At 44.3% G+C, this 288,358-nt stretch overlaps 2 protein-coding genes across 3 annotated transcripts; one reads left to right on the top strand and one right to left on the bottom strand.

Annotated features, from left to right (window-relative positions):
* The first annotated feature begins 3,583 nt into the window (after positions 1-3,583).
* On the top strand, positions 3,584-145,915 carry LOC137320687 (lactosylceramide alpha-2,3-sialyltransferase-like). Its single transcript, XM_067982373.1, has 7 exons — positions 3,584-3,924; positions 66,651-66,778; positions 85,891-86,011; positions 123,191-123,534; positions 124,429-124,615; positions 132,968-133,126; positions 142,037-145,915. The coding sequence occupies exons 2-7, from the start codon at positions 66,741-66,743 to the stop codon at positions 142,301-142,303; spliced, it is 1,116 nt and encodes a 371-aa protein (XP_067838474.1). The 5' UTR covers positions 3,584-3,924; positions 66,651-66,740; the 3' UTR covers positions 142,304-145,915.
* A 71,203-nt stretch (positions 145,916-217,118) lies between these two features.
* Positions 217,119-227,773, bottom strand: atoh8 (atonal bHLH transcription factor 8). 2 transcript variants are annotated; one of them, XR_010962627.1, is made up of 4 exons: positions 226,762-227,773; positions 225,137-225,328; positions 221,626-221,691; positions 217,119-218,184 (listed from the first exon to the last, which is right to left on the bottom strand). XR_010962627.1 is itself a non-coding variant. In XM_067982386.1 (3 exons), exons 1-3 carry the CDS (start codon positions 227,419-227,421, stop codon positions 218,179-218,181), a joined length of 858 nt encoding a protein of 285 aa, XP_067838487.1. In that variant the 5' UTR covers positions 227,422-227,769; the 3' UTR covers positions 217,119-218,178. The 2 variants fall into 2 exon arrangements, 1 of the variants encoding a protein (XP_067838487.1); XM_067982386.1 differs by lacking the exon at positions 221,626-221,691 and having other exon boundaries at positions 226,762-227,769.
* Between the last annotated feature and the right edge of the window lie 60,585 nt (positions 227,774-288,358).

Raw genomic sequence — 288,358 nt, forward strand, 5'->3', positions numbered from 1 at the left:
CATAGTATCATAAGGTTTAGAATAGCTATGGAAAAGGACACGGACCACTCTAAAGTAAAAATACTCAGTTGGAGGAAGGCCAATTTCAATGGGATGAGAACGGATCTGGCCCTGGTAAATTGGAATCAAAGATTGGCAGGCAAAACTGTAATTGAACAGTGGGTGGCCTTTAAGGAGGAGATGGCTCGGGTACAGTCTAGGCACATCCCCACGAGGCAGAAAGGTAGGGCAACTAAAGCCAGAGTTCCCTGGTCAACAAAAGAGATGGTGTGCAAGATGAAACGGTAAAAAGGGACGTATGACTGATGTCAGGTTGATAACACAAGTGAGAACCATGCAGAATATAGAACATTCAGAGGGGAAGTGAAAAAGGAAATAAGAGGGACAAAGAGAGAGTATGAGAATAGACTGGCGGCCAACATAAAAGGGAATCCAAAAGTCTTCTACGGGCACATAAAAAGTAAAAGGGTAGTAAGAGGAGGGGTGGGGCCGATTAGGGACCATAAAGGAGATCTGCTCATGGAGGCATAGGGATGGCCGAGTTACTAAATGAGTACTTTGCATCTATCTTTACCAAGGAAGAAGATGCTGCCAGAGTCTCAGTAAAGGAAGATACAGTTGAGATACTGGATGGGCTAAATATTGATAAAGAAGAGGTAATTGAAAGGCTAGCTGTACTTAAAGTAGATAAGTCACCCAGTCCGGATGGGATGCATCCTAGGTTGCTGAGGGAAGTAAGGGTGGAAATTGCGGAGGTACTGGCCATAATCTTTCAAACATCCGTAGATACGGGGTGGTGCCAGTGGACTGGAGAATTGCAAATGTTACACCCATGTTCAAGAAAGGGTATAAGGATAAATCCAATAACTACAGGCCAGTCAGTTTAACCTCAGTGGTGGGGAAACCTTTAGAAATGATAATCCAGGACAGAATTAATAGTCACTTGGACAAGTGTGGATTGATTAGGGAAAGCCAGCACAGCTTTGTTAAAGGCAAATTGTGTTTAACTAACTTGATAAGAGTTTTGTGATGAGGTAACAGAGAGGGTAGTTGAGGGTAATGTGGTTGACGTGGTGTATATGGACTTTCAAAAGGCATTTGATAAAGTGCCGCAAGGTAGGCTTATCATCAAGATGCGGCCCATGGAATAAAGGGGGCAGTAGCAACATGGATACAGAATTGGCTAAGTGACAGGAAACAGAGAGTAGCAGTGAACAGTTGTTTTTCGGACAGGAGGGAGGTGTACAGTGGTGTACCCCGGAGTTAGTGCTGGGACCACTGCTTTTCTTGATATATATTAATGGCTACAGGGCACAATTTCAAAATTTGCAGATGACATAAAACTTGGAAGGGTAGTAAACAGCGAGGAGGATAGTGATAGACTTCCAGAGGATATGGACAGGCTGGTAGCATGGGTGGACACGTGGCAGATGAAATTTAAGGCAGAAAAATACAAAGTGATACTTTTTGGTAGGAAGAACGAGGAGAGGCAATATAAACTAGAGGGCACAATTCTAAAAGGGATACAGGAACAGCGAGATCTTGGGGTTTATGTGCACAAATCGTTGAAGATGGCAGGGCAGGTTGAGAAAGCAGTTAAAAAAGCATACAGGATCCTGGGCTTTATAAATAGAGGTATAGAGTACAAAAGTATGAAAGTCATAAAGAACCTTTATAAAACACTGGTTTGACCACAATTGGAGTATTGTGTCCAGTTCTGGGCACTGCACCTTAGGAAAGATGTGAAGGCCTTAGAGAGGGTGCAGAAGAGATTTACTAGAATGATTCCAGGGCTGAGGGACTTTAGTTACGTGGATAGGCTGGAGAAGCCTTGTGTTGTTCTCCTTGGAACAGAGATGGTTTCGAGGACATTTGATAGAGGTATTCAAAAGCATGAAGGGTCTAGACATAGTAGACGGAGAGAAACTATTCCCATTGGCGGAAGGGTCAAGAACCAGAGGACATAGATTTAAGGTAATTGGCAAAAGAACCAAAGGTGACATGAGGAAAAACTTTTTTACACAGCAAGTGGTTAGGATTTGGAATGCACTGCCTGAGGGGGTGGTGGAGGCAGATTCAATCATGACTTTCAAAAGGTAACTGGATAAGTACTTGAAAGGAAAAAAATTGCAGAGCTACAGGGATAGGGCGGAGGGGTGAGACTAGCTGGATTGCTCGTGCATAGAGCCGGAATGGACTCGATGGGCCACATGGACTCCTTCCGTGCTGTAATCTTTCTAACGAGCCACATAAGGAGATATTAGGACAGGTGACCAAATGCTTGGTCAAAGAGGTAGGTTTTAAGGAGCATCTTAAAGGAGAGTGAGGCAGAGAACCCCCTCAGAACACTGCATTCTTCCAACTCCAGCCTCTTGTGCACCCTGCCTCACCATTGGTGGTTGTGCCTTCATCCATCTAGGCCCCACACTTTGGAATTGTCTCCCTAAACCTCTCTGACACTCCACCTTTATGACACTGCTTAAAACCAGCCTCTTTCATCCCATCTAATAGTTCCTTCTTGGGCTTGGTGTCCATTTTCGTCTGATTATGTCACTGTGAAGTGTTTTTTTCTATGTTAAAGGCGCTATATAAATGTTGTAAGAATCATGCAGCTAGAAGTTGAAAGAGACAGAAGTAAATATTATGGAAGCAAACTGGGACATTCATGCAGAAAAACTTATACATTGGGTAGTTTTAGGATTACATTAAATCAAAAGCAAAATACTGCTGATGCTGGAAATCTTGAAATAAAAACAGAAAATGCCCGAGAAGCTCAGCAAGTCAGGCAGCATCTGTGGGGAGTTAACGTTTCAGGTCGAAGAAACATTAACTGTATTTCTTTCTCCACAGATGCTGCCTGACTAGCATTTTTATTTAGGATTGCATTAGCTTGTCGGGATAGAAAAATGGGTAGCTAAATAATTTGCATCATTAATGCACCAAACCCATCAAATGTGATAAATGTAACCCGACAAACCAGCTCCCGAGGCTATATTTATTTAATCGTCATTTCGATCTTGCAATACCGTTAGTTACAAAACAGTCACGACGCTGAGTGTCAGATAATCGTAAAATAATTCGTTTGACGGGAAACGAAAACAGAATGCATTTTCTGCGCTGCAACCTGAATAGTTTTTTAAAAAAATAAATAAATTCCGATTATCCGCAAAGAAAATATCTCAGTTTCTGAAAGGAGCTGACGTTTGCAGCTCTGCAGAAGGACCGTGAGTTCTCCCAGAGCTCAGTGGCACTCGCACTTCCCTATGCTGAAGGTTGCTCCTCTTATTCGAAGCCTCGACGCTCCATCAGTCGCGCCGACCACCCTACAACAAGCAGACTGCAGACTGCCACCTGCAATCCTCCTCCTCCTCCTCCTCCTCCGCCGCCACCCATGCAATTTAAAACCCGCCCCTTCTACCCGGATTACTACGACCATCTCAAAGAAGCCCTTCAGCCCCGGTCCCACCCCCTCCATATGGCAGAATGGACCGCACAGCGCGCGCTCCCATTGGACATTATACATGCCAATCAACGCCAGCGTCACAATCTTCCCAAGTCCTCCCCCCGCCGCGTGTCTCTCGCCCCGCCCAATCCCACCGACGGTTTTTCTTTTTAATTCCTCGCGCAGTTTGCTCGGGGTAGGAGCGTCGGATGGGTGAGAATTTATTGTTTATGTTTTAAATTAATTGTGTTATTAGAGGGAGGGTCGCGTTTTAGTTGGACACGATGTAGAGATTTTTTTTAAAAAAAAACAAGACCACTAAGAGAGAGAAAAAAAACCCCACAACTCTCTGATTAGAACCACCATCAAAAAAAAATTATAAAAATAGAGAGAAAGAAACGCTGCTGGGAGATGAGTGGCCAAGACCGAGGTTATTATGAGGAGATTATGAGGAGAAAACAGGATTACTCGAGAATCAGAAGGTAGGTGGGAGAGATGTGTGGCGGCGGCGGTTTGGGTGCGATGAAACGGGTTCATAATTATTTTTAAATTCTCTCCCTTTCTGAAAAAAGCGACGATGCTGTTAAATGTAATTTCTTATTTAGTTTTCACGCGATCGCTTTCAAACCAAAACACTTATTCCCATAAGATTTTAATCTTTTTGAAGAGTATTTAAAAACAAATATAATGCGCTTTGTCCTTTTTTTAAAACAAAAAAAAAACCCCTTCAAATTATAAATGATGCATATGATGCAGTTTTCAATTAAAAGACGAGCCTTTTTTGTTGGTGGAAATAACCGATTCGATTCCTAAAATAAAAACAGAAAATGCTGGAGAAGCTCAGCATCTGTGGAGAAAGAAACAAGAGTTAACGTTTCAGGTCGAAGACCTTCCGTGAGAACTATTCCTATTCGTTTTGGTCCAAGGGTTGTTGCTCTTTTAAAAAAAAACAAGCATCCGAAGGCACGAAGACCGATTTGCGAGCACCAGCTGGACAGAAGCTCACTGAGCTTTTTATTCTTCCAGTTCTGTGCTCTTATTTCTGCGTAAAATTAACGGTGGGAGGAGAGGGGAGAGATCATTTCATTTCCTCTACCCGCGTTCGACATGCGCAACAGAATCTGGCCATGCTTTGCAGGAATGTTATTTTTGTTCAGAATCTACTCCCGCTTTTCTAGATGGTCCATTGATTTTCATTCAACACGAGTACGCGGTAGAAATGCGTGTGTGTGTTAAGCAGGCGAAGGGGTGTATTTATGCGTAATCTCGTCTGCAAAATAGCAGAAATATCAATGGAATATAGAATCATAGAAGTTACAACATGGAAACAGGCCCTTCGGCCCAACATGTCCATGTCGCCCAGTTTATACCACTAAGCTAGTCCCAATTGCCTGCACTTGGCCCATATCCCTCGATACCCATCTTCCCCATGTAACTGTCCAAATGCTTTTTAAAAGACAAAATTGTACCCGCCTCTACTACTGCCTCTGGCAGCTCGTTCCAGACACTCACCACCCTTTGAGTGAAAAAATTGCCCCTCTGGATCCTTTTGTATCTCTCCCCTCTCACCTTAAATCTGTGCCCCCTCGTTATAGACTCCCCTACCTTTGGGAAAAGATTTTGACTATCGACCTTATCTATGCCCCTCATTATTTTATAGACTTCTATAAGATCACCCCTTAACCTCCTACTCTCCAGGGAAAAAAGTCCCAGTCTGTCTAACCTCTCCCTGTAAGTCAAACCATCAAGTCCCGGTAGCATCCTAGTAAATCTTTTCTGCACTCTTTCTAGTTTAATAATATCCTTTCTATAATAGGGTGACCAGAACTGTACACAGTACTCCAAGTGTGGCCTCACCAATGCCCTGTACAACTTCAACAAGACATCCCAACTCCTGCATTCAATGTTCTGACCAATGAAACCAAGCATGCTGAATGCCTTCTTCACCACCCTATCCACCTGTGACTCCACTTTCAAGGAGCTATGAATCTGTACTCCTAGATCTCTTTGTTCTATAACTCTCCCCAACGCCCTACCATTAACGGAGTAGGTCCTGGCCCGATTCGATCTACCAAAATGCATCACCTCACATTTATCTAAATTAAACTCCATCTGCCATTCATCGGCCCACTGGCCCAATTGATCAAGATCCCGTTGCAATCCTAGATAACCTTCTTCACTGTCCACAATGCCACCAATCTTGGTGTCATCTGCAAACTTACTAACCATGCCTCCTAAATTCTCATCCAAATCATTAATATAAATAACAAATAACAGCGGACCCAGCACCGATCCCTGAGGCACACCGCTGGACACAGGCATCCAGTTTGAAAAACAACCCTCGACAACCACCCTCTGTCTTCTGTCGTCAAGCCAATTTTGTATCCAATTGGCTACCTCACCTTGGATCCCATGAGATTTAACCTTATGTAACAACCTACCATGCGGTACCTTGTCAAATGCTTTGCTGAAGTCCATGTAGACCACGTCTACTGCACAGCCCTCATCTATCTTCTTGGTTACCCCTTCAAAAAACTCAATCAAATTCGTGAGACATGATTTTCCTCTCACAAAACCATGCTGACTGTTCCTAATTAGTCCCTGCCTCTCCAAATGCCTGTAGATCCTGTCCCTCAGAATACCCTCTAACAACTTACCCACTACAGATGTCAGGCTCACTGGTCTGTAGTTCCCAGGCTTTTCCCTGCCGCCCTTCTTAAACAAAGGCACAACATTTGCTACCCTCCAATCTTCAGGCACCTCACCTGTAGCGGTGGATGATTCAAATATCTCTGCTAGGGGACCCGCAATTTCCTCCCTAACCTCCCTTAACGTCCTGGGATACATTTCATCAGGTCCCGGAGATTTATCTACCTTGATGCGCGTTAAGACTTCCAGCACCTCCCTCTCTGTAATATGTACACTCCTCAAGACATCACTATTTATTTCCCCAAGTTCCCTAACATCCATGCCTTTCTCAACCGTAAATACCGATGTGAAATATTCGTTCAGGATCTCACCCATCTCTTGTGGTTCCGCACATAGATGACCTTGTTGATCCTTAAGAGGCCCTACTCTCTCCCTAGTTACCCTTTTGCCCTTTATGTATTTGTAGAAGCTCTTTGGATTCACCTTTGCCTGATCTGCCAAAGCAATCTCATATCCCCTTTTTGCCCTCCTGATTTCTCTCTTAACTCTACTCCGGCAATCTCTATACTCTTCAAGGGATCCACTTGATCCCAGCTGCCTATGCATGTCATATGCCTCCTTCTTCTTTTTGACGAGTGCCTCAATCTCCCGAGTCATCCAAGGTTCCCTACTTCTACCAGCCTTGCCCTTCACTTTATAAGGAATGTGCTTACCCTGAACCCTGGTTAACACACTTTTGAAAGCCTCCCACTTACCAGACGTCCCTTTGCCTGCCAACAGACTCTCCCAATCAACTTCTGAAAGTTCTTGTCTAATACCATCAAAATTGGCCTTTCCCCAATTTAGAATTTTAACTTTTGGGCCAGACCTATCCTTCTCCATAGCTATCTTAAAACTAATGGAATTATGATCACTGGTCCCAAAGTGATCCCTCACTAACACTTCTGTCACCTGCCCTTCCTTATTTCCCAAGAGGAGGTCAAGTTTTGCCCCCTCTCTAGTCGGGCCATCCACATACTGAATGAGAAATTCCTCCTGAATACACTCAACAAATTTCTCTCCATCCAAGCCCCTAATGCTATGGCTGTCCCAGTCAATGTTGGGAAAGTTAAAGTCCCCTACTATTACCACCCTATTTTTCTTGCAGCTGTCTGTAATCTCCTTACATATTTGCTCCTCAATTTCCCGTTGACTATTTGGGGGTCTGTAGTACAATCCTATCAAAGTGATCTCTCCCTTCTTATTTTTCAGTTCTACCCATATAGACTCAGTGGGCGAACCCTCGGATATATCCCCTCTCACTACTGCCGTGATGTTCTCCCTAATCAAGAACGCAACTCCCCCTCCTCTCTTACCTCCTGCTCTATCTTTCCTATAGCATCTGTACCCTGGAACATTGAGCTGCCAGTCCTGCCCCTCCCTTAGCCATGTTTCAGTAATAGCTATAACATCCCAGTCCCATGTACCCATCCATGCCCTGAGTTCATCTGCCTTGCCCATCAGACTTCTTGCATTGAAATAAATGCAGTTTAATCTAGACTTCCCTTGGTCTTTGCCCTGCTTTCTCAGACCATCTGTCCGGTCATGTTCTGTACACTCTCCCTTACTGCCTTTTGTTTCTGTCACCACTTTATTTCCCACTGACTTCCTGCATCGGTTCCCATCCCCCTGCCACATTAGTTTAAACCCTCCCCAACAGCACTGGCAAACACTCCCCCTAGGACATTGGTTCCAGTCCTGCCCAGATGCAGACCGTCCAATTTGTACTGGTCCCACCTCCCCCAGAACCGGTTCCAATGGCCCAGGAATTTGAATCCCTCCAGCTTGCACCATCTCTCAAGCCACGTATTCATCTTAGCTATCCTGTCATTCCTACTCTGACTAACCCGTGGCACTGGTAGCAATCCTGAGATTACTACCTTTGAGGTCCTACTCTTTAGTTTAACTCCTAACTCCCTAAATTCAGCTTGTAGGACCTCATCCTGTTTTTTACCTATATCGTTGGTGCCTATATGCACCACGACAACTGGCTGTTCACCCTCCCCCTCCAGAATGTCCTGCAGCCGCTCCGAGACATCCTTGACCCTTGCACCAGGGAGGCAACATACCATCCTGGAGTCTCGGTTGCGTCCGCAGAAACGCCTGTCTATTCCCCTTACAATCGAGTCCCCTATCACGATAGCTCTGCCACTCTTTTTCCTGCCCTCCTGTGCAGCAGAGCCAGCCACGGTGCCATGAACCTGGCCACTGCCACCTTCCCCTGGTGAGCCATCTCCCCCAACAGTATCCAAAACGGTATACCTGTTTTGGAGGGAGATGACCGCAGGGGACCCCTGCACTGCCTTCCTACTCTTCCTCTGTCTGTTGGTCACCCATTCACTATCTCCCTCAGTAATTTTTATCTGCGGTGTGACCAACTCACTGAACGTGCTATCCACGACTTTCTCAGCATCGCGGATGCTCCAAAGTGAATCCATCCGCAGCTCCAGAGCCGTCAAGCGGTCAAACAATAGCTGCAGCTGGACACACTTCCCGCAGGTGAAGGAATCAGGGATACAGGAAGGAGCCCTGAATTCCCACATCCCACAAGAGGAACATGACACGGCGCTGGGATCTCCTGCCATGACTTAACCCTTAAATTAGCTTAAGAACAACTACAATGTCAAGAGAAAAAAAAAGGAAAGAAAAACTACTTACCACTCCCTTTAAGGAGTTTACTCCTTTAAATTGTTCTCAATTTAGAGAATGTTAACTACACTAGGGACCTTGATTCACTAAAAAATAAACGCTACTTCCTATAAGACCTGCAGACCTTCCCTTTCCTTTTACTTTAGTTACTGTCGATAAGTAGAAATACTCACGTGAACCTACTCCCCAATCAGGTGCCTCCCCTGTGTCGCGTCCCGATCTGATTCCTGACGTCACTTCGAACTCGGTCGCAGCTCCGCTCGGCTCCTCTCAGCGCTCTGAAATCCCGCCTTTTATCGGACGCTCCCTCCGCTCGGCTCGGCTCCTCTCAGCTGTTCTCAGCGCTCTGAAATCCCGCCTTTTATCGGACGCTCCCTCCGCTCGGCTCGGCTCCTCTCAGCTGTTCTCAGCGCTCTGAAATCCCGCCTTTTATCGGACGCTCCCTCCGCTCGGCTCGGCTCCTCTCAGCGCTCTGAAATCCCGCCTTTTATCGGACGCTCCCTCCGCTCGGCTCGGCTCCTCTCAGCTGTTCTCAGCGCTCTGAAATCCCGCCTTTTATCGGACGCTCCCTCCGCTCGGCTCGGCTCCTCTATACTGGAAATGCGCACAGCAAGTAGGTCAGAGAATAAAAGACAGGCTAACCTTTCGGATTGACTCTCTTTTATTAGATTTGACTTGTTCTTAAAGAAGGGCTCTACCCGAAACACTAACCTGCCTTTTTGTATTTCTTTCCGGATCCCTACTGACCTTTTTAAATAGATGTTTTTACTGCAAATTTGCCAGCATTGTGGCTTTTCTCGTTTCCAAGTAGTAGTCTAGGCAAGGCAGCATTGTTGATGTGTTTTCTATATACTTCGTCAAAAATGCTGCATGTTTTAATTTGACAATTTGTCATTGGTAGAATTACAATATAAGCATTTCTGCCATCAACAATGACAAATGAATGTGTGCTGCTTCCTCAAGCACATTGTGATTCCGAATGCATTCTTATTGACTGATGTACATGGAGTTGGGGACCTGCACTTTCTCGTTAAAAGCGGGCATTGTGTGTGGGACTGACGAAATTTCACTCTGAAGTTTTGCTTGGGGCATGGTATTTAATGGAGGGACTACGAACAGTGAAGATATTGGTTGTCAGTCTCAGACCTGTAGTGTCTATTATTTGCAGATTGGAACTTCTTTTTGAAGTCTAGGCATAGGTCAAGGACAGGGGACATAGTGCAGAACTTATATTGCACTATATTGCTGAATACTGCAAAACTGCTTAGTGCCCAGCCCCCCTCCTGCCCGTGGCGAAGGAGCCAAAACAACCTCTTGTCGTTCTCGTATTGACAATGCACTTCAGTTACATTACATGGCTGCCATCAAAATTAGAGCTGTCTCCATTGGTAGTGATGTAATGTAAAGGAGTATAAATGCTTTGTTCACAATACTATAGCTAAAACTGATTGTGAGAGCACATTTTACCCAGTGTAGTGCTCTGCTTTTTTTTTCATATTTGTTTCTTCCTTGAGGAATAGCAACTTTACAGAAAATGCAGCTAGCTTTCATTTTGACTTAAATTGGCCCTAGATAAATATCACAGCATATTGAGTTTGTCGAAAAAGCACTCAATTTAAGGTGATTGTGTGCTGGAATGGGTATTTCTCAACTCACTACCATCAGTGTGATGCAGTTTTTGGCTTTTTATTAGCAGCTCTTGTAACTTGTCAGCTGCACGTCTTGTAAGCAGACTTTGCATACCCAAAGAACCACGAAGTGCGGCCCTGTAGTTTTATGCCCCTAAATTCAGGTGGAATAGGGAAGGAAAAAAGAAAGGAGGGGGCTGGCAGTATTGATCAAGGATAATATTACAGTTCTACAGAGGGATGATATTCTAGAGGATTAAAAGACTGAATCTATTTAATTAGAGTTAAGGAACAGAAAAGGAGCTGTTACATTGTTGGGTGTTCACTGTAGACCCCTAAATAGTGAGAAGGAGATAGAGGAGCAAATCTGTAGGCAAATTTCAGAGAAATGTAAAAATAATACAGCAGTAATAGTGGGGGACTTCAATTATCTGAATATAGACTGGGAAAACTGTAAAGGGCAAGGAAGGTGAAGAATTCCTAAATTGTGTACAGGAGAACTTTCTTAATCAGTGTGTTTCTAGCCCATCGAGGAAGGAAGCAATGTTGGATCTAGTTCTGGGGAATGAAGTATTGCAAGTGGAGTGTGTATCAATGGGAGAACATCTGGGGAATAGTGATCATAATATAATTAGGTTTAAAGTAGTTATGGAAAGAGACAAAGAAAAATCAACGGTGAAAATACCCAACTGGAAGAGAGCCAATTTCAATGATCTGAGAAGGGATCTAACACTGGTGGACTGGAAACAAAGATTGGCCAAGAAACCAGTAAATAAGCAATGGCAGGCCTTCAAGTGGAGATAGTTCAGGTACAAACCAAGCATATACCCATAAGGAAGAAAGCTAGGGCATCCAAAGCTAGAGCTCCCTGGATGACAAAGGAAATAGAGGTTAAAATAAAACAGAAAAAGGAGGTTTATGACAAATGTCCGGTACAGAATACAGTAGAAAACTAGAGAATGCAAGGGGAAATTGAAAAAGGATGCAAGTAAGGCAAAGAGAGAATGTGAGAAAAGATTAGTGGGTAACATAAAAGGGAACCCAAAAATCTTTTATAAACATATAAAAAGTTAAAGGAATGGTGGGGCTGATTAGGGACAAAGAAGGAAATCTTCTTGTGGAGGCAGAGGGGATGACTGAGGTACTGATTTGAGTACTTTGCATCTCTCTCCACAAAATAAGAGGATTAAGTTAATGTCGCAGTAGAGGAAGAGGGATTGGAGATATTGGATAGGATAAAAGGAGGTGCTAAATAGGAATCGCATTACTCAAAGTTAACAAGTCACCTGGTCCAGGTGGGATGCTTCCTAGGTTGCTGAGGGAAGCTAGGGTGGAGATAGCAGAAGCTCTGACCACAATCTTTCAATCTTCCTTGGATATGGGAGTGGTTCCAGAGGACTGGAGAATTGAAAATGTTCCACCCCTACTCAAAAGGGGAGAGGGATAAACCTGGTAACTACAGGCCTGTCAGTCTAACGTCAGTGGTGGGAAAACTTCTAGACACCATTGTCCAGGACAAAATTAATTCTCACTTGGAGAAGCATTGGTGCCAGCACGGATTTGTTAAAGGCAAATCATTGATGCAGTTCTTGGATGAAGTATCCGAGAGGGTTGATGAAAGTAGTGCAGTAATATATATATATTTCAAAAAGCATTTGATAAATTACCACATAACAGACTTATTTGAAAAATAGAAGCACATGGGATTAAAGGGATGGTGGTAACTTGGGTACGTAATTGGCTAAGGGATGGGAGGCAGAGATAATGGTGAACAGATGTTTTTCTGACTGGAGAGAATGATGCTTTGGGGTCCCCCAGGGATTGGTATTAGGACCGTTGTTTTTTTTATATAAAAGTGACGTGGACTTGGGTATAGGGGGTACAATTTCGAAGTTTGCGGATGATTACAAAACTTGGCAACGTATTAAGTAGTGAGGTGGATAGTAGCAGATTTCAGGAGGACTTAGACAGACTGGTGAAATGGGCAGATACATGGCAGATGCAATTTAATGTGGATAAATGTGAAATGATGCATTTTGGGAGGAACAACATGGAGAGGCAGTATAATCTAAATGGTACTATTTTGAGGGGGGTGCAAGAGCAGAGAGACCTGGAGATGCATATTCACAAATCTTTGAAGGTGTCAGGGCAAGTTGATGAGTTGGTTAAGAAAGCATATGGGATACCTGGCTTTGTAAATAGGGGCATTTAATACAAAAACAATGAATTTCTGTGCTGTAAGATTCTATGATTCTATAAAAGAAAGCTCTTAACTCTTTAGGACACTCAGTCCTACAACACAGGTGCACCTGTACTTTATTTCCTTCCAAGCCACTCTGAAATATATTATCAACACAGCACACTCAATAACAGCAGTAAAAGGCCTGTCCCGCATCACCTAGTTCAACATATATTGATAGTTACCCAAGCCATTTCAATCACAGCAGGATAAAAGTACAAGACCCAAGCAAAGCATAGTAACTCCTACTTGCAAGAGTATTTAGAGATGCATTAACTGATACTATTTTTAACAATATCTATGATAACATAGGTAATATGGTTAAGCACTGAGGATTCTGTAAAATATTTGGGTACGTACTATTGGGCACAACAGTAGTTTAAGTGTATCACAATATATTAACATTAGCTGTGTTTTGTGCTTAGTAAAAGTGAAACAGTTATGTTCAAAGTCCAGGATTGCAATACAGCTTAGCAAGGTTGTTTATAGTTGGTATGCAGGTAAGTTGACAATGATAAGACTGTTACTGTAATGCGAGCAAAATATATAGAACCTTATCTTTTGTAGCTGTTAGCTGTTTGGGCGTATTCATTTCTCTCTTCCTCTGAGGTGCTGAGGACACTAGTGGCAAGTCATTATCCATGGTAATTCTTTATTAAACCTTAACCTTTCCTCACTTTCCAACTTCTACTCTTAATAACTTCTTGGCTTTGGACCTGCACTCAAAGCTCTTCTCAACTTCCTTTAATCTTCTACCATTCCTGAAAACCTCAAAACTTTGATTTTGGGTGGGCATGGCATGAGTTTAAATACTTTAAAATAATACCAATGGCAATTTCACTTAGCAGTCATAAACATTAGTGACCAATTAATATCAATTTAGTTATGTGGAACCTTTTTCAAGATCTATCAGAAATGCACAAAGTATATCTTCGAATTAGGACTAATACATGTAGAAAATCACATATTACTTTCACCTCAGTCTGTCTTTGGATAACTAAAGTCACATTTTGTTATTTCTTTATTTTTCTCTAATTTGTCTATATGTACTCTATTTCCTTTCCAGTATAATACACCTGCAATCGTATAACATTCTCTTCTTCCTTAACTTCAACTGAATAGATTCAACATTTTGCACTATCCATACTATCATTCTTAAAATTTGGTGCTGTAATGTAATCTTTGATACTGTCATTGCTTTTTCCCCTGCTCTATCCCTCCAGAATACTTTGTGAATTGGATGAGCTGCCATTTTTTAAACTGATATTAAATCCAATAAGTTCCCCATTTCATTTACTTTTGGTTTCCCTTGTGCCAGTGATACTTTATCCTCCTCTGTGAATTCGGATACAAAGTACTCATTTAACAAGTTAACCGTTTCCTTATTGTCGATTTACAGTATCACCTGTGTCTGTTTGTACTAGGGCCCACCCTTCCTTTTGGCACTCTCTTTTAATATATTTATAAAAGCTTTTAGTGATAGCTTTGATATCTCTTGCATTTTTTTCATATTCCCTTTTTGCACCTCTTAATACTTCCTTTGTATCCCCTTGTTTATAAAAGCCTTTCGCATTTCCTTTTGTGCTGACTGCCAGTCGTCTTATGTTCTTAACGTCCCTCATTTTATATCTCAATTTTCTTCTGTATCCTTCCTATTTATCCAGGGAAACCCAACGATTGATACATATCTTTTACTCCTAGTCAGAGTGTACTTAGCCTGTACCATATTCATTTAAGTATCCCCATTTCATCCCACTGAAGTTATTTTGGGCACAAACTAACTTTGTGGGGAGGAAACACAAGACAAAGAAGCAAAGAGAAAAGTAATTGGGATGGGGTGCAGTAAGGATAAGAGAAAAAGAAAACTGGAAAGTAATAAAGAACATGTTTGATAACGCTCCTGTGAAGCGCCTTTAATGTAGTAAAACATCCCAAGGCGCTTCACAGGAGCGTTATCAAACAAAAATTTGACACCGAGCCACATAAGGAGATATTAGGACAGGTAACCAAAAGCTTGGTCAAAGAGGTAGGTTTGAAGGAGTGTCTTAAGGGGGGAGAGAGAGGCGGAGAGGTTTAGGGGGGGAAATCCAGAGCTTATGGCCTAGGCAGCTGAAGGCACTGCTGCCAATGGTGGAGCAATTAAAATCGGGGAAGCGCAAGAGTCCAGAATTAGAGGAGTGTAGAGATCTTGGAGGATTGTAGGGCTGGAGGAGATTACAGAGATAGGGAGTGGCGAGGCCATGGATAGATTTGAAAACAAGGATGAGAATTTTAAAATCGACCGGACCAACAGCCAATGTAGGTCAGCGAGCACAAGGGTGATGGGTGAACAGGACTTGGTGCAAGTTAGGATAGGGGCAGCAGAGTTTTGGATGAGCTGCCATTTTTTAAACTGATATTAAATCCAATAAGTTCCCCATTTCATTTACTTTTGGTTTCCCTTGTGCCAGTGATACTTTATCCTCCTCTGTGAATTCGGATACAAAGTACTCATTTAACAAGTTAACCGTTTCCTTATTGTCGATTTACAGTATCACCTGTGTCTGTTTGTACTAGGGCCCACCCTTCCTTTTGGCACTCTCTTTTAATATATTTATAAAAGCTTTTAGTGATAGCTTTGATATCTCTTGCATTTTTTTCATATTCCCTTTTTGCACCTCTTAATACTTCCTTTGTATCCCCTTGTTGCTTTTTAGCTCTCCCAGTCCACTGGATTTCGACTTTTCCATGCATTTGTGAAAGCCCTTTTATCTTGATACTGTATCATCACATTTGTTGACCATGGTTTCTTAACTGCACAAGTGGAGCTTTTGCCTTTTAAGGGTATGTACTAGTCTTGTATTGCACCATATACTTCTTTAAATACCTCCCAGTTTGTCTGAATGTTTACCTGTTAACAGTTCAGCCCTGTTTACTTTTGTCAATTTATGTCTCATCTCTTCAAAATTTGTCTTTCTTATGTTTTAAAACCTTGGTTTGTGACTCTCCCATCTCCCTTTCAAACGTAACATCAAATTCGATCACATTGTGGTCACTATTTGCAAGGTGTTCCTTTACTGTCAGATTATTAATTAACTCTGGCTCATCATCATTAAATCTGGTATGGCCTGTTCTCTTGTCAGTTCCAGAAAACTTCCGAATATATTCTAGAAATTTGCTGTCTTTATTACTTGTGCTGTTTTGCTTCTCCCAGTCTATTTGAAAATTAAAATCACCCATTATAACCATATTGTTTTTGCTACATACTTCTCTGATCTTCGTATTTATACATCCTGCTAATACATCATTACTGTCAGGAGGTCTGTCACTACCTACACAACCTTATTGAAATCCCTTCTTTCTACTGGTCTAATTGTGTATTTTACCAATATTGCGATGATGACTCCTTTCCCAATTTCCCTGTCCTTTCTAAAGATCTTATAGCCTGGAATATTTAGCTCCCAATCATGCCCAGCTTGTAGCCATGTCTCTGTAATGGTTACTACATCATACCCTTTAAGTGGAATTTGTGCTTCTAACTTGCTTGTTTTATTCCTTATGTTGCATGCATTTGTGTACAGAACTCTTATTTGGATTACAGTCCCTACTCTGCCTATGTGCCTTGATGGTGGTTTTCTCTTACTTTTTGACTTATACTTTTTGTTGCTGATGCTCTGTTCATTGTTATGATCGTTCATGCTTCAATATCGAAGAAGACAGCTGGAATATCACCTTATTTTTGAAGTGAGTTCTTTGGTGACTGATGAGACCTATTTTTGCTCGGGATGAGTGTACCAGATACACCAGGTTGGGAATCTTGATTTTTCAAGCAAGACTTCCTCGGCTGGTGTTTACATTCAGCATCACCAAGGCGACGGGCCTCATAGTAGGATGGTTTTTTGCCACGCTTTCTTATCTTGAGCAAGTTGTTCCCACTTATGGATGTCTGTTTTGCAATGTTTCAGAGTAGCTTTTAAGCAGTCTTTATATCTCTTGCTGACCACCATGAAATCACTTCCCATTTGTCAATGTGCTATGAAAGATCATCCTCTGGATTCGTTCATCAGATATTTGCACCACATGACCTGACCATTGTAGCTGTCCCTTCATGATCAGAGCATCAATGCTTGGCATGTCAACTTTTTTAAGGACGTCAGTGTCAGGGATCTTGTCTTGCTATCTGATCTTCAGTCGTTGTGGTGTAGGCTCGATGGGCTGAATGGCCTCCCTTTGTGCTGTACCATTCTATGATTCTAGGCAGCTTAGGTGAAAATGATTCAGCTTCTTAATGTGGTGTGAATATGTTGTTCAAGTTTGACAGGCATAAAGCAGGGTTGTCAGAACAGCAGCTCTGTATATTTTGAGCTTGGTGTGAAGGCTGGTGCTTCTCTTGTTCCAGAGGCGCTCACGGGGCTTGCCAAAAGCTAAGCTGGCTTTGGCGCTTCTGCAGGGTACTTCTGTGTCAATATGGACGTCTCTAGACAGGTGCTACCCAGGTAAGTGAATCTGTTCACAGCTTGAGGCGTGTGATCACCGATAGGTGATGATTGGTGGAGTGTAATCCTTTCCTGGGCTGGTTGGAATAGTACCACTGTGTTTTGATAGTCATGCCCAATTGCAGGCAAACTGTTGCAAGGTGGTTCATGATTTTTTTGCACATCATCCTAGGAGTGGGCCACAAGAGCACAATCATCAGCAAATAGGAGTTCACATCAATTTAATATGTTCCTATTTTTCATTACACCTGCTTTATTTTTCAGGTATTTTATTACTTCCAAGAAATTTTCATGATCTAGTTCATTACTCATAACCAGTGCCTCTGCTGTTATAAATCTACTAACATACTGTTTGAGAAAGGAGTCCTGTACACATTTTAGGAATTCCATTTCCATTTCTGCATTTAATCTTTCTCCTAATCATTAAATGGAGAATTAAAATTTCCCAGAACAATAATTTTGTTAATCCTACTCGTCTCTCTAATCTGACTGCGGATTTTCCCTTCCATTTGCTTCCCACAGTTTGGAGGCCTGAATACAGCCCTACCAATGTAACAAGGCAGTTTGTGTTTGAGCTTCAACCTTATTGACTCTGCACTGCTTCCTTGTCTACATCAACCCTCTCTTACAGCAGTTATTTCTTCTTTTACCAATATTGCCACTCTGCTTCCTTTTCTATCTTTTCCATCTATTGTATCCCTCATAAAATATATATATTTTCCATTCTTGTCCCGTTTTCAGCCGGTATATAAATATCATTACAGTACCAGTCACCCACTCCAGTTGCATACATGCGTACATTCACTCACTCCACAAAAATTAGAAATAGAATAGCTGAGTATCAGAAACACAAGGAAGTTATAACACAATTGGTCTTGTATAATCATTAGAAATATATATGTAATATAGAATTAAAAATATAATTGTATAATGATATGTAAATATTCTATAGTTGTACAGTTACGTACATTTGTATTATCTATAAATGGTTCTTGGCCTGCCTACTATAATGTATTAGCTGACTTTTCCTCTGGTACCTACAATCTTGCCATTAGCACATCGTGCCTCTGCATGTTTGTACAGTACATTGTTTGCTGAGATCCTCTGTGTATTTTATTCTTCGGTGTTGCTGCTTCCAGTATAATGTATATGTCTGCAGATAAGAAAATTGTCCTACTTTTCAGTTTTAAAAAAACTATGATCTGTAGAATCATAACATTTTACACCACAGCAGGAAGCCATTTGTACCTGCACCATGTCTCGAAGAGTTGCAACTTTAGTCCCTTTCCCCATAACCCTTCAAATTTTTTTTTCAAACATTTACATAGAAAATAGGAGCAAGAGTAGGCCATTCGGCCCTTCGGGCCTGCTCCGCCATTCAAAATGATCATGGCTGATTGTCTAACGCAGTACCCTGTTCCTGCTTTTTCCCCATATCCCTTGATCCCTTTAGCATTAAGAAATATATCTATATCCTTCTTGAATACATCTAATGACTTGACTTCCACTGCCTTCTGTGGTAGAGAATTCCACAGGTTCACCACCCTCTGAGTGAAGACATTTCTCCTCATCTCGGTTCTAAATGGCATACCCCGTATCCTGAGACTGTGACCCCTGGTTCTGGACTCCCCAGCCATCGGGAACATCCTCCCTGCATCTAGCCTGTGTAGACCTGTTAGAATTTTATGTTTCGATGAGATCACCTCTCATTCTTCTAAATTCTAGTGAATATAGGCCCAGTCGACCCAATCTCTCCTCATATGTCAGTCCTGCCATCCCAGGAATCAGTCTGATAAACCTTTGTTGCACTCCCTCCATGGCAAGGACATCCTTCCTCAGATAAGGAGACCAAAACTGCACACAATACTCCAGATGTGGTCTCACCAAGGCCCTGTATAACTGCAGTAAGACATCCCTGCTCTTGTACTCAAATTCTTTTGCAATGAAGGCCAACATACCATTCGCCTTCCTAACTGCTTGCTGTATCTGAATGCTCGCTTTCAGTGACTGGTGTACAAGGACACCCAGGTCTTGTTGCACCTCCCCTTTTCCCAATCTATCACCATTCAGATAATCTGCCTTTCTGTTTTTACAACCAAAGTGGATAACTTCACATTTATCCACATTATACTGCATCTGCCATGTTCTTGCCCACTCACCCAACTTGTCTAAATCACATTGGAGCCTCTTTGCATCCTCCTCACAGCTCACATTCCACCCCAGCTTTGTGTCATCTGCAAACTTGGAAATGTTACATTTAGTTCCCTCATCCAAATCATTGATATATATTGTGAATAGCTGGGGCCCAAGCACTGATCCCTACGGTACCCCATTAGTCACTGCCTGCCACCCGGAAAAAGACCTGTTTATTCCTCTATTTCCTGTCTGTCAACCAATTCTCAATCCATGCCAGTATATTCCCCCCAATCCCATGTGCTTTAATTTTGCACACTAACCTCTTGTGTGGGACCTTATCAAAAGCCTTCTGAAAATCCAAGTACACCACATCCACTGGTTCTCCCCTATCTATTCTACTAGTTACATCCTCAAAAAACTCCAGTAGATTTGTTAAGCATGATTTCCCTTCCATAAACCCATGCTGACCTTGTTAATGCCTTCCAAGTGTTCTGTTATCACATCTTTTATAGTAGACTCTTGCATCTTCCCCATTACTGATATTAGGCTAACTGGTCTGTAATTCCCTGTTTTTTTTTCTCTCCCTCCTTTATTAAATAGTAGGGTTACATTTGCCACCCTCCAATCTGTAGGAACTGTTCCAGAGTCTATAGAATTTTGGAAGATGATCACCAATGCATCCACTATTTCCAGGGCCACTTCCTTTAGTACTCTGGGATGTAGATTATCAGGCCCTGGGGATTTGTCAGCCTTTAGTCCCATTAATTTCCCTAGCACTTTTTTTTACTAATAATAGTTTCCTTCAGTTCCTCCCTCTCACTAGACCCTTGGTTCCCTAACATTTCTGGCAGGTTATTTGTGTCCTCTGTGAAGACAGAACCAAAGTATGTGTTTAATTCTTCTGTCATTTCTTTGTTCCCCGTTATAATTTCCCCCATTTCTGACTGTAAGGGACCTACATTTGTCTTCACTAATCTTTTTTCTCTTGACATTTTTATAGAAGCTTTTACAGTCAGTTTTTATGTTCCCTGCTAGTTTACTCTCGTACTCTCTGTTTCCCCTCTTAATCAATCTCTTTGTCCTCCTTTGCTGAATTCTAAACTGCTCCCAATCCTCAGGCTTGCCGCTTTTTCTGGCAATTTTATATGTCTCCTCTTTGGATCTAATACTATCCCTAATTTCTTTTGTAAGCCACGGTTGAGCCACCTTTCCTGTTTTATTTTTGCGCCAGACAGGAATGAATAATTGTAATTCCTGCACACGTTCTTTAAATATTAGCCATTGCCTATCCACCATCATCCCTTTTAGTAAAGTTCCCAATCTATCCTAGCCATCTCGCACCTCATACTTTCATAATTTCCTTTATTTAGATTCAGGACCCTAGTTTCGGATTCAACTACTTCACTCTCCATCTTAATGAGAAATTCTATCATGTTATGGTCGCTCTTCTCTAAGGGATCTCGCACAAGATTGTTAATTAATCCTTTCTCATTGCACAATACTCAGTCTAGGATTGCCTATTCTCTAGTTGGTTCCTCAACGTATTGGTCTAGAAAACCTTCATGTACACACTCCAGGAATTCCTCCCCCACAGTATTATTGCTAATTTGGTTTGACCAATCTATATGTATATTAAAGTCACCCATGATTATCGTTGTACCCTTCTTGCTTGCATCTCTAATTTCCTGTTTAATGCCCTCCCCTACATCTCCACTACTGTTTGGGGGCCTATAGACAACCCCCACTAACGTTTTCTGCCCCATGGTGTTTCTTAGCTCCACCAATACAGATTCCACATCGTGATTTTCTGAGCTAATATCCTTCCTCACTATTGCATTGATTTCCTCCTTTACTAACAATGCTACCCCACCTCCTTTCCCTTTTTGCCTGTCCTTCCTAAATTTTGAATTCCCCTGGATGTTCAGTTCCCATCCCTGGTCACCCTGCAGCCATGTCTCTGTAATTGCAACTATATCGTAACCGTTAATATCTAGCTGCGCTGTTAATTCATTTACCTTATTGCGAATGCTCCGCGTATTAAGACACAATGGGCTCGATTTTAGGGTCGGGTTACCTGCGGGTTTCCAGCGGGGGGGCCCCGAAAATCCCGATCTCCGATCACGTGACCGGATTCGGACGAAATCCCGGCCACTTCCGGGTACCGCGCTGACGTGCGGGGCTGCGCGCGCAAGCCCCGCTGGTGGGAATCCCGCAGGCAATTAAAGCCAGCGGGGTTCCACTTGAGAGCACTTAACTTGCTCGTTGTGGTCAGTTAATGAGCTGAAGCAGCTGTCAAAAGAGGAAGTGTGGGATTTTACGGTCAAAGCAGTCAGTTTCCCACACTGGGGGAAACAGGACCCTTCAAACCAGGCGTGTTGCAGCCAGCAGCCTGTGCCAGGTGCCAAGGTGCGCTCCACGGGGGAGCGCCCTCACCCACGCAGGAGGCCACCGCGTCACATAGGGCAACCCCTGCCCTCCACCAACCCCCGCCAAGCCAGAGGACAGACCGACACGAAACCGCAGCCCCAGTCCGAGGACCCACCCACCTACCCTGCACAACCCCTCACACCAACACCTGCCAGATGGGTGGTGCGTTGACATCGTCGGAGGACGAACAGGATGACCAGCCCCAGCAGCCTCGCAGTCCACGCCGTCCGCCTCGGAGACGTGGGGCCCCCCAACACGGTGCTGCGGCACACCCACCTGCACAGCAGGTGGGAGGGCAACCGCAGAGAGAGATGCGTCGCAGGAGGCACTACCCTCCGCACAGGGTGTACAGAGCGAGGCTCAGCTTCATGGACCTCTCCGAGGAGCAGTGCATACGGAGGCTCAGAGTCAATCGCCAGGTAGTCGCCGACATCTGCAGCCTCCTTAACGACGAGCTGCTCCCTGATGGACCAAGCAGCATCTTCTTACCTGTCGCCGTCAAAGTCACCACTGCCCTCAACTTCTTCGCATCCGGTTCCTTCCAGGGTGCCACCGGGGACATCACCGGGGTCTGTCAGTCCTCTGCACACAAGTGCATAAGGCAGGTCACCGATGGGTTGTTCCGCAGGGCCTCCCACTACATCAACTTCGCCATGGACGAGCGCAGCCAGATGGAGAGGGCGGTTGGATTCCATGCCATGGCCGGCTTCCCACGGGTGCAGGGTGTAATCGACTGCACCCACATCGCAATACGGGCACCTCCGCATGAGCCAGGGCTGTTCATCAACAGGAAGGGGTATCACTCCATGAACGCCCAGCTCATCTGTGACCTCCGCCAGAGATTCCTACAAGTGTGCGCCAGATACCCCGGCAGCTGCCACGATGCCTTTGTCCTCAGGGAGTCCGCCGTCCCGCCCATCCTGCAGGCACCCAACGCCGGCAACGGCTGGCTCCTCGGCGACAAGGGGTATCCCCTCCACACGTGGCTCATGACACCTCTGAGGAACCCCATCACCGAGCCGGAGCGTCGGTACAATGACAGCCACACTGCTACCAGGTCTACAATTGAGCAGACCATAGGGCTTCTCAAGATGCGCTTCAGGTGCCTTGATCGTTCTGGGGGAGCGCTCCAATACACACCATTCAGAGTGGGACGAATCATAGTTGTCTGCTGTGCCCTGCACAACATGGCCCAACAGAGAGGGGTGCCGCTGGAGGAGGCCCCATCCACACCCGCCACCCACATTGAGGAAGGCGAGGGCGAGGAGGAGGAGGAGGAGGAGGAGGCGGAGGCGGAGGAGGCGGAGGAGGAGGACGCGCCCGAGGATGTTGGACGACCCATGCGCCGAGCCGCGACTCACCGGGATGGTCGCCGGGCCAGGGACGCACTCATACGTCAACGGTTCTCCTAGAGTCAGACACTGCGAGGTGCTCGCATCTCCTCACCTGCACATGCGAGCGGCCATACCAGCCCCCTCCACTGAAGAGTGCTGCCAGTAATCCTGCACCCACAGCAGTGTGCCCAATGGGTGGCAGCAGGTGTTCGCCGTCATGATGGCCTCCACGGAACGCAACTACTGCACAAGCCGCGGAAGAATGGACGAGAGGTGGCAGGAGTGGTGAGAATAGACTATTTAATATGTGGAATGTGACATCATTTAAGAAACAAAGTACAAAATAATAAACACCCTGGTGTATTCCCTTTGTGATTATAAGGCCTTTGGAATTCTTCTCCGGGAACCCCTACCTGGTGCTACCCCTGTGGCTCCAGCAGAGGTAGTGGCAGGTTGCTCGTCTTCTTGCCTTGACCGGGTAGATGCTTTTGGCGGACGGCCCCTGGGTTTCGGTGCCCGTGAGGGCACCTCCACAGACTGCTCCTCCTGCACCGGGGCAGGGGCAGACTCGGCCACCTGGAGAGGAGGCACCATTGCGGGTGCTGGTTGAGAGGTGGGCGACGGGTGGGACGTGGGGACGCCTTGAGAGGCGTCCCCGCTTCCATGTCCCCGGTCACCATCATCCCTCTCTTGGCCTCGGCCCACATCACCCCTTCCACCCTGCTGGACGGCAGTTTGGATGGCATGTGTGAGGCCTTGCAAGGCCACCCCGAGTGTATCCCTCAGCCTGTTGGTGGCGTCGGAATGTTGCTCACCCTGAATCCGTACAGACGTTGTGAGGGCCTGCAAGGACTCGAAGTGGAGCTGTGCGTGACGCTCGAGGGAGGCCAACCTGTCCTCCACCGCAGACAGTCCCGCACCTACCCGCGACACTGTGTCGCCGGTACCCTCCTGTGCCTGCGCCACCAATGCCCACATGCAGGAGGTGGACTCCTCCATCGTCTGCGCTATTGTGGACAATGCGCGCGGCACCTCTGCCAGCACCTCAGCAATTAGCTGGTGGCCCTCGACGACTCTCCTTTTCTCTGGTGGCCCCCTGGGTTCAGCATCTGGGTCCGGCTGAGCAGAGCCTGGAGATGAGTGCTCCCTTCGTCGCGGACCCTCCGCGGCTGCCCCTGCCACCAGGGTCTGCTCATGCTCACTCGTGCGCAGTGACTCACCAAGTGCTACCCCAACTAGTTGGCGAGGGGGACCCACCGAGGTGCGTGTCTCTGCGCTGGTGGATGGTTGGCTCTGATGTGACGATGCACCCTCAGAGACCGCCATGTCCTCTGAGGAATCGCCCTCCATGCTCGCTTGATCCAAAGACGCACCTGCAAGAGAACAGAGGGCACTTTGAGGCATGTGGACCAACTTGACAGTGCGCCTGATGGCAGGTGATGATACGGTCACTCGCGATCATGGGTGTTGAGTGTCAGCTTTCCCTTACCGGCCGTTTCGGCAGCGACACACTCGCCATCGGCCACCGACAGGCAATGTCGCGTGCGGGCGAGGTCGAGCGCCTCCACCTCTGCGTCGGTGAGCTCCACCACTTGCGGCGGCCCACCTCCGGTGCGTGCCCTTTCGCGGTTGTTCTTGCTCCTCTTCTCCTGTGAAGGCAAAACACAGATGTGTGAGTGGGTGCGTCTTGCATCGTGAGACGCATCGAGCATCGGTGTGGTTGGGTTGAGCGTGGCGCGGAACGGATGGGAGGAAGTGTGGGCCACGTGCCCATCCCATTGCATGGGGATTGGGGTGTGTGGTAGTGTTCGGGTGGGGTCAGGGACGGTGGGTACTTGCGTGCACGGCGAGGATGGTGAATGAGTGGCTGTGAGGATTGCTGATGGAGCGCAGTGGTGGCTGTGCAGGAGGGGGTTGTGATCTGCTTGGCGTGATGGTGGGGACGGGATGTGGGAGGGTGCGTTGGTGTACTCACCTTGCCAGACCTAGTCAGGTCATTGAAGCGCTTGCGGCACTGCTCCCAAGTCCTTGGGGTGTTGCCCCTGCTGCTCACCTCCGCCGCCACCTCTGCCCATGCCTTCCTGGTTGCGGCGGCAGGGAACTTGCGCCCATCCTCAGGGAAGAGTGTTTCCCTCCTCCTCCTCACGCCCTCCAGCGTCAGCTGCAGTGCCAGATCTGAAAAACGGGGCGCAGCCTTTCCCCTTGGTTGAGCCATTCTCCCAGACCTCTTGCTTGCAGCAGGAGGGGCTTTGGGAGACTGCCCCTTTAACTGGAGCTCCTACATCGCGTCGACGGTACTGCGCATGCGCAGCCGGCCGGCACGCAGCTGGGGAGCGCAGAACCCGGAAGCAGGCCTTAATGGGTCCAATTATCCCGCGATCGCGTGGGGGACGCACACAATTACCCGTCCGCGTTTTCGACGCTCCCGGAGGACCACCCGCTGGGAACCCGCAGGCCTGCTAAATTCGAGCCCAATGTCTTTAGACTTGTCTTTTTAAGATTGCTAGTCATCTTAGGGCAATAGTTCAAAACAAAATTATTTGTTTTTTGCCCTTGTTTTCTTTACCTTCCACTATTGCTTCTTCCCTTTCTGTCTTTTGTTTCTATCCTTGTTTCCCCCTCCTCTGTCTCCCTGCTCAGGTTCTCACTTTCTTTTAAAAGCTATTATGGATTTTGCTTCTATCACTGTTTCTGATAGGGCATTCCATTTTCTAATTATTCTTTTGAGTTGTAAAAAAAATTCTGCTAATCTCTCCCTTTGTTAATTTGGCAGTGATATTAAATTTATGTCCTCCAGTTACCGCACTCACTGACCGGTGGAAAAAGTTTTGATTTGCCTTATCAAATCTCCTCATAATTTCAGACACCTCTGTCAGATCTCCTCTTAACCTTCTTGCTTGAATGAAAAGGGCCTCAGTTTCTCGAGTCTGTCATCATAATTAAAGCCTCTCATTTGTGGTATCATCCTAATAAATGTTTTTGCACCCTCTCCATGGTTTTGACATCCATCCTGACATACGGTGCCCAAACCTGCGAATACTATTCTAACTCTGCTCTCTCTTGCTATTTTTCTGAGGGCCAATACATCATTGACTGGCCAAATGTGTACACAGGTTTTTTTTGAACAGCTTTTCAATGTAGTACCAGATCGGGCAGAACCTATCCTGATCCAGCCCTGGTGTTGGACAGAAATGCTGTTAGAGCAGATGCTCTAAGCCAAATCATCCTGGCAATGACTTGTTAGTTGAAAGTTGCAGCTGTTCTATCAAAATAAGCTCGTTATGTGTATGTTTATTGAATATAGGAAGATAGTTGTTTCGGTGGTTGAGGAAATCTTCCTATGATGGATAACCAGATGTATATTCTAGATGTGCCTGGGAAGATCTTATAAATTTTCTTGATGTCTGTTATTCTATCCCTCAATGCTCATTGGGGGAAGGGGTGATGAACTACTGAATAGCAAATTACTGTGGTTTGTGGACTCTTAGGGCTCGATTTTAGGGTCGGGTTACCTGCGGGTTTCCAGCGGGGGGGCCCCGAAAATCCCGATCTCCGATCACGTGACCGGAATCGGACGAAATCCCGGCCACTTCCGGGTACCGCGCTGACGTGCGGGGCTGCGCGCGCAAGCCCCGCTGGTGGGAATCCCGCAGGCAATTAAAGCCAGCGGGGTTCCACTTGAGAGCACTTAACTTGCTCGTTGTGGTCAGTTAATGAGCTGAAGCAGCTGTCAAAAGAGGAAGTGTGGGATTTTACGGTCAAAGCAGTCAGTTTCCCACACTGGGGGAAACAGGACCCTTCAAACCAGGCGTGTTGCAGCCAGCAGCCTGTGCCAGGTGCCAAGGTGCGCTCCACGGGGGAGCGCCCTCATCCACGCAGGAGGCCACCGCGTCACATAGGGCAACCCCTGCCCTCCACCAACCCCCGCCAAGCCAGAGGACAGACCGACACGAAACCGCAGCCCCAGTCCGAGGACCCACCCACCTACCCTGCACAACCCCTCACACCAACACCTGCCAGATGGGTGGTGCGTTGACATCGTCGGAGGACGAACAGGATGACCAGCCCCAGCAGCCTCACAGTCCACGCCGTCCGCCTCGGAGAGGTGGGGCCCCCCAACACGGTGCTGCGGCACACCCACCTGCACAGCAGGAGGGAGGGCAACCGCAGAGAGAGATGCGTCGCAGGAGGCACTACCCTCCGCACAGGGTGTACAGAGCGAGGCTCAGCTTCATGGACCTCTCCGAGGAGCAGTGCATACGGAGGCTCAGAGTCAATCGCCAGGTAGTCGCCGACATCTGCAGCCTCCTTAACGACGAGCTGCTCCCTGATGGACCAAGCAGCATCTTCTTACCTGTCGCCGTCAAAGTCACCACTGCCCTCAACTTCTTCGCATCCGGTTCCTTCCAGGGTGCCACCGGGGACATCACCGGGGTCTGTCAGTCCTCTGCACACAAGTGCATAAGGCAGGTCACCGATGGGTTGTTCCGCAGGGCCTCCCACTACATCAACTTCGCCATGGACGAGCGCAGCCAGATGGAGAGGGCGGTTGGATTCCATGCCATGGCCGGCTTCCCACGGGTGCAGGGTGTAATCGACTGCACCCACATCGCAATACGGGCACCTCCGCATGAGCCAGGGCTGTTCATCAACAGGAAGGGGTATCACTCCATGAACGCCCAGCTCATCTGTGACCACCGCCAGAGATTCCTACACGTGTGCGCCAGATACCCCGGCAGCTGCCACGATGCCTTCGTCCTCAGGGAGTCCGCCGTCCCGCCCATCCTGCAGGCACCCAACGCCGGCAACGGCTGGCTCCTCGGCGACAAGGGGTATCCCCTCCACACGTGGCTCATGACACCTCTGAGGAACCCCATCACCGAGCCGGAGCGTCGGTACAATGACAGCCACACTGCTACCAGGTCTACAATTGAGCAGACCATAGGGCTTCTCAAGATGCGCTTCAGGTGCCTTGATCGTTCTGGGGGAGCGCTCCAATACACACCATTCAGAGTGGGACGAATCATAGTTGTCTGCTGTGCCCTGCACAACATGGCCCAACAGAGAGGGGTGCCGCTGGAGGAGGCCCCATCCACACCCGCCACCCACATTGAGGAAGGCGAGGGCGAGGGGGAGGAGGAGGAGGAGGCGGAGGCGGAGGCGGAGGAGGAGGAGGAGGAGGACGCGCCCGAGGATGTTGGACGACCCATGCGCCGAGCCGCGACTCACCGGGATGGTCGCCGGGCCAGGGACGCACTCATACGTCAACGGTTCTCCTAGAGTCAGACACTGCGAGGCGCTCGCATCTCCTCACCTGCACATGCGAGCGGCCATACCAGCCCCCTCCACTGAAGAGTGCTGCCAGTAATCCTGCACCCACAGCAGTGTGCCCAATGGGTGGCAGCAGGTGTTCGCCGTCATGATGGCCTCCACGGAACGCAACTACTGCACAAGCCGCGGAAGAATGGACGAGAGGTGGCAGGAGTGGTGAGAATAGACTATTTAATATGTGGAATGTGACATCATTTAAGAAACAAAGTACAAAATAATAAACACCCTGGTGTATTCCCTTTGTGATTATAAGGCCTTTGGAATTCTTCTCCGGGAACCCCTACGTGGTGCTACCCCTGTGGCTCCAGCAGAGGTAGTGGCAGGTTGCTCGTCTTCTTGCCTTGACCGGGTAGATGCTTTTGGCGGACGGCCCCTGGGTTTCGGTGCCCGTGAGGGCACCTCCACAGACTGCTCCTCCTGCACCGGGGCAGGGGCAGACTCGGCCACCTGGAGAGGAGGCACCATTGCGGGTGCTGGTTGAGAGGTGGGCGACGGGTGGGACGTGGGGACGCCTTGAGAGGCGTCCCCGCTTCCATGTCCCCGGTCACCATCATCCCTCTCTTGGCCTCGGCCCACATCACCCCTTCCACCCTGCTGGACGGCAGTTTGGATGGCATGTGTGAGGCCTTGCAAGGCCACCCCGAGTGTATCCCTCAGCCTGTTGGTGGCGTCGGAATGTTGCTCACCCTGAATCCGTACAGACGTTGTGAGGGCCTGCAAGGACTCGAAGTGGAGCTGTGCGTGACGCTCGAGGGAGGCCAGCCTGTCCTCCACCGCAGACAGTCCCGCACCTACCTGCGACACTGTGTCGTCGGTACCCTCCTGTGCCTGCGCCACCAATGCCCACATGCAGGAGGTGGACTCCTCCATCGCCTGCGCTATTGTGGACAATGCGCGCGGCACCTCTGCCAGCACCTCAGCAATTAGCTGGTGGCCCTCGACGACTCTCCTTTTCTCTGGTGGCCCCCTGGGTTCAGCATCTGGGTCCGGCTGAGCAGAGCCTGGAGATGAGTGCTCCCTCCGTCGCGGACCCTCCGCGGCTGCCCCTGCCACCAGGGTCTGCTCATGCTCACTCGTGCGCAGTGACTCACCAAGTGCTACCCCAACTAGTTGGCGAGGGGGACCCACCGAGGTGCGTGTCTCTGCGCTGGTGGATGGTTGGCTCTGATGTGACGATGCACCCTCAGAGACCGCCATGTCCTCTGAGGAATCGCCCTCCATGCTCGCTTGATCCAAAGACGCACCTGCAAGAGAACAGAGGGCACTTTGAGGCATGTGGACCAACTTGACAGTGCGCCTGATGGCAGGTGATGATACGGTCACTCGCGATCATGGGTGTTGAGTGTCAGCTTTCCCTTACCGCCCATTTCGGCAGCGACACACTCGCCATCGGCCACCGACAGGCAATGTCGCGTGCGGGCGAGGTCGAGCGCCTCCACCTCTGCGTCGGTGAGCTCCACCACTTGCGGCGGCCCACCTCCGGTGCGTGCCCTTTCGCGGTTGTTCTTGCTCCTCTTCTCCTGTGAAGGCAAAACACAGATGTGTGAGTGGGTGCGTCTTGCATCGTGAGACGCATCGAGCATCGGTGTGGTTGGGTTGAGCGTGGCGCGGAACGGATGGGAGGAAGTGTGGGCCACGTGCCCATCCCATTGCATGGGGATTGGGGTGTGTGGTAGTGTTCGGGTGGGGTCAGGGACGGTGGGTACTTGCGTGCACGGCGAGGATGGTGAATGAGTGGCTGTGAGGATTGCTGATGGAGCGCAGTGGTGGCTGTGCAGGAGGGGGTTGTGATCTGCTTGGCGTGATGGTGGGGACGGGATGTGGGAGGGTGCGTTGGTGTACTCACCTTGCCAGACCTAGTCAGGTCATTGAAGCGCTTGCGGCACTGCTCCCAAGTCCTTGGGGTGTTGCCCCTGCTGCTCACCTCCGCCGCCACCTCTGCCCATGCCTTCCTGGTTGCGGCGGCAGGGGACTTGCGCCCATCCTCAGGGAAGAGTGTTTCCCTCCTCCTCCTCACGCCCTCCAGCATCAGCTGCAGTGCCAGATCTGAAAAACGGGGCGCAGCCTTTCCCCTTGGTTGAGCCATTCTCCCAGACCTCTTGCTTGCAGCAGGAGGGGCTTTGGGAGACTGCCCCTTTAACTGGAGCTCCTACATCGCGTCGACGGTACTGCGCATGCGCAGCCGGCCGGCACGCAGCTGGGGAGCGCAGAACCCGGAAGCAGGCCTTAATGGGTCCAATTATCCCGCGATCGCGTGGGGGACGCGAACAATTACCCGTCCGCGTTTTCGACGCTCCCGGAGGACCACCCGCTGGGAACCCGCAGGCCTGCTAAATTCGAGCCCTTAGTGTAAGCTACATAAATTGAGGACAAGGAAAGGCCATTCGGCTCATTGGGCTTATTCCTCTAGTATTTCAACTCATGGGCCAACATTAACTACATCGTGAGCTCTCTTAATATCCTAAGAGCAAGTACTTTTTCTGAACCCCATCTGCTAATACTGATGTATTGATTTATCAGTAATCCTTTTGAGCCAGCTACATGTGCACTCAATGCAAGATACAATTCCAGCCTCTGATTATGTCCAGTTTCTCTCAGCTTGAACATTGGTAACCCTCATCATAAATTCTTCTTTGGCAGCAATAAATTTTGTTGATTTTGTAAGGGACAAATAGGAGCTTTTCTAATGTACTAATGCTATAATGGATGTCTTCTGTTAGGGCTATTAGCAAGAGTAGTGAAGAGACGATGCATGATTGCTTTGGCTGTGCATTGAGAAGCAGAAGCTTGCAAAATAAATAGAAGAGAAAATAGCAGGTTTGGAAAGCAAACATAAACATTTGGGTTAAAAGAAAAGCTCCAAGAGACTGTTTGCACTTGTGGAAAGTTCAATGTTTTGAAACATGGTGATGAAATCATTGACATTCCAATTTCAATAGCAACAGGGTGTACTGTTGGTGGTTGTTTGAACTAGCAAAGGTTCAACATAAATATTAATTAGATGTTTGCTGATTTTTGTAGAGATATTTAAAGTTGTCTTGCTGGCTTTGCCTGTTGTCTGTGGCCTCCACTGAGCAGCTGGCTCTTCTAGGGTTCTCTCTGACCAGGACAGAAGCTGCTTGGATTCTATCATTTTTATAGCAAGTAGAACAGGCTGTTGACATTTGAATGGTTCAGTTTGAGTTTTATAGGAAGGGTCTGGATTTTGTTTAATACTTGCTACATTTACATGATTTGTGTTTTTGTTTTGTATAATGGTGAACACTTTTCTTAATGATGTAACTTAGGTTCTCCTCAAGGCAGGATAACACAACATGAGGAGAAAATCTGAAATTATAGATCTTACTAATAGATTATACGGCATGCAACTCAAAAGTCCTTCAGAAATTGATTTTTGTGGTCCCCTCCTTGGAAGGGAATGAAATGTTGTTAAAAGTATAGGCAGTGTGTTCCTAATCAAGATTTTAACTGATCCCACACCCAAAAGTTGCATGTTACCCACAGTTACTGCTGTAAATAACATGGCAAACAAGTAGTGCTATTTGAAAATGGACCTCTATGACCAAGCAATATTAAACAGTATTACTTGTGAGGAAACATGTGTAAGACCTATGGCAGCTGGCATGATAGCGGACTTCTATTGCCACACAATCTTTGTTCTCGATGTGTGGCAGCAGGTTTTGGTCTTGCTTGAGAAGGGCAACTTCAAGTAATTGCCCGCTGTTGACCAACTTGCATTGCACCAGAACTTCAGGATATCTCTTACGGTTAAAGTCTGCGGTATACTTTGAGCCATGGCAGATGTTGCAGACTTTGGAGAGAATGTGAGAAGATCGAACTGCTTGGTCAAGTCCAGAACGAGAAAGCAGTACCCTTGTTTGATACTTGGCAGGCTCTGATGGCTCTCCACTCTCTGTGCATGGACTTTATTAGCTGCTGAAAAGAGAGAGAGAGAGAAAGGGAAAACTCATTAAGAACATTGAATATAAAGAACATGTCATCGAGCACCAAAATATATAAACCAAAAGATGAACAAATGAAAAGTGAGACTTCATTTTTAAAACTGCTTATTCATTTGCCATAGTTTTTGATTATTGTTCAGTTTTCATAAAAACATTCTGCCTACCAGCAACGGGTGCAGCTTCATGCTTCTTGGCGATTAAACCCTCTTTCTGTTTTGATGAATTGGTGAAATACTGATAGCATTTTTGATGGCATCCAGCATTTTCAGGCATAGGAATGTTCCGTAGATTGTGATCTTGCACAAAACACTTCGCTATTTCAGCCTGATTTCCAACCAAATCTGGCCACATTTCTACACTACGTAAAAATGTGATCCACGTTGATTCCGTGATATCTATAACAACATTAGAAATGTGGTCATAACACCTTTTTAATTAAAGAATTTATTGCTACCAAATCGGCCATAATATTAAGGAACGCTTTTTTGAAATCTGAAGGATCGTTTACAAATTCTGAAAGCTTATTCATAAACAGCAGATCTGGTTATAGGTTCTGCTGTTTTGTACCACGTGATTCATTTTATTTTCTTTTTGTCATGTGTCATAACTCTCTAAAACAGCACTTCTCATTGGTTGATATGATTCTGATTTACCGAATGTGATTTGATTGGACGAACGGGCTGGCTCAATTATTCATTTTAGTAACCTAAAGTTGTAGACTGCAGGAAGATATCAACGGACTGGTCAGGTGGGCAGAAAAGTGGCAAATGGAATTCCATCAGCAGACGTGTGAGGGAATGCATTTGGGGAGGGACCTTGGAGTGCATGTCCTCAGATCCCTGAAGGTAGCAGGACAGGTAGATAACGTGGTTAAAAAGGCATAAGGGATACTTTCCTTTATTTGCCGAGGCATAGAATATAAGAGCAGGGAGGTTATGCTAGAACTGTGTAAAACACTAGTTAGGCCACAGCTTGAGTACTGTGTACAGTTCTGGTCACCCCATTACAGGAAAGATGTGATTGGACTAGAGAAGGTACAGGGGAGATTTATGAGGATGTTGCCAGAACTGGAGAATTTTAGCTATGAGGAAAGATTGGATAGGCTGGGGTTGTTTTCTTTGGAACAGAGGAGGTTGAGGGGAGATTTAATTGAGCTTATAAAATCATGAGGGGCCTAGATAGAATGGATAGGAAGGACCTATTTCCCTTAGTGGAGATGTCAATAACCAAGGGGCATAGATTGAAAGTAATTGGTAGAAGGATTAGAGAGGAGTTGAGGAGAAATTTTCTCAGAGGGTGGTGGGGGCCTGGAACTCACTGCCTGAAAGGGTGGTAGAGGCAGAAACCCTCAACTCATTTAAAAAGTACTTGGACATGCACTTGAAGAGCCGTAACCTACAAGGCAACAGACCAAGAGCTGGAAAGTGGGATTAGGCTTTATAGCTTTTCTTCGGACGGCATATGCATGATGGGCTGAATGGCCGCCTTCTGAGCTGTAAATTTCTATGATCCTAAAACAATTTCTTCCACTGAAAATTTTGCGAAAATGTGCGAACCAGATAGGCGGGATCAGTCGGAAGGGTAAATCTTACAATATTATCGTGATTTTCAAGTTCTGCCATGGTGGGGACCACAAGACTAACAGCTACGATCAGACACCTGACCATCGATAACCCATTTTCATTTTCAATCACATTCTTTTTGTTTGACTTATGAAAGTTGGGAATTGTCATCCCAGCTGGTTTGTTTCTATAAGTTTGAGCATTAGTAACTCTCAGCAGTGACCAGAGAAGTGATACCGAATAATTTTTTTTGGGACCTGTGAACTTTGTTGTAAGGGACAAATTGAAACCTTTCAGTTAGTATAAGAACATAAGAAATAGGAGCAGGAGTAGGCCAATCGGCCCCTCGAGCCTGCTCCGCCATTCAATAAGATCATGGCTGATCTGATCCTAACCTCAAATCTAAATTCATGTCCAATTTCCTGCCCGCTCCCCGTAACTCCTAATTCCCTTTACTTCTAGGAAACTGTCTATTTCTGTTTTAAATTTATTCAATGATGTAGCTTCCACAGCTTCCTGGGGCAGCAAATTCCACAGACCTACTACCCTCTGAGTGAAGAAGTTTCTCCTCATCTCAGTTTTGAAAGAGCGGCCCCTTATTCTAAGATTATGCCCCCTAGTTCTAGTTTCACCCATCCTTGGGAACATCCTTACCGCATCCACCCGATCAAGCCCCTTCACAATCTTGTATGTTTCAATAAGATCGCCTCTCATTCTTCTGAACTCCAATGAGTAGAGTCCCAATCTACTCAACCTCTCCTCATATGTCCACCCCCTCATCCCCGGGATTAACCGAGTGAACCTTCTTTGTACTGCCTCGAGAGCAAGTATGTCTTTTAAGTATGGAGACCAAAACTGTATGCAATATTCCAGGTGCGGTCTCACCAATACCTTATGTAACTGCAGCAATACCTCCCTGTTTTTATATTCTATCCCCCGAGCAATAAAAGCCAACATTCTGTTTGCCTTCTTGATCACCTGCTGCACCTGCGTACTAACTTTATGATTTTCTTGCACTAGGACCCCCAGATCCCTTTGTATTGCAGTACTTTCCAGTTTCTCGCCATTAAGATAATAACTTGCTCTCTGATTTTTCCTGCCAAAGTGCATCACCTCACATTTTCCAATATTGTATTGCATCTGCCAAATCTCTGCCCACTCACCCAGCCTGTCTATATCCCCTTGTAGGTTTTTTTATGTCCTCCTCACTCTCTACTTTCCCTCCCATCTTTGTATCATCTGCAAACTTTGATACGTTACACTTGGTCCCCTCCTCCAATTCGTTAATATAGATTGTAAAGAGTTGGGGACCCAGCACCGACCCCTGCGGAACACCACTGGCTACTGGTTGCCAGTCCGAGAATGAACCATTTATCCCAACTCTCCGCTTCCTGTTAGATAACCAATCCTCCACCCATGCCAGAATATTACCCCCAATCCAGTGATTCTTTATCTTGAGCAATAATCTTTTATGTGGCACCTTGTCGAATGCCTTCTGGAAGTCTAAATACACTATGTCCACTGGTTCCCCTTTATCCACCCTGCACGTTATGTCCTCAAAGAACTCAAGCAAATTTGTCAGACATGACTTCCCCTTCGTAAAGCCATGCTGACTTTGTCCTATTAAATTATGTTTATCCAAATGTTCCGCTACTGTCTCCTTAATAATAGACTCCAAAATTTTACCCACCACAGATGTTAGGCTAACTGGTCTATAATTTCCAGCCTTCTGCCTACTACCCTTTTTAAATAAGGGTGTTACATTAGCAATTTTCCAATCTGCCGGGACCTTTGCCGAGTCCAGAGAATTTTGGAAAATTATTACCAAAGCATCCACAATCCCTACTGCCACTTCCCTCAAGACCCTGGGATGTAAGCCATCAGGTCCAGGGGATTTATCCGCCTTGAGTCCTATTAATTTACTGAGTACCAATTCCTTCGTGATTTTAATCGTATTTAGCTCCTCCCCTCCCCCTTAGAGCCCCCTGTTTGTCCAGTGTTGGGATATTCTTAGTGTCCTCTACCGTAAAGACTGAAACAAAATATTTGTTCAGCATTTTTGCCATCTCCATGTTTCCCACCATTAATTTCCCGGTCTCATCCTCTAAGGGACCTACGTTTGCCTTAGCCACCCTTTTTTCTTTTTATATAACTGTAGAAACTCTTGCTATCTGTTTTTATATTTTTTGCAAATTTATTTTCATAATCTATCTTCCCTTTCTTAATCAATCCTTTGGTTACTTTTTGCTGTCTTTTGAAGACTTCCCAATCTTCTATCCTCCCACTAAGTTTGGCTACCTTATATGTCCTTGTTTTTAGTCGGATACTGTCCTTAATTTCTTTACTTAGCCACGGATGGCTGTCATTTCTTTTACACCCTTTTGTCCTCAGTGGAATATATTCTTTTTGAAAGTTGTAAAATAACTCCTTAAATGAACACCACTGCTCATATACCGTCTTACCCTTTAAATCTATTTTCCCAGTTCACTTTAATCAATTCGGCTCTCATACCATCATAGTCTCCTTTATTCAAGCTCAGTACGCTTGTTTGAGAACCAACCTTCTCACCCTCTAATTGAATATGGAATGTAACCATGTTATGGTCACTCATTCCAAGGGGATCCTTAACTAGGACATTATTAATTAATCCTGGCTCATTACACAGGACCAGGTCCAAGGTTGCTTGCCCCCTTGTAGGATCAGTTACATACTGCTCAAGAAATCCATCCCTAATACACTCAATAAACTCTTCCTCAAGGCTGCCCTGCCCAATTTGATTTGTCCAGTTAATATGATAGTTAAAATCCCCCATAATTATAGCTGCTCCCTTATTACATGCCCCGACTATTTCCTGATTAATACTTCTTCCAGCAGAGTTGCAACTATTAGGAGGCCTATATACTACGCCCACTATTGTTTTTTTCCCCATATTATTCCTTATCTCTACCCAAACTGTTTCATTATCCTGATCCTTTGTCCCAATATAATTTCTCTGTATTACAGTGATTCCTTCCTTTATTAACATAGCCACCCCACCTCCCCTTCCTTCCTGCCTGTCCTTCCTGATTGTTAAATACCCTGGTATATTTAATTCCCAGTCGTTGTCACCCTGCAGCCATGTTTCTGTAATGGCCACAAGATCATACCCATACGTAATTATTTGTGCCGTTAAGTCGTCCATTTTGTTACGAATGCTATGTGCATTCAGATAAAGAACTTTCAAATATGTTTTGTGACACTTAGTTCCTGCTTTTTCCTTTTTTAACACTTTACCTTTTACTCCATACCTTCTGTCCCTTCCTGACGTGCTTTCCTCTGTCTCCCTGCTCAGGTTCCCAACCCCCTGCCACAGCTTTGATGCTGGGTTAATTACCTTACGCCTTCTAGTTTTTATTTCATCTGTCGTGCCTAAAGTAGACTTTCTTTCCGCTGCTCTACGCTTTTCCCTTTCACTTGTTATTGAACAACTGTTTGTACTATTTGTATTGTAAATTTCCCCTGGGTCTTCCCCTCTCTTGCTGCTCTCAACTGTATTCCCTTCTGACACCCCGCTCAGGTTCCCATCCCTCTGCTACTCTAGTTTAAACCTTCCCCAACAGCACTAGCAAACACCCCCGCGAGGACATTGGTCCCGGTCCTGCTCGGGTGTAACCCGTCCCGCTTGTACAGGTCCCACCTTCCCCAGAACCGGTCCCAATGTCCCAGGAATCTAAATCCCTCCCTCCTACACCATCCCTGCAGCCACGCATTCATCCTGTCTATTCTCCTGTTCCTATACTCACTAGCACGTGGCACCGGTAGTAATCCTGAGATCACTACCTTTTTGAAGTCCTGCTTTTTAATTTATCTCCTAACTCCGTAAATTCACCTTGCAGGACCTCATCCCTTTTTTTTAAACCTATGTCGTTGGTACCAATATGGACCACGACTACTGGCTGTTCACCCTCCCCCTCCAGAATGCCCTGCAGCCGCTCCGTGACATCCTTGACCCTAGCACCAGGGAGGCAACATACCATCCTGGAGTCACGTTTGCGGCTGCAGAAACGCCTATCTGTTCCCCTTACAATTGAATCCCCCATCACTATAGCCCTGCCACTCTTCTTCCCCCCCCCCCCCCCCCACCACCTCCTGTGCAGCAGAGCCACCCGTGGTGCCCTGAACCTGGCTCTTGCTGCTTTCCCCTGATAAGCCATCTCCCCCAACAGTATCTAAAACAGAATATCTGTTTGAGAGGGAGATGGCCCCAGGGGACTCCTGCTCTACCTGCCTCCTTTTACTCTGCCTGGCGGTCACCCATTTCCTTTCTGCCTGCGTAATCTTTACCTGCGGTGTGACCACCTCACTGAACGTGCTATCCACGATAGTCTCAGCGTCGCGGATGCGCCACAGTGAATCCACCCACAGCTCCCGCTCCGAAATACGGTTATCCAGTAGCTGCAGCTGGACACACTTCCTGCACACATGTTCGCCAGGGTCACTGGTAGTGTCCATGACTTCCCACATAGTGCAGGAGGAGCATATCACGGGTGCGAGCTGTGCCGCCATGACTTTCCTTAGACTCTCAGACTCTCCTCCCGCTCTAGGGGTCTCCTTTTATACTGTGCTCACCTCTCGGACTCTCCTGCCTCACCTGTGACGTCGCACAGTAGTTGTCTCTTGTTGCAGGTCTGCTGCTGCTTTTATTCCCAATCTCAGTCTTCTACTCTCAGGTCCACTGCCGCTCTGGGAAAAAAGTTAGGAAAAGCAAGGCAAAGCAGCACCTCCTTCCCCCACTTCACTGAACTCCCACGCTTACCAAACTCTCCGTTCACACTGTGTTGTCTGCACACCATGCTGTTCGCACTGACAGGCCCCTGTATTTCTACAGTTTGTGACTCAGATGAGTCAGGCCTGCCCCACCTTCAGGTACCAGTTTAATCTAGCTAACCAATTAACTTGCTACAGCAGCTCTCTCTGCTGAAGCCTGACAGAAACTTAAAAATTTAAACTTTAAAATTGAACTTAAATAGTTGATAGCAATTGAACAGTTGAAAGCAATGTGCACTAGATTTTAAAGAGATTAACCCGTAAACTCACACTGTGTTGTCCGCACACAGCTAGTATAATGCTATTCTGATGTGCCCGTACTATGGCCATGAGTGTACTAAGCAGTGAATGGATGTTATGTGCTTGCCAGGCATAAGGACCAAAATCTTGCCAATTAAAGTTACGGAGACAGTCAAAGATCTGAAAATACTTGGTTGAAAAGAAGAACTCCAAGAGCTTGTTTGCACCTGTGAAGATTGAGTTCTCTGGGATTTTGATAATGGTATAGGGCAGTATTTTCCAATAAGTTAGCCACTAACCACATGTGAATTTGGAATCCTGATTACAACAATAACAACTTACATTTATATAGCGCTATTAATGTAGTAAAACGTCCCAAGGTGCTTCACAGGTGCGTTATCAAACAAAATTTCACACTGAGCCACATAAGGAGGTATTGGGACAGGTGACCAAAGAGTTAGATTTTAAGGAACTTCTTAAAGGAGGAGAGAGAGGTTAAGAGGCGGAGAGGTTTAGGGAGTATATTCGAGTTTAGGGCCTAGGCAGCTGAAGGCACGGCCGCCGATGGTGGAGCGATTAAAATCGAGGATGTGCAAGAAGCAAGAATTGGAGGAGCGCAGAGATCTCGGAGAGTTGTAGGGCTGGAGGAGGTTACGGAGATAGGGAGGGGCAAGGCATTGGAGGGATTTGAAAACAAGGATGAGAATTTTAAAGTCGAGGCGTTCCTGGACCCAGGAGCCAATGTAGGTCAGTGAACACGGGTGATGGGAGAACAGGACTTGGTGCGAGTTAGGATACGGGCAGCAGAGTTTTGAATGAGCTTAAGTTTATGGAGGGTGCAAGGTGGAAGGCCAGGCAGGAGAGCATTGGAATAGTCCAGTCTGGAGGTAACAAAGGCATGGATGAAGATTTCAGCAGCAGATGAGCTGAGGCAGGAGCGGAGACGGGCAATGTTACGGAGATGGAAGGAGGCGGTCTTGGTGATGGAGCAGATCTGTGGTTGGAAGCTCATCTCAGGATCAAATAGTACGCCAGAGTTGCAAATGGTCTGGTTCAGCCTCAGACAGTGGCCAGGGAGAGGGATGTAGTTGGTGGCTAGGGAACAGAGTTTGCAGCGGGGACCAGAGACACTGGTTTCGGTCTTCCCAATATTTAATTGGAGGAAATTTTTGTTCATCCAGTACTGGATGCCAGACAATCAGTGTGACAAATGAAAGACAGTGGAGGGAAGGTGTCGTCGACATTGCTATCAAGCGGCACTTACTCACTAATAACCTGCTCACCCATGCTCAGTTTGGGTTCCGGCAGGACCACTCGGCTCCACATCTCATTACAGCCTTGGTCCAAACATGGACAAAAGAGCTGAATTCCAGAGGTGAGGTGAGAGCGACTGCCCTTGACATCAAGGCAGCATTTGACCGAGTGTGGCACCAATGATCCCTAGTAAAATTGAAGTCAGTGGGAATTTTTAAAAAATTCGTTCATGGGATGTGGGTGTCGCTGGCAAAGCCAGCATATATTGCCCATCCCTAATTGCCCTTGAGAAGGTGGTGGTGAGCCGCCTCCTTGAACCACTGCAGTCCGTGTGTGGTGAAGGTTCTCCCACAGTGCTGTTAGGTAGGGAGTTCCAGGATTTTGACCCAGTGAAAGAAGCTTCCCTGGAGCGTGTCTTAACAACATGGTCGAATATACTTGCTGAAACCTCTCATGGCGATGCATGACTTTTCAACTGGCAAGGCAATAGAAGAGATTGGACAAAAAGAGCTTTATAAGAGTTGGTCTGATGAGCTGCACGAGAGAGTCACATTTTTCACATTCCCGTTGATGCACATGGTTACAGAGCTCAATTCATCTGTATATATGTGAGTGACCAGAACTGAAAGATAAATGAGATTACCCCATGTAAATGCCCATCAGAAGCTTCTAGCATAATGACGGTGTTGTACTAAGAATCAGCCGTTAATGTTGAATGGTTTGATTGTTCTTGGCCACTGGATAGAAGAATGACTATTGCGGTCATATCTCTGGGTACCTATATATTTTTTCAAAGATAGCTCCTTTGAGTTTAAGAAAATTTCATTTTTAAAAAATTTGTTCTCTGGCTGTGGGCAACACCGGCAAAGTCACATTTATAGCCCATACCTAGTTGCTCTGAGAAAATGATGGGGCTCTTCTTGAGTGAACAAGTCATGTGTAGCCAGACCAGGTAACGATCCCACAAATGATAAGTTATTAAATTAATTTTCACAATTTGCCATAGGATTTAAATTTTCAACCTCTGGATTATAAAGCCAGTATACTAATGTAGTAATGAAAGCTGTCCTGTTGTTTCCCAAATGACACAAATCTTCATTCTATAAAGCACGAGTCCATTCAAGACTTGCATACTCTTCTAGCACCTCTCATACTTTGGACAGGATAGAAGTAAAAGTTTCTATTTGATAGGTGGATCCCTCTTTTAGACCTAGCCTTCAACCTCTCTTGCAACCATTCTTGTCTATTTAATAATATAGTCACTGTTTCTCTGCTCTTGACTGTCCAGCTCCTTCTAAGCTCTATGCCTTCCTAAATATACTTCCTAGATATACTTCCTACTCTGCCATTCCCTACTATATTGAAATCAAAACTCAAAAGCTGTAAAATCCTCTAATTTTCTATATATTCTTCAGACTTTTAAATCCTAAGCCTGGAGTCACTTAATGATTTACTTCATGATTTATCCTGTCTTTTCTCTTTCCAGATATAGGGGATGATTTTCAACTTTTGGATAAAAGCCTGCAATCCTGCAAAGCGCGGAGCCTTGTCTTCTTGCTTCACGGCCTCCATAGGGAAGGAGATGAAGTTGTTGGCTCTGGCAAACAACGGATCCATCAACAGTTTGATGCCGACTTACATTGCAGATTGACTAATGTTGCTAATGCCACCTGCTGCTGACTAGAATGACGCCAAGGCAAAAGAATTCAGGGCTACAGGCAAGGATGCGTGACCTGTCACTGTATTGCAGTTGCTGCTGCAGCAGATGAAATAGCTCTGTGATGGCCTCCCTGGTAAAGCGGAGCCTCCTTACTGAACTGCAGATATTAGGTTCTTGGCCTGTATGCTTGAGTGGGGTATGGCCTCCTGCAAGCTTCTCCTTCTGCCTCTTCTCCCTGTAGCTGCAGGACTATGGATTCTCTCATCCCTAATTCCAACAAAAGGTTTCGCCAGAAGGCCCTTGTCAAAATTCCACTCAGCAAAATAACTTTCTTCAAAGTTTAATGTCAACTACAACAGACAACACAGCCAAAATTGCAAAAGCAACAAATCAGTGACTTATCTGAGAGCAACTGAGGACTCCTTTGAGATGGCACCCTCCTGACTGTTCCTGACCTTGATCTGTTGTAGAACTGGGTTTGCTGGATGCCTAAAAAGGTGCCCGACTGAAAATGGCACCAGGTGCATTTCCAGCGCTGAACAGGCTGTGACCTAATTTTCAAGGTCCTAACGTCCATATTTTCAACAGCGCATTCGGCAGTTGAAAATCACCCCCATAGAATGCAAGAATGATAAGTCTCTTATGACACTGCAAAATTCTGGCAGTTATAGGAAACACAGTTTTCAACATAATGTACCAGTTTTGAGGGGGAGGAAATTGTATTTGTCCAATCAGTGTAATTCCCTTGGGGCTGCGATTTATTTAAATTCTAAAATCCAGGTGGTTTTTTAATATCAAATTTTAAACCTTTATATTTTCCCCTCATCGTGGCAAAATAGGCAGAGAAATGGGACTTTTTCTGGCTGTGTCCCATTATTGCGTTTTAAAGATAAGTACTGACTTCATCACCAGCATGATTTAATCCAAATGTAGTTTAAGCTGTAAGTAACATTTATTTATATATTTAACTTCCAAAAGCAGCGCATAAAGTACTTCTCTCTCTACCAAATTGTGTGAAAATCTCTTATTGGCTAGAAGGCACTTAATTGTATGTTTGCGCCGTGGTGGTACACCGGTTCTGATTTGCTGTCGGCCAGAATGCAGCTCACCTTACGTGGCTCCAATAGTAACCCTGACCTAGAGGCCAACTGGGAAGTGCTTGAGCTGGAAAAGTCGGGGTTGCATGAATAAACACCAGTTATGTCTAATGGAATATGGAATTGCTTATAGTGAGTCTGCAGAGTATGGGACAGCAATGAAATCATAAAAGAAGGGTGTCTCCTCCAAGTAAAGAACTTGCAATTATCTAGTAGCTTTCACATTCTCTGGATGCCTCACAGTTTTTGTGAATTACTTGTGAAGTATAGTCAATCTTGTGCTCAACAAAGTCCCACAAACAGCAAATTCAATGAATTGCCAGCTAATCTCTTTTGGTGATGTTGGTGGAGGGATACATGTTGGTCAGCACACTGAGAACTCCCTGCTCTTTGACTAGTGCCATGGATTCTTTTGCATCCACTTCAACAGGGTGAAGGGGCCTTGGTTTAATATCTTGTCTGAAAGATGACACCTTTGACAATGCAGCACTCCCTTACTACTGCATTGAAATATCAATCTAGATAATATGGTCAAGTCTAGGAGCGGGGCTTGAACCTATGATCTTTTGCCTTACTGCCACTGGGGCAACTTTTTTTTTGGGAATTTTTTTTTAACATTACTTAGTACGTAAATGGAGTGGATTATACTTTATGTTGATAATATACCCTTTTTATCCTTTTCATTTTATTCCTGTTCACTTTCTAGACTTTTATGGCCTTGTTACAGTTATCAGGCCAGTGTGAAATAGGTGCATTTTAAAATAGTCAACTCACTTGCACTGAACAGCCTATAGTGGCTGTACAGTTGCCCTCTGATATTTTCCTGAAACAGCGCCATTTCACAGTGTGTCATTTGCAGTGGTACACCCAAATTTTGGAAGAAACTAGAATGCCCAGTATTTAATCTGTTTCATATTTAACACATTTAATTTATTTACTGTGCAAGTCTAGTTGCGGGTCATGATATGCATTGTTCTCAGGAGGCTGTTATGTGGAGGTAGCTGACATGACTTGCTTATTTGGGTGCTTCTCAGTGGCAGCAGACCAGATGAATCTAAATGTTATTTGGCTGCTCTAGACTATATCCTTTATGCCAAATTTGTGTAACTCCTCATACATAGAATTACATAGAATGTACAGCACAGAAACAGGCCATTCGACCCAACACGTCCATGCCGGTGTTTATGCTCCACACGAGCCTCCTCCCTCCCTACTTCATCTAACTCTATCAGCATATCTTTCTATTCCTTTCTTCCCCCATGTGTTTATCTAGTGTCTATGTATCTATGCTAGTTGCCTCAACTACTCCTTGTGGTAGCGAGATACACATTCTAACCACTCTCGGTAAAGAAATTTCTCTTGAATTCCCTATTGGATTTATTAGTGACTATCTTATATTTATGCCCCCCCCCCCCCCCCCCCCAAAAGTGGATACATCTTCTCTACGTCTACCCTATCAAACCCTTTCATAATCTTAGAGACCTCTATCAGATCACCCATCAATCTTCTCTTTTCGAGAGAAAAGAGCCCCAACCTGCTCAATCTTTCCTGATTGGTATAACCTCTCAGTTCTGGTAGCATCCTAGTAATTCTTTTTTGCACCTTCTCCAGTGCTTCTCATATACTTTTTATAATATGGAGACCAGAACTGTTCACAATACTCCCTAGTGTGGTCTGACCAAGGTTCTATACAAGGTTAACATAACTTCTCCCCTCTTCAATTTTGTTCGGTTCAACTGAAAACTAAAAGATGAGCAAGCCTCTTAGCAAGGGAAAAAGAAGGGGGAAAAAGCAATATATTTGGATTTTCAAAAGGCATTCGATAAGGTGCCACATAAAAGGTTGTTACCCCCAATCCAATGAGCCCTTATCTTGTGTAATATATTAGCATTGATAGAGGATTGGTTAACAGAGAGTAAGGATAAACGGGTCATTTTCAAGTTGGCAGGCTGTAACTAGTGGAATGCCACAATGATCAGTGCTGGTCCTCAGGTATTTACAATCTATATTATGACTTAGATGAAGGGACCGAGTGTAATGTATCCAAGTTTGCTAACGATACAAAGCTAGGTGGGAAAGTAAGCTGTGAGGAGGACACAAAGGGGGTGATGTTAGGAGGCAAATGCTCCAACCCACCGGCTTCCGAGTTTCCCAGGGACCCACCTGTGACCCGAAACCGGAAGTCCCGCCGGCAATTAAAGCTGGCGAGATGACAGTTAGAGAGCCACAGGCACTTTACCTGTTACAGATGAAGTGATCAGAAAGATTTTTAACTTACCTGGGTGGCTTGCTTCTAATTCACATCTGGTGAAACCAGGCGTGAAGGGCTGGATCAGGGAGAAAGAAACTAAATAAATTGCATGTTTTTTTAATTTAATGAAGTGAAAACACTAAATGCACCTGCCTTTTAAAATTGCTCTGATGGTCTCCCCGCTTCACCCTCCCGGTCTTCCAGTCCAGCGCCAGATGACGTCTGGCTCTCTCTCTTTCCTGCTCCACCTCGCATCGTTTCTCCTGATGGCAGCCAGCCTGTCATTCAGGCTAGGCTAGCTGCCGGGCACGAAACCCGGAGAGGACGTTAACCACTATCAATCAACGTGCGATCACGTCGGAAACAGTAAGTTTGGTTCATGCGGGTTTGCCACGCTCCCATCGCCCCCACCTCCCCGCTAATATCGGGGCCAAAGAGTCTGCAAAGGGATATAGACAGGTTAGGTTTGTGGGCAAAAAGGTGGCAGATAGAGTATAATGTGGGGAAATGTGAGGTTATTCGCTTTGGTGGGAAGAATAGAAAATCAATATTTTTTAAATGGTGAGAAACTGTTAAATGTTGTTCAGAGAGATTTGGGTGTCTTCATACAAGAAACACAAAGTTAACATGCAGGTACAGAAAGCAGTTAGGAAGGCCTTTATTTCAAGGGGGTTGGAGTACAAGAGTAAGGAAGTCTTACTGCATTTGTACAGGGCTTTGGTGAGACGTCACCTGTGGTACTGTGTACAGTTTTGGTCTCCATATGTGAGGAAGGATATACTTGCCTTAGAGGCGGTGCAGCGAAGATTCACTAGATTGATTCCTGGGATGAGAGGGTTCTCCTATGAGGAGAGGTTGAGTAGAATGGACCTATACTCCCTGGAGTTTAAAAGAATGAGAGGTGATCTCATTGAAACATACAAGATTCTGAGGGGGCTTGACAGGGTAGATGCTGAGAGGTTGTTTCCCCTGGCTGGAGAGTTTAGAACTATATGGCGTAGTCTCAGGATAAGGGGTCGGCCATTTAAGGCTGAGATGAGGAGGAATTTCTTCACTAAGAGGGTTGTGAATCTTTGGAATTCTTTACCCCAGAGGGCTATGGATGCTGAGTCTTTGAATATGTTCAAGGTTGAGAGAGAGATTTTTGGACTCTAGGGGAATCAAGAGATGTGGGGATCCGGCAGGAAAGTGAAGTTGAGGTCGAAGATCAGCCATGATCTTATTAAATGGTGGAGCAGGCTCGAGGGGCCATATGGCTCCAATTTCTTATGTTTCAATTCTGTCTCTAGAAGTGAGCTCCAATGCTTGGTTCGCTACCACAAAGAGTAGTTATAGAATCATAGAAGTTACAACATGGAAACAGGCCCTTCGGCCCAACATGTCCATGTCGCCCAGTTTATACCACTAAGCTAGTCCCAATTGCCTGCACTTGGCCCATATCCCTCTATACCCATCTTACCCATGTAACTGTCCAAATGCTTTTTAAAAGACAAAATTGTACCCACCTCTACTACTGCCTCTGGCAGCTCGTTCCAGACACTCACCACCCTTTGAGTGAAAAAAATTGCCCCTCTGGACCCTTTTGTATCTCTCCCCTCTCACCTTAAATCTATGCCCCCTCGTTATAGACTCCCCTACCTTTGGGAAAAGATTTTGACTATCGACCTTATCTATGCCCCTCATTATTTTATAGACTTCTATAAGATCACCCCTTAACCTCCTACTCTCCAGGGAAAAAAGTCCCAGTCTGTCTAACCTCTCCCTGTAAGTCAAACCATCAAGTCCCGGTAGCATCCTAGTAAATCTTTTCTGCACTCTTTCTAGTTTAATAATATCCTTTCTATAATAGGGTGACCAGAACTGTACACAGTACTCCAAGTGTGGCCTAACTAATGTCTTGTACAACTTCAACAAGACATCCCAACTCCTGCATTCAATGTTCTGACCAATGAAACCAAGCATGCTGAATGCCTTCTTCACCACCCTATCCACCTGTGACTCCACTTTCAAGGAGCTATGAATCTGTACTCCTAGATCTCTTTGTTCTATAACTCTCCCCAACGCCCTACCATTAACGGAGTAGGTCCTGGCCCGATTCGATCTACCAAAATGCATCACCTCACATTTATCTAAATTAAACTCCATCTGCCATTCATCGGCCCACTGGCCCAATTGATCAAGATCCCGTTGCAATCCTAGATAACCTTCTTCACTGTCCACAATGCCACCAATCTTGGTGTCATCTGCAAACTTACTAACCATGCCTCCTAAATTCTCATCCAAATCATTAATATAAATAACAAATAACAGCGGACCCAGCACCGATCCCTGAGGCACACCGCTGGACACAGGCATCCAGTTTGAAAAACAACCCTCTACAACCACCCTCTGTCTTCTGTCGTCAAGCCAATTTTGTATCCAATTGGCTACCTCACCTTGGATCCCATGAGATTTAACCTTATGTAACAACCTACCATGCGGTACCTTGTCAAATGCTTTGCTGAAGTCCATGTAGACCACGTCTACTGCACAGCCCTCATCTATCTTCTTGGTTACCCCTTCAAAAAACTCAATCAAATTCGTGACACATGATTTTCCTCTCACAAAACCATGCTGACTGTTCCTAATTAGTCCCTGCCTCTCCAAATGCCTGTAGATCCTGTCCCTCAGAATACCCTCTAACAACTTACCCACTACAGATGTCAGGCTCACTGGTCTGTCGTTCCCAGGCTTTTCCCTGCCGCCCTTCTTAAACAAAGGCACAACATTTGCTACCCTCCAATCTTCAGGCACCTCACCTGTAGCGGTGGATGATTCAAATATCTCTGCTAGGGGACCCGCAATTTCCTCCCTAACCTCCCATAACGTCCTGGGATACATTTCATCAGGTCCCGGAGATTTATCTACCTTGATGCGCGTTAAGACTTCCAGCACCTCCCTCTCTGTAATATGTACACTCCTCAAGACATCACTATTTATTTCCCCAAGTTCCCTAACATCCATGCCTTTCTCAACCGTAAATACCGATGTGAAATATTCATTCAGGATCTCACCCATTTCTTGTGGTTCCGCACATAGATGACCTTGTTGATCCTTAAGAGGCCCTACTCTCTCCCTAGTTACCCTTTTGCCCTTTATGTATTTGTAGAAGCTCTTTGGATTCACCTTTGCCTGATCTGCCAAAGCAATCTCATATCCCCTTTTTGCCCTCCTGATTTCTCTCTTAACTCTACTCCGGCAATCTCTATACTCTTCAAGGGATCCACTTGATCCCAGCTGCCTATGCATGTCATATGCCTCCTTCTTCTTTTTGACGAGTGCCTCAATCTCCCGAGTCATCCAAGGTTCCCTACTTCTACCAGCCTTGCCCTTCACTTTATAAGGAATGTGCTTACCCTGAACCCTGGTTAACACACTTTTGAAAGCCTCCCACTTACCAGACGTCCCTTTGCCTGCCAGCAGACTCTCCCAATCAACTTCTGAAAGTTCCTGTCTAATACCATCAAAATTGGCCTTTCCCCAATTTAGAATTTTAACTTTTGGGCCAGACCTATCCTTCTCCATAGCTATCTTAAAACTAATGGAATTATGATCACTTGTCCCAAAGTGATCCCTCACTAACACTTCTGTCACCTGCCCTTCCTTATTTCCCAAGAGGAGATCAAGTTTTGCCCCCTCTCTAGTCGGGCCATCCACATACTGAATGAGAAATTCCTCCTGAATACACTCAACAAATTTCTCTCCATCCAAGCCCCTAATGCTATGGCTGTCCCAGTCAATGTTGGGAAAGTTAAAGTCCCCTACTATTACCACCCTATTTTTCTTGCAGCTGTCTGTAGTCTCCTTACATATTTGCTCCTCAATTTCCCGTTGACTATTTGGGGGTCTGTAGTACAATCCTATCAAAGTGATCTCTCCCTTCTTATTTTTCAGTTCTACCCATATAGACTCAGTGGGCGAACCCTCGGATATATCCCCTCTCACTACTGCCGTGATGTTCTCCCTAATCAAGAACGCAACTCCCCCTCCTCTCTTACCTCCTGCTCTATCTTTCCTATAGCATCTGTACCCTGGAACATTGAGCTGCCAGTCCTGCCCCTCCCTTAGCCATGTTTCAGTAATAGCTATAACATCCCAGTCCCATGTACCCATCCATGCCCTGAGTTCATCTGCCTTGCCCATCAGACTTCTTGCATTGAAATAAATGCAGTTTAATCTAGACTTCCCTTGGTCTTTGCCCTGCTTTCTCAGACCATCTGTCCGGTCATGTTCTGTACACTCTCCCTTACTGCCTTTTGTTTCTGTCACCATTTTATTTCCCACTGACTTCCTGCATCGGTTCCCATCCCCCTGCCACATTAGTTTAAACCCTCCCCAACAGCACTGGCAAACACTCCCCCTAGGACATTGGTTCCAGTCCTGCCCAGATGCAGACCGTCCAATTTGTACTGGTCCCACCTCCCCCAGAACCGGTTCCAATGTCCCAGGAATTTGAATCCCTCCCTCTTGCACCATCTCTCAAGCCACGTATTCATCTTAGCTATCCTGTCATTCCTACTCTGACTTGCCCATGGCACTGGTAGCAATCCTGAGATTACTACCTTTGAGGTCCTACTCTTTAGTTTAACTCCTAACTCCCTAAATTCAGCTTGTAGGACCTCATCCTGTTTTTTTACCTATATCGTTGGTGCCTATATGCACCACGACAACTGGCTGTTCACCCTCCCCCTCCAGAATGTCCTGCAGCCGCTCCGAGACATCCTTGACCCTTGCACCAGGGAGGCAACATACCATCCTGGAGTCTCGGTTGCGTCCGCAGAAACGCCTGTCTGTTCCCCTTACAATCGAGTCCCCTATCACTATAGCTCTGCCACTCTTTTTCCTGCCCTCCTGTGCAGCAGAGCCAGCCACGGTGCCATGAACCTGGCCACTGCCACCTTCCCCTGGTGAGCCATCTCCCCCAACAGTATCCAAAACGGTGTACCTGTTTTGGAGGGAGATGACCGCAGGGGACCCCTGCACTGCCTTCCTACTCTTCCTCTGTCTGTTGGTCACCCATTCACTATCTCCCTCAGTAATTTTTATCTGTGGTGTGACCAACTCACTGAACGTGCTATCCACGACTTTCTCAGCATCGCGGATGCTCCAAAGTGAGTCCATCCGCAGCTCCAGAGCCGTCAAGCGGTCAAACAATAGCTGCAGCTGGACACACTTCCCGCAGGTGAAGGAATCAGGGATACAGGAAGGAGCCCTGAATTCCCACATCTCACAAGAGGAACATGACACGGCTCTGGGATCTCCTGCCATTACTTAACCCTTAAGTTAGCTTAACAACAACTGCAATGTCAAGAGAAAAAAAAGGAAAGAAAAACTACTTACCACTCCCTTTAAGGAGTTTACTCCTTTAAATTGTTCTCAATTTAGAGAATGTTAACTACACTAGGGACCTTGATTCACTAAAAAATAAACGCTACTTCCTATAAGACCTGCAGACCTTCCCTTTCCTTTTACTTCAGTTACTGTCGATAAGTAGAAATACTCACCTGAACCTACTCCCCAATCAGGTGCCTCCCCTGTGTCGCGTCCCGATCTGATTCCTGACGTCACTTCGAACTCGGTCGCAGCTCCGCTCGGCTCGGCTCCTCTCAGCGCTCTGAAATCCCGCCTTTTATTGGACGTTCCCTCCGCTCGGCTCGGCTCCTCTCAGCGCTCTGAAATCCCGCCTTTTATCGGACGCTCCCTCCGCTCCGCTCGGCTCTTCTCAGCTGTTCTCAGCGCTCTGAAATCCCGCCTTTTATCGGATGCTCCCTCCGCTCCGCTCGGCTCCTCTCAGCTGTTCTCAGCGCTCTGAAATCCCGCCTTTTATCGGACGCTCCCTCCGCTCTGCTCGGCTCCTCTCAGCTAGCATAGATGCTTTTTAAGCGGAAGCTCGATAAACACATGGAGAAAGGAATAGACGGTAATGTTGATTGGGTTAGATGAAGAAGGATGGAAGGAGGTTCGTGTGGAGCATAAACACCGGCATGGACCTGTTGGGTGAATGGCCTGTTTCTGTGCTGTACATTCTGTGTAATTCTATGTAATATTGTGATCATTGTTTCCCAAACGCTCCGCTACTGAAACATGCTCGACTTGCCCCACTTCATTTCCCAGTATTAGATCTAGCACTGTTTACTTCCTCATTGGGCTGGAAACATATTGATGAAGAAAGTTCTCTTGTACACATTTCAGGAATTCCTCCCCCTTTTTGCCCTTTACACTGTTATTTTCCCAGTCTATATCAAGGTAATTGAAATCCCCCATTATTACTGCTCTATAGTTCTTGCATCTTTCTACAATTTGCTCCTCTATCTTCTTCCCACTATTTGGTGACCTATAGTACACATCCAGCAGCGCAATAGCTCCTCTATTGTTCTTAATTCTAACCAAATAGATTTTGTCTTTGAACCCTCAAGTACATCATCCCTTTCTAATACTGCTTTCCTGAATACATTGTAGTCAGGAATATTGAGTGCCCATTTCTCCCCTTGTTTGAGCCAAGTCTCTGTTATTGCCACTACTTTATAATCCCATGTGGCTACGTGTGCCTGCAGCTCACCAACCTTATTTACCATGCTTCGTGCATTTACGTACCTACACTCCTAACCCATATTAGTCTGCCTCACGTTTTCCCCCCTGTCTGATCCCTATTTCTGAACTACTCTTTATTCTAATGCAGTTTGTCTTTCCCAGTCCTCTCTGCACCTTATATCTCCCTTCTAATGCTTCATCCTGGCGTCCCCCCAGCCAAATTAGTTTAAACCCTCCCCCCTGGCGTCCCCCCAGCCAAATTAGTTTAAACCCTCCCCCTTGCGAGGACATTGGTTCCAGCCCTGTTGAGGTGCAACCCATCCATCTTGTACAAGTCCCTTCTGCCCCAGAACTGATCCCAAAGCCCCAGGAATCTGATGCTCTTCCTCCTGCACCATTTCTCCAGCCACATGTTAACCTGCCTTATGAGGATGAGAATTCTAAATTTGGCATTAGGGAAGTGAATAAAACATCAATTATGTATAGATTTAATGAAATCTTGATTTAATTATCAGTGAAGTCTGAATATGGCCAGTGAGATTTTTAGTTTGTGCTGTATTTTCTTTAACTAGGCAAATCAGTGTCATTTGTGAGTCAACTGCTAATGTGTTAAAGAAACTGGTCAGCATATCCAACTAGACAGTTGTAATCAATTTCATTGCTTTGGGCAGGTGGGTACCAGTTAATGTCGCGACCTTGAACCACATTTGCTGACAAAATTCTTTTTTAGGACAGCTGCTTTAAATAATACATTACATTCTACATTAATAATTGAAGTAAATTTACCATGTCTGTGTTTGTGCCAAGTCATCTTAGAATGATTTTCTGGGAAGTTACATGATTCAATGGGCTGTGTTGGTTTACGGATATAATTTAAATTAAGAACCTGGTTACTCACTCTTTGAGTAAAATGCCTTTCAATGACCATTAGCTTGTTCATATGTTAGCAGTGTGCAGGTTGTGTTGATCTAATAAAGACCATATCTACGGTCAGCTTGGTAGCACTCTTATCTGATTAAAAAGGTTTGAGTTTCAAGCTCCACTCCAGGATTTAAGGACGTAGCACTGAAATGGAGAATTAGATTGTGGGACTACTAAATTGTCAGAGATGCTGCTGTTTAAATAAGACCTTTAAAGCAAGGACATGTCTGCCTGTTCCAGTGGTTCAAGTGGATGTGAAAGATCCCAAGGCGTTGCTCATGAAAAGCTGATGATTATCCTGAGTCACACTTCTCAAAAGTCAAAAACAGATCCACTGGTCATTCATTTCATTGCTCTTTGTGGGATCTTACTGTCCCCAAATTGACTGATGCATTTGCCTTGCTGTCCTTCAAAAATAATTCATTGCGTGAAGTGCTTTTTAGATATGAGTTGAGGTACTATATAAATGGAACTCTTTTTTATCAGTCATCTTTTGAAATGCGTGAGGTAGAGAGTAGAATTAGGGATTAAAGATCAGTGTATGACTCATTTATTTTGACTGGATGTCCAACTCCTCCCTTCACAGTGTGAGGCTATCAAACCTCAAATTGTATGACTTTAATTGAAACAATTTTTTTTCAAGCTACTGTCTTGTGGACAGTTGTTGAATTCAGTTAAAACACGGAAAGAGGAGGGATTAAGAAGAATACAGATATATAATAGAGTGGTCATCTGAATTGTCCCTGCATATGACTTGATTTTTCTTTACCTTTCCCTTTACAACCATGTTGCTTCCATTAATTTCTTTGTTGCCTGCTGTTGGCATTATCTCTTTATTCTTGCCTCTGTTCTGTTTTGTACAGAAAGCATTCATCCTTGTAGGCTTCTCTAGAGTAGACAAATCTGCCGTATTGAAAATAAGAGAGTTGGATCCAGATCATGGTTTCTGCAATGACTGCATCAGTTAATTCCAAGGCATGAAGTTGTGTCTGTTTAGCTTGTTGATCGCTTCTTTCCTTCCCAGTGGAGCCCTGATGGCTCATCATCTGATCAGGATGGGCTGAGTAGCTTCGGTAGATAGAGTACCAGCTTGACATCAGCAGTAATTATATCAGACACCTGAATATTTGGGCATCAGTGCTTTGGGATATTCCTGTGTATTTGGCTTTTGGTGATACCAGTAAAAGAGAGCCCGGATTTGGAGGGAGTATATCTTGAGGACATTGGGTTGGGGAGTTTGGTGTGAAATTTGGTCCCAATTAATCTGATATTTTAATTACCAGATTCAATGTCTGTGCTAGCTGGCTCCCCCTATAGTTCAGTTGGTCAAGGCAGTGAGTAGCTAAACCACACAGACAAGAAAAGTCCCAGGTTTGATCCCTGGTACATGATGAGTTAGCTGATCTCAGCCACCACAGTGTTTGGGACATTGCAATTAACCTTGGTACCTTTGAGTTAGGGTTGGGAAATTTGACTAGAGTTCTAGCAGTGGTTGCTATTCAGTATGTGTACATTAGGTTTGTCAGTGATGCCTAATGTAGTAAAATAGCCGACTTAAACTCATTGTTTACGCTTGCACTTAAGAGTGGCCACTTTGGCTATTGTTATTTTGGAGGATGCCCAGCGAAGTCAGCCTTCGGAAGATGGGGGGGAAGAAATGGCGAGGGGACAGTCCTAATTTCATATTGGGTTGGGCATCATTGCAGCAGTCGGATATAACCTTAAGGAAATTCTAACTAGGCTTGTTGAATTTTACTGTATTTAATATGGAAGCTCTGAAGAAACAGAAAATTCAGATGGATGGATGTTGCTGAAAAACTTTGTGCATTAAATTTAATAAGTTGGTATCTTTACTTGAGTTTTAAGCCAATTTATATACTCCACTTTCTTGATGTGGTATCAGAAATGTTGAATTGCATCGTGAGCTATGAGCTTCGATTTTTAACCCCCCCCCAATGGGCGGGAGAGGGTCGAGGGGTGTATGATAAAATATCGGAATCGCACAACATGACTCCTACCTGCCACATTCCCGGCCGCACTAATATTTACACCGGTGATTCACACTCTGGACAAGGCTCCCGCTAAAAGCAGGCAGGGGTCTACTTAAGGTTCAGAAGTCGCGGCCGGATGATGTAATCGCTGCTGCAACGTATTTTTAACCTCACCACAGGGAATCTCGCGTTGTCTTGCCCAGGAGCAGAAACGTGGGGGGAGGAGCCGACCGGCCAGAAGAGACTCAGGTAAGTTTTACAACTTTGCCTATTTTTAAGCTCCTTGTGGGCCAGAAGGAGTAGAAATGCTCCCCTAGGCCTCACAAGGAAGCCTTTGGCCTCGCCAGCCCTGGCCTTCATCCGATCGTGCTCGGAGTTTTCCTCTCCCTCCCTGTGATTGTGCCCGCAGCCTTCCTCCTACCCTTCTGACTGCCGGGGACCGTTTCCCTGGCTTCGGCGTCCTGCCGCTAGATTTCAATTTCTGCCTGCCAGCCAGGCTGTCGTTCTGGCGGGTGTCGAGCGGGATTCTGCCCATATTTATTTAAATAAGGCCCTGCTGTTAAGATTGGCAGGACTTCTTCATCCCCGGCCATGCCGGGTTCTTTGCCCACTACCTGGCTCCCCTGCACCCTTCCAGCCTTCCAGTTAATATCAGGGCAAATTTCTATTTGCTTCTAGCTGACATGGAATTACAAATTGTGTGGGAGGGAGGGGGGCATAGCCTTCATTCATTAAGATGCTTATGACCCATCTACATCTTTAATTGGCATGATATTGTTTTAAGATATCATTCATGATTCAACATATTATAAATGACAAGAAACCAGCTCTTGGTGACACCTGTGTCCCATACGTATGGTACACTGAACCCTGGCCTGTGTATGAAGGCTCGGGCATGTTACTGAGGCTGTTTAGCCAGAAGAATCCTAACTTCAAAAATGGATGATGTTGGAAAAACTGTCGTCTGTGGGGACAGTTGTAAGGAATGACTTTGGCCTATTCATTTGAAGTAGCAAGCATTTTGAGCTTGACAAATATTAACACTTGTGATGTATTTGTTATATTTAATGTAAGTTGTTTGACTTTGGGGAGGGAGGAAGCTTTCGTTTGTGAGAGCATTTGGATGCTGAAAAGAGTATTGTACAACAGGCGGCAGAGAAACGAGATATTCTGGTTTGCAGTACGGTAGGACCTGAAAGAAAAGGCTCAGAGATTGAATCTTGAAAGTGAGGCCCTTACCTAATGAGAAACTGTAAACCTTTGTTGTCCAATGCGTTAGCCAGGGAATCCATATGAGGCTAATTGCAATTTCGATTAGTAAATATAATGTGAGAAATAGACACTGTTATAGAAACTCAATGACTCGAATCAAGATCTAGCACAGAAAGATTAAATGTGTAATACAAAAAGTCTGGTCCTAGAAAAGCTACAAATGGCATAGTTGTTTCTATACTTAAAGCCCTATCTGAAAATCCACTTTCTTGGCTTACTTATTTCAACTATCTGTCAACTTGTCCTGATAGGTCAGACCAGAATGCAACTTGTGTCTATAGCAACAGAGGTCAAAGTCAGACCTTTAACTAGACTAGTTTCCATATTACTAGTTGGCTAAAACACTGGGAGGCTGTAGTGAATAAGAAGTTGTTACAACATCTTAATCACCACAAAGTATTGTTTGGTTGTAATTTTAGTTTCAACGTAATGGATCATAAGAACATAAATAGGAGCAGGAGTAGGCCACATGGCCCCTTGAGCCTGCTCCGCCATTCAGTCAGATCATGGCTGATCTTCGACTTCAACTCCACTTTCCTGCCCGATCCCCATATCCTTTGATTCCCCTAGACTCCAGAAATCTGTCTATTTCAGCCTTGAATATATTCAATGACTCATCCACAGCCCTCTGGGGTATAGAATTCCAAAGATTCGCAGCCCTCTGAGTGAAAAAATTCCTCCTCATCTCAGTCTTAAATGGTTGACCCCTTATCCTGAGATGATGCCTCCTAGTTCCAGACACTCCAGCCATGGGAAACAACCTCTCAGCATTTACCCTGTCAAGCCCCCTCATAATCTTATATGTTTCAATTAGACCACCACTCATTCTTCTAAACTCCAGAGAGTATAGGCCTATCCTACTCAACCTCGCCTCATAGGACAACCCTCTCAGACCAGAAATTAATCTAGTGAACCTTTGCTGCACCGCCGCTTAGTGAGTATATCCTTCCTTAGGTAAGGAGACCAAAACTGTACACAGTACTCCAGGTGAGGTCTCACCAAAGCCCTGTACCATTGTAGTAAGACGTCCTTATAATTACTTGCAATAAAGGCCAACATGCCATTTGCTTTCCTAATTGCTCGCTGTATCTGCATGTTAACTTTCTGTGATTCATGTACAAGGACACCCAAATCCCTTTGACTATCAACATTTCTTAGTCTCTCACCTCACACATAGACGAAGTCTCTCTGAACACCAACATTTAATAGTTTCTCAACATTTAAAAAATATTCTGTTATTCTATTCTTCCAACCAAAGTGAATAACCTCATTTCCCCACATTATTCTCCATCTGCCACCTTCTTGCCCACTTACTTAACCTGTCTATATCTCTTTGCAGACTCTTTGGGCTCAATTTTGAAATGGTGGCGGGTTGGCAGTAGGATGGGGGGGGTGGTGGTGGTGATGGTGCGCGTGGCAAACCCGAATTTTAAAAAAAGCTTAACTTTTCTGACTCGATCGCTATGTATTTGATGGTGATTAAAGTTCTTTCTGGGTTTCGCGCCCGGCAGCCAGCCTGATTGACAGGCTGGCTGCCGACAGGACCTGCAATGCCAAGGGGTGGGGGGTGGGGGGGGGAGAAAGAGAGGAAAAGAGAGAGAGTGAGACGTCTTCTGGCGCTGGAACAGAAGATCGGGGTGGGGGGGGGGAAAAGAGTGGGAGATTGGGGTGGGGGGGGGAAGGAGAGAGTGGGAGAAGGAGAGTGTGGGAGATTGGGGTGGGGGGCGAAGGAAGGAGAGAGTGGGAGATCGGGGTGGGGGGGGAAGGAAGGAGAGAGTGGGAGATCGGGGTGGGGGAAGGAAGGAAGGAGAGAGTGGGAGATTGGACATCGGAGCAGGGTGGAAAGGTAGGTTGATTTTGTGTTTTAACTTTGTGCAATGGTTTTTTATTTAATTTATTTAGTATTTTTTTGCCTGATCCGGCCCTTCACACCTGGTTTCACCAAATGTGAATCGGAAGCCGTGGGAAAGCCGCCCAGGTAAGTTAAAAATCGTTCTAACTACTTAATGGGCTCGATTTTACCGCCGGGTTTCCTGTGGGATTCCAGCGGGGGGGCCCCGAAAATCCCGATATCCAGTCACGTGACCGGATCGCGCCACGATCCCGACCACTTCCGGGTTCCTCGATGACATGCGGGGCTGCGTGCACGGCCCCCGCTGGTGGGAACCCCGCAGGCAATTAAAGCCAGCGGGGTTCCACTTGAGTGTACTTACCTTGCTTGTTGAGGTCATTAAATGAGCTGAATCAGCTGTCAAAACAGGAAGTGTGGGATTTTACCTTCAACGCAGAGTGTTTCACACACTGGGGGAAACAGTCTCCCTCCAACCAGGCATGTTGCAGCCAGCAGCCTGTGGCAGCTGCCAAGGTGCACTCCACGGGGGTGGGGGGGAGAGCCCTCACCCACGCAGGAAGCCACCGCGTCACATAGGGCAACCCCTGCCCCTCACCACCCCCCGCCAAGCCAGAGGACAGACCGACGCGAAACCGCAGCCCCAGTCCGAGGAACCACCCACCTACCCTGCACAACCCCTCAGACCAACACCTGCCAGATGGGTGGTGCGTGGACACCCTCGGAGGACGAACAGCATGACCAGCCTCGCAGTCCACGCCGTCCGCCGCAGAGACGTGAAGCCCCCCAACACGGTGCTGTTGCACGCCCACCTGCACAGCAGGAGGGAGGGCAACCGCAGAGAGAGATGCGTCGCAGAGGGCACTACCCTCGCCACAGGGTCCACAGACCGAGGCGCAGCTCCCTGGACCTCTCCGAGCAGCAGTGCACACGGAGGCGCAGATTCACTCGACATGTAGTCGTGGACATCTGCAGCCTCTTTCATGCCGAGCTGCTCCTGGCTGGCACCAGCACCGTCTGCTTACCTGTCGCTGCCAAAGTCACCACTGCCCTCCACAAATTCTCCTCCGCATCCTTCCAGGGTGCAGCCGGGTACACCGCCGATGTCTCTCAGTCGTCTGCGCGGAAGAGCCCTGAAAATACACCTGCACCTACTCTGTAGTAACACAATGGGTGGCATCAGTGGTGGGTCCTCATAGTGATACCCAGGAGCGGGCATTATTGGACACAACAGACAGGATTCGTGGAGACATGGCAGTGGTGGTGCCAATATAATGTGTGATGTTTGTTGCTCAGAAATTCAATATAGGTAACACCCATGGCAAACCCTCAGACACCCTTGTGCATCCCCTTCATGCTCACGACACGTTTGCCTTACGCTGCCTACTGCACATATGTGATGCATGCCCTGTGGCTGCAGCACAGGTGGTGGCAGGTTGAGTGAGGCTGGCCGTGAGGGAGCTGCACGAGAGGGTGAGTATGGGATAGAGCCATGAGATTGTATGAGGATTGGGTTGCGTGTTAGTGGCGGGTTGAGTACTGGCGAGGTGAGTAGGTGCAGGTAAGATGAGGATGGGGTTTGAGTGGGTATGAGGGGTGATGTGACAGAGTAGTGTTGGCGGTGCCGAAGGAGATGTGGGGTGGGGGCAGTGTTGTGGCAGACGGAGTGCAGGGGAAAGACTACGTGTTCTCACTGTGGCTGACCTACTGCGGTCATTGGAGCGCCTCCTGCACTGTATGCAGGTGGGCGATATGTTGGTGGCGCAGGTGACCCCCTCTGCCACCTCGAGCCAGGCCTTGGTGGCAGAGGCAGGCCGCTTCCTCCCGCCCGCCAGGTGGAAGATCTCTGTCCTCCCCCTCCTCCTCGCCCCATCTGATGATACCTGGGGTGAGGCATCATTAAACAACTGGGAGCAGCCTTCCCCCTGGGCTGCTCCATGCTGTAATTTGTTCCATTGGTTGCAGCATCTGTCAGTGGAGGACTGCCCCTTTAACTAGAGAGCCTCCAGCTGACAGATCGTACTGCGCATGCGCAGCCCGCCCGATGCGCAGACCAGCAGCGCGGACCCCGGAGGAGCAGGTAAGTGGATCCAATTAGTGGGTTGCCTGCTACGATCGCGCGGGCAACCCACTAATTTCACCGGGCGCGGAGGCCACGCACCCGAAACCCAACCCGCCGGAAACCCGCAGGCCTGCTAAAATCAGGCCCAATATGTCAGAAGTAAAATGCCTTAAGTACCTCAATGAGGTATATTTGGTTCTTTAACTGTCATCCTGAATTCCAGATTCAGTAAGCGTGCGCACAGGTGCGTCTGTGGGAAACTCTGAAGTCGGCGGTTTGGAGCTGGCTTCCGAACCCGCTCTGCATTTTTGCAATTTTCGCAGCCCTTCCCACCCCCAACGTACCTGCAATTTAAGTTTAAAATTGAGCCCTTTGTGTCCTTCTCACAGCTTACTTTCCCACCTAGCTTTGTATCATCAGCAAACTTGGATACATTACACTTGGTCCCTTCATCTAAGTCGTTAATGTAGATTGTAAATAGCTGAGGCCCAAGCACCGACCCTTGCGGCACCCCTCGAGTTACAGCCTGCCAGCCTGAAAATGACCCGTTTATCCCTACTCTCTGTTGGAATCATAGAAAATTTACGGCACAGAAGGAGGCCATTCGGCCCATCCGCGCCAGCTGAGAAACGAGCCATCCAGCCTAATCCCACTTTACTGCATTTGATCTGTAGCCCTGCAGGTCACGGCTCTTCAGGTGCACATCCAGGTATTTTTTATGAATTGAGGGTTTCTGCCTCTACCACCATCTCAGGCAGTGAATTCCAGACCCCCACCACCCTCTGGGTGAAAAAAATGTTCCTCATTTCTGCTCTAATCCTTCTACCGATCACTTTAAATCAATGCCTCCTGGTTATTGACCCCTCTGCTAAGGGAAATAGGTCCTTCCTATCCACTCTATCTAGGCCCCTCTTAATTTTGTACATCTCAATCAAATCACCCCTCAGCCTCCTCCGATCCAAGGAAAACAACCCCAGCCTCTCCAATCTATCATCATAGCTAAAATTCTCCAGTCCTGGCAACATCCTTGTAAATCTCCTCTGCACCCTCTCTAGTGCAATCACATCGTTCCTGTAATGTGGTGACCAGAACTGTGCGCAGTACTCAAGCTGTGGCCTAGCTAGTGTTTTATACAGTTCCAGCACAACTGTAATTGTTTCCTTAACCTTTGAAAGAAAATTGCTTCCCCCCCCCGCCTTTATACCCCTCTCTATCACGTCTGAAAACCCTGTAACCAGGGACGTTGAGCTGCCGGTTCTGCCTCTCTTTAAGCCATGTTTCTGTAATAGTTAAGATATCATACTGCCACGTGTCTATCCGTGCCCTCAGCTCATCCGCCTTATTTCCCATACTCCTTGTATTGAGGTAAATACATTTAAGGACTGCCAAACTCCTCTGTTGTTTATTTTCTAACCTTCGTTCCCTCTGCCTTCCAGACTCATTCACTAATTTTCTGCCTTCCATTTCCAGTTCTGACTTTATCCCATCTGAATCCACACTCAGGTTCCCATCCCCCTGCCAAGCTAGTTTAAACCCTCGCCGACAGCACGAGCGAACCTCCCCGCAAGGATATTGGTCCCGGCCTTGTTGAGGTGCAACCTGTCTGGCTTGTACAGGTCCCACTTCCCCCAGAACCGGTCTCAATGCCCCAGGAACCTAAAGTCCTCCCCCTTGCACCATCTTTGCAGCCACGCATTCATCTGCTCTATCCTCCTATTTCTATTCTTACTAGCGCATGGCACTGGGAGTAATCCAGAGATTACCACCTTTTTGAGGTCCTGCTTTTTAATCTCTTTCCTAACTCTTTAAACTCTGCCTGCAGGACTTCATCCCTCTTTCTACCTATGTCGGTTAACCAATCCTCTATCCATGCTAATATGTTACCCCCAACCCCAGGAGCCCTTATCTTGTGTAACAACCTTTTATGTGGCACCTTATTGAATGCCTTTTGAAAATCCAAATATACGATATCCACTGGTTCCTCTTTATCTACCCTGCTAGTTACATCCTCAAAAAACTCTAATACATTTGTCAAACACTATTTCCCTTTCATAAAACCACGTTGACTCTGTCTAATCATATTATGATTTTCTAAGTGCCCTGTTACCAGTTCCTTAATAATGGATTCCAATATTTTCCCGATGACTGATATCCGGCTAACTGGCCTGTAGTTCCCGTTTTCTCTCTCGCTCCTTTCTTGAATAGCGGGGTCACATTTGCTACCTTCTACCATGGTCCAGAAATTAAATGATTTGTTTAAGGATTGGTTACACTACTCAGAGGAAATAGGGTTATGATAAATAACTCGCCAAGGCTTCTTCGGCAGCACCTCCCAAACCCGCGACCTCTACCACCTAGAAGGACAAGAGCAGCAGGTACATGGGAACAACACCACCTGCACGTTCCCCTCCAAGTCACACACCATCCCGACTTGGAAATATATCGCCGTTCCTTCATCGTGCTGGGTCAAAATCCTGGAACTCCCTTCCTAACAGCACTGTGGGAGAACCTTCACCACACGGACTGCAACGGTTCAAGAAGGCGGCTCAACACCACCTTCTCAAGGGCAATTAGGGATGGGCAATAAATGCCGGCCTTGCTAGCGACGCCCACATCCCATGAACGAATTTTTAAAAAGATGCTTGTTGTCTTCCATTGTAACTAATTCACAGTCCCTTGGGGAAGTATGCTTGGCACTGTTGTGTATTTTTTGTCCTGTAATGTTCTGATTTTCTGTACAGAATGAAAACTCCTTACCAAAAAGATGCGTAGTGAATCAGTACTGGCAGAATAATGTGGAAGACTGCCATTCACTAGCATTGGTACTTAAAATTTTAAAGCATGTAAAATTGACCTGGCTGCTAAATAGAGGACACCCCTGAGCAGTTTCAAGCTTACTGCAAAATGGGAGGGGAATGTTGAGAGAGCCAATTCAGAAGGGTGTGAACATCTTTTTATGCCTAGAAATTACAAGTTCCCTTGACTCGCCTCAATTTAGAGGCCATTGTTTTTTCTATTTTGACACGTTAATTGTGCTGACAGTAAGTGTGTACTTAGTACAGCAAGAAGGTGATGGGTGTGTTTACTTTGAAAGTTCCTATTAGACAACGTTGCAGGGTCTTTTATTTTACTTTATGAAATCATTAAACACATGGGCCTAAATTTTCCGCTCAAGTTATACCAGCTCCTGATGCAATCCAGGTGCACAAAAGTGGAAACCTCTTTGAAAGCTGTTCTAACATATACCTGCACCTCCTGCCGCTTCCAATATTGTGGGGGTAGGGGAGAAGTACAATTATTTCCAACAATATCTCGGTGACCATATGATGTTAATGACTAATGCACTTTCCGATGTATTTTCTGGCACATGCACTATAGAAACACTGGGTGCAAGGAACATCTCTTTTTCCCTGGCATCAACATTACTATGGGTGGTGGACGAACCATTTATATTTTAAAGGGCCAAAATGCAGTCGATTGCAGGTGAATCCATACGCTTGGACACAACTTTTTTTTGAAATTGCAATTTTATTGTAATCACAGGCAGAACAGATGCCTGCCACGGCCAATCGCCACTCCACTTCCAGGTGGGCTTCCCTGGTGCAGGCCTAAAAAGTGTAATTTACTGTGACCACAGAGAATTGCCTGGGCCTGGAAGATCCCAGCTATGATGTCAGTATCTGAGGTATTAATGAGAAGTTTGGAATTTGATGAAAGGTGCACTATCTAATTTGTTCAATCTCTTCAGATCTGATTACTCAAATCATTTTTAAGTCCAGATTTATAGTTGAAGTGGCAGGTGAAGTTTGTACCATTATTGTGCAGACAAATCAATAGGGAATTAGAACACATGATCTGACCCCTGTTGGCTGACTACTTTTCTTTCATTTGAGTCTTTATGGTATTTCATTTATAACTTTAAAAATACAGCGTGGGAAATCTACTGATCCAGCATTACTTTTGAGCTTGGAAGTTACTATCGGCAATGTTATCGTATGACAGCTTAACACAGGTTGTTTATTTTTTTGCATTAAACATTTGTACAGTAATATTTCCAATGATAATTTGTAGCCAATAGCTTCATCACAAAAGATGGAACACGCAGTTTACTAGAGATAAAAAGGTGCTTGCACCTTCAAGATTTTAATTGCTGTTAGTATCCTGTTGAGAAGATAGCTGGAGGTTACTTTGGTATTTTGAGTAGCACAAAGAAAGCTGCCTAACACACACTTTTACTGCTCTCATTATATGAGCTAAATTGTTGGCTCGGACATCCACACAGCAGGTTAGCCAATGAAGCAGAGCAGCGATAATCTTCATAACCAGCTGCGGGTTGCAGCATAAACAGTTGAAGTGGTGCATCGAAGGCTAGCGTAGCTTTTAACTGTAGAATCATAGAATATTACAGCACAGAAGGAGGCCATTCAGTCCATTGTGTCTGTGCCAGCTTTTTAAAAGAGCTATCCAATTAGTCCCACTACCCACCCCCCCCCCCCCCACTTCTTTCTCCTAGCCCTGCAAAATTTTCCTTTTCAACTATATATCCAATTCCCTTTTGAAAGTTAATATTGAATCTGCTTCCATCACTCTTTCAGGCAGTGCATTCCAGATCAAAACAACACGCTGCATGAAAAAATTCTCCTCATCTTCCCTCTGGTTCTTTTGCCAATTGTCTTGTTACTGATTACCGACCCACCCGCCAGTGGAAACAAATAAATTTCTCCTCATAATTTTGAACACCTATTAAATCTCTCTTAACCTTCTCTGCTCTAAGGAGAACAATCCCAACTTCTCTAGCCTCTGCACATAACTGAAGTCCTTCATCCCTGGTTTCATTCTGGTAAATCTCCTTTGCACCCTCTCCAACACATTAAAATTCTTCAAGTGTGGTGCCCAGAATTGGACACAGTACTCCAGCTGAAGCCTAACCAGTGTTTTATAAAGGTTTAGCATAACTTCCTTGCTTAATGTCCCATTCTTCTGCAGTTCTTCTCTGTGATGAAAGGTGGTGTCAGTCCTTAAGTGAAAAATCAAGGACAGGATGGAACACTTTATAGGGCCTGATGACCTTCCCTCAGAAACATGTGATGCAGGGAGAATGTGGTAAAAGCAGGCGGGGAAAAGGTGGTTGCGGGACTAATGGGATAGCTCTTTCAGATGTGGCTGACTCTATGCAGGCCCTTGCAATTCATAGTCCAAGGAGATCTAAGGCCACCAGAATCCCAGCACATGGACTTTGGAATCCTGCAGCCAGCCAACACACTTACTCCTTCCACAGCGGAATCACTTAAGAGTAGTAGGTCAGACATTGCATATCTGAAACTAAGCACAAAAGGCAGCATTGTGCCAAATCAAGCTGATTGCATTCTTGTACTATACAATGAATGCACTGTACTTGATTTAAATGAGATTTATTTCTCAGCGTTTTTTTTAAAAAAGAGCAAGAGCCCAGCTTATGATGCCAATAGATGACATTTGAAGAATTCCGCATGAAAGAGCAGGAGGAAGTTCTGTCCCGTCCCGTTACCCTCCCCCGCCCCCCAGTGGTTGAGACATCAATTAATTCTGATGATAGCAAGAACTTTTAATGTTCCTCCGCTCTGGTTGCTGAGAGGGTGTCAAGCCGTGGCTGTGGAAAGTAACTTTGGTTCTCAGGAACCATGCTTCCACTCTTCTTGCCCCTTCAAATAAGGTTGGCATACATAAGTGAGAATTCCGGGAAGCAAGTGTTCCTCTGCATGATCCGGTGCTGTTGGTTGAATGTCAGTTTTGTCAGTTGGACACCGAGAGAATAAAATCCCTGTTGCCTCATCATATAATACACAGCCTGAATAACAGCACAGGTGTAATTAGTGACCCCCTGGACTAGGAAAACCAGCAGATCTGTAAATTGTGTTGCCCTCTCGTGTTACAGCTGGTCAACGGTGAAAGTGATGGCTGTTGGCCCTGGCATCCGTGACCTCCTTGATATACATGTGGGTAGCAAACTGGCCAATGCTGCAGATGTCCCTCGAGCTAGACTGGAAGGATCCTGACAGAATATGGTGTGCTTTACTCTTAAGCTTTTAGGGCGGTGGTAACAAGGTTAATGACTGTCGTGATCTCAGCACCGTAGCACTCAGAATTTTCAGCCCACAGCAATTCTGCATCATTTGGGAAATGAGTGAGACCTAGACAGCAGAAATTCTTCATTATCAAAGGCATTTTTCATATGTCAATTGCAATTTTCATGATGAATCGACTACATTGTACTCTGTTTTGCTGTACTTTAATATTTTGGTGCCTGGTCATTTAGATTAGCCTAGTGCAATTTTTTTGAACTGGGGCTTCCACCAGGGTGGGAAAATGCTATTGCAAAGCCACAGCAGTAACTGTAGAAGATCATGTTATCACACAACATCAGGCATAAAGCTTATTAGAAATATACTATTTTGTTGCAAATGAATATGCATTGACTTATATTCAGTAAGAAAGTTTCATGTTCACTGGAATTGTAATATTTCACTATAGTTCAATTAAAATGAATTTAATTGATTTATATTCAGATTAGCTCCGATATGTTTAGATGCAATAATACTTTTTATTCTGACAGGAACTATGACAGACCTCTAAATTATTATATAGATTGACTACTGTGACTGCAAACATTTAAGTTAATTGATACTATCAGGAATTTTGCCAAGCTGAATTCCAGATGTTGAAATTTATTTCAGATCTTAATTTATTATAATGAGCAAGTTGTATAAAACAACAAAACACTGTTCTTCTGTCTCATAAGTAATTATTTTGTTTTCTTTTTTGCAGCTGTGCTTGTTTGAAATCTTCCCGAACCACTGAAAAATTGCTGTCCCTATAATTTCCTGTAATAACGGAGCTGGCAGTGACTGGGGAAAAATGAGGAAAACTAGATTTATCTTCAAAGGAGCTCTAATGTAAGATGTGTGTGTTTTGCAATAAAATTTAACAACTCCTCTTAAAATTAGAATTCTAAGCAGGAATTTTTGATCAATGCTGATTTTAAAAAAAAGCTACTAACTTTAACTAATTGAAGTTGGCTTGTAAAGAATAGTAAGATACCTCTGTGTAATTAACAATTGGTAATCTTGAGTTCATCTATCCTTATAAGAACCAGGGCTTATTTCTCACAATGCATAAATCTGAACCCCAATATGAAATAACAGCGTGTAGGATAGATTACTGTCTCCAGAGTGTGTTGCAAAGCTGTAACAAATCAGAGGTTGAGGTAAAGTCACAAACTGAGAGCATGATTTTCTACGTGTAGTTCTTCATCAGGTCTACAATATGCAGAAACTTCACCTTGTATGTGTGTGATTTATTGGCCAAGGGATCCAAAAAAAAGTGTGCTATCTCAAGAGCTCCTGTTCAGTTTCTCTATAATAAAACACCAACAATGTATTTTTTCTTTATGATCTCATTACATTCTAGCCAGTTATCATGCTTCCTCGGATCAATTGGTGAACGTGCAGAATAATTTTCCTTTCCTTGTGGTAGAATGTTTTTGTAACAATTTACTATAGTTACAAAATTATTCATTCTCATCCTCTACAGATTATTATAATAAGTCCAGATTATTAAGAGAAAGACATGTTAGCGCTGATGGGCGATTAATCCCATGACTGTCCCTCTAGATAAAAGTCCGTGGTGTGTGGAGGGAACGGAGAGACTATGAGGAATTGAATGAGAAAATGTCATGAAGGACCACCTTCATTTTTGGCAGAAAAAATAGCAAGTTTGTTCTTGAGGTCCGAAAGGAGAAACATCTATCCAATAGATCCTGATCCTTCAGAGTTGAGGAAATGTCTCACTTGTTGTTCACCAGCTGCTAGTTATGTCACAAATGTATATTTTTGGAATATTTATGTGACCAAGTGTCGGCATTACACGTAGAAGCTTTGCAATCTGATTTCAGAGCTTTAATGGCAGAACTGACAACCCAACAAGAGGGGATGCAATTCTAGATTTAATCCTGGGAAATGAAGATGGGCAGGTGGGTGAAGTGACAGTGGGTGACCATATTGGGGATAGTGACCACAATTCAGTTAGTTTTAGCATTATTATGGAAAAGGACAAAGTTAAATCAGGAGTAAACGTTTTAAATTGGGGGAAGGCAAATTTTACAGAACTAAGAGGTGATTTCGCAGAAGTGGACTGGACACAACTACTTGAGGAGAAATCAGTGTCAAGCCAGTGGGAGGCACTAAAAAGTGAAATTCTACAGGTACAATGCAGGCACATCCCCTCAAAGAAAAATGGTGGCACTGCCAAATTTAGAGCCCCCTGGTTGTCTAGAAGTATACAGGGCAAGATAAAGCAGAAAAAGAAAGCTTATGACTGTCACAGAAAACTAAATACTGCAGAAAGCCTAGAGGAGTATAGAAAGTACAGGGATGACGTAAAAAAGGAAATAACGAAACGGCATGAAAAAATATTAGCTAGTAAGATTAAAGAAAACCCAAAGATGTTTTCAGTACATTAAGAATAAGAGGATAGCTAAGGAAAAGGTGGGACCTACCAGAGATGATAAGGGTAACTTGTGTGTAGAAGCAGAGGATGTGGGTAGGGTTTTAAATGAATATTTTTTCTCCGTATTCACAAAGGAAAGGGATGATCCGGATATAGTAGTTAAAGAGGAGAGGTGTGAAATATTGGATAAGGTAAACATAATGAGAGGGGAAGTACTAGAGGGACTGGAATCCTTGAAAGTTGATAAATCACCAGGGCCGGATAGATTGTTTCCTAGGCTATTGAAGGAAGCCAGGGAGCAAATAACGGATGCTTTGAGGATCATTTTCCAATCCTCACTAGATACAGGGGAGTACTGGAGGACTGGAAGACTGCAAACGTAGTACCATTGTTTAAAAAGGGTACGAGGGAAAGGCTGAACAATTATAGGTTGGTCAGCCTTAACTTGGTGGTGGGCAAACTATTAGAATCAATACTGAGAGATAGGATAAACTGTCACTTGGAAAAGCATGGTTTAATCAGGGATAGTCAGCATGGATTTGTTCAGGGAAGGTCATGCCTGACAAATCTGATTAAATTCTTTGAGGAAGTGACAAGGAGGATTGATGAGGGTAGTGCAGTGGATGTTGTCTACATGGATTTTAGTAAGGCATTTGACAAGGTCCCACATGGCAGACTGGTTAAAAAGGTAAAAGCCCATGGGATACAGGGAAATGTGGCAAATTGGATCCAAAATTGGCTCAGTAACAGGAAACAAAGGGTAAAAGTCGATGGATGTCTTTGCGAATGGAAATCCGTTTCCAGTGGTGTACCACAGGGCTCAGTGTTGGGTCCCGTGCTGTTTGTGGTATATATTAATGATTTGGACTTGAATGTAGGGGGCATGGTTGGCAAATTTGCAGACGACACAAAAATTGGGGGTGTGTGGAATTCGCTGCCGTGTAGTTGATAGAGAAGAGGAGAGCTGTAGACTCCAAGAAGATATCAATGGGTTGGTGGAGTGGGTGGAAAAGTGGCAAATGGAATTCAACCCGGAGAAGTGTGAGGTAATGCACTTGGGGAGGGCAAACAGTAAATAGGAATATGCAGTAAACGGGAATATATTGAGAGGGGTATAGGAAGTGAGACTGGAGTGCATATGCACAGGTCCCTGAAGGTGGCAGTACAGGTAGCTAAGGTTGTAAAGAAGGCATACAGAATGCTGTCCGTTGTTAGCTGAGGTATAGAATACAAAGGCAGGGATGTAATGATGGAACTGTATAAAACGCTGGTAAGGCCACAGCTGGAGTATTGTGCGCAGTTCTAGGAATATAGGAACAGGAGTAGGCCATTCAGCCCCTCGTGCCTGCTCCGCCATTTGATAAGATCATGGCTGATCTGTGATCTAACTCCATATGCCTGCCTTTGGCCGATATCCCTTAATACCTTTGGTTGCCAAAAAGCTATCTATCTCAGATTTAAATTTAGCAATTGAGCTAGTATCAATTGCCGTTTGCAGAAGAGAGTTCCAAACTTCGACAACCCTTTGTGTGTAGAAATGTTTTCTAATCTCGCTCCTGAAAGGTCTGGCTCTAATTTTTAGACTGTGCCCCCTACTCCTAGAATCCCCAACCAGCGGAAATAGTTTCTCTCTCCACCCTATCCGTTCCCCTTAATATCTTGTAAACTTCGATCAGATCACCCCTTAACCTTCGAAACTCCAGAGAATACAACCCCAATTTGTGTAATCTCTCCTCGTAACATAACCCTTGAAGTCCGGCTATCATTCTAGTAAACCTACGCTGCACTCCCTCCAAGGCCAGTATGTCCTTCCGAAGGTGCGATGCCCAGAACTGCTCACAGTACTCCAGTTGCTGTCTAACCAGGGTTTTGTATAGCTGCAGCATAACCTCTGCCCCCTTGTACTCTAGTCCTCTAGATATAAAGGCCAACATTCAATTTGTCACCTTGATTATTTTCTGCACCTGTTCATGACACTTCAATGATCTATGTACCTGAACCCTTAAATCCCTTTGGACATCCACTGTTTTTAACTTTTTACCATTTAGTAAGTACCCTGTTCTATCCTTTTTTGATCCAAAGTGGATGACCTCACATTTGTCTACATTGAATTCCATTTGCCACAGTTTTGCCCATTCACCTAATCTATCAATATCGCTTTGTAATTTTATGTTTTCATCTACACTGCTTACAACGCCGCCAATCTTTGTGTCATCGGCAAACTTAGATATGAGACTTTTTATGCCTTCATCTAAGTCGTTAATAAATATTGTGAATAATTGAGGCCCCAAGACAGATCCCTGCGGGACTCCACTAGTCACATCCTGCCAATGTGAGTACCTTCCCATTATCCCTACTCTCTGTCGCCTTTCGCTCAGCCAACTTCCTAACCAAGTCTGTACTTTTCCCTTGATTCCGTGGGCTTCTATCTTAGCGAACAGTCTCTTATGTGGGACCTTATCAATTGCCTTCTGGAAGTCCATATAAATAACATCCATTGACATTCCCCTGTCCACTACTTTAGTCACCTCTTCAAAAAATTCAATCAGGTTTGTCAGGCATGACCTACCTTTCACAAATCCATGCTGGCTCTCTCTGATTTGCTGAAAATTCTCAGTGTTCAGTCACCCTATCCTTAATTATAGATTCCAGCATTTTCCCCACAACAGATGTTAGGCTAACTGGTCTATAATTCCCCGGTTTCCCTCTCTCTCCTTTCTTAAAAAGCAGTGTGACATGTGCAATTTTCCAATCTAGAGGGACAGTTCCTGAATCTAGAGAACTTTGAAAGATTATAGTTAGGGCATCCGCAATCTGCTCACCTACTTCCTTTAAAACCCTGGAATGGAAACCATCTGGTCCTGGGGATTTGTCACTCTTTAGTGCTATTATTTTCTTCATTAATGTTGCTTTACTTATGTTAATTTTATCGAGTCCTGTCCCCGATTCAATATAAGTTTTCTTGGGATTTCTGGCATGCTATCCTCTTTTTCGACTGTAAATACTGACGCAAAGTAATTGTTCAACATGTCTGCCATTTCCCCATTGTCAATGAAAATATCCCCACTTTCAGTTTTTAAGGGGCCAACACTGCTCCTGACCACCCTCTTTTTCCTAATATAACTATAAAAGTTCTTCGTATTGGTTTTGATATCCCTTGCGAGTTTCTTTTCATACTCTCTTTTTGTAGCCCTTACTGTCTGTTTTGTGACCCTTTGTTGATCTTTCTATCTTTCCCATTTGCCAGGATCTGTGCCATTTTTTGCCTTTTTGTATGCCCTTTCCTTATGTCTTATGCTGTCCCTTACCTCTTTAGTTGTCCATGGCTGTTTTTTTTGGCAAGTAGATTTCTTGCCCCTCAGGGGTATAAACCGATTCTGTATCACGTTAAATGTTTCTTTAAACATTTCCCGCTGATCATCAGTCGTTTTACCCATTAACAGATTTGCCCAGTTCACTGTGGACAGTCTCTGTCGCATCCCATTGAAGTCGGCCTTGCCCAAAACTAGAATCTTAGCAGCTGATTCACTTTTTTCCCTTTCAAACACTACATTGAACTCGATCATGTTATGTTCATGATGTGGAGATGCCGGTGATGGACTGGGGTTGACGAATGTAAGGAATCTTACAACACCAGGTTATAGTCCAACTGTTTTATTTGAAAATCACAAGCTTTCGGAGGCTTTCTCCTTCGTCAGGTGAGCGATGTTATGATCACTATTGGATAGATGTTCACACACAGTTAACTAAATCTGGTTCATTACTCATTACTAAATCTAGTATGGCTTGTCCACTTGTTGCCTCTCGGACATACTGCTGTGCAAAACTATCCCGGACACACTCAAGAAATTCACTACCTTTCTGACAATTGCTAGTCTGCTTTTCCCAATCTATGTGAAGGTTAAAGTCCCCCATTAAGGCCACTATGCCTTTCTTACACGCTTGTCTAATCTCTGCATTTATACAATCTAGCACTTCAGAGCTGCTGCCAGGGCTCCTATATACAACTCCCACTATAGTCTTAGATCCTTTCCTATTTCTCAATTCAACCCATAAGGTCTCTGTTGGCTGCTTACCTCTTGTTATACCCCCCTTTATCATTGAAGTGATTTCATCTCTAATCATTAAGGCTACTCCTCCCCCTCTTCCATTTTCCCTATCTCTCCTGTAGACCTTATAACCTGGTATAATTAGTTCCCAATCCTGACCATCCTGCAGCCAAGTCTCAGTAATAGCTATCATGTCATACCCTCTAATTTGAATTTGTACCTGTAGTTCATTTAATTTATTCCTTATACTCCGTGCATTTGTATATAGAACTCTTAGTTGGGCCACACACCCTAGCCTGACCTTCAGCTTTGATGCTGGGTTAATCGCCTTACGCCTTCTAGTTTTTATTTTATCTGTCGTGCCTAAAGTACACTTTCTTTCCGCTGCTCTACGCTTTTCCCTTTCCCTTGTTCTTGAACAACTGTTTGTACTATTTTGTATTGTAAATTTCCCCTGGGTCTTCCCCTCTCTTGCTGCTCTCAACTGTATTCCCTTCTGACTCCCCGCTCAGGTTCCCATCCCCCTGCCACTCTAGTTTAAATCTTCCCCAACAGCACAAGCAAACACCCCCGCGAGGACATTGGTCCCGGTCCTGCTCGGGTGTAACCCGTCCCGCTTGTACAGGTCCCACCTTCCCCAGAACCGGTCCCAATGTCCTAGGAATCTACATCCCTCCCTCCTACACCATCCCTGCAGCCACTATTCTCCTGTTCCTATACTCACTAGCACGTGGCACTGGTAGTAATCCTGAGATCACTACCTTTGAAGTCCTGCTTTTTAATTTATCTCCTAACTCCTTAAATTCACCTTGCAGGACCTCATCCCTTTTTTTTTAAACCTATGTCGTTGGTACCAATATGGATCACGACTACTGGCTGTTCACCCTCCCCCTCCAGAATGCCCTGCAGCTGTTCTGTGACATCCTTGACCCTCGCACCAGGGAGGCAACATACCATCCTGGAGTCACGTTTGCGGCTGCAGAAACGCCTATCTGTTCCCCTTACAATTGAATCCCCATCACTATAGCCCTGCCACTCTTCTTCCTCCCCTCCTGTGCAGCAGAGCCACCCGTGGTGCCCCAAACTTGGCTCTTGCTGCTTTCCCTGATAAGCCATCTCCCCCAACAGTATCCAAAACAGAATATCTGTTTGAGAGGGAGATGGCCCCAGGGGACTCCTGCTCTACCTGCCTAGTCCTTTTACTCTGCCTGGCGGTCACCCATTTCCTTTCTGCCTGCGTAATCTTTACATGCAGTGTGACCACCTCACTGAACGTGCTATCCACGATAGTCTCAGCATCGCGGATGCTCCACAGTGAATCCACCCACAGCTCCAGCTCCGAAATATGGTTATCCAGTAGCTGCAGCTGGACACACTTCCTGCACACATGATCGCCAGGGACACTGGTAGTGTCCATGATTTCCCATATAGTGCAGGAGGAGCATATCACGGGTGCGAGCTGTGCTGCCATGACTTTCCTTAGACTCTCAGACTCTCCTCCCGCTCTAGGGGTCTCCTTTTATACTGTGCTCACCTCTTGGACTCTCCTGCCTCACCTGTGACGTCGCACAGTAGTTGTCTCTTGTTGCAGGTCTGCTGCTGCTTTTATTCCCAATCTCAGTCTTCTACTCTCAGGTCCACTGCCGCTCTGGGGAAAATGTTAGGAAAAGCAAGGCAAAGCAGCACCTCCTTCCTCCACTTCACCGAATTCCCACACTTACCAAACTCTCAGCAGATCGCTCTGTCCTGCCGCACTCCGTGCTGTCGCACTGACATGCCCCTGTATTTCTACAGTTTGTGACTCAGATGAGTCAGGCCTGCCCCACCTTCAGATACCAGTTTAATCTAGCTAACCAATTAACTTACTACAGCAGCTCTCTCTGCTAAAGCCTGACAGAAACTTAAAAATTTAAACGTTAAAATTGAACTTAAACAGTTGAAAGCAATATACACTAGATTTTAAAGAGATTAACCCTTAAACTCCTTTCGCCAATCACCTTAAATCTATGTCCTCTGGTTCTTTATAAGCACTGGTTCTGGTCACCACGTTACAGGAAGGACGTAATTGCTCTGGAGAGAGTGCAGAGAAGATTTACAAGAATGTTGCCAGTGCTTGAAAATTGCAGCTACGAGGAGAGATTGGATAGGCTGGGGTTGTTTTCCTTGGAGCAGAGGAGGCTGAGGGGTGACTTGATTGAGGTGTACAAAATTATGATGGGCCCAGACAGAGTAGACAGGAAGTACCTGTTTCCCTCAGCAGATAGTTCAAGAACTAGAGGACACAGATTTAAGCTGATTGGTGGAAGGATTAGAGGGGACATGAGGAAAAATTTTACCCAGAGTGTGGAGGGTGTATGGAATTCGCTGCCCGAAATGGTGGTAAAGGCAGGGACCCTCAACTCTTTTTAAAAAGTACCTGGACCTGCAACTAAAGTGCTGTAAGCTGTGGGGCTACGGACCGGGTGCTGGAAGGTGGGATTAGAATGGGCACCTGGTTGTTCTTTGAACCGGCGCGGACACGATGGGCCGAATGGCCCCCTTCTGTGCTGTATCTTTTTTATGGTAATTGAGGCCAGATCCCGCAGTTATGCAGAAAATGTTGTGGCCTTGGTGCACTAACTATTGGCAACATTTGATGCAATAAGCAGCCTAAGAGAAAAATTGGTTTATTGTGCTGGACTTCAGACTAATGGAAGCCATTTTTAAGGTGTGCCCATCTCCAATTATATAGTTGGACATCTGTGGCACAGGTAAGTAAAAGTATTCCAGATAAAGTTATAGTAGTTACAGTAGGATATATTATAGAATCATAGAAAGGTTACAGCACGGAAGAACGCTATTCGGCCCATCAAGTCCGTGCCAACACTATGCAAGAGCAATCCAGCTAGTCCCACTCGCCTGCCCCAGCTCCATAGCCCTGCAAATGTTTTCCTTTCAAGTACTTATCCAGTTCCCTTTGAAGGCATTGATTGAATCAGCCTCCACCACCTCCTCGGGCAGGGCATTCCAGATCTTAACCACTTGCTGTGTAAAAAAGTTTTTCCTCATGTCGCCTTTGGTTCTTTTGCCAATCACCTTAAATCTATGTCCTCTGGTTCTTTACCCTTCCGCCAATGGGAACAGTATCTACTGTCTAGACCCTTCATAGTTTTGAAGACCTCTATCAAATATCCCCATAACCTTCTCTGCTCTAAGGAGAACAACCCCAGCTACTCCATTCGTTCCAGGTAACTAAAGTCCCTCATCCCTGGAATCACTAGTAAATCTCTTCTGCACCCTCTCTAAGGCCTTCACATCTTTCCTAAAGTGCGGTGCCCAGAATTGGACACAATACTCCAGTTGTGGCCAAACCAGTGTTTTATAAAGGTTCATCGTGACTTCCTTGCTTTTGTTCTCTATGCCTCTATTTATAAAGCACAGGATCCCGTATGCTTTTTTAACCGCATCCTCAACCTGACCTGCTACCTTCAACGATTTGTGTACATATACCCCCAGATCTCTGTTCCTGCACCCCTTTTAGAATTGTGTCCTTTAGTTTATATTGCCTCTCATTCTTCCTACCGAAATGTATCACCTCGCATTTTTCTGCGTTAAATTTCATCTGCCACGTGTCTGTCCATGCCACCAGCCTGTCTATATTTTCTTGAAGTCTATCACTAGCCTTCTCATTGTTCGCTACACTTCCAAGTTTTGTGTCGTCTGCAAATTTTGAAATTGTGGCCTGTACATCCAAGTCCAAGACATTAATATATATCAAGAAAAGCATTGGTCCTAGTACCGACCCCGGGGGAACAACACTGTACACCTCCCTCCAGTCCGAAAAACAACAGTTCACCACTACTCTGTTTCCTGTTTAGCCAATTCTGTATCCATGCTGCTACTGCCCCTTTTTATCCTACGAGCTTCAATCTTGATGACAAGCTTATTATGCGGCACTTTATCAAATGCCTTTTGGAAGTCCATATAAATGACATCAACTGCATTGCCCTCATCTACCCTCTCTGTTACCTCATCAAAAAAACTCTATCAAGTTAGTTCAACATGATTTGCCTTTAACAAATCGTGCTGGCTTTCCTTAATCAATCCACGCTTGTCCAAGTTACTGCTAATTTTGTCCCAGATTATCATTTCTAAAAGTTTCCCCACCACCGAGGTTAAACTGACTGGCCTTTAGTTGCTGGGTTTATTCTTAGACCCTTTTTCGAACAAGGGTGTAACATTTGCAATTCTCCAGTCCTCTGGCACCACCCCCGTATCTAAGGATGTTTGAAAGATTATGGCCAGTACTTCGCAATTTCCACTGTTCTTCCCTCATCCGTGGGATGCATCCCATCCGGACTGGGTGACTTATCTACTTTAAGTACAGCTAGCCTTTCTAGTACCTCCTTTTTATAATTTTTTAAAAAATGTTATGCTCCACTGATACTGTGGCACCACTTCTGATAGAAATAGAGTTGTTGCTGTTCTATTTATGCTGTGAACAGATTGGTGCACCAGTGGCAATACTTGAACATGTTTGAAGACACAAAAATTGCACACGTGTAGCACTTCAAAAGTCAGAAATGAATAACTGCTTGCTGACCTTATGCATGTGTAGTTGCTGAAAAGTTGTTCATGATACTTGTTATGCTTCTGGTAATGAAGCCTTGACAGTATTGGGGGAAGATCCTACAGGCTAGCAACGTAAAGATTGCATTGTTGAACCATATAGATGTGCTGGAAGCTCAGCCAGAGCAAAATATGGACTTTGGCAGCAAGTGCTGTCTTGCACATTTTGCAGCAGGGATGTAACAGGGTATTAGTCATAAATTAAATTTAAAGTAAAAGTAGAAAGGACAAGAATGAAAAGGATAATAAAGGGGGACAAAATTGGATAGGGGCTGTTTTTGGGCGTAGGTAGCGTGATGTGCTATTACCCCACGTCCAAATGCCCCTGCATAAGTTTCAGCACACCAGAGGACTTACCTGCAATCAGCATTCCATTCCAGGCCTTGTGTGTGGAATCAGTGCAATTCGTACTTTTCACCACCAGAGGGAGCTCAGTCTCAAAGGGAGGATGTTTCTTTGAAATATCTTAAAGGTAGCTGATACCTGTTATTTGCTGAATAACAGGTACCAGCTGTTGTTCAGCTAAAATAAAAGTCTACTGTCTGCACAGAGTGAGTGCAGAGATCAGAGATCACGTAAAACACAGATGCAGGTCCCATCCCTATGTTTACACACTGATGAGTTATGTTAAAACATTGAATAAAGGTTGCGCACTACTAAATCCCACATCCTCCATTCTGCATGCCAGACCTCACCAATGTGCTGATCTGAGTTGGTACCAAGCCTGCGAGAGTGCATGCACCAAGGTACTCTGCTGATGCACTAGAGACCTTGGTGCAAGAGGTGGACAGAAGGAGGGACATCCTATATCCGCAGGGGTGGGGTGGGGGCAAGAGGCCCTCCGGACATATATCCAAAAGGCAGTGGGAGGCGGCAGGGAACATGGATGCAGTGCAGGAAGGAGTTCAATGCTTTGACACGAGTGGTCAAGGTGAGTGAGGTCAATTGTCAAGTGGCGTCTCCTACCAACTGCACCGCGCACCACACCCCCCCCAATACCAACAAACTCTTTCCATCAGTACTCAACTCTTCCAACCAGATGCATCTTCCCATCCTTGTACGTTGCCACTGTTTCAAGCCGCCCACCCATAACTCAGATCACACACACTGGCAGCTATTCAACCATGACAGGCACGTAGTGCTTTCTTGCAGGAGAAGGTGGCACATATCAGCGGCAGTGGCATTTAGCCCCTTGAGCCTGTTCCGCCATTCAATGAGATCATGGTGGACCTGTGACCTAACTCCATATACCCGCCTTAGCCTCATATCCCTTAATACCCTTGGTTTGCAGAAATCTATCAATCTCGGATTTAACTTTCACAAGTGAGCTAGCATCAACTGCTGTCGACAGAAGAGCGTTCCAAACGTCTCCCACCCTTTGCGTGTAGAAGCATTTTCTAACTTCACTCTGCATGTCCTGGCTCTAATTGTTAGACTATGTCCCCGTGTTCTAGTATTCAGGTGTAGGAGACCTCCAAAAAACAGTTTCAAATGTCTTGGCAGCCAGAAGCAATAATCCAGCCACTAACCTGTAAATCCTGCATGGTCCCTTTAAATAGTGCCGGTGGGAGGACTTCCAGGCACTCTAAGACATGTTCAGATGGTCAGGGTTAAGACTGTGCATTGAGTTGAGTGTTAGACACCATTTTGGGACTTATCACTTTAAATCAGCGTTGCACACTGAAGCCATTTTCTCCCTATTTTACATGATTCCAGTGTGTGTTATCTGCGCCTGCGCTAACTCCTATACCAAGATAGCATCTGGCGCACGTCACGCTGGAAATGTGCGTGCGCATCCAAGACGCCATCTTAGATGTCGGAGAGGCCGTGTGCCGCCGAAGCAACAGGTGCTACACACCCCAATTTAGCACCCAAAGTGTTCAAAATGTTTTAAAATTTGTTTTAGTTTTGTAGTCTTAATATTCATAAACCTACTCCTGACATTTAGGTGTCTTGGCTATTGTAATACAGCGAAACCTTAACCTTAAATTACAGACACCTTAGGGACTAGCATCCGATCTCTTTTTTTGCAGGTAACCTTATTTTCAAAATGGTCTTTGATGTACTGTAAAATTTTCCCAACAATCTTGAAGAACCAACTGAGATTATGATCAGGACCTAAAAATGGCAGTGAAATTAAATAAATACTTTGGGCTTGAGTTTCGCACCCGCGATCGGGTGCGTTCGTGGCGGGGGGGGGCTGCGAAAATTGGGGATTCCCGGGGCAGGTCTGGAGCCCGGCTCCAACCCGCCCACTTCTGGATTTCCCCACTGACGTGCTGACATGCGCGCGCAGCCCCTGCATGTGGGATTAAAGCCGGCGGGGTGCCCCTTAAAGTACTTGAACAGGTACTTCAGGTTGTTTACAGAACTGATATTTTAGCAGGGATCAGATTTTGCAACCGACTGACGGTTTCCCGTACTGGGGGAAACACTCCCAGTTCAAATGGACGTGTTGCAGCCATCAGCCTGTGGCAGCTGCAAAGGTCCATTTGACAGTTGGGGGAGGGGGGAGACCCTCACTCATTGCAGGAGGCCACTCTCTCACTTTTACAAAGTTTGGCCTCCACCACCCTCCTCCTAACAACAAAATTCACCAACTTGCACACTTACCGCAGTGTCCAGACACATTTACTTACCTTGCAGACCCCCTCAGATGTACATCTTCCGGATGGGGGCCGCCGTAGCTGCAGTCATGACCTCCTCGGAGGGCGAATAGCATCACCAGCCTCGCCGGCTACACCGTCCACCTGTGACACGTGGAGCTCCACAACACAGTGCTGTGACACATCCACCTGCACAGCAGGAGGGAGGGCAACCGCAGAGAGAGATGCGTCGCAGAGGGCACTACCCTCGCCACAGGGTCCACAGACCGAGGCTCAGCTTCCTGGACCTCTCTGAGCAGCAGTGCACACGGAGGCTCAGAGTCACTCGACATGTCGTCGTGGACATCTGCAGCCTCCTTCATGCCGAGCTGCTCCCGGCTGGCCTGAGCACCATCTTCTTACCTGTCACTGTCAAAGTCACCACTGCCCTCAACAACTTCTCCCCATCGTTTCAGGGTGCAACCGGGGACATCGCCGACGTCTCTCAGTCGTCTGCACAAAAGAGCCCTGCAAATACACCTACACCCACTCTGCAGTGACACAATGGGTGGCATCAGTTGTGGGTCTTCATTGTGATCCTGAGGAGAGGGCATTATTGCACAAACCAGACAAGATTCGCAAAGACGTGGCAGTAGTGGTGCCAATATAGTATGTAATGTGAGTTGATCAGAAATTAAATATAAGTAAAAACCATGACAAACCCTCAAACACCCTTGTGCATCCCCTTCATGCTCACGACATGTTTGCCTTACACTTCCTACTGCACATATGTGATGCATGCCCTGTGGCTGCAGCACAGGTAGTGGCAGGTTGACTGTGAAAGAGATGCATGAGAGGGTAAGTATGGGTTAGAGCCATGAGATTGTATGAGGATTGGGTTGAGTGGTAGTGGCGGGATGAGTACTGGCGAGGTGGTTAAGTGCAGGTAAGATGAGGAGGTTTGAGTGGGTGTGAGGAGTGATGTGACAGAGTAGTGTTGGCTGTACAGAAGGAGATGTGGGGTGGGGGCGGTGATGAGGCAGACGGAGTGTAGGAGAATGAGTAAGTGTACTCACTTTGGCTGACCTATTTAGGTCATTGCAGCGCCTCCTGCACTGTATGCAGGTGGGCGATATGTTGGTGGTGCAGGCCTTGGTGGCAGAGGCAGGCCGCTTCCTCCCGCCCGCCCGCCGGGAGGAAGATCTCTGTCCTCCCCCTCCTCCTCACCCCATCTAATAAGAGCTGGAGTGAGGCATCATTAAACCTGGGAGCAGCCTTCCCCCTGGGCTGCTCCATGCTGTAATTTTTCCTATTTCCTGCAGCATCAGTCAGTGGAGGACTGCCCCTTTTAAATAGGGCTCCTCCAGCTGACAGACCTTACTGCGCATGGGCAGACCGCCCGCCGCGCAGCTTAGCAGCGGGGAACCCGGAAGAACAGGTAAGTGGATCCAATTAGCCTGCAATTGCATGCGGAGCAGACTGATTTCACCGGGTGCGTTACCCACGCGCCCAATCGACCCCCCCGCCACGAACCCGCCACCCTGGTAATATCGAGCCCTTTGTGTCTGTCTTCACAGAAGAAGACACAAAAAACCTCCCAGAAATACTAGAGAACCAAAGGTCTGGCGAGAATGAGGAATGGAAAGAAATTAGTATTCGTTAAAAAAAAAATAGTACTAGGGAAATTAATGGGACTTAAAGTCGATAAATCCCAAAGACCTGATGATCTACAACCCAGGGTTTTGAAAGAGGTGGCTGTAGAGATAGTGGATGCATTGGTTGTCATCTTCCAAAATCCTATAGATTCTGGAATGGTTCCTGCAGATTGGAGGGTAGCAAATGTAACCCCACTATTTAAGAAAGGAGCAAGAGTGAACTACAGACCTATTAGCCTGACATCAGTAGTAGGGAAAATGCTAGAATCTATTATAAAGGATGTGAAAACAGGACACTTAGGCAATAATAATAGGATTTGGCAGAGTCAACATGGATTTATGAAAGGGAAATCATGTTTGCCAAACCTGTTGGAGTTCTTTGAGGATGTAACTAATAGAATAGATAAGGGGGAACCAGTGGCTGTGGTGTATTTGGATTTTCAGAAGGCTTTCGATAAGGTCCCACACAGGAGGTTGCTGAATAAAGTTAGAGCACATGGAATTGGGGGTAATATAGTGGCATGGATTGAGAATTGCTTAACAGACAGAAAACGAGAGAGTAGGAATAAACAGGTCTTTTTCAGGTTGGCGGACTGTGACTAGTGGGGTACCGCAGGGATCGGTGCTTGGGGCCCCAGCTATTCACAATCTATATCAATGATTTGGACGAGGGGACCAAATGTAATATTTCCACGTTTGCTGCTGACACTATACTAGGTGGGAATGTGAGTTGTGAGGAGGATGCAAAGGGGCTTCTAGGGGATATAGACAGGCTAAGTGAGTGGGCGAGAACGTGGCAGATGGAATATAATGTGGAAAAATGTGAAGTTATCTACTTTGGTAGGAAAAACAGAAATGCAGAGTATTTTTTAAATGGTGAGAGATTAGGAAATTTTGATGTACAAGAATATCCAGGTCCCTTTGAACATGAGTCACTGAAAGCTAACATGCAGGTGCAGCAAGCAATTAGGAATGCAAATGGTGCGTTGGCCTTTTACAAGAGGATTTGAGTGCAGGAGTAAAGATGTCTTACTGCAATTATATAGGGCCTTGGTGAGACTGCACCTGGAGTATTGTGTACAATTTTGGTCTCCTTACCTAAGAAAAGATATAATTGCCATAGAGGGAGTGCAATGAAGGTTCACCAGATTGTTTCCTGGGATGGCGGGATTGTCGTATGAGGAGAGATTGAGTAGACTAGGCCTGTATTCTATAGAGTTTAGAAGAATGAGAGGTGATCTCATTGAAACATACAAAATTCTTAAAGGGCTCGACAGGGTAGATGCAAGGAGGAGGTTTCCCCTGGCTGGGGAGTCTAGAACCAGGGGTCACAGTCTCAGAATAAAGGGTAGGCCGTTTAAGACTGAGATGATGAGAAATTTCTTCAGAGGGTGGTGACTCTTTGGAATTCTCTACCCCAGAGGGCTGTGGATGCTTAGTCATTGAGTATATTCAAAACAGAGATTGATAGATTTCTAGATATTAAAGGCATCAAGGGATATGGGGATAGTGCAGGAAAATGGCGTTGAGGTAGAAGATCAGCCATATCCTTGTTGAATGGAGGAGCAGGCTCAAGGGGCCGGATGGCCTATTCCTGCTCCTATTTCTTATGTTCTTATCAGCTGCAACAATATTAAGAATCCCCCTCCCACACAACAGCATTCAGCTCTGTTCATTTAACAGTTTTGCAGTCTAAATTCCCATTTCGTTTCAAACTGCTGTCACTTGGAGCAGTGTAACTTTAGGAATGAACTGAGTCTCTCACTTTTACTTACCAGCATTAGGGTAATCACAGGACTAGAAAAGGGGGAAATGTGATGACAGGTTGTGCCGGTATAATGAAGCTTCCAAAGGCAAGTCTTAGAACGGATTGAGAACACTTGGGAGGGAAAACACAACAGGTCATATTATGTGCAAGAGTGAAACTGTAGTTTTCTGGTTGAGCAGTGAGTCTGCAGGAAGACTGACTGATAGCTGGGACTCTCAGGCATGTCTATCACTTTATAGAGCAACAGAAAGACCCGGGACAGCCATCCATCTTCACTCCCCAAAGCCAAAGGTCCTCAAAAAAGTGGATCCATGATCAGAAGCTGAGGGAAAGAAGTCAGTGGCAGGGTTAGAGACTAGAATTTCCTGGACCTCCCAACCCTTTGAGGGTTTTGTGTTGAGTGCTCCCTGATCATGTGTGGACAGTGGAATATTGGGGCAGCACTTCCTTTTGCAGTGGAATCCCAGGTCGCTTTGGATGCCATTTGTAATATTAGTCAGAGCGGATGTCATTTGTGACTTTAGTTAGGGCCGTTTCAGTGCTGTTACAGGGACAAAAACCTGATTGGAGAAATTCACACATGGAGTTGCAAGAAAGATGGGCTTGGATTTGGGAAGCGATGACGCGTTCAAGAACTTTTGAGGAAAACGAGGTTGGAGATGGGACGGTAACTTACAAGGACAGAGGGGCCGAGAGTGGGTTTTCTGAGGTGGGGGGGGGGGGGGGTGGGGGTGGGGGAAGGAATGACGATGGCAGTTTTGAAAGTGAAAGGGACAGTACCCGTGGAGAGAGAACCCTTTAACAACATCAGCCAGCATGGGAGCCAGGAACGGAAGTTAGATAGTCAGTAGTTTAGTAGGAATGAATTCATGGGAGTAGGAGGTGGGTCTCATGGCCAAGATGAGCTAGGACAGGGCATCAGGGGATAGGAGCGAAACTGCTTCGCATCCAAGGCAAGCCCTATCCTGTTCTCACCTTGGGAAGATTTCCCCTGTGCACTACATGCAACAAAAGCATAAACCCATTTATGAAGAACAGGTGTATGATTTTGCAGGGGTTGCTAGACGTTAATAAGGATTAGATATTCTGGATGACTTTTTCCTCAACTAGGATGCTGAGCAACCCATGCTGCTTGCTGCCCTGGCAGGTCAGCAACTCAGTGTATTGAAACTGGGATCTCCTTGCTCTCTATTACTCAGTTTCTCATCAAATTTGTTGAGCCATTGGATGAGCTGTCCCTCTCATTTTAGGATTGTATGGTATTTTGGTAGAACTTTCCTTTTTGTTTTATTTTATGTCTTGATTGCCTGTGATCTCTTGCTCATCAGTAAGGTGAAATGTTCTCAGCAGTCAGATGTCTTTTCATTTTGGCAATATTTCCCAAGCACAAGAAAAATACACCTCTTGAAAATCAATTTCTATGTACATATTTGCTAGTACTGCCAAAACTATTTTTATCCACATCCTTTTTGCTTATAATTTTTCACTTCTCTGTCAGAAGAAACATTCCTTTCGAAAGATCAAAAGATTCACTTTAAGGGTTGTTCAGCTAATGAACTAGCTTGGCTGCAATTGCCACTGAATAGGATAGCTAAATTTATCACTTAACCAAAAGTAGAAAGTGCTGTTAGCAGTTTCTACTGTGCTAGAAAGAAGAAAGAACTTGCTTTAATATTACACCTTCCACATTCTCAGGACGTCCAAAGCACTTCTCAGCTAATGAATTACTTTTGACATGGCAGTCAGTTTGTACACAGGAAGATCCCACAAAGCATTAATGCCACAGCTGGAGTACTGTGTGCAGTTCTGGTCGCCACACTACAGGAAGGATGTGATCGCTTTGGAGAGGGTGCAGAGGAGATTCACCAGGATGTTACCAGGGCTGGAGCGCTTCAGCTATGAAGAGAGACTGGGAAGATTGGGTTTGTTTTCCTTGGAGCAGAGGAGGCTGAGGGGGGACATGATTGAGGTGTACAAAATTATGAGGGGCACAGATAGGATGGATACTAAGGAGCTTTTTCCCTTCGTTGAGGGTTCTATAACAAGGGGACATAGATTCAAGGTAAAAGGCGGGAGGTTTAGAGGGGATTTGAGAAAGAACTTTTTCACCCAGAGGGTGGTTGGAGTCTGGAACTCACTGCCTGAAAGGGTTGTGGCGGCAGGAACCCTCACAACATTCAAGAAGCATTTGGATGAGCACTTGAAATGCCATAGCATGCAAGGCTACGGACCAAATGCTGGAATATGGGATTAGAGTAGACAGGGCTGATGGCCGGCGCGGACACGATGGGCCGAAGGGCCTCGATCCGTGCTGTATAACTCTATGACTCTGAGATAAATGACCAGTTAATCTGTTTTAATGATGTTGATTGAGGAATAAATGTTGGCCAAGACAATGGAAGAGCTCCCCCGCTCTTCAAATAGTGTCATGGGATCTTTTATGCCCACCTGAAAGGGCAGGCGGGATCTGAGTTTAACATCTCATTTGAAAAAGAACATCTCCAAGAATGCAGCACTCCCATGGTACTGCACTGAGGTATAATCCTAGATTATATACTTGAGTTTTTGGGTCTTAACTGACAACCTCCTGACTCAAATTACCACTGAGCTAAGGCTGATACTTTTCCACTTTGACAAGCCAGATCTCTTTGTATGAGGAAGAATATACACATTTTTTCCCCCTTAATTATGAGCATCAGACTGGTTCTCTTATTATATTGGCTGTAAGAGCCATGCAATTTCATGATACTCGATGAAGTATGACTTGTATATTGAGATACTTGGAACTAAATATATCATTGTAGCTTGAGCCCTATTAGTGGCATTTTGAGAAATGTTCATACAGCCTTTGTTGATATGGATATACATCTAATTGGTTGTGGTTTATTTTCATAGGTTCACTACCTTGATTGTGTTATGTTTGTTTGGCCTTGGAACTCTCAACCCATTTCTGCACCAGGACTCTGTGAAAGATGACATATGGAGCTTGTACACGGTGAATCTGGAAAAAATTGAGGTGTGAGCTTTTGTCCACATTTAGGAATGTATCCACAACCATGTTTAAAACTTCTGTAACCATTGTGTGGGTTTTTGCAAGTATTTAGTTTTGAAATTGTTCAGAAAAAAATTCTACGGTACGTTTATATCCATATACCACGTTAAATAAACTTTGCCTGGGGATTGATGTACTTGTGTCAAACTTTTTGTTGGGATGGGGATCAAGAAGGCAAGGGCCTAAACCCTACGATTATTCTAACTTGTAGAAACTTGTTTAAGACCATGATAACCATTAGTTCTCCCATAACTGCTATCTTTCTTCAGTTAAACTCTTATTACTATAACTTATTGTTGCAGATTGGGAGATGGTTACATGTGAGGTATCCCAGGATCGATGTGGGTATTCCACCTCGATTGCACTACCCATTCTAGTTTGGTGTCATTTGCAAATTATACTAATTTCCATAGATTTTTTGAATCCAAGTCATTGATGTTAATTAGAAACAGTAGTGGCCCCAGCACTGAGCTCTGGGCATGCCACTCAGTACTTCCTCCCACCCCAACATAATTCCTCTAATGTCTGTTGTTTTCTACCTTTCAGTCAATGTCTTAACCAGTCCCAAGATTTTACCTGAATCGCCACAGCTTTGAGTTTAACTACTAGACTTTTGTGTGGAACTTTGTCAAATGCCTTTTTGAAATCTAGCTTTCTACAACCCACATGGGTTGTTTCCTTAAAGTCAAGGAGGTTGGACAGACAGGATCTTTTCCCCTTTGAAGACATGCAGACATCTGTTTAGTAAATTATGCAGTGGCCCCAGTTGGCTTCAACCACAAATTCAAACATTCTTCTTTTAAATTATTTATTAAAGAAAATTAGAAACCAGAATGGCTTGAACACTGACCTCTATGGGACTCTGCTGGCAACCAGTTTCTATTCTGACACTTCCCCATTCACCGCTACCATTTGATGTCTACCTTTCAGCCATACATTAATCCTACCTAATACTTCAACAAGGTGGATGCCCATGGAATAGATGGCAGTCAACTTGCTGTGTGGAATAGGGTCAGCTGCCTTCCAGCAATCCAGATGGATAACATCCATTGCCTCAGAAAAAAATCAACTAAATTAGTCAGACATGACCTGTCCCTTCGGTACTTATCCTGGCTCTCTCTAATAGGACCCTGTCCTCTCAGGTGATCCCTTGTGCTAGCCTCCATCAAATTCTCAAATACTTAAAATTGAGATAAGGTTCACAGTTCTGTAACTTGACAATTCAGTTTTTAAAGATGGCGGTCTTATTTGCTACTTTCCAATCCATTGGAATGTTTCCTGATACCAATGATCTTTGAAAGACATCTGTGGGGATTTGCATTCTCCTCAGCTAAATCCACAAGCAGCCTTGGATGGAAATGGTCAGTGCCTGGAGCCTTGTTTACCTTCAGCTTCCTAAACCTTTCTACGACATGTCCCTTGTGATAGTAGGGGTTTCCACTCTGCTCTCCTTTCAGTGTTTTTTAAAAGTCACTTAATGATTTAGTAATTCTGTCACTTCCATGTCCTCAGACACCACTTTCCCAGTGCTATTGGTAAAGGGTCCAATATCTCTCTTAACCTCTCTCTCTTACTCCTATAGTAATTAAACCTACAAAGCCTTCAACCCAATGCTTGACAGCAGTAAAAAAAAACAAATAAATTGCTAGTTGTATGAACTGAGACAAATGTATTATTGGTATACAAGATATTGGTCAGAATCCATTTGGAGTACTTGGTACAGTTCTGCTCACCAAATCATAGGAACAGCATTATTCTCCTTGATTAAGTATGGAGGCTAGCAAACAAGACGATTCTGGTTATTAAGACTTTAATTTATAAGGAAAGGTTAAGGAAGTTGGGTTTGTTTTCTTTGAAAAAGATTAAGGTTACAAATTTTTAAGATTGTGAAGAATTAATGAAAAGTTGGTGGAAGCAAGTAGTTTAATATGAGAAAGGTTCAAGTATGGATTACAGTATCGGGGAACGCAAATTAGAAATTAGAAGGGAAGTCACGTAACCCTCTTTCTCCCAAAAAGTGATAGACTTGTGCATCAAGTTACAGGGAATGGTTATAGAGGTAAATAGAAAAATTGGATTTAAGAGGCAATTAGACTCATTGGTGGAGAAAGGATTGAGGATATGTTGAGAAGTCAAGTTTCTGTTGCCATTCCTAAAATTTCTAATGTTAGGAACATAGGAACAGGAGCAGGCCATTCAGCCCTTCGTGTCTGCTCCGCTATTTGATAAGATCATGGCTGATCTGTGATCTAACTCCATATGCCTGCCTTTGGCCCACATCCCTTAATACCTTTGGTTGCCAAAAAGCTATCTATCTCAGATTTAAATTTAGCAATTGAGCTAGTATCAATTACCGTTTGCGGAAGAGTGTGTCAAACTTCTACAACCTTTTGTGCGTAGAAATGTTTTCTAATCTCGCTCTTGAAAGGTTTTTAGACTGTGCCCCCTACTCCTAGAATCCCCAACCAGCGGAAATAGTTTCTCTCTATCCACCCTATCCGTTCTCCTTAATATCTTATAAACTTCGATCAGATCACCCCTTAACCTTCTAAACTCTAGAGAATACAAACCCATTTTGTGTAATCTCTCCTTGTAACTTAACCCTTGAAGTCCGGGTATCATTCTAGTAAACCTATGCTGCACTCCCTCCAAGGCCAATATGTCCTTCCGAAGGTGCGGTGCCCAGAACTGCTCACAGTACTCCAGGTGCGGTCTAACCAGGGTTTTGTATAGCTGCAGCATAACTTCTGCCCCCTTGTACTCTAGTCCTCTAGATATAAAGGCCAGCATTCTATTAGCCTTATTGATTATTTTCTGCACCTGTTCATGACACTTCAATGATCTATGTACCTGAACCCCTAAGTCCCTTTGGACATCCATTGTTTTTAACTTTTTACCATTTAGAAAGTACCCTGTTCTATCCTTTTTTTGATCCAAAGTGGATGACCTCACATTTGTCTACATTGAATTCCATTTGCCATAGTTTTGCCCATTCACCTAATCTATCAATATCGCTTTGTAATTTTATGTTTTCATCTACACTGCTTACAATGCCACCAATCTTTGTGTCATCGGCAAACTTAGATATGAGACTTTCTATGCCTTCATCTAAGTTGTTAATAAATATTGTGAATAATTGAGGCCCCAAGACAGATCCCTGCGGGACTCCACTAGTCACACCCTGCCAATGTGAGTACCTACCCATTATTCCTACTCTCTGTCGCCTTTCGCTCAGCCAATTTCCTAACCAAGTCTGTACTTTTCCCTCGATTCCGTGGGCTTCTATCTTAGCTAACAGTCTCTTATGTGGGACCTTATCAAATGCCTTCTGGAAGTCCATATAAATAACATCCATTGACATTCCCCTGACCACTACTTTAGTCACCTCTTCAAAAAATTCAATCAGGTTTGTCAGGCACGACTTACCTTTCACAAATCCATGCTGGCTCTCTCTGATTAACTGAAAATTCTCGAGGTGTTCAGTCACCCTATCCTTAATTATGGACTCCAGCATTTTCCCCACAACAGATGTTAGGCTAACTGGTCTATAATTCCCTGGTTTCCCTCTCTCCTTTCTTAAAAAGCGGAGTGACATGTGCAATTTTCCATTCTGGAGGGACAGTTCCTGAATCTAGAGAACTTCAAAAGATTATAGTTAGGGCATCTGCAATGTGCTCACCTACTTTCTTTTTAAAACCCTGGGATGGAAACCATCTGGTCCTGGGATTTGCCGCTCTTTAGTGCTATTATTTTCTTCATTACTGTTGCTTTACTTGTATTAATTTTATCGAGTCCTGTCCCCGATTCAATATTAGTTTTCTTGGGATTTCCGGCATGCTATCCTCTTTTTCGACTGTAAATACTGACGCAAAGTGATTGTTCAACATGTCTGCCATTTCCCCATTGTCAATGACAATATCCCCAATTTCAGTTTTTAAGGGGCCAACGCTGCTCCTGACCCCACCCTCTTTTTCCTAATGTAACTGTAAAAGTTCTTCGTATTGGTTTTGATATCCCTTGCAAGTTTCTTTTCATACTCTTTTTGTAGCTCTTACTATCTGTTTTGTGACCCTTTGTTGATCTTTGTATCTTTCCTATTCGCTAGGATCTGTGCCATTTTTGCCTTTTTGTATGCCCTTTCCTTATGTCTTATGCTGTCCCTTACCTCTTTAGTTGTCCATGGCTGTTTGTTTTGGCAAGTAGAGTTCTTGCCCCTCGGGATATGAACCGAATCTGTATCACGTTAAATGTTTCTTTAAACATATCCCACTGATCATCAGTCGTTTTACCCATTAACAGATTTGCCCAGTTTACTGTGGACATTCTGTGTCTCATCCCATTGAAGTCAGCCATACCCATGTTCTTACTGATGTTCGTATGTTGATTTGTTAGGCATGTATTAAGGTTGGGGAAAAAAGTTTTCTGCAGTCACCTGTCTCTAAGGTTTCAAGGTGATAGAGATTTCAGGTTACTAATATATTTTTCAATTACCCAGTTTGGAGCCAGAAAATTTAATCCATGGCACAATCAATGAAGCCGTTGACTGGTTAGTGTGCTCAATGTCGAGGAGGAAACCAGTTGGTTTGGCCAATGACTCTGAGCTTGGTTTCAACATCAAGAGGATCATTGTGCTTGGTCTCACTGTTGTACTTACCTAATCTGGGCAAATTGTCTGGTCTGTATAATGGGAGGTATCATTGACCTTGAGATTTCAGTAGTCCTTAACAACATATCTCCTGTTTCTATTATTTAAGTTAAGAGTCAAATAAACTGAGTTGGTAGCATTCCTGTCTTTGAGTCAGAAGAACATCGGTTCAAATCCCATTACAGACATAAGCACATAATCTAGGCTGACATCAATGCAGAACTGAGGGAGTACTACATTTTTGGGGATGGCGTCTTTTGGATGAAATATTAAATTGAGGCCACTTATGCCTGCTGAGGTGAAAATAAAAGATCCTATGACACTGTTTGAAGAGCAAGGCATTGTGTCCTGGCTAACATTGTCTCAATCAACACCACCAAAAGTAGATTAAGTGGTTGTTCATTCATTTAGACCAGATAGACTGGGACTTTTTTCCCTGGAGAGTAGGAGGTTAAGGGGTGATCTTATAGAAGTCTATAAAATAATGAGGGGCATAGATAAGGTAGATAATCAAAATCTTTTCCCAAAGGTAGGGGAGTCTATAACGAGGGGACATAGATTTAAGGTGAGAGGGGAAAGATACAAAAGGGTCCAGAGGGGCAATTTTTTCACTCAAAGGGTGGTGAGTGTCTGGAACGAGCTGCCAGAGGCAGTAGTAGAGGTGGGTACAATTTTGTCTTTTAAAAAGCATTTGGACAGTTACATGGGTAAGATGGGTATAGAGGGATCTGGGCCAAGTGCAGGCAATTGGGACTAGCTTAGTGGTATAAACTGGGCGACATGGACATGTTGGGCCGAAGGGCCTGTTTCCATGTTGTAAACTTCTATGATTCTATGATTCTATTTGCTGTTTGTGGGACTGAGATGTCCATAAATTGCCCTTGTTTGTCAATATATCAACGACTGCACGGCAGAAGTATTCCATTAGTCGTAAAGCGCTTTGGGAAGTCCTGAGAACATGTTCAAGCTCTATATAAAGTTTTTTTTTCTATTACTGAGGGAAGTTGGGTGATCACAAAATATTCTTTCTGAACTATTAATGAGGGAAAAGATGGGTTTCAAAATACAAAGCCTACTTTAAACCAAATATGTCCCTGGTCTCTCATCATTCACCTAGTTACAGTGCTCCCCATCTCTTATGTAGCTGGAGTGGAATGTTTATGGATGCTCACGTATAATCACTCTTGCATTCTTGGTTACCAGGTCATGTGCAAAAATAAGGTCCTGGTCCTCATCAGCCTACCTGTTGCAGGCATGTCTGTCCATGATAGAATTAGTAGGAGTGACCACTACACAATCCTTAATGAAGAAAAATCTCCTCCACATTTGGGAGCGTCCTCCATTGTGTATCTGCTAAGTGGAACAGACCAAGAACAGATCTAGCAATCTAAAACTGGGAATTCATGAGGTGCAACTGCAGAATTTTATACCAACACAATCGATAACCTCATGCCTGGCACACCTCTTTTGCCATCACCATCAAGCTGGGAGACCAACCCTGGTTCAATGTGGAGTGTAGAAGGGCATGCCAGGTGCAGCAACAGGTGTACTTTAGAATGAGGTAGCCACCTGGTGAAGCTACTAGACAGAGCTTTTTTGTATGCTAAACACCAAAAAGCAACAGGCTATAGACAGAGCTACAGATCAGAGGAAGCTCTGTAAGCCCTAACGCATCTACTCAAGAATGTTTGCAGACAGCCAGGCAACTAATAGGAGGAGGTAAGAATTGTTTGCCAGTCAGCTAGGGGGAAGAAAGGGTAGGGGGAAATGGCATAGCTGAAGAACACTTCATTCTCCGTGAACTCCCAACAGTTGAAATCCATTAAAACTCTGAAAGAAGGTAATGTTTTTGATTCATGAACACCATATCACCCTAAGATGTGGGAGATAGTGTATTGTAAATGAATAACCCCCTAATCCTCACTTTATCCACACAGGGTGCTGCGAATAAGGCAGAATTGAACTTTGCTCTCAACCTAATACAACAATTGAAATGTTATAACAGTACTGTGTGAGAGCACAACACCTGTTCCGCGATTCGAGCATTTTCCACCCCGTTGGATGAAACCATAACCTTCAGAGATGTAAAACGGCTAATGTACTGTTTGATGAATGTTTGTTTAATTTTTTAAGATGTAGCTTAAATATCTCTGAAAAGCAGGTTCAGTCTCAAAAATAATGCAATCACAAAAATGCATGAATTAGAATCTTGTACAATTTTTTAAAAAGTTCTTAATGCTGAATTAATGTTAAAAGGAGTGTTCCTTTATAGTGGAGTTGTTAGTGGTATTGAGTGTTACTGTAGTAATATCCCTGCTGACAACAAATTTAATTGGATAGCTATTTCAAAGAGCTGGCACAGGCACGATGGGCTGAATAGCCTCCTCCTGTGCTGTACCTACTATGATTATGATAGGAGGCTCCATGAACATCCACACTCGCAACCGTGCTGGAGCCCAGCACATGAGTCTTCAGCCAAAAGCACCGAGTGAACAATCCTACTTTGCTTCTTCCCAATGTCCTCACTATGATGGATGCTAGGTCCAGCTGATTCGGTTCACTCCGTATGACATTGAGAAGTGGCTGAGTGTACTCGATACAGCAAAGGTGTACTCTTGATAACATCCTGGCTGTAGTGCTGCAGACATGTGTACGAGTTACAACCTTGACCAAGTGATTCCAGTACAAGTATGATTGACATCTATCCAACATTGTGGAAGATTGCCTAGGTATGTCCTATCCACAAAAAAAAGGATGAATCTAACCTGGCCAATTACTGCCCAATCAGCCTTCTCCCAATCATCAGTAAAATAACGGAAGGAGCTATCAACAGCAGGCGACACCTCACCAATAACCAGCTCGCTGACTCTCAGTTCAGGTTACGCCAGAAACACTCTGCTCCAGACCTCGCCACAGCCAGAGTAACTGGGGCGGGGTGGGGGTGGGGAAGGGGGTCAAATGGAAAACCCTCTAGTTTGCCCCTCAGCAACATCATCCGAAGACATGACATCAGGTTCCACGTATATACTGACGACACCAAGCTCTGCCTCACCACCCCTTCTCTTGACCCAATCTCTCCTCATATGTCAGTCCTGCCATCCCAGGAATCAGTCTGGTAAGCCTTCGTTGCACTCCCTCCATGGCGGATAAGGAGACCAAAACTACACACAATACTCCAGATGTGGTCTCACCAAGGCCCTGTATAACTGCAGTAAGACATCCCTGTTCCTGTACTCAAATCCTCTTGCAATGAAGGCCAACATACCATTCAGCTTCCTAACTGCTTGCTGCACCTGAATGTTCGCTTTCAGCGACTGGTGTACAAGGACACCCAGGTCTTGTTGCACCTCCCCTTTTCCCAATCTATCACCATTCAGATAATAATCTGCCTTTCTGTTTTTACAACCAGAGTGGATAACCTCACATTTATCCATGTTATACTGTATCTGCCATGTTCTTGCCCACTCACCCAACTTGTCTAAATCACATTGGAGCCTCTTTGCATCCTCCTCACAGCTCACATTCCACCCTAGCTTTGTGTTGTCTGCAAACTTGGAAATGTTACATTTGGTTCCCTCATCCAAATCATTGATTTATTGTGAATAGCTGGGGCCCAAGCACTGATCCCTGCGGTACCCCACTAGTCACTGCCTGCCACCCGGAAAAAGACCTGTTTATTCCTACTCTCTATTTCATAAACTCCTTTGCCTCGCCACCAATTCCATTCCCTTCGCTGGCCACCGACTCTTATTGAACCAAACTGCTCACAACTGTGGTGTCCTATTTGACCCTGATCTGAGCTTCCAACTCTGTATCCTCTCCATTACAAAGACTGGCTACTTTCACCTGCATAACATTGTCCATCTATGCCCCGTTCCCTCAGTTTATCTGCTGCTGAAACCCTCATCCATGTTTAAGTTACCTCCAATGCTCTCCCAGCTTTCATGCTGCATAAACTTGAGCTCATCCAAAACTCTGCTGCCCATATCCTAGCCTGCACAAAGTCCTTACTCATGACTCCTATACTTCATAGAATCATAGAAGTTACAACATGGAAACAGGCCCTTCGGCCCAACATGTCCATGTCGCCCAGTTTATACCACTAAGCTAGTCCCAATTTCCTGCACTTGGCCCATATCCCTCTATACCCATGACTCCTATACTTGCTGACCTACATTGGCTTCCAATCCACCAGTACCTTGATTTTTCAAATTCTCATCCCACCATGGCCTTGCCTCTTTTTTAAGACTGATCCATATGAAAAAGGACTCCTCATTGGGAAGTACAAAGTAGAGATTGGTACCAGGATCCTCCTCCTATCAGTGATGTTCCAGCCGGGGTGGTTCTTTACGCCACCCCTCTGAAACTGCTGTAACTGAGCCAGTTTCACCTTGAATACAAGACAGCTTCCCAGCAGGACTGCTGCCACCAAAAGGGAGCCCGCCGCTGCAGAAGAGGAAATTGCTGTTGCTGAAGTTGGGAGATGTGTTAAATGAGCAGAGGTGCCATGAAGATTGGAATAGATATCCCACTGAATTCCTCAGATAAGACTGGGGACCTCAGCAGGTAAGTGCTGGAGGTGGAATGGAGGGATAGGAGGCCTCTCTAAGGCTCTTTCCATGGGAATACCTCAGGACTGTTGATGTTGCTTCATTGGACCTACTACCACTTTTCCCCCAGTGACCTTGGGAAATGGCAGTAAATATGGACTGGAGATCCAGCCCCTACCCCATTCATACAGTGGGCAAGGAAGGAGTGAGCAGTGGTAAGGGAAATGTGGGTCGGGCAGTGAGGCAGCTGTGAAACCTTCTCTTTTAAATGTGGCTTCGCTTTGGGAGTGTGGCATCACCCCTAAAGTGTAAATTATCTTTCAAAAATGCTAGTAATTACATTTCCCCCCCCCCCCCCACCCACCCTTTTTTCTCCTGACGGCAATGTTTCCTGGGGTGTGGTTTCATGGTACCTTGCTCAATTGGTGGTTCTTCATACGTAGGCGTAGGTATTTTGCTTTTACCTGCCACTCTTGAATGCACCTTTTCCAGTAAGGGTCACTGTTCTTTGGGGATCCACGTCTAGGGGATTATTAGATGCCTACATTTGGCTCACTTGAGCTGACTTGCATTAAGAAATAAATAACAAGAGCTTGTAATAAAGGTAATGCAATAATCGTGGGGGCGTTAATCTTCATATAGACTGGGCAAATCAAATTGGCAAAAGTAGTTTGGAGGACGAGTTCATGGAATGCATTCGAGACAGTTTCCTAGAACAGTACGTCATGGAACCAACCAGGGAACAGGCTATTTTAGACCTTGTCTTGTGTAATGAGACAGGGTTAATTAGTAATCTCATAATAAGAGATCCTCTGGGGAATAGTGATCATAATATGATAGAATTTCACATTGAGTTCGAGAGTGATGTACTGAAGTCCAAAACTAGAGTCTTAAACTTAAACAAAGCCAATTACATAGGTCTGAAGGGCGAGTTGAATAAGGTTGATTGGGAAATTAGATTAAAAGATATGACGGTAGATAAGCAATGGTGAACATGTAAAAAATATTTCCTTAATTCTCAACGAATATACATTCCATTGAGAAATAAAAGCTCCACGGGAAAGGTGATCTATCCATGGCTGACTAAAGAAGTCTAAGGATAGTATTAGATTAAAAGAAGAGGCTTGTAATGTTGCCGAGAAGAGTAGTTAGCCTGAGGATTGGGAAAGTTTTTAAAAACTAGCATAGGTTGACAAAAAAAATTGATAAAGAGGGAGAAAATAGATTGAGAGTAAACTAGCCGGAAATATAAAAAACAGGTAGTAAGAGCTTCTAAGTGTATGTAAAAAGGAAGAGAGTAGCGAAAGTAAACGTGGGTCCCTTACAGGCTGAGACAAGAGAAATTATAATGGGGAGTAGGGAAATGGCAGAGATGTTAAACAAATATTTTGTATCTATCTTCACAGTAGAACACACAAAAAGCATACCTGAAATAGTGGGGAACCAAGGGTCTAATGAGACCATAAGAGATAGGAGCAGGAGTAGGCCATTTGGCCCCTCGAGCCTGCTCTGCCATTTAATGAGATCATGGCTGATCTGATTTTTGCCTCAACTCCACTTTCCTGCCCTTTCCCTATATCCTTTGACTGCCTTGCTGATCAAAAATTTGTCTAACTCAGCCTTGAATGTAATCAATAACTCAGCCTCCACAGCTTTTTGGGGTAAAGAATTCCAAAGATTCACGACCCTCTGGGAGAAGAAATTCCTCCTCATTTCCGTCTTAAACGGGCGACCCCTTATTCTGAGTCTATGTCCCCTAGTTTTAGATTCCCCCGTGAGGGGTAACATCCTCTGTATCTACCCTATCGAGTCCCCTCAGAATCTTGTATGTTTCAATAAGATCTCCTCTCATTCTTCTAAACTCCAATGAGTATAGACCCAACCTGTTCAATCTTTCCTCATAAGACGACCCTTCCATACCCGGAATCAACATAGTGAAGCTTCTCTGAACTGCCTCCAATGCAAGTATGTCCTTCCTTAAATAAGGGCACCAGAACTGTACGCAGTACTCCAGGTGTGGTCTCACCAGCACCCTGTACAGTTGCAGCATGACTTCCCTGCTTTTATACTCCATCCCCCTAGAAATAAAGGCCAATATTCCGTTTGCCTTCTGGATTACCTGCTGCATCTGTATGTTGACTTTGTGTTTCATGTACGAGGACACCCAGATCCCTCTGTACCGCAGTATTTTGTAGTATTTCTCCAGTCAAATAATATTTTGCTTTTTTATTTTGCCTCCCAAAGTGGATGACTTCACATTTTTCCACATTATATTCCATCTGCCAAATTTTTGCCCATTCCCTTAACCTGTCAATATCCCTTTGCAGACACTTTGTATCCTCATCGCAACTTGCTTTTCCACCTATCTTTGTATCATCAGCAAATTTGGCCACAAGACACTCTGTTCCTTCATCCAAGTCATTGATATATATTGTAAATAGTTGAGGCCCCAGCACTGATCCCTGCGGCACCCCACTAGTTACAGATTGCCATTTTGAAAATGATCCTTTTATCCCGACTCTTTGTTTTCTGTTAGTTAGCCCATCCTCTATCCATGCCAGTATATTACTCCCAACACCATGAGCTCTTATCTTGTACAGTAATCTTTTATGTGGCACCTTATCGAATGCCTTTTGGAATTCCAAATATACTGCATCCATTGGTTCCCCTTTATCCACCCTGCCCGTTACATCCTCAAAGAACTCGAATAAATTTGTCGGACGTGACTTCCCCTTCATAAAACCATGTTGACTTTCCTTGATTGTATTACGAATCTCCAAATGTCCTGCTACTACTTTCTTAATAATGGATTCTAGCATTTTCCCAATGACAGATGTTAGGCTAACTGGTCTATAGTTACCTGCTTTCTGTCTCACTCTAATTCTTGAATAGGGGTGTTATGTTTGCGGTTTTCCAATCCACTGGGACCTTTCCAGAATCTAGTCAATTCTGGAAGATTACGACCAATGCATCCATGATCTCTGTAGCCACTTCCTTTAAGACCCTCGGATGCAAGCCATCAGGTCCAGGGGACTTGTCAGCCTTTAGACCCATTAGTTTACCTAGTACTTTTTCTCTAGTGATAGTTTTTAGTTCCTCCGTCCCCTTTGCCCCTTGATTTTCTACTATTATTGGTATATTATTAATGTCTTCTACTGTGAAGACAAATACAAAATATCTGTTCAATTCCCCTGCCATTTCCTTGTTTTCCATTATTATTTTACCAGTCCCATCCTCTAAGGGACCAATGTTTACTTTAGCTACTCTCTTCCTTTTTATATACTTGTAGAAGCTTTTACTGTCAGTTTCTTTATTTCTTGCTAGTTTTCGCTCATAATTAATTTTCTCCCTCTTTATTATTCTTTTAGTCATCCTTTGCTGGTTTTTAAAGTTTTTCCAATCTTTAGGCTTACCAGTAATCTTTGCCATGTTGTATGCTTTTTCTTTTAACCTGATACCATCCTTTACTTCCTTAGTTAGTCATGCTTGGTTCACCCTTTTTGTTTTATTTTATTCGTTCATTGGATGTGGGCGTCGCTGGTGAGGCCAGCATTTATTGACCATCCCTAATTGCCCTTGAGAAGGTAATGGTGAGCCGCCTTCTTGAACCACTGCAGTCCGTGTGGTGAAGGGTCTCCCACAGTGCTGTTAGGAAGGGAGTTCCAGGATTTTGACCCAGCGACGATGAAGGAACGGCGATATATTTCGAAGTCGGGATGGTGTGTGACTTGGAGGGGAACATGCAGGTGGTGTTGTTCCCATGCCTGCTACTCTTGTCCTTCTAGGTGGTAGAGGTCACGGGTTTGGGTGGTTCTGTCGAAGAGTCTTTCCTCCTCACAGGGATATATTTTTCTTGCGAGTCATAAAATATCTGTTTAAATGTTTGCCACTACTTATCCACCATCATACTATCTAATATGTTTACCCAGTCCACTTTAGCCAATCCTGCCCTCATTCCTTTAGAATCGCCCTTATTTAAGTTTAATCCAGTAGTTTCAGACCCAAGATCCTCGCTCTCAAACTAGATGTGAAATTGTATCATGTTATGATCACTGCTTCCTGTGGGATCCTTTACTTTGAGATCATTAATTAATCCTGTTTTGTTACCCACTAGCAGATCCAAAATGGCCTGTTCCCTGGATGGTTCCCTGACGTATTGGTCTAAGGAACAGTCCTTAATACACTATGAACTCCTCCTCAGGACTATTTTTGCCAATTTGATTTGTCCAATCTATATGAAAGTTAAAATCGCCCATGATTATTGCATTACCTTTTTTACAAGCCCTCCTTATTTCCTGATTAATATTTTGCCCTACAGTGTAGCTACTGTTAGGGAGCCTATATACTACCCCCACCAGTGATTTCTTTCCCTTGCTATTTCTTACCTCCACCCAAATTGATTCGACATCTTGATCATCTGAGCCAAGATCATTTCTCATTATTATACCAATTTCATCCTTTATTAACAGAGCTACCCCACCACCTTTACCTTTTTTCCTGTCCTTCCGAAATGTTAAATAACCCTGACTATTTAGCTCCCAACCTTGGTCACCTTGCAACCACGTCTCTGTAATAGCCACAAGATCATACTAATTTGTTTCAATTTGTGCCGTCAATTCATCTATCTTATTACAAATGCTGCTTGCATTCAGATAAAGAACCTTTAATTTTGTCTTTTTACCATTCTTTGCTACCCTGGCCCCATTTGCTAGTGCACTCTTACGTTTGTACGCTCTGTCCCTTCCTGACACACTCTGTTTATCATTATCCCCGTCACTTTCCTGTACTACTTCCTTGTCTTTTCTCTTTATTAATCTAAACTTCACCCCACCTGAGCCCTCTCCATTTAGTTTAAAGCCTTCTCTACCGCCCTAGTTATTCGGTTTGCCAGAACACTGGTCCCAGCATGGTTCAGGTGAAGTCCGTCCCAACGGAACAGCTCCCTCTTTCCCCAGTACTGGTGCCAGTGCCTCATGAATCGAAACCCACTTCTCCCACACCAATCTTTGAGCCACGCATTCATCTCTCTGATCTGATTTACCCTGTGCCAATTTGCTCGTGACTCAGGTAATAATCTGGAGAGTATTACCTTTGTGGTTCTGCTTTTTAATTTAGCCCCAGCTGCTCAAACTCCCTCAGCAGAACCGCTTTCTTAGTCCTACCTATGTCGTTGGTACCTACATGGACCATGACATCTGGATCCTCCCCCTCCACTTTTCTCTCCAGCCTCGAAGAGATGTCCTTAACCCTGGCACCAGGTAGGCAACACAGCCTTCGGGACTCTCGCTCTTGGCTGCAGAGAACGGTGTCTATCCCTCTAACTATACTGTTGCTTACTACAACCACATTCCTTTTCACTCCCCCCACTTGAATGGCCCCCTGAACCATGGTGCCGTGGCCAGTTTGTTCATCCTCCCTGCAGACCCTGCACTCATCCACAAGGGCTGCAAGAACCTTGGACAAGTGCAGAGGCTGAGGCTCCTGCAATACTCCCTCCTGGATCCCCGTATCTGCCTCATTCGCAGTCACACCCTCCTGTCCCTGATCATGTGCCAATTCTACAGTATTTAGTCTAAGGGGCATGACTGCCTCCTGGATCAAAGTGTCCAGGTAACTTTCTCCCTCCCTGAAATATCGCAATGTCTGCAGCTCAGACTCCAGCTCCTCAACTCAGAGCCGAAGTTCCTCGAGCTGCAGACACTTACAGATGTAGTCACCCTGGACAAAACTGTCCAGTAGCTCCCACATATTGCAGCTGCAACACATCTCCTGCCCTGTCATAACTATTTTATTTAATTGATTACTACAATGCCAATCAAATTATTTTTAGGTTGAACCAAGTACTGGCCTTGTTTAATTTATTAAACTAAGTTTAGTTTTTTTTTAAAAAGTTTAGTTTTATGCTATAAATTGCTTAGCCCACAGTCCTAAGAAAACGGAAGAGATACTCACCAGCAACCACCTACCTGCCTTACCCGAGACGTCACACTGCAGTTTTGTTTTGTTGTTGCTGTGACCCGCTCACGGTACGCTCCTCTCTGCTGACTAATCAAATGCACTTCACCCCTTACTGCACCAAATTCCCAATTATAGACTGTCAATAGCTGCTACTCCATGCTCTCTCACTCTGTGCATTAGCAAAACCCTTCTGAATTTATGCTAGCTAGAATGCTGATCACCTGAGTCAGCCCCAGCTGACAGTAGATTACCAGTTCTAAGCAGTCCCCTAATTAACTAAGCGACCAACTGCCACTTCAGGCTGCTTGTTTGCCACTAACTGAAAACTGCAAGTCAAGATTAAATTTAAGTTAAATGCTTGATGCCAAACTTAGTCAAATTTTAGATAAAGGTCAACCCCTAAAAATCTCCTCACTCACCAAATTCCCAATTATAGACTGTCGAAACCAGACTCCGTCGATAGCTGCTACTCCATGCTCCCTCACTCTGTGCGTTAGCAAAACCCTTCTGAATTCATGCGAGCTAGAATGCCAATCACCTGAGAGTGAGGAACTTAACATAATTAATATTAGTAAAGAAAAAGTACTGGAAAAATTAATGGGACTAAAAGCTGACAAATCCCCTGGACCTGATGGCCTACATCCTAAGGTTCTAAAAGAGGTGGCTGCAGATATAGTGGATGCATTGGTTGTGATCTTCCAAAATTCCCTAGATTCTAGAACGGTCCCAGTGGATTGGAAGGTGGCAAATATAACCCCGCTATTCAAGAAAGAAGGGATAGAAAAAACAGGGAACTACAGGCCAGTTAGCCTGACATCAGTCATCGGGAAAATGCTGAAATCCATTATTAAGGAAGTGGTAACAGAGCATTTAGAAAATCATCATATGATTAGGCACAGTCAACATGTTTTTATGAAAGGCAAATCGTGTTTGACAAATTTATTAAAGTTTTTTGACGATGTAACTAGCAGGGGAACCAGTGGATGTAGTATATTTGGATTTTCAAAAGGCATTCAGTAAGGTGCCATACAAAAGGTTGTTAAACAAGACAAGGGCTCATGGGGTGGGGGTAATATATTAGCTTGGTTAACGGACAGAAAACAGAGTTGGAATAAACGGGTCATTTTCAGCTTGGCAGGCTGTAACTAGTGGGGAGCTGCAAGGATCAGTGCTGGTGTCTCAGCTATTTACAATCTATATTAATGACTTAGATGAAGGGCTGAGTGGTAATGTATTCAAGTTTGCTGATGATACAAAGCTAGGAAAGTGAGGAGGACACAAAGAGTCTGCAAAGGGATATACACTGGTTAAGTGATTGGCAGGAAGGTGGCAGATGGAATATAATGTGGGGAAATGTGAGGTTATTCACTTTGGTAGGAAGAGTAGAAAAACAGAATTTTTTTAAATGGTGAGAAACTATTAAATGTTGGTGTTCAGAGAGATCTGGGTGTCCTTGTACATGAAACACATGAAGTTAACATGCAGGTACAGCAAGCAATAGGGTAGGCCTTTTATTGCAAGGGGATTGGAGTACAAGAATAAGGAAGTTTTGCTGCAATTGTACAGGTCTTTGATGAGACCACACCTGGAGTACTGTGTACAGCTTTGGTCTCTTACCTAAGGAAGGATATACTTGCCTTAGAAGCGATGCAATGAAGTTACAGTAGATTGATTCCTGGGATGAGAGGGTTGTCCTCCGAGGAGAAATTGCGTAGAATTGGCCTATACTGTCTGGAGTTTAGAAGAATGAGACGTGATCTCATTGAAACATAGAAAATAGGAGCAGGAGTAGGTCATTCAGCGCTTTGAGCCTACTCCGTCATTCAATATGATCGTGGCTGATCCTCTATCTCAATAGCATATTCCCGCTCTCTCCCCATACCCCTTGATGCCTTTTGTATCTAGAAATCCATCTAGCTCCTTCATAAATATATTCAGTGACTTGGCCTCCGTAGCCTTCTGTGGTAGAGACTTCCACAGGTTCACCACCCTCTGAGTGAAGAAATTTCTCCTCATCTCAGTCCTAAATGTCCTACCTCGTATCCTGAGACTGTGAACCCTCGTTCTGGACCCCCCCAGCCAGGGGAAACATCCTCCCTGCATCCAGTCTATCTAGCCCTGTCAGAATTTTTTGTTTCAATGAGATCCCCTCTCATTCTTCTAAACTCGAGTGAATACAGGCCGAGTCGACCCAATCTCTCGTCATTTGACAGTCCTGCCATCCCGGGATCAGTCCGGTGGATCTTCGCTGCATTCCCTCTGTGGCAAGTATATCCTTTCTTAGGTAAGAAGACCAAAACTGCATACAATACTCCAGGTGTGGTCTCACTAAGGCCCTGTATAACTGCAGTGAGACATCCTTGCTCCTATACTCAAATCCTCTTGCAATGAAGGCCAACATACCATTTGCCTTACTAACTGCTTGCTGCACCTGCATATTTGTTTTCAGTGACTGGTGTACAAGGACACCCAGGTCCCTTTGGACATCAACATTCCACAATCTATCACTATTTAAATAATACTCTGCCTTTCTGTTTTTCCTTCCGAAGTGGATAACTTCACATTTATCCACATTATACTGCATCTGCCATATATTTGCCCACTCACTCAATTTGTCTAAATCGCTTTGAAGCCTCTTTGCATCCTCCTCACAGCTCACATTCCACCCCAGCTTTGTGTCGTCCGCAAACTTGGAAATATTACATTTGGTTCCCTCATCCAAATCATTGATATATATTGTGAATAGCTGGGGCCAAGCACTGATCCCTGCGGTACCCCACTAGTCACTGCCTGCCACCCCTAAAAAGGACCCATTTATTCCTACTCTCTGTTTCCTGTCTGTTAACCAATTTTCAATCGATGTCAGTATATTCCCCCCAATCCCATGTGCTTTAATTTTGCACACTAACCTCTTATGTGGGACTTTATCAAAAGCCTTCTGAAAATCTAAATAAACCACATCCACTGGTTCTCCCTCATCTCTTCTACCAGCTACATCCTCAAAAAACTCCAGTAGGTTTGTCAAACATGATTTCCCTTTCATAAATCCATGTTGAATTTGTCTAATCCCATTGATATTTTCTAAGTGTCCTGTTATCACATCCTTTATAACAGACTCTAGCATTTTCCCTACTACTGATGTCTGTAGTTCCCTGTTTTCTCTCTCCCTCCATTTTTAAGTAGTGGGGTTACATTTGCCACCCTCCAATCTGTAGGAACTGTTCCATAATCTATAGAATTTTGGAAGATGACAACTAATACATCCACTATTTCCATGGCTACCTCTTTTAGTACTCTGGGATGTAGATTATCAGGTCCTGGGGATTTATCGGCTTTCAGTCCCATTAATTTCTCCAGCACTTTTTTTACTAATACTAATTTCCTTTAATTCCTCCTTCTCACTAGTCCCTTGGTTCCCTAGCATTTCTGAGAAGTTATTTGTGTCCTCTTCCATGAAGCCAGAACCAAAGTATTTGTTTAATTGCTCTGCCATTTCCCTGTACCCCATTATAAATTCTCCTGTTTCTGACTGTAAGGTACTTACATTTGTCTTCACTAATCTTTTTCTTTTTACGTACTTGTAGAAGCTTTTACAGTCCACTTTTATGTTCCTTGCAAGTTTACTCTCATACTCTATTTTTCTCCTCTTAATCAATCTCTAGGTCCTTTTTTGCTGAATTCTAAACTGCTCCCAATCCTCAGGCTTGCTACTTTTTCTAGCAACACTATATGACTCCTCTTTGGATCTCATACTATCCTTAATTTCTTTTGTTAGCCATGGTTGGGCTGCTTTTCCTTTTGTGTTTTTGCGCCAGAAAGGAATGTATAATTGTCGCAATTCATGCATTCGTTCCTTAAATGTTAGCCATTGCCTATCCACCGTCAAGCCTTTTAATGAAGCTTCCCAATCTATCATAGCCAACTCAGTCCTCATACCTTTGTAGTTTCCTTTGTTTAGATTTAGGACCCTAGTTTCGGATTGGACTACTTCACTTTCCATCTTAATGAAGAATTCTATCATGTTATGGTCATTCTTCCCTAAAGGACCCCGCACAATAAGATTATTAATTAACCCCTTCTCATTGCACAATACCCAATCTAGGATAGCCTGTTCCCTGGCTGGCCTAAAAAACCATGTCGTACACACTCCAGGAATTCATCCTCTACAGTATTATTGCTAATTTGGTTTGGCCAGTCTATATGCAGATTAAAGTCACCCATGATTACTGTAATACCCTTGTTACATGCATCTCTAATTTCCTGTTTGATGCTGTCCCCTACATTACCACTACTGTTTGGAGGCCTATAGCCAACTCCCACCAGTGTTTTCTGCCCCTTGGTGCTTCTTAGCTCCACCAAGACTGATTCTACATCTTGATTTTCTGAGCCAATATCCTTTTTCACTATTGCTCTGATTTCATCCTTTACTAACAACACCACCCCACCTCCTTTTCCTTTTTGCTTGTCCTTCCTAAATATCGAATACCCTTGGATATTCAGCTCCCAGCCTTGGTCACCCTGCAGCCATGTCTCTGTAATTGCTATTATATCATATCCGTTTACATCTATTTGTGCTGTTAATTCATCTACCTTATTACGAATGCTTCGTGCATTCGGATACAGTGCCTTTAGATTGGTCTTTTTAACATTTTTATACATCTTAACATTTTTTTGTACTATGGCCCTATTTGTCTTATTACCATTTTTTCTTACTCGGACCTTATTTGTTGTCTTTTGTTTGTACGCTCTGTCCCTTCCTGACACAATCTGGTTATCCTTACTCCAATCACTTTTCTGCACTGCTTCTTTGTCTTTTCTCTTTAGCATTCTAAATTTCTCTCCACCGGGACCCTCCCCCCCCCCCCCCCCAACTTATTTAGTTTAAAGCCCTGTCTACCTCCCTAGTAATTCGACTCGCTAGAACTCTAGTCCCAGCATGCTTCAGGTGTAGTCTGTCCCAACGGAACAGCTCTCTCTTTCCCCAGTACTGGTGCTAGTGCCCCATGAATCGAAACCCACTTCTCCCACACCAATCTTTGAGCCACGCATTCATCTCCCTGATCCTATTGAACCTATGCCAATTTGCTCGTGGCTCAGGTAATAATCCAGAGATTATTACCTTTGTGGTTCTGCTTTTTAATTTGGTCTCTAGCTGCTCAAACTCTCTCAGCAGAACCTTTTTTTTTAGTCCTACCTATGTCGTTGGTACCTACGTGGACCACAACAACTGAATCCTCCCTCTCCCACTCCAAGTTCTTCTCCATCCCGGAGGAGATGTCCTTAACCCTAGCACCGGGTAGGCAACATAGCCTTCGGGACTCTCGTTCTTGGCTGCAGAGAACGGTGTCTATCCCCCTAACTATACTGTCGTTTACTACTACCACCTTTTTACTCCCCCCACTTGAAACATATAAGATACTGAGAGGGCTTGACAGGATAGATGCTGAGAGGCTGTTTCCCTTGGCTGGAGAGTCTAGAACTAGGGGACATAGTCTCAGGATGAGGGATCGGCAATTTCGGGCTGAGACTAGGAGAAATTTCTTCACTCAGAGGGTGGTGAATCTTTGAAATTCTCAACCCCAGAGGGCTGTGGATGCTCATTCGTTGAGTATATTCAAGGCTGAGATCAATAGATTTTTGGACACTAGAGGAATCAAGGGATTTGGGGATTGGGCGGGAAAGTTGTGTTGATGTAGAAGATCAGCCATGGTCTGATTGAATGGTGGAGCAGGCTCGAGGGACCGTATGGCCTACTCCTGCTCCTATTTCTTATGTCCTTATTAATTGGCTCAAATCATACACAACTTTACATTCACCCTTTTCCTACATTGCAACAGTGACTACACGTCAAAAGTACTTCATTGGCTGTAAAGCGATTTGGGACATCCTGTGGTTATGGTAGGTGCTATATCAATACAAGTCTCTTTTTCTTTCTTTCTTCCTCCCTCCCAGTGGAATATTGAGTTAGCTTCTTCTTGCCGAGGTCATTAAAGGGGAAGTTAGGCAATGAAATTGTTAATACTTTTAACACAATTAACATAATTTTAATACTAAACATTAAAAGTGTGCAAGAAACTTAAGCAGGTAAACTTCTCCTGTTCCTATACTCACGTGCTAGTGAGTATAGGAACAGGAGAATAGACAGGATGAATGCGTGGCTGCAGGGATGGTGTAGGAGGGAGGGATTTAGATTATTGGGACCGGTTTTGGGGAAGGTGGGACCTGTACAAGCGTGACGGGTTACACCCAAGCAGGACCGGGACCAATGTCCTCGCGGGGGTGTTTGCTAGTGCTGTTGGGGAAGGTTTAAACTAGAGTGGCAGGGGGATGGGAACCTGAGCGGGGAATCAGAAGGAAATAAAGTTGAGAGCAGCAAGAGAGAACAAGTGAAAGGGAAAAGCATAGAGCAGCGGAAATAAAGTGTACTTTAGGCACAACAGAAAAAATAAAAACTAGAAGGCGTAAGGCGATTAACCCAGCATCAAAGCTGTGGCAGGGGGTTGGGAACCTGAGCAGGGAGACAGAGGAAAGCGTGTCAGGAAGGGACAGAAGGTATGGAGTAAAAGGTAAAGTGTTAAAAAAGGAAAAAGCAGGAACGAAGTGTCACAAAACATATTTGAAAGTTCTTTATCTGAATGCACGTAGCATTCGTAACAAAATGGACGAGTTAACGGCACAAATAACTACGTATGGGTATGATCTTGTGGCCATTACAGAAACATGGCTGCAGGGTGACAATGACTGGGAATTAAATATGCCAGGGTATTTAACAATCAGGAAGGACAGGCAGGAAGGAAGAGGAGGTGGGGTGGCTATGTTAATAAAGGAAGGAATCACTGTAATACAGAGAAATGATATTGGGACAAAGGATCAGGATAATGAAACAGTTTGGGTAGGGATAAGGAATAATAAGGGGAAAAAAACACTAGTGGGCGTAGTATATAGGCCTCCTAATAGTTGCAACTCTGCTGGAAGAAGTATTAATCAGGAAATAGTCGGGGCATGTAATAAGGGAACAGCTATAATTATGGGGGATTTTAACTATCATATTAACTGGACAAATCAAATTGGGCAGGGCAGCCTTGAGGAAGAGTTTATTGAGTGTATTAGGGATGGATTTCTTGAGCAGTATGTAACTGATCCTACAAGGGGGCAAGCAACCTTGGACCTGGTCCTGTGTAATGAGCCAGGATTAATTAATAATGGCCTAGTTAAGGATCCCCTTGGCATGAGTGACCATAACATGGTTACATTCCATATTCAATTAGAGGGTGAGAAGGTTGGTTCTCAAACAAGCGTACTGAGCTTGAATAAAGGAGACTATGATGGTATGAGAGCCGAATTGATCAAAGTGGACTGGGAAAATAGATTAAAGGGTAAAACGGTACATGAGCAGTGGTGTTCATTCAAGGAGTTATTTTACAACTTTCAAAAAAAAAAATTCCACTGAGGACAAAAGGGTGTAAAAGAAATGACAGCCATCCGTGGCTAAGTAAAGAAATTAAGGACAGTATCCGACTAAAAACAAGGACATATAAGGTAGCCAAACTTAGTGGGAGGATAGAAGATTGGGAAGTCTTCAAAAGACAGCAAAAAGTAACTAAAGGATTGATTAAGAAAGGGAAGATAGATTATGAAAATAAATTAGCAAAAAATATAAAAACAGATAGCAAGAGTTTCTATCGTTATATAAAAAGAAAAAGGGTGGCTAAGGCAAACGTAGGTCCCTTAGAGGATGAGACCGGGAAATTAATGGTGGGAAACATAGAAATGGCAAAAATGCTGAACAAATATTTTGTTTCAGTCTTTACGGTAGAGGACACTAAGAATATCCCAACACTGGACAAACAGGGGGCTCTAAGGGGGAGGGGAGGAGCTAATTACGATTAAAATCACTAAGGAATTGGTACTCAGTAAAATAATGGGACTCAAGGCGGATAAATCCTCTGGACCTGATGGCTTACATCCCAGGGTCTTGAGGGAAGTGGCAGTAGGGATTGTGGATGCTTTGGTAATAATTTTCCAAAATTCTCTGGACTCGGCAAAGGTCCCGGCAGATTGGAAAACTGCTAATGTAACACCCTTATTTAAAAAGGGTAGTAGGCAGAAGGCTGGAAATTATAGACCAGTTAGCCTAACATCTGTGGTGGGTAAAATTTTGGAATCTATTATCAAGGAGACAGTAGCGGAACATTTGGATAAACATAATTTAATAGGACAAAGTCAGCATGGCTTTACGAAGGGGAAGTCATGTCTGACAAATTTGCTTGAATTCCTTGAGGACATAACGTGCAGGGTGGATAAAGGGGAACCAGTGGACGTAGTGTATTTAGACTTCTAGAAGGCATTCGACATGGTGCCACATAAAAGATTATTGCTCAAGATAAAGAATCACTGGATTGGGGGTAATATTCTGGCATGGGTGGAGGATTGGTTATCTAACAGGAAGCAGAGAGTTGGGATAAATGGTTCATTCTCGGACTGGCAACCAGTAGCCAGTGGTGTTCCGCAGGGGTCGGTGCTGGGTCCCCAACTCTTTACAATCTATATTAACGATTTGGAGGAGGGGACCAAGTGTAACATATCAAAGTTTGCAGATGATACAAAGATGGGAGGGAAAGTGGAGAGTGAGGAGGACATAAAAAACCTACAGGGGGATATTGACAGGCTGGGTGAGTGGGCGGAGATTTGGCAGATGCAATACAATATTGGAAAATGTGAGGTGATGCACTTTGGCAGGAAAAATCAGAGAGCAAGTTATTATCTTAAAGGCGAGCAACTGGAAAGTACTGCAGTACAAAGGGATCTGGGGGTCCTAGTGCAAGAAGATCAAAAAGTTAGTATGAAGGTGCAGCAGGTGATCAAGAAGGCCAACGGAATGTTGGCTTTTATTGCTCGGGGGATAGAATATAAAAACAGGGAGGTATTGCTGCAGTTATATAAGGTATTGGTGAGACCGCACCTGGAATACTGCATACAGTTTTGGTGTCCATACTTGAGAAAAGACATTCTTGCTCTCGAGGCAGTACAAAGAAGGTTCACTCGGTTAATCCCGGGGATGAGGGGGTGGACATATGAGGAGAGGTTGAGTAGATTGGGACTCTACTCATTGGAGTTCAGAAGAATGAGAGGCGATCTTATTGAAACATACAAGATTGTGAAGGGGCTTGATCGGGTGGATGCGGTAAGGATGTTCCCAAGGATGGGTGAAACTAGAACTAGGGGGCATAATCTTAGAATAAGGGGCCGCTCTTTCAAAACTGAGATGAGGAGAAACTTCTTCACTCAGAGGGTAGTAGGTCTGTGGAATTTGCTGCCCCAGGAAGCTGTGGAAGCTACATCATTGATGGATGAGTGGAACTTGGTGCAGGTTAGGATATGGCAGCAGAGTTTTTGATGAGTTGAAGTTTATAGAGAGTGGAGGATGCGAGGCTGGCCAGTAGAGCATTGGAACAGTCGAGTCTGGATGTCACAAAAGCATTGATGAGCGTTTTGGCACCATATGAGGTGTGGTAGGGGTAGAGGTGAGCAAATTTATGGAGGTGATAGTAGACAGTCTTTGTGGTGGAGAGGGTAAGAGGTTGGAAGCTCAGCTCAGAGTCAAAAAGGATGTCGAGGCTGCCAACAGTCAGCTGCAATCTGAGCCTGTGGCCAAAGAGGAAGATGGAATTGGTGGCACGAGTACGGAGTTTGGGGAGGTGCTGACAATGATGCCTTCAGTTTTCCCCAGTAGAGGCAATTGCGGCTCATCCAGGAGAGGATGTTGGATAAGCGATCTAATAATACAAAGGCAGTGGGGAGTGGTCCAAAGACGTGCTGGAGAAGTCGAGCTTGATTTCGTCATGTTGAACCAAGACCACATGGGGGTCATTTTAACCCCACAGAACAGGTAGGTTGGGGGCGGGTGGGAGGTAAAAATAACAGATTTTTGAAATGGGACCGCAACCTGGCTCCAACGTGCCCACTTCCAGTTTTAAACCTGGCGCTTTTAGGTGTGCACACATCCGTAACCTGGAAGTCCCGTCACTACTTAATGCTGGTGGGCGGATTGTTAAAGGGGCAATGTACATCATGGCGATAGTTGAGGCACTTAATTTTTTGTGGATTATAAAGGTAAAACCTTACCTGCAGGGGTCGCCATTGCTTCTGATTTTCGTCAGGTGAGAGGAGGCGAGAAGAGCCGGATCCACGAGGTGAGTGCTTTATTGCAGTCCTTGTCGGCCTGGAGGAGCAGGAGTGCTTCATGCAGGCCCAACAAGCTCACCTGTGTCTCTGACCCCCCCCCCCACGGTGTCTCCGACCCCACACCCCCCCCCCCCCCCCCCCCCCGTGGTGTCTCCGACCACCCCACCCCCGCGGCATCTCCGACCACCACCCCCCCTGCGCGGCGTCTCCGACCACACCCCCCACCACGGCGTCTCTGACCAACCCACCCAACCCCTGCGGCGTCTCCGACCACCCCCCCCCCCACCACCGCGGTGTCTCCGACCCCCCCCCGGCAGTGTCTCCGACCACCCCCCACTCATCCTGTGACACCAACCCCCCCCCAGTTTTACCGGCCAGCCTTTTTCGATGTCTCCAGCCTTCTCCAACTTCTGACTGTTCTTGCGACCTGATCACGCACCCCACGATTCTCCAAGGCCCCCCCCTCCCCCACCCCCCAAATCTTCTCCACGGCCCACAATCTCTCCTTCCCCTCCAATTCGCAGCTCCTTTCCCCCCCGACAGGCAGTCAGCCTGTCAAACTGGCTGGCTGGCACGCAGGGAACCCGGAAGCATAAATAACTACCGCGAATTGAGCCTCGATCGCAGATTGCGATGCGCTCACTTGTCTTCTGGGTTCCCCATGTGAACATCAACCCATCACTGGGTTCCCAGCTCCGAGTGAAAATCATGCCCCATATCTTTGAAGATGTTGCTAACGGACAGCATGTAGATGAGAAAGAGAACGGGGGGCCAAGGTAGATCCTTAGGGGACTCCAGAGGTAGCTGTGAATGGGCCAAGCATGGACAGTCCCACCGAGCTGGACAACAGAGGAGAGGCGTTAGAGGAGGATGGTGCGGTCAACTGTGACAAAGGCTGTAGAGATATGGAGACGGACAAGGAGAGAGAGTGCAGTCACAATAGGAGTTGTGGGAAAGGTGGGTGTAGATTTGGGAGGTGACCTCACGTTCAAGAACTTTGGAGAGGAAAGGGCAGTTGGAGATGGGACTGTAGTTTGCAAGGTCAGAGGGGTAGAGAGTGGGTTTTTTGAGGAGGAGGGTTCAGAGGTTCACAGAACCATAGAAAATTTACAGCATAGAAGGAGGCCATTCGGCCCATCGTGTCCACGCCAGCCGAAAATCAGCCACCCAGCCTAATCCCACCTTCCAGCATTTGGTCCATAGCATTGTAGGTCACGGCATTTCAGGTGCACATCCATGTACTTTTTTTAATGATTTGAGGGTTTCTGCCTCTACCACCCTTTCAGGCAGTAAGTTGCAGACCCTGCCACCCTCTGGATGAGAAAATCTTTCCTCAGCTCACTTCTAATCCTTCTACCAATCACTTTAAATCTATGCCACCTGGTTATTGACCTCTGCCAAGGGAAATAGGTCCTTCCTGTCCACTCTATCTACGTACCTTATTATTTTGTACATCTCAATTAAATCACCCCTCAGCCTCCTCTGTTCCAAAGAGAACCACCCCAGCCTATCCAATCTTTCCTCATAGCTAAAATTCTCCAGTCCTGGCAACATCCTTGTAAATCTCCTCTGTATCCTCTCTAGTGCAATTACATCCTTCCTGTAATGTGACCAGAACTGTACGCAGTACTCAAGCTGTGGCCTAACTAGTGTTTTAGCAAAACCTCCCTGCTCTTATATTCTATGCCTTAGCTAATAAAGGAAAGTATTCCATATGCCGCATTAACCATCTTATCTACCTGTCCTGTTACCTTCAGGGATCTGTGGACATGCACTCCAAGGTCCCTCACTTGCTCTACACCTTTCAGTTTCCTCCCATTTATTGTGTACTCCCTTGCCTTGTTTGCCCTCCCCAAATGCATTACCTCACACTTCTCCGGATTGAATTCCATTTGCCACTTTTCTGGCCACCTGACCAGTCCATTTATATCTTCCTGCAGTCCACAGCTTTCCTCCTCACTGTCAACCACACAGCCAATTTTTGTATCATCTGCAAACTTCTTAATCATACCCCCTACATTTAAGAACAAATCATTAATATATATCACAAAAAGCGAGGGACCTAGTACTGAGCCCTGCGGAACCCCACTGGAAATAGCTTTCCAATCACAAAAACACACATCGACCATCACCCTTTGCTTCCTGCCACTGCGCCAATTTTGGATCCAACTTGCCACTCTCCCATGGGCTTGTACTTTTTTGACCTGTCTGCCATGTGGGACCTTGTCAAAAAAGCCTTGCTAAAAATCCATGGAGACTACATCAAATGCACTATCCTCATCGACCCTCCTCGTTACCTCCTCAAAAAATTCAATCAGGTTACTCAGACACGACCTTCCCTTAACAAATCCATGCTGCCTGTCCTTGATTACTCCTATCTAACTGACAGTTTATCCTGTCCCTCAGAATTAATTCTAATAATTTGCCCACCACTGAGGTTAGACTGACTGGCCTGTAATTACTCGGTCTATCCCTCGCTCCCTTATTAAACAATGGTACAATGTTAGCAGTCCTCCGATCCTCCAGCACCATGCCTGTATCCAGTGAAGATTGTAAAATGATGGTCAGAGCCTCTGCTATTTCCTCCCATGCTTCTCTTAACAGCCTGGGATACATTTCATCTGGGCCTGGTGGTTTATCTACTTTCAAAGATGCTAATCCCCTTAATACTTCCTCTCTCACTAAGTTTATCCCATCCAATATTTCACACTCCTCCTTCTTAACTACAATGTCTGCATCGTCCCTCTCTTTTGTGAAGACAGACGCAAAGTATTCATTAAGAACCGTACCAACATCTTCCACCTCCAAACATAGGTTACCTTTTTGGTCTCTAATAGATCCTACTCTTTCCTTAATTATCCTCTTGCTCTTAATCATCTTTGGGATTTCTTTGATTTTACTTGCCAATATTTTTTTCATGCCCTCTCTTTGCTTTCCTAATTTCCTTTTTTATTTCACCCCTGCTCTTTTTATACTCCTCTAGGCTTTCTGTCGTATTGAGTTCTTGGTGTCTGATATAAGCTATCCTTTTCTGCCTTATCTTACCCTGTATGCTCCTTGACATCCAGGGGGCTCTAGAATTGGCAGCCCCACCCTTTTTCTTTGTGGGAATATGTTTACTCTGCAGAAGTTCCTCATGGCAGTGTACCAAAAAATTGAAGTCAATGGGAATCAGGGGGAAAACTCTCCAGTGGCTGGAGTCAGACCTAGCACAAAGTGGTTGTTGGAGAAATGGAGATGTTCGCTGATGATTGCTCAGTGTTCAGTTCCATTCGCAACCCCTCAAATAATGAAGCTGTCCAAGCCCGCATGCAGCAAGACCTGGACAACATCCAGGCTTGGGCTCATCAGTGGCAAGTAACATTCGTGCCAGGCAATGACCACCTCCCCTTGACATTCAACGGCATTACCATCGCCGAATCCCCCACCATCAACATCCTGGGGGGGTCACCATTGACCAGAAACTTAACTGGATCAGCCATATAAATACTGTGGCTACAAGAGCAGGTCAGAGGCTGGGTATTCTGCGGCGAGTGACTCACCTCCTGACTCCCCAAAGCCTTTCCACCATCTACAAGGCACAAGTCAGGAGTGAGATGGTATACTCTCCACTTGCCTGGATGAGTGCAGCTCCAACAACACTCAAGAAGCTCGACACCATCCAGGACAAAGCAGCCCACTTGATTGGCACCCCATCCACCACCCTAAACATTCACTCCCTTCACCGGCGCACCGTGGCTGCAGTATGTACCATCTACAGGATGCACTGTAGCAACTCGCCAACGCTTCTTCGACAGCACCTCCCAAACCTGTGACCTCTACCACCTGGAAGGACAAGAGCAGCAGGCACATGGGAACAACACCACCTGCACATGCCCCTCCAAGTCACACATCATCCCAACTTGGAAATATATCGCCATTCCTTCATCGTTGCTGGGTCAAAATCCTGGAACTCCCTTCCTAACAGCACTGTGAGAGAACCTTCACTACATGGACTGCAGCGGTTCAAGAAAGTGGTTCACCACCACCATCTCAAGGACAATTAGGGATGGGCAATATATGGTGGCTTTGCCAGCGACACCCACATGCCATGAATGAATAAAAAAAAACTCTGCACCCTTTGAATCTTCCCCTTGAATGCCTCCCACTGCTCTGACATTGATTTACCTTCAAGTAGCTGTTTCCTGTCCACTTTTGCTAAATCACTTCTTAGCTTAGTAAAATTGGCCTTTCCCCAATTGAGAACTTTTACTCTGGTCTATTTTTGTCCTTTTCCATAACTATGCTGAAACTAACTGAATTATGATCACCTCCACCAAAATGCTCTTCCACTGTTACTCCTTCCACCTGCCCAGTCTCATTTCCTAAAACTAAATCCAGAACTGCCCACTCTCTTGTTGGGCTTGCTACATACTGGCTAAAAAAGTTCTCCTGAATGCAATTTAAGAATTTTGCACCCTCTATACTCTTCATATTGTTTGTGTCCCAGTTATTATTAGGCTAGTTGAAATCCCCAACTATTATTGCCCTACTGTTTTTGCACTTCTCGGAAATTTGCCTACATATTTGCTCTTCTGTCTCCCTCTTGGGGGATTATAGTACACTCCTAGTAGTGTGACTGCCTTTTTTTTGTTCCTTAGCTCAACACATATGGCCTCATTTGATGATCTGTCTAACATATAAACCCTCCTCATAGCTGTAATTGTTTCTTTAACTAAAATTGGCACCCCCCCTCCTTTTTTATCCCCTCTCTCTCGTCTTAAAACCCTGTAACCAGGAACGTTGAGCTGCCATTCCTGCCCCTCTTTAAGCCATGTTTCTGTAATAGCTAAGATATCGCACTGCCACGTGTCTGTCAGCTCATCTGCCTTATTCACTATACTCCCTGCATTGAGGTGTATACCTTTAAACACTGCCAACTCCCTTACTACTTATTTTCGAACCTTTGTTTCCTCTGCCTTCCTAAGTCACTTACTAATTTTCTGCTTTCTATCTCCAGTTCTGATTCTGTCCCTTCTGAATTTACACTCAGGTTCCCGTCCCCCTGCCATCCCCCTGTTATGACGGTGGTTTTGAAGAGGAGAGGGACAGTCAGTACCTGAGGGAACTATTTACGACGTCAGCTGGGAAGGGAAGTTGAGTGGTTAGCAGTTTAGTGAGGATAGGGTCGAGAGCAGGAAGTGGGTGGCATGGACAAGATGAGCTCAGAAAGGACATGAGGGGAGATAGGAGAGAAACTAGAGAAAGACGTGGGTCCAGGGTTTGGTCAGTGGGGACCCTTGGGGGAGGTTTGACTTGGTTGGCAAGGAGAAGGGGCAACTGAGTGGATGGTCTCAATTTTAGTGACAAAGAAGTCCACAAACTCCTTAGAGTTGAGGGTGGAGAGGGCAGGGGAGGGCTTTAAGGAGATGGATGCTAACGGAAAAAAGAAGCTTGGGGTAATCTTTGGTTTTCATGATGATCCTGGAGTAATGAGCGATTTTGATAGAGGAGAATGAGGCCCGATAATGCTTCATTTGGTACAGCCAAATCTGGTGACGGGTGGCTCAATCAGTTATGCACCAGAAACGTTCAAGTCTATGCCTCTTGGACGTATGGCCCCCATCTTTGCTTCTGCATCGGGGTAACAACCAGGGTGGAAGAGAGTAAGGGTTTTACTGGGATGGGCATTAGATGTTGAGGTGAGGGAGTGATTGAGCAAGTGTGGTGCTGATGAAGTATGGTGAATGGAGGGCCAATGCTTGGTATTTGAAAGTTTGTAAATGCAGTTGTACGTGACTTGGAGAAGAATTTCTAACGGGTGGGTGCAGAGGGAAGTGGGGTTGGAAGGGGGTAGGAGGATTTGGGTGGTGACGGATACAAGGAAGTGGTCGAAGATGGTCCTGTCTGTGATTGAGACGGTGGGAATAGAGAGGCCTTGTGAGATGGCATGGTGGAGGAATGGCCGTTGAATAAGTACAGGAGAGTTTATATGGAGGGAGAGGTTAAGGGAGAACAGGAGGTCAGTGAGATCAGGAGACAGGCCAAAGTGAGTTTTAATTGAAAGCATCGCGATGAGGAGTATCTCATTACAGGGGCTGAGCGTGGAAAGACATGAGGATATGTTAGTGAGAAACTCGAAGTTGGGTTTTGGCGGTGGGGTCCGGTGGGTAAAGAACGAGATTTTAAAGGAAAGGCAAGAGGGGTGGATCAAGGAGGAGAAAGCCGAGAACGTCAGAGGAATAGGGGGAGTGACTAAGGTGTGTTTTGGTGATTAGGGCCACCACAATAGTTTGGGTGGGGCAAATGGTGGAACGTATAGCCAAGCAGGAAAGCTTTAGTAAGGGGTAGGTGTCGTTACCTCTGAACCAACTTTCCATCAAAGCTGTGATAATGCAGTCATCCACAATATCGTCGTTGGAGGCCAATTATCTCAGCCCCAGTTCCTCAGGGCAGTGTCCTCGGCCCAACCATCTTCAGCTGCTTCATCAATGACCTTCCCTCCATCATAAGGTCAGAAATGGGGATGTTTGCTGATGATTGCACAGTGTTCAATTCCATTTGCAACCCCTCAGATAATGAAGTAGTCCGTGCCCGCATGCAGAAATGGGCTGATAAGTGGCAAGTAACATTCGCGCCAAACAAATGCCAGGCAATGACCATCTCCAATGAGAGAGAGTCTAACCACCTCCTCTTGATGTTCAACGGCATTACCATAGCCGAATCCCCCACCATCAACATCCTGGGGGTCACCATTGACCAGAAACTTAACTGGACCAGCCATATAAATACTGTGCCTACAAGAGCAGATCAGAGGCTGGGTATTCTGTGGCGAGTGACTCACCTCCTGACTCCCAAAGCCTTTCCACCATCTACAAGGCACAGGTCAGGAGTGTGATGGAATACTCTCCACTTGCCAGGATGAGTGCAGCTCCAACAACAGTCAAGAAGCTCAACATCATCCAGCACAAACCAGCCGGCGCACAGTGGCTGCAGTGTGTCCTATCCACATGATGCACTGCAGCAACTCACCAACGCTTCTTCGACAGCACCTCCCAAACCCATGACCTCTACCATCTAGAAGGACAAGGGCAGCAGGCACATGGGAACAACACCACCTGCACATTCCCCCCCAAGTCACACATCATCCTGACTTTGAAATATATCGCTGTTCCTTCATCGTCGCTGGGTCAAAATCCTGGAACTCCCTACCTAACAGCACTGTGGGAGAACCTTTGCTACACGGACTGCAGCGGTTCAAGAAGGCGGCTCACCACCACCTTCTCAAGGGCAATTAGTGATGGGCAATAAATGCTGGCATTGCCAGCGACGCCCACATCCCATGAACGAATTTAAAAAAGGACCTAGCTCGCGAGTAAATGGATGTTCTGGCGGGTAATGCGGAGAAGGGTGTGATTGTTGATCTGGCACAGTCAAAAGGGGCATTGTGGGTGGACAAGTGGAAAAGGAACGTGATTGGCGAGATTAGTTCCCAACAGGCACGCTGAGCAGGAAGGGGATCTTAAGCAGTGGAGCCGAGGAGATTACGAGAAAATGGCAAAGGATGGCAATGGACAGAGGAGCTCTGTAGGGAGCTGCCAGCCCAGGAACCATCTGAGTCAATGTCCAAAATTAGTATAAAGTTGACTCTGTTAGTTTACAATTAAACATTTTCTATAGCTAACAAATTAACTGGATTTGAATAACATATATGATGGATATGTTAAAACTCTTGTTCAGCTTATTGCTGATGAGCTTGCAGCTTTAGTAATTATTCTTGGATCTTAAAGAAATGCATCCTCCCTAGTCAACGCAGTAGAATTGGTTGTTTCACCTTCTGGGATGCTCGTGTTGCTGTCCTGGGACATCAGTGTGGTGAACCTCCATCTGTTGATATGATATCCGTTGCCTCTTATGTCATGTCTTTTCTCCGGGTAATTCCATCTTGCGCGTTGGTAACTATATTTGGACCAGAGCTAATTAAAATGTAACTTCCCCTAGTCTCAGGGAAACTTAAATACAAGTGATGCATTTAAACAATTGCCTATATCTGAATAAACATCTGAACTTTTTTTGATCAGTTCATGCTTCTCTGACCAGCAACCTGTCTTTGTCAGAAGTTCTGTTCACCTGTAACAGCCGACTCTTGAGACTTCCCTTTTTTGGGTGTTACAGTCACCATCTTTTATACATTTAGTTCTCAAAGTAAAACCTCCTTTTCTAATAGCTGGCCAGTATGGGTGATCCATGTGCTGCAAGGATTCTTCTTTTAGGTGTCAATCACCATAAACAAGATTCCTGTCAAGGACTTATAATGACCCAATTTTAACGAGAAAACAAAAACCAGACTCCCCATAATTCCTTGATCAGTTTTCTTGTTATTGAAGGCTAATGTCAGATAATGTTTCTGAGTCATTCCTAGCATGCTTGGCCTCTACTTTTGTGGCCTCAGCAACCTGGGGTGTGAAGGTTCATTGTTGTCTTGAAGTACTCATGATTCTTAACTCTTTCTATTGAAAACTCAATTTTTAGGGCACTTTTACCACAAGGAAATTGTGACTCATCCAAGACTTTATCAGATAAGCAGTCTGACAGCACAGAGGCAGTCGAGGGGTTAAGAGAAGTAAAGGAGAGGTACAGCTGGGTATCATCAACATGTGAAAGCTGTCCATACGCCTGCTGTGATATTGATCAGGGCAGCGCACAAATAAGGAAGAGCAGAGGGACAGGGATAGATTCTTGGACTTGGAGGTAATGATGCAAGGGAAGGAATAGAAGCCGTTGATGTAAATGTATGAAAAGGTAAGAATGGACAGTTGCGTGGAGCTGAATGTGTTTACAGGGTTTCCTCCAAGTTACGGCGGTAGAGCAGGAGAAGTCCTGAGGAAATGACCTGTGACTGTTTTCCTACAGGTATTGATATTGAATCATAGAAACATAGAAAATAGGAGCAAAAGGAGGCCATTCGGCCCTTCGGGCCTGCTCCGCCATTCAAAATGATCGTGGCTGATCGTCTAACTCAGTACCCTGTTCCCGCTTTTTCGCCATATCCCTTGATCCCTTTAGCATTAAGAAATATATCTTATCTCCTTTTTGAAAACATCTAATGACTTGGCCTCCACTGCCTTCTGTGGTAGAGAATTCCACAGGTTCACCACCCTCTGAGTGAAGAAATTTCTCCTCATCTCGGTTCTAAATGGCATACTCCGTATCCTGAGACTGTGACCCCTGGTTCTGGACTCCCCAGCCAATGGGAACATCCTCCCTGCATCTAGTCTGTCTAGTCCTGTTAGAATTTTATATGTTTCGATGAGATCACCTCTCATTCTTCTAAACTCGAGTGAATATAGGCCTAGTCGACCCAATCTCTCCTCGTACATCAGTCCTGCCATCCCAGGAATCAGTCTGGTAAACTTTCGTTGCACTCCCTCCAGGGCAAGGACATTCTTCCTCAGATAAGGAGACCAAAACTGCACACAATACTCCAGATGTGGTCTCATCAAGGCCCCGTACAACTGCAGTAAGACATCCCTGCTCCTGTACTCAAATCCTCTTGCAATGAAGGCCAACATACCATTCTCCTTCCTAACTGCTTGCTGCACCTGAATGCTCGCTTTCAGCGACTGGTGTACAAGGACACCCAGGTCTCGTTGCACCTCCCCTTTTCCCAATCTGTCGCCATTCAGATAATAACCTGCCTTTCTGTTTTTACAACCAAAGTGGATAACCTCACATTTATCTATGTTATACTGCATCTGCCATGTTCTTGGAGCCTCTTTACATCCTCCTCACAGCTCACATTCCACCCCAGCTTTGTGTCATCTGCAAACTTGGAAATGATACATTTAGTTTCCTCATCCAAATCATCGATATATATTGTGAATAGCTGGGGCCCAAGCACTGATCCCTGCGGTACCCCACTAGTCACTGTCTGCCACCCGGAAAAAGACCCGTTTATTCCTACTCTCTGTTTCCTGTCTGTCAACCAATTCTCAATCCATGCCAGTATATTCCCCCCAACCCCACTTTAATTTTGCACACTAACCTCTTGTGTGGGACCTTATCAAAAGCCTTCTGAAAATCCAAATACACCACATCCACTGGCTCTCCCCTATCTATTCTACTAGTTACATCCTCAAAAAACTCCAGTAGATTTGTTAAGCATGATTTGCCTTCCATAAACCCATGCCAACTTTGTCCAATCCCGTTAATGCCTTCCAAGTGTTCTGTTATCACATCTTTTATAATAGACTCTAGCATTTTCCCCACTACTGATGTTAGACTAACTGGTCTGTAATTCCCTGTTTTTTCTCTCCCTCCTTTTTTAAATAGTGGGGTTACATTTGCCACCCTCCAATCTGTAGGAACTGTTCCAGAGTCTATAGAATTTTGGAAAATGATCACCAATGCATCCACTATTTCCAGGGCCAGTTCCTTTAGTACTCTGGGATGTAGATTATCAGGCCCTGGGGATTTCTCAGCCTTGAGCCCCATTAATTTCCCTGGCACTATTTTTTTACTAATATTGGTTTCCTTCAGTTCCTCCCTCTCACCTGACCCTTGGTTCCCTAACATTTCTGGGAGGTCATTTGTATCCTCCTTTGTGAAGACAGAACCAAAGTATGTGTTTAATTGTTCTGCCATTTCTTTGTTCCCCATTATAATTTCCTCCATTTCTGACTGTAAGGGTCCTACATTTGTCTTCACTAATCTTTTTCTCTTGACTTATTTATAGAAGCTTTTACAGTCAGTTTTTATGTTCCCTGCTGGTTTACTCTCATACTCTATTTTTCCCCTCTTAATCAATCTCTTTGTCCTCCTTTGCTGAATTCTAAACCGCTCCCAATCCTCAGGCTTGCCGCTTTTTCTGGCAATTTTATATGTCGCCTCTTGGGATCTAATACTATCCCAAATTTCTTTTGTAAGCCATGGTTGAGCCACCTTTCCTGTTTTATTTTTGCGCCAGACAGGAATGAATAATTGTTGTAATTCCTGCACACGTTCTTTAAATATTAGCCATTGCCTATCCACCGTCATCCCTTTTAGTAAAGTTCCTCAATCTATCACAGCCAACCCGCACCTCATACTTTCATAATTTCCTTTATCTAGATTCGGGACCCTTGTTTCGGATTCAACTACTTCACTCTCCATCTTAATGAGGAATTCTATCATGTTATGGTCGCTCTTCCCTAAAGGACCCCGTACAACAAGATTGTTAATTAATCCTTTCTCATTGCACATGAGACATTCTCGGATCGCCTATTCTCTAGTTGATTCCTCAACATATTGGTCTAGAAAACCATCACGTACACACTCCAGGAATTCCTCCTCAACAGTATTATTGCTAATTTGGTTTGACCAATCTATATGTAGATTAAAGTCACCATGATTATAGTTGTACCCTTCTTGCATGCGTCTCTAATTTCCTGTTTAATGCCCTACCCTACATCTCCACTATTGTTTGGGGGCCTATAGACAACCCCCACCAATGTTTTCTGCCCCTTGGTGTTTCTTAGCTCCACCCATACAGATTCCACATCGTGATTTTCCAAGCCAATATCCTTCCTCACTATTGCATTGATTTTCTCCTTTACTAACAACGTATTACTTGTATTAGGAGCACAAGATGCAGTTACACAGAGGCTTTAAGACCAATCTATCACAAATTCAAATCTCTTGTTATAGTAAATTAAGCCTGTCTTTATTTGTCTGGAGATAATAATGGAAATGTCGTAAGAAACATTCTTGAAAATTATTTTTTTGTTTAGAAGCTACTGTAGACACTTTTACAGATATATTAATTATGTGTTTTTTTTTCTTTTACAGAATGCTCAGAGATATGCTGAAAAAGTGTTAGGGCAAAAATGTCGGCAGTCCTTTGTTCAGCAACAGATGGCTATTTTGTTTCCTCACAAATATGACCTCAACATGCGTCCTTTTCTGGAGAGAAATTCCATTTTACGTGACACTGTATTCAAGTATAACACCCCATTTGGTTTCAACACACACAAGAATAGTTTTTACCGACTCATTGATCTCATGCCCACGGTATCACTGCCAGAAGAACTGGAAAGTAAGCCCTGCAAGCGCTGTGTTGTCTTAGGAAGTGGTGGAATACTACGGGGGTTAGGTCTTGGACCCTATTTGGATACATTTGATGTCGTCATCAGGTACAGAATATTACATATTTGCATATACCAGTCACATTTCTACAAGAGAGCACTGCTCAAATGACTTGTGATGCTTTAAAAACATTTTTGCTTTGATTTTAATGTGTCTGTCTGTCTAAATGTAACATAACTAGCTTTTTTTAGTCATGATATCTGGCCATCATGGGGTGGGGCAGACTTGATGAACCATCTGGTCTTTTCCTGCCCGTCAATTTCTTATGTTCTCAATGTAATGAAGATTAAAAAGTGTAATTCAAAGGTATTTAATAGAGATAACTAAATGCTGCACAGATCTGTCCCTGTGAGATCATGTGATCCTAAAATAGAAGCACAGTCATCCCAAGAAGCTAATGGTACTAGGGAGTTTTCCTGCAGGTGAAGTTAGGCATCTATTGAGTTTACCATGCATTTATCACTTGCTAGGTATGCTACATGATGTTGCTTTTCAACTTCAAATACCAGCTAGAGATGTGTTTCTCTCCCATCATCGAGGAAGGTATTTAGAATTTCAGCTTCAGAATGGTTGGGATGTTTTTGACTTAAATGCATACGATACTGGTAAGAAGGTCTCTTGACAAATTACATATCAGGATGCTTTGACAAATGAAAATTAGCATATCTTGATTGTGATCTTTAGATCTATGTTCCGTGACTTGTCCTTAAGCCTTGCACAAAGCTGTTAAATATTCACCATTTTGAAAATTTTTGTCTTCCATGCAGTTGATGATTTCACAATATATCTGATTGTATGAAGCTATAGTTATGGCAAGCCACCCCAATTAAGTATTCAGTGATAGAAATTCACTGATGCATATAAACTTAAAGAAAAGTGTAATTCAAATTGTTCTTGTAATTTTATTTACCTATCAAGAAATTTATGTTCTTCCCACTTAGGCTGAACAATGCACCAATCCAAGGATTCACTCGAGATGTTGGTAACAAAACCACTATAAGAATGAGCTATCCAGAGGGAGCACCAAAATCTCTACTTGACTATGATCCTTACATGCTGTTTGTTGCTGTCATGTACAAGGGGGTAGATTTCAGCTGGCTGAAGGCTATGATCAAAAAGGAACAAGTGGTGAGTAGGTTCACTAAAATGTCAACACTTCCTACTGATGCACTTTGTTATTTGCAACAGCGGTTAATATACTTGAACACATTGCATCCTTATTGCTTCAGGTAGCTCAAGATTTTAAACTATCACTACAGTATTGGCAGAAGTGAACAGTACAGAGGAGTTTTAAGCCTAGACTATGGGTGCAGTTGCCTTTGCTGGGTATCTAATGCAGCAGGAGAGGGTGGCCTGAGAATGCAGAGGATATAGGAGATGTGTAACTTAATAAACTACCCTTGCAATAGATCTGCTGCAAAAGAGTCAACCATCTGGGCATGATGAGGCACGTGGTCAGTAGAGAGGCTGTGACTGAGGTTTGTCAGTGGTTCATGAAGATCTGCATGGACAGTCATTAACAATGGCAGTGAAGTTCACTACTGCCACCCAATCTTTATGCTACAGGGTCCATCCATCGAGAACAGCACACAAATCAGTTGTGGTGCTGTCCACTGCTCCGTTGAGGAGGTAACTGAAATCCTGTTTTGCCATGCACCCAGCAGTGACGATCATTAGCAGCATAAACAACTGATATTTTCCAAATTTGAGGTTTTACCAAGGTACAGGACATTGTTGTTGTATGCACTTAGCCATTTGTGCACCAACCAACAATCCTAAGTCATACTTAAACAGGAAGGGTGATTATTCCACCAACAAGAAATGGTATGTGACACCCATCAGAAGATAGAATCATAGAAAGGTTATAGCACGGAAGGAGGCCATTCGGCCCATTGAGTCCGCGCCGGCTTTATGCAAGAGCAATCCAGGTAGTCCTATTCCCCCGCCCTGTCCATGTAGCTGTGCAATTTTTTTCCTTTCAAGTACTTATCCAGTTCCCTTTTGAAGGCCATGATTGAATCTGCCTCCAACACCTCCTCGGGCAGTGCATTCCAGATCCTAACCACTCGCTGTGTAAAAAAGTTTTTCCTCATGTCACCTTTGGTTCTTTTGCCAATCAATCATCTTAAATGTATGTCCTCTGGTTCTTGACCCTTCTGCCAGTGGGAACAGTTTCTCTCTATCTATTCTGTCTAGACCCTTCATGATTTTGAATACCTCAATCAAATCTCCTCGCAACCGTCTCTGTTCCAAGGAGAACAACCCCAGCTTCTCTAGTCTATCCACGTAACTGAAATCCCTCATCCCTGGAATCATTCTGGTAAATCTTTTCTGCACCCTCTCTAAGGCCTTCACATCTTTCCTAAAGTGCGTTGCCCAGAACTGAACACAATACTCCAGTTGTGGCTGAACCTGTGTTCTATAAAGGTTCATCATGACTTTCATACTTTTGTACTCTATGCCTCTATTTATAAAGCCCAGGATCCTGTATGCTTTTTTACCGCTTTCTCAACTTGCCCTGCCACCTTCAACGATTTACGAACATAAGAAATAGGAGCAGGAGTAGGCCAATCGGCCCCTCGAGCCTGCTCCGCCATTCAATAAGATCATGGCTGATCTGATCCTAACCTCAAATTTAAATTCATGTCCAATTTCCTGCCTGCTCCCCATAACCCCTAATTCCCTTTACTTCTAGGTGCACATATACCCCCAGATCTCTATGTTCCTGTACCCCTTTTAGAGTTGTGATTCTAGTTTATATTGCCTCTCCTCGTTCTTCCTACCGAAATGTATCACTTCACATTTTCTGCCTTAAATTTCATCTGCTACGTGTCTGCCCATGCCACCAGCCTGTCTATATCCTCTTGAAGTCTATCACTATCCTCCTCAGTGTTTACTTCGAAGTTTTGTGTCATCTGCAAATTTTGAAATTGTGCCCTGTACACCCAAGTCCAAGTCATTAATATATATCAAGAAAAGCAGTGGTCCAAGCACTGACCCCTGGGGAACACTATTGTACACCTCCCTCCAGTCTGAAAAACAACCGTTCACCACTACTCTCTGTTTCCTGTCACTTAGCCAATTCTGTATCCATGTTGCTACTGCCTCCTTTATTCCATGGGCCGCAATCTTAATGATAAGCCTACCGTACAGCACTTTATCAAATGCCTTTTGAAAGTCCATATACACCACATCAACTGCCTTGCCCTCATCTACCCTCTCTGTTACCTCATCAAAAAACTCTATCAGGTTAGTTAAACACGATTTGCCTTTAACAAATCCGTGCTGGCTTTCCCTAATCAGTCTACAATGACAATAATGCATGTCTTGCACTCTTCCTAGGGCAAACTTTGCATTCTGAGACTGTCAAATCTTTGAAGAAACAGGAAGGATAGGGAGTTAACTTCTACATGGTGCAACCATGGCTAATGAAACCTTTGTCCCAGCAGAAAATAGATGCAACAAGATCAAGGGACATACCAGATGGAGCGGTGCAGAGGAGATTTACCAGAATATTACCAGTGATGAGGGACTTCAGTTATGTGGCAAGACTAGAGAAGCTGGGATTGTTCTCCTTAGAGCAGAGAATGATAAGGGGAGATTTAATTGAGGTGTTCAAGCTGGCACAGACATGATGGGCCGAATGGCCTCCCCTTGTGCTGTAAGATTATATGATTCTATGACTTTGTTGTCCGACTTCTTTGATAATCCGCTGGTGCGGATCCTGATGGGAGGCTGGTAGTGTAAACGATAACACATTCTGAACTGGTTGATGTGAGACAGTTTGAGCTAAATTTAGGTATCGTTAACTCCTTTTCAACATTTGAAAAGAAAAATTTTAAGGGATATAAGGAATGGAACTGTGGCTAAATGGATTTTTGCCTGTCTTGAATTTTTAAACTTGTATTCTTGTTATGCTACAGTAAGGGATTAACTCCCAATGCTACACATGGGAATACCTTCAGTTTGAACTCACCCATTTGTCTACTAGATTTTCCTCAAGGTGCAAGTTTGTTTTGGCCGAATAATGAAGCGACATTTGCAATTTTCCAATCCATAGGGACAATTCCTGAATTTAGAGAGCTTGAGGAAATTATCTTTCCTTAACTATTTATTTTAATACCCTGGGTGTAAACTATCATTCTGTGCCTATATACATTAGTTTGCACTTTGTTAACAGCAGTAGTTAATCATACAATTTCAGTAGTTTCAACAAGTAATCAATAGTCAATACCCAACAGGACCTTGCTGAGCTCAAATTGGCGGCTGTGTTTCCTTACATTACAACAGTAAATCAGTGCGTATGCAGCCATTGGTTGTAATACTGAGTGGTTTAAAGATTTCTACCAGCCTAACAAGCGCAATCAGGCTAGTCTAAGGTAATAGTAAGTAAACATATGGTTAGTGACGATATTTAGAGGAAAAAGTGAGTTGGATCTTTATTGTTTTACATATTGAGAATTGTAGGGAAAATATATCTTGCTGTGAAAACTATTCTCATCTGCCTTCTGTAAATAAACACCACTTATTGGTTCAACCCTGTGTCTTGAATTGGTAATACTGTTTATCCAATCCGCTGTCCATAAAGAGAGGAGAATTCACATGCCAGCACATGATTCAATCTAGTAGCTGATGTATGTGAATTGCAGTAGATGTCGTATATTTGGACTTTCAAAAGGCATTTGATAAAGTGCCACGTAACAGATTTATTCGGAAAATAGAAGCACAAAGGGACGGTGGTAACTTGGGTACATAAATGGCCAAGGGATAGGAGGCAGGAGAGTAGTGGTGAACAGATGTTTTTCGGACTGGAGAGAAGTATGCAGTGGGGTTCCGCAGGGATCGGTATTAGGATCATTGCTTTTCTTATATATAAATGACCTGGACTTGGGTATAGGGAGTACAATTTTGAAGATGGTGGATTATCCAACACTTGGCAATGTAGTAAATAGTGAAGACGATAGTAGCAGACTTCAGGAGGATATAGACAGACTGGTGAAATGGGCAGACACATGGCAGATGCAATGTAATGTGGATAAGTGTGAAGTGATGCACTTTGGGAGGAACAACATGAAGAGACAGTGGGGGAAAAATTCGATAAGGGTCCTTTTTGGGTGGTTACCACCCCGTGCCCGACAGACCCTGCACAGGCAGGACGCAAGTTTGGACCCACGGGAGCACTTACCTGCAATCAGTGTTCCTTTCCAGGCATTGTACGTGGAATCAATGTAATTCACACTTTCCACCTCCAAAGGGAGCTCAATCTCTTAAAGGGAGGATGTTTCTTAGAAATATCTTAAAGGTAGCTGGTACCTGTTATTTGCTGAAAATAACAGTCTACTGTCTGCACGGAGTCTGAACAGGGATCAGACATCGCATACATAAAACACAGATGCAGGTTCCATCCCTATGTTTACACACTGATGAGTTATGTTAAAACATTGAATAAAGGTTGCGCACTACTAAATCCCACATCCTCCAATCTGCACACCAGACCTCACCAATCTGCCGATCTGAGTTGGTACCAGGCCTGCGAGAGCGCATGCACCAAGTTTCTCTGCTGATGCACAAGAGACCTTGGGTGCAAGAGGTGGACAGAAGAAGGGACATCCTATATCCACAGGGGGGAGCAAGAGGCCCTCCAGACATATACTCAAAAGACAGTGGGAGGGAATGAAGTCAATGCCAGTCGCACAGCATCATGAACATGGATGCAGTGCAGGAAGAAGTTCAATGCTTTGACATGAGTGGTCAAGGTGAGTGAGGTCAACTGTCAAGTGGCGTCTCCTACCAACTGCACCACGCACTATAGCCCCCATCCCCCACATACCAATAAACTCTTTCCATCAGTACTCAAGTCATCCAATCAGATGCTTCCTCTCACCCTTACACATTACCACTGTTTCAAGCCGTCCACCCACAAGGCACAGGCCACACACACTGGCAGCTATTCAACCATGACAGGCACATCACCCAGACACACGTCCTGCTTTCTTGCAGGAGAAGGTGGAGCATATCAAGAGGCAGCAAGTGGCAGTGGCATTTAGCCCCTCGAGCCTGTTCCACCATTCAATGAGATCATGGTGGCCCTGTGACCTAACTCCATATACCCGTCTTAGCCCCATATCCCTTAATACCCTTGGTTCACAGAAATCTGTCAATCTCAGATTTAACATTCACATGCAGAAGAGCGTTCCAAACGTTCCCCACCCTTTGCATGTAGAAGTATTTCCTAACTTCACTCCTGCACGTCTTGGCTCTAAATGTTAGGCTATGTCCCCGTGTCCTAGTGTTCAAGTCTAGGAGACCTCCAAAAACAGTTACAAATGTCTAGGCAGCCAGAAGCAATAATCCAGTCACTAACTTGTAAATCCTGCATGGTCCCTTTAAATAGTGCCGGTAGGGGGTCCTCCAGGCACTGTAAGACACGTTCAGATGGTCGGGGTTAAGACTGCGTTGAGTTGAGTGTTAACTCCCAAAATGGTGTCTATCACTTTAAATCAGCGTTGCACACTGATTGAAGCCATTTTCTCCCTACATTACATGATTCCAACATTCGTTATCTGCGCCTGCGCTAACTCCTATACCAAGATGGCGTCCGGCGCTCGTCATGCGGGAAACGTGTGTGCGCATTCAAGACGCCATCTTGAATGTCGGAGAGGCCGTGTAGCGCCGAAACAACGGGCACTACATGGCCCAATTTAATGCCCTGTATAATCTAAATTGTAATCTTTTGAGGGGGGTGCAAGAGCAGAGGGATGCATATTCACAAATCTTTGAAGGTGGCAGGGCAAATTGATAAGGCAGTTAAGAAAGCACATGGGATACTTAGGTTTGTAAATAGAGGCATTGAATACAAAAACAAAGAAGTCATGCCAAACCTTTACAAATCAGTGGTTAGGCCTCAGCTGGAATATTGTGTACAATTCTGGGCACCACGCATTAGGAAGGATTTCAAGGCCTTGGAGAGGGTGCAGAGGAGGTTAACCAGGATGATACCAGGGATGAGGGACTTCAGTTATGGGAAGAGATAGGGAATTCAGGAGAAACTTCTTCACCCAAAGAACGGTAAGAATGTGGAATTCACTACCACAAGGAGTAGTTGAGGCAACTAGCATAGATACATTTAAAGGGAAATTGGATAAACATGAGGGCGAAGGGAATAGAAGGATATTTTAATAGGGTTAGATGAAGAAGGGTAGGAGGAGGTTCACATGGAGCATAAGCACCAACGTGGACCTATTGGGCCGAATGTCCTGTTTGTGTGCTGTACATTCTTTGTAATTCATTGTAAGATTGGAGAAGCTGGGTTTGTTCTCTGAGCAGAGAAGGTTAAGGGGAGACCTAATAGAGGTATTCAAAATTATGAGGGGTTTTGATAAATAGGGCAAATAGGGAGAAACTGTTTCTACTGGCAAGTGGGTCGGTAACCAGAGGTCATAGATTTAAAATAATTGGCAAAGAGCTAGAGGGGAAATGAGGAGAAATTGTTTCACACAGAGGGTTGTTAAGATCTGGAACGCCCTACCTGAAAGAGTGGTGGAAACAGATTCCGTAGGAACTTTCAAAAGGCAATTAGACATATACTTGAAGAGGATTAATTTGCAGGGTTATGGGGAAAAGGCTGGGGAGTGGGATTAATTTGGACAGCTCTGTCAAAGAGCCAGCACAGGCATGACGGGCCAACAGGCCTCCTTCTGTACTGTATGATTCTATGTAGTAAGGATTCTCTGTTATGTCTGCATCATGCGGTCCTTCATCTATATAGTGGGCAGCAAAACGTGCATTCTGGATCATAGAGTTCACAGCAGTGGCCGGTGACATAGAACCCAAGCATAAAAACCAAAAAAATGTGATGGGTACTCAGTGAATAGCTCTTTCAGATGTGATGGCCTGACTAGCTTCCTTCAATGCTGTAAAATTCTATAGGTACAATTATTTGTTGATACACAGCCAAATGAGAGCATGTCAAAATGGCAACATCTCTGACAACTGATTAAGACTTGTAAGTGATTACAGCATTCCATTGTGAGTGCTGAGGCAGTATTTACTTGCAGGTAAGGAACCTTAATAGTAAAAATACTGTTTGATAAGAGTAACAGCTACAAAGCTGGGTCAATTAATGAATGCAGTGTTTTGCTTTGCTTTCCTATATGCAGTATAAATATTTAGCTAAAAGTGACATGCTAAGATGTTAAGATCATTCATTACTTCTCCACAGTAGCAAAACCTCTGGTTCATCAATAGTTGCTGTTATGGTAGACAAACCATAATTATGTCCTATTCCATGTTTCATTCTTTTCTTCTGTCACTTTGGCAAATGATGCCTTACCGGTGGGGTATTCATTCATTTCAGACCATATTGAATCATCAGGAGGAAATCACTTAATGGGTTTTTAAGTCTTTACATAGTGGTGATGATGGAAGTGGCCCTAGAGGTATTTTCATGTGCTCTTTCTTTGTCAGAGGATGAACTCCTTATTTCTCAGGTTGTTTTCTTTCTGAGAAACACACAAACTTTAGCTGTGAATACAAATGGCCACTTGCTTACGGGCAGGCAAACGACTTTGCCACTCTAAACTGGTCACCAGGAGATGTGCAAGAACAGCCTGACGATCTCTCGCTGATCTTCCCTCCCTTGTGGGAAGTACTGACCTTCCCTGAGCACTTCCCCACTTTAGTAGTGCCTTCGGCTTCCTCCCAACCCTAACTGTGTCAGTGTAAAGAAGGTTACCTCTGAGACATGGTCTGGAACTGATTATTCTTTGTGTTAGGCATAATGTAACTGTAGCCAGTACTTTACCCAATCTTTACTTATCAGTTTTATAAACCAGTACAACCTCCTGTGCTGCAATTTGTTTTCTTCTAATTGAAAAGAACTGAATGTCCAGTCATCTCTTTTCAATCATAAAGAATGACAGTATAGGAGGTGACATACATCACAGTCAGAGGATGGGTTAGAGCATTCATGCTGAGTTTTAGGGAGCTCTCCTTAATCCATCACATTGTGATGGGAGAGGATGATGTAACTCCATACTTGCACCAGCTACAAGCTGGTATTAATCCTGCAAGTTCAGTATGATGAACATAGTGGAAAAAAGCATCACGATGAATATCCTAAAGAGGGGTTTACATTGAAAAACAGATACTTCATTTTCCAGAGCCACAACAGTATGAATAGCACGCTGCCAAATAAAAGAACAAAATGTCATTATTGAAGTATTTGTGCATCCCGGCTAAATATTCAAATAGAAAATATGTTTAGTATATTTTGAGATAGACACAAAAGTCCTGGCATCTTGCATTCAAATGGAAAATTGTATCCCAGTATTGGTTTTAGTGAAGTTAGACCTAAGTGATGTGTAGAAGTTGGTGAATTAACTTAATAGGCATAAGAATTGTGAAACAAAAACATCACTGTACATAAGGCATTTGTTAATTTCCAGTATTAACATTTTTTTTTGTCATTACCTACTCTAGTCATTTTGGGAAAAAATCTGGTTCTGGCAGGCAGTTGCAAAGGAAGTACCAATTGAACCAGCACAGTTTCGAATTCTGAACCCTGAGATTATAAGAGAGACGGCTATAGATCTTCTGCAGTTACCTGAACCTCGATCAAAACTGTGGGGATGGGACCAGGTATGGTCTGAATTTGGGCTATTTGGTTAACAAATGTGTTCTGGGAAAATTACAGTTTGGAGAAACATGGTTTGAAGGCCATGTGACATGATTATGGATGTTTGGTGAAGGGTTGCCGTAGTCTGTGATTGTGTAAGCTATATCCTTTTAATGTTTGTTGGAACTAAAAATGCAGTTCTGACTGCAGAATGTTATAATTTTTTTGGAAACTCTTTTTGTGTGTCCAATGTGGAGCCATGGCCCACTTTTGTATGGATTATGGTGAATGTTGTATAAGCAGGGCACTTGATGCAGAGGAATCTTGTTTTAGACAGGCACCCCCATGAAAATTCAAAAATGGATAGAACTGAATATTGATTAAGAAAAGGGATATGTTTTATGCCCTTTTTGTGCCTGGTTCTCACTGCATCTTTTCCAAGGTGGCTACCAACAATCATGACCAATATTTTCCAAATAAATTAAGTAACAACTTTTCCATCCCCTTTCAGTGTTATTCTATTAGTATCTTGTTTATACCCTTTAGGATCTTGAATCCCTCAGTCTTTTCAGTGTAACCATCCTCTGCTTCTGCAGCCTCTCCTCATAAATTAGGTGCGTAATTCCACCTATCAATCTAGCTGCCTTTCACTGTCCAATTCCAATGCCTGGTTATCTTTCTCGTAGTATGACCAGAATTGTGCCCAGTACTCCAAGTAGGTTTAGTTCTGTATTTCTCCAGGTGGTTTGTCATTTGTTTCTTCAGGATGCCCTCCAGTACTTTCCCTATAATGTCAGACTAACCAGCCTGTAGTTCTCTGTTAATTCTGCTTTTTTAATAGATTTATGTTCTTTTTTTCTCCAATCATCAGACTCAGTCCCCATCCAATTTCATTAGCTGCGTCTTTTAAGCATCCTTAGGTGCAATCTGTCTGTACCTGGGGCCTTGGTTTCCTTCAGTGTCTTCAGCCTGCTCATCCCTTCTTTATCAGTTACATCCGTTTTTCCTTAGAATCTCATCTCATTTAAACTACTTACATTAAGAGTGTGTAAAGTTCCCAAATAAGGAGCTGTGGCTTTCTTAGTATTATGGTAATACTGTGGTGCTGTACTGGTCATTGCACACACATTGCTTTTGAAAATTAAATGCTAATACAGTCTTGTGCATTAAACTGGTGGCTGCAGCCAGTTAATGCATCAGAATAAGAAATACTTAATTGATACTCAAGCTGAAATTTCCATCTAAAACTTTACTATTACTTAAAGTTCAAATTGTACTAATCTGGAAAATATATGGGATGGCTGCACGTTTGGCTCTTGTATTCAGCATTGTACACTCTCAATCAATAGCAAAATACTGCGAATGCTGGAAATCTGAAATAAAAACAGAAAATGCTGGAAATACTCAGCAAGTGAGGCAGCATCTGTGGAGAAATAAACAGAGTTAACGTTTCAGGTCAATGACCTTTCATCAGAACTGGAAGAAATTGAAGATTAAACAGTTTTTTAGCAAGTACAGAGCCAGGGAAAGCGGGGGGGGGGGGGTGGGGGGGAGAGCAAAGAACAAAAGGGAAGGTCTGTGATAGGATGGCAGGCAGAAGTGATGAAATGACAAAAGGGATGATGGTGCAAGGCAAGGAGGGTGGTAATGGGACAAGTAAGGAAACAAAAGATAGTGAGTCCATCTTTTGTTTCTTTACTTGTTCCATTACCACTCTTCATCATCCCTTTTGTCATTTCATCACTCCTGCCTGCCAAGTTATTACAGACCTTCCCTTTTGTTCTTTCCTCCCCTCCCCTTCCTCTCCCCTTCCCGCCCCCCGCTTTCCCTTGCTTAAAAACTTTTTAATCTTCAACTTCTACCAATTCTGACTAAAGGTCATTGACCTGAAACGTTAACTCTGTTTCTTTCTCCACAGATGCTGCCTGACTTGCTGAATATTTCCAGCATTTTCTGTTTTTATTGTACACTCTCAAGTCAGGCATAGAATAAAACTTGCTCTACTCAATCCCACTAATGTGCCTTAGAATCATAGAAGTTTACAACATGGAAACAGGCCCTTCGGCCCAACATGTCCATGTCGCCCAGTTTATACCACTAAGCTAGTCCCAATTGCCTGCACTTGGCCCATATATCCATATTACCCATGTAACTGTCCAAATGCTTTTTAAAAGACAACATTGTACCTGCCTCTACTACTGCCTCTGGCAGCTCATTCCAGACACTCACCACCCTTTGAGTGAAAAAATTGCCCCTCTGGACCCTTTTGTATCTCTCCCCTCTCACCTTAAATCTATGCCCCCTCGTTATAGACTCCCCTACCTTTGGGAAAAGATTTTGACTATCTACCTTATCTATGCCCCTCATTATTTTATAGACTTCTATAAGATCACCCTTTAACCTCCTACTCTCCAGGGAAAAAAGTCTCAGTCTATCCAACCTCTCCCTGTAAGTCAAACCATCAAGTCCCGGTAGCATCCTAGTAAATCTTTTCTGCACTCTTTCTAGTTTAATAATATCCTTTCTATAATAGGGTGACCAGAACTGTACACAGTATTCCAAGTGTGGCCGTACTAATGTATTGTACAACTTCAACAAGACATCCCAACTCCTGTATTCAATGTTCTGACCAATGAAACCAAGCATGCTGAATGCCTTCTTCACCACCCTATCCACCTGTGACTCCACTTTCAAGGAGCTATGAACCTGTACTCCTAGATCTCTTTATTCTATAACTCTCCCCAACGCCCTACCATTAACGGAGTAGGTCCTGGCCCGATTCGATCTACCAAAATGCATCACCTTACATTTATCTAAATTAAACTCCATCTGCCATTCATCGGCCCACTGGCCCAATTTATCAAGATCCCGTTGCAATCCGAGATAACCTTCTTCACTGTCCACAATGCCACCAATCTTGGTGTCATCTGCAACTTACTAACCATGCCTCCTAAATTCTCATCCAAATCATTAATATAAATAACAAATAACAGCAGACCCAGCACCGATCCCTGAGGCACACCGCTGGTCACAGGTCTCCAGTTTGAAAAACAACCCTCTACAACCACCCTCTGTCTTCTGTCGTCAATCCAATTTTGTATCCAATTGGCTACCTCACCTTGGATCCCGTGAGATTTAACTTTATGTAACAACCTACCATGCGGTACCTTGTCAAAGGCTTTGCTAAAGTCCATGTAGACCACGTCTACTGCACAGCCCTCATCTATCTTCTTGGTTACCCCTTCAAAAAACTCAATCAAATTCGTGACACATGATTTTCCACTCACAAAACCATGCTGACTGTTCCTAATCAGTCCCCGCCTCTCCAAATGCCTGTAGATCCTGTCTCTCAGAATACCCTCTAACAACTTACCCACTACAGATGTCAGGCTCACCGGTCTGTAGTTCCCAGGCTTTTCCCTGCTGCCCTTCTTAAACAAAGGCACAACATTTGCTACCCTCCAATCTTCAGGCACCTCACCTGTAGCTGTCGATGATTCAAATATCTCTGCTAGGGGACCCGCAATTTCCTCCCTAACCTCCCATAACGTCCTGGGATACATTTCATCAGGTCCCGGAGATTTATCTACCTTGATGCGCGTTAAGACTTCCAGCACCTCCCTCTCTGTAATATGTACACTCCTCAAGACATCACTATTTATTTCCCCAAGTTCCCTAACATCCATGCCTTTCTCAACCGTAAATACCGATGTGAAATATTCATTTAGGATCTCACCCATCTCTTGTGGTTCCGCACATAGATGACCTTGTTGATCTTTAAGAGGCCCTACTCTCTCCTTAGTTACTCTTTTGCCCTTTATGTATTTGTAGAAGCTCTTTGGATTCTCCTTTGCCTTATCTGCCAAAGCAATCTCATGTCCCCTTTTTGCCCTCCTTATTTCTCTCTTAACTCTACTCCGGCAATCTCTATACTCTTCAAGGGATCCACTTGATCCCAGCTGCCTATGCATGTCATATGCCTCCTCCTTCTTTTTGACTAGGGCCTCAATCTCCCATGTCATCCAAGGTTCCCTACTTCTACCAGCCTTGCCCTTCACTTTATAAGGAATGTGCTTACCCTGAACCCTGGTTAACACACTTTTGAAAGCCTCCCACTTACCAGACGTCCCTTTGCCTGCCAACAGACTCTCCCAATCAACTTCTGAAAGTTCCTGTCTAATACCATCAAAATGGTCGAGCAGAAATTGATAGCCAAGTTCCGCACCCATGAGGACGGCCTCAACCGGGATCTTGGGTTCATGTCACGCTACACGTTACCCCACCAGCGAACAAAAGCTATCTGTTTTTAATATAATGGGTCATTTGCTGGCTTTCTCTGCCTTCCGGATGTTTCTGCCTCTCTCTCTCTCTCTCTGTTTTTTTTCCTGTTTGTTTTTTTGTTGAATGTGTATTCGGGGGTTCTGTAGGTGACACCTCTCTGTCTGAACACGGTGATTTCCTTGGCAACGGGCAGTTGCAGGGGCAGTCTGTAAACACCATGTATTGTTCTGTGATGTATAAATGCGTAGGCTTCAAGGAGCTCCTGACATTTACCTGAGGAAGGAGGAAGCCTCCGAAAGCTTGTAGATTTCAAATAAAAATCGTTGGACTATAACTTGGTGTTGTAAAATTGTTTACAACCATCAAAATTGGCCTTTCCCCAATTTAGAATTTTAACTTTTGGGCCAGACCTATCATTCTCCATAGCTATCTTAAAACTAATGGAATTATGATCACTGGTCCCAAAGTGATCCCTCACTAACACTTCTGTCACCTGCCCTTTCTTATTTCCCAAGAGGAGGTCAAGTTTTGACACCTCTCTAGTCGGGCCATCCACATACTGAATGAGAAATTCCTCCTGAATACACTCAACAAATTTCTCTCCATCCAAGCCCCTAATGCTATGGCTGTCCCAGTCAATGTTGGGAAAGTTAAAGTCCCCTACTATTACCACCCTATTTTTCTTGCAGCTGTCTGTAATCTCCTTACGTATTTGCTCCTCAATTTCCCGTTGACTATTTGGGGGTCTGTAGTACAATCCTATCAAAGTGATCTCTCCCTTCTTATTCTTCAGTTCTACCCATATAGACTCAGTGGGCGAACCCTCGGATATATCCCCTCTCACTACTGCCGTGATGTTCTCCCTAATCAAGAACGCAACTCCCCCTCCTCTCTTACCTCCTGCTCTATCTTTCCTATAGCATCTGTACCCTGGAACATTGAGCTGCCAGTCCTGCCCCTCCCTTAGCCATGTTTCAGTAATAGCTATAACATCCCAGTCCCATGTACCCATCCATGCCCTGAGTTCATCTGCCTTGCCCATCAGACTTCTTGCATTGAAATAAATGCAGTTTAATCTAGACTTCCCTTGGTCTTTGCCCTGCTTTCTCAGACCATCTGTCCGTTCATGTTTTGTACACTCTCCCTTACTGCCTTTTGTTTCTGTCACCACTTTACTTCCCACTGACTTTCTGCATCGTTTCCCATCCCCCTGCCACATTAGTTTAAACCCTCCCCAACAGCACTAGCAAACACTCCCCCTAGGACATTGGTTCCAGTCCTGCCCAGATGCAGACCGTCCAATTTGTACTGGTCCCACCTCCCCCAGAACCGGTTCCAATGTCCCAGGAATTTGAATCCCTCCCTCTTGCACCATCTCTCAAGCCACGTATTCATCCTAGCTATCCTGTCATTCCTACTCTGACTAGCCCGTGGCACTGGTAGCAATCCTGAGATTACTACCTTTGAGGTCCTACTTTTTAGTTTAACTCCTAACTCCCTAAATTCAGCTTGTACCCCATTCTCAGAAGAGCACCTCCTCTCTTCCCACCGGACCAGTGTGAGTTTCCATTTCCCACATCAGTCACCCTTACAATCTCTGAGATCGTAAACACTTACACAATATTCTCGCAACAATAAGGCCTATTGGACTATTTCATTAAAGCAGTTATAACTCATTATCATTTTGAAGTGCATTTTCCAAACCACATTAATAAGCCTGCTATCCCTTTTTGTTTGCCTTAATTATCGACTTTTGCAAAAATAAATTCATCAACCACTGCCGTTGTAAAATTGCATTGTGTATGTATAAGAACTTTAATTGGATGTTTGGCACCACACAGTGGGCATTTGTTGAATTGCAGTTTTATTATAGTGTCACTAATGGTCTGGAATTTCTTGAAAACTTGCACATGCACCATTATTTTAGTACAGAAGTTACAGGAAATTATGAATAAGAGAGTTATATTAGTTTTTATACCACATCAGAATTTCGTGAGTCTTTGCGCTGCGTCACTGAGAGCCTTGCTAAAACAGATAAAAGTTAACTATAATAGCTTCGCCCCATTCAAAACAGCGGCGATGGCGAATTTCTTTGATTTGTGCTAGTTTTCTGGCCGCTGGAAGACACCTTGATAAAGAAAGGCGCACACACACCGCGGTAATTGAGCCTTTGGCTGCGATGCTTCTGTTTCATCACTATCCTCGTTGTGGCATACTCAAATAAGTTTTTCAGTACAATTTGGTGTCAATTCGCCACTGGAGAATTGAGACTCGCAGCGGTCTAACTTATGATGTTTGTTGTCAGAACTGCCGTTGCAGGAAATTTCGAGCCAATGCATTTTTTTTAAAGCTGATAATAGTCACAATTTTAATAATCAGCATTCTGCCTCTGCCCCTGCCCCTGCCATTTTTTTGTTTCTCTAGGTTTCCATGTATTGCACAACATTTCCTGACTGAGAGGACCAGCAGAGATGGCCTGTTTCCAGTTCTGTGTTTAGTAACTTGTCAATAAAAGCCCATTTTAGAGCTTGAGCACACAAACTAGGTTGATGCTTCACAGCAGCATTATGCTGTATCGACAAGATGAGGCCCCATCTGTCTGTTCAGGTGATACTACTTGAAGAACAGTGTGTTTTCCTGGTGTCCTCACCAACATTCTTCCCTCAAACAATACCACTAAAACATATTAGTCATTTATTTCTTTGTGGGATCTTGCTGTGCGTAAAATGGCTGTTGAATTTGCCAATATAACAATCTTCACTGCACTTTAAATTAATTAGCTATATTGGAAACATTCTGAGATATGATAAGCTGCCATCCAGAGCACACTATGACACAATAGTTGTTCATGAGACTTGCGAACATGGCTATTCTGAAAAGATCCGTTCAAAGATATGTAGAATATCTTGACTGTTTTGTCAGTCAAGGGGGTCAGTTGGCATCTTATTGAGGGTAACTTGACTTTTTCTTCCCAAGGGAGGTAGGGGAAGGAAACTTGATGCTTCATACATGTGGTATAGGAGCATGTCTATGCATATAATGGACTAGATGGAGTGAGCTTGATAAGCTGAATGTCCTTTTCTCACTCTGGATTTTCTTATGTCCTAAAAAAGTTGAAAACTTGCTTTTAACTCATGAGAAACTACCCCATAAATAATTGTAGAGTTGCAAAATCAATATCCAAGCTGTATGACAATGTAAATTGGAACTCGGTAAAGAAAGAAAGATCTTCCATTTATATAGCATCTAATTACGTCCTTGCGATGTCTCAAGGTGCTTAACAACGAATTAATTGCTTTTGAATTGCAGTCACTGTTGTGTGGGCAAACGCAACAACCAATTGCGCACAGTAAGATCCACAAACAGCAAAATGAGATGAATGATAAGTCAGTTTTATTTGGCAGTGCTGGAAAATAACTGCTGCAAGATGAGAGCTTTGAAATTCTTCAGACCTCCTGCTGCAAGGTCATCTGACACTGTACAGTTGATCAATTCACTGCTCTGCTGGCAGGCTTACTGGTCTTCTACATACCTGCTCTCAATTCCAGCAAGAAGACCGGAGGGAACTGGCTAAAAAATGATCACTTGAGCCAGCTACAGACTTCTCAGCTTACAGAAGTGATCCACTGAAAGCATTAAGTGCTACCTCTAAGCAATCCCATGAACAGTCTCTACAGTGCTGATCTTTGTAAAGTTATTGGCTTTAAAATCAACATGAATCCTGCCTGTTTAAATGTGTTCCTGTGCTGGCCGTCTCTGGTCTCTGACAGGTTGGGTGCTGGAGTTGAGGGTGGATGAGAGGTGAACTGTGTGCAGCATCAGCTGATCTTGTTGGTAAACTAAAACAAGTGAGTATTGCTGGAAAGGACTGAAGTAGGCAAATAGAGAGAAGCAATTTACTGTACTTTGGATAGTCTTGATTAGCTACTACTTTCTATTATAGCAGACAATTGAGTCAATGCATAAATGTAGTTTATTACTGTTTTTTTTCTCTTGTGAAATAGTTTTTCTTATAGTCCATGCTTTTTCCCAGCTCCTCAGTAGCCTTATTCATTTAGTGAAAACATTCTTAATGCTAAGTTATCACCACTTTTTTATTTGCATATTTTATGTTGGTATATATTTTTTCAAAAGTACAAAACCTTGGAAGTTTTATTGAACTGGATCAATTTGGTGTTCCTGAATGATCATAAATGCTACATGTGAAATTTGAATTGCAGAAAAAGTAAATTAGCAGTGTGAACCTAAACAAGCAGAAAGTGAAAGCATTATGTTTGTGCTGTGTTTCTCCATTGTTTTTCCAATATGGCAAGCAGCAGCTGTTGAAATATATTCTTATTTGGTTACTGGCCTTTTCTTGTTCTGGTTTTTTGCCTCTCCAAGGAGATTTACATGGCTGCTGGCAGGTGGGGAGCATTTGGGGTCATGGTGCTTATTTGCGACATGACTATGGGACAGGCTTAATGGACCAGCAGATCTTTTCCTGTCCATCAGTTTTGTTTGTTTGTTACACTTTCTCATGTTCTAGTTGAAGCAACTAACTATGATTTCAGATTTTTATTAATGTCCTAATGCGGCACTAGACTTGTACTTCGTTTAAAAAAAATAAGCCTTGCATTAATAACATGAATATTGTCTGATTTATATTTTAGAACATTCCTACATTGGGAGTCAGCGCTGTTGTTCTGGCTACACATTTATGTGATGAAGTCAGCTTAGCAGGATTTGGATACAACCTTAGCCAACCACAAACACCATTGCACTATTATGAAAATGTCCCAATGGATGCTATGAAGGCCCAAACTATGCACAATGTGGAAACTGAGAGGAGTTTCCTGGAAGATTTAGTCAAAGCAGGTGTTGTGACAGACCTCAGTGGAGGGATTCACTGCAAATTTTGCAATGAGAGGAAAGTATGACCTTCTGAAAGTTTACATATCTTAAGAATAAAAAAGTGCTCTTCCAGGAGAAGACCTCCTTTGAGGCCTATTAGCTAAGGCCTTTTCATTGCTGCCATTAAGGAAATATCTTTTGCAGAGTCTTGCATGTTCCTACTGAAGACTTTCACAGGAATTCCTTTTCTCAATCATTCATCAAACACATGAATTGTAATTGTGAAAGAAAATGTGACTAGCTGATTTTTTTAGTTTGGGCATTGAGCTAAATTAGAATCAGTTATGTTAGTGCAGCTTTCACTGAAATGTCTTAAAACTGGAGATGGATAATATTGTCACCACGGAGCATTTATGAAGCACTGGATTGAGATTGCAATGTCCACTGCATTTCATTCACTCTTCTGTATGAATTTTAAAAACTACTTTCTGTCCCTTAATGTCGCTAGTGGACTTCAAGTCCAATTTAATATTAATTAAGGCAATATTCATTTGGATAGATGCCTTATTTACATGGCACTAATGAAGTTTGGCATCTTTGCAAAGCATGGTATTTTAAAGGTAACCTTAACAATGGATCTAGAGAAAGGCATCTCGGCATTTTGGAGAGTACCGGACAATTTAAATTCTGTGTTATTACACTGCAGATATGTTACATTTTTGTGATGTTTTGGAACAGCACACGTCCATCTGATTCTGATGGTGTAGTCTGGCAGCTATATTACCAGCTCTTAATTAGTAAAAAAAAAGTTTACAAAAATCAGTTCTAGAAGTAAACTATCGCATCCTTGTCATATCCAAAATGCCCAAATAGAATGATCTTTCGATTTACCTGTGCTTTCTGGTAGCCACTGCCTGTTGCTTTTCAGATGGCAACTCTAGTGGTCTAGAGGTATCAAAATTAAATTTACTGCTTGCTAATAGAACCATACAAGCTGATGCACAGAAATATAAAATGTTTGTCCCCGAGAACGATGCTGATTGTGTTATGTGCTTACTATGGGGGTGAAAGTGGTCTGTGGCAGTAGTGCAAAAACGGGCGATAGCAAACCAGCAGCCTGTTTTACACTTCGTTTGATTTTCTTTTAAAGAAAATCAGGTGTAAAAATGGTTGCAGATTCGCTATCGCCCGTTTTTGCACTACCGCCAAAGTCAACTTCACCTCGGGACCCTAAAAATGTTATATTGTAAGACGGTTTAAAAATTTACCAAAGTCATCTAGTGGAAGTTAGTGGGTACTCCATTTGTAGAAGATAAGGTGGCTTTAAACTTTTGGTAAATTCTGCTTCCTGCAGAAGTCTTGGGCAATTGAATCTTAATTGTGTGGAGTCAGTCACAGAAATATTTTCTATCTTTGTGCTTGTGCATATTTATTATTGTAAAATCAAATACTTCTTGTCTGTGTGATTGTGTAATTTATATGTACACACATATGGCCAGTTGAGTGTGCTTCTTAACTAATGTCAAATGCATGGAGTCTTACCAATTTTAACTTTTTTTAACGCTTTTATCCCGCAGATGATAATTGGTGGTAGTACTTTAGGTGGAATGTGCTAAAGTGATTAAATCTTAAATATTCTAGTTTACAGAGAAAAGTAATCTTTCAGGCTATTTGTTTTATTGATTCGGGTACTGTCAAAAAAACCTTCTTCCAATTTTCAGTTTTGCTTTTTGTAAATGACTTATCAGCATTAGGACAATGAAATTCTGGTCAGGTTGAGAGACTTTGCCTAATATTTGGGTACTGTATGACCCCTAAAAGGATACTGCTTCAGTCAATGGAGTCCTTTTCCCTGAAGTTAGCGAAAAAGACAACATTATTAAATTCACCTGACTTTTTTGCAAATGAAGGAAATGTACTGCAATGTGTTTATAAGAGTGCTCTGTCAATGACATTTACAAATTTCTACTTTAGTGGAGATGCTATTACTGGAACTGTAATCAATACACGTGGAAAAGCTACTAACGGTCATGAATTTTGTACCAAAATATTTTGTAAAGCAGCAAATAATTGGGCTTTGGTGATTATAATTTGGGCAGAAACAAACTGGGCCCATCCACTGGAAGAACAAGTGTATTTAAAGAAAAAAATCAATACAGGCAAAACCTGAAAAGATTATATCTTTACAACTAGTTGTCATTATGATCAAAAGCTGTGTGACCTTGCTAGTTTTGCCCCAGTGTTGCATTGTGCTTCCTATTTAAAATAAATATTGTATATTGCACAATTCATTTTACTTATTTTTAATGGGTTGTAAAGCATTATCTCACAGTTGTCCATCTTTATTCCTCCCTAGACCATGCATCATTCAGTCTAGTGAAAACTGCTCCCAGTTGTCTACCAATACTATATAACTGGAAATGCCTGCTCCTGCTTACCATATCTCTCTGATAGTAAGGCTGAGATGGAGAAATCAACTTGCACCCCAGTTCTTGTTGATTGTAATACAGCAAAAAAGCTGGTTATTGATGTATACATTCTAAATTGCCTTGTTGCTTGTAAGTTGTCTGGTCAACTTCATATTTATAAATTCACTGTTGATCGTGTCATATACTATACTTACATCACAAAACAAGTTATTACCCCAAATTCTTCAAAAGGTTTCTACATTTCCACAATTTTGGAAAATATATGCTACCAACTAACACTTTCCAAAAATGCGACTCTTTGCCTTGTCCCCACAATACCATATATCTCCTTAACTTTCAGACTGCCACTGTTCTAAATATGCTATGCACAAACTTGTGTCTCTGCTTTAGTCCGAGAAGGCTGCCATATGTTAAGCGTGGGACCTTCCCTCACTTGCTGAATATGAACCGGAGGTTGAAACCTTCTAGCATTAGGTACATTTTACAAATATCTCCCCTTGCAACCAAGTTGCAAGGCTACAAATTTAAACAAGCTTTGTGACAAATTATTAAAAGCTCTTAATTTTGATCTCATTTGGATATTCAAGATGTTGGCTAGCTGCCTCTGAACAAAGTGGATTGCTAATTTATATATGATAATGGAGAATTTTAAAAGCCCCGCCACCTTCATAATACTTCCTGCTAGAATTAATGCAGTTTCTTTTTACTCTAAAAGGTGGTTTTAATCAGAGTATGGCCAACTTTTAAATAATTTGTATTTCACGTCTGGCATCACCTGCTGCGGAAGATTAACAAGGCATTTATAACCTGTCACAAGCAGTACTTCTCTGTAAGGATTACATCAACAAGCAAACCATCTGAGCTACCTGAAGAGTCAAATAAGGTTAGATTGCTGTTCAGGGAGACTTAAGAAACCAACTTCTTCATGACTTTTATATCTTTTATTTCTATGTGGGGTAGATTTTACAAATTAATGCTCCTGGCACAGAGTTTCCTGAAATGGGAGCTCCTATTATGCGAAGCTCTGATGCTAATTTGTAAAATCTACCCCTATATGTTTTGGGGTGGGGGGTGGGTGGAAATAGTACTTCACATTTGTGACCCAATGTGTGATCTTATCAGATTTTGACTGTATAGCAATAAATCGGTACAGAAACTGTAAATTTGTTTTGCCTCTCAACTTGTTTTTCATTGTGAAATTAAATGTGTTTTGTGTGAAAACTAAATGTGAATTTGTTTTAGATAATAAAGTGAACTTAGAATAATGAATATTTGTACATTCATGATGTTTAAAAATAAATATGTACCCATTGGTGGTGTGTATTATTTTTAATGTGACAGTTGCATGTGTACTCTTCCAATTTTGGACTGGTCTATCCATTTTTCGAATGGGGTATCCAGAAATCTCTAAAATGTAACTAACACCAAAAGCCTTTTTAAAAAAAAATAGTCCATTTTCCATTTCTTTTTGTGTCTTATAATGAGGAAGCATTAGTTACTCAAGTTTCAATAGATTCTCAGTAGTAACAGGACTCAGGCTGTGATCCCAACTGTGCACTGGCCCCAGTCTGGTGTTCAGTTTGGTAAAAAGTGGCAAACCTAGATCAGAACTTAGTGTAAAATTACTAATCTATTTGTTAATTTTGAGGCTTGAGTTACATTTTTTTCTTCAGATTTTGTAACAATAATATTTGTAAAACTGGCGATTTCTGAAGTTCTGATATGCTCCTTTTTGACAGGCAAAATCCCAAAAGAGCACTGATTTTTTTATTTTAGAAATTTGCAGTAGCTGGATGAAAATAACTATTTCCTGCTAAGTTTCAAATTGTCTAAACTTTCATAATTCTGTTGTAATCGTAGTCAAACTGTCAAAAGTATTTTTGTTTTCCAAATATTCCTTCCTGGAATGAATGCATTCAATAGAGAAAAAAACCCCAAAAGCAAACAAATCAAGTCGAGCACAAATATTAACTGTTCAAATTCACAGGTGAATAATGCAAGGTACTAATTGACTTCATAACTTGTAGAATGACTCATGGTACCCAGCCAGGAGCAAATCAAGTACCTTAATTTTAGCAAGTTATATATTGTAGCATGCAATCAAGATTAAGGCATGTAATTGATCTTTTTCTAGGAGGCATTTGGCAATTTTATGTTCTGATTGCTGATGCAATAAATACTGCAAATCTCTTTGGCTGTACTCTTAGATTCAAGAGCTAAACAAGAAAATTCCAAAAGTGTTTGTGATGCAATTTAGTAAGTTATTGTTGGCACCTTCTACATTTATTTATGTATATTGTATTTTTGTTTGTATCTTCTGACTTGGAGGCAAGAATGCTACCACTGAGCCACGGCTGACACTCATGCTGTTCACATACTGTGCTTGGCAAATAAGATATTAAGTGAAAAATGTCTTTAAAAATAGAATTTACAACTAACAAATACTAAAAATAGTATTTCAAAATAACTTGTGCAAAAATGTTAACTTTTAAAATTAGGATTTGTGAATTTGTGCATTAATGAAGTCTACCCTGACTAGCTATCCTGAGCGTGTAAAACATATTGGGGGTTAAATTGGTTAACCCCCAAAAATGGCCACGGGCATTGCATGGTGTGCAGACACATTTACCTACCTTGCAGACCCCCTCAAACGTACATCTTGTGGATGGGGGCCGCCATAGCTGCAGTCATGACCTCATCGGAGGACGAACAGCATCACCGGCCATGTCGTCCACCTCTGACACGTGGAGCTCCACAACACAGTGTGTGACACATCCACCTGCGCAGCAGGAGGAAGGGCAACCGCAGAGAGAGATGCGTTGCAGAAGGCACTACCCTCGCCACGGTGTACAGACCGAGGCTCAGCTTCCTGGACCTCTGAGGAGCAGTGCACACGGAGGCTCAGAGTCACTCGACATGTAGTCGTGGACATCTGCAGCCTTCTTGATGCCGAGCTGCTCCCAGCTGGCCCGAGCATCATCATCTTACCTGTCGCTGTCAAAGTCACCACTGCCCTCAACAACTTCTCCTCCGGATCCTTCCAGGGTGCTACCGGGGACATTGCTGGCGTCTCTCAGTTGTCTGCACAAAAGAGCCCTGCAAATACACCTACACCCACTCTGCAGTGACACAATGGGTGGCATCAGGTGTGGGTCTTCATGGTGATCCTCAGGAAAGGGAATTATTCAACAAACCAGACAAGATTTGCAAAGATGTGGCAGTAGTGGTGATAGCAAAATTTCATATGGTTGGCAAAACAAATAAAACTAAATGAAAAACATGACATTCTGTCATACACCCTTGTGCATCCCCTTTGTGCTCACAAAACCTTAGCCTCACGTTTACGGGAACCCCTACATGGTGCATCCCCTGTGACTTCAGCAGAGGTAGTGGCAGGTTGCTCTTGTCCATGCCCTGACCAATGAGATGCTTTGCGTGGACGCCCTTTGGGTTTCGGTGCCCGTGAGGGCCCCTCCAAAGACTGCTCCACCTGCACTTGTGCAGGGGAAGACTCGGCTACCTGGAGAGGAGGCAGCATTGTGGGTACTGGTTGAGAGGGGGACAACGGGTGAGATGTGGGAGTGCTTTGAGTGGCGTCCCCACTTCCGTGTCCCTTTTCGCTATCATCCCTCTCCTGGGCCAAGTCCACATCACTCCTTCCACCCTGCTGGACGACAGTTTGGAGGACTTGTGTGAAGCCTTGGAAGGACAGTTGTAATGTATCGGTCAGCCTGTTTAAGGCGGCAGAATGTTGCTCACCCTGAATCCGAACAGCCATTGTCAGGGCCTGAATGGACTCATTGTTGAGCCGTGCTTGAAGCTCGATGGAGGCTAGCCTTCCCTCCATCGCAGACATTCCCGCACCCACCCACGACACTATCTCAGAGATGCCTTCACGTCCCTGTGACAGTATTCCACAAATGAAGGAGTTGGACTCCTCCATCCTCTGCACGATTGTGGAGAGTGCGCGTGGCAACTGTTCCAGTACCTCGGCAATGTGCTGCTGGCCCCCAGGGTTCAGCATCTGGGTCCAGCTGAGCAGAGCCTGGAGATGAGTGCTCCCACAGACGCGGACTCTCCATGGCTGCCCCTGCCACCAGGGTCTGCTCGTGCTCATGTGCATGGTGACTCACCATGTGCAAGCCCAACTAACAGGACAGGGACCCACCGAGGTGTGTGTATCTGCGCTGGTGGATGGCTGGCTCAGATGTGACGATGCCCCCTCAGAAGCCGGCAGGTCCTCTGAGGAATCGCCCTCCACAGTCACGGCGGCCGCAGATGGCCCTGCAAGAGAACAGAAAGCAATATTAAGCATGTTGACAGATGTTGAGGTGCTGCAGATGTCAAGTGATGTTAAGATCATTCGCTATCATGAGTGCTGACTGTTACATTTCTGTCACCAGCCGCTTGTGCACTCCCAGTCTCGGCGTCTGCCACGGACAGGCACTCCAGCGTGCGGCTTATTTCTGTTGCCTACTGCTCCGCGTCCGTTAGGACCACCTGGTGGGGCGGGCCCCCTCCGGTCCTTGCCCTCTCCCAGGCATTCTGGCATCTCTTCTCCTATCAAGGCAAAACACAGGTGTGATTGAGTAATGGTTGCATGGTGACCCGCTGCATAAATTGGTGTGGGTGGGGTGACCGTGAGGGAGATGCATGGGAGGGTGCGTGTGAGACATAGCCATGAGATTGTATGAGGATTGGGTTGCGTGGTAGTGTTCGAATGGGAACTGGGGCAGTGAGTAAGTGCAGGCAAGGTGAGGATGATGGTTGAGTGGATGTGAGGAGTGATGCGAGAGCGTTGTGGTGGCAGTGCAGAAGGAGTTGTGTAGTGGTGGAGGTGATGTGGAAGACAGAGTGTGGGAGAATGCGTAAGTATACTCACTTTGGCTGACCTGGTTAGGTCATTAAAGTGCTTCCTGCACTGGACCCAGGTTCGGCCGACATTGCTGCTGCTCCTGACCTCCTCAGCCACCTCGAGCCAGGCCTTCTTGGTGGCAGAGGGAGGCCACTTCCTCCCATCTGATGGGAAAAATGTTTCCCTCCTCCTCCTCCTCCCCCCATCGAGCAGCACCTGGAGTGAGGAGTCAGAAAACCTTGGAGCAGCCTTGCCTCTGGCCTGCTCCATTCTGTTATTTTGGTTCTTTGCTGCAGGAGGAGCATTGGAGGACTGCCCCTTTAAATAGGGCTCCTCCTGCTGACAGCTTGTGATGCAAGTGCGCAGTGCGCCCGCTGCGCAGGTCTGCAACGGGAAACCCGGAAGCACCCACGTGCCCAGTCGACCCCCCACTGCCAACTCGCCTCCCTCCTAATATCGGGCCCTAGGTGAGAACATTAAAAGACGCAAATCAGCTTAAAAATAAAGGAGAGCATATCTATTCACAAGGTAAATAACGAAAAACATACCCTTCCAAACAAAAGGTCAAAATTTAGTACTTTAAATGTAGATGAAATGGAAGTCCTGGATGAACTTATATGACTTCGAATAAATAATTCCTCATGATTAGATGGTTTTTATCGTAGTGTACTCAGACTATGGAGCTGATTTGTGAGGCTTTGACAATTATTGAGGCAGTCAATAAACACTGGGAAAGTATAAATAGATTGGATACAGTCTAATGCCTTGGCCATATTCAAAAAGGATGGCAGAACAGGTAACTACAGAACCAGTAATCTTTTTAATTTGTTCTTGGGATGTGAGTGACACCATGGAGGCCTTATTGCCCACCGCTCATAGTCCTGAGAAGGTGATGGTAGATTGGTTTCTTGAACCAATGCTGTTATTGTTGTGATGGTGCTCCCACAATTGTGTTAGGTAGATCAGTTGTTGAATGCTGTGCAATAAGCCTCTTAACCCCTCAACACTGTAAATACCTCTTAACACCGCAAAGCCTATCCACCATCTACGAAGCTCAAGTCAGGAGTGTGACAAAATAATAACCACTCACGTAGATGGGTAGGAGCAAACCTTTTGCATAGTGTTAGCGTTCCCACCTCTGAGTCAGAAGGAGCAGAAACTCCGTTCCAGCGAATGAAGACCAGAGCTCCGGCTCTATAGTCTGGGTTGCATCCATTGGGATACTTGCATCCACTGGGAAGGTGTGTGCTCCCCACGCCCACCCCCCACCAAATCACTGTATCGATTGTTAAAGCCCATAAAACCCTCCCACCCTAGTGGCCAGATGGTTATAGCCATGGAAGGAGCGTTCACGTCATGGCATGTCAGACTGTTAATCACTGAATTCCTCCACTATTTCAAACGATTCCCCAAGGGAAGAGTAAATATATGAAAACACCAACCTAGATTGGTGCAATACTGAAGAAATTAAGCATCCAGGATAGAGCAGTCCACTTGATCAATGTTCCTGTCACTAGACTCAATATCCACCCCGTCTACCAGCGGCACACTGTGGCTACAGCATGTTACGATGTTCGGGTGCACTGCAGCAACACACCAACGTTATTTCAGGAGTATCTCCCTACCCTTCCCACTGAGAAGGACTAGAGCAGCAATGTTACACAATTTCCCTGCAAGTCACACACCATTCTGACTTGGACATATGTTGCCATTCCTTCATCGTTGCAAGATTAATATCCTAGAATTTCCTACCTAACACAAATGGATGGTATTGAAATAGCTAAGGATGAAATTGAAAGAGGACTAGGAATCTTAGTAGACACCATGTTCAACATATCCAAGCAATGCAGAGCAGCATTCAAACTATGTAACCAGAGCAATGGTTTCAAGTCTCTAAGTTCCATTACTTATTAATTAATGTTACTAGCTATCTATTCAGAACACTAAGGTTAAATAGAATAAAAGAGAAAATATGGTACATCAAGAAACCTGAAGGGAAAGAAAGACAGATGTAATAAGTTTCACAGTTTTGAGGTCCTGGAAAAAAAATGAGTTAAGAATAATATTGTGCCATTAATCTTGTCTTCAATACTGTGAGAATGGAGGGAGGAAAAGGAATTTTACATAGAATTGCATAGAAATTACAACACTAAAATGGGCCGTTTGCCCAACCAGTCCGTGTTGGTGTTTATCTACCACATGAGCAGTAGCCATAATCCCATATGCCTGCTCTGTTCCCATATCCCTTTCATTCAACCATTTATCTAACCTATTTTTAAATGCTGACATGGTCTCTGCTTCAATCACCAACTCTGATAGAACCTTGCAACACTCTGTCCTAAATCTTATACATTTTATCATATATCTATGTCCTTTGTTCAGACCCATCAATCACTGCAAATGATCTATTTCTATTTACTCTGCCCATCCCTTCACAATTTGAAACACCTCTATCAAATCGCCTCTGTTTTAATGAGAACAGCCCCAATTTTTCAAGTGTTAGTATTTGTATTTACTCATACCAGGCAGCATCCTGTTGAATCTGCACTGCACTCCCAATATCCTTCTTATAGTGTGGAGCCCAAAGCTACACACACTACTCCAACTGTGGTCTTACTAAGGTTTTATATAAATTCACCATTACACCTCAACATTTATATTCTCTACCTTTTGCCATAAAACCCAGTATCCATTAGCTTTTTTATGGCCTTTTCTACTTGAGGTGCTACTTTTAATGTCTTGTGAACCTGAACCCCCAAATCCCTCTGCTTTTCCATATTATCCAGCAATCTCCCTATCAAAGTATTTTTTTAACCAAAAAATATACAACCTCACATTTACTGAGATTGAATTCCATTTGCCACTTATCGATATCCCCTTGCAACTTCCTTTGATCATCAGAATTATTTATTATGTCTCCTAGAGTATCATCTGCAAATTTGGAGACCAGTCCTTCTAGTCCAATATCCAAACCTTTGATGTACATAGTGAATAGAAGTAGTCCCAGAACAGAACCCTGTGAGACACCACTACCAACTTTGAACCACTCTTAGAAACTGCCCTTAACTCCTACTCTCTTTTACCTTCTAACCAGTTTTTAAATCTAATTTGCTAGCCTCTCCCTAATTCGATACCCCTCAATTTTCTCCAATAGTCTCCTGTGTGGTATCTTGGAAAAGGCTTCATGAAAGTCCATGTGCACCACATCCACTGCATTTTGCAAGAAGCCTGTGTTGGAACCAGTTGAATCCTTAATTTCCTCCTTTAACTGCTTACTAAGGAACCGCCTGTGGTTTTACCTCCCAGTGTTGGTCTTTTTTATGCCACGTCAGCCATTGCTCACTTGGTAGCACTCTCGCCTCTGACTCCAGAAGGTTGTGGGTTCAAATCCCACTCCATTAGATCTGAGGACATAATCTAGGCTGACATTCCGGTGCAGTACTGAGGGAGCGCTGCACTGTTGGAGGTGCTGTCTTTCGGATGATACATTAAAACATAGACCCCTCTCAGGTGGATGTAAAAGTTCCCATGGTGCTATTTCGAATAAGAGCAGGGGAGTTCTCCCCAGTGCCCTGGCCAATATTTGTCCCTCAATCAACACCACCAAAATAAAATGGTCTGGTCATTATCACATCGTTGTTTGTGGGAGTTTGCTGTGTGCAAATTGGCCACAGTGACTGTACTTCATTGACCGTAAAGCACTTTGGGAGTTCGTGAAAGGTGCTATATAAATGCAAGGTTTTTTTTTCTTTTAAGGATGAATGATGCCTGACTCAGCTCATCTTACAATAATCAGTTTTCGGATTGAAATTCATTTAATTTACTAACCCTCAAATAGATTCCCCTCAAGCTATTGAGTGAATGAATCTTTCTGGCCAAATCATCAACGAGGAGGCCAGACTACAAGTCATGCACTAAATTTATTGGTTACAAATCACAACTTAAAAGTTAAAGTTGGGTACACTAACGCTTAACAGACATACATAAGCATTATCTAGCAGTTGGGATGTAATAAATGCAAGTTGTTTTTGTCGTTGAGTGGCAAATCATTAATGGACAAGGTTAAACAAAATGAGTAGCACAGGTTAAACAGGCAATTCAATCTATTGCTGTAAATCAGCACTAACCAGAGTCTGAGGTTATAAATTTGTTAGATTGCTTTAAGAATAATTCTTGAGATAGCTAACATGTTAACAGCTTTGTGTAGCCAGCCTATCAAATAGCTCAAGTTTATGTCTGTGATTAACAAAGTTCAGAGCTTCAATGACCACATCCTCTTGAGTCATGTGATTGGGTTAGTTTTCCTTCCCTGGGAAGCATGTGTTAGCTTCTGGAGTGTTGATTTGATTAACCACTTTGCGACGGAGTAATCTGTTTCACTTGGATCTTCAGTTCCGACTGAACCCATCTTACAGACAAGTGACGATACCTGAGATGGCTTCCCTTTCACCTTTCTCGATCTCAGACTACTCGCAATTAAGTGATACTCTTAGCTCTGCCTGTAACAGGCTAGTGTAGCCACAGTTAGCTTTTTTTTCCCATTCATTCATGGGATGTGGGCGTCGCTGGCAAGGCCGGCATTTATTGCCCATCCCTAATTGCCCTTGAGAAGGTGGTGGTGAGCCGCCTTCTTGAACCGCTGCAGTCCGTGTGGTGAAGGTTCTCCCACAGTGCTGTTAGGAAGGGAGTTCCAGGATTTTGACCCAGCAACGATGAAAGAACAGCGATATATTTCCAAGTCGGGATAGTGTGTGAATTGGAGGGGAACGTGCAGGTGGAGTTGTTCCCATGTGCCTGCTGCCGTTGTCCTTCTAGGTGGTAGAGGTCGCGGGTTTTTGAGGTGCTTGGTCGAAGAAGCCTTGGTGTGTTGCTGCAGTGCATCCTGTAGATGATATACACACTGCAGCCACAGTGCGCCGGTGGTGAAGGGAGTGAATGTTTAGGGTGGTGGATGGGGTGCCAATCAATCGGGCTGCTTTGTCCTGGATAATGTCGAGCTTCTTGGATGAGTGCAGCTCCAACAACACTCAAGCAAGTGGAGAGTATTCCATCACACTCCTGACTTGTGCCTTGTAGATGGTGGAAAGGCTTTAGGGAGTCAGGAGGTGAGTCACTCGCCGCTGAATACCCAGCCTCTGACCTGCTCTAGTAGCCACAGTATTTATGTGGCTGGTCCAGTTAAGTTTCTGGTCAATGTTGACCCCCAGGATGTTGATGGTGGGGGATTCGGCAATGGTAATGCTGTTGAATGTCAAGGGGAGGTGGTTAGACTCCCTCTTGTTGGAGATGGTCATTGCCTGGCACTTGTCTGGTGCGAATGTTACTTGCCACTTATCAGCCCAAGCCTGGATGCTGTCCAGGTCTTGCTGCATGCAGGCAGGAACTGCTTCATTATCTGAGGGGTTGCGAATGGAACTGAACACTGTGCAATCATCAGCAAACATCCCCATTTCTGACCTTATGGTGGAGGGAAGGTCATTGATGAAGCAGCTGAAGATGGTTGGGCCTAGGACACTGCCCTGAGGAACTCCTGCACCAATGTCCTGGGGCTGAGATGATTGGCCTTCAACAACCACTACCATCCTCCTAGGTATGACTCCAGCCACTGGAGAGTTTGCCCCCTGATTCCCATTGACTTCAATTTTACTAGGTTCTCTTTGGTGCTACACTCGGTCAAATGCTGCCTTGATGTCGAGGGCAGTCACTCTCACGTCACCTCTGGAATTCAGCTCTTTTGTCCATGTTTGGACCAAGGCTGTAATGAGGTCTGGAGCCGAGTGGTCCTGGCGGAAGCCAAACTGAGCATCGGTGAGCAGGTTATTGGTGAGTAAGTGCCGCTTGATAGCACTGTCGACGACACTTTCCATCACTTTGCTGGTGATTGAGAGTAGGCTGATGGGGCGGTAATTGGCCGGATTGGATTTGTCCTGCTTTTTGTGGACAGGACATACCTGGGCAATTTTCCACATTGTCAGGTAGATGCCAGTGTTGTAGCTGCACTGGAACAGTTTGGCTAGTTCTGGAGCACAAGTCTTCAGCACTACAGCTGGGATGTTGTCAGGGCCCATAGCTTTTGCTGTATCCAGTGCACTCAGCCGTTTCTTGATATCACGTGGAGTGAATCAAATTGGCTGAAGACTGACTTCTGTGATGGTGGGGATATCGGGAGGAGGCCAAGGTGGATCATCCACTCGGCACTTCTGGCTGAAGATGGTTGCAAACGCTACAGCCTTGTCTTTTGCACTCACGTGCTGCACTCCGACATCATTGAGGACGGGGATGTTCACGGAGCCTCCTCCTCCTGTTAGTTGTTTAATTGTGCACCACCATTCACGACTGGATGTGGCAGGACTGCAGAGCTTTGATCTGATCCGTTGGTTGTGGAATCGCTTAGCTCTGTCTATAGCATGTTGCTTCCGCTGTTTAGCATGCATGTAGTCCTGAGTTGTAGCTTCACCAGGTTGGCACCTCATTTTTAGGTATGCCTGGTGCTGCTCCTGGCATGCTCTTCTACACTACTCATTGAACCAGGGTTGATCCCCAGGTTTGTTGGTAATGCTAGAGTGAGGAATATGCCGGGCCATGAGGTTACAGATTGTGGTGGAATCTGTTCTGCTGCTGCTGATGGCCCACAGCGCCTTATGGATGCCCAGTTTTGAGCTGCTAGATCTGTTCTGAATCTATCCCATTTAGCACAGTGGTAGTGCCACACAACACATTGTATGGTGTCCTCAGTGCGAAGACAGGAATTTGTCTCCACGAGGACTGTGCGGTGGTCACTCCTACCAATACTGTCATGGACAGATGCATCTGCGACAGGTAGATTGGTGAGGATGAGGTCAAGTAGGTTTTTCCCTCGTGTTGGTTCGCTCACCACCTGCCGCAGGCCCAGTCTGGCAGCTATGTCCTTCAGGACTTAGCCAGTTCGGTTAGTGGTGGTGCTACCGAGCCACTCTTGGTGATAGACATTGAGCTTCTAACCTCTGACACTCTGTCTTTAAAGGTACCTTGTAAGGATACCTCTTACACTTGCTAGGTAAAAGTTCTTACAGAGAACAAGAATAGAGAGACCTAAAAGTCTTCTGCCTAACACAGACAGGCGAAGAATGACTTCTACTTTTACCAAAGGTAAAGGAAAATTCTGCTTCTGAGTGACCCACATGTCAGAAGAGCTCACTCTTTTTTTGTGTCAATCACCCCAACTAGTCAGTACTGAAGCATGGCTCTCCAGACAGGTCGGCTCCACTTTACAACCTCCCTTTACCTTACAGCCTTACTTTTAACAAAGGGACCAACAGAAATATGAGGGGTCATGACCTATTTATTACCCACAAAGTAGTCTTCCCTGGATCTGAGCCTGGGATAATGAATTTATGATTCAGTTGCTTAAAAGTTGAGGTTGCAAACAGTCTGGCTTAGCCTGGGACAGTGGCCAGGGAGGGGGAGGGAATAAGTGAACACACTTTTGCCGAAGTTATGGTGGGAATGCACAGGAAGGACAAAGGAAGAGGAGGGGGGGCATTGTAGACCGATGGGCCCAGTCATAGAATCATAGAAAGTTGTGGCACAAAAGGAGGCCATTTGGCCCATTGTTTTTATGCCGGCCAAAAAGGAGCGATCCAGCTTAATCTCATTTTCCAGCACTTGGTCCGTAGCCTTGTAGGTTACGGTACTTCAAGTGCACATCCAAGTACTTTTTTAATGAGTTGAGGGTTTCTGCCTCTACCACCCTTTCCAGACCCCCACCACCCTCTGGGTGAAAAAAAATTCTCCTCAGCTCCCGTCTAATCCTATCAATTACTTTAAATCTATGCCCCTGGTCACTGACCCCTCTGCTAAGTCCTCCGATAATGCAATCGAACTTGCCTGGTATCACTTGATTCTGCTTCCTCCAAATATCATAAATAAAGAGGGATTCCCATTGGAAACACTTGTTGGGCCGGAACTTGCTCCAACCGGCACGGCGAGGCTCTCCGCACATCCTGCGGACAAAAAGTACGAAGATACTTACTGCGTGGCCCATGACGTCCACTTGCCCCATTTTGAATTCTTCTCAAGTAGTGGGGTCCGAGATCGAAGTAGTGGGGTCCGAGATCGAAGTAGTGGGGTCCGAGATCGAAGTAGTGGGGTCCGAGATCGAAGTAGGCCCTCATGCACATGCATGGACTGTGGGAATGGAAGCCCCGCCCATGATTATGGCATTACCTTTTTTACAAGCACTCCTTATTTCCTGATTAATATTTTGCCCTACAGTGTAGCTACTTTTAGGGGGCCTATATACTACCCCCACCAGTGATTTCTTTCCCTTTCTATTTTTTACTTCCACCCAAATTGATTTGACATCTTGATCTTCTGAGCCAAGATCATTTCTCACTATTATACTAATTTCATCCTTTATTAACAGAGCTACCCCACCACCTTTACCTTTCTTCCTGTCCTTCCGAAATGTTAACTAACCCTGAATATTTAGCTCCCAACCTTGGTCACCTTGCAACCACGTCTCTGTAATGGCCATGAGATCATACCCATTTGTTTCTATTTGTGCCATCAATTCATCTATCTTATTACAAATGCTGCACGCATTCAGAGAAAGAACCTTTAATTTTGTCGTTTTACCATTCATTCCTACCCTGGCCCCATTTGCTAGTGCACTCTTATGTTTGTACTCTCTGTCCCTTCCTGACACACTCTGTTTATCATTACCCCCATCACTTTCCTGTATTACTTCCTTGTCTTTTCTCTATCAATCTAAACTTCGCCCCACCTGAGCCCTCCCCCCCTCTCTATTTAGTTTAAAGCCTTCTCTACCGCCCTAGTTATTCAGTTTGCCAGAAAACTGGTCCCAGCATGGTTCAGGTGAAGCCCATCTCAACGGAACAGCTCCCTCTTTCCCCAGTACTGGTGCCAGTGCCCCATGAATCGAAACCCACTTCTCCCACACCAATCTTTGAGCCACGCATTCATCTCCCTGATCTGATTTACCCTGTGCCAATTTGCTCGTGGCTCAGGTAATAATCAGGAGATTATCACCTTTGTGGTTCTGCTTTTTAATTTAGTCCCTAGCTGCTCAAACTCCCTCAGCAGAACCTCTTTCTTAGTCCTACCTATGTCGTTTGTACCAACATGGACCATGACAACTGGATCCTCCCCCTCCCCCTCCACTTTTCTCTCCAGCCTTGAAGAGATGTCCTTAACCTTGGCACCAGGTAGGCAACAGTCGTCAGGACTCTCGCTCTTGGCTGCAGAGAACAGTGTCTATCCCTCTAACTATACTGTCGCCTACTACAACCACATTCCTTTTTACTCCTCCCACTTGAATGGCCCCCTGAACCACGGTGCTGTGGCCAGTTTGTTCATCCTCCCTGCAGTCCCTGCACTCGTTCACAAGGGCTGCAAGAACCTCGTATCTATTGGACAAGTGCAGAGGCTGAGGCTCCTGCAGTGCTACCTCCTGGATCCCCGTACCTGCCTCACTTGCAGTCACACCCTCCTGTCCCTGACCATGTGCCAATTCTACAGTATTTAGTCTAAGGGGCATGACTGCCTCCTGGATCAAAGTGTCCAGGTAACTTTCTCCCTCCCTGAAATATCGCAATGTCTGCAGCTCGGATTCCAGCTCCTCAACTCGGAGCCGAAGTTCCTCAAGCTGCAGACACTTACCGCAGATGTAGTCGCCCTGGACAAAACTGTCCAGTAGCTCCCACATATTGCAGCCACAACACATCTCCTGCCCTGTCATAACTTTTATTTATTTAATTGATTACTACAATGCCAATCAAATTATTTTTAGGTTGAACCAAGTACTGGTCTTGTTTAATTTATTAAACTAAGTTTAGTTTTTTTTTTAAAAATGTAGTTTTATGCCATAAGTTTCTTAGCCCACAGTCCTAAGAAAGAAGAAATACTCACCACCAACCACCTACCTGTAACATCACACTGCAGTTTTGTTTTGTTGTTGCTATGACCCGCTCTCGGTAAACTCCTCTCCGCTGACTAATCAAATGCACCTCACCCCTTACTGCACCAAATCCCCAATTATAGACTGTCGATAGCTGCTACTCCATGCTCTCTCACTCTGTGCATTAGCAAAACCCTTCTGAATTTATGCTAGCTAGAATGCTGATCACCTGAGTCAGCCCCAGCTGACAGTAGATTACCAGTTCAAAGCAGTCCCCTAGGTGACCAACTGCCACTTCAGGCTGCTTGTTTACCACTAACTGAAAACTGCAAGTTAAGATTAAATTTAAATTAAATGCTTGATGCCAAACTTAGTCAAATTTTAGATAAAGATCAACCCTTAAAAATCTCCTCACTCACCAAATTCCCAATTATAGACTCTGTCGAAACCAGACTCCGTCGATAGCTGCTACTCCGTGCTCCCTCACTCCATTTGTGTAAACTATTGGTGTAAAGCCCAGGAAATAGTATTAGCATCTAAATGACGTCACCATATTGAAGTGAAGTGCTGTTTATTTACCTGCCAAAAATTCACTGAACAGAAATCCAGTGTAGATGAACTCTAACCATACTTACATTGAGTTACTTGGAGTCTACAGCACAGAAACAGGCCATTTGGCTCAACTGGTCTATGGCAGCATTTATGCTCCACACTAGCCTTCTCCTCCCTACTTCATCTAACCCGATCAACATACCTTTCCTGACAAGTATATCCTCTCAGTTCTGGTATCATCCTTGTGAATCTTGATTATTGCATTACCCACGATTATTGCATTACCTTTGTTACAAGCTTTGATTATTTCTTGATTAATACATTGTCCAATGGTATAGCTACTGTTAGGGGGCCTATAATCTACTCCCACCAGTGTTTTGTGCCCCTTGTTATTTCTTATTTCCACCCATAGTGATTAGGGTCGAGGGGCCATATGGTCTACTCCTGCTCCTTTTTTTATGTTCTTATCCTGGGCTTTATAAATAGAGGCATGGAGTACAAAAGCAAGGAAGTTATGTTGAACCTTTATAAAACACTGGTTCGACCACAACGGGAGTGCAATAATCGTGGGGGACTTTAATCTTCATATAGACAGGTCAAATCAAATTGGCAAAGGTAGTCTGGAGGACGAGTTCATGGAATGCATTTGAGACAGTTTCCTAGAACGATACGTCATGGAACCAACCAGGTGACAGGTTATTTTAGATCTTGTATCTACTTCCTGGTCTTCCGAGCCAAGATCCTTTCTCACTACTGTCCTTATGTCATCCTTTATTATCAGGGCTACCTCCCATCTCCTTTTCCATTCTGCCTGCCTTTGTGAAACGTCAAGTACCCTGGAATATTTAGATCCCAACCTTGGTTACTTTGCAACCAAATCTCTGTAATGGCTATTAGATCAAACCCATTTATCTCTATTTGTGCCACTAATTCGTCTATCTTCTTACAAATGCTTCGTGCATTCAGATAAAGAGCCTTTAATTTTAACTTTTTAACCATTATTCCCTGCTTTGACCTTATTCGTTGATGCTCTATTTCCATTAAACTCTCTTTCCCTTCCTGTCACACTCTGTTTACCTTTAGGATCCCGTATGCTTTTTTAACCGCTTTCTCAACCTGTCCTGCCACCTTCAAAGATTTGTGCACATATATGCCCAGATCTCTCCGTCCCTGCACCCCCTTTAGAATTGTACCATTTAGTTTATATTGCCTCTCCTTATTCTTCCTGCCAAAATGTATCACTTCATACTTCTCTGTGTTAAACTTCATCTGCAACGTATCTGCCCATTCCACCAGTCTGTCTATGTCCTCTTGAAATCTATCACTATCCTCCTCACTATTTACTACACTTCCAAGTTTTATGTCATCTGCAAATTTTGAAATTGTGCCCTGTACACCCAAGTCCAAATCATTAATATATATATAAAAAAAGCAGTGGTCCTAGTACCGACCCCTGGGGAACACCACTGTATACCCTCCTCCAGTCCGAAAACAACCATTCACCACTAGTCTCTGTTTCCTGTCACATAGCCAATTTCGTATCCATGCTGCCATTGCCCCTTTTATTCCATGGGCTTCAATTTTGCTGACAAGCCTATTATGTGGCACTTTATCAAACATCTTTTGAACATCAACCACATTGCCCTCATCAACCCTCTCTGTAACCTCATCAAAAAACTCAATCAAGTTAGTTAAACACGATTTGCCTTTAACAAATCCGTGCTCACTTTCCTTTATTAATCCACACTTGTCCAAGTGCCTATTAATTTTGTCCCGGATTATCATTTCTAAAACTTCCCCACCACCGAGGTTAAACTGACTGGCCTGATGTTGTTGGGTTTATCCTTACACCTTTTTTTGAACAAGGGTGTAACATTTGCATTTCTCCAGTCCTCTGGCACCAGCCCCATATCTATGGATGATTGGAAGATTATGACCAGCACCTCTGCAATTTCCACCCTTACTTCCCTCAGCAACCTAGGATGCACCCCAGCCAGACCGTGTAACTTATCTACTTTAAGTACAGCCAACCTTTCTAGTATCTCCTCTTTCTCAATTTTTAGCCCTTCCAGTATCTCAACTACTTCCTCTTTTACTGTGACATTGGCAGCATCTTCTTCCTTGGTAAAGACAGATGAAACATACTTATTTAGTACTTCAGCCATGCCCTCTGCCTCCATGAGTAGATCTCCTTTTTGGTTTGTAATCGGCTCCACCCCTCCTCTTACTACCCATTTACTATTTATATGCCCATAGAAGACTTTTGGATTCCCTATTTTGTTGGCTCCCAGTCTATTCTCATTCTCTCTCTTTGCCCCTCATTTCCTTTTTCACTTCTCCTCGGTACTTCCTATATTCAGCCTGGTTCTTACTTGTATTATCAACCTGATATCTGTCATACACCCCCTTTTTCTGCTTCATCTTACTCTCTATCTCTTTCATCATCTAGGGAGTTCTGGCTTTTGTTGCCCTCCCTTTCCCCCTCATGGGAATGTACCTAGACTGTACCTGAACCATCTCCTCTTTAAAGCTGCCCATTCTTCGATTACCGTTTTGCCTGCCAATCTTTGATTCCAATTTACCCGAGCCAAATCCATTCTCAACCCACTGAAATTGGCCCTCCTCGAATTAAGTATTTTACTCTCGATTGTTCCTTGTCCTTTTCCATACCTAATCTAAACTTTATGATACTATGATCGCTGTTCCCTAAATGTTCCCCCACTGACACTTGCTCCACTTGGCCCACCTCATTCCCGAGAACCAAATCAGCAATGCCTCCTTCCTCGTTGGGCTGGAAACATACTGATCAAGAAAGTTCTCCTGAACACACTTTAGAAATTCTTCCCCCTCTTTGCCCTTTACACTATTACTATCCCAGTCCAAATTAGGATAGTTGGAATCCCCCATTATCACTACTCCATAGTTCTTGCATCTCTCTGTAATTTCCCTGCAAATTTGTTCCTCTATATCTTTCCCACTAGTTGGTGGCCTATAGAATACACCCAGTAGTGTCATGGCACCTCTATTGTTTCTTAACTCTAACCAAATAGATTCTATCCTTGACCCCTCAAGGATATCCTCTCTCTCCAGCACGGCAATATTCTCCTTAATCAATACTGCCACCACCCCCACACTTCCTTTTTTTCCTTCTCTATCTTTTCTGAACACCTTGGGCTCTATTTTAGCACCTGCGATCGGGTGCGTTCCTGGCGAGGGGGGCGACTAAAATCGGGGATTCCCGGGGCGGGACGAGAGCCCGGCTCCAACCCGCCCCATTTCCGGGTTTCCCACAGACAGGCTGACATGTGCGTGCAGCCCCTGCATGTGGGACTCCCGCCGGCAATTAAAGCCGGCGGGGTGCCACTTAAGGTATTTATTTTGGTATTTCAGGTCGTTTAGAGACCTGATTAACATGATATTTTAGGAGGGGTGGGATTTTGCAAACAACTGGGACTGTTTCCCGTACTGGGGGAAACACTCCCAGTTCAAATGAACATGTTGCAGCCATCAGCCTGTGGCAGCTGCAAAGGTCCATTTGACAGGTGGGGTGGGGGAGACCCTCACTCATTGCAGGAGGCCACTCTGTCACTTTGGACAAAGTTTGGCCTCCACCACCCTCCTCCTAACAATAAAATTCACAAACTTGAACACTTACCCCGGTGTCCAGACACATGTACCTACCTTGCGGGCGCCCTCAGATGTACATCTTCCGGATGGGGGCCGCCGTAGCTGCAGTCATGACCTCCTCGGAGGGCGAACAGCATCACCAGCCTCGCCGGCCACGCTGTCCACCTCTGACACGTGGAGCTCCACAACGCAGTGCTGTGACACATCCACCTGCACAGCAGGAGGGAGGGCAATGGCAGAGAGATGCGTCGCAGAGGGCACTACCCTCGCCACAGGGTCCACAGATCGAGGCTCAGCTTCCTGGACCTCTCTGAGAAGCAGTGCACACGGAGGCTCAGAGTCACTCGACATGTAGTCGTAGACATCTGCAGCCTCCTTCATGCCAAGCTGCTCCTGGCTGGCCCGAGCACAAACTTCTTACCTGTCGCTGTCAAAGTCACCACTGCCCTCAACAACTTCTCCTCCGCATCCTTCCAGGGTGCCACCGGGGACATCGCCGACGTCTCTCAGTCGTCTGCACAAAAGAGCCCTGCAAATACACCTACACCCACTCTGCAGTGACACAATGGGTGGCATCAGTTGTGGGTCTTCATTGTGATCCTCTGGAGAGGGCATTATTGCACAAACCAGACAAGATTCGCAAAGACGTGGCAGTAGTGGTGCCAATATAATATGTAATGTGAGTTGGTCAGAAATTAAATATAAGTAAAAACCATGACAAACCCTCAAACATCCTTGTGCATCCCCTTCATGCTCACGACACGTTTGCCTTACGCTGCCTACTGCACATATGTGATGCATGCCCTGTGGCTGCAGCACAGGTAGTAGCAGGTTGAGTGAAGCTGACTGTGAAAGAGATGTATGAGAGGGTGAGTATGAGATAGAGCCATGAGATTGTATGAGGATTGGGTTGAGTGGTAGTGGCAGGATGAGTACTGGCGAGGTGAGTAAGTGCAGGTAAGATGAGGATGAGGTTTGAGTGGGTGTGAGGGGTGATGTGACAGAGTAGTGTTGGCAGTGCAGAAGGAGATGTGGGGTGGGGGCGGTGATGTGGCAGACGGAGTGTAGGGGAATGAGTAAGTGTACTCACTTTGGCTGACCTACTTAGGTCATTGCAGCGCCTCCTGCACTGTATGCAGGTGGGCGATATGTTGGTGGTGCTGGTGACCTCCTCTGCCACTTCGAGCCAGGCCTTCTTGGTGGCAGAGGCAGGCCGCTTCCTCCCGCCCGCCCGGAGGAAGATCTCTGTCCTCCCCCTCCTCCTCATCCCATGTATTGATACCTGGAGTGAGGCATCATTAAACCTGGGAGCAGCCTTCCCCCTGGGCTGCTCCATGCTGTAATTTTTCCTATTTCTTGCAGCATCAGTCAGTGGAGGACTGCCCCTTTAAATAGAGCTCCTCCAGCTGACAGACCTTACTGCACATGTGCAGTCCGCCCGCCGCGCAGATCAGCAGCGGGGAACCCGGAACAAGAGGTAAGTGGATCCAATCAGCCTGCGATTGCGCGCGGGGCAGACTGATTTCACCGGGCGCGTTACCCACGCGCCCAATCGCCCCCCCCGCCACGAACCCGCTGCCCTGGTAATATTGGGCTCCTTGTATCCAGGAATATTTAGTACCCAATCCTGCCTTTTTTTGAGCCAGGCCTCTGTTATTACCAGTGCATCATATTCCCATGTGGCTATTTGCACCTGCAGTTCACCAACCTTAATTACCACACTTCGTGCGTTTACACACATGTACTCCAAATCTTTCTTAGACCTTCTCGTATTCTCTCTTAACCTGATCCCACCTAATACTGTGCTATTTCTTACTGTAGTGCTATCTGTCCCAATCCTTTGTGCACCTTGTTGCTCCTTTCTAATGCTACATCCTGGTGCCCATCCCCCTGCCAAATTAGTTTAAACCCTCCCCCACAGCACTAGTAAACCTGCCCAAATCCTTGTCCTTGTCTTCAAATCCCCCCACAACCATGCCCCATACTACCTCTGCAAGCTCCTCCAGTTCTATAACTTGTCATGAACACTCTGCTCTTCTGACTCAGGCCTTCCATTCATCTCCCTTTTCTTTTGCTGCACCATAGGTGGCAGAGCCTTCAGTTGCATTGCTCCTATTCTTTGGAACTCTCTCCCTAGACTTTTTTTGGAACCCTCCCCCTAGACTTTCTTTGGAACTGTCTCCCTAGACTTTCTTGGAACTGTCCCCCAGACTTTCTTTGGAACCCTCCCCCAGACTTTCTTTGGAACCCTCCCCCAGACTTTCTTTGGAACCCTCCCCCAGACTTTCTTTGGAACCCTCCCCCAGACTTTCTTTGGAACCCTCCCCCAGACTTTCTTTGGAACCCTCCCCCAGACTTTCTTTGGAACCCTCCCCTTAGACTTTCTTTGGAACCCTCCCCTTAGACTTTCTTTGGAACCCTCCCCCGGACTTTCTTTGGAACCCTCCCCCTAGACTTTCTTTGGAACCCTCCCCTTAGACTTTCTTTGGAACCCTCCCCCGGACTTTCTTTGGAACCCTCCCCTTAGACTTTCTTTGGAACCCTCCCCCGGACTTTCTTTGGAACCCTCCCCCTAGACTTTCTTTGGAACCCTCCCCCGGACTTTCTTTGGAACCCTCCCCCTAGACTTTCTTTGGAACCCTCCCCCAGACTTTCTTTGGAACCCTCCCCCTAGACTTTCTTTGGAACCCTCCCCCGGACTTTCTTTGGAACCCTCCCCCAGACTTTCTTTGGAACCCTCCCCCAGACTTTCTTTGGAACCCTCCCCCCCAAAACTTTCTTTGGAACTCTCTCTCTAGCCTTTTTTTGGAACCCTCTCCCTAAACTTTTTTTGGAACTCTCTCTCTAGACTTTTTTTGGAACTCTCTTCCTAGACTTCTTCACCTCTCTTTCCACCTTTTACAAATATTCACAAAACCCATCTCTCAAGGTTTCTGCTCCATTTCCTGAACTCTCCCATCCTGGCTTGGCATTCATTCTCAATTCTCAACTATAAAGCACCTCGGGACATTTTTTTCTGTGTTAAAGGTGCTATATAAATGTAAATTGTTGTTATGCTGCCTTTGAAGGGCAGGTTGTACAGTTGGGATTGGTCAGCATGTGTGGAGATGCCAATGGAATGGCACTGAGCATGTTGAGAGACCTGGAAAAGATCGCAATGATGCTGCGCATAACTCCAAGGGTATTGAGCTATTGGGTTGTGTGTGCATGGATTTTTAAAAAGCAGGAAGACATTGCGACTAGCAATCAAGTACTAGTGGGGGTAAATAATGCAGCTCTCAGGTTACCCACACATAGAGGCATGGAAAATCCAATGCCCGACTCAAGGATCCATCTTCAACAATGGAGCTTGAGAAAGGCAAGGCTTGAGTGGGCGAAAGTTGTCAAAGGTCTTAGAAGACGTGATAGGTGAATTTGTGGGTATGTTTTGTGATTTATTTTCCAGACCTGTTGATTTTTTAAGATATTTATATTGTAAATTGTTGTTTTGCTGTCTTTGAAGGGCAGGTTGCACAGTTGGGATTAGTCAGCGTGTGTGGAGATGCCAATAGAATGGTACAAAGCATGTTGAGAGGCCTGGAAAAGATCGCCAGGAAAAAGAGGGTAATCAAGAGCAACGTGGGTCCCCTTAAAAACAGATAATGGTGATATTGTAAATGAAAATAAGGAAATGGCAGACATGTTAAATAATTACTTTGCTTAAGTATTTACAGTAGAGGAGGAGGATAGCATGCCAGACACCCCAAATAAACTAATTCTGAATCAGGGTCAGGGGCTCACCATAATTACCATAAGCAAATTAACAGTAATGAAGAAAATAATGACACTAAGGAGTGACAAATCCCCAGGACCAGATGGTTTTCATCCCAGGGTTTTAAAGGAAATAGGTGAGAACATTGCAGATGCCCTAAATATAATCTTCCAAAGTTCTCTCGATTCAGGAACCATTCTTTTAGATTGGAAAATTGCACATGTCACTCCGTTATTTAAGAAAGGTAAGGGAAGGAAACCAAGGAATTATAGGCCAGTTAGCCTAACATCTGTTGTTGGGAAATTACTAGAGTCTATAATTAAATGACTGAACACTTTGAAAATTTTCAGCTGATCAGAGAGAGCCAGTATGGATTTGTAAAGGGTAGGTCATGCCTGATGAACCTGACTGAATTTTTTGAAGAGGTGACTAAAGTAGTGGATGGGGGAATGTCAATGGATGTTGTTTATATGGACTTCCAGAAGCAATCGATAGAGACTTTCATAAGAGACTGTTACCTAAAGTTGAAGCTAATGGAATTAAGGACAAATTATTGACCTGGTTAGGAAATTGGCTGAGTTTCAGAAGACAGAGTAGGGATAATGGGCAGGTACTCAAATTGGCAGGATGTGACTGGTGATGTCCCACAGGGATCTGTGTTGGGGCCTCAATAATTCAATGTATTTATTAACGACTTAGATGATGGGATAGAGAGCCACATATCCAAATTTGCTGATGACACAAAGATAGGCAGCATTGTAAGCAGTGCAGATGGAAGCACAAAATTACAGAAAGATATTAATAGATTAAGTGAATGGGCAAAACTGTGGCAAATGGATTTCAATGTAGGCAAGTGTGAGGTTACCTACTTTAGACCTGAAAAGGATAGATCAGAGTACTTTCTAAATGGTGAAAAGCTCGAAAAAATGGAGATCCATAGAGTCTTAGGGGTCCATGTACATAGAAGGTTAAAATGTCATGGACAGGTACAGAAAATATCAAAAAGGCTAATGGAATGCTGGCCTTTATATCTAGAGGACTAGACTACAAGAGGGTAGTAGTTATGCTACAGGTATACAAAGCCCTGGTTAGACCACACCTGGAGTACTGTGTTCAGTTCTGGGCACCACACATTAGGAAGGATATATTGGCCTTGGAGGGAATGCAGAGTAGATTTATTAGAATGATACCTGGACTCCAAAGGTTAAATTACAAGGAGAGATTACACAAACTAGGTTTGTATTCACTGGAATTTAGTTGATTAAGGGGTAATTTCATTAAAGTTTTCAAGATATTAAGGGGAACTGATAGGGTAGTTAGAGAGCAACTATTTCTGTTGGTTGGGGAGTCTAGGACTAGGGGACATAGCCCAAAAATTAGAGCCAGGATTTTCAGGAGTGAAGTAAGGAAACATTGCAACACGCAATGGTAGAAGTTTGGAACTCTCTTCCGCAAACGGCAGTTGATAGTTAAATATGTCAAGAGAAAAAGATTAGTGAAGACAAATGTAGGTCCCTTACAGTCAGAAATGGGGGAAATTATAATGGGGAACAAAGAAATGGCAGAACAATTAAACACATACTTTGGTTCTGTCTTCACAAAGGAGGACACAAATAACCTCACAGAAATGTTAGGGAACCAAGGGTCTAGTGAGAGGGAGGAACTGAAGGAAACCAGTATTAGTAAAAAAATAGTGCCAGGGAAATTAATGGGGCTATTTTTTAAAAAATTTATTCGTTCATGGGATGTGGGCATCGCTGGCGAGGCTGGCATTTATTGCCCATCCCTAATTGCCCTTGAGAAGGTGGTGGTGAGCCGCCTTCTTGAACTGCTGCAGTCTGTATGGTGACGGTTCTCCCACAGTGCTGTTAGGAAGGGAGTTCCAGGATTTTGACCCAGCGACGATGAAGGAACGGTGATGTATTTCCAAGTCGGGATGGTGTGTGACTTGGAGGGGAACGTGCAGGTGGTGTTGTTCCCATGTGCCTGCTGCTCTTGTCCTTCTAAGTGGTAGAGGTCGCGGGTTTGGGAGGTGCTGTAGAAGGTGCTGTTGAATAAAGGCTGACAAATCCGCAGCGCCTGATAATCTACATCCCAGAGTACTAAAGGAAGTGGCCCTGGAAATAATGGATGCATTGGTGATCATTTTCCAAAATTCTATAGACTCTGGAACAGTTCCTACAGATTGGAGGGTGGCAAATGTAACCCCACTATTTAAAAAAGGAGGGAGAGAAAAAACAGGGAATTACAGAACAGTTAGCCTAACATCAGTAGTGGGGAAAATGATAGAGTCTGTTATAAAAGATGTGATAACAGAACACTTGGAGGGCATTAATGGGATTGGACAAAGTCAGCATGGGTTTATGAAAGGGAAATCATGCTTAACAAATCTACTGGAGTTTTTTGAGGATGTAACTAGTAGAATAGATAGGGGAGAACCAGTGGATGTGGTGTATTTGGATTTTCAGATGATTTTTGATAAGGTCCCAGAGGTTAGTGTGCAAAATTAAAGCACATGGGATTGGGGGGAATATACTGGCATGGATTGAGAATAGGTTGACAGACAGGAAACAGAGTGTAGGAATAAACAGGTCTTTTTCCGGGTGGCAGGCAGTGACTAGTGGGGTACCACAGGGATCAGTGCTTGGGCCCCAGCTATTCACAATATATATCAATGATTTGGATGAGGGAACTAAATGTAACATTTCCAAGTTTGCAGACGACACAAAGCTGGGGTGGAATGTGAGCTGAGAGGAGGATGTAAAGAGGCTCCAATGTGATTTAGACAAGTTGGGTGAGTGGGCAAGAACATGGCAGATGCAGTATAACGTGGATAAATGTGAGGTTATCCACTTTGGTTGTAAAAACAGAAAGACAGATTATTATCTGAATGGTGATAGATTGGGAAAAGGGGAGGTGAAACGAGACCTGGGTGTCCTTGTACACCAGTCACTGAAAGCGAGCATTCAGGTGCAGCAAGCAGTTAGGAAGGAGAATGGTATGTTGGCCTTCATTGCAAGAGGATTTGAGTACAGGAGCAGGGATGTCTTACTGCAGTTATACAGGGCATTGATGAGACCACATCTGGAGTATTGTGTGCAGTTTTGGTCTCCTTATCTGAGGATGTCCTTGCCATGGAGGGAGTGCAACGAAGGTTTACCAGACTGATTCCTGGGATGGCAGGACTGACGTATGAGGAGAGATTGGGTCGACTAGGCCTAGAGTTTAGAAGAATGAGAGGTGATCTCATCAAAACATATAAAGTTCTAACACGACTAGACAGACTAGATGCAGGGAGGATGTTCCCAATGGCTGGGGAGTCCAGAACCAGAGGTCACAGTCTCAGGATACGGGGTATGGCATTTAGAACCGAGATGAGGAGAAATTTCTTCACTCAGAGGGTGGTGAACCTGTGGAATTCTCTACCACAGAAGGCAGTAGAGGCCAAGTCATTAGATGCATTCAAGAAGGAGATAGATATATTTCTTAATGCTAAAGGGATCAAGGGATATGGGGAAAAAGCAGGAACGGGTTACTGAGTTAGACAATCAGCCATGATAATTTTGAATGGCGGAGCAGGCCTGAAGGGCTGAATGGCCTACTCTTGCTCCTATTTTCTATGTTTCTATTGATGCTAGCTCAATTGGAAATATATCGCCGTTCCTTCATCATAGCTGAGTCAAAATCCTGTAACTCCCTACCTAACAGCACTGTGGGCGAACCTTCACTACACGGACTGCAGCGGTTCAAGAAGGTGGCTCACCATCACCTTCTCAAGGGAAATTAGGGATGGGCAATAAATGCTGGCCTTGCCAGCGACGCCCACATCCCATGAACGAATAAAAAAAACCTGTTAATTCTATATCTGAGATTGATAGAATTTTGTTAACCAAAGGGATTAAGGAATATGGGGCTACAGTGGGTATATGTAGTTAGGTCACAGATCAACCAGGATCTCAATGAATGGCGGAACAGGCTCGAGGGGCTGAATGGCCTCCTCCTGTTCCTATGTTAGAATTATTACTTTTAGGAACCACTCAAAGAAATTTGAAAAAAAAATGAGGGATCTGATTGGATTCTTTTGTTGTGAAGGTGAATATTTTGTGAGAGATAATGAAACAATTGTTTTTTGGTTGTTTTTTTAATGAATGTGAAATTTGAATCAGTCTGTGTATTTTACTTCCTATGGACACATTAAATACACATGTCCAAATGTTTTAATTACCTAGATTTGTGAACTGTCACTGTTAATATCACAAGTTACAGGGATATGTGAGCATTTTCCCCCTAATAGGCTACTTTTGACTTTTTGTGAAATTAATGCCATTATAAAACAATTAATTGTAAACATAGATATTTCTTCCGGATCCATCGTGTCACTTCTGTGGTGTGCTAGGTTAACAGAGGGATTCTGTGGCAAGTCTTGCTGGCAACTAGCACCGGAGAACTTCCCGGTAAGACGGACAGGACTTCTGAGTACTAGTGCAATCCACTCAAAACAGTCTCAAATATGCAGCATCCATCTCACGAGTGTGCCCATCACCTCTGCGACTAACATTCTGGGATCGGTCCTTTCAAAGCTCACCTATTAAGACCACATTTCACTGGGGCGACACTTTAAAGTCGACACACCGCCTGTTTATGGCTTGACACGTGTCCTTGATTATATCGTCCAAGAATTTCGGTCATGTGTAGTCGATTGAAGATCCTTTTTTTTGAACCGGTGCCTTGGGGACAGCTGCTGCTGTCAGATCCTGGCAATCCCGGGAGAGGGGAAAGCACAAGATTTCCAGATCACAGGCAGAAAAAAGGAAAAATAAGCAGGAGGAGGAGGAAGCTTGCGGATTTGGCATCTTGGTGTCGCTTGACGTTTAGTCAGTCAGGCAGGCTGTAAACCAAGCCACAAGTGGAAAATCTTATCTTAGCACATTGTGTACACATGGTTTTGGTTTATTTATTCATGTTTGAATCGGGTTGAGTTCTTGTTGCTTTGCTCGGTTTTGACACTGCCCCTTACTCTTGATGCACATATTTTTTTAAAAAAAGTACAGCAGCTCCTACCGCATTAGCTTTTTTTTGCGGATTTTTGTAATTTTACTTCGATATGCAAATTGTATTCCTCCATTTTTCGATTTTGCAATGAATATTTTCTGTTGCCGTGTTGCATTCCTGCAGGGAATCGACTCCTTGACAATTTCCTGGCGCACGCTCCTCGTGTTGATTTCAGAATGGAAAAGATGCTCCGTCAAAGGCTGCTTTTTTTCAACAACGTTATAAAGTCCCCCACCCCGCAGAAGAAATAATTCGGTTCCTTACTGAGCAATCTGTCCCACCCAGCGATAGTAAGACCTTTTCCAGCACAGTCCTACTATTTTGGGGACATTTACTCTCCCCCTCCCCCCCCCCCCGCCTCCTCTGCTCGATTTTGCGGTGAAGTTATTCGGGATGAATCCAGTTTCCTGGCCGTGTTGTTGCAGCAGATCTCCAGGCATCTTAACAACCGCCAGTGAGCTATTAGTGAGGCGTCAGCTTCATGAGAGGCTCCGTCAACCGCCTAGCAGCTGGATAGTTTCAGCTCCCATCAATATCACTGAGGAAGGATACTGTACATTCTTTAACTGTATATAGCTAGTCAGGAATCTACTCTTGACGTATTCATACCACGGCGACACTCATCAGTGGTGAAGATAGGATGGACAGAAAATCATTTCGTAATGAAACATTTTAATGAGGTAATTAATTTACCATCATTTGCTCCGGTTGTCGTCTCCCTGCCCCTGGCGAAATGTAGCAGTGTTAAGAGTTTTTTTTACCTGCTCCTCTTCTGTTCTTGTCTCTTCCTCCTCCTTCCTCCACCCCCTTGGATCAGATTGATGAAAGTTCTGTTGAATTAACTTGTGGGTTACAGATTAGGGCGTCTGATGACAGTTGAGTTTGACCATATAGTAGGAAGCAATGATACCACAGTGACACTATCAGGCCACCCTCAAACTTTCCTTGAAGGTCTATCACCAGTGTCGCAAGGCCATATTAAAAGTAGCTTCCAACCTAACACTTTATTTTCATGTTTTAAACTGATACCTCCGAGCTCTCCTATCCCTTTCGAGATCAGACAACCTATCCACCTGAATGGAATCTACTCCCTTTGTGGTTTTAAACTCCTCAATTATCCTGCTAGCTAACAGCCCTAAGACTAGGTATCATTCTGGTGATCCTCCTCTGGACCTTCTCCAGGGCCCTGATACCCCCGGCCATACAATGGGACCAAAATTGGACACGGTATTCTACCACATTAAGGCCTGTATGCGGTAAATATATTTCTGGTTTTATATTGAACTGTCTGAGCTATGCATCCTAACATCCTATTTGCTTTCAATATGACCTTGCGACACCCGTCCCCTCCAGGTCCCCCTCCTGCTCCGCAGCTTAGGCAGGTAACTCGGCATGCTATACGCATGCCTGGAATTACCCCAGCCCACACTGAAGGACATCTGCCACAAATGGGCCCATTTCTCCAATGTAACTAGATCAGCCTGCAATCAATTTATTTTGTCTGCATTCACAACTCCTACACACATCTTTGTGTCATCAGCAAACTTTAAGAATTGCTCCCTTGATACCTTCAGCCAAACCATTGCTAAATATGCTGAGGAGCAACAGTCTTAGCATTGTGACTGGCCCCCATGCAGAGCTGCTTCCATCAATTGCTAATCTTTGCCTATGAGAATGCAAAACCAAACCAGCATAAAAGCTGCCCACCAATGGCACAGGACAAAACATTACTTAATACTTCCATGCCACGCTTTATCAAAGGCTTTTTGGAAATAGAGATACATAATACGTAACAAACAATGGTCCATATATTAGCAATATCTGATCATTCAGGACACATCTAGCACCTTGATGTTGACACATTTCTTTGGTCTCTGCTAGGTTTTAAAGGGAGGCTTTTTAACAATCAACTGAGACACCCAAAGTCAGTCGGGTAGTAGCAGACCGCAAGCGTGGAATTTCTGCCCTGGTCAGGGAGAGTTTGTGTTTATACATTAAGTAAGTGGGCTAGTGTAGGCGTATTCTTTATTTCTGTGACAGTACGCCAACAGAAGTTGAACTGATTGTGCCAAATGGCTTTCATCATACGCAGTGTTCTTCATGTTTTACCTGCTGTGAAATAAAACAGCTTATGACCTGAACCAAATTACACCTTATATAGTGTTAACTTGCTCTGCCTTCGGGGTGATTAAAGGAGTACATGGGCTCAAGACACTGATCTTGGTCCGTATCACAAGTGAGTTCCATTATTACATCCCTGGGTCTGCTAGCAGATACTTGGCAATGGGAGTCAACTTCTGTAAAAAGGTAGGCAACCAGCCTGTTTAAGAGAGCAACTGATACCACTGAACCTCGTAGATACCTGCGGCAGTTGTCATTTGTAATGATCCTCCTTCCTCTCCTCCCTTTAACTGTTTGCTCCTCTCACTCCAGCCTTTTGTGCAACCCACCCCTCCCTTCGCCCCACCATTGGTGGCTGCACCTTCAGCCGGTTATGTCCCATACTCTGGAATTCCCTCTCTAAACAGTTCTGCTTCTCCACCTCTTCTCCTTAAAACCCACCTCTTTGACTAATCTGTTTGTCTAATAGCTCCTTGGCTTGGTGTCTTTTTTTCCCCTTACGCCTTTGTGAAGTGCCTTGGGATGTTTTTCTATGTTAACGATACTATATAAATTCAAGTTGTTGCAACAAAAATCCTATTAGCAAACAAGTTTAGGTAACATTACAACTTTTTCTGAGGTAAACTTCCTGAAGAAAAGCATTTAAGTCACTATATTCAAACATTGTTTACACATTACACGTGTGACATTTCAAAAAGTGGAAACTTTATTGTTGTAGGAAAAACTCCCAGGCAGGGACGAGGATGGCTGGTACAAAAGCTTCTTTATTCAAGCATGCGGGGGAGAACCCCTGGCGTACCGAGGCAATTACAACAGGCTTTATACACAACTGGTCTGTTGGCCTTATGCATGTGACTGATTTGGTCCTGCCTACACCTTGTCCATAGCCATTGTAGAGTCTCGCACATGCTCAGGAGCCGATATTTTCCTGTTATCTTAATTGATTCAGGTTCTTCTGCTTTCCTATGGAATACACCCCACCCCCTTTTCTGGCCTCCAAGGTCTAGATTTATCCAATTATCTTTACCTGAGTTAGAACCATAGAACCATAGAAAAGATACAGCACAGAAGGAGGCCATTCGGCCCATCATGGTCATTGTTCTTGTTTGATTCTGATTAAACAATTACTATGGTTAGACTGCTGACACTATGCTTTAGTCTGTTTTTGGTCAAGCTTCCCATTATGCCTTGCGGTTCCACAGCCGAGACTTTATACGTTTAAAGATTATATAGCCTTACTCATTGAGCTATTCTACCCTATCTACTCATTATAAACCTCCCACTTCATTTAAATTTATAGTGTCCTGGTATCTGGTCATTATCACATCGCTGTTTGTGGGACCTTGCTGTGCGCAGATTGGCTGCCGCGTTTCCTACATTACAACACTGATTACACTTCAAAAGTACTTCATTGGCTGTAAAGTGCTTTGGGACGTCCCGAGGTCATGAAAGGCGCGATATAAGTGCAAGTCTTTCTTTTTAATGTAGTCTAAATTGTTAAAAAGAAAAAGATTAGTGAAGACAAATGTAGGTCCCTTACAGTCAGTAACAGGATAATTTATAATGGGGAACAGGGAAATGGCAGAACAATTAAACAAATACTTTGGTTCTGACTTCATGGAAGAGGACACAAATAACTTCCCAGAAATGCTAGGGAACCAAGGCACTAGTGAGAAGGAGGAATTAAAGGAAATTAGTATTAGTAAAAAAATAGTGCTGGAGAAATTAATGGGACTGAAAGCCGATAAATCCCCAGGGCCTGATAATATGCATCCCAGAGTACTAAAAGAGGTAACCATGGAAATAGTGGATGCATTAGTTGTCATCTTCCAAAATTCTATTGATTATGGAACAGTTCCTGCAGATTGGAGGGTGGCAAATGTAACCCCACTATTTAAAAAAGGAGGGAGAGAGAAAACAGAGAAGTACAGACCGGTTAGCTTAACATCAGTAGTAGGGAAAATGCTAGAGTCTATTACAAAGGATGTGATAACAGGACACTTAGAAAATATACATCGGGATTAGACAAAGTCAACATGGATTTATGAAAGGGAAATCATGTTTGACAAACCTACTGGAGTTTTTTGAGGATGTAACTGGTAGAATAGATAAGGGAGAACCAGTGGATGTGGTTTATTTGGATTTTCAGAAGGCCTTTGATAAAGTCTCATATAAGAGGTTAGTGGGCAAAATAAAGCACATGGGTTTGGTGGTAATATACTGGCATGGATTGAAAATTGTTTAACATACAGGAAACAGAGAGTAGGAATAAATGGGTCTTTTTCGGGGTGGCAGGCAGTGACTAGTGGGGTACCGCAGGGATCAGTGCTTGGGCCCCAGCTATTCACAATATATATCAATGATTTGGATGAGGGAACCAAATGTAATATTTCCAAGTTTGCTGACAACAGAAAACTAGGTGGGAATGTGAGTTGTGAGGAGGATGCAAAGAGGCTTCAATGCGATTTAGACAAGTTGAGTGAGTGGGCAAATACATGGCAGATGCAGTATAATGTGGATAAATGTGAAGTTATCCACTTTGGAAGGAAAAACAGAAAGGCAGAGTATTATTTAAATGGTGATAGATTGGGGAATGTTGATGTACAAAGGTAGCCATGATGTGGAGATGCCGGTGATGGACTGGGGTTGACAATTGTAAACAATTTTACAACACCAAGTTATAGTCCAGCAATTTTATTTTAAATTCACAAGCTTTCGGAGGCTTCCTCCTTCCTCAGGTGAACGTTGTTGGAAATGAAATCCTCGAAATGAAATCGCATTTATAATTCACAGAACAATGCTTGGTGATTACAGACAGTTTTTTCAACTGCCCGTTGCCAAGGCAATCAGTGTGCAGACAGACAGGTGTTACCTGCAAGGTCTCCGAATATACAAATCACCAAAAAACCCCCCAAAAAAAAAAAACAGAGATAGAGAGGTAGGAACATAGAAAAGACAGCAACTGACCCGTTATATTAAAAACAGATAACATTTGTTCGCTGGTGGGGTAACGTGTAGCGTGACATGAACCCAAGATCCCGGTTGAGGCCGTCCTCATGGGTGCGGAACTTGGCTATCAATTTCTAGCAATTTCTAGAAATTGATAGCCAAGTTCCACACCCATGAGGACGGCCTCAACCGGAATCTTGGGTTCATGTCACGCTACACGTTACCCCACCAGCGAACAAATGTTATCTGTTTTTAATATAACGGGTCAGTTGCTGTCTTTTCTATGTTTCTACCTCTCTATCTCTGTTTTTTTTTGTTTTTGTTGTTTTTTTTTGGTGATTTGTATATTCGGAGACCTTGCAGGTAACATCTGTCTGTCTGCACACTGATTGCCTTGGCAACGGGCAGTTGAAAAAACTGTCTGTAATCACCAAGCATTGTTCTGTGAATTATAAATGCGATTTCATTTCGAGGATTTCATTTCCAACAACGTTCACCTGAGGAAGGAGGAAGCCTCCGAAAGCTTGTGAATTTAAAATAAAATTGCTGGACTATAACTTGGTGTTGTAAAATTGTTTGCAGATGTACAAAGGGACCTGGGTGTCCTTGTACACCAGTCAGTGAAAGCAAACATGCAGGTGCAGCAAGCAGTTAGTAAGGCAAATGGCATTCCAAGAGGATTTGAGTACAGGAGCAAGGATGTCTTACTGCATTAATACAGGGCCTTGGTGAGACCACACCGGTGTGCAGTTTTGGTCTCCTTACCTATGAAAGGATATACTTGCCATAGAGGGAGTGCAGCGAAGGTTCACCAGACTGATTCCTGGGATGGCAGGACTGTGGCATGAGCAGAGATTGGGTCGACTCGGCCTGTATACACTCGAGTTTAGAAGAATGAGAGGGGATCTCATTGAAACATATAAAATTCTGACAGGGCTACACAGACTGGATGCAGGGAGGATGTTTCCCCTGGCTGGGGGGGTCCAGAACGAGGGGTCACAGTCTCAGGATATGGGTTAGGAGATTTAGGACTGAGATGAGGAGAAATTTCTTCACTCAGAGGGTGCTGAACCTGTGGAATTCTCTACCACGGAAGGCTGTGGAGGCCAAGTCACTGAATATATTTAAGAAGGAGCTGGATAGATTTCTAGACACAAAAGGCATCAAGTGGTATGGGGAAAGAGCGAGAATATGGTATTGAGATAGAGGATCAGCCGTGATCATATTGAATGGCGGAGCAGGCTCGAAGGGCCGAATGGCCTACTCCTGCTCCTATTTTCTATGTTTCTATGTTACAGCAGCTGCCTTTTTAATTTGTTTATGCTGAGAATTGGAAAGTGATTCATTATGGAAGGGAAACACAATAAAAGAGCTGCTCCCTCACAATATATGCAGAGATTTATTTATCACAACTTTGTTATTTACTTTATCACTTGGAGTGGCTAAGGAAAACACTATTTTTCAGAAACCAATTAAAAATACTTCTGAGGTGATCTCTTACAAACTTCTTTCCAAATCTTTTCACTGCAGATCTGTGCCTCTCCCTCACTTCCACATCCCAGTGTCCTTGCCCACATTGTAACAGTGTAACCTCTGACCCACTGTGAGCAATGCTGTAACATGTACATAATATTTATCAACAACAACAACAACTTGCATTGACATAGCACCTTTAACGTAGTAAAACGTCCCAAGGCGCTTCACAGGAGCATTATAAAATAAAATTTGACACCGAGCCACATAAGGAGATATTAGGACAGGTGACCAAATGCTTGGTCAAAGAGGTAGGTTTTAAGGAGCGATTAAAAGAGGAGAGAGAGGTGGAGAGGCGGAGAGGTTTAGGGAGGGAATTCCAGAGCTTATGGCCTGGGCAGCTGAAGGCACGGCAGCCAGTGGTGGAGCGATGAAAATCAGGGATGCGCAAGAGGCCAGAATTGGAGGAGCGCAGAGATCTCGGAGGGTTGTAGGGCTGGAGGAGGGACTAGCAATTCAGAGACTATGAGTTCAAATTGTACCAGGACAAACTGTAAAATTGAATTCAGTAACATTTGGTAAATTGTGGCTAGCAACAAAAGAAAAAATGACCAGGAAAGCTGCCAGATCGTCTTTAAGAAACCAACCGAATCATTAACCTGCCACTTGGTGGCCCTGTAAGCCTCTCAGCTGTACAATCACTATAATGTGCAATAATAAGGAAATTACTGCCAATCTCCACCATCTAGAGTCACCCATGAAAGATAGCCACCTGGGTAAGATACCAGAGGGTTGTGGCATGTCAATGAGCCAACATGGGTCAGCACCTCCTGAAGGAAAGGGGAAAAAATTGACCCTGCATACCTGCCTTCTTGTCAGACCTCTCAGTCCCTTCTTTCTCCAAGAATACATCTATATGTCTTTTGAACCCACTAATGCTGACCACTGGAATGTCCCTCCTGGAGTGCTGACTCTAAATGTACCATCAATGGCCTCTCCCACCAGCAGCGCATATCGGAAATTCGGCGCACACTGCCCACAATTTTCAAACCATAATGCGGACTTATAAGACTGCCACTAGTATCTCCGATTTTACAAAACTGGTAATAGAACTATGGAGTAAGTTACCATGAAAGGACATTCCAGTGGTCAGCATTAGTGGGTTCAAAAGACATATAAATGTATTCTTGGAGAAAGAAGGGACTGAGAGGTCTGGCGAGAAGACAGGTATGCAGGGTTGAGAGCGATCAAAAATAGCTGAGCTAGTTGAGTTTAATGGCCTTTCCCTGTTAATAAAAACTTTTGTTGTTATGAAAATTACATCTCCGATTAGTTGACCACTCAATTGTTTATCATGGAGCCCACCGGAGCTGCATATAAACAACTTAAAAATACCAAATTTAGAGGATACTTTATTGAAGAGAATATTGCTTTTGACACTCATAAAAGGTGCAAAAATTAAACTAAAACATTTGCCTCATGTGCCAACTCCTTCCTCTCCCTCCTTCCCCCTCCCCCAGCTGCCACTGTTCCCCTTGCTCATCTTAACCCTGTCCCCGTCCTGCTGAAGCTTCTCTTCCACGTTGTCCCCACCTGCTCCAAGTTACTCCTTTCTGTGAGACCCATCTGTTACCCTCTTGAGCTTCACCCCATCGATCACCTGACCACTTAACTATCCTTCCTAGCCCCAGTACTCACTGACAATATTAATGACTTCCCCTAGTCAGGCAATATTTTTCCTTTCAGAACCGTTGCCAGCGCACCTCCCAAACAAAAATCCCACCCTTAACCTATCTGTACTCTCGAACAACTGCCCCCCCCCTCCCCTTCTTGGCGAAGCCCCTGAATGTGTCGTAGTCTCCCATCTGTGCAATTGCATGGTCTCCATGACTCACCATCAATGTCCAGCTGGTCAGTGACCAGCAACACAGGATCATGGGGTCAGTGTCTGGTTCCCACACAGCAGTCATGATATTATTAATTTTAAAGCAATCCTCTGTACCTTGATTATTTGAAGGAATTGTCAGACCAGAAGGATGGCCTCTAGGAGACAAAGTCTCCCCTCTTCAGCCTCGGCTTACGACTCCGATGCTACAGCCATGAGCACCAGGTAAATGCAGATGCAACCCGGCCTATGCAACCAATAAGACAATTATTGAGCATGTTTTACGCAGCTTAAAGCAGCGTTTCTGATACCCGGACAGATCAGGTGATATTACAGTACAGCCCCACCAGGATCTCAAAGATCATTGCTGCCGGCACGCTACACAATTTTACCAACCAGAGTCCTACCTATGGAGAAAGATGCTCATGCTCCATCAAGAGTAGAATAGGACGATGACAAGACCTTTATCAAAGTGCATGAGTCAGCCAATGCCTCGTGTAGTATGCAGTGGCGATTTGCACCTTCACCAACATTGTCCTCTGCACTATCTCATGGACAGACATCCTTTGATCTGCTGCTATCTTATCTTAGACCTTCAGAGGAAAACTCTCTGAACAAATTAAAAGTAAGGGCAATCAAATTTATAGTATAAAACTGATAAATTGTGCTTTCCGCCTGTACTTCCCTTTCGTGACACAGTGTGTGATGTGTTTTTTCTGTAAACTAACCTAGTGTTACTTCTATGCACTTTTCCACAAGCAGGCATAAGCGAGATGACTGGCTACCTTGCAGGTTCATGACTCCTCCAATGAAGCCACTCAATGTTACAGCGTGCTTTAGGTGGGCACGAATGAATGCATGAAGTGGTCGCTGGCAACTTTTTTTTTTAACGTGCAAGCCCCATGTGGTCTGAATCCCAGGGCTCTGTGGGTGAAGGATGTGAACCAGCCCTGTAGTCAGCAAACTCCTGCCCCTTCATGGCCACCAATATATAATTCTGCTCACTCATGCCCTGTGCTTCACCTGGTGATTATTTAAATCCCCGGATTGGATGCAACCTCTGCTGGTGCTTTCGACAGGTGGGGTGAATGATAGTGGATGCTATGTGGTACTGGCATTTTCTGGGGCATTGAGAGCTTTCACTGGTTCTTGGACTCCTATAGAAACAAATGGGGTCATTCTAACCTAACCTGATGGGCGCCGGGTGGGTTATGTTAAAATTACCCCTAAAGGGGAACATATTGTAGAATGCTGGCTGCAAACACCCCTTCAAGCACTACTTACATAGTAATATACTGTGTGCCAGTGCTAGTGTCTGTCTGTGTGAGACTGAGTGCTCCTTGCTGTCAGTATCTCTGCTGCATTGTTATCTCCTCAATGCTCGCCCCCTTTAACGACATTTCCATTGTTCATTTTAGTTTATGAACTTCTCCATTTGAAGAGGCCGCTACCTCATGGCTAGAAAACGGGCTTCTCTCATTAAATCAAAGCAAACAATGGGAGAAATATAATTAAAGTGTGAAAAGGCGCAGGTGGATAATGCAGTATTGGGGACTGAGGCTTCTCGGGCCAGAAAACCAGAGCTCAGGGGCTGGATCTGGGTTACTACAGGTGTAAACATTTCTTTCTTAAAGTGAAATACCCTCTCTTTGGGCAATGACTTTCTATTCCACGGAGTGTCCCTTTAACTTAACTATGCACCAGACACATGCAGAAAAGGTTTGCTTTTATTCTGAATCGAATTGTTTAGCTGTTCAACTCATTTGTATTTTTTTCATATCTTGGTCGTGCTGTTGATATAGCCGACACATGCTAAAATATTTTATGATGACTCAATGCATTTCCAAGGACAGTCTTCAAGAATTCCTCACGTACATCATGTCCTTTACACAGATGTTTCACTTTACAGCGCTGGAGCAGCTTTAAAGCAAATGAATATGAAGTTTATGATCTAACGGAAAAAATGACACAAATTCCTTTAGTAATAAAGATGCTAGTCAGTACATTTTCAGAAAACTAAAGTTACACTGTTAACAGTTAGTTTTAGGATTGTACCAATTTCTTAATGTATTACTCTGCAAAGATTTTATTCAGTACAGATCAGGGGCCGAAAATCGTCGATTCGCCATAATAATGGTAGAGTTCTCCCCAGGGAAATTACACGCCTGACCCTGGCGGAATTGCCGGGGTCAGGCAATTTAAAGTGGAAGGCACCTGCACCAGAAGCAGCACAGCCTAGGAATGGAAATAGTGGCATTGAAGAATGAAGATTCTGGCAAAAATCAGCCCTTTCCGGGAATCAGTTAGTCACAAATTGCTTGACTACTCTAAGGAGACCAGCCTTTCAGAATCTGATGGATCTCACTGCCATCTTCTTGACACTACTGAATGCCTGCAGAGGCATCAGAGGCAGGATTGGCAGGACTTCCAGCTGGCGATATCATCTAGTCAAACCCATCAGCTTCCATGGTGTCACAGGGCATAGACCTGGAGCAACCAGTTCTGCCCCCAAACTCCATCCTGGCCTGTCCCCCATTGTGCCCGAATCCACCACAAAGATCCACGTGATTTTTTTTGGGACCTGAAATTCAAACGCAAGCATTTTGTATCCAATTTCTTTAAGTTTGATGGTAACGCAACATATGACATTCTGGCATGATGGCACATGATTGATAAGATAATGCGGAATGAAAGATTAATTGCAGACAAGAGAACTGGATGGCACAGGTTTCAAATTAACAAACCGCAGAGGGATTAGAGATTAGAAGAAGCTTGGCTGTCTGGAACGGGCTCTCAGGAAACCATTTGAGTCTGAGATGATTAACTCTACTAAAAAAGGAGCTGAATAAATAGGGTAAAAATTATGATTGCGCTGTGCTTGTGTGAATACTTAAGGTGCTTGTGCCAAGTTCCTCTCGCTGACACTTTATAGAATCATAGGCTGTGGTTTTCCGCTTCTGTGCTTGTTAGAACATGATTTTCCTGTCCATTAAAATGACTGGCGGTGGGGGGGGTCGGGGGGTGGGGGGGTGTGGGGGTTGGAATCATGGGGAAGCGAACGCAGCAACAGAGAACTCCAGCCATAGAATTTTACTGCACACAAGGAGGCTTTTGTGCCATTGCTTGTTCTCTGAAAGAGCAATCCGCTTAGTCCCATTCCTTTATAACCTCTTAAGCTTTTCTTTTTCAAATATTTAGCCATTTCCCTCTTAAAACCTATTATGGGTTCTGCTTCTACAACTGTTTCTGCTAGAGCATTCCATGTCCTCACAGACCTCTGCATAAAAAATAATAATTCTTCTCACCTCTTCCCTTTGTTCTTTTGGTGATGATCTTAACTTTATGTCCTCTAGTTACTGACTCACTGACCAGTGGGAATCGTTTTTCCCTATTTATCAAAATCTCTCAATCTAGTTGTTAACCCATGTATGTGGTTGACAACAGGGTTGGAGTTATAGGGACAAGTATAGGTAACAATGATCAAACACATCATCAGACTCAATGGTCCATTGCTGTTGGGATTGGGGTGTGTGGGGAGAGGAATGGAATCCAATAGATAGTGACAGGGTCAGGGTTGAATTGGAAAACGGCTGAACACTCTTAAGATTTTCTTAATCACATTTGAGAATCGGGAAGTATTTGGACAGAAACATTCCTTCAGGAGATTAAATCAATAGAGTCCATGGCAGGGTAAGGTGGACATAGTCTGTGGAAGAAGTGGCTCGATGAACTAAATGGATTTTTCTCTTTCTACGTTCTGGTGATAGAGCACTCAGAGAGTCAGAGTTCATTCCAATCACAGCCTCAATGACACGTTGTACAGGCGAGTTTCAGCAGTTTTCAACCAGGCTGCTGGGTGATAAGTCTTGGAGAGGAGAGAAACCATCAGTGAAAGTAAGGCACCCGAATCAGTTAAAGTGCACCCCACGTCACCCAGCACAGAAAAATAAACAGCACAGAAGATGACCCTTGAGAAGTCCCTGATCAGACTCCCAACTAAAGGAAGGTGCAGCGAAGGCCGTGTGACGATATGGGGCCGGGTGGAAGGACATCACCACCTGCACTCACAACAAAAAGAGGGAGGGGCTGAGCAGCAACATGCCTTTCCCCACTGGACAGAACAGTAAAATCAGAATGAAAGCCAACTCTGGGCACTCTCTGGCACCGCCTGTTGGCTACTTAAAGAGTGACATTGGCAAAGACCTGGGAATATTTCTCTTGCCCATCCAGGGGATCGGGCATAGAACCAGGGAGGGAAGACATAAACAAGATGAGAACAGAGCTAAATATCATTATGAATAACTTAAACCTAATTTTGTTTGAGCACTGAATAATGATAACACCTTTGGAGAAACCGACCAGGAGGAGTGTCCCTCATGGGCAAATTTCTTTCTGTGAATGATGCTAATTATATCGTTTTGCCCTTTGGATCCGTATGGCCTGTGCGCTAATCATACCCGGAGACCGGCATCAGTGGAAGATTGTTAATTATCAGACATTGTTTAAAAGGTCAGTTATCTGGCACTGTTTCCTGTTATCATCTTGGTTATTAAAAAAGAATGGGCACCTCACTGATTGCCCCTCTTTCCAGCCCAGTGACAGCACAAGCGAACATTAGGTGAGAGCGGCGTTGGGATTATGATGCTCTCCACGGTTGAACAACTCGCCAGCTCTCAGCGCCAAGCCTTACGCACGGAGCTGGTGACTGGGGTGAGGTAGCAGAGAGGTGGAGGTGTTCATGGAACATGAGTCAGGAGAAGAGCGGCGATAATTGGGGGGGGGTGGGTGGGGCTGGGGCGAGAAGATCGGGCTCGTGACAATTGTACAGAACAGAATGTTGAAAAACTGGTAACAAAGAAAATCTGAAAGGCTGAGAACTGTGGATAAAATAGTCAAAGCTAATTAAAAATATTCCCAATCTGTGTTTTCTGTGTGACGGAAATCTCTGTACTGCCAGGGGGACAGTTTTGCCTCAGCTTTGTTGGAAAGAACTGTAGTAGTGTTTTGATTGGCTGCGTTGGGAGTGTAAATGTTGGAGCTGCCGTTTCCTCGCACAGACAGTAGCTCTTTTCCAGATGTTTGCCTTGAACTGTGATCAATTCTTTCTTTACCACTTTACTCCCTCCAATTCTGCCCCCTTCCTTCCCTACCTCCCTCCTGAAGGCAAATATTGAAGAATTAGCCCCCTGTGGTAACAATTTCTCAGCCGCCGCATGCCCTAAGGTACCTCACCCAAGTGGGTGTTCTCCCTTGTGTGAGCCTTGAGGGTGAATGTCAGCAGACTATTCCACCACATGGGTCATCACAGTCAAGTACCAAATCCTCTCCTCAACTGATCTTCATCTTGTGTCTTTTGGATAGTTATCAGCAGTGGTAATCCTAGCTGACTTCTCACTGCTTAACCCAGGGGCCAGCTGTAGTGCCCCTACTGTTGCCCTGCCTGAGGTTGTCTAACTCAGTACAGACTGGGGATCGAACCTGGGGGCCTCCCTAATCAGTGTGGCTTAGCTATTCACTGGATAAAGCCACAGAGGCAATTGGGGAGCCCTCACAATTGTAATAGTTAATTACCTTCTCCATTTCATACAGCTCGGCATTCCACACAAATGTACTTTGGAATCTTGGCCATTTATGTTGGACAGATAGAATAATATAAATATTGTATGTATTTACTCGTGGCACTCATACACTGCGCCACAGATCGGGACAGTGTCTCCACACAATGAGCTTCCTATCTTAGCCTTGCCATCAGGAAAACACACAAAGTAAAGATGTTTCCCTAAAGAAATGGAGGGTAAACCAAACAGCAAGTTATCCGCCTCTGGGCACTTTCACAAGCAGCTAGTTATTGCGTAGCATCAGCAGAAGCTTAGCAACAGGTCACCTCTTGGCTGAGAAATGGTGAATGGTGCAGAGGGACCGAGAGAGAAGAGAATATAAAATAACAAAAAAAATCAAGATACTAACTTGAGAGGACCCGCCCAAATGTAATTATATGTCCTTATTTTATGGGTGTTAGGGCTATGGATGGGGTTCACCATATATCTAGTTTCCTATATGGAAACATCTTTACTCTGTGCATTCTCCTGATGGCAAGGCTAAGATAGGAAGCTCAATGTGTGGGGACAGTGAGCTTCATCACATTGTCCCACTCTGTGGCACAGTGTATGAGTTCTCCAAGACATTGCCATTACCCAAGACGTATTTATATTGATCATTTTGAAAATAATCGGCCTCAATAAGCTGGCATATTCACTCCTACAGTCAAACAGGCTGTGATGAAACAGTGGGGCCGATTTTCCTAGTAAGCGTGGCCAGCAACTGAGGCTCCCTACCAGCAGCATGTACTCGGGAAATCGGCCGAGATTTCTTCAATATGACGAGAGGTTAAGTGGAGCCGATTGTTTATCTGCATGCTTTGTTCTGAGAGCAGTTAAGGAAGAAAATTCTTCAATATTTGAGAAAAGGACTTGTGGTCTATCCAAGCGTTAAAATAATTTAACTTGATTCTGTTTGGGAAGGAGCCGAGCTCAATTTAAAACTTCTGGCACATGGGCAAGGAAGTAATGTTGAACCTTTATAAAACACTGGTTAGGCCTCAGCTGGAGTATTGTGTTCAATTCTGGGCACCACATATTAGGAAGAATGTCAAGACCTTAGAGAGGGTGCAAAGGAGATTTACTAGAATGGTACCAGGGATGAGGGACTTCAGTTATGTGTAGACACTGGAGAAGCTGGGGTTGTTCTCCTTAGAACAGAGAAGGTTAAGAGGAGATTTGATAGAGGTGTTCAATATTGTGAACGGTTTTGACAGAGTAAATAAGGAGAAACTGTTTCCAGTGGCAGAAGGGTCAGTAACCAGAGGACACAGATTTAAGGTGATCGGCAAAAGAGCCAGAGGCGACATGAGGAAACATTTTTTTACACAGGCAGTTGTAATGATCGGGAATGCACTGCCTGAAAGGGCGGTGATGTGGAAATGCCGGTGATGGACTGGGGTGGACAAATGTAAGGAGACGCACAACACCAGGTTATAGTCCAACAGCTTTATTTGAAATCACAAGCTTTCGGAGCTTTGCTCCTTCATCAGGTGAAGTGAAGAGATGCATATAGGCACAGCATATATAGTCAGAGAACAATGCCTGGTGATTACAGATAATCTTTCTAACTGCCCTTTATCACACCTCGGCAGAGAGATAATCACAGCAATCAAAGGAGTGAATGGTGTTCAAACAGGTTAGTCAGGGAAACATTACATCCAAGAATACTGAGGTGGGGTCACAAGGGGTCAAATGTAGCAGATGCTGGAGTTTGTATTAAAAACAGATAACTTTTTTTTGGTGGAAATCGCAGCAGGTCCGGCCGCATCTGTGTATGGAGAACAAGCCAACTACGACTTGAGTCTGGATGACTCTACGTCAGGTGGGGTTATGTGTAGCGTGACATGAACCCAAGATCCCGGTTGAGGCTGTCCTCATGGGTGCGGAACTTGGCTATCAATTTCTGCTCGACGATTTTGCGTTGTCGTGTGTCTCAAAGGCCGCCTTGGAGAACGCTTACCTGAAGATCGGAGGCTGAATGTCCTTGACTGCTGAAGTGTTCCCCGACTGGGAGGGAACCCTCCTGCCTGGTGATTGTTGTGCGGTGTCCGTTCATCCGTTGTCGCAGTGTCTGCATGGTCTCGCCAATGTACCATGCTCCGGGGCATCCTTTCCTGCAACGTATGAGGTAGACAACATTGGCCGAGTCACAGGAGTATGAACCATGTACCTGGTGGGTGGTGTCCTCTCGTGTGATGGTGGTATCTGTGTCGATGATCTGGCATGTCTTGCAGAGGTTACCGTGGCAGGGTTGTGTGGTGTCGTGGTCGCTGTTCTCCTGAAAGCTGGGTAATTTGCTGCGAACGATGGTGTGTTTGAGGTTAGGTGGCTGTTTAAAGGCGAGTAGTGGAGGCGTGGGGATGGCCTTAGCGAGGTGTTTGTCATCATCGATGACATGTTGAAGGCTGCGGAGAACATGGCGTAGTTTCTCCGCTCCGAGGAAGTACTGGAACTCGAAGGGTACTCTGTTGGTTGTGTCCCGTGTTTGTCTTCTGAGGAGGCCTATGCGATTTTTCGCTGTGGCCCATCGGAACTGTCGATCGATGAGTCAAGCGTCATATCCCGTTCTTACGAGGGCGTCTTTCAGCGTCTGTAGGTGTCCATCGCGTTCCTCCTTGTCTGAGCAGATCCTGTGTATTCGCAGGGCCTGTCCATAGGGGATGGCATCTTTGACATGGTTAGGGTGGAAGCTGGAGAAGTGGAGCATCATGAGGTTGTCCATGGGCTTGTGGTAGAGTGAGGTGCTGAGGTGCCCGTCTTTGATGGAGATTCGTGTGTCCAAGAATGAAACCGATTCTGAGGAGTAGTCCATGGTGAGTTTGATGGTGGGATGGAACTTGTTGATGTTATCGTGTAGTCTCTTCAGTGATTCTTCGCCGTGAGTCCATAGGAAGAAAATGTCGTCGATGTATCTGGTGTATAGCATTGGTTGGAGGTCCTGTGCAGTGAGGAAGTCGTGCTCGAACTTGTGCATGAAAATGTTGGCGTATTAGGTCCCCATGGCTGTTCCGTGCGTTTGGGTAAAGAACTGGTTGTCGAAGGTGAAGACATTGTGATCCAGGATGAAGCGGATGAGTTGTCGGATGGCGTCTGGAGAACATTATTTCAATTGTGAAAGATACACATTTGTTTTCCTTTGTTCCTGAATGAGCTCTAAAGTGGATGGAAAGTATATCTTGGACAGTTCTTGCTGTAGTTCATCAATTCTTCTGTTTTTTTTGTTCATGGGACATGGGCATCACTGGCAAAGGCCAGTATTTATTGCCCATCCCTAATTGCCCTTGAGAAGGTGGTAAGCCACCTTCTTGAACCACTGCAGTCCGTGTGGTGAAGGTTCTCCCACAGTGCAATGCCAGGTGGTCCATTCAGTTTTATTCTTATTATGACTTTTTCATAGTGAGATTGTACAACTGAGTGGCTTGCCTGGGCCATTTCAGAGGGCACTTAAGAATCAACCACATTGCTGTGGGTCTGGAGTCACATATAGGCCAGACTGGGTAAGGATGGCAGGTTTCCTTCCCTAAAGGGTATTAATGAACCAGATGGGTTTTTACAACAACCCAGTAGCTTCATGGCTACCATTACTGATACTAGTTTTTTTAATTCCAGATTTTATTTAATTAATTGAATTTAAATTCCCCAGCTGCCGTAGCAGGACGTGAACTCACGAATTATTAGTCTAGGCCTCTAGGATTAACTAGTCCAGTAACATAACCACTATGCTACCGTACCCATCCATTACTATATAGCAGCATGTGTGGAAGTGACATACAAACGTATACATTCAGCCGCTCAGCGCATGTTTTTCGGGCACTAACTGGCCTACTGAGCCGCCAATATAGCGAACGGGAAGCACACCGCCCGCCATATTGGTGAAGGAAAAATAATTGACCATCTGCATATGGAAATAAGAAGTCTAGCACCTATTTGAGGCCTCCACTGCAAGATTGCCTTGCCCTGAGGCAGCCAGGACCAGTGCCACCTGCACTCAGTATAATCGGACCTTGGAATCACCCGCTGCCAAAAACATAACTTTAAAAAATTTACTTACTTGAATGTGGAGCCCGAGGGAGCAGGAATACTCCATCTGACCCCACATTTAATGAAAGCCCGCTGCTGCTTCAAACCCCCGGCCTCTGATCCTCCCCCCTGCCCAGCCTCTACTCCCAGCCCTTGGCCTCCGAACCCACCCCCTGGTTTCTGAACCCAACCCCCCCCCCCGCCCCCGGCTCCCGATCCCCCCATCCGGCTTCCGATCCCACCCCCCGGCCTCCGAACCCACTCCCCGGCCACTGAACCCACCCCCTGGCCTCCGGTCCCCCCCAACTGGACTCCGATTTCCCCCACCCAGCTTCCAATCCCACCCCCCCCCCCGGTCTCCGATCCCCTCCACCCGGTCTCTGATCCCAACCGCCCCCCCCCGGTCTCCGATCTCCCCCACCCAGCTTCCGATCCCACCACCCCTCCCCCGGTCTCCCATCCCTACCCCCCGGCCTCCAATCCCGACCTCTGGCCTCCGATCCCACCCCGAGGCCTCCGTTTCCCCCCCCCCCGCCCCCAGCCTCCGATCCCATCCCCGGACTCCAATCCCGACCTCTGGCCTGCGATCCCACCCCCAGGCCTCTGTTATCCCCCCCCTCCATCCCTGGTCTCCGATCCAACTCCCGGGCCTCTGATTCCGACCTCTGGCCTCCGATCCCACACCTAGACCTCCGCTCCCTCCTGCCCTGGCCTCTGATCCCACCCCCAGGTCTCCTTTGGCACCCCCCCCACCAACCCGGCCCTCACTTACATTAGGGCTGCTGCGGTGCTAGCAGCGGCCCAATCTTGGTTTCCTCTTCGCCAGCTGGCTGGCCACGCCAGCTCCATTGAAATGAGGCCTGAGGCCCAATATCGGGGGCGGCTCGAGCCTCACCATTCAGGAGCAGGGAACGCACCCTGCGCCTCCCGCACGCCCGAATTTCTAGGCCAATGAGTCTCCGTGGTGGTTGGACTAAACCCCAAGTATAAGTTTTATTTTACTGACGCTGGTCCAGGTTTGCTAAGGGAGTTAGTGGCATGTCGCCTCTTTTGCTGTTTTTGTATTTCCAAGCTGGTGTAGGTTAGGAATTCTGTAACTCAGTGAAATCTGCTGAAGTGAATTCATGCTACTGTTTAACCTTTACTTTTAGGAAACTTGATTTGTGGTCTATAGCCGAAGTCATGTAGTCTGTTAGAGTGATCATTCTTACAATAGTCGTAGACTAGAAGAGCACGAGGGCTCATGTCAAAGGCAGAAAGCCATTACAGTAACAAGGGATTCTGTTTGACCCCTAGACAAAACCACATTATCAGATGTTGTGTATATAAAGGGGCTTATGGAAATGGGTGAGCACGTGAGGTATATCTCAGTGAAGCCCATAAACACGCATTCTTACTAATATCATACAGCGCGACTGCAACCCAGAAGTGTGGGAGGATTCACTTTATTATCTGAGGTAGCAGTTTGTGTTTCTGAAAGCATTCCCTCTCTGCCCTGTAAACGGATCCTAACCCTCGTCAGAAGCACAAAGCAAAAAAAAAGGCTGCTCTCACTCAGTTATTAGGCTAAAGGTCACCCACTCGTGTTGTTTTTGTATTAACTTCCTGATAACGAATGATTGGGCTTCGTGTGCAGAAGGGTGAGGGGAACACTTGCAATCTGAAGCAATTAAGAACGTTAACAATTTCTATTAATGACTCATTGCATTGCACGAAAGATAAAGTTGACGAATAGCATATAATCTGCATTGTGCTACCAGAGAGAGTCTTTGCTACTTTGATTGGGCCAACTGTATGACAACCCAGTGTGGGGCACATACTAAGTGAATGATATGCTGGTCGGAGCCAGGAAACACATGCTTTTAAACTGGAAAACTCCCAGTCTGCCAAACCAATCCCTGTGGTTTAAACTGTTATTAGAAATAAGTCCTCTTGATAAACAGAGGACACGTAATGAATAAGTGTGAAATACCGAAAACTCCTGAGGCATGAGCAACGCAGTCATGAGTGCATTGTGATAGGTGATCCTTATCAGTGAAACGTTGCATGTGTAACCCATTACATTCTATTTATTATACAATGTAAAATAGGAATTATGTTGTGTCATTTGTCAAGTATTAGCTGCTTTGGTATTTTACTTATTTAACATTCAGTAAACGGCCGTGGCCCTTTATCTGAGATTCAAACACAGAAAACAGTCGAGGAGCTTTATGAAGTCAGAAAGTTGCCGTGCCATCATCAAAGCTGTATGATGGTGGAATTGATCATTCGGACAACACTTTTGGGATGGGACGCATTTTCTGTTATTCTCAGTGCTGTCGCGTCGGTTGTTAGCTGTGGCTCAGTGAGTAGCACACTTGCCTCTGAGTCAGTAATGTTCAAGTCCCACTCCAGAGAATTTGAGCACAAAATCTAGGCTGACACTCCCAGTGCAGTACCAAGGGAGTACTGCACTGTCAGAGGTGCCCAGATGAGATGTTAAGTCAAGGTCCTGTCTGCTCTCTCGAGTGGATGTAAATGATCTCATAGCACTATTTCAAAGAAGAGCAGGGGAGTTCTCCCTGGTGTTCCTGGCCATTATTTATCCCTCAACCAAGGTCACACAAACAGATTATCTGATCATTATCACATTGTTGTTTGTGGGAGCTTGCTGTGCTCTAATTGCCACATTTCCTACATTACAACAGTGATTACACTTCAAAATACTTAGTTGGCTGTAAAATGCTTTTTGAGGTCATGAATGGTGCTATATAAATGCAGGTTATTCTTTTCTTTATCATTTAATAATTTATTCAGATGGGTGTGCATTAGTTGCACTCATGTCCCCTAGGATTGGCTCAGTTAAAGCTTGTGTAAGATTGTGCAGCAGTCGGAAAAGATGAAACAAGTGAGCATTAGGACCCTGCAAGAGTTCGACTCCCCATTGAACAGGAGAGACAGACTCGAGAGGAAGAGGCCTGGCTTTTTCTTTTGGAAAAAAATATAAATATGGAGGGGACCATTAGAGAACCAGTTTGAGTGGACAGCCCCAGAGGGAAAGAGATTTATTTCTGCTCCTGTTCTGCCAATTCCCCGCCTCACCTCCCCTCCTCCTTTCCGGTTGGTGTTGACTCCTTGCTGAGGTACTGCTCCACAGACGCTGGTTACCCCCTAGTACCTCATCTAAGTGGCTACTCTTCATGTCCAGGCCCAAACAGTGGGTGTCAGCAGGCTACTCAATCATGGGGAGCGGTGGGGGGAGAGGAGGGCGTCGTCACAGACCTGCCAGATCCTGTCCCTAACCCTAATCCTAACCCTAATATTCACACCTGTACCCTTCCCGCAGGTCATCATAGAATCATAGAAATTTATGGCACAGAAGGAAGCCATTCGGCCCATTGTGTCTGTGCCAGCCAAAAAAGAGCTATCCAGCCTAATTCCACTTTCCAGCTCTTGGTCTGTTGCCTTGTAGGTTACGACACTTCAGGTGCATGTCCAAGTACTCTTTAAATGAGTTGAGGGTTTCTGCCTCTACCACCCTTTCAGGCAGTGAGTTCCAGACCCTCACCACCCTCTGGGTGAAAAAATTCCTCCTCAACTCCCCTCCAATCCTTCTACCAATTGCTTTACATCTATGCCCCCTGGTTATTGACCTCCCTGCTAAGGGAAATAGGTCCTCCATCTCTATCTAGTCCCGTCATAATTTTATACACCCCAGTTAAATCTCCTCCCAGCCTCCTCTGTTCCAAAGAAAACAACCCGAGCCTATCCAATCTATCATCATAGCTAAAATTCTCCAGTCCTGGCAACATCCTCATAAATCTCCTCCATACCCTCTCTAGTCTAATCACATCTTTCCTGTAATGTGGTGACCAGAACTGTAAGCAGTACTCAAGCTTTGGCCTAACTAGTGTTTTATACAGTTCTAGCATAACCTCCCTGCTCTTGTATTCTATGCCTTGGCTAATAAAGGAAAGTATCCCGTATGCCTTTTAACCACCTTATCTAACTGGACTGCCAAATTCAGGGATCTGTGGACAGGGAATTCAAGGTCCCTCTGTTCTTCTACACTTCTCAGTGTCCTCCCATTTATCGGGTAAGGTAGCATAATGGTTATGTTACTAGACTAGTAATCCAGCAGGCCTCGGCCTAATAATCTTGGAGTCATGAGTTCAAATCCTGCCACGGAAGCTGGGGAATTTAAATTCAATTAATAAAATCTGGAATTTAAAAAAAACTAGCTGATATGTGACTCCAGACACACAGCAATGTGGTTGATTCTTAATTGCCCTCTGAAATGGCCTAGCAAGCTACTCAGTTGTAAAATTGCACATAAAAAAGTCATAATAAGAATATAACCGGATGGAGCACTGGACATGACAAAGGCAAACCAAGCCCAGTCAACCCTGCAAGGTCCTCCTCACAAGCATCTGGGAATTGTGCCAAAATTGGGAGAGCTGTCCCACAGACTAATCAAGCAACAGCCTGACATGGTCATACTCACAGAATCATAACTTTCAGCCAACGTCCCAGACTCTTCCATCACCATCCCTGGCTATGTCCTGTCCCACCGGAAGGACAGACTCACCAGAGGTGGCAGTATGGTGATGTACAGTCAGGAGGGAGTGGTCCTGGGAGTCCTCAACATTGATTCCTGGCCCTGTGAAATCTCATGGCATCAGGTCAAACTTGGGCAAGAGAAACCTCCTGCTGATTACCATCTACCATCCTCCCTCAGCTGACGAATCAGTCCTCCTCCATGTTGAACACCACTTGGAGGAAGCACTGAGGGTTTCATGGGCACAGAATGTACTTTGGGAGGGGGAACTTCAATGTCCATCACCAAGAGTGGCGCAGTAGCACCACTATTGGCTGAGTCCTGAAGGACATAGCTGCCAGACTGGGCCTGCGGCAGGTGGTGAGCGAATCAACAAGGAGGGAAAAACCTACTTATCCTCACCAATCTACCTTTTGCAGATGCATCTGTCCACGACAGTATTAGTAGGAGTGACCACCGCACAGTCCTTGTGGAGATGAAGTCACGTCTTGGCACTGAGGACGCCATCCAACGTGTTGTGTGGGCACTATCACCGTGCTAAATGGGATAGATTCAGAACAGATCTAGCAGCTCAAAACTGGGCATCCATGAAGCGCTGTGGGCCATCATGCAGCAACAGAATTGTATTCCAGCACAATCTGTAACCTCATGGCCCGGCATATTCCTCACTCTACCATTACCAACAAGTCAGGGGATCAACCCTGGCTCAAAGTAGGAGTGTAGAAGAGCATGCCAGGAGCAGTACAGGACTAACATGCATGCTAAACAGCGGAAGCAACATGCTATAGACAGAGCTATGCGATTCCACAACCAACGGATCAGATCAAAGCTCTGCAGTCCTGCCACATCCAGTCATGAATGGTGGTGGACAATTAAACAACTAACTGGAGGAGGCTCTGTAAGTATCCCCATCCTCAATGATGGCAGAGTCCAGCACGTGAGTGCAAAAGGCAAGGCTGAAGTGTTTGCAACCATCTTCAGGCAGAAGTGCCGAGTGGATGATCCATCTTGGCCTCCTCCCGATATCCCACCATCACTGAAGCCAGTCTTCAGCCAATTCGATTCACTCCACGAAATATCAAGAAACAGCTGAGTGCACTGGATACAGCAAAGGCTATGGGTCCCAGCTGTAGTGCTGAAGACTTGTGCTCCAGACCTAGCCGTGTCTCTAGCCAAACTGTTCCAGTACAGCTACAAAACTGGCATCTACCCGACAATGTGGAAAATTGCCCAGGTATGTCCTGTCCACAAAAAGCAGGACAAATCCAATACGGCCAATTACTGCCCCATCAGTCTACTCTCAATCATCAGCAAAGTGATGGAAGGTGTCGTTGACAGTTCTATCAAGCGGCACTTACTCACCAATAACCTGCTCACCGATGCTCAGTTTGGGTTCCGCCAGGACCACTCGGCTCCAGACCTCATTATAGCCTTGGTCCAAACATGGACAAAAGAACTGAATTCCAGAGGTGAGGTGAGAGTGACTGCCCTTGACATCAAGGCAGCATTTGACTGAGTGTGGCACCAAAGAGCCCTAGTAAAATTGAAGTCAATGGGAATCAGGGGGAAAACTCTCCAGTGGCTGGAGTCATACCTAGCACAAAGGAAGATGGTAGTGGTTGTTGGAGGCCAATCATCTCAGCCCCAAGACATTGCTGCAGGAGTTCCTCAGGGCAGTGTCTTAGGCCCAACCATCTTCAGCTGCTTCATCAATGACCTTCCCTCCATCATAAGGTCAGAAATGGGGATGTTCGCTGATGACTGCACAGTGTTCAGTTCCATTCGCAATCCCTCAGATAATGAAGCAGTCCGTGCCCGCATGCAGCAAGACCTGGACAACATCCAGGCTTGGGCTGATAAGTGGCAAGTAACATTCGCACCCGACAAGTACCAGGCAATGACCATCTCCAACAAGAGAGAGTCTAACCACCTCCCCTTGACATTCAACGGCATTACCATTCGCCGAATCCCCCACCATCAACATCCTGGGGGTCACCATTGACCAGAAACTTAACTGGACCAGCCATATAAATACTGTGGCTACAAGAGCAGGTCAGACACTGGGTATTCACCTCCTGACTCCCAAAGTCTTTTCACCATCTACAAGGCACAAGTCAGGAGTGTAATGGAATACTCTCCACTTGCCTGGATGAGTGCAGCTCCAACAACACTCAAGAAGCTCGACACCATCCAGGACAAAGCAGCCCGCTTGATTGGCACCCAATCCACTACTCTAAACATTCACTCCCTTCACCACCGGCGCACTGTGGCTGCAGCGTGTACCATCCACAGGATGCACTGCAGCAACTCGCCAAGGCTTCTTCGACAGCACCTCCCAAACCCGTGACTTCTACCACTTAGAAGCACAAGGGCAGCAGGCACATGGGAACAACACCACCTGAACGTTCCCCTCCAGGTCACACACCATCCCGACTTGGAAATATATCGCCGTTCCTTTATCGTCGCTGGGTCAAGATCCTGGAACTCCCTTCCGGACAGCACTGTGGGAGAACCTTCACCACATGGACTGCAGCGGTTCAAGAAGGCGGCTCACCACCACCTTCTCAAGGGCAATTAGGGATGGGCAGTAAATGCTGGCCTCGCCAGCGAAGCCCACATCCTATGAATGAATTTTAAAAAAAATTATTGTATATTCCCTTGCCTTGTTTACCCTCCCCAAATGCATTACATCACCCTTTTCCAGATTGAATTCCATTTGCCACTTTTCTGCCCACATGACCAGCCCATTGATATCTTCCTGCAGTTTATAACTTTCTTCCTCACTATCAACCACAAGGCCAATTTTTGTATCATCTGCAAACTTCTTAATCATGCCCTCTACTTTTAAGTCTAAATCATTAATATCTATCACAAAAAGCAAGGGACGTAGTACTGAGCCCTGCAGAACTCCACTGGAAACAACCTTCCAGTCACAAAAACACCCGTTGACCATTACCCTTTGCTTCCTGCCACTGAGCCAATTTTGGATCCAACGTGCTACTTTCCCTTGGATCCCATAGGCTTTTACTTTTCTGACCAGTCTGCCATGTGGGACCTTTTCAAAAGGTTTGCCAAAATCCATGTAGACTACATCAAACGCGTTACCCTCATCGACCCTCCTTGTTACCTCCTCAAAAAATTTAATGAAATGAACAACCTCCCTTAACAAATCCATGCTGACTGTCCTTGATTAACCGTTGCCTTTCTAAATAACGATCAATACTGTCCCTCAGAATTTTTTCCAAGAAATTGCCCACCTCCGAGAATAAGCTGTCTGGTCTATAATTACTCAGTCTATCTTTTTCTCCCTTTTTAAACAATGGTACAATATTAGCAGCCCTCCAGTCCTCTGGCACCATGCCCGTAGCCAGATAGGATTGGAAAATGATGGTCAGAGCCTCTGCTATTTCCTCCCTTGCTTCTCTTAACAGCCTGGGATACATCTCAACTGGGCCTGGTGATTTATCTACTTTCAAAGATGCTAATCCCCTTAATACTTCCTCTCTCACTATGTTTATCCCATCCAGTATTTCACAATCCTCCTCTTTAATTACAATGTCTGCATCGTCCCCCTCTTTTGTGAAGACAGACGCAAAGTATTCATTAAGAACCAGGCCCACATCTTTTGCCTCCACACATAGGTTACCTTTTTGGTCTCTAATAGGCCCTACTCTTTCCTTAGTTATCCTCTTGCTCTTTGTGTATTTATAAAACATCTTTGGGTTTTCCTTGATTTTACCTGCCAATATTTTTTCATGCCCTCTCTTTGTTTTCCCAATTTCCTTTTTAATTTTCACCCCTGCACTTTCTATACTCTTCTAGGCTTTCTGCAGTATTGATCTCTGGGTGTCTGAGATAAGCTTCCATTTTTGGCTTATCCTATCCAGTATGTTCCTTGACATTCAGGGGCTCTAGATTTCCCACTCTTTTTCTTTGTGGGAACATAATTGCTCTGAACTCTCACTATCTCCTCCTTGAATACCTCCTACTGCTCTGACACTAATTTCACTGGCTAGGGATCAGGAGCAGAAACTACAGAAATTGCATTAAAGGGTATGATGGTAGACAGGCAATGGCTAGCATTTAAATTAATGCATAATTTGTAACAAATATATATTCCTTTAAGGCACAAAGAACGAACAGGAAAAGTGGTCCAACCGTGGCTAACAAGAGAAATTAAAGGTAGTATTAAATCAAAGGAAGAGGCATATAAAGTTGCCAGAAAAAGCAGTAAGCCTGAGGATTGGGAGCATTTTAGAATTCAGCAAAGGAGGACCAAGAAATTGATAAAGAAAGGGAAAAGAATATGAGAGTAAACTAGCGAGAAACATGAAAACAGACTGTAAAAGTTTCTATAGGTATGTAAAGAGGAAAAGACTGACAAAGGCAAATGTGGATCCCTTACAGACAGAGATGGGAGAATTTATAATGGGGAATAAGGAAATGGCAGAGAAATTCAACAAATACTTTGTGTCTGTCTTCACGGAAGAAGACACAAATTCCTCCCAGAAATACTAGAGACCCAAGGGTCTGGCGAGAATGAGGACCTGAAAGAAATTTGTATTAGTAAAAAAATAGTACGAGGGAAATTAATGGGACTGAAAATCAATAAATCCCAAGGACCTGATGATCTACATCCCAGGGTTTTGAAAGAGGTGGCTATAGAGATAGTGGATGGATTGGTTGCCATCTTCCAAAATTCTATATATTCTGGAATGTTCTTATGTTCCTGCAGATTGGAGGGTAGCAAATGTAACCCCACTATTTAAGAAAGGAGGGAGAGAGAAAACAGGGAACTACAGACCTGTTAGCCTGACATCAATAGTTGGGAAAATGCTAGAATCTATTATAAAGGATGTGATAACAGGACACTTAGACAATAATAATAGAATTTGGCAGAGTCAACATGGATTTATGAAAGGGAAATCATGTTTGACAAACCTATTGGAGTTCTTTGAGGATGTAACTAGTAGAATAGATAAGGGGGAACCAGTGGCTGTGATGTATTTGGATTTTCAGAAGGCTTTCGATAAGGTCTCACACAGGAGGTTGGTGAACAAAGTTAGAGCTCATGGAATTGGGGGTAATATACTGGCATGGATTGAGAATTGGTTATCAGACAGAAAACAGAGTAGGAATAAACGGGTCTTTTTCAGGTTGGCATCCTGTGATGAATGGGGTACCGCAGGGATCAGTGCTTGGGCCCCAGCTATTCAAAACCAGATCAATGATTTGGATGAGGGGACCAAATGTAATATTTCCAAGTTTGCTGCTGACATAAAACTAGGTGGGAATGTGAGTTGTGAGGAGGATGCAAAGAGGCTTCAAGGGGATATAGACAGGCTAAGTGAGTGGGCAAGAACATGGCAGATAGAATATAATGTGGAAAAATGTGAAGGTATCCACTTTGGTAGGAAAAACAAAAATGCAGAGTATTTTTTAAATGGTGAGAGATTGGGAAATGTTGATGTTCAAATGGACCTGGGTGTCCTTGTACATAAGTCACTGAAAGCTAACATGCAGTTGCAGCAAGCAATTAAGAAGGCAAATGGTTTGTTGGCCTTTATTACAGAGGATTTGAGTACAGGAGTAAAGATGTCTTACTGCAATTATATAGGGCCTTGGTGAAACTGCACCTGGAGTATTGTGTACAATTTTGGTCTCCTTACCTAAGAAAGGGTATACTTGCCATAGAGGGAGTGCAACATAGGTTCAGCAGACTGATTCCTGGGATGGTGGGATTGTCGTATGAGGAGAAATTGAGTAGAATAGGCCTATATTCTCTAGCGTTTGGAAGACTGAGGGGTGAGATTATAAGGCAGCTCACCACCACCTTCTCAAGGGCAATTAGGGATGGGCAATAAATGCCGGCCTTGCCAGCAACACCCACATCCCATGAATGAATAAAAAAAATCTAATTTAAACATACAAAATTCTTAAAGGGCTCGACAGGGTAGATGCAAGGAGGATGTTTCCCCTGGCTGGGGAGTCTAGAACCAGGGGTCACAGTCTCAGAATAAGGGGTAGGCCATTTAGGACTGAGATGAGGAGAAATTTCTTCACTCAGAGGGTGGTGAATCTTTGGAATTCTCTACCCCAGAGGGCTGTGGAGATTCAATCATTGAGTACATTCAAAACAGAGAGCGATAGATTTCTAGATATTAAAGGCATCAAGGAATATGGGGATAGTGCAGGAAAATTGTGTTGAGGAAGAAGATCAGCCATGACCTTGTTGAATGGCGGAGCAGGCTCAAGGGGCCGGATGGCCTACTCCTGCTCCTATTTCTTATGTTCTTATGTTCTTAAACTCTCTAATCCAGGGATTATAACATGCTGTCTCCATCCGCTTCCTGGCTGAGGTCAGCGCACACGAGTGATAGAACCCCTAAGAATATATGAATATATTTCTCAAAGCTTCATTCCCCATGCAGAGCCTCATTGGGGATGGTGGCGGGGGTGGGGGTGGGGGGATGGGAGGGGAGGTGGTATTGAGAGTTCATTGTAAAATTGAACCAGTAGGCACGTGGATGGGTTGAAATCGTACCGCATTTTGTGATAAAGTCCTTTTGGTCTGTGGACTGAGTAATGATCTCATTACAAGTTTGAAACTCACGTAAATGATCCGCTTGCTGGATTTCATGTTTTTTACATAGAATTACATAGAATGAAACAGACCATTCGGCCCAACAGGTTTATGCTGGTGTTCATGCTCCACACGAACCTCCTCTCTCCCTACTTCATCTAACCCTATCAGCATATCCTTCTATTCCTTTCCCACACATATACTTATCTAGTTTCCCCTTAAATGCATCTATGCTATTCACCTCAACTACTCCTTGTGGTAATGAGTTCCACATCCTCAACACTCTCTGGGTAAAGAAGTTTCTCCTGAATTCATTGTTGGATTTATTAGTGACTATCTTATATTGAAGACCTCTAGTTTTGACTTCCCCACAAGTGGAAACGTCCTAATTAACTGCATTTGTGCAATGCCCGATAAGTTGATGAAAGATAAACCTACCGTGAGAGAAAGATCAAATATTACCGTAAGGGAACAGGTGAAAGAGCTGTGCAGTGAGGAAAGTGGACACATTCAAGTGGTAGTCAAGGGAAGGGTTAATAACCAATCAAATGAAAAATCCTGAAGTGCTTTCTGTCAATGTTAAAGAAGAGACAATTATGTGGACAATGTGGAAGACAGCATGGATCCAACAGTTAACCAGTGTGCATAAAATGTGGCAAGAAATAACCAAGGTGTTTCAAATCAAGCTCATTAACTTCATTCTCAGGATGTGTGCTGTGCTTGCAAAGGTTAGTGAGAGAGAAGCAGAGTGCTGTGAAGCTCTGTCTTATCCTGGGCCAGTGGCAGAGCTAGCAGGCTGCTTGCTGTTCCAGGCCTATAGAAAAATGACCAATGTTACAATGCTGTCTTCAAAAGACATCTTCCAACAGTTTTCATTACAAGATACTAATTAACTGTGTATATTGTTTGGTTGCATGTATTCCTATATGGGAGGGAGTGAGTAGAGGGGGCAAGACGTAAGAACTGGATGGTACTAGCCCAAAGCTTAGAGGAAGCCTACTCTTCGAGGCGAGGATGTCCTTGGCAGCCTCCTCCAAGAGAGTCAAAGGCTGGTATTTTCAGGCCTCTGGTTCACATCTGTTCCCTTGTATTAGGTGCTGCCTTATCATACAAACAGAGAAGTAATCTTGACATGTTATAAGTTGAAGGAACACATGCACAGTGACAGAAATGTGCTGCAGCTGAAACCCATTGTGGGTGTCACAGGGTTGTGCTATAAAACTCTTAGGTGTGAAGCCAGTTGAAGCTGTGTGTGTCCCAAAGCTTTAAATTTTAAGCTACAGCAGAACAGGCTTGAGGGGCTGAATGACCTACCCCTGTTCCTAATGTGCGTTCCTATGGGTACGTGTGGTCAGCAATGAAAGAGCTGTAAGCTTGTGTATAGCCTTTGCACCCAGGAAAATATAATTTTTCCATGTGCAAGGTTCGGGGAAATTGGCCCTTTATACTTTTATGAACATTTAGAATGCCAGGCAGTCAGGATGCGAATGTACAACGCATTTACAACAATTTATTAAAATACTTGGTTGTTATGATGTCCTTACCCATAATTTATAACTTTAATTCCCACTCATGAGACTTTAATGTTGGCAGAGAAAATACTTTTGGAGAGAGGTGAAAGACACTGCACTTAGATGGGGAGCTATTAAAGCATGCCGCACAGAATGAAATAACATTAATACAGCAATAAATCAATGTAAAATATCCTGCAGTTTTTATCATGTACTGAGGAGCAAGCAGAATAATAAGACACAGAATGCAAAATTTATCACATTCATGAGTGGGCCCCGGTGACTCATGTGTACCTGTCCACTCTTGAATTATTTGGTTGCCTTTCACTCATGGGATAAATTTAACAGTTCACTACAGAATATCTATGTACTACTTTGATAAAGAATCATCTTGTACCCTCCGTAAACTTGAGCTCATCCAAAACTCTGCTGCTCATATCCTAACTCGCACCAAGTCCCCTTCACCCATCACAACAGTGCTCTCTGACCTACATTGGATCCCGGTCCGACAACACCTTGATTTTAGAATTCTCATCCTTGTTTTCAAATCCCTCCATGGCCTCACCCCTCCCTATCTCTGTAACCTCCTCCAGTCCTACAATCCTCCGAGATCTCTGCGCTTCTCCAATTGTGGCCTTGTGCGCATCCTTGATTTTCATCATTCCACCATTGGCGGCCGTGCCTTCAGCTGCCTAGACCCTAAGCTCTGGAATTCCCTCCCTAAACCTCTTCACTTCTCTACCTCTCTTTCCTCCTTTAAGACGCTCCTTAAAACCTATCTCTTTGACCAAGCTTGGTGTCAAGGTTAATTTGATAACGCACCTGTGAAGTGCGTTGGGACATTTTACCACGTTAAAGGTGCTATATAAATGCAAATTGTTGTTGTTGGGTGCTGGGAACTGGCTGGTGCATACCATTCACAGCTGGGACCTTGGTCCAAACCCAGGTAAGACTGATGAAATGGCCCTCATTTTGCTGTTAGGGTTCTAGGTGCAATGAGCTTTGACTGGATTTAATCTAGTCCCTTTTCTAAAATTCATTCTTGGGATGTGGGCGTTGCTGGCAAGGTCGGCATTTATTGCCCATCCGTAGTTGCCCTGAGATGGTGGTGATGTGCCTTCTTTTTGAATCACTGAGTGGTTTTGATACAACTGAGTGGTTTGCTAGGCCACTTCAGAGGGCAGTTAAGAGTTCAACCACATTGGCGTGGGACTGGAGTCACATATAGGCCAGACTGGGTAAATGCAGCAGGTTTCCTTCAGTGAACCAGTTGGGTTTTTGTGACAATCCGGCAGTTTCATGGTCGCTTTTACTGGTACCAGCTTTTTATTTCCAGATATTTTAAAATAACATTCAAATTCTCAAACTGCCATGGTGGGATTTGAACTCACGTTCTCTGGATTATTAGTCCAGATTTCTGGACTACTAGTCATAACTATTACACTACCATTTCTAGTGGGCAGAGCTCACATAGTAGATAGAAATAGATTGTTTCCAGACCAGAGTAAAGGGATGCAGATATAAGATTAAATATAAGATTAAATATAAGAGATTTAAGGCAAAGAATAGGAGAAATGTTTTTACACTGAGGGTGGGAAATTCCTTGTAGCTGTTCCCGCTCCGCCAGCATTACTTCACCGGAAGTGCGGCGGAAGCCTTGTTTACCCCGAAGTAATGCCAGCAGAGCGGGAGCAGCTCCAATGAATTTTCAGCTCCATGTCAACCTTTAACAATGGGTTAGATAGATGGTTGAAGGAAATAGGAATAAAAAGGGCGATGGGGAGAGAGCAGGCACATGGGATTAGGACTACTGCTCGTGTGGTGGATAAACACCAACACAGACAGGTTGAGCTGAAAGGCCTTTTTCCCTGTTGCAATTAATGGTTCAGAGTTTGCTGCCAATATAGTGGCGAGTTTAATGCACATGCCGTTATGAGTGTGTGAATCGTCCAGCAACTTGTGGTGAAGAAGAGCTATCCCATGAATTACGAATCGCTACAAGTTGCTGGACAATTTGCGCCCCTGTGCCGTTAGCTTCTCGAAAACGGGAGCTCGCCCTCAACCTCCCTGTGGGTTTCATGAAGTTGTGGCATTTGCGTATTAATTGCCAATTAAACTCGCCACAGAAAGCTAGGCTGTTCCTGCAATGCCATTCAACCTCTCCGGCCCAGAAAGGGAACAATTTAAACTGTGGAGTCTCATTCCTACAGATAGTAAATTGTTGTTAGCGATGTTTAAAATTAAAAAATGTTACATTGTTTTCTTACTTTTCTTTTCTGTCTTTTTTTTCTCTCTCTTAATCCAATCTTTCTTTCCCTCTCTTTATTTTTCTTTCTGTACTTGATTTGACTCTAATTCACCCTCCTTCTCCGTCATTCCTCTGTTTCTTTCTCAACCTTAAATTTCATTGTTGATCCCGTTGTTCACCAAGATCCCAGACGCCCTGTTGCCCTCACCGTGCCATTATCAGCTTGCACTTCCAGCAAGTTACAGGGCGAAAGGGTGAGGGAAAATGTTTAACTAACGGGGAACGTCGCGAGAGGCGACAAATTCTGGGCCATAATGTAATTCTAAGTAATTTGATACTCCTTGACACTAACTTGGCACTGTCACTCAGAAAGCCCTTGGTAAAGTTAATGTGGAAAACGTGAAAATGTTGCATTGATGTAGCAGGTAATGCTCATGTGAGATTGTGGCTGCGGTACATTTTCCTGGCATGTAATGATGTTATACCCGATCCGTGAGTGACCAATACCGACACTAGTTGCCTGAAATGGAAATGTTCTATTCTCTAGTACTGACATGCTTCACTTCGTTGAACACAAAGTCTAACCAAAACAAAAAAAAATCACACATTGAGGGGGTGAATTTCCGCGGTGGTTTCTCCGGTGTCTCACTGTAAATTCAGCGGAAGAGCTAAAGAAACCTAGGAAAAATGGTGTAAACAATGGAGGAGTGGGAAACCCCTGCAGAAATTCCTGGGTGCACCTCAACACAACACTCAGGGGATGACTGAGTGCATGATTGTGGTCCGGCATGAGACCTACTCCAAGAGGCTAGAATTCAATCCAAGTGCAGGACAATTGCAACCTTACAGAGAATAGCTTTTCATTCAGTTAGTCAGTTCAGGATTGAAACACATATATGTTTATATATGTATATATATATATAGAAACATATTCATGTATATCATGAATTCAATGTCAGCAAATGTGAAGTGGTACATTCTGGTAAAAACCATTATACTTTAAATGGGGAAAGGCTGAGTGATGTGGAACAGCAGAGGGATTTTGGGGTTCAGGCTTTCACTCAGGTACGGGACTGGAGGTGAAAGGATAGTGTGCCAACACTGTCGGCCACCTAGAAACATAGCCTGTATAACCCCCACCCCCAAAACAAGAATGATAGTTCCGTTTTTAAAAAAAAATGCCAATCACCTCTCCTCTCCCTCTTTCTTGGGGTACAATTAGACGTGGATTAGGAGCCCTCCCGTACCTAAGGAAAATGGCCGTTATTTATATGTGAGTGGGAGCAGCTCCGAGGAATTTTCCGGCCCATGTCGACATTTAAAAATAGGTTTGATAGGTAGTTGAAAGAAATAGGAATATGCGAACAGCGTGGGCACTTGGGAATAGGACTACTGCTAGTGTGGAGGGTAAACACCAAAACAGATTTATACGTGAGCCTTGAGTGTCAGCATTTGTTCTACCATGAGAGTAATGCTGTGGAGCCTGATCATCCTCACCCAACATCCACATAACGTATACTCCAAGCAGGTGGCATTGACTGATTTTTCTCCCCCTCAGCCTCGGGGCAGTGAACTGTGCCCTATTGCTCCACAATCTGAGATCAGGTAACTCAACACTGACCTGAATTAGTTTCCTTCCCGGTATGTCTGAATATTTACTGGGTAAACTCACTGGTCCATTGGGAGGAACTAACGATGGCTCCTTAAGAGTTGGGGAAACCACCCCATGTCTCTTTTTTTATTTGTTCTTGGGATGTGACCACATTCATTGACTATTCCTAGTTGCTCAAACTGAGTGACTGACTGGAACACTTCAGAGCAGATTAAGAGTCTCTCGTCTTTCATTCCTGATGTGTGTCTCTACTTCAGTCAAGGCTGCAATTTTTTCCTGGCATTGCAGTTTTTTAACTTAAAAAAATACATAGTTAATATACTTACCTAATTTTTCTTGGATTCTCCTTCTTTGTTTTTTTTTAACCGTCTAGTACATATCAGTTTCTGACTAAGATGTTGGGGAGATGACTGGTTCCTTTTTGAAGTGTAGTCACTGTTGTAATGTGGGAAAGGCGGCAGCCAATTTGCACACAGCAAGATCCCACAAACAGCAGTGAGACAGATGACCAGATAATCTGTTTTCGGTGTTGTCTGAGGGATAAATGTTGGCCAGGACACCGGGGAGAACTCATAGGAACATAAGAACAGGAGTTGGCCATTCAGCCCCTCCAGCCTATTCCACCATTCAATTAGATCATCGCTAATCCGCTCCCTGCTGTTCTTCGAATAACAAGAGTTAACCTATTTTTTCTTTCGGAAACTGACTGAACGGCTGTTCAGTTTCTGTTTTTATTTCAGGTTTCCTGAAATTCACTATTTCCCCTTTTGACTGACAGCCGGAGGATCCTTTCGTGCGTTTGATTGACAAGATGAGGTGAACCGTAAATGGGTCTCTGAATTTTGTCATTTTGTTGATATAAGGCCTCAGAAATTTGCCAGTAGAGGGTAGCAGCTCACACTCTGACTTCCCCCAGGATATTTGTGTAAGAGATGAGCACACACTGAGCCTAAACCATAAGACGCAGCATGTTTTGATTACTGTGCTAGGGGAAGCCCTGGGGTGTTAGATGTAAGACCCCTCCATTCGGCTAATTTATCACATGTTTCATGAGGCATATGTGCCTGATGAGCAAAATCTGTGAATAATCTTAACAGCTGTAAATAACATCACTGTGGCGATTTACTAATTAATGGTGCATTAGCCAAATTAGAAAAGGGATAAGGGCCATGCACATTTAATGCTGCATGGTATAGAGGGTTCAGAGTGGGGAGGAGGGAAATGATTGAACATACGCAAATGTGAAAAGCGCGAAATAAAAAGAGAAAATACTGCTAAAGGTACCCCTTTTCCCAAATTCATGAGACGTGTTTCCCGTGGGTGATGCTCCCCACAGGGTGGGCGCATATGGAAAATTGCTCCTGGTGTTTCAAATTTGACCCTTGGTTAGTTATGGAGAAGGGTACAACAAAATAATAACCTACCTTGTCTTTCGGATACTGACTGACCTTCTGTGCATTCCCAGCATTTTCTCATTTTATTCAGCTTTCCTAAAATTCATCATTTCCCCTTTTTACCAACACCAAGAGCATCTTTTTGTTCATTTGATTGACAAGATTAGGTGACCCATTAATGGGTCTTTGAATTTTGTTGATATAAAGTATCAAAAATTGGCCTGTAGAGGGTAGCAGCTCACGCCTACACAGTGTCGGCAAACACTTAAGAACTTTTAGTTACTGTAGTCCTAGACTGATTTGTTTGTGATCAATACCTGTTGTTTCCAGCTTTAGGCAAACACCAGGGTGTGGAAATTCCTTTAGGCCTGTATCCGGGCCTGAAATGGTCACTGCGCGCAGAGCACATTCCCCAATCGGGAGGCCCAAGGCCGGCCTGAAATTGTGGGGGGCGATTGTGAGTACTGTGGAGATGGGGGAGCAGTACCATTCCCCCTACCTCCACAGGAATGGTTTTTGAATTTTTTTTTAAAGAAGAAAGAAAGACTTGCATTTATATAGCGTCTTTCACAACCTCAGGACATTCCAAAGAACATTACAGCCAATGAAGGAATGTAGTGTAGGAAATGTGGCAGCCAAATTATGCACAGCAAGGTCCCACAAACAGCAGTGTGATAATGGCCAGTTAATCTGTTTTAGTGATGTTGGTTGAGGGATAAATATTGGCCAGGACACAGGGGAGAACTCCCTTGTTCTTTGAAATAGTGCTATAGGATCTTTACGTCCACCTGAGAGGGCAGACAGGGCCTCAGTTTAACGTCTCATCTGAAAGATGGCACCTCTGAGCACTGTAGCACTCACTCAGTACTGCACTAGAGTGTCAACCTAGATTTTGTGCTCAAGTCTCTGGAGTGGGACTTGAACCCACAACTTCCTGACTTAGAGGCGAGAGTGCTACCCACTGAGCCATAGCTTAAAAAGTACCTTTTGTTGGCGACTGCTGCATAGGCCATGTGGCCGCTGAAGGCTCCTGCTCCGCTCATTGCATTCCAATTTTGCTAAAGGGACCTAATACAGGCATTAAGAACATAAGAACATAACAACATTAGGAGTAGGAGTAGGCCATACGGCCCCTCGAGCCTGCTCCACCATTCAATAAGATCATGGCTGATCTTCTACCTCAACTCCACTTTCCCACCCTATCCCCATATCCTTTGATTCCCTTCAAAAATCCATTAATCTCAGGCTTGAATATATTCAATGACTGAGCATGCACAGCCCTCTGAGGTAGAGAATTCCAAAGATTCACAACCCTCTGAGTGAAGAAATTTCTCCTCATCTTGGTCCTAAAAGGCCGACCCCTTATCTTGAGACCATGACCCCTAGTTCTAGACTCTCCAGTCAGGGGCAACAACCTCTCGGGTCTACCCCGTCAAGCCCGCATAGAATTTTATATGTTTCAATGAGATCACCTCTCATACTTCTAAACTCCAGAGATTATAGGCCCATTCTACTCAATCTCTCCTCATAGGAAAACCCTTTCATCCCAGGAATCAATCTAGTGAACCTTTGTTGCACCCCCTCTAAGGCAAGTATATCCTTCCTTAGGTAAGGAGACCAAAACTATGCACAGTACTCCAGGTGTGGTCTCACCAGAGCCTGATATAATTACAGCAAGACCTCCTTACTCTTATACTCCAACCCTCTTGCAATAAAGGCTAACACACCATTTGCTTTCCTAATTGCTTGCTGTACCTGCATGTTAACTTTCTGTGATTCATGTACAAGGACACCCAAATCCCTCTGACTATCAACATTTCTCAGTCTCTCCCTCTTAAAAAATATTCTACTTTTCTATTCTTCCTACCAAAGTGGATAATTTCACATTTCCCCACATTGTCACCTTCTCGCCCACTCACTTAATCTTTCCATATCCCTTTGCAGACTTTTTGAGTCCTCCTCACAGTTTACTTTCTCACCTAGCTTTGTATCATCAGCAAACTTGGATATATTACACTTGGTCCCCTCATCTAAGTCATTGATATAGATTGTAAACAGCTGAGGCCCAAGCACTGATCCTTGAGGCACCCCACTAGTTACAACCTGCCAACCCGAAAATGACCCGTTTATTCCGACTTTTTGTTTTCTGTCCGTTAACCAATCCTCAATCCATGCTAATATATTACCCCCAAACTCATGAGCCCTAATCTTGTGTAACAATCTCTTGTTTGGCACCTTATCATATGCCTTTTGAAAATCCAAATATACTACATCGACTTGTTCTCTCTTGTCTACCCTGCTAGTTACACCCTCAAAAAATGCTAATAGATTTGTCAAACATGATTTCCCTTTCATAAAACCGTGTTGACTCTGCCTAATCATATTATGATTTTCTAAGTGCCCTGTTACTATGTCCTTAATAATAGATTCTAGCATTTTCCTTAATACTGATGTCACGCTAACTGGCCTATAGTTCCCTGTTTTCTCTCTCCCTTCATTCTTGAATAGCGGGGGTTACATTTTCTACCTTCCAATCCACAGGGACCATTCTAGAATCTGGGGAATTCTGGAAGATCAAAACCAATGCATCCGCTATCTCTGCAGTCACCTCTTTTAAAACCCTAGGATGTCGGCCATCAGGTCCTGGGATATGTCGGCTTTTAGTCCGATTAATTTCTCCAGTACTTTCTCTTTACTAATCTAAATTGCTTTAAATTCCTCATTCTCATTAGACTCTTGGTTCCCCACTATTTCTGATATGTTTTTTGTGTCTTCTATTGTGAAGACAAATACAAAATATTTGTTTAACGTCTCTGTCATTTCCTTATTCCCCATTATAATTTCTCCTGTCTCAGCCTCTTAGGTGTTGGTCGGCCTTCTTCTTGAGCCAGTCTTCTGCAGTCCGTGTGGTCAAAGTTTTCCCACAGTGCTGTTAGGTAGTGAGTTCCAGAATTTTGACCCAGCGATGATGAAGGAATGTCCAAGTCAGGATGGTGTGTGACTTGGAGGGAAACTTAGAGTTGATGGTGTTCCCAGGCATCTGCTGCCCTTGGCCTTTTAGGTGGTAAAGTTCACTGGTTTTTGAGGTGCTGCTGAAGAAGCCTTGGCGAGTTGCTGCATTGCATCCTATAGATAGTACACACTGCAGCCATGGTATGCCAGTGATAGAGGGAGTGGATGTTTAAGGTGGCGGATGGGCTGCCAATTAAGTGGGCTGCTTTGCCCTGGATGGTGTCGAATTTCTTGAGTGTTGTGGATCTGCTCCCATCCAGGCAAATGGAGAGTATTCCATCCTGCTTCTGACTTATGCCTTGTAGGTGGTGGAGAGCCTTTGGAGAGTCAGGAGTTGAGCCACTTGCTGCAGAATATCCAGCCTCTGACCTTCTCCAGTAGCCATGGCATTTATGTGACTGGTCCAGTTTAAGTTTCCTGTCAATGGTGATCCCCCCAGGATGTTGATGGTGGGGGATTCGGCTGTGGTAATGCTATTGAAGGTCAAGGGGAGGTGGTTAGGCTCTCTAGTTGGAGATAGTCATTGCCTGGCACTTTTGTAGCATGAATGTTACTTGCCACTATCAGCCGAAGCCTGGATGATGTCCAGGTCTTGCTGCCTGCGGGCACAGACTGCTTCATTGTCTGAGGAACCATGAATGGAGCTGAACACTGTGCAATCATCAGTGAACATCGCCATTTCTGACCTTATGGTGGAGGGCAGTCATTGATGAAACAGCTGCAGATAGTTGGGACTAGGACACTGCCCTGAGGAACTCCTGGAGCAATGTCCTGGGGCCTCCAACAACCACATTCATCTTCCCTTGTGCCAAGTATCACTGCAACTACTGGAGAGTTTTCCCCCTGATCCCCATTAACTTCGGTTTTACTAGGGTTGCTTGGTGCCACATTCGGTCAAATGCTGTTTTGATGTCAAGGGCAGTCACTCTCACCTCACCTCTGGAATTCAGCTCTTTTGTTCACGTTTGGACGAAGGCTGTAATGAGGCCTGGAGCCGCGAGGTCCTGGCAGAACCAAAACCGAACAGGATCGAAGCATTCTCGGTAAAATGAATCATTCACAACCAGTGGTTATGCCATTAGGCAATTCAAATAGGTAAATGAACACCTATTGTTTGTTCTTGGGACTCATTGTTTTGGGTCTAACAGTGGAACAGGATGGATCATCATCCTCCCAGTCATAACAGTGGGTTATACCTAGTCCAGGGTTAAGGATACTGGAAACTGGTAGAAGTATGGGGCATCCTCATTAAGAGCCAAATCATAACAACTAAATTGTAATCTCCACTAAGACACCAGGCTGTACATCTCAAATGTCCCATTTTAATCGAGATGTCTCAAGATTAGTCAGCGCCACTGAGAATAGAAGAAGTGAGATGCAAGACTCTCAAGCAGAAAAAAACCCAGCCTACCTACAGAAAACCAAGCACGGGCCCAAATTGCACCTTATCAATACATTGTATGAGGGGTGTAGACAGAGTAGATAAGAGAGATAAAAGAACCAAAAGCGACATGAGGAAAAATTTCTTTATGCAGCGAGTGGTTATGTTCTGGAATGCACTGCCTGAAAGGGTGGTAGAGGCAGATTCAATCGTGGCTTTCAAAAGGGAATTAGATAAATACATGAAGGGAAAAAATTTGCAGGGCTACGGGGATAGGGCAGGGGAGTGGGACTAGCTGGATTGCTCTTGTAGACAGCCAGTACGGGTTTGAAGGGCCGAATGGCCTCCCTCTGTGATGTAACCATTCTATGATTCTATGTAGCCCCAATAGAAACTTGCAGACTGCACATTTTTTGGAACACAAACTGCCAAAGAAATGCTGTTTTTTTTTGCATGTGCCTTGATTTCCTTCAGAGCAAGATTGTGGCTGTTGGGTTGGTAACCAGAGGCCACAGATTTGAGGTAATTGGCAAAAGAACCAGAGGCGAGATGAGGAGAATTTTTTTTATGCACCGAGTTGTTATGATCCGGAATGCACTGCCTGAAAGGGCGGTGGAAGCAGATTCAATAATAACTTTCAAAAGGGAATTTGATAAATCCTTGAAGAGGAAAAATTTGCAGGGCTATGGGGAAAGGGTAGGTGAGTGGAACTAATTGGATAGGTCTTTCAAAGAGCTGGCACAGGCACGATGGGCTGAATGGCCTCCTTCTGTGCTGTATCATTCTATGATTCTATGACGAGCCATCAAGGAGAGCTTAGCATTTCATCATCTACTACAAACCTAGATGGAAGCTGAATTTCTATTGATTTTACTTTTCCCGGCCACGGACTGACTCCACTGAGAGTAAGCCACGTTTATAATGCCCTTGTTCTGGTGCTGGGTAGCAGAATAGGGATGCACAGGAACATACTGTTTAATGATTAATTGTTTTGTACTTTGTCCAGTAGAAGGAATGCCTTAGGTGTCTTATTCACCACTTGCGTCTTAAAAATCCAGTGAGTTTTTGGTACAAATATGTGCAGTTCACTGCAGTCATGTAATAAAATGTATATAATTTTTTTTGGTCGATGGGTATCTGACTCACGTGAAACCCATCATCATGTTTATGAGTTTCCAAACACAATGGAGAAACCCACACAGATAGAGCTTCTGTTTTTCCAGTGCGGATTGTATACCTTTTCTCCAGAGAGATACACTACATTGATCTAAGTCCAGAGACCTAATGCACAGAGAGGCTGAGCAAAGGCTTAGGAACCCCCCCCCCCCCCCCACCAAGAATGTGCAGGGTGCTGCTGGAGTTTAACCACCTAAAACTGGGCAGCTTACCACTACAGACCACTGCTTTCCACTCCTTGACAATCTAGGGCTATCCTGCCTATTAGAGCCATGGCTTATGGGGTTATCTGAAGCGGAGTGGGACGAGTCCCAGCTCCCAGTGACAGATCGTCCCATTCACGCTCCACTGGAGAACCAAACTGGCTGGTTAATCATCAACAGTGTCCTAAAGTACTGCTTAGCTATCTGGATTACCGAGTCTACCACAGAAGGTTGACTTGGTTTTGAGCTTCCATTGCCAGGCATGTTATTATGGAGCCATCTCACCCCAAAGAGACCCTGCTTATATTAATGTGAATATACATACTGCATGTTTAATGATTCTGCAGGACCTGGCTTTTAAACTATATAAATAGTCATCAAACTGTGTAATTTATTGGGAACCTTCCAGCAGTAGTATAATACAAGATGTTACTAACAGCTTTTTTTACACTGCCAATTTCCAGTTGAAGTTTTGCTGAACTCTGGTAGCCTAAAGGCTACTGGACTAGCAAACTGGAGGCCATGAGTTCAAATTCCACCATGGCAAATTTCAAAACTGATTTCAATAAACCTGCTAATTTGTACACTGGCACCAGATAAAATGACCATGCTGGATGACTGTAAAAACCCAACTGAGTCACCAGTGTTTTTTAGGGAAGGGAACCTGCCACACCTACCTGGTCTGCCCTACATGTAACTCCAATCCCATACCAAGTGTTTGGCTCTTAATGCCCTCAGGGCAACTAAGGATGGGCAATAAATACTGCCTTGCCAGCACAGTCCACATCCATACCAAGAGCAGAGCTTTGCATAATTATATCCTTAGAACTTTAAGTGCTCGGAATGGAGCTCTGCGGATGTCCGTAAGCACACGACGCTCTCTGGGCAAGAGGATTCATAAGAACATAAGAAATAGGAGGAGTAGGCCGTATGGTCCCTCGAGCCTGCTCCGCCATTCAATATGATCATGGTTCATCTTCAACCTCAACTCCACTTTCCCGCCCGATCCCCATATCCCTTGATTCCCCGAGTGTCCAAAAATCTATCGATCTCAATCTTGAATATGCTCAACAACTGAGCATTCACAGCCTTCTGGGGTAGAGAATTCCAAATATTCACGACTCTCTGAGTGAAGAAATTTCTCCTCATCTCAGTCCTAAATAGCCGACCCCTTATCCTGAGATTATGACCCCTAGTTCTAGACTCTCCAGCCAGGGGAAACAGCCTCTCAGCATCTACCCTCTTAAGCCCTCTCAGAATCTTTTACGTTTCAATGAGATCACCTCTCATTCTTCTAAACTCCAGAGAGTATAGGCCCATTCTACTCAATGGGGGTGCTTTTAAACCCCAAGTACGGGTGGGTCGGGGGCTGGTGGGAGTTGAAAATAGTTGTTTTTTGGGTTGTGACCACAACCCGGCTTTATTTCCGGGTTTAACGTCGGTGTGTAAAAGTCCAGACTTCTCACTGGGAAAGCAATGTCCGAAAATTTTGTGGATGTGACCCAAAAAAACAACTATTTTCAACTCCCACCCGCCCCCAACTCACCCTTTCTTGGGGTTTAAAATCACCCCCAATCTCTCCTCATAGGACAACCCTCTTATCCAGGAATCAATCTAGTCATTCTAATTGGAGCTGGGAAGCATGAATGAGGCATTTTCTGGCTGGAACCAATAAGAGAGTCACTGGTCTCAGCATGGCAGTTTTAGGTTAAATATACCATTGGACTATGTAACGATCCTGTTACAGACTGAGTTTCAATCAGGTGGTGCATTTTACTGTATGAATCCTTTGCTATTGAGCCTCAATTGATATTTACGCTGCACATGATGGCACAATCTATGTGATATACTTTTTCATATTTCATGAAAATTATGGACAGTTGGCCTAAGTTAAAAACAAACCCTCCAATTGGCATGGAACCATTACTTAAATGGTGCAACAATTCCCTTTTAAGCTTAGTTACTTACCAAGCTTGTAATATAGAGGATAAGATGCAATATCCCACTTGGGGTGCTCAACCTCTTTGCTCATGAGTTTTCAGTGAACCTACCAGTGGGGTATAAATTGCTTTCTATGCCTCATCATTTCCCTCTACCTCCGTGCTGAGGAATTTCTCCCTTTGGCTAGTGAGTTAAATCTTTTCAATATAAAAAACATGCAATCGCCACACTCACTATTACAGTCTTTTTGTGTAATCGCACACCAGCTAATATGCAACCTGTCTGTTCATATACTATAGTCCTGCACTTGCAGTCAATGATTGAAAAACAGGAAGCACAGTGAATCAGGGGTGCCACACCCCGATTCTCCAATTTTTGCTCCCATTGAGAGAGACCCCATGCAGGAGGGAGAGTTTTTTAATTTTGGGGCTCATGTGTTATCTTTGATTCTGTGGAAGATGATGGAGAAGTATTCTGACCTGCATTATCTCTAGGACAGTGTGGAATGCATTCCACTGGGTAAGATTTTTTAATTTAATACTGGTAAGGTTTTATAGTTAATTTACATTACTGTAGCTATGGCCAATTTGGGCATCATGATTGTAAACAGTTCCACATCATGGGCTCCACTTGGAACAAAACTTGATATGGGACCCATACTAACGTTCTTTTACATTAATCTGATGCAGGTTTGAGGGATGAACATCAATCAGCCAAATGGCCTTTTCTCATACCTTGACCAGTTTTCTGCTCCCCCTTGTTACCTGATGCTGGTTCCTCAGGTGCTAATCCTACTCTAGTACGTAGAACAAATGGCCATTATTCCAAGTGTCCATCATTCATGTGTGATCCTTGACAGGGTGTTTGACCATGAGGCATTATAACTGAGCCCAATCCTTGTCCTCACATGGCATCCAATCGTGTTCTTCCAGCAGGGGGGGGTCTGTGGATATCAATCAGGAGCAGGTACCCTGAATAATTTTCCTCAAACAAGCTCAGAGAGACCAATTGCGTTGTCCCTATCTCTATCTTGGTTGGGACCAGCTAACTCAGCAAAGATTGGTGACTGAAACAAGGAACTTTCCAGTCTGTAGGGCTCAACAATTTATTGGATAGACTCTTGGGGGGGTCTCTGATTTTTCTGATGTTAAAAATGTTCCAGAAAGGTATACACTCGTGACTATTGGTGCACGGACCTCCTCACAACACAATAATTAGCTTCAAACTGACATCCAATGTCTCATATACCTTTATAAACATTTGTACATTAATACTAGTGATTAATATGACCCCACAATAATACAGAGGACTGTGTGATTACATAGATCATAAAGTGCATGTCATATCAGTAGGCTTTCTGATTGTCTGACCACTTGTTTCTAAGGAGACAGCCAGAGGATCTGCTGTAATTTGTTATCAGCATGAAATCTGGCCAAGACACAATCAGAAAACATGCTGAAAATACACAAAAGATCACATGTGGGGTCATCAGCACTTTAGCCAGCTGACCAAAAATATTGGAGTTTTGAAGTAACTAGCATTGGTAGCACTAGTTTTAGCTTAATTAACAAATTTAACCGACCCTTTTACAGCAAGTTATTCAGATTTACAATATCAAAAATATGCAATTAATCCCGGTGCACAGATGATTGTTATAAACCTCCTCTACAGCTTTATAAATTCTTGTTACCCAGCCACAAAAACACAATGCATTACATTGTACCCAGTGGGCCAACATGTGTTTATAGCTAATTCAGTCTGAGGCCCGACTTTAACTCTCCTAAATTAAAAAAAACTATCAACATAAAATTGCATCATTCTACTTTATCCTGTTATCTGTGCTGTTAAAGTGAGTGATGGCCCAAAACCAACATCATCCTCCAACAAAACAAAAAAAGAGAAAGTGCCGAACAGATTGCACATCTATAAATCTGACTGTTCTTGTAGGATGATATTGTATTCCCGAGAAAAGGGACTTCTTGTTTTTAAACAGACACCATAATTTCTTTTGGGTTAACCTCTCTTCTGCGCAATGTCTCCTGCAATTCTATATCTGGTCTTCAATTTCTTATATGTCTGCTTCCCTGTCAGTGCTGGCTAGACACCAGCTCACTGTGTGATGTTCCTGTGAAATGTCGCTCCTTCACTGGATCATTCCTGAAACGGCAGAATGTAATTTATGATAGGAATTACTAGTAGACCATGCGGAATAGGATGAGATTAATTAACCCATAGAGTACTGAGTTTACTAGCAGCTGTTGGCAGTCAAATGTGTTTCGTATTAGGGACAGACTGAAAGACGAAGTCGGTATTGTAAAACCCATAAAAGATATATAGTTTCACTCCATCTCAGTTAAGCAATAAATACATGAACATTTAATCCAAGGCCAGTAATGAACTCAGACATCTGAATTGAATTCAGGTTTTAACACACCAGGTTCAATTTTAACACTCAATTTTACCTTGCATCAAAATGGACCCTGGTGAGCTAAAGCCCATAACATGCTATTAGAGTGCTTCACAGAGCATTTATTTATTTATTTACATGATTCCCCAAATAAATAGCAAGAATTAAAAATTACAAGATATGAAACAGTATTACAGTCTGAGGAGCTGCTCACAAACAGGGCCCCACAAGGTTCTGCACCAGTGCAGGGTGGAGCCCCAATTTCTCATGCCTCGTGCCTTCCAACCTTCGTAGTGGTGTGGAAGGCTGGCACTTCTTCTCAGGGGTAACAGTGTGCCACCCTTGGGTTGCTCCAACGCAGCTTTAAGTGTCCAAATCGAGGCTGACATTGGCAGAGACCTATCTGACAGCAGGTTGTCTACTCTCCATTGTCCCTTTATAATCCTGACATGGAGCAACATCATTGAGTAAAGCAACACTGGTGTGTAAGAATCCCACGCCATGAGTCCAGTTGATTTGCTGGTTATACAGGAAATCCCATCCTTGCAAGTGCTAACACATTGCAGGTTGGGAGATATGTATGTGAGGCGAAGAGAGAGAAAGCTAATGATGGGAAAAAAATAACTAAAGTAAGAAAGACTTAGATCTACATAGCACCTTGTCACATTGCACGACACATTCCAAATCACTTCACACACAATATTTTTTTTGTTAAAGTGCAGTGTCTGCTGTTATGTAGGCAAATATACCCAAGGTGAATAACCAGCTAATCGGTTTTGATTGTATTGGCCGGGACACTGGCAGAACAATCTGTTCTTCTTTAGTAGTGCCATGGGATTTTGAATGTCCACCTGAACCACAGGAACAGGCAGCTAGGACTTATGTCTGACATATCCAAAGAACAGCACTGCCTTGATACTAGGTTACGTGCTCAAGACCTGGAGTGCTGCTTGAAGCCACAACCCTTTGACTCAGTAATGAGAGTGCTCCCAAGCTGACACTTACAACAAAAAGAAGCAACTTCTTAAAAAGTTATTGCAACAATCTATGGATTGCTTCCAGTTAATTGCAAACAATGGAATTTTATTCCATTTGAGTGCCAAAACTTCTGAGAGGCAAGCAAGAAGGGAAATATTTTGTCAACACATCAATAATCTTTTTTCCAAGAAATGTAATAAAATTCTGATGTTAAACTTGGGTCAAAGAAAGTGAACTTTTTTCCACACTCATTTTTCCCTCCTCTCCTCCAGGGGGTATAGTCCCATGAGCGCTGGCAAACAGCCAGCCCATCACCCAAGTGGCCATTCTTCATGTCTGAACACAGACAGCGTTGACAGGCTAGTCAACCATGGATGGTATCACAGCCAAGTCTAATACTGTCCTCATCTGACATCCATACACACACACACATTTCCAGGAGGGATTATTCTATAGCAAGAATGTGAACCCAGGTTGATTTTGCTCTCTCTTGCCATCACACACTGGGGTCAAATGTACCACTCCAACTGTTGCCCTGACTCAAATCAGTTAGCTTGGCACAGACCAGTGATTGGAACTTTTTAAAAATGATTTTAAATGCACTACAGGAGCAATATACTATTCTAGGTGCGGATATATGCAAATCATGTTTCCAAATCATTAATATTTAAATCCATGCACCATCAATCACTAAACAATTGTATTTTTCACTTAATGAGTGATCAGGTCATTTGTTCTAGACTAAACATGTAATTCTTTTGTAACTAGGACATTTGTCATCTAATACTCTATAATACACTCAGTTCCAACTATTTTCTTAGTAATTATAAAACTCGTGATTCACTTTGAAAAAAGGAATTTAAAGTGGACAAATTTTAAGTGCGGTGACTAATATGAAAGTTATTTTTTCAAAAGGAAAATTCGAAATGATAATATTAAAAAAACTAATTGAATTATTAAAATATCTAATAAAAATGCAAAACAAATGGAAACTTCTGGATGGACGCATTTCTTTAGTGGAAGAAAGATGAAGATACAGTAATTACAGCAATTTAAACAAAATTAGACAAGGGGGAAAAAGTACAGAAATGATATTCATTCCTCCAGATGAGACGTTACTGTGAGGCCCTGTCTGCCTGTTCAGGGGGACGTTAAAATCCATGCCTCTATTGAAAAAGAGCAGAGAGTTCTCCCAATGTCTTGGCCAATATTCCTCCCTAAACCAGTGTCACCAAATATAAACATATTGTTTTATTCATTCCCGGGATATGGATGTTGCTGGCAAAGCCGGCATTTATTGCCCACCCCTAGTTGCCCTTGAGAAGGTGATAGTGGGCCTTTTTCTTTAACCACTGCAGCCTGTGTGGTGAAAGTGCTCTTACATTAACCTGACATTTACCTCATTGCTGTGAAATGTTGCTGGAGCAGAATCACTGCCTTGTTTGCCGACATAACAGAAATCACTGCACTTCAAAAAGTAATTCATTGTGTGAGGCATTTTAGATGATAAGATGCTAGATAAATACAAGTCTTTCTTTCTTGCTTGCTTATATAGATGCAGTTGGCGATTAAATAACCAAGCCCTTAAAGCATTAAAGTGGCACAGTGTTTATGAAATAGAGTTTGGCAAATTTTACGATAGCACACTGTACCATGTCATAGATTGCATGGCAATGTATCACACATCTCTTGTGCATGAGATAATGGGGTAGATTTTTTTATCTTTGACGCCAGAGCAATAAGCATTGCCTAGGCAGAATCCAGAGAGGAAAATCTTGCGGGAAGGATTGCACACTGGTAACAGAAAGTGACGGATTTTCCTTCCATTTAACTGAAGGAAAAATCTAGCGGATTCTTTAAAGGGTACGTGGTCCTCCCCATCTGAGTATCCTCTCTGTGCTCTGTTGAAGTGATGCTTACCGCCCAGGCAGCAAAGGTGAAAATCTACTCCAACATCTCCACAGTCCACATCAATGCCATCCTATACCCAGCCAGTAATAGGGCTCTTAATTAAGACCCAAAGTGGAACTCATGGATCTTCTCATCCTCAATCTTCCCAACAGCCAGTTACTTTCCCCTTTGTCCTCTGCTCAGTGTTGCGCCTGATGACTCATCTTGAATTACCAACTCACTGTGTGGGAGAAACCCAAGGGTTTTAACAATCTGCAGCAGTACCAAAATTCCTGGAGTCTGACAATTAAATTTACTCTCACCTGAACAGAAGAGAGGAAAGGCACACGATTGGAGTTGAGATGGTATTTCTCCACCACAGATCACATCTATTTTTAAAAACACGACAGAGGAAATAACTAATGCTGTGGTAATAATATGCAAACGACATATCAAACACCCACACTGCAGCTGTTGGCCACCGTGACACTGTTATTGGAGAGATCTCAAAACAGGCTGCTCCTGCCATGGTTTTGCCAAAAAATAAGCCTGACCAAAAATTCTCCATTGGATTTCAAGGGCAATTCTTGGTCTGGTTGGACTGCCTACATTTATTCTAGCTCCTTAACAGAGGTTCTTAGTTAGGAAGTGTCCTACATGCTCATTTTGCATAAAAAGTATGTTACTCTTGTATTTATTCATAATTAGATGTGACCATATAGCATTCGACAGGAACAGGGCTTCCCTCTCAAAATGGGATATCAAACTGACCTACTCAACCAATTCTGTGAATTTGCCTAATTGTGGTGAGAATTTAAGGAATAGGGCAAATTGGTGAAATATGCTTTGAATTGGTTGGAGGCTATTTCATTTCCAAACTGCAGTATCCCTTTCTTACATGTCAATTTCACACATTTGAAATCAATCAATGAGTGATTTTGTTTTATTCATACATGGGATGTGGGCGTCACTGGCAAGGCCAGCATTCATTGCCATTTGTGCACGCTTTGCAGGGGAGTGGGACTAATTGGATAGCTCTTTCAAAGAACTGGCACGAGCATGATGGGCTAAGTGGCCTGCTCTGTGCTGCACGATTCTATGACTTTGAAGTGAGACCCTGCTTTAAATACGATCGACACTGCTAAAGTTTAATAGGCAAAACTTTGACAGAATGCAGTTATACTGCTGCTGCAAAATGATTTCAACTATGCAACCCTGCAAAAATAACAGTGTAACTTAAAGCCATGTCATACTGCTTGGACTTGATGCTACATTGAGTCTAACTGTAGCGTGGGGGTCAAGGTGGGTGGAAAAAGTGTGCAGAGGATCAGTTTGATATCTTGTGCACTTGATTAACCCGAGCGGAGCAGTCTCTTTACTATTCCAATTCTGGCCTCTCGCGCATCCCCGATTTTCTTCGCTCTACCATTAGTGGCTGTGCCTTCAGCTGCCTACGCCCTAAGCTCTGGAATTCCCTCCCTAAACCTCTCCGCCTCTCTCTCCTCCTTTAAGACACTCCTTAAAACCTACCTTTCACCTGTCCTAAGATCTCCTTATGTGGCCCAGTGTCAAATTTTGTTTGATAATTGCTCCTGGGAAGCACCTTGGGACTTTTTAGTACATTAAAGGCACTATATAAATGCAAGCTGTTGTTGCTGTTGTTGTTTTGAGAGTGTGGCTTCTCCTGCCCATACTCTCAAGGCAGTTAGAAATATAGAAAATAGGAGCAGGAGTAGGCCATTCGGCCCATCGAGCCTGCTCCGCCATTCAATATGAACATGGCTGATCCTCTATCTCGATACCATATTCCCGTTCTCTCCCCATACCCCTTGATGCCTTTTGTGTCTAGAAATCTATCTATCCCCTTCTTAAATATATTCAGTGACTTGGCCTCCACAGCCTTCTGTGGTAGAGAATTCCACAGGTTCACCACCCTCTGAGTGAAGAAATTTCTCCTCATCTCAGTCCTAAATGTCCTACCCCGTATCCTGAGACTGTGACCCCTCGTTCTGGACCCCCCCAGCCAGGGGAAACATCCTCCCTGCATCCACTCTGTCTAGCCCTGTCAGAATTTTATATGTTTCAATTAGATCCCCTCTCATTCTTCTAAACTTGAGTGAATACAGGCCGAGTCGACCCAATTTCTCCTCATACCATAGTCCTGCCATCCCAGGAATCAGTCTGGTGAAGTTTGGTTAGCAGTCTGAAGCGAGGTCTGTGTGTGCACGCATATGCAGAGCTCCCTCTCTGCACCAGTCTGATCGGTGGATAGGCAGTTGAAATAAAGTGCTGTCCACTGCAAATCAATGCTGCAGCTGATCAAAGATTTTAGCTCCAGTATAACCACAGTGTTAGTGATATGGAGAAAAACGATGATGCTTTCAATTAGCATTGGGAAAACATTGCGTCTTCAAAATGTTGTCGGGTAGTTGTGATGTGATTTGCTCCATCTGCTGTGTTCCACATCCCTCCATAAAATAGCAAATATCCACCTTCAAACAAAGCTCTGAATTAAAATTAAAACATTTTTTAAAAATGAGCAGAATAAACTAATTATAAAATTTTTAATTTGACAATTTGAGTTTTTCTTTGGATTTCAATTCAGATTGAAACCTAGTGAAATGAATACTTAACAGAGGGGTCTAGTTTTTTTAAAATTAGAAAGCAATAGCAATTTTCCTGAATTTAAAACTGCAATAACATTATTCATAACATTATGGTCTGTTCATATACGTTTCCGTCTCTCTTGCCCCCCCCCCTCTCTCTCTCTGTCTCTTCACATGAAACAGCTGCAGTCAGTGTATCCTCGGGAGCTGCTCAGAAAGCAGCTATTAAAAAAGTTTTTTTGGAACAGATGTCCAGCCGAGTGCTGGGGAATGTGCCAAAAGTTTCGTGTGACTGAGTGTTTCTTCCCCAAATCGCGTGCCTTTGCTCTGCCCTCTGCCCTGAGTGGCGCCAGCTCTGCTTCCCACACCAGCAGCTGAACATCTGGAGTCTGGGGCTGCACAAACACCAAACACTCCAGAAAACCATCCTCTCCCTTCATTCACTCCACAAACAACACGGTGGCAAGATCAGCGCGTGATTTATTAGACACTATTGCAGCTGGAAAGTACAAGAATGCCGAGGGAAGTTCAGATGAAGTTTAAAAAACTCCCATTGTCATAAAGTGGGAATGAAAGCTTCAATTACTCTAGTTTAATTGCTTCACAAGTTCATTATTTTTTTTAAAAGGGAAGATTTACTGCTTAAAAAAATCTTGTCCTAAATCCAGACAATGTATTGACTTGATAATATTATCACATTAAGTTTTATTCCTATAAGGTTTTTTTTAAATGAGAGAAAAATCTGCATTAAACATTTCTTCAAATCTCCACAAAATACAAGAGTTTGATCGATTCCCAGGTTTTTTAAGTAAACGTCTGTTGCACCCAGCGGGTCGGTAATCTTGCCTCAACCTACAGCCCTCCCCCCATCCCCCCTCCCCTCAGCCTTCTCGGTTCAAATAAAAACAAATGACCGCACTGTTCGGAAATGTTTCAGTTCACGAGAGCTGTGTAAAGGCCAATGCAGCTCATGTCGAAATACAGCACGCAGACAGATAAACAGATCGATCTGTACCAGGGAAACGACAACACTCATGAGGCAAAGATGCGAAAGAATCCTGCCGTTATGCAATGCGGAAAGACTGTTCAACCCAGGGTGTATCAGACAAGAGAGGGTTAAAAAAAAACCCATCTCGTTCATACAGTGTGTGTGTCTGTGTGTGAAAGAAAGATGGAGAGGACTTTCAAAGTGTCTCCTTGCGCTTTTAGCACTGGGCTGGAAGCTCACCTTCCTCTTTTTTGATCTGCCCTCTGCCTGCAATGTCTTGGTGCATTGCTCCACACACTCGGAGAAGCTCATGTTGCTGTGATCGGAGCTGTAATCGAGGTCAGCAAGCCTGGCCAGGGACAGGATGTAATTACACGCTATCCTCAGGATCGCCAGCTTCGACAGCTTCTGTCCATACGAATAGCAAGGAACCTGCAGAGAGGCGCCCAGAGTAATTGAAGGGAAAAATACAAGATGATTAAGTCTGGCACGACATGCATACATACTTAAAATTACATAATACATATATACATATAATTACATGCATATACACATACAGGCACATATGCAGTAAGTTAAGTATAATACATATGTATACACACAATAGATACATGTATAAATTTATAAATATATATACACACATATATACACAGTAGATAAATGCTAACTGAAGTGGTTAAATTGTGGGTTATATATTACAAAAGGATTTCCGGTATTGAGGTAGTGTTATATCGATAAACACTGGTTAGTTTCCGTGAAATGAAATAGAAATCTGATTTGACACACTGCTGAGGTGGTTTTACTTTAAAATATGTATTGGGCACGCGTAACAGTGCTAAGGTTCAGTTGATCTAACGGTGTATTGACAATTTATGACAGGGTTCGGCCAAGCTCAGACGCTAATTGTTTTGAGGAATGTAAAAGAAACAAACACACCACGTGCAATAAAGCCCTGGGCTCCTGTCCAATATCCCAATCGGCAATTTTGCACCTCATTATTAACTCAGTTTGTGCAATTTTTCAGTAATCTGTTCAGTGACCTCTCTCTCCCACAGAGAAGTATTTGTAAACATACACAAATGCATCAAACTGCCTTCGCCAGCTCGTTACATTGTATAACTCTAGGCAAATGTTTCAAACTTGAGCATAAGATAGAGTGAAAAGTGTCCCTTTTTAAAATCAGTTTCCACTCAATAATGTTAAATATGTACCGAATGCTCAGGAACAGTCTTTTTTTCAACAGTGAGAGTCTAAGTCTCGAGGCTGGGCTAACTAAGTCTGTAAATGCAGCAATAAGGTCGTTCTGTCTGAGTGTTAACAAAGAATGACAGACTCGGTATTAAAGGGACCACAGAATCTGTTCCGGCAGCCTAGATCCACAGTGGAAAGGAACTTTTCGTGTGTGCCTCTGTATCTGTTTAAAGCGTTTTGGGGGCCTCTATTAACTTCTGTATCGTTTTTCTACATTGAATTCTGAATAGGTGACAAGCGATACAGTTACTGTAAATGTGCCTTGTGTATAGTATTCCCATCATTTAGACCCTCCCTACATAAGACTTTGAGAACCTACTGGGGCTGATTATGGAAACAGCTTTTGGCCATGGACGTTAATTTTAGGATCATGAGGTGGTCGGAGCTTAACATTAACTCCACTCATTGTAATCAATATTTACATTACGATAAGCTGAACTAACACTGAGCACATTGTATTTATATCTTTGCTTGTAAATTGAATTATTTTAATAGCCTTTGACAATTTGTTTGATTCGACCTTTTTGTTTGCAGAGTCTCCCTATTTAATTATTTATAGAACAAAATATTATCCCTCATCCTCCAGATTATTACTGTCCCAGTGTAAACTGTACCTGTTTTCTCAGAGCTTCGAAGGCTGCACTGATGGTGTGGACTCTGGTTCTTTCCCTGGCGTTCGCCAGCAGTCTCCTGGTCTGCTGGATGGCTTTGATCTCGGTGGAGACGCTGGAAGTTTCGCCCGGCCGTTTCCTAGGCGATGGGCTGTAAGTTGCATGCGAAATCGACGAGTAGGAGCCGTCGGAGGAACGCTGGCACAGCACGATGCGGGGCTGGAGGCTCTGCTGGTCCACAAACGCCCGGGGCTCAAAGGCGCACACTTGGGGCGGAGGAGGTCGAGTAAACTTCCCCTTACCTGGAGCTGCAGACTGCGGGCTGAGACCCTCATCATCTCCTCCCCCTCCTCCTCCTCCTCCTCCACCCGGCGCACTTGCCATGGTCGCAGTCCTGCGCAAATCCACAATATCAGCATCGGAACCCCTGCAAGTGGAAGTGGTGGGTGTCTCTTGGAAAGTGTCATCGAAGCGACCTTCCCTCTCAGTCAGCCGGGCGATCAAAGGGTCGCCCACCTTTTCCTCCTCACCTTCGTAAACTTTCTCAATCTCACCGTGCCTGATGACATCCCGATTCTTCCGTTTCAGCCTCTTTATTGTACCGATCCCTTTGACGCAGAGTTTCTTCCACTCAGCCTCGTCCAGGCTCTCCGAGGTCCTCATTATGAAGAAGACAGCCGAGTTTTTTTTTAAATCTTCTGCAGAGCGTGTTTCAGCCCTGTGTGTTAACCTTCCTTCTCCGCAGCTATAGCAACAGCTCTGAAGCAATGCCTCTAGTGATGCGAGAATGTCATCTCAAGTCCCTTGCTCTGCATTGCCAACATTTTTTTTGCGAACGCATTCGGCGATCCATCTGTGTTTGTTTAGCCTCAGCTTACACAGAAGCCCGTGTTAGTCACATCAGTCATCGCGATGCCTGTTAAAGGGAGACTGCGAAACGCAACGCGTTATAAAAAGGAACCCTTCGCATCTGCCTTTCGTTCACATCACACTTTCAGGAGTAGTTTTGAAGCTGGCGAACACAGCAAAGGCTCGAATCCCAAATGTTCTGGTTTATTTCGACACGAAATCCATCAAGGCAATGATTTAACAAGAAAAAATGCCTTTCCATTGAGTATGGAAGATTGAAGGGGTGATCTGATTGAGTGTATTTAAAATGATTAAAGGATTTGATAGGGTAGACAGAGAGAAACTATTTCCTCTGGTGGGGGCGTCCAGAACAAGAGGGGGGGGGGGGGACATAACCTTAAAATTACAGCTCCGCCGTTCAGGGGTGATGTCAGGATGCACTTCACACAAAGAGTAGTGGAAATCTGGAACTCTCTTCCCCAAAAAGGTGTTGAGGCTGGGGGTCAATTGAAAATTTCAAAACTGACATTGCTAGATTTTTGTTAGGTAAGGGTATTAAGGGATACAGAACCAAAGCTGGTAAATGGAGTTAAAGTACAGCTCGTCCATGATCTAATTGAATGGCAGAACAGGCTCAAGGGACTGAATGACCTAGTCCTGTTCCTATGATCCATTGAGATCATTTACACCTTGTAACAGCTTACTGTTGAGCACTTTTCAGGCCATTCAGCCCATGAACTCCCTCTCTATGATTGTAGTGCTGATTGTTTCCTGCTCCCTCTTTCCCCACCTCTTTTCCAACCTGACTAAAATGCTTGCCTTCAGTCCTGACTTCACTTTCCCTCCCAGGACCGGAGTCAGAGCTGGCCAGGTTGGTTTGGCCCAGACTGACGACCTGCATCACAACATCACAAAATCCATAAGCAATAATCAAAGATTTAGAAACAATACCTAATGCTTCAGAAATCCACTGGAATAATTTGTACCGGTAATTAAATTGGCTGCTGAGGGTTAACCAGTAGTGATAATCTACATGGATTTTGAGGAGGCATATGATAAAGTTAAACATATGAGACATAATAGATCAGAGTTTATAGAATTAATGAAAAATTCGCTGTCTGTCTGACATCAAGTCTTAGATGAACCACAATATCCTGTAGTTAAACATTTGGATGACCGAAGCCATTGTGTTTGGCTGGAACCACAAACTCCTTACACTTGCCACAGGTTCCATCCCCCTTCTTGACCACTGCCTTAGATTGAACCAGACTGTTCACAAACTTGGTGGCCCATTCCACCCTGAGCTGAGCTTTCAACCCGAAATCCTCTCCATCACAAAGATCATTTATTTCCTCCTGTCTAACATCACATGACTCTTCACCTGCCCCAGTCAATCTGTTGCTGAAATCCTCATCCATGCTTTTGTCACCTCCAGACTTGACTATTCCACTGCTCCCCTGGCCAGCCTCACATCCACCACCTTCTGTAAACTTCAGCCTATCTAAAACTCTGCTGCCCGTATTCTATCCTGTACCAAGCCCTGCTCGCCAATCACTCCTGTCCTCACTGACCTACGTTGGCTCCCAGTCCCACAACCCCATAAGTTTAAAATTCTCACCATTTTGTTTAAATCCCATCACGGCCACCCCTCTCCCTATCTCTGTAACCTCCTCCAGCCCTACAATTCGTCCCTCTACCTTCCCAACTGCTCTATTCCTCTTTTTGGCTTCTTGTGCATCCCCCTCAACCTTTGTCTTACCGTTGGTGCCGTGCCTTCAGCAGCTGTGGAATTCCCTCCTTAAACTCCTCCCCCTCTCTGCTTTAAGAAGACCCTCCTTAAAACTTAAAATTCACCTCTTTGTCCAAGCTTTTGGTCACCCTTCCTAATATCTCCTTCTTTGGCTCGGCATCCATTTTTTTAGATGATCTCTCTGTGAAAATGTTTTTCTGTGTTAAAGTGCTATATCAATGCAAGTTGTTCTACTAAGATACATCTTGAGTGCACTTGACTGTTAATTGAGTGAAATTATTCTAACCGTGTATTGATCATAGGTGAGGCTATATCTGGAACTCTGGGCAGTGCAGCTTTGAGAGGATGTTTGCATTCAAGAGGTTTGGTGATGAGCAACTTAAATGATTCTCTAATTTAAGAAGAGGGACTCACAGAACTGATGTTGTTTTCACTCAGAAAAGAAGATTAAAGGGAAATGTGATTAAGTGTTTTCAATTGCTAAGAAGGATGAATAATATATAATATGGAAGCAAGCAGTTTATTTGTCTTGGACTGTGAGTGCAGAACTCCAAGACGTGAGTATAAAATTAATAAACCTGAAGTGAGATTTGAGATTAGGAGGATCTTTTCTTCCCATGGAGTAGTGGGTAGATAAAATAGATTCCCTAAAGCTATTAATTCTGTTTGGATTAACACCTTTAGAAAAGAGTTGGATAAATATCCTGAGCTGCTGGACTATTCAAATATCCTGCCAAGGAAGGCAATTGCCCGAGGCTGTCTAATGTAGAATGCAAGAGTAGGGCAGGCATCCTGGTATTTTTCTGGATTTACTTTTGGGGGCAGGGAGAAAGTTTGCAAAATCTTTCCTCGGGAGATTAAATAGGTTGAGGAGAGTTTGTGATAGGAGGCATTGCATAAGATCTGTGGAAGAAACTGGCTTGTATAGTCTGGGGAAGCAATGGCTTGATGTTCCAATGGCCTTTTCTCATTCAATACTTTATTATCAACAGTTGCCGTTTGGTCATTGTTAATGCGGATTTGGTGATAGAATGTATATGTGTGTGTATATATGTTTTTAATATTAGGATTTGACATGGGTGTGGAGATACTTTTATTTGGGTGGTGGCTGTATAAGTTTTGTTCTTGGCTCGACTGTGGTATCAGTGAACTATTTTCTGTGCAGCTGATAGTCCAGAATGTTTTGGGCCAGTCCCAATAGTGGAGTTTCCCCAGCTGCAGCCTGACTTTACTGATGTTGAGAGTAAGCGCACAACCATTGTATTTATTCTCTGGACAGGTGGCTCACAGGAAACCTCAAGGAAATGGGAAAAAATTCTCATAAGCACTCACTCACAACTTAGTTATGCGTTAAATAAGATAAAAATTGTTTTATTAGAGTGTTGTCTGTTGTCAACTTACTTGAACTAAGGGGTCATGTCTAATTCTGAAAGTGGTGCAGTATTGCTGGAGCATTACAGATATGAACAAGCTGTAATACTGTTCAAAGGACTAAGGGCCCTTCGATAATAAATATGTGTACATTTGTTTCATAATTTCACTGGATTTTTTCAGATACGTTCAAGATTCTAGTTCAGTCGTATATTGATACATAATAAATGCAAGTTTTAAATCTCTGTGTTTTTTGATGAGGTGACAGAGAGGGTCGATGAGGGCAATGTGATTGATGTTGTGTATATGGACTTTTAAGAGGTGTTTGATAAAGTTTTTTTTTTCTTCATTCATGGGATGTGGACATCGCTGGCGAGGCCAGGATTTATTGCCTACCCCTAATTGCCCTTGAGAAGGTGGTGGTGAGTCGCCTTCTTGAACCGCTGCAGTCCGTGTGGTGACGGTTCTCCCACAGTGCTGTTAGGTAGGGAGTTCCAGGATTTTGACCCAGCGACGATGAAGGAACGGTGATATATTTCCAAGTCAGGATGGTGTGTGATTTGGAGATGAACCTGCAGGTGGTGTTATTCCTATGTGCCTTCTGCCCTTGTCCTTCTAGGTGGTAGAGGTCGCAGGTTTGGGAGGTGCTGTCGAAGAAGCCTTGGCGAGTTGCTGCAATGCATCTTATAGATGGTACACACCGCAGCCACGGTACGCCGGTGGTGGGGGAGTGAATGTTTAGGGTGGTGGATGGGGTGCCAATAAAGCGGGCTGCTTTGTCCTGAATGGTGTCGAGCTTCTTGAGTGTTGTTGGAGCTGCACTCATCCATGCAAGTGGAGAGTATTCCATCACAATCCTGACTTGTGCCTCATAGATGATGGAGAAGCTTTGGGGGGTCAGGAGGTAAGTCACTCGCTGCAGAATACCCAGACTCTGACCTGCTCTTGTAGCCACAGTATTTATGTGGCTGGTCCAGTTAAGTTTCCGGTCAGTGGTGACCCCCAGGATGTTGATGGTGGGGGATTCGGCGATGGTAATTGCCGTTGAATATCAAGGGGAGGTGGTTAAACTCTCCCTTGTTGGAGATGGTCATTGCCTGGCAATTGTGTGGCATGAATGTTACTTGCCACTTATCATCCCAAGCCTGGATGTTGTCCAGGTTTTGCTGCATGCGGGCATGGACTGCTTCATTATCTGAAGGGTTGTGAATGGAACTGAACACTGTGCAATCATCAGCAAACATCCCCACTTCTGACCTTATGATGGAGGGAAGGTCATTGATGAAGCAGGTGAAGATGATTGGGCCTAGGACACTGCCCTGAGGAACTCCTGCAGCAATGTCCTGGGGCTGAGATGATTGGCCCCCAACAGGAGATGATTGGCCTCCAACAACCACTACCATACCACCACCAGTGCCATATAATAGGCTTGTTAGCAAAATTGAAGCCCATGGAATAAAAGGGCAATGGCAGCATAGATACTAAATTGGCTAAGTGACAGGAAACAGAGAGTAATGGTGAATGGTTGTTTTTCAGACTGGAGGGAGGTGCACAGGGGTGTTCCCCAGGGGTTGTTACTAGGACCACTGCTTTTTTTGATATATATTAATCACTTGGGCTTGGGTGTACAGGGCACAATTTCAAAATTTGCAGATGACACAAAATTTGGAAGTGTAGTAAACAGTGAGGAGAATAGTAATACACTTCAAGAGGTCATAGACAGGCTGGTGGAATGGGCGGACACATGGCAGATGAAATTTAAAGCAGAGAAGTGTGAAGTGATGCATTTTGGTGGGAAGAATGAGGAGAGGCAATGTAAACTGGAATTGTACAATTCTAAAGGGGGTGCAGGAACAGAGAGACCTGGGAGTATACGAGCACAAATCTTTGGAGGTGGAAGGACAGGTTGAGAAAGTGGTTAAAAAAGCATATGGGATCCTGGGCTTTATAAATAGAGACATAGAGTAAAAAAGCAAGGAAGTTACGTTGAACCTTTATAAAACACAGGTTCGGCCACAACTGGAGTACTGTGTCCAATTCTGGGCACCACACTTTAGGAAGGATGTGAAGGCCTTAGAGAGGCTGCAGAAAAGATTTACTGGAATGGTTCCAGGGATGAGGGATTTCAGTTATGTGGATAGACTGAAGCTGTGGCTGTTCTTCTTACAGCAGAGAAGGTTAAGAGGAGATTTGATAGAAGTGTTCAAAATCATGAAGGGTTTAAATAAAGTAAATAAAGAGAAACTGTTCCCATTGGCAGAAGGGTCGAGAACCAGAGGACACAGATTTAGGGTGATGGCAAAAGAACCAAAGGCGACATGAGGAAAAACTTTTTTACGCAGTGAGTAGTTATGATCTGGACTGTGCTGCCTGAAAGGGTGGTGGATGCAGATTTAATCGTGGCTTCCAAAAAGGAATTGGATAAATACTTGAAGGGAAAAAATTTGCATGGCTATGGGGAAAGAGCCGGGGAATGGGACTAACTGGATTGCCCTTATAAGGAGCTGGCACGGAATCAATGGGCCGAATGGCCTCCTTCTGTGCTGTAACCATTCTATGATTCTATGACATGAATGTTGTATCTTTGTAACATAGGGGGTGAAATTGAACGTTGATGGGTGTGTAAAATTGACATTAGGGGCTCGGCCGCCCGTTATATTACACGTCTGATTTTCCTTTCCATTGAAATTATATACATTGACCAGAAACTTACTGGCCCAGTCACATAAATACTGTGGCTACAAGAGCAGGTCAGAGGCTGGGTATTCTGCGGCAAGTGACTCACCTCCTGACTCTCCAAAATCTTTCCACCATTTACAAGGCACAAGTCAGGAGTGTGATGGAATACTTTCCATTTGCCTGGATGAGTGCAGCTCCAAAAATACTCAAGAAGCTCGACAACATCCAGGACAAAGCAGCCCACTTGATTGGCACCCCATCCACCACCCTAAACATTCACTCCCTTCACCACCGGCGCACTGTGGCTGCAGTGTGTACCATCCACAGGATACATTGCAGCAACTCACCAAGGCTTCTTCGACAGCACCTCCCAAACCCGCAACCTCTACCACCTAGAAGGACAAGGGCAGCAGGCACATGGGAACAACACCACCTGCACTTTCCCCTCCAAGTCACACACCATCCCGACTTGGAAATGTATCACCGTTCCTTCATCGTCGCTGGGTCAAAATCCTGGAACTCCCTACCTAACAGCACTGTGGGAGAACCTTCACCACATGGACTGTAGCGGTTCAAGGAGGCGGCTCACCACCACCTTCTCAAGGGCAATTAGGGATGGGCAATAAGTGCTGGACTCGCCAGCGATGCCCATATCCCATGAAGAAATAAAACTTGAAACTCCAAGTTGTCCTGCAGGGATCCCCAAGGACAGAAGACCCATGAGCAGAGACAAATTCGCTTGACAATGCTGTCTGCTGCTGTCGAGTCCTTGGGCTCGAATTTACACGAGGCTCTTACTTCACGTTTACAGAGACTAGGGGTTCAGCTTTAGACCATCTCTATGGCAGGCTTCACGCTTTTAAAGATGGCCAATGGTTTGTCCCCACACAGATCCCCTTGTGGAGGAAGGACACATGAGGACTTCAACACTCAAGGTGAGGACCCATCTGCCTTTCCCAGCCGGGCCCCTGAGAGGACTGCAGAAAAGGCAGAAAGGGGACAGCAGCAGCCAGTCAGCGCACATGCTGAGTGCCAGCAGTTAGTGGCAGGGCCATCTCATAACCCAGCAGATACAAGGCATTCACCATAGGCCACTGCACTTGCTCCTTCCACTGAGGTGCCACTTGGAAGGAACATATGAACATGTAAAATTGACAGGGCAGGAAAAGATCAGCTGGTTTATCAAGCCAGGCCCACACCACAATGGTCGGAGCATCATAACTGATGCATAGTGGTTATGTTACTGGGCTAGTAATCCAGAGGCCTGGACTAAAATCCAGAGTCACGAGTTCAAATCCCGCCACGGCAGCTGGCGAATTTAAATTCAATTAATTAATTAATTAAATTCAATTAATTAAATAAAAAAATCTGGAATTAAAATACTAGTATCAGTAATGATGGCCATGAAACTACCGGATTGTCGTAAAAACCCATCTGGTTCACTAATGTCCTTTAGGGAAGGAAGCCTGCCGCCCTTACCTGGTCTGGCCTATATGTGACTCCAGACCCACAGCAATGTGGTTGATTCTTAATTGCCCTCTGAAATGGCCTAGCAAGCCACACCACCACCTTCTCGAGGGCAATTAGGGATGGGCAATAAATGCCGGCCTTGCCAGCGGCGCCCACATCCCGTGAACGAATAAAAAAAAAAACTCCCTCCCTCCCCGCCAAAAGGAGCAAGAGATTAGGAAAAAGACAACATATGTCATCACCAAAGGCAAGCATCAGGAAACCAAACATTAATGCGGGTCTCACATAGAGTGGCCAAATTAACTGGTAGCTTCAATGTGTTTGCTTATGATTTGTTGGGCAGAAGAGGCATATAAATATTGGTGTCAGGGGGCAAGCAAGTGGGGCTCATACGAAGACAAGGGGGGATTTGTCCCAGAAAGTTGGTATGGGGTGAAAGTGGTACAGAGAGGCCCAAAGGACCGTGCGTGTAGGAGCTCAAGGGCTACTTTTAAGTGAAAGTCATGTCATTTCTCTTGACCGGGCATCAGCCTTGGCCATCTCTCCTTCCACCTATTCCTCCTCCAAATCCAGGACAATGGTTGGCAGGCCCAGTGGAATGCCAATGCTGAGCAATGTGTGCGCAACTCCAGGTGGCAGCAGGAATACTGTTGTGGGAAGGGAGTTGGAGGAAAACATAAGTAAGCAGCAGGAGAAAAGATGCACTAATGTGCAAAATTTGAGTTGTCTAGTCAAAAAGAGCAGTCAGAATGTAAGTCTCACAAATATAGCAAATTGGCTTTAAGTGATGAATTTCTACAGCGAACAGCTTACAGCTGTTTTAAAGGGACAGCTGTTAATCAAGAGTTGCCCTGAAACACAAGAGTAGGAGTCAAGGTCAGTTTCTCAGTGGATGGAAGTGGGTAGCAGTATCTTACCAGGTTCTGTTCCTGTTTACATCACTGATTTGGATATAGACCTACAGGGGAGAGGTATCCAAAATTGCAGACGATACTAAAGTAGGAGGCATAAATAATTCCGAGAAGCAAAGCTGCAAAGGGATGGTGATAAGATGGCAAAATGGGCAAAAAAGTGGCAGATAGAATTCAATGTCAGTAAGTGTAAGGTGGTATATTTTGGTAAAAAATAATAATTGTACTTTGAATTGGGGAAGGCTGGGTGATGTGGAAGGGTTTTGGAGATTTGAGATCACAAGACCTTAAAAGCAGCACTTCAAGTGGATAAGCCCTTAAAAAAATGCTGTATCCCTATGCTGGATACTGCATTGAGAAGGCCATTTTTGCCGAGCTTACTGCATCTTTCCCAGGACAGTGATTTTTGTTACTTTGTGTTCTGGAGCTTCACTGAAGAGCACTCCTGACATTAAAGTGAATACTGGACAAATTTAAATTTGGAACTGGGGAAATGGATTTCCCAATGGGAATCTCTCTCTCTTCCTATGCCAGAAAGAGGCGGAAGACAAGGAAATGGAAGAGGCTAGATTGGAAGAACTTAAGAGTGAGGGATCACAGAAGATGCTAGTTTCCAACATGTTGCTAGCCACTCCGTAGGTTTACAGATCTCAGGGGTCTACCTGGATTTTTCCATGAGGTAATGCATTTCCCCCTGGAGGCAATTGGACAGTTATGCCAGTTGTTGGCTGAAGACTTGCGACACATTTCACTGAGGAGCGTAGCATTATTTGTGGCAGTGAAAGTGACGACACTGCCTTGAATTTATTGCCACTGGATCTTTCCAGGCAACTTTTGGTGATTTTGGTCATATTAGTCAGGCAGTAGCTCTCCGCTGTATAAAGAAGGTCATTAATGCTCTTTTTAGGCAGCAGTTCGTAACCTTTTCAATGGAGCCATGTAAAAGAAAAAGCATAAGCAGCCCAATTCTATAGGCTGGCAGGATTGCCACAGATATGGGAAACAATTGGCAGAACACATGTTACTTTGAGCATCTTACAACAATTTCTTCATACTTGTTAATAGGAGAGGGCTTCATTCTATCAAGCGAATGTGCAATGCCAATCAAATTATCCTGCATGTTAATGCCCAGTGCTCAGGAAGCTGTTAAAATGCTTTTTTAATGCAACAATCCACCATACCAGCCCTCATGACTCAGAACCATGTATCAGGATGGCTGATTGGTCATGACTAAAGATTATACGTAGTACAGCATCCACACAGACGGAGGGGGAGTAAAAATATAATAGGGACCATGAAGTGTAATGGTGCAGGACATTGGTGGTCTGAAGTCTCCTTTGAGATGCCTAGGGAAGTCTAGCAGAGCCCGGCAGGACCGCCCAGCAAGAGTCTCCAGAATTATAGTTGCTCACTGTTTGCTACATAATGCTAGTATACAGAAAGGATCACTCTTTCTGAAGTTGAAGACGACGACAATGAACAAGAGGGAGGTGGCCCTTGATCCCCACAGTAGGAGGAGGTGGAGAGGGGGATCAATCAGCATGTAGCTGATTACTTTCAATAAAAAAAAACAGGGAAAACAATAATCAATTTTTTTCATGGCTGGTTACCCCCACACCCTAAATGCCTTTTTAATACCTCCATTCCTAAAGGCATCTGCACTTTCTCAGTAATAGAAATCTTACATTCTCACATTTCATTTACTCAGTTTGCATACATCCAGGGAAATGAACTCTGAAGTCTATATAGTCAAACAATTCTTACATTCCTGTTGAATATTTTCCAAATTATAGTAATAGTTTGAAACACTAACCACTATTACTTATAGAATCATTCAGCACAGAAGGAAGCCATTCAGCCCATCATGCCTGTGCCGGCTCTTTGAAGAGCTATCCAATTAGTTCCACTCCCCAGCTCTTTCCCCATTGCCTTGCAAATTTTTCCTTTTGAAGAGTATACATCCAATCCCCTTTTAGAAGTTACTATTGATTCTGCTCCTACCACCCTTTCAGACAGTGCATTCCAGATCGTAACAACTCGCTACGTAAAAAAAATTCTCCACTTCTTCCCCTCTAGTTCTCTTGCCAATTATCTTAAATCTGTGTCCTTTGGTTATCGACCCTCCTGCCACTGGAAATAGTTTCTCCTTATCTACTCTATCAAAACCCCTCATAAATTTGAACACCTCTATTAAATCACCCCTTAACATTCTCTGCTCTAAGGAGAACAATCCCAGCTTCTGTAGTCTCTCCACATAATTGAAGCCCCTCATCCCTGGTACCATTCTAGTAAATCTCCTCTGCACCCTCTCCAAGGCCTTGACATCCTTCCTAAAGTGTGGTGCCCACAGTTGGAGACAGTGTTCTAGCTGAGGCCTAATCCGTGATTTATAAAGGTTTAGCACAACTTCTGAGCTTATGTACTCTAGGCCTCTATTTATTTAGCTTCTCACCCTTTATTAATAAATTCTTATTAACTTCTGCTCCTAACCTCTAACACTGAGTGACAGGAAGTTGAGAGGTGGGTGGCTGGGGCATTTTAACAGAGGCCTTTGAAGACTGAGGTGTTGCTCGACTTAGTGAAGCTGCTGTCCTTGAGGTTCCCACTTTTGGGTGCTGGGCTTAGGTCTGAGGCTCGCTCATGTGCTGGGGGCCTTAAGAAATTAGGCTTATTTTCACTTTCATAAGCAATAGAGATAAATGTTACTACTCAATGCAGCTCCTGGTCCTGGTCATAGGCTCAGAGGTTCTACTGGTCAGTTTGAGAACAGACTGAATAATCCCATTAAATCTTGGATGTGTTGTGTTCAGGCTGACCTTCAAGGCATCTATGAATGTAGTGGTAGCTACCATTCTGGAAGCCACCAATTTCCTTAGTACCTCCTTTGACGGCTATGTGCTGCAGATATCTCCTGGACCGTCACACTCTCCAGGGCCTTTTACAAGCTATGAAAAGCTTTCCATGTTATGTTGCAGATGTGTGTAGCGGATGTTCTGTAAGGGGTTTCTTTTTTACTGTTTCTCGGGCTTATAATAGGTCAGCCAGTTATGTTTTCCTGAGCTGCCCTGCCCGCAGTGCGGTTGCGAATCGCTTACCCCTTCCTGATTCTGAGCTGAGGACTTATCGAGTGGTAACAAAGACAGACAAACAGACCAGTGGATTGGTACAAGGAAAACCAATGTTTATTAATAAGAAAACTAAAACTACAAAGTAAACAGTATAATACAGAAGATAAAAAGAAATCGCTATGGATGTAATACAGTTTTACGCTTAACGGGTTGGAAGAAATGGACACATCGAGGGAAAATTCTAAAATCACAAGTTTAGCAATATCCCCTTTAACCCCCATCCTTACACTTATGCTAGGTTGTCTTGTGGCGGCCAGAAAATTAATGCTCACCGGTGAAAACAGATGAAAAGGCCTGGCCTCTGTGCCTGCTGTTGCCGTCGACATGTGGTTGCGAGGTTTACTGAATGGCCTTCCTTCTTAGGTGCTAGCAGACAGACAGGACAGGGCCAAGAGGCGAAGAGAGAAGAGAGAGAGAGATACTGGGCAGCCCCAGTTATACCCTCTTGGTAACAGGTTTTTTTCATACCTCATCAGCTTGCTTCATTGTTTGATTTAAGCACGAAACGTAAGACAAAGGACCCCATCTCTGGCCCATTTATATATTTATATTAATGGCCAATTCCTGTATTTCTGAGTTCCATAACTGCTTTAAGACAAAGGACCTAATTTCTGGCCCATTTACATTAATGGCCGGTTCCTGTATCGATCTGTTCCATAACTGCTTTACCATTGTTCCGAACGTACCTTGATGGTTCACCTTTTGTCCTGCAATCACTTCCTGCTCGAATTTTGATGTGTTGGCCGGCCATGTTGATAGCTTGCCTCAGGGCTAGAATGCAGCTGCATTGTTTAAAGAAACCTGTCTGAGACACGAAGCCTGCCGAGTTGTTGAGAATGCAATTTCAAATCTGCCGGTCCTCGGCCATGTGTCTGACTGCAGCCATTTTGAGAGACCTTGGATTTTTTAAAACAGTCACACCAGGGTTTCTTTAATAACTCCAATAAATCTTCAGGGTGGGGGGGGGGGACATGTGAAATTTTGCAAATCCCTTCAGTTCTAAACTGGATAGCCTGGTGGTGAAGGAGCAAATACTAGAGCCTGTTCTTCAGTTGCTTCAAAGAGCCCACATTACACCCACACCACACCCTAGATGAGCTCTCTTATATATGGATATGAGAGCCCCAATTGATACCCACCACCTGAGTACAATTAACACCAATTGACATAAATGATATGGATACAATTAACAGCAGACACAACCCACTTGCTCATCACGGGTGAAGGAACATCAGGCGGGTTCCTTTACAGTTGTGCGCTGTGACCTGCCCAAGTTTTCAATATTGACTGCACCCAGGTCATGCAGTGCGGCTGGGTGCAGACCCAGGAAAGTCTCACGTAAAAACCTCTGTAGCTGTGTGAACAATCACATGTTGCATAAAGAGATAGTAGCTGAGCCAATGTTCATTTAAATACTTTAATATTCCACAGGAAGCTGAAACTAACTGTGCTCTCCCTTGCCCTGCCTTCACCAACATGCTCTTGACACTTTGCCCTTACTTTCCCAGCTCCAACAGTCTCTCCCATGTGCAAAACGTCCTCCTCGTTGCAGCAGAAAGTGAGAGTCCCTTCTCCATTTGTGTTTCTTGGTCTCTATATGTGTATGGCCTTTTCATTTGCAAGGCAGGGACATAGTGATCATAGAATCTGACAACACAGAAGGAGGCCATTTGGCCTATCGTGACTGTAGCGGCTCTTTGAAAGAGCGATCCAATTAGTCCCACTTCCCTGCTCTTTACCCATAGCCCTGCAAATTTTTCCTTTTCATGTATATATCCAAGTCGCTTTTGAAAGTTACTATTGAAAGTACTGATCAGGGAACCTGCGTGGCAATCACACTTCTCTTCAGTCAAATGTCTGCATCCATCTCATGATTATAATGCTTGCAGATGCAGGTTCCCTTTAAATACCTCTCCTTTACAACCCCCTTATGATAAGCAATGTGAATTTAGACAGTGTTATGGCATTAATAAGGTGCATCATTGGTTCCCTCCCCCAGAGAAACCTTTTTGCCCCCTTTCAAAGGGGCTGATATAATTTTTTAAAATTGCTTTCATCTTCTCTGGCCTGGACCCTCCTCGTGGGGCCCTCTTGAGTCTTCTGGCGGCTGCGATGCCTCATCTCACTAGGCATACTAGACTTCAGACCTACAGTGGGTCCCATTTGGGCCAGGTCTAGGGAGTCCACACCCTGGCTCTGCACTCTTCGTAGTTTAGACTGACTAAAGTGGGGAGGGCTTCATTAGAGTACAATTAACATATACAATAATCATGATGAACAGGGATGACAAGGAATGTAAGAAAACAGCTTATGGCTGGTGTAGGAAATGAAAAATTCACTAACCTTCTGCCAAAATTAAAATAATTTACTATAAACTGCTCGACCTTTGCTCTTGTGGTTTACAACAGCCTTTTAATGACTCGCATGTTTCCATTATTTTCTACATTTTACACAAGAATAATAGGTAACAGGGAATGAGTTCAAGGTTATCTGCTAATCTCTGTCATACGCACTCACAAAATTGCTTCTTCAAAAATGTCTTTGGGTATGTTATAATTTGAATATATAGATTTCCTTACCCATATTAACATTGATTCACCTCAAAATTACATTAGAAAATCATTTTATTACAGTGCTGTGTTCCACTCAGTCAAAGTGTAAAATGGCTCCCCAAGGACTTGAGAGAGCCTTCTGTTTGCTCTCAGCAGTCTTGCACAAACACCAATTAAAATTTATGAATATTACCCATGGGTAGAATTGGCACGTCTGCTTGTAAAACTACATGTCCTTGCTGCGTACATGGCAGCATTGCAGTGAAGGGTTTTTAATGTAATTTTGAGATACATTGAGATTATTTCAACACAGAATCAAATATAATAAAGCCAAATACCTTTTTAAATTAAGAAGCCTAGCTATAGGGCTTAGGCCCATAGTGCAGGACAGCACCAAAGCTGAAGTAAAGACAGAAGGCAAAATAAATCAAGGAGCAATGGTTCCCTAACGCCAAACTTGAGAACTTTAAAAGCTGGAAGACCGGAGGAGGAAGGGAAGGCTGAAGGCGGTAAGGAGAGCCAGGCTTGAGATTCTGGGAAAGACTGAGTAAAATTAGAAACCCGAGCAACGAGTTTTGATTTCAACACAACGAGTATGCAGGCAGAAGGAAGAGCATGTAAGAGGATTTATATTAAGCTGTGGAGGAAGAAGAGAGAAAAGTTCAGAGGACCACTGACCAGAGTAGTGTTAACTAGAAAGGTTGATATAGTGGTTAGAAATATAGAAACATTGAAAATAGGAGCAAGAGTAGGCCATTCGGCCCTTCAGGCCTGCTCTGCCATTCAAAATGGTCATCCTGATCATCTAACTCAGTACCCTGTTCCCGCTTTTTCCCCATATCCCTTGATCCCTTTAGCATTAAGAAATATATCTATCTCCTTCTTGAATACATCTAATGACTTGGCCTCCACTGCCTTCAGTGGTAGAGAATTCTACAGGTTCACTACCCTCTGAGTGAAGAAATTTCTCCTCATCTCGGTTCTAAATGGCATACCCCGTATCCTGAGACTGTGACCTCTGGTTCCGGACTCTCCAGCCATCGGGAACATCCTCCCTGCATCTGGTCTGTCTAGTCCTGTTAGAATTTTATATGTTTCGATGAGATCACCTCTCATTCTTCTAAACTCTAGTGAATATAGGCCTAGTCGACCCAATCTCTCCTCATACATCAGTCCTGCCATCCCAGGAATCGGTCTGATAAACCTTCGTTGCACTCTCTCCATAGCAAGGACATCATTCCTCAGATAAGGAGACCAAAATTGCACACAATAAAGGTTAAAGGTTAAAGGTGAAAGGAGGATTGCCTATGTGTTGTACCTAGGCACTAGAAGAGCCTCTCAGATGTGGGCTTTATGGGGGGACGATTTCCTTTGTGCACTTTGAGTAACTAAATCTTAAACCTGCTGATAAAGAGCACCTTTGTGATTTTGTTATACGTAGCAGCCATAGGAAATCTTTCCCCCATAGCGAGGTACAACTGTTGAGAGGAAAAGCAGGGTCTGGCATGTAAGAAGAAATGAAGCACCTTGAGGCAGCTTTAGAAAGGGAGGAGATCCATTGAAGATCAGAAGAGATCGCGAGGTAGATTTTTATCTTGATCGCCTGGACGGTAATCTGGCGGGGTGTATCACACATCCTTTATAGAATCCGGAACCTATAAAGGGTGCACAATCCACCCTACCAGGTTAGCGCCCAAGCAGTGAAGGCAAAAGTCTACCTCCTCATTTAAAAGAAGGAAATTATGGCCTGCACCTGGAAAATCCTATTACAGGTTTAATTAGCAAGGCATATTCCATTGCACAGTCTGTTAGCAGACCACTGATAATGCAGAAATGACCTGTCATTTATTGTCCCAACTCATAGGAGAACCATTGGAATGCATCATCAGAGATCCTATACTTCATTTACAGTTGTGAGCTATTTATAAATAGTGAAACAATACTATTTCATTATTGTTGAAGGCATACAGGAAATAATGTACAGATGTAGAGTCCCTAGTAATTTCCTGTTTTGCATCTGCTTAAATTTATGCATTGTATCCACAGTATAATCAGAACAGTTGCTTAAGGAAATGAAAAAAATACAACAAGTTTAATTTCAGTTTATTTCAAGGTGTTATGGTGTATTGGTTATGTTACTGGACTAGTAATCCAGAGGCCTGGACTAATAATCCACAGAATGTGAGTTCAAAATCCCACCATGGCAGTTCGAGAATTTGAAATCAGTTTAAAAAAAAATTGGAAATAAAAACTGTTATCAATAAAAATGACCATAAAGCTGTTGGATTGATGTTAATACCACCTGGTTCACTAATGTCCTTTAGGGAAGGAAGCCTGCTGCCCTTATCTGGTCTGGCCTATATGTGACTCCAGTCCCAAGTCAACAAGGTTGACTCTTAACTGCCCTCTGAAGTGGCTGAGCAAGCCACTCGGTTGTATTCAACTGCTGCAGCATTGTGGGAGTGCCTTTACCACACGGACTACAGTGGTTCAAGAAGGCCCATCACCTCAGGACAACTAGGGATGGACAATAAATGCTTGCCAGCAACACCCACATTCCAAGGATTAATTTAAAAGATTAAATTATCCGTTTCCTTTTTAAATTATGTTATATTCTCTGGCAATGAGCGTGGAAAGGTTGCATATCATCCATATAAACTAGTACCAATGAGCAAAAGAATGTAGCAACTATCTTAAAGCAGGAGACAGTGATCAGAAAAATGACTAGCAGGACCATCCTATTAATAATCCAAACTACATGAAGAGTCAGAGCATACACAGAAATACATAGGAGTTAAAACACAAAATCAGGCCATTCAGCCCAATAAGTCCTTGTTGGCGTTTACCCTCCACGCATGTAAATATTCCAAAACACATTCCCATATTCCTCCATCCATCTATCCAATCTAATCTTGAACGTTGATATAGTTTCTTACTTAACCCTGGAAATAAATTTCACAGCCTCATAACTCTCTGTGATTCTCTTGCTCTTTGTTCTATATCTCAGAGCATTCCCATTTGATTCAGACACAACTTATAACAATAATTTGACAAATGTAGACATCCCTCAGAGAATTAAAACAAGGAGCCAGTGAATACATTCTGTATCATTATATGCAATTAATGTTTTCACTGAACTAGTACTGAAGCAAAGCAGTTTAGAAAGCAACCAATATATATATATATATATACAGGTTTCCAGCTGAGCACGATACTGAGTGCATAATGTTGAAATGCCTGAAGAGCTTCTGTTCATAATTATAAGAGCGTAATAAAGCCTGTGTAAGACTACACTGAATCTTTCAACTGATTACAAATTGAGACCATTGGTAGATCCGAATGTTATTCCAAATTAATCCAATCTCTTTCAGATGCATTTAATTGGATGGCAATTTTCTGTGTGCATTTTGAAAATACCGTCCACAGTTTGGAAACTAATTCAGACATTTTATTGTTTTGTTTTGAATCCTAAGAATGTGCAGCAGAAATATTGCCAGAGAATGCTCTAAGATATAAAATAATGAAGTTGTAAATATTTTAGAATATATATATGTATACAGGTTACCAGCTGAGCACGATACTGAGTGCAGGGCTATGGACCGGGTGCTGGAAGGTGGGATTAGAATGGGCACCTGGTTGTTACTCAAGCCGGTGTAGACACGATGGGCCGAATGGCCCCTTCTGTGCTGTACCTTTTCTATGCTTTTATGGTTTACAATTACTTTTAGTGTATGTAAAGTTTAGAAACAAATTAAAAAGAACATAAAGCCAAGGTACATCTACTATCAATCTTGGAACCAGTTCCCTGACATTGGTGAGGTATATCTGAACTTGGACACATTGAGGGTTTTAAGAATTTAAGATTTGACAATGAAAAGTGTCTGCTTAGATCTCTCCAGCATTCTTTCTTCCAGAACTCTCAAAGGCTGAGAAAGGTGTTATAGTCAAAGGGAACTGAGTCCAAAAAATGTTTTGTGCATTACAGGACAAATAGCTCAACAGATGGGTTTAGGACATAGCTTCCAGCTGATGCCAGGCATATTGAGGAGACATCCAGATTAATATATCCCACACTAAATCAAAAGCAAAATACTTTTGTCAGAGTTGACAAAAGGTCAAATCAAGCACAGTTGACCCTGCAAAGTCCTCCTCACTAATATCAGGAAACTTGTGCTAAAATTGGGAGAGCTGTCCCACAGACTAGTCAAGCAACAGCCTGACAAAGCCATACTCACAGAATCATACCTTTCAGCCAACGTCCCAGACTCTTCTATCACCATCCCTGGGTATGTCCTGTCCCACCGGCAAGACAGACCCACCAGATGTGGCGGGAGTGGCCCTGGGAGTCCTCAAAATTGACTCCGGATCCCATGAACTCTCATGGCATCAGGTCAAACATGAGCAAGGAAACCTCCTGCTGATTACCACCTATTGCCCTCCCTCAGCTGATGAATCAGTCCTCCTCCATGTTGAGCACCACTTGGAGGAAGCACTGAAGGTAGCAAGTGCACAGAATGTACTCTGGGTGGGGACTTTAATATCCATCACCAAGAGTGGCTCGGTAGCACCACTACTGACCGAGCGGGCTGAGTCCTGAAGGACATAGCTGCCAGACTGGGCCTGCGGCAGGTGGTGAGCGAACCAACACGAGGGAAAAACCTACTTGACCTCGTCCTCACCAATCTACCTGTCGCTAGATGCATCTGTCCATGACAGTATTGGTAGAAGTGATCACCGCACAGTCCTTGTGGAGACGAAGTCCCGTCTTCACACTGAGGATACCATCCAACGTGTTGTGTGACACTACCACTGTGCTAAATGGGATAGATTCAGAACAGATCTAGCAGCTCAAAACTGGGCATCCATGAGGCACTGTGGGCCATCAGCAGCAACAGAATTGTATTCTACCACAATCTGTAACCTCATGGCCTGGCATATTCCTCACTCTACCATCACCAACAAGCCAGGGGATCAACCCTGGTTCAATGAGGAGTGTAGAAGAGCATGCCAGGAGCAGCACCAGGCGTACCTAAAAATGAGGTGCCAACCTGGTGAAGCTACAACACAGGACTACATGCATACTAAACAGCAGAAGCAACATGCTGTAGACAGAGCTAAGCGATTCCACAACCAACGGATCAGATCAAAGCTCTGCAGTCCTGCCACATCCAGTCGTGAATGGTGGTGGACAATTAAAAAACTAACGGGAGGAGGAGGCTCTGTAAACATCCCCATCCTCAATGATGGCAGAGTCCAGCATGTGAGTGCAAAAGACAAGTCTGAAGCGTTTGCAACCATCTTCAGCCAGAAGTGCCGAATAGATGATCCATCTCAGCCTCCTCCCGATATCCCCACCATCACGGAAGCCAGTCTTCAGCCAATTCGATTCACTCCACGTGATATCAAGAAACGGCTGAGTGCACTGGATACAGCAAAGGCTATGGGCCCCAGCAACATCCCGGCTGTAGTGCTGAAGATTTGTGCTCCAGAACTCGTCACGCCTCTAACCAAACTGTTCCAGTACAGCTCCTGGCATCTACCCGACAAAGTGGAAAATTGCCCAGGTATGTCCTGTCCACAAATATCAGGACAAATCCAATCGGACCAATTACCACCCCATCAGTCTACTCTCAATCATCAGCAAAGTGATGGAAGGTGTCGTCGACAGCGCTATCAAGCGGCACTTACTCACCAATAACTTGCTCACCACTGTTCAGTTTGGGTTCCGCCAGGACCACTCAACTCCAGACCTCATTACAGCCTTGGTACAAACATGGACAAAAGAACTGAATTCCAGAGGTGAGGTGAGAGTGACTGCCCTTGACATCAAGGCAGCATTTGACCGAGTGTGGCACCAAGGAGCCCTAGTAAAATTGAAGTCAATGGGAATCAGGGGGAAAACTCTCCAGTGGCTGGAGTCATACCTAGCACAAAAGAAGATGGTAGTGGTTGTTGGAGGCCAATCATCTCAGCCCCAGGACATTGTTGCAGGAGTTCCTCAGGGCAGTGTCCTGGGCCCCACCATCTTCAGCTGCTTCATCGATGACCTTCCCACCATCACAAGGTCAGAAATGGGGATGTTCGCTGATGATTGCACCGTGTTCAGTTCCATTCGCAACCCCTCAGATAATGAAGCAGTCCGAGCCCGCGTGCAGCAAGACCTGGACAACATCCAGGCTTGGGCTGATAACTGGCAAGTAACATTCGCACCAGACAAGTGCCAGGCAATGACCATCTCCAACAAAAGAGAGTCGAACCACCTCCCCTTGACATTCAACTGCATTACCATCGCCAAATCCCCCATCAACATCCTGGGGGTCACCATTGACCAGAAACTTAACTGGACCAGCCACATAAATACTGTGGCTACAAAAGCAGGTCAGAGGCTGGGTATTCTGCAGTGTGTGACTCACCTCCTGACTGCCCAAAGCCTTTCCACCATCTACAAGGCACAAGTCAGGAGTGTGATGGAATATTCTCCACTTGCCTGGATGAGTGCAGCTCCAACAACACTCAAGAAGCTCGACACCATCCAGGACAAAGCAGCCCGCTTGATTGGCACCCCATCCACCACCCTAAACATTCACTCCCTTCACCACCGGCACACAGTGGCTGCAGTGTGTACCATCCACAGGATGCACCGCAGCAACTCACCAAGGCTTCTTCGACAGCACCTCCCAAACCCGCGACCTCTACCACCCAGAAGGACAAGGGCAGCAGGCACATGGGAACAACACCACCTGCATGTTTCCTTCCAAGTCACACACCATCCCGACTTGGAAATATATCGCCGTTCCTTCATCGTCGCTGGGTCAAAATCCTGGAACTCCCTACCTAACAGCACTGTGGGAGAACCTTCACCACACGGACTGCAGCAGTTCAAGAAGGCGGCTCACCACCACCTTTTTAAGGGCAATTAGGGATAGGCAATATATGCTGGCCTTGCCAGCGACGCCCACATCCCATGAACGAATAAAAAAAAACTGAAACTTTACTTCTGCTTCTCTCTACATAGATGCTGCCTGACTTGCTGAATATTTCCAGCATTTTCTGTTTTTATTTCATATTATATAATATATCGCACATCTGAGCTGCTCAGTAATAGAACACTATATTTGGAACAGCTAAGCCCCTCCTTTCCCACGGAGAATTCATTTAGTTTTTCTTCATTTCAGCTGTTGTAATCCTTCCACAATAAGTAGTCATTTGCTTATCAAGTGTTTTGAAAGGTAAGGAGAGATAATCTAGATTAGATATAATAACCTTGAAATGAAATATGTCTTGATTAAACTGACTCTATCCATTAAGATTTGTTCACATTGTTTTGTGTCTGAGCATTGCACTTTATTCCTCTATGAAAGTCAGTTGTAAACAAAGTAGGGAGATTCCTACATTTTATCTCATACAGTTCTGAAACAGCTTGAGTTGAAGTGGAAGCTATCTTTTCTGACCAAGATTAAAAATGAAGGCTGGTGGTGAACATTCTACAGAACCAGGCCCGGATGGTTGATCTGCAAATTACTCAGGATATGAGGGTTTTGATCCTGGCATTAATTAAATTGTACGTGACATGTCCTCATAAACTACATGATATGTGAGCATCTGCTCACCAAATTCAATGCAACAATTTTCATTGTGTCTTTAATAATGGGTGGTTGACAGGTTTGCCTTCAGAGGCTTTTGGACTGAATGAATCCTGGCAAATCCTTTAACTCTGGCTGGAGATCTGAACTCATAGGATGAACTGAAATTTGACTTGTACAACATGTTGTACTCAATTACAACACGACTTCACTTCAGAGGTACTTCATTGGTTATGAAGTGCTTTGGGACATTCTTATGTTGTGAAAGGTGCTAAATAAGTGCAAGTTCTTCTTTCTTTCTTTCCTTCCTTCCTTCTTTCTTTATTTCCTTCCTTTCTTTCTTTCTTTCCTCCCTTTCCTTTCTTTCTAACATTGCATCATAATAATCTATACGAGGCTGTTTCGTCCAAAAGTCCTTTGACTTTCAAATTAAATAATATATTTTAAATAGATTATTTTCCTTTGATTCTATTTGTATTGTTTCCAAGTATTGTACTCTCAGTATCTTCCTGAAGAAAGCCCAAACTGTAATATCAAGAACTAAATAACTGAATTATCGAGGTTCCATAAAATAGCCGAAGCTAAAGCTATAAGCCCTTTCAGCCCTTTCTCTCCCTATTCCCTTAAATAGCCAAATTTGACCTGATTGTCTTTTCAATAAGCAATGCAAATCACATAGGCAAAAACAGACAACCCAGTCTGGTTCCTCTTTGTAAATGAAATTCTTGGATATGATCCCATTTATATTCACTGCAGCCAGAGGAAAGTTATATGGTAACCTAAATCCATTTAATGTACTTCTGTTGCAAATTGAATCTCTCGAATACAAATAAGAACCCTCCAGCTCCATCCAATCAAACAATTTTTCTCTGTCTAAAGAGACCACCAAAGTCTTTGACATATACCTAATAATCTTGAATGAACAATATGTGGTATTGCTGGATTGTCTACCCCTGATAAAGCCAGTTTGATTTGCCTTAATTAGATTTGGTGGAAATGTTTCCTATCTGGCCTAAAACTTGATGAAAAAAAAATCAACATTTAATAGAGAAATGGACTTTGACTGGATCAAGCAAATCCTTTTTTTGTTATAAATTAAGGATTTTTTTTAGCCAATATTATGTTACTTTTCAGCAAAGAAATCCTTCTAAATCTTCAGGAGGAGAAGAGTTAACTGGTTGATGAAGGAACATGTCCCAATAAAGACAAACTTTCTCTTAGAGCGTTTCTTCGAAAGCTCATTCGCCTTGAAATTGGGAAGTTCAAATAATAGCTTACAAACTCTTAATGCATTCGTATCAAAATTCTTTGCTAATTTATTCATTTTAAATGGGTTAGTGCTCTGTTAAAATAGCAGACAAGAACATTTCACCCGAAGTGTTAAGCATTTGCATGTTAATGTTCAAAATGCTGTCGCCATTTATGATTGAGTGGCGTCAGCATTTGCCTTGTTGGGGATTGGGTGGGATGTCGCAGCTTTTAATCATAGAATCATAGAAAGGTTACAGCACGGAAGGAGGACATTCGACCCATCGAGTCTGCGCTGGCTCTATGCAAGAGCAATCCAGGTAGTCCCACTCCCCTGTTTGAAACTCCATTCAAAGATTGGCAATTAAAAGCATTTCCTCATATCCCTACAATATTAATATGTATGAATGCCGATAGGTCACAACAATAGAGGCCAAACAGAGATTGGCTTTTGAAGGAAATTATGTCATTTCTTCCAGTGTTGTTCTATAATTGTATTTAAATTCCACACATTTTATGAGAAGTTAGAAACTAAAGGAAAAGGGTCACCCAAGAAACTTTTTCATTTAAAAAAAAATCCAGCCTTGATTTGGATATAGTTCGAATCAATGCATAATGATCATGCCAATGATTTTTTACACTGACCACCAAGCCGGAACTCTAAATCATATTAGTACATAAATCACACCTCTTGAGTCCCACTCAATTGAAAAAGCCTGCATGAAAGTACAATTTATATACTGGATTTTAACATGAATACCTTCATTCCCACCTCACCTCCTCTGCTGCTGAAAACATTATCCATGCTTTTGTTACCCTAAGACTCGACTTTTCAAATGCCCTCCTCACAGGCCTTCTGATCTCTTCCCTGAGCATGTTCTAACTTACCCAATAATCTGTTGCTCAAAACTCCTCTTTTACAGTGTCTTCAGCAAGCTCTCCTTAACCTTCTATTACTCAATTCTCCCTCTCTCTCCCATGTGAACGACCTTGGGACACTTTATTGCATTCTATGCACTATACAAATGCAAGTATTTGTTCCTGAAATGTAAAATTTATCCTCTAAATTTTGTGTACAATGCAGTATTGAAGGGATTCAGACAACATCATAAACTTCAAGAGCAAACGTTGAGACAATTTACACCCATGAAACACACTCCAAGCCATGTACTGTAATATATATATATATATAGGTGGAGCTCAGGGGCACAGTTCCATCCGTTATCAGTGAGATTCAAGGCTGGAAGTTACTATGTGCGATATTTGCTTTGGAACACTTAAGATGTTCAGATGACATTCCTCTGACTGTTCACTATTTTCACAGAGGCAGTAACCCATTTAATGTAAATGGGTTAATGCCTGTGTTAAAATAGCAGACAGCAGAACGGCCACATGAAAGTGTTAAGCGATCCTACACAAATATCACAAACAATATTTCAATGCTTCATTTTTTCCCAGTGACTGGTATCATTGTGGGCAGGAATGGAAGGCAAGCTCTTGTGATAAAATTATGCATTCAATTGTCTCACTGCAGCACCGTCAGATTCTCTTCTTTGGCACCGGCAGGCTCCCTCTTGGTGGTGGGAATTCCAGCCGGATCCCGCTCTGCCTGCCCAATTAACCCCCACCCAGGAGAATGGAGCGGGGTCATGGCGAGGTCAGAGGAGCAGACGGTAGTCCGACCCTGCTGCTATTCCACCTCAAAGAGGAGAATCGTGCCCACAATACCTTGCCATTTGAGCTTTGCTTGAAGGGGCATCTTGCTGCAGCATTCGAACATCTGTTTCTATAGATGTCTAGGAAAACCCAGTAGATACCAGTAGCTATAGTGAACCAACATCTCGCAACGACCTGTCTCACTCACTGCAATGGTTGCAAGCACAGGTATATCTACTTTGGGGATTTTAGGCAGTGAATTTCTGGAGGGAACACTGGGCGAAACACTTAGCATGAGTGAGGAGGAGCAGTAACTTGATGATCAGAGGACGAGCTCAAGTCCTCCCTCAGCTGTTGAGTGCAGGTACTGGAACCTCATGGAAACTGCGTTCAAAAGAACTTGAGGACTGATTTTTCATGCAGTCATTTGAAAGTGTGCAAAGCACCCTGCAGGACCTGGCAGTGAGTGTGGAGGAGTCCACTACCTGTACCTGCGCCGTGGTTCATGACTGCCACCATGGAGCATGTAACAATCCCATGGTCATTGCGGTGCACCAAGCGACAGAGGACCTAAGCCCAGTCACAATTTCTCTCCTGAATGCTGTGACTGAGGCTATGTAGACTTTCTTGTCTGGATTCAACATGCTGGGGAACCGGATTGCGAGAACCTTGAGGCATTGCTACCTCATTGCTACTCATCGATCTGCTCCCACACAGATTATTGGGCAAGCTGAAGTACTTCCCTGTAAGAGGGGCATAGCAAGAGTAGGCATGGATGAGGGAGCTGTTCCTAAGGGCAGCCCATCCAGTGACCCACTCAAATAATGCAAGCTGTGCCAGAAAGTGAGCAGGACCAGGTAGCTACTATAGTATCAGGTGTGGGGCCAAGAGTTGCAGGATCATCTCATGACCCAGTGTAAGCAGGTACAGGGCCAACTTTGTCCCAAGAAGGCACCTTCTCATCAAACAGCCACCAAACTTACACCTCTCACTGGAGAAACATTTAGCAGGAGTACTAGGTTAGGTTCTAGAAGATACACATCATGCTCGATCACAAAAGGAAGCATAGGGTAAGAAACATTAATCTGAAATATACACATCATTTGTAAGAAAATAAATTGGCTGCAATTTATTTCAGTTTTGTCCAGAAAGTTCATTTATGAGGGAGTAGAATAAAGTAGCAGCAAATTAGTGGATTGGTATCCATGGTAGTTGAAGTAAGGCAGAGGGTGTTGGTGAGGACAGTTTATTAGGCCGCTGCATTGTGCACACATGGGAAGAACTGTTAGTGCTCTGGGCGGATCAAGCATGTAATGGAATATGTCATCAATTACAGCTTGCCGTAGGACTCTTCCTGGTTGCATCTTCCCCAATCTCTCCAAGTATTATAACCTTTGTTCAACATGCTAATGCTGTGTTAAATTTGGTGAACACATGCGCCTCATTATATTGCTATTTGTTTATATTGTTTGTGCCTGTTTCAAGACAGTCTTGAGTTAGAGCTAAAGAGGGTATCCTTGGTCACTAAGCTGCTGACTGCTCAATCTTCTTCTTCCTTCAAATAATGATGGCATAGTGGATGACTGTAAGATGAAGCCACTATGGTTACTACCAGGATAGCGGGCATCAACGTACATAATTTTGTGGATATGGTAGCAGATCACCTGGGATCGTTGCTAGGGTTAGAAGGCCCACATGTGTGCCTTCAAGAGTGCCCTGAACTTTGGGGAAAACCTGCCATATGCAAAAGGATGCAGTGCCCTCTTGTGTGTCTAACAGTCTCCACAAGGAAAGTATTTGTCCTGGTCAACAAGACATCGGTCATCTGCCACGTGCATTGTTAATTGACTAATCTGGCATATACCTCCTGTGGTGGCTTCAAACCACCCAATGACATGAAACTTCAAGCCTGTAGTCACCTTCACAGCCACTGGTAAAGCCATTCCTGTCACTGATCGTTTCTGAAGGTCAAGCAGCAGAACACAGTGTAAACTGCATGATTGCCTCCCATGTGAGGCATAGCCAGCCAAGACACAGATTCCTCAGGCATTGCCTGGGCAGCTGTGCCTTGTCTGGTTGGGTAAGGGCAGTCAGGCACTTGCAGGTTCCAAACTCAAAAAGTTGGAGTTGGAAAATGCAGAGGCAACCCCTGGTTGGAGGATGTAACTAGCAGGGTAGATAAAGGGGAGCCAGTGGATGTAGTATATTTGGATTTTCAAAAGGCATTCAATAAGATGCCACATAAAAGGTTGTTACACAAGGTAAGGGCTCATGGGGTTGGGGGTAATATATTAGCATGGATAGAGGATTGGTTAACGGACAGAAAACAGAGAGTAGAGATAAACGGGTCATTCTCAGGTTGGCAGGCTGTAACTAGTGGGGTGCAGCAAGGAATTGGTGCTTGGGCTTCAGCTATTCACAATCTATATTAATGACTTGGATGAAGGGACTGAGTGTAATCTACCCAACTTTGCTGACGATACAAAGCTAGGTGGGAAAGTAAGCTGTGAGGACACAAAGGGGCTGATTTTGCAATGGTGGCGGGTTGGCAACAGGGCGGGGGGGGGGGGGGGTGGGGGTGAAGGTGCTTGTGGCAAACCCGCATGAACAAAACTTACCATTTCCGACACGATCGCATGTTGACAGCTAACGATTAACGTCCTCTCCGGGTTTTGCACCCGGCAACCAGCCTGATGGCTGGCTGCCGTTAGGAGCTGCAACGTGAGGTGTTGGGTGGGGGGGAGGGGGGGGAGAGAAAGAGAGAGAGAGCGAGACGTCATCCGGTGCTGGAATGGAATACCGGGGGAGAGGGGAAGATTGGGGGGGAAAGAGTGGGACAATGGGGGGGGAGAGGGGGATGTCGGGGGGGAGAGGGGGTCATCAGAGGGGGAGAGGGGGTCGTCGGGGGGGGAGAGAGGGCGTCAGGGGGGAGAGGGGAAGGTCAGGGGGAGAGGGGAAGGTCAGGGGGGAGATCAGTGGGGTGAAGAGGGGGACATCGGGGGGGGTGATCGGAGAGGGAGACATCGGACATCGGAGCAGGGTGAAAGGGTAGGTTCATTTTGTGTTTTAGCTTCCTTCTATGGAAAATGCAGAGGCAACCCCTCCCCCACCTCCCTTTTAGGGGGCAATTGCGGGTGTGTTGGGGTCGGGGGGGCTCCGAAAATCGTGGAAATCCTATTCAGTTTCGGAAGCTGGCTCCAACCCGAAGAGTTTGCAAAGGGATATAGACAGGTTAAGTGAGTGGGCGAGAAGGTGGAAGGTGGAGTATAATGTGGGGAAATGTGAGGTTTTTCACTTTGGTAGGAAGAATAGAAAAACACAATATTTTTTAAATGGTGAGAAACTATTAAATGTTGGTGTCCAGAGAGACTTGGGTGTCCTGGTACAAGAAACACAAGACGTTAGTATGCAGGTACAGCAAGTAATTAGGAAGGCAAATGGTTGTTGACCTTTATTGCAAGGGGGTTGGAGTACAAGGGTAAGGAAGTCTTACTACAATTGTACAGGGCTTTGGTGAGACCTCACCTGGAGTACTGTGTACAGTTTTGCCCACCTTATCTAAGGAAGGTTATACTTGCCTTAGAGGCGGTGCAACGAAGATTAATTCCTGGGATGAGAGGATTGTCCTATGAGGAGAGGTTGTGTAGAATGGGCCTATTCTCTCTGGAGTTTAGAAGAATGAGAGGTGATCTCATTGAAACGGGATGCTGAGTCGTTGAATATATTCAAGGCTGAGATAGACAGATTTCTGGACTCTAGGGGAATCAAGGGATATGGGGATCAGGCAGGAAAGTGGAGTTGAGGTTTTAGATCAGCCATGATCTGATTGAATGGTGGAGCAGGCTCGAGGGGCCATGTGGCCTACTCCTGCTCCTATTTCTTATGTTCTTATGAAACATATAAGATTCTGAGGAGGCTTGACAAGGTAGATGCTGAGAGGTTGTTTCCCCTGGCTGGAGAGTCTAGAACTAGAGGGCATAGTCATAGGATAGGGGGTCGGCCATTTAAGACTGAGATGAGCAGGAATTTCTTCACATGGAGGGTTATGAATCTTTGGAATTCTCTGCCCCAGAGGGCTGTGGATGAGTCGTTGAGCATATTCAAGGCTGAGATAGATAGATTTTTGGACTCTAGGGCGGGAAAGTGGAGTTGAGGTTGAAGATCAGCCATGATCTGATTGAATGGCGGAGCAGGTTCAAGGGTCCGTATGGTCTACTCCTGCTCCTAATTCTTATGTTTTTACTAAAAGAGCAAATTTAGACTGCAAACTGCAGCTACAAACACTGGCATACACCTTAAACAGCATCTGACAGTGCAGAATGTGCCTTCAACCATTTTAAATGGATGCAGTAGCCATAAAAGTGCATTCTTGGCAAGAAACTCAGGTATTTGCGCATTCTAATCATGAATATAAATTAAGTTTGGGGCATTAATGAGGATCTTGCATTATTCCTCTCAGGTCGACCTAAAAGATCCCATGGCACTATTTCGAAGAAGAGCAGGGGGGTTCTCCCCAGTGTCCAGGCCAATATTTATCCCTCAACCAACACCACTAAAACAGATTATCTGGTCATTATCACATTGCTGTTTGTGGGACCTTGTTGTGCACAAATTGGCTTCCACGTTTCCTATATTATAACAGTGATAACACTTAAAAAGTATTTCATTGCCTGTAAAGTTTTTTGGGATGTCCTGAGGTCATGGCAGGCACTATATAAATGCAAGTTCTTTCTTTCTTCTTTTTTATTCGTGTGAGAGGCCTCAGCTTGAGAAAAATGACCCGGCTGGGAAATCACGGGGAGAAGGAATTGTGTGCGAAACAGGCCTAAGGCCTACATGCCTGATCTCCTGGCCTCCGCTCACTCGGTCCTTTGCCTGTGCCAGCAGCACGGAAAGTCAGAGAATCTGCCCTGTTGTTCTCAGTCAAGAAAAATTCTAAGAACAGCTTTCTAAAGAGCTCTACTGAGTGCTCGGCCCAGAATCACAGCTCTCTAGTGAAAGGGTCAATGACGATTTCTGTTTTTGCAAAGTAACACAATGAATAATGTTGCCTCACTGGTTTCCCTGCCCCGCTGGTTGCCTTCTTACACAGTGGAAGCCAATGATTTAGTTAGTTTAGCATCACATTTCTTTCAGGGCCGGAGCTGGCAGTCGAACAGCAGACTAAATACTGCTCTTTATACTATTTTTTTTCTCTCTCCTTCGTACTCAAATATCCAAATATCTAATGATCTGGAGCCAACTGCACACCACTGCCACAATGCTTAGCAATACCAACACTGGCATGACTGGTCTCAATGAGCCATTAATCCTACGTCCACATCAAAACCAGCTCTTACAATCGCTGCTTTTTTGGGGGGGATTTAGAAAGAAAAATAGCAGCTGGGTGAAGGCGAAGGCAAAGCAGTTCATTCAGTTATGAGAAAAGGGCCAAATTGGGCACAGACAGTGAGACAGGAGTGAAACAAAACACTACAGCTCAGTGAGCCCAGTTTATAGTGAACTCGGATACAGTGAAACACCATTCACAGTGAATAAATAAACATGTCTACATTTCCTTGTCATATAACTGAAGCACGTAACATCAGGAATAATGTTGTGGTGAGATGACTGCCGCTTACAGTGGAAATCTGAGTTCCAATCTTCCTTTAATTTAGCCGTTAAGAAGTGGTGGAATGCACCACATGGAATAAGGGAACCCAGAGCCTCCAGGCACAAACCATTTCATCTTTGACCATGTATTGACTAAATCTCTTAATTATACTTAAAATATGTTGATTCAAGTTCAACTGCAGGAAACAGTCAATTTTAGGATTGCAGTCTTTTTTTGTCAGTTTCAGGTCAGGTGGCAACCTGGAAAAGCAGAAGAGGAGATACCTCTGGAGCAGTGACCCTGTCTTTCAGTGCTGATGACAGAGCTGTTTCTGTAACTGAACTTAAACAGGCTGCTTTCTCTGTTTGATCAATCTGGCAGTCAGTAGCACTCAATCAACTGGCTCCTGACACTGAATTATTGAAGCAAATGGAATGAAATTGAAGCCTGGTGACATGGGTTGGTAATTGGTTGGGAAGTAGGAGACAGAGAGTAGGGATAAAGGGAATATTCCCCAATTGGCAGGATGTGACAAGTGGTGTTCCCCAGGGATCTGTACTGGGGCCTCAGCTTTTCACCACATTTATCAAAGACTTGGATGAAGGAACAGAGAGTTGTATATCCAAGTTTGCAGATGACACTAAGTTAGGAGGCACAGTAAGTTGTGCAGATGGGAGCAGGAAGTTACAAAGAGACATTGATAGATTAAGTGAGTGGGCAAAACTGTGGCTGGTGGAGCTCAAAGTGGGGAAGTGAAAGACAAATCAGAATATTTTCTTAATGATGAGACACTAGGAGCTGTGGAGAAGCAAAGGGATTTAGGTGTCCGCACACACAAATCACTAAAAGCTACTGCACAGGTACAAAAATTAATCAAAAAGGCTGTTGGAATATTGGCCTTTATCTCAAGGGGGTTGGGACAAAAAAGTGAGGAAGTTATGCATCAGTTGTACGGAGCATTGGTCAGACCCCATCTGGAGTGCTGCGCATTCACTTTTGGGCACCGCAACTCAGGAAAGGTATATGTGTCAGCCTTGTCTTAGTAGTAGTGTGCTCATCTCTGAGTCAGAAGGTTGTGGGTTCAAGTCTCACACCAGAGGCTTCAGCACATAATCTAGGGGCTGACATTTCAGTGCAGTACTGAGGGAGTGCTGCACTGTCGGAGATGCTGTCCCAGGGGGATGTAAAAGATCCCACGGTACTATTTGAAGAAGAGCAGGGGAGTTCTCCCGGTGTCCTGGTCAATATTTAACCCTCAACCAACACCCAAAACAGATGATCTGTTCGTTTATTTCATTGCTGTTTATGGGACTTTGATGTATGAAAATTGGCAGCTACATTTCCTACATTACAAATGTGACTGCACTTCAAAAGTACTTCATTGGTTGTAAAGCACTTTTAGACATTCTGAGGTCGTGAAAGGTGCTATATAAATGCAAGTCTTTCTTTTTTACTTTTGATTGGCCTTGGAGGGGGTACAGCGCAGATGCACCAGAATAATACCAGGGCTTAAAGGGTTAAATTATGAAGCCAGGTTTCATAAACTCGGCTTGTGTTCCCTGAGTTTAGAAGGTTGAGGGGTGATCTAATTGAGATGTTTAAAATGATGAAAGGATTCAATAGTGTAGTTGCAGAGAAGCTGTTTTCTCTGGTGGGGGAATCCAGAACAAGGGGGCACAATTTTAAAATTAGAGCTAGGCCATTTAAGATTGAAATCAGGAAGCACTTTTTCCACACATAGGTAATGGAAATTTGGAATTCTATCCCCCAAAAGGCTGTTGATGCTGGGCCAATTGAAATTTTCAAGACTGAGATTGACAGTTTTTTTATTAGGTAAGGTAGCAAGGGATTATGGATCAAAGGCGGGTAAATGGAATTAAGGTATAGACCAGCCATGATCTGATTGAATGGTAGAAATCCAAAAACAATAATTGTTCATATAAACATGTAGCTCCTGGAAGGACTTTACCATTATTTTTAAGTTTGGCAGGAGGTTATGAATAAAAATTTTGAATTTTTAAAATATTTTACCAAAAGTTTCTGCTGAAATACAGAGTTGCAGAAACATTTGATAGAGATGGAAAGAGGAAATGACAAAAGATAAACTAACATATATATTCCCTAGCAATGATTATAAAAGCCCATAGATATAGATAAAAAGTTGTTCCCTGACATACAAAAATTAGTTTATGTATTTATTTCTTCACCTATATATTTTCCAGGAATTTTGATTTTCTGAAGCTTGATCTGTTCTCTTGATTGGCCTTTGAAAGGAACCCAATTGTTTCTGATCAAAGACCTTACCTAAACAGTAACCTTTCTTTCTATTTTATGCTATATGCTAACTAAGCTTAGAACATTTTCTGTGGTTATTTTCTAATATTGATATATCAGGAGTTTTAATAACAAAATAACTTGGGATTTCTTGACAAAAACATCACATTCGTACTAATTGTCTAAACTTGAAGGCTAAACTGAATAAGCACTTTCTGTTTTTTTTAATAGCCAATGATTTCTACTGTCTAAATTGTGAAATACTAACCAAACTCTTCTTCAGAGAACAGTAGAAAAATGTCACGACAATCAAATTTAAATCCAAAGCTATCATAACATGGAGCTCGGGTAGAGCACACGTCACAAAATGTCAACAATACGTTTCCAATCATTTTAGTGCCATTTTATAAAATTCGACGCAGCCATGGAACAAACTTATCAGGAGTTTAAATAGCAAAATAACTTAAGAGTTTCATATTGACTAAAACAAAGCCTTTTAGGACATCCGCACTATTTGTCTAAATTGAAGGCCAAGTTGAGTAAGCACTCACAGTGTTTTTGGCAGTGTGCAAGACTGCTGTCTATTTTTTTCTTCAGTTATTTTAACCCCAGTAAAGCCGATTTAATATCACTTAAATTTCCTGCCCTCACATTGTCCTTATTTTTCAATGTGAATCCTAAATACTATAAGCTTGGAAAAATCCAGCCACTGAAAGTGCTTACACCAGCAGCACATCCACGAGCGGGATCCACAGAATGGCGAGTTCCTCAATTTTACATGTTTAGGTCTCCCTCTTGGAATTCGCAGTGCTGGTCACTCCTGTAAGTTGTCTGAGAGTATTACGCTAAGGAGTGGGACTGTACCGTTCACCCATCACCCCTGTGCTCACTGACCTACATTGGCTCCCTATCTCTGTAACCTCCTCCAGGTCTACAACCCACCGAGATCTCTGCGCTCTGCCAATTCTGGCCTCTTTGCACATCCCTGATTTTTATCATTCCACCATTGGCGGCCATGCCTTTAGCTGCCCAGGCCCTAAGCTTTGGAATTCTCTCCCTAAATCTCTATGCCTTTCTACCTCTCTCTCCTCCTTTAATTCGTTCCTTAAAACCTACCTCTTTGACCAAGCTTTTGCCCTAATATCTCCTTATGTGGCTCAGTGTCAAATTTTGTTTGATAATCACTCCTGAAGCGCCTTGGGATATTTTACTACTTTAAAGGCGCTATATAAATACCAGTAGTAGTAGTAATAGTAGTTGTTGTTGGTGCACCGCCCAATATCTAATTATATAATAGTGTAACCTGGGGTGTAATAATAGGCTTCCCTGTGAACTGAAATGGATATCATGTCTTGCACACGTCCCTTCACATGTGCTTCTCCAATCTTTCCAAGGGGAGGTCTGAGAAACATTTTAGTAAGATGAGGCCAGATATAAACTGTTAAACTGCTTTTGTTTACAGACAGCAAGTGAATGTTCAGAGTAACAGTTGCAATCAAATCTCATCTTGATTCAACTAACTATAGAACCCTCCCGCAGAACATAAAAGTAATATGCTCATTTAACTCTTCCTGGTCAATCTGCTGATTCGGCTAGGCTTTGATATGGTGGCTTGGTTCCATTCACATATAGCTGATCATAGCTAGAGCATCTCCAGCAATGACTTCTCGTCTAGCCTTTGCATCATTACGTCTGGAGTCCCCCAGATACTTACTCTGGTATCACTGGCAAAGCCAGAAATTTATTGCCCATCCCCAGCAGCCATGAGAAGATGGTGCTGGTCCTTCTTTTTGAACCACTGTAGTATTCAGTGTAGCGGTTTGATGCAACTGAGTGGTTTGTTAGGCCGCTTCAGAAGGCACTTAAAGAGTCAACCACATTGGTGTGGGACTGGAGTCACATATAGATCAGACCGGGTAAGGACAGCAGGTTTCCTTCCCTGAAGGACATTATGAACCAGTTGGGTTTCATGACAATCCAACTGCTTCATGGTCACTTTTACTGATGCCAATTTTTATTTCCAATTTTTTCTTAGGCTGAATTCAAATTCTCAAACTGCCGTGGTGGGATTTGAACTCACGTTCTCTGGATTATTTGTCCAGTCCTCTGAGTAACCACTACACGACCGTACCCTCTCTATCTCTGTAACCTTCTCCAACCCTACAACTCTCCTGAACTCTCATTCTATTGCATCTCCTGTGCATCCATAGGAACATACGAACAGGAGTAGGCCATTCAGCCCCTCGTGCCTGCCCCGCCATTCGATAAGATCATGGCTGATCTGTGATCTAACTCCATATACCTGCCTTTGGCCCATATCCCTTAATACCTTTGGTTGCCAAAAAGCTATCTATCTCAGATTTAAATTTAGCAATTGAGCTAGTATCAATTGCCATTTGCGGAAGAGAGTTCCAAAATTTACCACCCTTTGTGTGTAGAAATGTTTTCTAATCTCACTCCTGAAAGGTCTGGCTGTAATTTTTAGACTGTGCCCCCTACTCCGAAAATCCCCAACCAGCGGAAATAGTTTCTCTCTATCCACTCTAAAAACTTCGATCAGATCACCCCTTAACCTTCTAATCTCTAGAGAATACAACCCCAATTTGTGTAATCTCTCCTCGTAACTTAACCCTTGAAGTCCGGATTTCATTCTAGTAAACCTACGCTGCACTCCCTCCAAGGCCAATATGTCCTTCCGAAGGTGCGGTGCCCAGAACTGCTCACAGTACTCCAGGTGTGGTCTAACCAGGGTTTTGTATAGCTGCAGTATAACTTCTGCCCCCTTGTACTCCAGTCCTCCAGATATAAAGGCCAACATTCCATTAGCCTTATTGATTATTTTCTGCACCTGTTCGTGACACTTCAATGATCTATGTACCTGTACCCCTAGGTCCCTTTGGACATCCACTGTTTTTAACTTTGTACCATTCAGAAAGTATCCTGTTCTATCCTTTTTTAATCCAAAGTGGATGATCTCACATTTGTCTACATTGAATTCCATTTGCCACAGTTTTGCCCATTCACCTAATCTATCAATATCGCTTTGTAATTTTATGTTTTCATCTACACAGCTTACAATGCCACCAATCTTTGTGTCATTGGCAAACTTAGATATGAGACTTTCTATGCCTTCATCTAAGTCGTTAATAAATATTGTGAATAATTGAGGCCCCAAGATAGATCCTTGCGGGACTCCACTAGTCACATCCTGCCAATGTGAGTACCTACCCATTATCCCTATTCTCTGTTGCCTATCGCTCAGCCAACTTCCTAACCAAGTCCGTACTTTTCCCTCAATTCCATGGGCTTCTATCTTAGCTAACAGTCTCTTATGTGGGACCTTATCAAATGCCTTCTGGAAGTCCATATAAATAACATCCATTGACATTCCCCTGTCCACTACTTTAGTCACCTCTTCAAAAATTCAATCAGGTTTGTCAGGCACGACCTACCTTTCACAAATCCATGCTGGCTCTCTCTGATTAACTGAAAATTCTCGAGGTGTTCAGTCACCCTATCCTTAATTATAGACTCCAGCATTTTCCCCACAACAGATGTTAGGCTAACTGGTCTATAATTCCCTGGTTTCCCTCTCTCTCCTTTCTTAAAAAGCGGAGTGACATGTGCAATTTTCGAATCCAGAGGAACAATTCCTGAATCTAGAGAACTTTGAAAGATTATAGTTAGGGCATCTGCAATGTGCTCACCTACTTCCTTTAAAACCCTGGGATGGAAACCATCTGGTCCTGGGGATTTGTCACTCTTTAGTGCTTTTATTTTCTTCATTACCGTTGCTTTACTTATGTTAATTTTATTGAGTCCCTGTCCCCGATTCAATATTAGTTTTCTTGGGATTTCCAGCATGCTATCCTCTTTATCGACTGTAAATACTGACACAAAGTAATTGGTCAACATGTCCACCATTTCCCCGTTGTCAATGAAAATATCCCCACTTTTAGTTTTTAAGGGGCCAACACTGCTCCTGACCACCCTCTTTTTGCTAATGTAACTATAAAAGTTCTTCGTATTGGTTTTGATATCCCTTGCAAGTTTCTTTTCATACTCTCTTTTTGTAGCTTAATATCTGTTTTGTGACCCTTTGTTGATCTTTGTATCTTTCCCATTCGCCAGGATCTGTGCCATTTTTTGCCTTTTTGTATGCCCTTTCCTTATGTCTTATGCTGTCCCTTGCCTCTTTAGTTGTCCATGGCTGTTTTTTTTGGCAAGTAGAGTTCTTGCCCCTCAGGGATATAAACCGATTCTGTATCATGTTAAATGTTTCTTTAAACATTTCCCACTGATCATCAGTCGTTTTACCCATTAACAGATTTGCCCAGTTTACTGTGGACATTCTCTGTCTCATCCCATTGAAGTCGGCCTTACCCAAGTCTAGAATCTTAGCAGCTGATTCACTTTTTTCCCTTTCAAACACTACATTGAACTCGATCATGTTATGATCGCTATTGGATAGATCTTCGCGTGCAGTTAAGCCGTTAACTAAATCTTGTTCATTACTCATTACTAAATCTAGTATGGCTTGCCCCATTGTTGCCTCTAGGACATACTGCTGTAGAAAACTATCCTGGACACACTCAAGAAATTCACTACCTTTCTGACAGTTGCTCGTCTGTTTTTCCCAATCTATGTGAAGGTTAAAGTCCCCCATTAAGACCACTATGCCTTTCTTGCATGCTTGTCTAATCTCTGCATTTATACAATCTAACACTTCAGAGCTGCTGCAAGGTGTCCTATACACAATTCCCACTGTAGTCTTAGATCCTTTCCTATTTCTCAATTCAACCCATAAGGTCTCTGTTGGCTGCTTACCTCTCGTTATATCCTCCTTTATCATTGAAGTGATTTCATCTCTAATCATTAAGGCTACTCCTCCCCCTCTTCCCTTTTCCCTATCTCTCCTGTAGACCTTATAACCCGGTATATTTAGTTCCCAATCCTGACCATCCTGCAGCCATGTCTCAGTAATAGCTATCATGTCATACCCTCCAATTTGAATTTGAACCTGTAGTTCATTTAATTTATTCCTTATACTCCGTGCATTTGTATATAGAACTCTTAGTTGGGCCACACACCCTAGCCTGACCTTCAGCTTCGATGTTGGGTTAATTGCCTTACGCCTTCTAGTTTTCACTTTATCTGTAGTGTCTAAAGTACACTTTCTTTCTGCTGCTCTACGCTTTTCCCTTTCACTTGTTCTTAAACAACTGTTTGTACTATTTGTATTGTAAATTTCCCCTGGGTCTTCCCCTCTCTTGCTGCTCTCAACTTTACTCCCTTCTGACTCCCCTTCTCCCTTCGCCCCAACATTGGCGGCTATGCCTTCAGCCACCTCGGTCCCATGCTGTGGAATTCCCTCCTTAAGCCCCTCTGCCTCTCATAAGAACATAAAAAATAGGAGCAGGTGTAGGTCATGTGGTCCCTCGAGCCTGCTCCGACAATCAATAAGATCATGGCTGACCTTCGACTTCAACTCCACTTTCCCGCCCAATCCCCATATCCCCTGATTCCTTTAGCGTCCAAAAATCTATCGATCTCAGTCTTGAATATACTCAACGACTGAGCATGCACAGCCCTCTGGGGTAGAGAATTCCAAAGATTGACTCTCCAGCAGGTGAAACAGCCTCTCAGCATCTACTCTGTTAAGCCCTCTTAGAATCTTATATCTTTCAATGAGATCACCTCTCATTCTTCTAAACTCCAGAGAGTATAGGCCCATTCTACTCAATCTCTCCTCATAGAACAACCCTCTCATTCCAGGAATTAATCTAGTGAACCTTTGTTGCACCGCCTCTAAGGGAGGTATATCCTTCCTTAGGTAAGGAGACCAAAACTGTACACAGTACTCCAGGTATGGTCTCACCAAAGTCCTGTACAAGTGCAGCAAGACTTCCTTACTCTTGTACTCCAACCCCCTTGCAATAAAGGCTGACATACCATTTGCTTTCCTAATTGCTTGCCGCATCTGCATGTTAACTTTCTGTGCTTCGTGTACAAGGACACCCAAATCCCTCTGGACACCAACATTTAATAGTTACTCATCATTTAAAAAATATTCTGTTTTTCTATTCTTCCTACCAAAGTGAATTACCTCACATTTCTCACATTATACTCCATCTGCCACTTTCTTGCCTACTCATTTAACCTGTCTATATCTCTTTGCAAACTCTTTGGGCAGAATTTTAACTATGTTAAACGGGTGGATTGGGGGCATTGAAAATTGCAACAATTTCAGACCTGCCCACAACCTACGTCCAACCCGCCCATTTCCTGTTTTCACCGGGGAGGGACAGGAGGCGGACAACCAATCCGCTCCCAAGAGGCGGGTTGGTCACTAAAACCTTTCAAGGAGGCTGCAGGCCTCCATTTTGAAAGGTTTTGCGATTGCAACCCCTGGGGGCTGAGATTCCCAGGCCTTCTCCTTCACACCACGCGATAGGAGGCGAGAAGGCCCACAAAGGGGTAAGTGCTTTTCTGGCACAGCTTGAGGGCCCGGAGGAGCAAGAGCGCTTCCCCCAGGCCCAACAAATCTTCCTGCAGTGATCCCCAATGATCACGGACCCCCTCCAATCTCCGATCCCCCCATAACGATTATGGACCACCACGATGACCCCCGATCCCGACCCCTCCTCACCCAGGTGACTGACCCCCGATCCCGCTCCCCAGGACTGACTCCTCCGATGACTGACCTCCCCCCTCGTGACCCTCATGCCCATTGGTGCCCCCATGCCCATGATGCCCATCGGTGTCCCAATGCCCATATGTGCCCCCTGTGCCCAATGATGCCGTCATGCCCACCCATGCCCCCCCCCTTCCATACAATCTAAGACTTACCTGAAGACTTACCTTTTCACATCCTCTTCCTTGCTCTGCTCTGTCTGACTGAGACCAGCCTGTCAATCAGGCCGGTCAGTCGGATGGCAAACCGACAAAAAAAAAAAAAAGATGTCCTTACGTCAAAATCGTGAGGACGTCTGGGTAACCCATACTTCCGGGTTTCCCGTCCGCAATTTGATCCCCCTGTCCCCTTCACAGCTCCGAGTCAAAATCCTGGCCTTTTATGTCCTCCTCACAGCTTACTTTCCCACCTAGTTTTGTATTGTCAGCAAACTTGGATACATTACACTCGGTCCCTTCATCTAAGTCATTAATATAGATTGTAAATAGCTGAGACCCATGCGACACCCTACTAGTTACAGACGGCCAACCTGAGAATGACCCGTTTATCCCTACTCTCTGTTTTCTGTCCTTTAACCAATCCTCTATCCACATCATGAGCCCTTATCTTGTGTAACAACCTTTTGTGGGGCACCTTATCAAATGCCTTTGGAAAATCGAAATATACTACATGCACTGGTTCCCCTTTATCTACTTTAATAGTTATATCCTCAAGAAACTCCAGTAGATTTGTCAAACCACCTCCCTCTCCACCTTTAAGACCCACCTTCAAACCCTCTTCTTTGACCAATCTTTTGGTCACTCCTCCTCATATCTCCTTCTTTGGTTTAGCGTCTGTCTTTTTGATTGCACCTCTGCAAAGTGCCTCTGGATGTTTTTCTATGCTAAAAACTCTATACGTGCTAGTTGTTGTTGTTATCTAGACGTCATTGTACGAATGTTTAATGCACTGGTATCAAATTCCTGTACCTTTTGTTTATTGGAGATGTTAACCCATTTATTTTAAACACTGATGATTATTTCCAGGTTTATTTTACCTTAGCTCACACCTGGCATTATGAAGTTTGAGTTTCCTACATTACAACAGTGAGTACACTTCAAAAGTACTTCATTTGCTGGAGATGGCTGGCTCCAAATTAGAGAGCCTGTTTCCAGCATCAATAGCAAAAGAAAACTTCCATCTAACATAGTTAACTCAGTAAAGGAGGAGGTCGTAGCGATAATGGATAGGATAAAAATAGGTAAAGAGGAGGTACTTAAAAGATTGGCAGTACTCAAAGTAGAAAAGTCACCTAGTCCAGATGGGCTGCATCCTAGGTTACTGAGGGAAGTAAAAGTGGAAATTGCGGAGGCTCTGGCCATAATCTTCCAATCCTCCTTAGATACGGGAGTGGTACCAGAGGACTGGAGGATTGCAAATGGTACACCCCTGTTCATACTGTTATGAGCTCGCACTTCTAGCAAGTCACTTTGGGACATCCTGAGGTCGTGAAAAGTGATATAGAAATGCAATTCTTTCTTTCTTTTTTAACAAAGGAGAACATTTGAAGGTAGCACCACAGCAGTGACAGCACTAATAATAACAGGGAGCACAGTCGACTCCCCTTAATTCAAAGTCACTTAATTCGAATTTAGCAGCAAATTCTCACTTTGCTGTGTTATTTACATCGCTTAATTCAAATGAATTAATAATTCAATTCTTTGTGCAAAAATGACTTCGAATGATTGTTATCTTATACATACGAATGAAAACAGATTGCATACATCCAGCAAGACAGGTACACAGGGAAAGGTAAATTCACAAGAATGTTTGGAAAAATCACTGGTCAGCACAGACAGGAACATATAGATATACCGATTACTATAGGTCATCTGGTTTAAGCCCAAGGTTTGAAAAATACCATACACTGTCTCAGTTCCTTCTTGAACTTGCTGATAATATCTGTCTCCTGTTGGTCCGAATCTCGCTGGAGTGGGGCATCTCGCAGTGTGCTCTGTTAATTAGACTTATTTCTGCACTCTTCAGCTCAAAATTTTTTTGCACGGTAACTTGCTGGAAGTGCGAGCTGATAACAGTGTAAACAGGGGTGTACCATTTGCAATCCTCCAGTCCTCTGGTACCACTTCCGTATCTAAGGAGGATTGGAAGATTGTGGCCAGAGCCTCCGCAATTTCCACCCTTATTTCCCTCAGTAACCTCGGATGCATCCCATCTGAACCAGGTGACTTTTCTACTTTGAGTACTGCCAATCTTTTAAGTACCTCCTCTTTAACGATTTTTATCCTATCCAATATCGCTACGACCTCCCCCTTTACTGAGTTAACTATGTTAGATGGAAGTTTTCTTTTGCTATTGATGCTGGAAACAGGTTCTCCAATTTGGAGCCAGCCATCTCCAGGTCTAATCTGATTTTACCTTGTCAAGGTATTAATTGGAAATGTAAAACCTGAACGAAGTGCCAAGTGGTATTATATCAAGCTGACTCCATGGTCAAGGTGCTCTGGTGTCCTCGATGCTTCTTTAGACTGACAGCTCTATGCTCAGTGGCCTTCTAACAGAGGTAAATAGTGTAGCCTTTGTCAGTTTTGGAATTCATGTGATCCATCTGTTTGGCTCCATGTTGCAATGGTGTGCATTGTGCATATATGAAAAATAACCATAGAAACATAGAAAATAGGAGCAAGAGTAGGCCATTCGGCCCTTCGGGCCTGCTCCGCCATTCAAAATGATTGTCTAACTGAGTACCCTGTTCCTGCTTTTTCCCCATATACCTTGATCCCTTTAGCATTAAGAAATATATCTATCTCCTTCTTGAATACATCTAATGACTTGGCCTCCACTGCCTTGTGTAGTGGAGAATTCCATAGGTTCACCACCCTCTTAGAGAAGAAATTTCTTCTCATCTCGGTTCTAAATGGCATACCCCGTATCCTGAGACTGTGACCCCTGGTTCTGGACTCCCCAGCCATCGGGAACATCCTCCCTGCATCTAGTCATCTACTCCTGTTAGAATTTTATATGTTTCGATGAGATCACCTCTCATTCTTCGAAACTCTAGTGAATATAGGCCTAGTCGACCCAATCTCTTCTCATGCGTCAGTCCTGCCATCCCAGGAATCAGTCTGGTAAACCTTCATTGCACTCCCTCTATGGCAAGGACATCCTTCCTCAGATAAGGAGACCAAAACTGCACACAATACTCCAGATGTGGTCTCACCAAGGCCCTGTATAACTGCAGTAAGACATCCCTGCTCCTGTACTCAAATCCTCTTGCAATGAAGGCCAACATACCATTTGCCTTCCTAACTGCTTGCTGCACCTGAATGCTCGCTTTCAGCGACTGGTGTACAAGGACACCCTGGTCTCGTTTCACCTCCCCTTTTCCCAATCTATCACCATTCAGATAATAATCTGCCTTTCTGTTTTTACAACCAAAGTGGATAACCTCACATTTATCCACGTTATACTGTATCTGCCATGTTCTTGCCCACTCACCCAACTTGTCTAAATCACATTGGAGCCTCTTTGCATCCTCCTCACAGCTCACATTCCACCCCAGCTTTGTGTCGTCTGCAAACTAGGAAATGTTACATTTAGTTCCCTCACCCAAATCATTGATATATATTGTGAATAGCTGGGGCCCAAGCACTGATCCCTGCGGTACCCCACTAGTCACTGCCTGCCACCTGGAAAAAGACCCGTTTATTCCTACTCTCTGTTTCTTGTCTGTCAACCAATTCTCAATCCATGCCAGTATATTCCCCCCAATCCCATGGTTAAGGACTCTAAGAATCTCAAAATGATTTGTTATGTTGGACTCAGAGAACAGATTAATGTTATGGTGAAAGCTATGTACTGCACTGTGATCTCATTTATTCCTGCTTCTATGAAAATTTAGATCTTACAATAAATTTGAACGAGCCTGAACTAGATGGTGTATTTTGTCTCCCAGAGAGACCAGGAGTATACACTGGTATGCCATACTACTTTAAGGGGTATATTGTTCATCCTGCCACACACTACCAAGACACTCTGCACATCAGGTTGAGTTTTGTTTCATAGGAAGTGCATTGAGAAGTAAAACGAAATTTTAATAATAACAGGAAGTCATTTTACTATTGTATATAACAAATGAACAAACAAACCTGCCTTTCACATCCTTAGGATGTCCCAAAGCAATTCACAGCCAATGAAGCATTTTGAAGTGTACTCACTGTTGTAATGTATTATTGCATATAACAAACAAATTTATTAAATTCAGATGCACGAATTAGAATCATAGAATCATAGAAGTTTACAACATGGAAACAGGCCCTTTGGCCCAACATGTCCATGTCGCCCAGTTTATACCACTAAGCTAGTCCCAGTTGCCTGCACTTGGCCCATATCCCCCTATACCCATCTTACCCATGTAACTGTCCAAATGCTTTTTAAAAGACAAAATTGTACCCGCCTCTACTACTGCCATAATTCAAGCAGAAACGCAATAGGAAATGTACAAATACAGAAATTGCTTTACAATGTAAATTTGAATTTGTTTTGCATAGTTAAGCATTCAGCAATATTTATTTATTACTTATATATGATAAAACTTATATTTACTGTAACTTATATATTATTTAAGTTGGCCATTTGAGAGTCAGGTTAAATGGGGAGCTTGCTGCTTCAGATTTTTATTGTGACAGTGGGGATCAACACAGAACATGAAACTGTTCTGGGTAAGTCACTGAGTTAATGGAGTGAACTGGTTGGACCAGTCAGCAAGTGGATCAATTGGGACGTCAGCCTATATAAGGCGGAAAGCAAAATACAATGAGCTCTGGAGGAAACTAGCGGGATTGTATCGCAGAGCTGCGGGAAATTAAGTCGTAATTTTTAATCCTGACTACCTCAGCTCTATTTAGTAAATCTTTCACCAATTAATATATAAACTATCCAGGGGTGCTTTGGTAAACTATTATTACATAAAGTCTAACAACATCAGCTCCAGCCAATCTACTGGACTGACATGATAGGAAGGCACATCTGTGGAGCTGCCTCACTGGTACTTGGCAACATGATCTGTAGTGCTCTAGTGAGATGTAATCAACTATAAGTTGATACTAAGGAGTATAACTTCATTACCTTCAAGGGGGAGGAAGTAACTGCAGTGTTTCTGTTCTTGTAAGGTTTACCTGTGGCTATTCATCTGACTTAGGAGATTAAGTAATTTGACAACTGCTATTAAAATTGCAGATCATACACTGTTCTCCTGGGAAAGACATGGGTTCAATGAACTGAATGAGCTTTTCCAGATCCAGCCATAGGCATGTGGCAGTTTCACCGAACTTCACAATTATTCAAGAAGTTATTTTTTACTTTTTTTATTTACTGGAGAAACCTTGATAAAAGAATCCAAGGTCCATAATGCAGGAGACCAAACTAGCTGAAAAAAGTAGGTGAGTGAGGTAAATCAAGAAGTGGTGATTAGCAAATGTCATGCTGAGGTTTTAGAAAATGCCCATCTATCCTAAGAGGAAGGGCAGATGGAGGGAGATAAGAAGTTCTATTGTTTCGAGGTGCAGGTCCATTGTCCCCATTCCTTTCAAAATCGCTGTCATTAGCCCCTCCTTAAAAAACCCACTCTTGACACCCTCTGTCTTCACTAACTACTGCCCCAGCTCCACCCTCCTATTCAAAGTCCTTTCAGATATGTGTGTATCTCTTCCTCAGCTCCCGGTGAATCTCTCCAATCGGGTTTCCACCTTCCCATAGCACTAAAGTGACCCTAATCAAAGTCATGAATGATATTATCTGCGTTGACTGTAAGCATGGTATATTATGCCTCCTCAACCTTTCTGCAGCCTTCAACACAGTCGATTACACTATCCTCCTTCAATGCCACCACCAAATACATCATCCTCCCGCTCCCCTTTCAGCATTCGAAAGGGACCACTCCCTCCGCAACACCCTGGTCTACTCTTCCATCACCCCAAACAGCGGCTCTCCTCCCCACGGCACCTTCCCTGGATTCCACTTGCCTGAATGAGTGCAACTCCAACAACACTCAAGAAGCTTGACACCATCCAGGACAAAGCAGCCCGCTTGATTGGCACCCCATCCACCACCCTAAACATTCACTCCCTTCACCACCGGCGCACTGTGGCAGCAGTGTGTGCCATCCACAGGATGCACTGCAGCAACTCGCCAAGGCTTCTTTGACAGCACCTCCCAAACCCGCGACCTCTACCACCTAGAAGGACAAGAGCAGCAGGTACATGGGAAAAACACCACCTGCACGTTCCCCTCCAAGTCACACACCATCCCAACTTGGAAATATATCGCCGTTCCTTCATTGTCGCTGGGTCAAATCCTGGAACTCCCTTCCTAACAGCACTGTGGGAGAACTTTCACCACACAGACTGCAGCGGTTCAAGAAGGCGGCTCACCACCACCTTCTCCAGGGCAATTATGGATGGGCAATAAATGCCGGCCTCGCCAGCGATGCCCACATCCCATGAACGAATAAAAAAAAAAGAGCACATGAGATGCAACACCTACCCCTTCACTTCCTTCCTTCCCATTGTCCAGGGCCCCAAACACTCCTTCCAGGTGAAACAGTGATTTACCTGTACTTCTTTCAATTTAGTACATTGTATTCGCTGATCACAATGCGGTCGCGTCTACACTGGGGAGACCAAACACAGATTGGGTGATCGCTTTGCTGAACATCTCTGCTCAGTCTGCAAGCATGACCCTGTCCTGCCGGTCGCTTGCCATTTTAATTCCCTGCCCCACTCCCACTCTGACCTCTCTGTCCTCAGCCTCCTACGCTGCACCAATGAAGCTCAACTAAAGCTCGAGGAACAGCACCTCATCTTTCGATTAGGCACTTTACAACCTTTCGGACTCGAAATTGACTTCAAAACTTCAGATCATAACCACTGCTTCCATTTTTTCATTCACCTGACGAAGGGGATAATCTCCGAAAGCTTGTGATTTTAAAATAAAATTGTTGGACTATAACCTGGTGTTGTAAGATTCCTTACATTTGTCCACCCCAGTCCATCACCGGCATCTCCACATCCATTTTTTCGGACAGCAGGTGCTGGTAATGGTTCTGCTGTTGCCATTTACAGCTCCTCGAGATCCATCTTTTGTTTCTTTGCTTCTCCCATTACCACCCTCCTTGCCTTGCACCATCATCCCTTTTGTCATTTAATCAGTCCTGCCCTCCACCCTATCAGAGACCTTCCCTTTTGTTCTTTCCTCCCCTCCCCTTCCTCCCCCCTTCCCCTGGCTCTGTACTTGCTTAAAAACTGCTTAATCTTCAATTTCTTCCAATTCTGACAAAAGTTCATCAACCTGAAATGTTAACTCTGTTTCTTTCTCCACAATTGCTGCCTGACTTGTTGAGTATTTCCAGCCTTTTCAGTTTTTACTCCTTCAATGACTGTTGTCCAGCTGGAATGCTCCACTTGTTCTACTTTTACCTATCTGCTCGTAGCTAGAGCATCTCTAGAAATGGCTCCTCTTCAACTCCTGCAATGTCACTTTGGGAGTCCCCCAAAAGATCCATCTTTGGCCCCTCCTCTTTCTCATATACATATTGCCCTTTGGCGACATAATTCGCAGATATGGGGCGTCATTTTAGCACCAGCTATCGGGTGCGTTCCTGGCGGGGTGGCTCCGAAAATCAGAGAATCCCGGAGCTGGACCGGAGCCCGCCTCGAACCCGCGCACTTCCGGGTTCCCCGCTGACGCGCCGGCGTGCGCGCACAGCCCCCGCTGGTGGGAATCCCGCAGGCAATTAAAGCCAGCGGGATGCCACTTGAAAGTATTTATTTAGGTATTTCAGGTCATTAACTGACCTGATTAAGGCATTATGTGAGGAGGAGTGGGATTTTAGAACAAACTGGGACTGTTTCCCATACTGGGGGAAACACACCCAGTTGAAGTGGAAGTGTTGCAGCTGTCAGCCTGTGGCAGCAGCAAAGGTCCATTTGACAGGTGGGGGGGGGGGGAGACCCTCACCCATTGCAGGAGGCCACTCTGTCCCTTGGGACAAAGTTTGGCCTCCACCACCCTCCTCCTGACAGTCAAAGTCACCAACCTGCACACTTACCCCGGGGTCCGGAGACATGTACCTACCTTGCGGACCCCCTCAGATGTATATCTTCCGGATGGGGGTCGCCGTAGCTGCAGTCATGACCTCCTCGGAGGGCGAACAGCATCACCAACCTCACCAGCCTCGCCATCCACGCTGTCCACCTCTGACACGTGGAGCTCCACAACAGAGTGCTGTGACACATCCACCTGTACAGCAGGAGGGAGGGCTACCGCAGAGAGAGATGCGTCGCACAGGGCACTACCCTCGCCACAGGGTCCACAGACCGAGGCTCAGCCTCCTGGACCTCTCTGAGCAGCAGTGCACACGGAGGCTCAGAGTCACTCGACATGTAGTCGTGGACATCTGCAGCCTCTTTCACGCCGAGCTGTTCCTGGCTGGCCCGAGCACCATCTTCTTACCTGTCGCTGTCAAAGTCACCACTGCCCTCAACAACTTCTCCTCCGTATCCTTCCAGGGTGCAACCGGGGACATCGCCGATGTCTCTCAGTCGTCTGCGCAGAAGAGCCCTGCAAATACACCTACACCCACTCTGCAGTGACACAATGGGTGGCATCAGTTGTGGGTCTTCATAGTGATCCTCAGGAAAGGGCATTATTGCACAAACCAGACAGGATTCGCGAAGACGTGGCAGTAGTGGTGCCAATATAATATGTAATGTGAGTTGTTCAGAAATTCAATATAAGTAACACCCATGACAAACCCTCAAACACTCTTGTGCATCCCCTTCATGCTCACGACATGTTTGCCTTGCGCTGCCTACTGCACATATGTGATGCATGCCCTGTGGCTGCAGCACAGGTAGTGGCAGGTTGAGTGAGGCTGGCCGTGAAAGAGATGCACGAGAGGGTGAGTGTGAGATAGAGCCATGCGATTGTATGAGGATTGGGTTGAGTGGTAGTGGCGGGATGAGTACTGGCGAGGTGAGTAGGTTTGAGTGGGTATGAGGGGTGATGTGACAGAGTAGTGTTGGCAGTGCTGAAGGAGATGTGGGGTGGGGGCAGTGATGTGGCAGACGGAGTGTAGGGGACAGAGTAAGTGTACTCACTTTGGCTGACCTACTGAGGTCATTGCAGCGCCTCCTGCACTGTATGCAGGTGGGCGATATGTTGGTTGCGCTGGTGACCTCCTCTGCCACCTCGAGCCAGGCCTTCCTGGTGGTAGAGGCAGGCCGCTTCCTCCCGCCCGCCGGGAAGAAGATCTCTGTCCTCCCCCTCCCCCTCCACCTGGAGTGAGGCATCATTAAACTGGGAGCAGCCTTCCCCCTGGGCTGCTCCAAGCTGTAATTTTTGCTATTTGTTGCAGCATCTGTCAGTGGAGGACTGCCCCTTTAAATAGAGCGCCTCCAGCTGACAGATCTTACTGCGCATGCGCAGCCCGCCCGACGCGCAGATCAGCAGTGGGGAACCCGGAAGACCAGGTAAGTGGATCCAATTAGTGGATTGTCTGCTACAATCGCGCGGGAAGCTGACTAATTTCACCGGGCGCGTTACCCACGCGCCCGATAGCCCCCCCGGCGAGAACCCGCAGCCCTGCTAACATCGGGCCCATGGGGTCAGCTTTCACATATACACTGATGACATACGCCACTTCTCTCATGACTCCTTCACTGCTTCTGTGCTATCCAACCACTTGTTCAACATCTAATCTTGGATGAACCATAATTTCTTCTAACTAACCATTGGGGAGACTGAAATCATTGCCTTTGGCCCCCAGCACAAACTCTGTACCCTCACTGCTGACTCTATCCCAAACATAACTATTGCCTCAGGCTGAACCAAACTGTTCAAACCTAAGCAGAGTTTCTAACTCCATGTACTAAGACCCATCTCTGCCCCACCTCAATCCATCTTCCACTGAAACTCTCATTTGTAGCTTTGTCATTTCCAGACATGACTATTCCAAATACATTTATGGCCAGCCTACTATCCCCCACCCTCTAACTTCAGCTCATCCAAAACAGTGCTGCCCATATCCTATCCCACTCCAAGTCCAGCTCACCCATCATATCTGTCCTCACTAACCTACATTGGCTTCCAGTTCCTGAATTCTTCAAATTTAAAATGATACCATTGTCTTTAAATTTCTCCATGGCCTTGCCACTCCCTATCTCTCCAACTCCCTCCCCCAAACTCTCTGTTCCTCTGACTTTGTCCCCTTATATATCCCTCCTTCCTTTTGCCCCATCTATGCTGACCGCGCTTTCACTGCTGAGGCCCAACGTTCTGGAATTCCCTCCTTAAACCGCTGCACCTCTCCACCTTCCTATCCTCCTTTAAGACCCTCTTCAAATCCCACCTCTTGACCAAATTTTTCTACTCTCCCCTTTTTTGGCTTGTTGTCTGTTTTTGCCATGTCTCAGTGAAGGACCTTGGGACATATTTCCTATGTTGAAGGCACCATATAACTGCAAGCTTTTGCCGTTATTGTTATTGAGCTGGAGTAGGAAACAGTGAGAATAGGATATTAGATCAGCGGCAGTGATGAATCGTTTGAGATCTCTTTGTAAAGGGGCTTTTTCAGGTCTTCTGTCAAGATTTCTACCGCTGTGGGTGAATTTAATGCTTGTTGTTCAGCAGCAATATCTTATAGCTACGTTTCTGAAGTTAAAGTGATCGATTTGTTAGGATGATTTTCCTTTTGGAAGTCCAAAAATGTCAGGATACTTACAACCTAAAGCTTCCAAAAGAAAAGCCAAAAGGATCATGAAAAATAAATGAAAATAAATGTTAAAATGGCGATGAAAGCACACAATAAATACACATACTCACAGTTAAATGATAATAAAAGATTCAAGATGTTTAATACTTCATAAAATCTCTAATATCTCCTTCTTTGGCTTGTCATCCATTTTTCTCTGATTACACCTCTGCAAAATGCCTTGGGATGTTTTTCTATGTTAACGGCGCTATATAAATGTTGTTTCACTTAACAAGTCCCACGGTGCTACAGTGCACAAAAATATGTAGCAACTCAACTATTACTGACTGAATAAAGGAGCTTTACTGAAAAAATTGCCTAATGAAGGGAAAGCATGTTCCGACATAAAAGACTGTTGCCATGGTAATTTCCTTGGTGGTTCTCCCAATTGGATGTTGTAATAGACAGCGAAAGGTCAGCGCAAATCCCGGATAGACACGTGAAAGGAGTCTCCGCCGATCCTTCCCCTGAAGTTACGGTGGACAATCGGGAGAACTCCCGAAGAAATTTTATCCACTGGTGCCTGAAATTCTGCTCGGGCCCTGGGTGCTCCTCCGTCATAACTGCTCGACAGGACCTGGAAGATTGGCGAGGAGGCAGGGAAATTCCGTGGGGTGGAGGAGTGGGGAGGGAAAGCATGTATATTCCACCCATCCTCACTACCTCAAGGGGACCTGTCTGGGGGAGTTCCCGGGTCTTCATCACAAACTCTGCCCAGTATGCCCGTGGCAGACCTTAGTTCTGCTGAGGCCTGCAGAACCTGTTAAGCCGAAGGTAAATTATCCTGGAGGGTTCAGAAATTCCCCTGATAGCCACTTGAGGAGCTGAAGATTAAAGTTACTTAATGCTCACCTCGCCCCCACCCCACATCTTTGTAATCTCCTCCAGCCGTACAACCCTCCGAGATCTCTGCGCGCCTTCAATTCTTGCCTCTTGCGCATCTCTGATTTTAACCGCTCTACCATTGGTGGCCGTGCCTTCAGCTGCCTAGGCCCCAAGCTCTGGAATTCCCTTCCTAAACCTCTCTGCCTCTCTACCTCTCTCTCCTCCTTTACGACACTCCTTAAAACCTACCTCTTTGACTAAGCTTTTGGTCACCTGTCCTAATAAGAACATAAGAACATAAGAAATAGGAGCAGGAGTAGGCCAATTGGCCCCTCGAGCCTGCTCTGCCATTCAATAAGATCATGGCTGATCTGATCCTAACCTCAAATCCAAATTCATGTCCAATTTCCTGCCTGTTCCCCGTAACCCCTAATTCCCTTTACTTCTAGGAAACTGTCTATTTCTGTTTTAAATTTATATAATGATGTAGCTTCCACAGCTTCCTGGGGCAGCAAATTCCACAGACCTACTACCCTCTGAGTGAAGAAGTTTCTCCTCATCTCAGTTTTGAAAGAGCAGCCCCTTATTCTAAGATTATGCCCCCAGTTCTAGTTTCACCCATCCTTGGGAACATCCTTACCGCATCCACCCGATCAAGCCCCTTCACAATCTTATATATTTCAATAAGATCGCCTCTCATTCTTCTGAACTCCAATGAGTAGAGTCCCAATCTACTCAACCTCTCCTCATATGTCCGCCCCCTCATCCCCGGGATTAACCGAGTGAACCTCCTTTGCACTGCCTCGAGAGCAAGTATGTCTTTTCTTAAGTATGGACACCAAAACTGTATGCAGTATTCCAGGTGCGGTCTCACCAATACCTTATATAACTGCAGCAATACCTCCCTGTTTTTATATTCTATCCCCCTAGCAATAAAAGCCAACATTCCGTTGGCCTTCTTGATCACCTGCTGCACCTGCATACTAACTTTTTGATTTTCTTGCACTAGGACCCCCAGATCCCTTTGTACTGCAGTACTTTCCAGTTTCTCGCCATTAAGATAATATATCTCCTTGTGGGGTTTGATGTCAAATGTTGTTTGATAATGCTTCTGTGAAGCACCTTGGGACGTTTTACTACGTTAAAGGCGATATATAAATGCAAGTTTTTGTTGTTTGTTGCTCTAATGCACCCTTTGCTGGCCTGCTGTCCACCATTAGAATGGCATGGCACCGCTCCGATTTCCAGGGCCTCCGTCAAGGTGGGCATGCTGGTGTGCCCTGAGAGGTGAGCATGCAAACCACCCTGTGGCCGTAATTTTGGACAGGGCCTGGATCTCCATACTTGGGCGCACGTCCGTGACAGCGGTCAGATCAGAATTTCGGCCCCCTAGTCAAAAATGGAATTAAGCCTGGAATATTTAATCCATCCCCCCCCACCCCCACCCCCCCATTAATATAGCAAAGTGAGGGATTTGATTCGATGTTGTTAAGTGACTGTATGATGACGCCGCTGCCAGTAGTTTCTAACCCTACAAAGAGTATAGAGGCACAAAACTTTATGACCACTATGGATTTGTATTGTGTCGGCACTTTAGGGATCATTTTCCAATATCAAGCTTCCAGCAGGGAGCCTTCCCCTTCACGACCATTTAAAATAATGGTCGGAACACCTGAAGTCAGATAACTACCCCGCTTGTTTAAAACAGCCTGGAATGGCCAACATTGTTTACTGTTGCAACAACAACTGCATGACATCATCTTACTGCACCAACTCTCCTCGAAGATGGGCAACTTTACGAGTTGAAGACGGTATGAGATTTGGCAATGACATCATCACTGCAGATTCTTGGCAAGCCAGAAAAGGAAAACCTGTTAAACAGAGAGGTTAGAAAACTACTCCTGGGTGCAAATGGCAGCGCAAGTATATGCCAGGCACAGAGGGAACGGAAAACTGGGCTCTTTCTCAATGCTCCTGAATCGCGCTGGCCCCAGGTTTTCCGAAGGAATTGCCTGGGGGTGCAGGAGGCTCGCGCTGCCTCATGGCAGGATTTATTAGGGGCGTGTCCTTGCTGCTCCTGGAATTGCGATGAGTTGTGCCCTTGGCACCAGGCTAGCACTGTGCACCTTTAAAAGTTGTAGCAAAACAGATTCCAGAACCTGGAACCTGGACCGTTGCTGAGATTTGTCCTGTTTTTTTTTGCCGTTTATGGTTTCATGTCATCGGATCATAGAATCATACGGAACAAAAGGAGTCCATTCGGCCCATCGTGCCTGTGCTGGCTCTTTGAAAGAACTACCAATTAGTCCCACTCCCCTGCTCTTTCCCCATAGCTCAGCAAATTTTTCATTTTTAAGTCGCGATCCAATTCCCTTTTGAAGGTTACACCGTTGCACCATTGCTTGTTTCTTTGGATTAGACGTATAGTTGTTCCCTTTGTTCTTGTTTTCAACGTTACTTCTGGACCCCAGCATTCAGAGCACTTTGCCTGACGTGGGCTGTGCTGCCTGGCCCCTGGACAGTAGCAGTCTCCTGCCTCACCTCAGCACCGACCACAGCGAAAAATGTCCAAATTCAAACCTTGTCGTCAAAAGGAAGTGCAGGTGCTGCTTTAAGAAGCCGTACATTCCTGCTCCTGCTCAGGAAATCCTTCTGCACAGCACAAATTGCTTTAGGAGCGCACCAGCTGTATTTAAATAAGGGAAAACCCAGGGAAGTTCTCCCTGTGCACCGACAGCACAAAACACACTCTCTCCGCCACTTCGACAGGGGCGGAGTTTCAGCCCCAGAGGACCTATAACCTGCATTCAAAATACAGGCACTTTGCAAATCTCAGTGGAGCTGGAGTAGGAGTGAGAATTTACAATTAAAGAGAGAGCGAGCGATTTCAAACCCACTTGTATGTGCACCACCATGGAATCATTGGATGAGGCAATCCCCTCCCCAAGCACAGAGAGCCTGATCTTGGTTGTGCCAAGTGGGGGTGGGCCTTATTTATAGAGAGCCTGGAAAAAATCAGCTGCCAAGTTAGCTGGCGACACTCTTGTGGGATAGGTGAAGAGCATCACCGACCTCAGAGCAGCAGCAGGATGTGAGCTGGCTCGGGGAGGAGGACATGGGGAAGAAATATGATGGGAGTCAGTGGGGTAGGTCTTGACTTTGTGCACTGGTGTAAAACGGATGATGGCTAGTCGGCAGCCCGATTTACAACTCTCCTGATTTTGACTTCAATGGATATAAAAATCGGGAGAGACGTAAAATGAGCTGCCGACTCGCTATCACCTGTTTTACACCAGCGCACAAAGTCAAGATCTACCTCAGTGTGTGTTTGTGTTCTGTGATTTTAGAGTCTGGGAGCATGCAATTGGGAAAATCAGCCCTCGCATCCCTGCAGGAATCCCTGCTCCCAGGAAAGAATGGGAGAAAACCGGGGGAGGAAAAAAGATTCAAAGAAAGTGAAAATATTTAAATCGGTTACATCATGATCCTGCGCCCTTGGTTAAATCAGTTCCTTTTCTTTTAACTAAGATGAGCAAGTTGCTGTTCAGAAGACTGCGATTCCGGGTTTATATTCTAGTCACTCTACTGCCCAGAAGACAAGGTCCTGGGAGTTTTAGACTTTGAAAGATTCCATTCACTGGCTTTAGTCACTGTATCCGCTGTCCTAATTACAGCACTTCATGGTAAAACAGCACAACAGCAGCATCTTAAAGGGGAACTGAAGCTTTATCCGGAGTACACAATAAACTCCCTGATAATGTAGTAAGTACAGAAATCAATGCTTTTCCATCCCCCCCAAATGATAATTAGATTTGTGATTTAATCAGTGATAATGTCACTGAGCTCCATTACATAAGAATCTCTTCCCCCTCTGCTCCCATTCCACCTCCCCCCCCACTCCGCATGTTAAAAATAGCAGCCTGAATGAGTTGTAGCATAAACCCACATACAAAAACATATTTCTGTCTCCTAGTTATTTTTATTTTTAATTTCAGGACCCTTATAATAGGAACAAAAAGCAAAATACTGCAGAAGCTGGAAATCTCAAGCACAAATAGAAAAGGCTGGAATAAATCAGCAGGTCAGGCATCATCCGTTGAGAGAACACAAGTCGACATTTTGGGCGTGGAACCCTTCTTCAGAACTGAAAGGTATTAGAGAGGAATGGCATTGAAAAAGAAACAAAAAACAGGGAAGGGGAAGGAGGGAAAGAACTATTTTTTTCCCCGTGTGTGTGGCTGTTGTGTGCTTTTTTCTCCCCCACCTTTGCCCTCTGCTCTTTCCCTTGCGTTCTCTTGACAGATACTGCCGGACCTTCTGAGCGTCCCTTACAACGGGATGTGTCCATTTTGGCACTGACCACTGGGTATGGTTCCATTGGTCGTGGCTAACCTCCAAAACTTCACCTACGTAGCCATTCTTCACACGTGAGCTCAGACAGAATTGTCAGCAAATTATTTATTAAATTATTAAGTTCAATTAAATTAAATTGTTCACTCACGGTTATAACGAGTTGTTGTGATCTGGAACGCACTGCCTGAAAGTGTGGCAGAAGCAGATTCAATAGTAATTTTCACAGGGGAATTTGGATAAATACTTGAAAAGGAAACATTTGCAGTGATATAGGGAAAGAGCTGGGGAGTGGGACTAATTGGACAGGTCTTTCAAAGAGCCGGCGCAGGCATGATGGGCCGAATGGCCTCCTTCTGTGCTGTATGATTCTATAATCTCCAACAATGCAGCACTCTCTCAGTATTGCACTGAAGTGTCAGCCTAGATTAGGTGCATAAATCCTGGAGTCAGGCTTGAACCCATGACCTTCTGACTTAGAGGTGAGAGTACTATCTCTGCACCAAGCTGACCCTTTGACAGTAGGAGAATGCATATAATTAAGGCCTCTCGGAACTGAGCTAATTCCCAGTGACAAGGAGTTTCTACGTTGTTAGTCGATTGTGTGGCTTTTCTGTATAGTTTCACAGTGAGATGTGAATCATATGGAGCCCCCGAGCCTTCCCTGTTAAACTGGTTTGCTTTGAAGTGTGACCACACAGGTGCAAATAGCAGACCATGTGACTCATCAACTGGGAGCCAGTAGCAACAGCTGAGAAAATAACGGGCCCTCAACCCACTGCTTTCTTACGTCTCGACACTGTTCAGCTTCCTTCCAGGAGCAGATCTTTTTCCTCTTCTGCTGTGTGTTGTTTATATCATATATCAAGCAGCTGTCTATTCTCTTTATTATATTTAACCATACCAGGTGTCTACCAGCTATGTTTTGTAAAGCACAGCCCTTAGCAAGTTATCAAACCCAATTTGTACTGACTGAGAAGATAATTTTCCATTGTTTTAAAATAGCTTTGAGGTTCTTTATGCGTTCCTTGAGAAAATAAGAAATTGTTCGATGACCCTCCTCTGGTATAATAGCAATGGATTGGGCTTAAAATAACAACTGCACATGCACAATCCTAACAAATTCAGGAATGACAGACAAAAATAATACAAGCATCTCACAGTAAGACTAATATCAAGGCTAACTCCAGATCTAAAAATTAACTCCAATCACAATTTTAATGCTGTCCCAACCTCAATTCTGAAAAAAAATAAAATAAAAGACTTTGCAAGCCCCTTCCCTCTGTAAGAGTCAGAATGTCCCACTCCAGAGACTTGAGCACAAAATCTAGGCTAACACTCCAGAGCAGTACTGAGGGAGTGCTGCACTGTTGGAGGTGCCGTCATGTGCATGAGATGTTAAACCGAGGTAGATGTAAATGATCCTATGGCACTATTTTGAAGACGAACTGGGGAGCTCCCCCTGGTGTGCTGGCCCATATTTATCATTCAGCTAACATCAGTAAAAAAACAGATTATCTAGTCATTATCACAATGCTGTTTGTGGCGCAAATTGGCTGCCACGTTTCCTACATTACAACAGTGACTACACTTCAAAAGTACTTCATTGGCTATAAAGCACTTTGGGACATCCTGAGGTCGTGAATGGTGCTATATAAAGGCAAGTCTTTCTTTTTTACTTTCTTTTCACTGCATTACACAATGCAGAGATAGCTCTTTCATACTGTGTGGAAACATGCATGTGTAAGGATGTGTGTGAGAGAGAGATCCAACCATACAGCAACACTAGAGCCACTTTATATTGCAATTAATTGTTGTTCCTGTCTAGGGAGAATGACCTCCATTAATCATACATCACCTTTTACTCTTACAGTCAGGTGATGGTTGTGTTGGGATCTACTGTGTAATGAAGAGATGCAACAGCTCTATTAATGGAAAGGGGGGGGGGCTGGGGTTGGTAACATTGTCTGCTTTTTCCTCTGTAAAGGCCCTCACTGTCTAAGATAAAGATCACAGATATGTATGCTTAGCTCTTGAGTTACATAATCAGTAATCAAAACATTTTCAATTAAATTATTAATAATATGGCCCTGAACATTCACTCCCCAGAGACGAGATAAGTGACTGCAGTGAAATTAAAAATACCTCACTGTACTGTGTGGTCCAGCTCTGTAATCTACAAAATAAATTAAAAGGGTTGTCCATGGAAATTAAAATAGACTTGCTGCACTAGTTGACAGCATTACTGATTCAATGCCTAAGGGTTGAGGTAGAAGTTAGGATAAAGTCCTCCTGTGAAAACGCATGAGCATTTACAGGTCTCTCGCCCTCAAAATAATGTTTGGTTCACACTTTAACCGTACGGAGTCTTGTCTGTAACAGTCTCTTGAAGTGCCATCTCACATGGGAGGTCCCTACAGTTAGCACTCAGCTGGATAGATTAGATTAGACAGGGCTTGATGGCCGGCGCGGACATGATGGGCCGAAGGGCCTCTATCCGTGCTGTATAACTCTATGACTCTATGACTCTATGATAACTAGAGGCAAGTCCTTGTAGTAGAGGAGTGCTCCAGCTTGGAGAGGGGAAATCGTTTGGAGCCCAGCTACATGGGGTTAGTGAAACAGAGTTGACGCGGGGTAGTGTTGATTTCAGCCTTTGGTAAGTTATCAATTGGATGACAGAGGTCTCGAAGCGGGAATACAAAAGGAGTTACATTTTTTTGAAGGGTGAAATTATAAAATGTCTACCTAAAATAAAAAAATTAAAATGCAAATACCTAAAGTCCGTAGTAAAAAAAAAAGCACAGAGTACTGGAAATAGTTCACGAGCACCGTGTAAAGGGAAAGAGAGGTTAACGTTTAGGGTGTGCACATTTCATCACAAAGGGTCCACACACAAATCATTAATGTATCTTTTCCATTTACAGATACCAATAGATCTACTGTGTATTTCTTACATTTTTAGTTTTTAACCCAAATGGTGATGAAACATGAAGTGCAGGAACAAAGAGGACTCTGGTTACCCCCTACAATCCCCTGTGCAGTGAACTCCTGCTTTCAAGCATTTCCCCACTACAGGTGCTAGACTAACTGGTCTATAAGATTGGACAACACTTGATACCTACCCCTTTTCAGATATCACTCCAGTGTTTGTGCATCTCTTGAAAATATTAACCAATGCCTTGCCTAATTGTATGAGGTTTCCAGTGTGTATTCCACTTGATTCAGGCATCTTGTAATCATTCAATTCTTTCAGTTACAACACGGGCTGCACATTTGTAATGGGCTCCATTTATTATGTGAAATCAGTGAAGTTCTGAAGAGTCAGGGGAGCCTCATGAAATTTTCAATGTCTCATAAAATTAGTTAAACGTTATAAGATCCAATTATGAATTTAATGGAAAGCGGGCAAGAAATCCAGCTGGTGAAGAATGTATCGCCATATTTATAGCACATGTTTTCATGACCTCTACATATGTTATAGATTCCTGAGCCAGAATGATTATATTTGGAATTTGTCTACAGTCTTTATTGACTGATGCCATTTTCTGATCCTCTTTAATATTCCTATCCAAGTTATCCCTCAAATGACCTATCTGATCTCTAGCAAATTCTCTAATGTTCACATCTCTCTCTCTCTCTAAATGTTCATCTAACATGTATCCATCACACTCTAAGGGGGTGATTTTAACCCCCAGGAACAGGTGGATTGAGGGCGGGTGGGAGTTGAAAATAATTGTTTTTTGGGTTGCGACCGCAACCCAGCTTTATTTCCGGGTTTAACTTGGGCGCGTAAAAGCACAGGCTTCCCACTGGGAATGCAAAGTCCGAAAATTTTCCAGTTGCGACCCAAAAAACCAACTATTTTCAACTCCCACCTGCCCCCAACCCACCCGTTCTTGGGGGTTAAAATCACCCCGTAAATGTCATAAAGCAGGTATTATACATCAAAAATCACCACCGGGAATTTCACCCAGGGATTTCCTCATCAGCCCTCCCCCCTCACTCCCCCCCCACCTCCATAACTTCAACAGAGGATCGATGAAAACCCCAGATACACGAGTAAAGGGAATTTCCATCAATCTTCCGCCAAAGTTACAGTGGCCGATCAGTAGGACCCCCGAGGGAATTGCTGGCGCACATTTCAAAGCATCACGCTTTGTTACAGATGCAAAGCGAAACAGAAACCCAGTCATTGACCTGAAGCCTGAAATTCACAATCTAATTATGGACCTCTAATTGACCTCAGCTACAGTCACATAGGAACAGGAGTAGGCCATTCAGCCCCTCGAGCCTGTTCTGCCATTCAATCAGATCATGGCTAATCTGTATCTCAACTCCAACAACCTACCTTGGTTCCATATCCCTAAAATCAGCTAAACTTACAAGCAGCTACAATCACCTGCAGTTCCGCAGTGAAAACATGAGCAGTGATTTTAAATGGACAGGACAGATTAGCAGCTAAACCACACAAAAATACTCCAGACTGCAAATTACTCATGAGCAATGCTGCACTAGTAGCCTCAAAATATTTTTGGATCCCTCTTGCTACAATTCATAATCTGCCGTTCAGTAGCCTTATTTTCTCTTCTCAACTCGTGTTAGTCACCCTCAACTAACTTTTGTATGGCTCCCTAATACTTTTTGTTTCCTTGTACTTCAAATATATGTCTGCTTGGCATTTTTGACCACCTGAAACACATCCCAGAGACAATTAAGTAGGGGGCTAAGGTACAAGAGGTGGATTTTAATGCGGAGGGATGTCAAATAATAGCAGATTGGAGCAGGAAACAGATGTTTACACAATGAAGGGGCTGGCCATTAGTGAAGGTGGAACAGGAAAAGGAAAAGGAAAAGGATTTGGGTGTAATTATTGATCATTCCCAGAAAGCTTCCAGTTAAGATAAAATTGTTATTGAGTACTGGATATCATTCAAAGGCATTTGGTTATAATTTGAAACAAGTTACTCCAACCTTATATAGATCATTGGTGAGAACCGCATTTCAAATGTTAGGGCTGATTCATCAATCTGTGATTGGGGGGGGGGGTGGAGCAATGCTCACAGGGAGTGCTAGTTAGGAAATCATTCATCCACACCCCAGATTTTCATCCGTGGAAAATCGGAGGCTGCAGGCCCGTGATTTCCCGCTCAGTGCTCCCTGTGTGTTGCTACATGCAAAGAGCACCTGCCCAGGGAAACAGCCCCATTATATGCAATCAAAACAGGAAATGCTGGAAACACTGAGCAGGTCAGGCAGCATCTGTGGAAAGAGAATCAGAGTTACTGGGGTCAATTTTAACCGAACCCGCCCTTCGGGAAACTGACGAGATCGGGTGCAACACTGGTTTTATACTCTGCCCGATTTTACACTCTGTTGAAGTCGCTGAAGAGTAATATTGGGCGGAATGTAAAACTGGCATTCCAACCGATCCCATGGGTTTCCCGCCCGGACAGTTAGATTAAAATTGACCCCAATGTTTCAGGTCGATGACCTTTCATCAGAACTGGAAGATGTTAGAGATGAACAGCTTTTAAGCAAGTACATGGCCAGGGAAAAGGAGGGCAGAAACGAACAAAAGGGAGAGATCTGTGATCGGATGATGGGCAGGAGAGATTAAATGACAAAAGGCAAAAGGAGGTGATAATGAGATAAGTACAGAGACAAAAGATGGGTCCGGAGGAGGTGTAAATGGTAACAGAATGTCCAAGAGAAAATGGGAGCGGTGGTTAAGATCTGAAGTTGTTAAACTCAATGTTAAGGCCGGAAGGCTGTAAAGTGTCGAGTGGAAAGGTGAGGTGCTGTTCCTCGAACTTGCATTGAGCTTCATTGGAACAGTGTAGGAAGCCAAGGACAGAGA

This window comes from Heptranchias perlo, chromosome 1 (assembly GCF_035084215.1).
Source record: "Heptranchias perlo isolate sHepPer1 chromosome 1, sHepPer1.hap1, whole genome shotgun sequence".
Taxonomy (NCBI): domain Eukaryota; kingdom Metazoa; phylum Chordata; class Chondrichthyes; order Hexanchiformes; family Hexanchidae; genus Heptranchias; species Heptranchias perlo.

Bases quoted from the DNA above. Each gene is read 5' to 3' on its own strand.
- LOC137320687 (XM_067982373.1), top strand. From the start codon at position 66,741: ATGAGGAAAACTAGATTTATCTTCAAAGGAGCTCTAAT. The intron at 86,012-123,190 runs GTGTGAGCTTTT...TTTCTTTTACAG, and splicing joins TGAATCTGGAAAAAATTGAG to AATGCTCAGAGATATGCTGA. The intron at 133,127-142,036 runs GTATGGTCTGAA...TTTATATTTTAG, and splicing joins AACTGTGGGGATGGGACCAG to AACATTCCTACATTGGGAGT.
- atoh8 (XM_067982386.1), bottom strand. From the start codon at position 227,421: ATGAGGACCTCGGAGAGCCTGGACGAGGCTGAGTGGAAGAAACTCTGC. The intron at 225,329-226,761 runs GTACAGTTTACA...GCCTCTCTGCAG, and splicing joins TCGAAGCTCTGAGAAAACAG to GTTCCTTGCTATTCGTATGG.